Source organism: Salvia splendens, chromosome 17 (genome assembly GCF_004379255.2).
Source record: "Salvia splendens isolate huo1 chromosome 17, SspV2, whole genome shotgun sequence".
Taxonomy (NCBI): domain Eukaryota; kingdom Viridiplantae; phylum Streptophyta; class Magnoliopsida; order Lamiales; family Lamiaceae; genus Salvia; species Salvia splendens.
The window spans coordinates 3,575,373-3,803,464 of record NC_056048.1 but is presented as its reverse complement, the minus strand read 5'-3'; the positions used below and the strand labels follow the sequence as shown (position 1 = coordinate 3,803,464).

The window sequence follows — 228,092 nt, the reverse complement described above, 5'->3', positions numbered from 1 at the left end:
ATTAACGAGTACTCTATCTATCTTAATTTCTGTACAAGATCAGCACCTAGAAATGAGTAACGCCGGTGGTAGTGGTGGGAGTGGTGGGGATGCTGAGGAGTACGAGCGTATAATGAACGAAGCGCTAGAGGCCTATACGAACCGTGAGATTGATCAATGGATGCAGAAGGCCATGCAGCCGGCGGTACCTCGACCTCGACCAGTGGTACACCGCCGAGCGGTGATTGATCGTGATCACGTAGCTGCACATCAGCGCCTATACGAAGACTACTTCGCATAGGAGCCGCGGTTCAACGCCAACCTTTTCAGGCGCCATTTTAGGATGCGCAGGTCCCTGTTTATGCGTATTGTTAACGGATTGAAGCAACGATATCTGTATTTCCGCTTTAGGCACGATGCGTCTGGCAGACCCGGCCACACTCCTATTCAAAAGTGCACTGCGGCAATCCGACAGTTGGCCTACGGAGGCGCTGCAGACATGTGGGACGAGTACCTCCACATCGGTGAGACGACTGCCCTGGAGTGTATGAAGTATTTATGTCAGGGCGTGATTGAAATATTCGGTGATCAGTACCTTCGAAGCCCTACCCTCGATGACTGCCGGGATCTGCTGCGGATGCACGGGGAACAACATGGGTTCCCAGGGATGTTAGGCAGCATAGATTGTATGCATTGGGAGTGGAAGAACTGCCCCGCCGCCTGGAAGGGGATGTACACTACCGGCTACAAGGGAAAGAATCTCACGATGATCCTCGAGGCCGTAGCTGATTACCGGCTGTGGATTTGGCATGCGTATTTTGGGATAGCCGGTTCGAACAACGACCTCAACGTCCTCAACTCGTCGCCACTTTTCAACGAGCAGTGTCAGGGTGTCGGTCCGGCCATCAGTTTTGTCGCCAACGGCAACCGACATGATATGGGCTACTACTTGGCGGATGGGATATACCCTAGGTGGCCCGTCTTTGTGAAGACGATCCGATGCGCATCAGATGAGCGGAAGGCCTACTTTGCGGCACGGCAGGAGTCGGCGAGCAAGGACGTGGAGCGCGCATTTGGTGTGCTCCAGTCTCGATGGGCGGCAGTTAAGGGGCCAACGCGTTTGTGGCATGTCGACTGCATTGCAGATATAATGTACGCCTGTATTATCATGCACAACATGATTGTCGAAGATGAAGGTGGACAACTGACTGATTGGGCCAACGATGATAGTGAAGCCGGTCCAAGCCACGGCGTGGCCGCCCCCAACGTACGGAGTGGGGTAACTCACGATGAAGACGACCGCCTCCAAGCACATGCCGACATGCGCCAAACGGAGGCTCATATATTCGATTCCAAAAGGATTTAATTGAAGAGTTATGGGCGCAGAGGACTGCACGGCAGTAGTTTTTTTTTTTAATTATGTATTTTTTTTTAATTAATGTACTTTTTAAATTTTAATAATATTATTGAATTTTCTCGTATATGTATCGTAAATTAAATTGCGTATTTTGTGTGATTGTTAATTATTTATTTTATATAATTTTGAGTGATGTGACTATTGATGTGGCTGGGCTATTTATGATGTTGCTAGGCTATGGCTGGGCTATTTATGATATGACAGGAGGATTTTTAGTGTTGATGATGTGGCAGGAGAAGTTTGTGGCTAGGCTATGGCTGGACTATTGCTGGGCTATTCCTATTGTGGATGGCCTAAATTCAATTAAGATTTCCAACAATGAAAATGAACAAATTCAAATGCAGCTTAACAGTATAAGTCCAACTTCCATAATGTCAGCTAAAATGTGAAGATTTTAAGTACCTCAATAATCTGGCAGTGATTGGTACATAGATGAGCATATTATACAAAGTGGTGTCCAAGTCATGCAATCAGATCACCCCAAATTGCCCAAAACGAGATAGATAAATTTGGTGAGGAATAGACAGACAGTGGGCATTTGGTTCCACTAAATATGCTTTTTTAAGTCACTAAACTATCATTTTCAACTCCAAAGTTTGTTTCCAGGTTTGATAACTTCCTATACCAAAGCAATTTATGTGGTGTTTAGACCCCCATTGACTAATGCAGCTGAGCCCTCAACCTCAACAATTGTTGCATTTCTCATAAATTGCAAGACAAGTGGGGTTGGCAAGTATTGCCAAAAAACTGGAGTTTGTACCAATAGGAGGAACCATATTGTCACTTGGAAAACTTCAGGGGATTCCATTATTGTCAACATGATGGATACAAGGTGTGAAATTATTGGAAACGGTATTGTTTTTACGATTGAGTCATATTTTGCTCCAGAATAATAAACAGATATGGAACTAGCGACTGAACCTGTACAGAACGTTGTCTTGATCTTTTCTCACTTGCGTGCAGCGTTGTAGAGCTCCAAGTAATCAAGAGCAGGCCGGTTCCAGGACCAATCTTGCTCCATAACACACTTGCACAATGCATAGAACCACTCCCTCTTGTCGTACCATGCAGATATTGCTCTGCAACATTAAATATTATGTGAGCGTTCTCGCTAGGAGCATCTCAAATGGTCCTCTAAAACCCAAACCCAAAATAGAGTAGGAAAAAATAGCTCCAACAGTATAGCAAAACCTATCCCATTTTGGGTTTTTGAACAAGATATACCCATTTAGGGTTTACACCAAAACAAACCCAAATCACTTTATCTAGGGCAGGTTATTCGGAACCGAACCGAACCGACAACACGGTTAACCGAGCATAAAAGTAACCGAGATTGAAGCACCGGAACCGAAACCGAATTGGCCTCGGTTCGGTTCCTAACCGAATAGGGTCAGTTCGGTTCCGGTTAACCAAACCGGAACCGAATTAAAAAAAAAAATTTATGCAGTTCATAGCCTATTTCTCACTGTGCCCCAACAGCACCCGCTGCTTCTCCTCCGTATCAAGCTCGTACAACACCGATTTCTTCTTCGGCACGTACCCCTGCTCCATCATCTCCTCCGACAGCTTCACCACCAAAGCATGGATCAGCTCGATTTGAGGATTCACCTCGTCCACAGACCTAATCGAGTACACCCTTTTCTTCGCTTCAATCCAGCAGCATCCTGGTACCTTCTGCAGCCCCTTCCCTTCCAACACCTTCACTCTCTTCACCTCGTCCCACATCTTCGCCTCCGCGTATATCTCAACAAGAAGCACGTAGTTCCCTGCATTCGTGGGCTCGAGCTCAAACAGCATCCTGCTCGCCCTCTCTGCAAGCTCCACGTTGCAATGAATCATGCACGATCCGAGGAGAGCGCCCCACACCATCGCCCCTGGCTCATCTCGCATATCGGGTATGATCCGAGGCGCTTCCTTTAGTCTATTAGCTCTGCCAATAAGATCCACAATGCAAGCGTAATGCTCCACGCTAGGGCGAATCCCGTGCTCTCTCCTCATCAAATCAAACAACGATTTTCCCTCATCAACGAGTCCAGAATGGCTGCAAGCTCCCAACACACTGATTAACGTTACTGGAGTAATTCGGTTCCAATCGGTTAGAACCGATTGGAACCGAACCAATACCGAGTAGACACCTTAATTTTGGAACCAAACCGAACCGATAACCGAATTTGTCGGTTATCGGTTAACCGGGAAGTGTGATATTCGGTTCGGTCATCGGTTAACCGACTAACCGATGACCGAATTACCTGCCCTAACTTTATCAGATCTTGTGAGTATAAAAAGTAAGTGGATATAGAATCTATATCCTTTTTTAAGTTGAGTTTGGTGTAAATGGTTGGAGTAAAATCCCTATTTGATGTGACGGGTTTGAATTTAATGTAAATGGTCGGAGATGCTCGACAGAAAAATGGGTGGGCTAAGAATGTGCAGATGATAGGCCATAGAATCCTATCTGAACTGCTAAGCAGAGAGATTTGGACAAAGTTTGAGGTGTGGAAAGATATTCAAATGGACATAGAAGGCAAGACACAAGCAAAATCTCCAAAGTTTATAGCTATTATACCTATTCAGAGCATAATCAACACCTCCTGCATCTGCTCCATCGAAATTAAATCCATTTGGTTGAAGGCCTTGTTCTTGTGCCCTATCTACATCATGATCAACATCATAAACAGTATCATAGAGTCCTGCAGGGATAAAAGTCAGAGTTGAGGCTCTCAAACAAGCAAAAAACTCGGTTAAGGCTAAACCAGTTGTGAATACATTGAGATGTTATGGACTTATTAATTATGAGATATGGACTTATGGACTTATTAATTCAATCTGCTGCAAGTATGCACAGCTCTATTTTCCACGAAAGAATGGAAGTTATGGACTTATTAAATGTGAGATATTTTTATCTTTAACCTTTTAATTGGACAGTATAATAAGTAGGCAGGCGATGGACATGAAAACTGCGTGTAAGGGGCAGTGAAAGCAGGTTATTGAGAATTTTTTGGTTGAGGAAGACATTTAACTGACATACACATTAAAATTGCCAAATAACCCCTAAATTACTTAATAACTGATGTTTTTTCTTGGGATGAACATAGGCGAGAGGAGTTCGATATTTGACTTCAGCATGTGGGGGTCTAACACATCACGAAAAGAAACACTACACAAAAAGTATATCAGCAAAACATTGAAAGTGAAATTCCACTTCATATGTTATGGTACAAGAAAGGACAATCAGATTCCACTTTATCACCTCCAGTTTTGCGAACAACAGGGACTGAGCCGTATCTCATGGCTGTGAGTTGAGTTAGTCCACAAGGTTCAAAAATAGAAGGGACAAGAATAAAATCAGCACCAGCATATATCTGCATAATAAGTAAGAATCAAAAGTTAAGGTGGAACATAGGTGAAAGAGCTGAATTCCATGAGAAAGTACCAAGTGTGAGAGAGGCTCATCATATGTCAGACATAAGCGTGCACGATCAGTATGTGAAGAATGCAGTTGACTTGCCAAATTAACAAAATCATTCTGAATCCTAGGATCAGGAGCTGAACCCAGCAGGACCACCTATAAAAAAATGCTCATCAGGATATAGAAAATTGTCAAACAAAGATTGTCTTAAAGTTGATCATAATTCTTCAAATGAACCATTCATTCACAGATGCAGGTGCGCACTACACAGGTACTGATTAAAGGTAAAATAGCAGTTGGTCGATTATGACTGTCATGTCCCTCATCAAACTAATGTTAAAGCGTTAGGAAACGTGGAACGTATATTAGTTATTCTAAGTAACAGTTGCAGGATTAAATATAGAGAGAGGTAAGACAAACTTGTCCATTGCGTTCCAGGGTCCGCCAGATTGCATGTTTGATGAGGTGGATCCCTTTCTGGTGAGTCAGTCGAGTAATGATTCCAACCATGGGCAGATCAGCCTTTTTCAGCCCAAGTCTTTCCTGCAAAGCTTCTTTGGCAGCTTGTTTGCCTTCAACAACATTTTCTGAAGTATAAGATACCTGTAAAGGCATGCATGGCATTTGCATCAGAAAAAGAAAACATCTGCTTAATATGAAACTGCACTTAGATGTAGACTTCTATATTTGATTAATGACACCAATCTGTATACCAACAGACATTAGCAAAAACATGTGTCCTTCAGGCACTCCACTTGTACAACAAGGGTCATCATAGAACTAATAGTGTAAGTAGTTTATAAATTTATACTTCTTGATTGTTAACATATTTACTCACCTAACTCAATTACATCCCATTGCTATTCAGGCATACCATCTAAAAATAGTAATTCTATCTAAACACAACACCAACCAGATTTCAGGCCTCAAATTCAACTTCCATTTAGATGACATACTTTCTAAGAAGATAAACAATACACAGATATTCTACTGAAATCTCTATATTTAAGCTATGGCGTGTGCACCTCTTATCCCACAATGGTGATGGTTGGCTCCCCCCCCCCCCCCCGGCAGTCTTTGCTCTCTTTTGTATGGTTTTTGGAACAGACAAAGTAGATAAATAGCCTTGCAGAAAGGATCAAAGGATAGCACTTTATATACATAAACTTTATAAAACACAGAAAAGGAAGCATAACAGTGCTTATACATCTACATGATAGCACTTTATAACCTTTTCTCACTGTATCCATGATATAGTAAATATGTATTGGACTTCAGTTGTATTCCATAATGTGATTGTGCATTAAACATTGCAGCAATCTACGACTGGAACTAGAGGATTCTTATAGACAATAAAACAGGTGTCATAAACCAGAAGAACTTATCAAACCACCTACATGAAACTCCATCACCCCCCACCCCCTAGTACACCCCAATTCCCTTATCCGTAGTCCAGGCTTTTGCTTCTCAATAGAAAAGTCCATGTTAACAGTCAGTCCATTTTTCATATTAATCTTGAAAAGATGATAACAGTTGAAGCAAGGCAGCTATGTCTTTCGAATTCAGGCATCCAAACATACCCAACTTGCAAAGAGGTAAACAAGCAACTTTCATCCTTCTAAAGGTAAGTATGGATGGAAGTAATTTACTTACAGGAAGGAACTTATCATTATATGGATCCCATATGTCTGGGTCAATTCCATTTAGGATACCATGAAACTTGTAGAGATAAGGAGCAATTACAGGATTCCCAGAAACTTCCCGGGAATAAGTTGGTGATACCTGCAGGAAAATGCAAAAGGCACATACAAGATTAAAAAAGCCCCAACAATCTGCTTTACTTGCTAAGATTATAGTCCTTAAACAAAACTTATTAAGCCTCGTGTGGAAGTGTTTCTTCACTGAAGGACCCTCAGAAACTTACAGTTGTAGCCTTGTCTGCGAAGGCCATGGCTTTCCCAATCAATTCAGCTCCAAATTCAAGGTTGTGTATGGTAAAAACAATGCGAGCTTTACTGAGGCCATAATGCATGTACTGTTCTTTGAACAACCATGCAACTGGGGCACTAGACCAATCGTGACAATGAATTATATCCTGGTATCAACAGCAAAACCTTTTTATCAGTTTGCAAGAGAAACAATATCAACTGCAACCACAATAGATACAGAAATCAAAGTTCGACAAAATAATTTCTGCATTGTCATTTAACTTCATTAGTTCTTTTCAACAAGACAGAAAAGCACTGGTGCAATGAATTAAACAAAAATTGAGAAGAGTTTGATTACAGAGTTCAAGAAATTAAAACAAAGAGCAGAGATGAAAAAGATCAAGACAAAATTATGCCACGATTTGCACATCCATTGCATATAATATGCAGCTAGCTAACTGTAAGAGGTTCTAGATACATATGGCTAAATTAAAAATTGCAGATAACAAAAGAAAAGCATCAAGGGAGAAATCAAAGCCTCAGAAAAGAAGTTATCGTCAATAAAACAATCCATAAGCTCTATTAGTATAGGTTGCAGTATATCTCATCATAGTCATAAATATTAGATTTCTTGGTTCCCAAAGTGACAGTATTCGATAAATTAGACTGCTGGAATTGATAGTTTGAGCAGTAAGCTTACTGGATGGGATCCACTTTGCAGAAGAAACTCTAGAGCTGCATTGCAAAAGAATCCAAATCTATCCCCATCATTACCACGTCCATAGATGCAGCCAACCCAAAATAATCTGGAGGTGTAGCACACATTAGATTAACTTGTCAGAACTGAAGACATTGATTTCTGGGGAGAAGGTGCAACAAGAAATTGACAATCATACGCCAAAATAAAGTTACACAATAATACCAAGTTCTTTAAGGCACACTAGAAACTGAAATATAATTACACATAGGCTCCTAAATGGATACATGTAAACTGCGTACATAAGTCATACAGGTTAGGAGATGTACTTGTTTCTACCAGATTGAAATATAAGTTCAAGCATTATACATCACATAATACTTAAATCTATTATGTTATTCTTCCTTTGAGGCACCTATATGAAGGCAGAGAAGATCAATAAAAAACAAAAACCTCAAATTAATTTAAATTCCAGAAGCACCGGAGAAGATTCAAGTATAGACTCTCAAGTTTACTGAAGCATCTTCTTTGAGTTGCAAGAAATAGAAAATAGTATCTGTTAGGGCACATAAAATTATAAAGAGATGCACATTGCTTATGAAACAAATAGATATGCACTATAACCTAATAACCCGGGGATGCGGATAATAATTGTTCATATAAGTAATAGCAAGCAATTCAGACAGAGACTTAAGACCGTTAACATAACGAATTAGTTGATTTATAAGTAACCTATCTGTTAAAAAAGAACTCAATATGAGAGTATATACAGTATAATGAAAGAGAACTGCAATACCATTAACCTTCACTAGTCAAAATCTTTATCTCAGTTAGATGAAAGGTCAAAAATTAAAAAGACATCTATAATTTCACAGCCAAATAAAAGTTTTCAGCAGGTCGAAAACATCCACTGGTGGTTCTATGCCAAATGTAGAAAGGGAGCACTAGAAATTACCCATTCTGAGGTTCCAAAAAAATAACAGAAATGCCTTCTACCTTCCCGAACCAAACTTTAATTTCAGTGCCACCCCAAGAATAGCTTTTATGGAACTGCAAATCCTTCACCTATTGAATTACATGCAGGTTTCATCAATACAAAATTCGAAATTTGTTTAACAGATAAAATAAGTAAAACCAATTTCGCAGAACCACAGAACCGTATGAAGCTCATAGATACCCAATTTTTAGAGCTTCGATTCTGTGCTTTCTGCCTTTCTAATTATCACAATTCTCACTAACGTAAATAAAGTTTGGAATATGCAACGAGGGAATAATTCTTACAATGGTCCGTGCATACATAATTTATAAGAATACTCAATTCCATAGAAATTACATCAAAGCAAATTCAAGTGAAGCAGCTCAAACTATACTTCAAATACATATGAGAAATGCCAGGAGATTTTGTCCAAACTAGTACTACATAAATGCAAGAAAAAAGAAACGTATTGAAACTTACATGGCTGAGATTCAGACAATCATACTTTGGGAGAATGATTTCCACATTGTGGTTCATATCCTGGACCGCTCGTGAAAGACTTGTTACAACATCACCAAGACCCCCTACCTGTATGAGTAGAATAAGCAAACACGAGAAAACTCAAAGACCATAGCATACAATGACTAAATTACATAGCCCAAGCTGTTATCTTTGTTCAATGGGTAAGGGAAATAACATCCCTCACTTCCAGAAAAATGGCAATCGCAAATCAAAAAAGCAGTTGGTGGTAACAGGGAGATCCCTGTATCAGGCCTCAGTTCGCTAGTCTCTCTAAATAATAACATTACCAAACAACATACATCATGGTCCAAATTTTCCAGTAACAAGGATAAGAACTAATATTGTTACATCATACTAAGTGGGAAAAAGATATCTTCTGACATTAAATCATCAAATCTGCAACTTGATAAGCACTAATTTTGAGTTTGAGAAAATATCTTCTGGCAAAACAAGTACATAGTAAAAGCACTTATTCAATAATTCTTTTATTCCAAAGAGTTCCGAAGCTTCTTCTTAGTTATTAAGAATGACAATTTAATGGACTTCTAGACCAATATGATCGAAATCAACAGGTACAAGTTCCACAAGACAAATATGTCAATTGTAAACAACAGATGGCAAAGAAGAAAATGTCACAAACAGACAGTATAAAATCATTTCTATAGTTCAAGAGCGTGCTTTCAATGCCAATGACAGGAGGTTGATCTGTTAAAACCAATTACCTTCGCAATCGGTGCCATTTCAACAGATATATGTACAATGTGCATTGGGGGCTCTTTCACAACTCCTCCAAGTACAGGTATGTGATAGTCCATACCATTCTTGTTGTCAAAAATCCCACCATCTTCTCTTTCGGAGAAAACAAAGTCTATCATATATGCATCCAACGGAACCTTGACTGTCAAAGATGGAAAGAGAGGGCAGGGAGAAAATGAGATATCTTCAAACATAACTGACATAGGACTTCCAATACAGCATTTCCCTGGATTTACTGTTGTGACCCTGAACATAATGCCATACAATGCCCTTCAAAGTTCAAAGTAGGACTAGAATTTTAATTTTATAATGCATGTGCCAGTGAGGCTAAGAGTTCCTACATAGACCCAATACACTTATGAACAGTGTTAGGTTAGTATTTGTTTTGAATTCAATATTCCAAAAGTCAACAGTACTAATGAAAGATGTCATCATCAGGTAAACACAGATGCAAATAATTGAAAACCCCACTATAATGCTCAATCTCACCAGATGATTTAAGATGTGAACTATTTTCAGCAGGAATAATTTTTTGAGGTGGCAACGGGCCCATGCGATGCGTCCAGCGATTGAATGAACATCTGAGCCAGACTTCAGATTTTCCATTCAGAACTGTGTTGGCGGGATTATAAAACAAATTCACCGTGCTTCCAGCACGGACATCAAGGGGGTCGGTGTAGACTATATGCTTCTGAGACAACAAATATGTTCTCAGAGTTTTTTCCTTTGTTTCTGCTTTCAGACGTGCAGTTTTTTCAGCCTGTACATGGAAGATAACATAAAAGAAAAAAAATTCTTGAGATCAGTGAGAAGCAGAAAATTACTATACTTTGGAGACCAAAAGAGCAATTTTCTACCAGAGGAAACTAGAAAACACAAAGCATAACAAGATAATAACAATGGCGATTCCTTATAAAGCTTCCCAAAACAACCTTAGCTCGTATTGCTTTTTCTCTGGATTGCCTTTCAGTCTGAAGTCTTCGGAAAAGTATCTGCTCTTCCTCAGCCCAATATAGTTCCTCGGCAATGGATTTAGGGACAATAGCATGAAAATCTTGCATGTTATTGTTGTCGTAAATAACTGCTTGCTGAGGTGGACCATCAGCAAGAACCCAGTCCAAGACAAGGGCTCTATCAGGTACAACAACTGCAGACAGCATATGGTTGATGGGAAAAATTTATAGGCAAACTAAAAGAGAAAGTGCAGACTGTGAAGTACAACATTTTTTAAAGAAGGTGTTGAAGCAAACGTTTCCAAAATTTATAGTAAATCGGAATAAGCCTGCTGAAATGTATAGATACTTTGACACAAATGCCTACCATGAGTCTTCTTCCTACTAACTTTGATGTTTATATAAGAATGTAAAGTTACCAGAAATTGCATAATAGTTTTCCAACAGGAGAAGAGAAAATACTAATGCCAGATGACATGAATGATCTCCTTGTTACCAGAACTTATATATCTAGCTACAAGATGTAAACAAACCAGAAAGTGATAGGAATTGGCTGGGTTTATTTTTGAAGATGCAGTTTCACCACATCAATAGGAAGTATATCTAAGGATAATGCAAGCACACCCCCAGAACGGTCGTGAGAACTCCTCCCAAGACCACTTCATTCACAAGTCATAATGTTTATCCAAACAGAAGATCATGGTATTTCGCAGATGGAAAAAACTATAAGATAATGCAGAGGAGTATAATAGAAATGCAATTCATCAGTTTTTCAGGACAAGAACCTAGATGTTGTACATTAGAATGTTATTTGAATTTCATCCCAGGCTGTCCACATAGCTAGCCTTCATCCAACATCGTAATGTCAATGTCAATTCATTGCATTGGGACTTGCCAAACCGAGCCAATAACCATATTTACTTGAAAACAAGGGTTCCATTTTGATGATACCAGGAACCAAAGTGAACTGAAATGCCAAAATCTACGTAGGGTAGTCACTAGAACCAGGACATCATCCCCTAATTCAACCAACCCCCAGCCATGGATAATAATGAACATATTTTTCAATCTTGATCCTATGCAAAAGAACTTTTGAGATCACAACATATTATGCTGATTCACTATATATACAATCCAAGCACATTACAAGACAAATATTTAGAAGTAATTAACAGCATACCATCAGCAAACCACCAGTCCCCATCTTTCCCGGATTTGATGAGCTTTGAAACAATGGACAGCCCATCTTTCCAATTATTATACCCTCCATGAATCCATAGGTCTTTACCATGAGAAAGTGGACCTGAGCTCCTGTTGTAATATAACCTGACCATACCACTGCCTTCCACATCCCAAGGCTTAGGCTCTATGTACCAGACATCATCAACTGATATGAGAGCCTTCTTCATCACCACTTGCATCATCCCTCTTGTCTTAGCAACTTCCTCTTTGGCTTGTGCTCGATCAGCTTCAATTGCTGCTTTTTCTGCTTCTATATATCTTTGTTCTTCTTCTTGTCTTTCCCTTTCAGCTTTTTGTCTCAATAAATCCTCCTGTTCGTGCATTTTCTCTTCGAGCAAAAAATTTTCAAAGTCGAACACATCCATACCACCCTCCACAGCTATGCAGAAATCTTGTTCGTCATTGTTTTCATAGACATCTTGCCCATTATAGAACACAAAATCAATTTTGTATGCTTCCTTGGGAACATACAACTGGCAAGACCACCAATCACCTTTGAGATGGCTTTTGCTCAAATTCATCCCAAATGATTTCCATTTCCAGTCATTAAAGGCCCCCATGATCATAACATCTGGTTCATTTTTCAAAGTGGAGAAACTCCTATTGAAAAATATGTCTATATGTTGATCAGGTTTTACCAGTTCTGGGTAATAAAACAATTTGTTTCCTTTTCTGAAATTAGCATCAGCAAGCTTGTTTATTGTCTCTTTACGTAGACTCTCCTCACTTTCCAACTTTAGCTTTAGAAATTCATCTTCCTTTCTCTTAAGCTCACTGAGAGAAGTATACCTGTCATCAACACCTCCAGTTGCTGCCAATTTTTCCTGCAAATCACTAATCTTGATGTTGTTAGTCAATCAGGGTTCTTTATCCTTTATAATACCTAGCGGCATACTAACATTCTGTAATCTACCTGCAATGCTACTGACCTCACTGTTGGATATTCCTTCATCTTTGGATTCAACAACATGCTTATTAACATCAGGACTTTGGACACTCTCTTTGAATTGACTTACTTTGCTGACAGAAGATGCTTCAAGCACTGATGGAACCTCTAGACCAACAACATCATGTTCATCATTACTTTCACCATCACCGTCCTCGTCTACTTCTGGTACTAGACTAATGTTGGTTGTCTCTTCCTCGACAGACCTAATTTTCACATCTGGAGTGTCAGCACTCAAGCTCCCAATCTCCTTTTGTGAAGAAGTACCCGGACCTTCCTTTTCTTCACTGTTCTTTCGATCCTTTTTCTGTGTACTCGTAGGGACCTGTGTTCTGGGCCCAAAACCCCTTGGTGTAGAATCCTTAGAGCTTGGCGTGGAACTTTTCCTTGGCCGCCTTCTTGAAAAGTCTGCATGAGTACAGATATTGTAAATCTGGTTACATTACATAGAAATATAATGTGTTGCATATTATTTAAACAACCAACCCGCACTCGCATTAATCCGATATGTGACCTTGGCTGCCATATGACCAGTTCTCCGCCCAAAAGACTGCGTAATGAAAAGCTTTAACATATACGTAAAGCTTTCATATCCAAGCAACGTTACTTACAATTACATCCAAATATCCAACATATAGTTACCCATATACGTATAATATGAAAATGGTCAAAACACCACATTCGAACCAAATCACGAGATGCTTCGGAGCATGTCCATGCCAGAGGATAAGGTGACAAATGTAATGCATATCACCACTACTAGAAACAAAAACACAACAAAAATTTTTAAAAAAAAAAAACAGGAAACAGCACAGGAAAAGTAAAATGCATATATACACACAGAAAAATCAACAGTGACCAATTTACAAACAGCACTCGCGCAGGTTCCTGAAGAATTGATTAATCGAGCGTTGCAATCGGTAACGAGCATACAGTCAGTGAGGAATTAAGTTCAACGCAATAGCAAGGAAACAATTACTTGTGTGGTTCCATTAGGCAAAATTCCGAGGAAGGGCTTGATCCTGAAATGTGCACTCTGTGATGACGCAATTCCGCAGCTGAGAGACCTCTGCAGTGGCAATGGAACCTCCATATTCGAAGTGAATCAATGTGCTCTGCTACACAATAGTCGAGCTTACTGATTAAACATATACACCATTGGCCTTGGATCTCTCTCCTTCTGCTTCGTTTTAGGTTTCTGTGTGAAATAATTAAAAAATGAAGATTTTTGGCAGGAAATTGGCAGTGTTTAGTGATAACATGTGTGTGATTTTTGGCAGGAAATTGGCTCGCGGTGTCACATTTTGCCACGTGGAATTAAAAAATTGGAGAATTATTAAGAGAGGTGTGGCTGTGAATATTTAGGGCTCGTTTGGTTGTCACGTTAGAAATACTAAGATAGTTATCACTAGATAGTATTTTCGGGCCGAAAGTAAGATAGTGATAAAGATAGTGTTTTTATGATGTTGTTTGGTTGATATGTTAGTCTTCAAAACTATAAATGGTTAGAAAGTAAAATGACCAAAATATCCTTATTACAAATATTATGTTCATTTTGTGTTGGAATATTATAAATATACTTTGTGACTAAATTAGCTTAATTAATAATATTTTATTAATTAAATTAGGTCAATTATCACTATAATTAAAAAAACTACTACTGTATTAGATACCTAATCAAATATTGTCGCCGAAGAAGATTTGTAATGAGGAATTAGATCTAATTCTAATATTAATTTCCCAAGAACCTGACGACAAATTTTGAAAGAAAGTTTGGCCACAAAATTCACATTTCCCAAATTTCATTGGTATCAAATTGAACCAAGCCTGCAAAATCAAGCAGAACAGAAGAGCATAAGTCCAACATCTAGCAAGCCAAAATAGAAAAAAAAATGAAAATCGAACAGTAGAATGATGCAATTGTGATGGAGTTTGGCAGTCGTGGAGTCACCACCGCGGATAGAAACCACAACCATGGCAGGTGAGGGGATGGCACACGAAGCAAGGTAGGCTCAAATCTTCTATTGAAATCATTACAACCTCAAAAATATCAACACAATCCAAAGAATCGATGAAGGAATTCATTCGGTCTCTTCATTGCCTCACCACATCCAGCCCGATGGCCATAGATTGGCAACACCAATGGTGCAACGGTGGATGCCAGCGGCACGCTAACGACCGTCCGGACAACCATGGAGTCATGTGCACGCTTACCGCCGGGGGGAGGTGAAGGTTTGAGGAAGGGGGTTGCAACGGTAGAGCTGGACGAATGTAGAGAAAAATGATAGGTGAGAGGAGAGAGGACAGAGGTGAGAGGAAGAGGAGAGAGGAGGGCATATGTGGGTATCAAGACGTAACAGTGCACAATCGCACCAAATTCTTGAGGTAGGAATATCACACTTTAATGGATAGTTTTTCGGGCCTGGACGGGCTTTCGTCACTTTCTTGGGCCTTGTGATAGCACAAACATGGCAACCAAACAATGAGAAAAGGGTGGTTAAAGCCACTTATCTATGCCTAACATGCCAACCAAACGGGCCCTTATATGTTAGCCTATTATTATGAATTTGTCACATGGAGTAAGTCGAGTTCTGAAGTACAGTAAGCGATACATAAATATATTTATCACAAGTTCTATCATTTAATTATATTCATTTATTTTGTAAAAAATTAAATGAATGTACAAATACTAAGACTCCCATTCCCACAACAATAAAAGTAATGAAGCTATGTCGTATTTTCAGTTTAAAGCGAACCAAAAAATAGGTTGGTGGGCAAAAATCGAAACATAATTTAGCATATTGATTTACTCAATGTTGACTATAAAATTATATACATTTTTTTTCAATTTGAATATGTCCTACCATCGATCATGTGATGAAATAAACCTTAATATGCGGTAGCAATCTCCTTTATTTTCTTAGTCTCATAAATGGAAAGGGAAGATATTCATCCTTTTCAGCTGAACTTTGGATATAGAAAGTGGAAGACCCGCAAACAGGGCTTTTAGCCGCGCCCGGATACAAGATAAGTAACAATTTCAATTATTTTGGTTATCGTGGAAAAAAAAACTACAAAAACCAACACCTTCTAAGTTAAAGCAATTTATAGCCAGTTCTATAATTTCATTGTTACTTGTATAGATTTTAGTAAGTAATCACCAATATATTGGTTTAACCAGTATAGAAGTATTAGAGCATCCACAACCGTGCTCTTGCCAGCGGCACGGTTGTGGGCCCGGGCCCACTTTTTCTGCCTGCTCTCTGGCAAGAGCACAACACCCACAGCTGTGCTCTTCCGTAAGGACGAGCACAATTAATTTAAAATTCAATTAAACAAAAATATTTCCATAATACTAAAATTCATTAAAAAACCTAAATAATATTACAAATGACAAATAAAATAAAAACGGCATAATTAAAATCCTAAAAATTAAAAATTACATAATTAAAATACTAAAAATTAAAAAAACCACTACTCGTTGCCGAATTTCGCCCACGTGTGTTTGATTAGGTCTTCTTGTAGCTGAATGTGGGTTCGGGTATCGCGCATTGTGTGCCTTGTCTCGATCTTCTGGCCAACCGTCGTATGCTCACCTCGGCGTGGGGGAGACCTCGCTGTTGAGCTTCCGGCTTCATCCTCGTCGTAGAAGCTAGCCACCCTTGGCCCTTCGTCGGCTATAATCATGTTGTGGGTACCCGAAGGAATTCATCCCCGAAAGCTGAACGAACGCCCTCGCAAAAATTCTTTAGACAAAGGATTTCAGTGGACTCACCGATATGCAAATACTCGTCGAAGATGTCGGTCGTTTGCCCAGTAGCGAGTTGTCGGATGGCACACGTACACTTCTGCAACGGCGTGATACTTTGCCGGTCGGCTGCATCTGGACCTGTTTGGAAGAATTCACACGTGCGGACAATGTGTTGACAATTCTCATAAACAAGCGCTTTGACATGCGAAAACGGCGCCTGAAGTAATCTGCCAGAAACCGCGGCTGGTCGGCAAAGTAGTCGGCAACGAGCCTTTCGTGGGCTCCCTTCCGGTCACGATGGATGTAGCGGCGAGTTGATCTAGTTCGTTGAGGAGGAGGAGCGGGGTATTCGCCGCGACATATGCTTCGTAAGCGGCACGATGTTGTTCGTAGTATTCTTGTTCTTCGCGCTCCGCTTCCGCCATAAGATGGGTGAAATCCATTTGAGGTTTTGAGTGAGGGATGAATGTGTTGATAGTTTGTATGAGAATTATGAATGAGAGATGATTTGATGTGATAAATTGATGATGAATGTGTGTATTTATAGATGATTTTGGGAAGAAAAAAAATTCAGAAAAACAGGCAAAAAAACTACCATATTTTTGGGATTTGAAAAATATATATTTTTTTATCATTATTTAAAATTAAATAACGAATTTTAAATAAAAAATATTCAAATGCAATGGCTATGTCGTTGCTCAATCGCGTGCCGCCACGTCGCCTGCTAGCTGGCACGGCGCGAGCGCAGCGGCGGCGAGCCTCGTCCTTGCCGTTGGCACGGACGGACGCGGGGCTGGCGTCCACCGTTGTGCATGCTCTTAGACTCATTGTGATACAATCTAGTGTTATACTGCACCTCATGTCATTAAGCATACGATACAGTAAGCGACAACAGAATCGGCCTTGCAATCGTTCAAGATAGATTATCCACATCAATCAAGTCGTTAGTATTATTGACTTTTTTCTACATGGAACTGACTCATTGGTGGATTTAGAGGGCGGGAGGGGTTGGCCACCGTCTCCGACCGTCGGAGGCTAAAAATCCCATGGAGTCTAGCCGGAAAAAAACATATCTGCCTCCTCCGTGTGTAGAAATATATTTGTTTTTAATATATATATATATCATTATAATCTTGTTGTCCAATGGTTTAACTTTTAGTCTTTCAACTAGAGGTTTATGGTTCAACCATCAACAAAAACATGGAGTATTTTTTCTTTTTCTTTGTACATTCTTTAGTTTACCAATTCATATTTCTTTCTTATTATCAATATAAACTCAAATATTTAATATTTAGTATATTACATTTGTATTTTAATTAATTTAATTTTATTAATATTGAAATGAGGAGTGATACTTGAGTATGTATTTTTTTAACTCAGCTAATTATAACAGGAAAATCAATTAAATCATATGTATAAATTTTGGATGAATGTGTAAAATTTGTGTCGTGTGTGTATTTTGTGTGTAATGTGTGTAGTATGTGTATTTTGTGTAAAATTTGTGCCGTGTGTGTATTTTGTGTGTAATGTGTGTAGTATGTGTATTTTGTGTATAGTGTGTGTAGCGTGTGTATTGTGTAGTGTGTGTATAGTGTGAAATGTGCGAAATTTGTGTAGTGTGTGAATTGTGTGAAATGTGTGTAGTGCGGAGAACGTGTGAAATTTGTGTAGTGTGTGAAATGTGTGTAGCGTGTGAAATTTGTATAGTGTGTGTAGTGTGTGAAATTTGTGTAGTGTGTGAAATGTGTGTAGTACGGGAAATGTGTGAAACTTGTGTAGTGTGTGAAACGTGTGTAGTGCGGGAAATGTGTGAAATTTGTGTAGTGTGTCAGGTGTGTGTAGGTGTGTGTAGTGTGTTAGGTGTGTGTAGTGTGTGACGCTTGTGTAGTGTGTGGAGTGCATGTAGTGGTGTAGTGTGTGAAACATGTGAAGTGCGTGTGTGTGTGAAATGTGACTAATGTGTGAAGTGTGTGTAGTGTATGTGAAATATGTGTAGTGGATAGTGAAATTATCTAAATTTATGACTATTTGTAATTCCAATTTTCTACTTTTGATATGGAATTCAAATTATGGAGTTGAAAATTTTGGAATTATAATTCAATTCCAATTCTATACATTTTTGTGATACCAAGCAACCCTTATACTAATGGCTACACAATTAGACAAATCAATATGTTGGTCACCAATTTAGTAAATGGTGTTATGAAAAATGATAAAAACTTGAAATCAATTTTGCAATAAACTAAAAATTTAGAACATAACATACTATGATTAATCATGGGAATATTATATACTCTCTCTATCCTATTAAAAATGAAATATTTTTCTTTCTGATTGTCCCATTAAAAATGAAATGTTTCTAAAATGTAAACAACACTATCTCTACTTTTTCCTTTTCTCTTACTTTATGTTATCTCTTACTTTATGTCCTTTTCATTAACTTGCAAAACAATATTGCAAAAAATCTTGTGCCGGAAACCAAATATTTCATATTTATTGTGACAGAGGAAGTATTACTGAACAATAATACTCCTATGATTAATCATAGGAGTATTGTATATTAGTGAACTATATTTATAATTGTGATTTTGCCGTACTTTTCTTTTAGATCGGTCATAAAAAGAAGTCAACTTTCTATTCATGTTGAAAATAAATCATCATTTATTACATTCAATTATATCTTCTTAGGGGTGCATTAAGGTCCTAATGCCCTATAAGTCTTAAACATAGCACTAATTTAATCCTTTGGATGTAGGAATCTGACGGTCCTGATTTAATGAAAATCGGTACATTATATTAGTTTTTTCGTACATTAAGGGCAATCTCAGAAGGCGTGCCATTTGTGAAAACTACTAATGCTAAAATATCGGCGTTTAATTTCAAAGACGATTCATTTCCTCTTCCAACCTCTCTCTCACCACCAATTCTAGTTTTCTTTCTCCCTCATCAGTCGATTTTCCTCCCAAAACCCTAACCTCCACCGCGCGTCTCCCATCCACGCCTTTCTGACGGTGAAGCCGACGAAGAAGAAGTCGCTTTGCTACCACTACCAAGTTCCTCTCAGTTGACGACGAGGTATGGACCAAAACGAAACCCTTTCGACATTTTCAATTTGATTCTTGACCTGGCAACCGATATTCAACTATTTTCGTACATTATTTCATACCACCTAGTTTAATCTTATTTTTTCTAGGGTTTTTGGGTGAATCGCAGTGGGATTCCGAAAAGATGTTGCTTTTAATCAATTTTGCTGTAAAATTCCCTTTTAAATTTCGTACATTTGTTGGCGTTTTTGTTCTTTTCTCGTTACGAGTTCGATTATAGGATGAAGGTTTTTTGTTTTCTGTTGTTGTAGATTGTTGTTACTGTACACTTTTTGGGAAGCTTCTAATGCTCTTCCCCCCCCCCCCCTCTTTTTTCTATAAACTACAATGATACAGTGACTAATCGGAGAATTAGAATTTCAAGGAGAAAATATTGAACAAACGAGGCAGGTCGAAGAGTCAGTGTACTAAAACGACAAGTAATATTTGTTCTTTTGGTTACATTACATTATTCATCACCTGTTTTACATCAGTGTAGAGTAAATTTTACATTTCATAATAACTAGGTGTACATGATTTTAGAACAGCCTTATGTGTAGCATCACATTATGGACATTATACAGAACAATTTTTTACATTACAACTTGTACATTATATATTACAGTACGTACATTATACATTACATACTGTATTTTTTATATTACAATCTGTACATTATACATTACAGTATGTACTTTATACATTACAAACTGAATAGGTGTATATAATGTTAGAACACCCTTCTGGGTAGCATCATGTTATGTACATTACACATCACATTAATTACATTGTACATTACACATTACAATATGTACATTACACATTGCATCAAACCGTGTACATTAAGGGAAAACATTATGCTGTTGTACAGCTTTTAAAGTTAGTAATACACTATTTAATCTCTGAAGTACATGGTCAAACCTTTATGTGGTTGTACATTATTTTGACATTATTAATCACATTGTGTACATTATATAGGGTACACTATACATTATAAATGAATGCTTGTACATTACTTAAAAACTTTCTTCTTTGGCACATCATTTCATTTCAGTAGTACATGCTCCGGATGCAACTTCAGAGGCTGAGATTGAGGCTCAGGTTGAACTTTGCATCGTTGGCTAATACATTATTTAATAGCTGATGTACATTATGAAATATGTTTTTTTACATTAGTTATCTTGATTTTTGATGAAAATGTGTTCGAATAGGGTCGAAGCGCCAAAGAAATCTTGCGGGTGAGGATGAGTGATGCAAATCAAATATTCAATATTTATATCCTCTAACTTTGAGTGGTTTTCTATATAGTTTAATAATAAGGAATTCTCTTTGAAGCTTTTCATCAAACACTTTGAGAGTAAAAGTGAATTTCTTCATTGTATTTACTTTGAGTCCAACAATAAGTCAGGTGGAACAATCTCGTAACACATTTGTTTATCAGGGCAAAGGAAGTGACAAACAATGCTCAAATGAACATGATGGAGAAGGGGATGGAAGAACTGAGATGTCAAAGAGATAGAGGAGTTGCATCGGAAACTTGAGGAGGGAAAGGAGAAGGACATCAGCAGCTGGATACTGCGTGAGGCGATCGAACTGCCTGTGCAAATATCAGCACAGTTGCTGCTCTGTAATCAGCTCAGAACATCACGACGCCCCGCAGTTTGCAAAATCAAAACCAGTCCCAAACTTCGCCGGCGAGCCGTCGGATCGGAGGCCAAGCTTGGCCGGCAACCTGCCGGAGTTCGCAAGCATCTCCAAAATTCAGCACAGCAGCAACGTGGAGGATAGAACTCTGCCGGAGACCCCCCGGAAGTGCACGCCGAATGCTCCGAACAGAACCATTTCTGCCATTTCACACAACAAAGTTACCACCCGCCCGGGTGAGTTTTGCACCATCAAATACACCAGGTCGGGTAAGCTTCGAAAGTCGTAAGGATTCCAGAATGAGTTGATTTTCTATCACCCGGCCGGGTGATTTATTAGTTTCAAATTCTACCGGCCCGGGTAGATGTTAATCGGCAGTTTCATATTTAAAAAAAAGACGGTTTGGATGGTTTTTGGGGGAGACGAGGAGAGAGATACATTTGGAGGCAGAGGATTCATTTTGGAGAAAATGAGTAGGAACGAATCTGGAGAGAATTCCATACAGCAAATTGGGAGATTAAGTTTGGATAGATTGGTGGTGTACGATTTTGGGAGAAAACAAATTGGTGAGAATTTTGAGTGTGAAGTGCTACGTGTTTTGTTGGTGAAGAAGTTGGAAAAAAAGAATTCTCCAAAGTCAAATCATCATCTTCAAGCTTCATGGTTTCAAGGATTATGGTTTCAAGGATTTTCATCTCCATTATCTTTGTTCTTAGTTTGATCATGTTAGGCTAAGAATATTGTATTACTCCAAACATGTTGTTAGACAAATTAATTTCATGAATTTATCTTATGTTCGTTTCTATCTCGTGTTCGTCTTTGCTACTTGTACGTTTAATGAAATTATCTCTCTAGGTGCATCTTTTGTCATAGTTTTACTTTCTTATTTTGATGCCTCTTTAGCTTGAAATAAGATGGACCAAAGTAGTATTGGATTATCAATTGGATTCGTTTAGATGACAAATTGATAATGGATGTTGAGCATATTTGAAACCGTTCTTTGAATCTCGCGCTTCCGTAGGATTTATAGAATTGTGGAACTTGGTTTTAAGAATATGTGTTTAGCTATTCTTTGACCATTTTTGTTTAGCGTGTTTAGTGCCTACACCTTAGTTTGCTTTTAATTGTCCCAAATGTTATGAGATAAAATCGAATATATAAGATAAATCCTCTTGTTGTCTACAATTGTTTGGAGTAATATAAGATAAATCCTCGTGTTGTCTACAATTGTTTGGAGTAACTTTCGTCTCTCTTGTGTTAATTAGAAATTTTAACTTTGTTTCTTTTGTTTTAAATATCTTTCTCCAATCAAAAACCTACATCTTTAATGTTTATTATTTTATGTGAAGTTAAACAAACTTACCTTCCCTGTGGATCTACACCTTAAATTACTACACACGAAGCTGTAATCTTGTAGTGAAGTGGTAATATTTGGGTTAATTAATTGAACTTGAGTGCAAAATTATATTGTTTTGATAGACCTAAAATTACACATCAACGAGCCTGAGGTTGAGGCCGAGGTTGCGGCGCCTAAAACTAGAAACAAGAAGGATAATAATCTGTATTTCAGGAGATCTTCGAATGAGTCTGTGAAGTATATAAAGAGATTTAATCCACGACAAAGAGAGGCAGTAAACGAATTGGGCTTTGGACCAATACTCCGCTACAACATACCCTACCTTCCCGATATGTTGGCCCACTGGATACTGTCGGTGTTCAACCCAAGCCGATGCAGGATTGAGTTTTCACTAGTACGTTGGATAATATTTTGTTTTTTGGGATTACATTAGTCTGTTTCATGGATTACATTAGTCTATGTTGATAATTTTTTTTGTTTGTGGGAAGGACTTGGATAATGTTTTGCGACACAATGTGGATGTTAGTACGTTGGATTTTACTTTTGTTTTAATTGAAATTATGATGCTTTGGTCATATCTTTGTTCTTGTTAGGATCATCGACTGCAACATTAGTTTGATATTGTCCGCTTTGGGTCAAGCCCGCACGGATTTGTTTTTGGGTCACTCCCAAAAGGCCTCAAACTAATTGAGGGTTGGACAAAAATTATATACACCTTCCACCTTCCCTCACTCATCCGATGTGGGATGTGTTTGTACCCCAACAAACCTCCCCTCAAACCGAGACCACATCGGGAACGCAGTCGACACAAACATGGGTCGTTCCAGTCCTGGCCCCTGGGTCATCATGGGCCCAGACTCTAACCCGAGTCTTTCAGGGCCCGACCCTAACCGGGGCTCATCCAGGCACGACCCAAAGCCACCTTGGCTCTGATACCACTTGTTAGGATCATCGACTGCAACATTAGTTTGATATTGTCCGCTTTGGGTCAAACCCGCACGGATTTGTTTTTGGGTCACTCCCAAAAGGCCTCAAACTAATTGTGGGTTGGACAAGAATTATATATACCTTCCAACTTCCCTCACTCATCCGATGTGGGATGGGTTTGTACCCCAACAATCTTGCTGCTGTTTAGTAATTTGGTCTTGATGTACGTTCATCTGGAACTAAACTAATGTACATTAATGTACTTAGTAATGTACAGTTATCATAAAAAATGTAATATTAAACTCGAAAAGCAACTATGAAAAAAGTATGTACGTCATTGTGGTTGTCAAAAGCAAGCATAATCGAATTTGTAATGTACTTGAATTATACACTAATAACTTCTGCATAAGCATTGCCTATGTATAGTAACCTCGTGTTGAAGTAGTAGCATAATGTACGCAATACAAGAAACAATGTATATGAAAACATAATGTAGCGTTTCATAGGCATAATGTAGCATTGTTTTAGTTCTGTCAAGGCCTGAAGGTAACACCATTTCCATAGGGTTCAGTAGTGAATGGGGTAGGGGTTTAGTGTACACACATTCACACGTTTTAAGAAAGGTACATTATTAAAATGATTATGTATAATATTTTTAAAATTGGGTGTGAAAGTAAAAAAATAATCGATAATGTACGTCTGTAAACTAACTAATGTACTTGAATTACACAATGAATAACTTCTGGAAAATAACTCCTTAACATTAGCAATGTAGATTTAAAGTCGCATAATGTACGTCTGGTTAAAAAAAGTTTTATGACTCGAAGACAAATCGAATCAGATAAAACGTGTGCAAAAGTCAATTGATGACAAAAGCCCAGTAAGATATCAACATTTCTCCTTGTCCTTGCCCTTTGACTTATCTTTTTCATTCTCCAACGCCTTCTCCTTCACACGACCGCAATTCCGAGAATCATGATGACCTAACTCGCATTTACCACATCATCTAACAGGGCGGTTGAACTTCTTTATAGCCTCCTCTCTCTTCAAAATGATACGCTTAGCTTTCGTACTACATGATCATTCGAATACAAACCACATACTACATACTACCAAATAGTAAGACCATCCACTTTTTTAACACCTTGTTTGTGCGTGTCAAAACCAACGGCGCGGGCATACACGTCGTAGAATGCAGTGACAAAATTTAATGATTTGAAACACAGACCAATGACGGGCTTCAGTTCTTCAGAGCAATGAGGAACAACAGAAGCTGTTTCAAAACAAACGATATGCATTATACGAAAATAGTACTACACATTATCATTCGAATATCGTACATTACTCGCAGCATGTGAATGTGTGGATACTACACCCTAGCCCACATGGACTACTAAACCCTAGGGAAATGGTGTTATATTCGGGCGTTAACAAGACTCAAACAATGCTACATTACGGCTAATAAATGCTACATTAGAGAGTACTATACATTATCATTCGAATCTCGTACATTACTTACAACATGTGAATGTGTGGATACTACACCTTAGCCCACATGTGCTACTAAACCCTAGGGAAATGGTGCTACATTCAGGCCTTGACGGAACTACAAAAATACTACATTCAGGCTAATAAATGTTACATTATGTCTACGAAATGCTATATTACAGTGTAATATACATTACAAGACTTATAGCGTACATTACTATTAGTATGGCACTGAGTTGAAACTACACCATAGCCCATGGAATACTAAACCCTAGGGAATATGGTGTTAACTTTCGGGCTATAGGGATAAAAAAAGATGCTACATTATGGCTACGAAATGCTACATTTTTTTGTTCCTATACATTATCCTTGGAATTACGTACATTACTTACAGTACGTGACTGCGTAGATACTACACTCTAGCCCCACGGACTACAAAACCCTAGGAAAATGGTGTTAACATCCGACATTGAAGGAACTAAAATGAGGCAACATTAAGGGATAAAAACGATGACAAACGAGGTGGTTGTCTAATGTACATTAAGTTCGACATTTCGTACATCAATGCCTGCAGATTCGACATATGACATGAAAAACAAAACTCAACTGACAAGAGTTAAGCACGATTACAAACTAATGCAAAAAACGATGAAAATGGTGGGGAGTTCATCACGATTACAAACTGAAAATAATACAACGCAATTACCTTCTTCCATCGTGGACAAAAAAAAAACTCCTCGACGACGCGTTAATTGTTGGACAAATCAAAAAATAGTGTGAAGATCGTCGTCTTGCGTGAAGGTTGTTATCAAGGATTTCGCTTATTGCTGGGAACGAAATCAACAAAATAATATCCAGAAATACACGTCCAAGGTGGGAGAGAATCATGGGTATAAAATAACCGTCTGTAGCATAATCTAGTTCCTAATTTAACCTTTTGCTTATTTTTAATGAATTGAAATGAATGAGATATCCTCCAATCTTGACCGTTAAATAACAAAAAGGAGGGGTTCAGATTTGTGTTATGTTTAAGTAATATTTACAGTAATGATATGAATACATCCCTATATTCTTATTCATATACTCCACTTTCTAATTTTTATTGAAAGTAAATCATCATTAATACATTCAATTATTTGTAATTTTTATTGAAAGTAAATCATCATTAATACATTCAATTATCTCTTCTTTCTATTAATATTTGCTAAAATTATCGAGCATTGTGACAATTTTTGTAGGACAAAAGAGTAAAATAAACAAAAAGAGATGCAAAATTACAAAAATACCATGGTCCAAAAGGTTGTGAATGATGATGAGGCGGCACCCCAAAATTAAAACTTGAAAAATTTTATGTGCGCCACTTCACTGACCGCCACCAGTTTCCCGCTTCTAGCTTCACTACTATAAAACCCTCCATCCCTCCCAATTCATTTCCTATCAATTTCTCTCCATCTACAATCTCACTCTAGGGTTTCCAGATTCACTCTCCATCACCATGAAAACCAGAGTTGGTAGCAGCGCTCTCGGATCACCATCCTCATCATCATCGGTGGCGCTGGCGTATTACAAGTATCTCAAGCCTGGAGAACTTGCTCAGCTCCGATACTCGAAGATCAACGCTAGATCTAAACAAATCAGCGCTCAGGCTTTGCTCGCTCTGTACCAACTCGGACCTGATTCCGATTCGTCGCTTCCGCAGCCGAATTCTACTGGTGTGGCAATGGAAGCAGTTCCGTGTTTCAATTTGAGGGCCAAGGGTTTCCCAAGGTGCCTGATGCGCAAAAAGCTTTTGGCTGTGGCGCCGGTTTTTACCGAGACCTAGCCGTAAATCGTCTCTCCCTGCTGTAATTTTATTGTTTATTGCATATACAATAAGCCTAAAATTCTGTTTTTGTTAGGGCTGTTTAGATGTTTTTCATTTTCTATTTGTATCTGACCACACAGAAGTGTAGAAGAATATGAGATGAATAAAACGATAAAATTTTTGTTTTGATCATTTGTGATGCTTATGCAAAATCATTTCTCTTGTTTTGGAAATTAGATAGGATATTGATCCAGTTTGACAAAACTCTCTGGAATCTAAGGTGGATGAGTTAGTTGCTGGTTATTAATTAATTTCTATGCATTAATTAGCTTAAATCTATATAAATTCTTACTCTGTTGGATTTGATTCTTGTTTTGCAATTTATTACCATTTCCCACCTGCAATTACACTTCCATCTCTGAGATTTATGATTTGTGTAGTTTCCAGTTATTTCAAATCTACTGTTCGATTTTTGACACTGTTCTTTGATGGTTCAATGAATACAGCGTGACTGAACATAGGCTTGCAATTCAATTATTGCTGGTTGATATGGGTAGTTTCTAAATCTTGCAATATAGAGATCTAGCATACATGAAGTGATATAGTATGCATTAAACAGTTTGTTTCTTTGATTGCTTCTTGAATTTATTTACAGTTCCAAATCTACCATTGGATTTTAGACACTTTTCTTTGATGGTTCAATCAATGCAGCTTTACTGAACATACATTTGCAATTCAATCTCACTGGTTTGATATTGATAGTTTCTAGTTCTTACAATATTGAGATCTAGTGTATAGCATACATGAAGTGATATGCATTAAACAACCTTTTTCGTTTATTGCTCCTTAATTTATTTACAGTTCTGAAGAGTGGTATGGCAGAACCATAATAGTGCAGAGCAACGGAGCGGGAGTAGAACAACATGCAAATAATAGCGCAGAATGCAGCAACGTAAAAACCCTAGTTTGGGCAGAGTAGCGGAGTAGAGCATAGCAGAACTGTAATTTCGGAAAGAGTGGTATAGCAGAACCATAATAGTGCAGAATGCAGCAACGTCAGAAACCCTAGTTTGGGCAGAGAAGAGCAGTTGTGCAATATAGTAGTGGCAGAAATCCAAATTTGGGCAGAGTAGAGCAGGAACACCCCAAACCCTAGTTTGGGCATAATAGCGCAATAGAGCAGAACAAAACACAATTTCGGGTAGAGTAGAGTAGTGGTGACGGAAGAGCAGAGTGGGGATAGTAGAGCGGGCAGCGGCAGAAACCCTAATTTAGTTCCTTTTTTTGGTTTTGGAAACTCTAATTTATAGAGACGGATTCGAATCTACTCTGGTACCATGTAGAACAGTAAAATATAAATATAAGCGGAAAAGCGGAAAAGTAAATAGACATAGTAGAGAAAATAGTAGTTTATTTGGTGTATTTTATTACTCAACACAGCCCACATATATATAGTATAAGAGACTAAGCTAGGCTATGTCACATCACCGATGTGGTACAGAATACTAATATTCTTAACAGCTTCAATGCTTTAGATCCACAATCCACCTGTTTATAAATTTCTGTTATTGCATTTGAATTCGGATTGTTCAGAAATAGACACATGATCAGGTCGCACAGGAAAGCATACCATCAAAGAGAGGGAAGAAGTGAAAAATGACATTGTACATGAAATGTGAGTGAGATGGCTTATGGTTACAAAACAGAATGGTGTTTCTCTTGTTTAAGAAGGCGGCAGAGAATTACAGTGAGTTTGTATTGCTGAATAATAGCATTATAGCGCAATCGAAAATGGAGATTGGAGAAAGATGCGGAGCTCAGGTTAAGGCATTGGCTCCGGCAACAATCTCCAAAATCTCTCCGGTGATCTTGGCCTGGCGCTTCCTGTTGTAAACTCTTGACAGATTCTTCCTCAACTCGGATGCATTATCAGAGGCACTGCTCATGGCACTCATCCTGGCAGCAAGCTCACTCGCTAGTGACTCCTGCAACGATCTCAAGATCTGACTGTTCAAGTATAGAGGCAGCAACGCATCCAGAATCTGCACAGGATCCTGCTCGAATTGCAGAATTGGGGAGAAATCAGCTGTCTTAGTCCTCACAAGGTCTCTCTCCACGGTCAGCTTCCCTTCCTTGGTGGTGAGCCTGAAGAACTCATCCTCCGCAGCATCAACGCAGACTCCGTTGACATCACAGATCTCTCCCTTGGGCGAGAGCGGGAGCAACGTGTGAATCACAGGATCCGCCTTCACCAAGGAGACAAACTTGGTGTAGAGAAGCTCAACCTTGTCCACCTCCTCGCTCACGAACAGCGAGAACACATCATCCGCGATCGCCTGCGCCTCCTTGGCCGTCGGGAGATTGCTGCCTTCCAGGAACTTATCGACTGGGATGTAAGGCCTGCGGAGGAAGTAAGAGTTCCCCTTCTTCCCTACGCTGATCACGGTGTAGTCAAGGCCGAGTGCCTTAAGCTCCTTGATCCGCAAGTCAGCCTTCTTGATGATGGCATTGTTGAACCCGCCACAGAGACCACGATCGCCCGTGACCACCACAAGGGCGACCTTCTTGACGGGCCGGACCTTGGTGAGGGGGATGTCGATGTCGTCCGTGAGGAGCTGCTCGTTGATGTTGTACAAGACTTCAACGAGGGTCTCGGAGAAGGGGCGGGCATTCACCACAGCCTCCTGCGCTCTCCGGACCTTGGCGGCCGCAACGAGCTTCATTGCCTCGGTGATCTTCTGCGTGTTCTTGACCGAATCAATGCGGTCGCGGAGATCGCGGAGGCTGCACTGGATTTGGGTGGTGGAGGATCTGCATGGAGGTGTAGAGGAGTTGGAGCTCGGGAGCTGAAACGGAGCGATGAAGGAGCGAGAGGAGAGCTTCGACAGAGAAGGCATTGTAAGGTTGGAGGAAGACATGCTTATGTTGAAGCTATGCGGCTATGGAGGGAAGTGAGTGAGAGATTCTGGTTGTAGCCTTATCTCCGCGAGGGTTGATTTTTTCAGTTGAGAGTTGTCCATTGAAATGAGAGGCTGAGGGATACCTATTTGAAGATAAGGGATTTTACAAAATAATGATATGTGGGCGCCAACAAAATCTCATATTTTCTCAATATACTTTTCATATCTAAATAAATACCAATTGCTTGCCCAGGTATACCAAAGCACTAATCAAAATGGGCCAGAAAAATATACTCCTTCCAGTCTCGTTAATTATCCTATTCTGCGTCTCAATAATTATCCTATTTACTTTTACTAACTTTTTCTTTCCATTTTTATTAACAAAAACAAAACTTCTTAAAATCTGTAACAATCAACTATATGAGACAATTATTTGGGATCAAAGAGAGTAGTTCACAATACTTTTTAGGAATTAAATATGATCGAAATTAAAAAAAACCAAACAACAACATACAAAACAGAAATCATTACATGTTTTGCATCGAAATATCTCATGAGCTATCATTCACCCACTCAAAACAGTGAAGAACTATCATCATCAACTGGACGAACAATGGCTTCATATTTGCAGTAACAAATAGTCGTGCATTTTGATGACTTCATCAGAACTGCTATTAATTCTATAATTAGAAACAATATATGAAAAATTGAAATTGAAAAATATTTTTGGAAAAAATTAAATTTCAGAACATAACATTATTAATCCTATATTAGTGAAAAATATTTATAAATATTAGTACTTGTAAATTTTAAATGTCTGATTCACTTAGGTGGTGTTAGGTTTTCAAGATAAAATAGTACCGAGATATAATCTAGGGTTGAGTTGTGAGATTATTTTAGTCATAGGGGTTAGTTATGACTAATTATCATATGATTATCTATATAGGATTGAGGTGTGAGATTGAATCTCTTGAAACAAACACACTATAAATTTAATCTCAGATACAATCTTGCAAACCTAACCCCCATAATTAATCTTAAAAGGTGTGAGGTATTTCCGTAAATATGATAAGTTTTGAGACGAGTCCATGAGGCGGCACCCCAAAATTAAAACTTGAAAAATTCGCTGCGCCACTTCACTGACCGCCACTATTTTCCCGCTTCTTGCTTCACTACTATAAAACCCTCCCTCCCCCCACAATTCATTTCGCATCAATTTCTCTCAATCTACAATCTCACTCTAGGGTTTCCAGATTTACATCACCATGAAATCCAGATTTGGCAGCAGCGCTCTTGGCTCACCATCCTCATCATCGGGGGTGCCGGCGTATTACAAGTATCTCAAGCCTGGAGAGCTTGCTCAACTCAGATACTCGAAGATCAACGCCAGATCCAAACAAATCAGCGCTCAGGCTCTGCTCGCGCTGTACCGACTCGGATCTGATTCCGATTCGTCGCTTCCGCAGCCGCAGTCAACTGGTTTGGCCATGGAAGCAGTTCCGTGTTTCAATTTGAGGACCAAGGGTTTCCCGAGGTGCTTAATGCGCAAAAAGCTTCTGGCTGTGGCGCCGGTTTTTACTGAGACCTAGCCATAAATCGGCTCTCCCTGCTGTAATTTATTTTTCTACTGCATATACAATGCTGTTTTGTTAGGGCCGTCTTGGTTTTAGGTGTTTTTCATATTCTATTTGTAATTGATCACACAGAAGTGTAGACGAATATCAGATGAATAAAACGATACAATTTTTTTTTATTTTGCTCTCACATGTGATGCTTATGCGAAATCATTGCTCTGGTTTTGGATATTAATCGAAATATTGGTCCAGTATTGATAAAACTGTTTGGAATCTAAGGTGGATCTGCTAGTTGCTGGGGATTAATTAATTTGTATGAATTAATCAGTTAGAATCGGTATTAATCTGCTCCTTTGTGGATTTGATTATGTTTTGCAATCGATTACTTAATCTTAAATCGATGGAGTTGATATAAATTTATTTCTGTTTGTTGGATTTGGTTCTTGTTTTGCAATCTATTACTTAATCTTATTAAACAGTTTGTTTCTTAATTGCTCCTTGAATGAATTTACAGATTAGGAACTTCCTAATCTACCACTGGATTTTCGACACTTCTTTTATTGTTCAGTCAATACAACTTTACTGAACTTGCATTTGCAACTCAATTCTTTCTGGTTTTATATTGGTAGTTTCTTGCTCTTATGTAAGATCTAATATATTTGCAATTCAATTCTTGCTGGTTTAGTATTTGCAATTCTATTCTTGTTGGTTTGATATGAGTGGTTTACTATCCCTTCAATGGTGGAACTAGTTCTTACAACATAAGATCTAATGCAGGATACATGGGAATTTGTACAATCTAGTTTAGGGCATGAAGAGCCAACACTTGAATTTAGATATTTGTATATACCTTGTTAGGTATTCCCATAATTTGGATATGAGAGTTGAATGAAATGCTTCTTTGATGCTTTAGATTTGATAAAACAGGGGAGAAGTGAAAAAATGGCATTGTTCATGAAATGTGAGTAACATGGCTTATGGTTACAAAATAGAATGGTGTTTCTCCTGCTCGAGTATATTACTGAAAACTATTAGTATTACAATACAATCGAAATCGGAGTTAAGAGAAAGATGCGGAGCTCAGGATAAGGCATCGGCTCCGGCAACAATCTCCAAAATCTCTCCGGTGATCTTGGCTTGACGCTTCCTGTTGTAAACTCTTGACAGATTCTTCCTCAACTCGGATGCATTATCAGAGGCACTGCTCATGGCACTCATCCTGGCAGCAAGCTCACTCGCTAGTGACTCCTGCAACGATCTCAAGATCTGACTGTTCAAGTATAGAGGCAGCAACGCATCCAGAATCTGCACAGGATCCTGCTCGAATTGCAGAATTGGGGAGAAATCAGCTGTCTTAGTCCTTACAAGGTCTCTCTCCACGGTCAGCTTCCCTTCCTTGGTGGTGAGCCTGAAGAACTCATCCTCTGCAGCATCAACGCAGACTCCGTTGACATCACAGATCTCTCCCTTGGGCGAGAGTGGGAGCAACGTGTGAATCACGGGATCCGCCTTCACCAAGGAGACAAACTTGGTGTAGAGAAGCTCAACCTTGTCCACCTCCTCGCTCACAAAAAGCGAGAACACGTCATCCGCGATCGCCTGTGCCTCCTTGGCTGTCGGGAGATTGCTGCCTTCCAGGAACTTATCCACAGGGATAAAAGGCCTGCGGAGGAAGTAGGAGTTCCCTTTCTTCCCAACGCTGATCACGGTGTAGTCAAGGCCGAGCGCCTTAAGCTCCTTGATCCGCAAGTCGGCCTTCTTGATGATGGCATTGTTGAACCCACCACAGAGACCGCGATCGCCTGTGACCACCACGAGGGCGACCTTCTTGACGCGCCGGACCTTGGTGAGGGGGATGTCGATGTCGTCCGTGAGGAGCTGCTCGTTGATGTTGTACAAGACTTCAACGAGGGTCTCGGAGAAGGGGCGGGCATTCACCACAGCCTCCTGCGCTCTCCGGACCTTAGCGGCCGCGACGAGCTTCATGGCCTCAGTGATCTTCTGCGTGTTTTTGACGGAATCAATGCGGTCGCGGAGATCGCGGAGACTGCACTGGATTTGGGTGGAGGAGGATCTGCATGGAGGTGTGGAGGAGTTGGAGCTCGGGAGCTGAAACGGAGCGATGAAGGAGCGAGAGGAGAGCTTCGACAGAGATGGCATAGTCAGATTGGAGGAAGACATGCTTATGCTGAAGCCCTGCGGCTATGGAGGGAAGTGAGTGAGAGATTCTTGTTGCTGCCTTATCTCTCTCTGTGTGGGTGGAATTTTTCTGTTGATAGCTGTCCATTGAAATGAGAGGCCGAGGGAGACACATTTCAAGATAAGGATTTTACAAAACATACATGATATGTGAGCACCATCAAATATCATAATTTTCTCAATTGTTTTCGTATTTAAATAAATACAGTCACAGTAGTTTTTAGGAATGAATTATGGTTGAAATTAAATAAACCAGACAACAAATTACAAAGCAGGAATGATTTCCATACATGATAATATTTGAAATAGATGTATATGCTTTACATCGAAATATCTCACAAGCTATCTTTCACCCGCTCAAACTGTGGACAACTATCATCATCGACTGGACGAACACTGGCTTCATACGTCGCCCGGACCACGTGCACCCCATGAAGTAACAAATAGTCGTGCATTTTGACAACTTCCTCAGAACTGCCCTTATTTCCGAGGTTTGTGAGTAGAGTGGTGTAGGTAACAGAATCTGGGGTTAAGCCCTGATGGAGCATGGGGCTCAAAATCTGGCCGGCATGATCAAACAATCCGAATCTGCATAGGCAGTTAATCATGACATTATATCTGACTGTGTTCACCAAGAAGCCTGTTCTTCTCATACTCATGAACAAATCAAACGCTTCCTTGAGTCTCCCTGTACGACAGTGGGAACTCAACAACGTGTTGAAGCTTATGGTATCAAACATATTCAGCGCCATCATCTCATCTAGCAAAGACATGGAGATGTCCATAGATTCTTCTTTGCAAAAACCATTCAAAATGGAATTGAGGATTACCAAATTCGGCTTGTACACCTTAACCATGTCTGTGTATGCCTCAATGGCGCTTTCCATTTTGCTTGCTTTGCAGTATCCATCAATCATAGCACCATATGTGACCGTGTCTGGAAGGAAGCCTCGAACAAACATTCTGCAGAGGAGTTGTTCTGCTCCAGATATATCATTGCTTCTGCAAAGATAGTTCATGAGAATACTGTGAGAGAAAGCATCTTCAACAAGGTTCATATCTATTATCCAGTTCTGAACTTTTAGAGCTTCATTGACATGACCATTCCTACATAATCCGTTTATCATCATAGAATGCGTGACTTCATCAGGGTCTACGCGATTCTCCATCATGTTTGATAGTAACAGTGAAACTCCACTGATATCTCCTTCCATCCATAGCCAGTGGATAAATGAAGTATAAATGACAGTGTCCGGATTCATACTATTTTCAACCATTCTATTACACAGCCTATATCCCTCCTCCAAGCACCCTTTTCTCGAATACCCATCAATCACTGTGGCATAAGTTCGTACATTAGGCTTCACACCCATCTCGATCATTTTATCTAAAATATCTTCAGCCATTTCAGGATTACCTTGCTTGCAATAACCATTGACGAGAGAGTTGTATGTAACAACATTAGCAGAGACGCACCCCCTTGACATTTTTCCAATATTCTTAATAACCTTCTGCGCTACATCAAGGTCATCAGCCCTACAAGCTCCATCAATAAGCATATTGAATCCCACTATATTAGGCAAAAATCCAGCCTTTATCATCCTATAAAACACTGACAAAGCCTTGGATAGGTGGCCTTCTTTACAAAGCGCATAAATTAGCAGATTATAAGTATTCACACTCTCATAATACACATAAGAAACCATTTTTCTGTACATTTCCCAGAAGCCAGCAACATCACCTATCTTCAATAGGTGGCCCAAAAAATTGTTCCAAGCATGAATCGACACATAAATGCCTCATATCCTCGATTTCTCGATAACCTCGTACGCATCCTCAGTTGCCCCAATCTGTGTGCAAGCCCTAACCAATGCATCAAAAACAGCGTTACTCGGAGATACACCAGCAGAGCTATGAATCAATGCTTCTAAAACCTCCAAAGGTGAATAGCCTTTGGATATCATCAATTCTTTCATCAAGCACAACGCATCATCAAAGTTCTTACGTTCTACCATCACATGAATCAGAATACAACATGATTCTAGTGAGCACGAAACAGTGTCTACTCCCCCCACTCGCTGGTAGAACTCTAAAAGTAGACACGGAGAGCTGCGGAGCTCTTGAAAAATACGCGGGAGCAAAGTAGTTGTGAGACTTGAAGAAACTTGGTCCAAGAATTTCCATTTCTTCTGGCTTATATTCACACAAATAGCCTTGAAAATAATATCTTCAGCACCAGGTGATGTGAATTTCTTACAAAAATGCAGGCGCCTGACTAGAACATTTCTCCCTTTTGATTTGAATAGGGTAAAAAACATGGAAAGAGTGAACTGCAGATCATAGCATGACCTATCCTATCCCAAAAAGAAAACCTCATCAACATCAGGCAATACAAGATTGTTTGGAACACAAAATGAACCAAATGATATGGAGTATATAAATAAACTAAAACATTTGAAGATTAGGAAATTCAAAACTTATCCAGCCTAGTAGTGAGAAATAGGGAGTTTGAAAAACTTACAAAAATTGAAAATTCAGTTTGAACTCATAATATTTGGAGAAGTCCCAAATTACTACACGAATTCAAGAAAAAATTGTACCAGATAAGTTTGAGCATCACATAAAGCCAATTACTTCGAAATACCCCCAATTGAAGCCATACATTTTGCCCCCCCCCCCCCCCCTCGCAAGCTCAATTCAAGAACAACTTTCTCCTACTTTAATCTTTCAAATCAATCCTACAATACAAGAGGAGTAAGATGTATCAAAATTATTACCAATTTTGAGGCGTGAAAGGCGCTGGAGAGTCGGAGAGCTTGGTTCACGGTGAGGGAGAAGGAAACCGATGAGTGGCGCGAGTAATTGAGAAATATTGAGGTGAAGGGCTTTGTTTAAAATTTTCTACATGGGCTTTTCTATTTTCTCTCATTTCATATTATTATAATTTCATCAAGGCCCAATCATAATTAATAGAGGTAGCCCAAAAACTTCTTTTTAAAATTTTCTACTTAAAGATTTATTGGTACATAAAAATTGGGCAAATTGACACAAAAAGCATGAAGTTTGGTCAAATGCTAGTTATTCACAGCTTAAAATATAACCAATTATTCTCTTCGTCCCATCATAATTGATGGATTTCTTTTTAAATACAAGATTTAAGAATATGATATTTATTATATGAAGTGGAGGGAGAATAAAAAATATAATGTCTGTATTTTAAAAAGTAAATAAACAGATAAACATAAGGATCACAAGGCTTCTTCTCAACAAAATAAATTTTAACAAAATAAAGTTCCAAGTTGACATTTGATTGTTTCGTGTGAGCAAGTAAGTAGGAAAACATAAAATAAAATAAATTCATACGCGAGATTATATATCTAATTCGTTTATATAATTATATACACACTGGGATTTTGATTATGCCATTAATGAAAACATAGGGATGTTTTCATATCATTTTTCTAATTATTGTTCAACCTTCTCCCTAAATCTCAGCCGCACAATTTGAAAATCCAATGGTCATTTTCATGCCAAACTGAATTATTAAAATAATTAATTTAATTCGAAAAAGGGCAGTTTGGGGAGCTCAGATTTGCAGCTGTTAATTTCATTCCTTAATTATTTTCTTCTAGTTTGGTAAATATATAATCTGATTTATTTTATTCCTTAATTCTCTCCTTCACGCCTCCCATGATTTGGTAGTTATATTGCATTGATTTATTTTTCTTTATTTATCACACCCGTCTCGGTTTTCTTCAGGATCGAAGATGCACATATTATTCGACTGTCCTGAAATTTTATCTAAAGGTAGAAGACTAGTCAAGCTTCGTTCAAATAAAAAAGATCAAATCTGAAGAGTTAGATTTTCAGTTATTAATTTTTAATTATGCTTTGACTCTGTATTGATTTTCTAGTGTTATTAACCCAGTAACATATGTTAAACTAAGGCATAATTTCAAACTAACTTTATACCCCACTCCACCGTTCAAGAATTCAATTAAAAACAAATTTACCGCGCCATTTCCCCATAACTAAAATTAAAGAATTAAACAGTAGTATTAATTTATTGGTAAGGGTTACTTTGTAAAACACCAGAACATTAAATACTATTAATTTATTAAATATGCAACTAACATTAATTTATTATTTGTTGTTAATGTTAATTTTTATGTCTCTAGAAGATAAGTTTTTTGTAGTGGGTATATTTTTTAAAATTCGAATTGTGCTTTTTTTATAAGAAATGACTTGTACAACTAATAAAATGACACAGTCGCTCATTATCTAGCGCATTGTTCAATTGTTGAATGTGTGACTAAAATTGTTTAATTATTAGTTAATCATATTCGGGATCCATGGGAAACAAGAAAATAAAAAATATAATGTCTATATTTTCAAAAAGTAAATAAATAGATAAACATAAAGATCACATGGCTTCTTCTCAACAAAATAAATTAATAAAATAAAGTTTCAAGTTGAAATTTAATTGTTTCGTGTGAGCAAGTAATTAGGAAAAAAATAATTAAAATAACACGTTTATAAATAAAATTGAAATTTGATTCTTCCGTGGATTATGTTTTTCTCACGTTATATAGAGTTTGTTAGAAAAAATTGGTTAAGAGATAGCAAACTCTCACTTTTATAATCGAATAGAAAATTAAATCAAGAATTAAATAAAACAACTAAACGAAATTACAACTAATTAACTATTCTAATTTAAAAGTTTATAAATACTCTTCAGCAATGGAGGCTAGCTAGGGGCAATTAAAATGCAACCTCATTCTCGCCCTTCCGAATTTCCGATATTAAGATAGCCATTTAAAACTAGCTAGCTAAACTCACATTGATTTTGTATAAAATAAAATGATAGTCTTCATCAATAAATTGATTATTTTATAAATACATGAAAAAACAAACAAATTGTGAAGTGGCTCTAGCCTGTCCAGTTATCCTTATCTCTTAATACGTATAATAAATAATTTCGGCTAAATTAATAAGTATATTAAGAAACTATATCTGGATCTTTCGTTCAAATCGTCTTACTAAACTGTTTCAACTTAATTTTTTTAAAAGTTTACAATATAAAAATGACGTACATCATTTGAATTTCACCTCAAATTCTATTGCCACATCACAGTTAATTTGGACAAAAATTCCATATTAATAAAATTCAAACAAATCGAAAGTATTCGGATAATCGTATTTATAGATTTTCAAATTAATCATCATCACATCGAGAACATATTCAGAGGAGCTCTGGAGAAAGATTGTCCCGACTTCCGGACCTAAGAAGGAATGCTGGCCTAGATTAGGGTTATTTTAATGTAATGTGTCGACCAATATAATAAGTTCCGGGTTTTCTTTGTCGGTTCTTTCCTGGATCACTAAAGAGAGTCGAACCGCATAGGGTCCTTAGAATCAATAATTATGTAATCATCTTTAGATTTTAATGAAAATGAATTGTTTGTCAAATCCTCTCTCTCTCGTACGTTCAAACCCTAGGGTTTCCTCTCGAAACCCTAGCTCCCTTCACCGTCGACCACCAGCTCACTTCGAACTAGAGGACCAAACCCTATTTCAAGAAGTTGGCATGTTTTGGCAAGAGTGGGTAAGAAAAGGATGGTGGCATGTTTAATTCCTGGATTAGATTAAGACACTTAGTTATCTTAATTAATTGATTCTTATTTATTTCCTTTATTATTTTAGTCATTTAATTAATGTAACGAGTCGAGTGCCATCATAAGTTTCCTTTTGGGTTTCTTTTGTCGAATATTCTGTTAACACCCTGAATTTTAAAAAATTAGATATATTTTGAATTCAAATAAAAAGTTGTAATTAAATTAGAATAATTGAAGTAATTTGAGTTAACTACTAAGTCTATAAGAAGTTTTGTGTTGGAAATTTAAAAAAATATATATGAAAACTGTTATTTTCTTGTCAGATTAGCTAATTAAATATTATTGAAAGTTATAAACTACCGAATTTAAAACTTTACGAGTAAAATGTGGAATGTTAATTATATTTGTTGTGATGTCAATTCTAAGTTTTATAATGCGTGTTACTATAGTTTTAATCGGGGGAAGTTAAAGATCAATAGCAAGTTATTATTGGTTGGGCCATTTATGATTATACTGTTGGGCGTAGTTTGGTAGTAAAAGGGTGAAAGAAATGAAGAATGACTATGCCCACGACTTTAGGTCCAATGGGCTTTCTTATTATATGAATGATCACATTTTAAATTATGGAGAGCAATATTAATGTTATGAATGATACACTGTGAAGGTAAGATAAAAGATTTTCTATTCATGAAAAATTTGCACCCACCAATGTTTTCTTCTAATAAACCGCAATCTAAGAGTGATGGAGAGTGGGCTTTAGAGCATGAACAATGTTGTAGTTATATCAGACCGTGGGTGGACGACAATGTTCGCAATAACACTTTGGAGAACTCTTGAAAATTTGTACGTCTCCACGACATGGAACGATAAACTATATTTGCTAAAATAGTTGATTAATTTGAGATATTATAAAGGTATATCTATATCGAATCATGTGAATGATCAAGTTACGTGGAGTGTTAAATCAGTTGTCTACTATTGCCTATTGGTGTTACTCTCGAGGATGAGATACATTGTTTATGGTTGCTCTACTTTGCCCAACTCTTGGGAGACATTTCGAGTTTCTCATACTAATTTTGTTCCTGAAGAAAAAAAATGTAATTTGGTTATGCCAAAATGAAATTTCAATGTAGAGATTCAAAGAAAAACTCATGGCACATCGTCGTAAACTGAGGTCTTGGTTACAAAGCAGAGAGTGGGTAATAGAGGAAATTAAATAGCATTAGCAAGCCTAGATCGTCCACGTACAAAGATTTTGGGTGTCAATACCGTCACAATTCAGGTCACATTGAGAAGAATTATAATTGAAGAATAAAAGCAATGGAAGTAGTAAAAACTTGGAGATATATATTTGAAGTAAGTATATTAATCGTGCTATTACTACTACAAGTGTTGATCTTGTCAATATTTGATGACCATGAATTCAATTGAGGGCGACTTTAGTTTGAATTCAATTTCTTCCCCATTTTGCAAAAGATATTGGCTCCTTTTGCAAGTCTACAAAATGTAGGCAGCTCTTTAATAAGTTTTCATCGATAGGGGATGGGATTGTGTTTCCCTAGAAGCTAGAGGGGTTTGGCCGATATTTTCCAGTGTTTCGGGGCTCAACTGAATTTTAGTAGTACTAGAAAGTGACATACGTAAAAATAATTAAGTAGAACCTCGAGGGTTTTTTTAAAGTGATGGAAATATAGATGGACTAAATAGCAAAATTTTTTTTTTACCTCAAGTCCTAGAATGAGTGACACTGCAACAAAAATATGTACTCTCAATATAATGATTTTGTGACATTCATTTATTGCAATGGTTTGCGAATGCACTAAATTTGAGGTGTGTTTGTCTAGTGTTGAGTTTAATGCTCTAGGTTTTCATTAAATTCAACTCTTTTTTTGTCCCCCCTTTCATTTAGATTACGTTTCACTCTTACTTTAAAAAAATTCTAAGTATTTTGAGTTTCGGAGAAAGGAACCAAATTGAAGAATGTATTCAATGTTTTTGCTAATTTTTTTAGAGTGAACTACGTAAGTGGTACATGATCTTTCACTTTCGCACATAAATGATACCTGATTTTTATTTTATATCGTTTTTGATACCCCATGACAAAAATAACCCTAGGTACCAAACATGTGATTTTTTTTGCTCTGGAGGATATTTTTTGAAATTTCAATTGAATAGAACCAAATATGTGATTTTTTTCTTCCTTTCTTATTTCTTTTTTCTTCTTTAGTTTATTCTTCTTTCTTTTTTCTTCATTTTCTTCTTTATTTTTAGTATTTTATCTTCCTTTCTTCTTTCTTTTTTCTCCTTAGTTTATGTTTCCTCTTTTTTCTTTTCTCTTCTTTTCTCTTCTTTCTTTTCAGTGTTTTATACATACATCTAATTGAATTCATAATATAAATCAATAACTAAACACCTAATTAAATTAATTATTTAAAGTAATTAAATCAATTAAATATTTTTAATTAAATTATTTAATAAATGAATACCATTCACAATTTTAAAATTTGATTAAAACTATATTGATTAGTTAATTTAATATAAAACAATAGTTATTATTTATTAATTACTACTAGTTTTTACTATTATAACAATAATATTATTATAATAATTAAATATAATTATAACTATAATTATGATTAAGTATATTTAAATGATATTAAAAAATAAATTAATTATTAATTTATAACATCAAAATAATATTATTAATATTGATTAATAATAATAGTATAAAGAGTGAGGAGAATGAGAGAAGATATTATAATATCACTTTTAGTACTAGTTTTGTCAATGCCCAAAATACCCTTTATGACACAAATGGAAAAATGAATTTGTTTAGAGGGTATTTTGGGATGAAGATTGCATCAAGTACCAAAAATTTGATTTATAGGTACTAAAAATGATATAAAATAAATATCAGGTACCATTTATGTGCGAAAGTAAAAGATCAGGTATATTTATATAGTTCACTTTTTTTTATATGGAGTAATTGATAATATATTTAACTTTAGATATTCTCTTTTTGAACCCCCGACCATATTAATCCGTTAATTTAAATATTTTAGACGAATAGTCTTTCAAATTCTGTATAGTTGGATTCCTTTGTCATTCATTTATTCCCTTGCTTTTACGACTTACTCTAAAATAGAGAATCTCTTTAACGGTGAGATTCATTCATACTATTAATCTCATTAATTAAAGGGCCCATATATTATTTATATTACAGTTAAAATAAAGGAGTGATAATTAAATACTAGTAATAAAGTGACTGGTGACAAACAAAATCGTCGGTGGCGTAAAATTAATCAATTTCGGGCCACCACCATTTTTATCTTGTTCCGTTTAAAATTCAAATGTTGTTATTTCAAATTTACACTCCTCTAATTAAAAAATTAAAAAATAAAAAAATTTCCTTCTAATATTCAATATAGTATTTAGGAAAATTAATTTCTGCTTGAAGGTTTTGGAAATATAACTATCTTATTGATGTAGTCATATTACATGATACATCAGTTTCATCTGATCGAAGTATTTAAAGAAAATAATACTTTTATTATTATTATTATTATTTTGTTGCTATTATTATAATTATTATATTTGAATCAACGGGGCAACTGCAGTAATAAGGAGTAGCATATACGCTAGTGCATGAGATGTTTGCGAATGAATAATGCATATTTTTGTCAATCGAATAATTCGAATATAATAATTTTGTTTTTAGAATGTGATTATGCCGACATCTTCCCTTTCACAGTGTATAATTATTTTATGTAGTTCATGAAGCTATTAATAGCGCCATTAATATTGGATAAGAAGTAGTACTATAATTTTACTCTATATACAAATTTGGAAAATATCGATCTTCTTTATAATTTTCCATTTCATTTTTACGACCACCACCAATACCACAACTCCCAAGAAGATATTCAATGTCTCATCATGCTCCACTCCCAAAATGAATTATTTTAGTGGTATTTATATTAAAAAAAACTCTATTATTGTAATACATGTGTTTAAAGAAATTTGATTCGAAAATACTATTATATATATATATATATATATATATATCTTACTTTTGAAATACTCAACCCTAGTAGTAATATTTTTTTATCTATAAAAATGACAATAGAATTTGAAAAATACTTATATATCTTAATTTTATGACATAAATAAAACAAATACAGGGAATTATATTGGCCAGTGGTTCAGAGGTCTTAGTCGTATATATACATATTGATTGTGATGTGGGGTTAGCCCCTGATGGAGGTATCCCCAATCCCCATGATACTTGATTGATTTACCTTTTACAGTTATTTGTAAACAATCTATACTAAATTTCTTCTTTCTTAATTCTTAATGATCAAAATGACATTATTTCAATTTCATCTTAACTTGATTGCCGTGTCAGATTTAATTTGGGAAAATTTCCAATTTTCGTAAAATTCGAACACATCAAAGTCCGGAGACCATTTAGTCAATAGTCATGGTGTGTAAATTAGCTTTTAGTTACATTGAATTTTAAAAATAGCCACATCTTAAATACTAATTTGAATCAATAATATTCATTGAATTTATTAATCTAGTACTAGCATTTATGTAGCAATTATGTAATACTAATTGGAATCAATAATATTTATTGAATTTATTAATCTGGTACTAACATTTATATAGCAATATTTGTAATCAATTAAATAAAAAAGTATAATAGTTTATTCAAACTATATAGTTATGGTATATCCAAAAATTACTTCTTCTTTTCATAATCAAATGCATATCTTTCTTGTGCTAATATGGACATATACATAATACTATTGGTACGTGACATGTACAATACTGTTATCGATTATTTTTTAGGATAGATAATTCATCTATTTTAGAGTTATATCTACAATATACTTATCATGTTTTATTTATTTATAGTACTCACTCCGTCTTTAAAAAATTGATAAACTTGTAAATGACAAGAGTTTTATCTTTCATTTAGATAAGAACACAATCATTTTTTAACAATGCTTTTCTTGATTTTCTATTTGTGGTGTTTGAATTGATGGTATGTTATCTATAGTTCTTGATAATACATGTTTGGTTTGTTATTTAAAGCTACATTATAGTAGGAAATTCCAAAACTATCCTCCGACTTTTTCTATATTTCCAAGACTGAGGGCTATATTAGTAATTCTAGGTAATCTAAGATTGAAATTGTGTTGCACATATTATTATCACTGAATTTTTCATGATAATAAAAAAGTCATTTTCAGCCTTAATTCAATGGGCCACACAAAAAATTTAACTAACAAATCAAACACAAGATAGGGCTATTAAATGCACTCTAAACGTGTCTATCTACCAATTCAAACAAACATGTACAATTGGTAAATAAGAAAGAAATGAAAAAAATTAAAGAGAGAAGGAAAAAGGTAGTGGGTGTTGGTGGATTATGTGGTCCACATTTTAAATGATGTATAAGATTATTATTTGTTGAAAACTTTCCATATTTACACTTGATCTAATTTTAGAGGACAATCCAAAATGATAAAACTAGTCTATGAAGATTGATGGAGTGTTAATATGTCAGTGACTCAATAATATTAGCTCAAAATTTTCTTATACTCCCTCTATTTTCCGGTAATGGAGGTGCTTCTTTTTGACACGCGATTTAAGAAATAAAATTGTGTAAGTGAGTTATGCAAAGTAAAAATAAAATAGGAAATGAAAAAGGCAGAGAGACGAAGAGAAAATACATTAAAAGAGAGTAAAGTAAGTGAGAAGAAATGTGTTGACTTTTACTAAAAAGTGAAATGACTCTACTACTATGGAACACACTAAAATGGCAAAATGCCTCCATTTTTGTTTGGAAGGAGGAGAGTAATTATTTTTGTTAAGTATTTATCAATATGGAAGCGAGGGAGTAACTATCTATCAATATAGGAATGTGAAATGATAAAACTCATATTTATACAACTGTTAGAAGTTAGAACATGAATATAGCATGTGCAAAGATGAACGGAAGTCTATCAATATTAACACAACGTTCATTGAATATCTCAGTAAAACACTACACACGCAAACCTATGAACATGCAAAAAAGGCAAAGCCTATAAATATTGTTATGTTATGCCCCTTCATCAAAAAGTGCCCATATTTAGGCTATAGTGGCATGTAATAATATCTTGAAAAAATCAGTCGATATTTTCTACAAATGTCAAAACAGAGCATAATAAGCATTCATAACCAACAAAGAAAAGTCCAACTCTCTCTATCTCTATCACACCACTTGCTTAGTCACTCACACTCTCACTCTCACTCTCTACATTTATTAAAGAAGCAACACACAGAAGCATAATGCAAGCAACCATAATGCCTTCCACCACCGGAGCTCTCTTCATCCTCACACTCCTCTACCTCTCCTCACTCTCCGCCTCCGCAGAAAATGAAGGCCTCTCCATGAACTTCTACAGAGACTCCTGCCCTCAAGCCGAAGACATCATCAAGGAGCAAGTCCAGCTCCTCTACAAGCGCCACAAAAACACCGCCTTCTCCTGGCTCAGGAACATCTTCCATGACTGCTTCGTCGAGGTAATTAGCAGCTTCTATTTCTACACTAGAATTGTATCAATTGTTTTTATTTATTTATTTTGATATTCACAGTCGTGTGATGCGTCGCTGCTGCTGGACTCAACGAGGAGGGTGATGTCGGAGAAGGAAGCAGACAGGAGCTTCGGGATGAGGAATTTCAGGTACATCGAGAACATCAAAGAAGCTCTGGAAAGAGAGTGCCCTGGCGTCGTCTCCTGCGCTGATATTCTCGTGCTCTCCGCCAGAGATGGCATTGTCTCTGTGAGTCCTCTGTTTTTCCAATTTTGTCAATTTTTGTGCCCTAATTTTGAAAAAAAAACTTGTCTTTTCCCTCAAATCCAGAATTTGCTTTTTTTCAGTAGCGTGTCAATAAATCTAGCGATGATAGTCACTATACATTTTTTCGCAATTGTATTGTTGGTGAGGCTGAAAACGACGCCGTTTTCAGGTGGGAGGGCCCCACATTCCGTTGAAGACAGGAAGGAGAGATGGGAGAAGGAGCAGGGCGGACATACTAGAGCAGCATCTCCCTGACCACAACGAGAGCATGAGCGTCGTCCTCGACCGGTTCGCCAACATCGGGATCGACACGGCCGGGGTGGTGGCGCTGCTCGGGTCCCACAGCGTGGGGCGCACGCACTGCGTGAAGCTCGTGCACCGCCTCTACCCGGAGGTGGACCCTGCGCTCAACCCGGGGCACGTGGAGCACATGCTGTACAAGTGCCCCGACCCGATCCCGGACCCCAAGGCCGTGCAGTACGTGAGGAACGACCGGGGGACGCCCATGAAGCTCGACAACAACTACTACAGGAACATCCTCGACAACAAGGGCCTGCTCATCGTCGACCACCAGCTCGCGACCGACAAGAGGACCAAGCCCTACGTCAAGAAGATGGCGAAGAGCCAGGAATATTTCTTCCGGGAGTTCGCCAGAGCCATCACCGTTCTCTCCGAGAACAACCCGCTCACCGGGACCAAGGGCGAGATCCGCAAGCAGTGCAACCTTGCAAACAAGCTTCACTGACTAATCTAAATCTGTGTGTGTGTGTGATCAGATGTTTGGCAAGAATAAGGATGGTGGCATGGCATGTTTGGTTATGTGTGTGTTGATTGAAGAAGTTCTCTCTTTGCACCGATGTGGGATATTTGTATGTTACGTTTGCCAGCAGTGTATGTAAGGAATCAGAGGCGATGGTGTGTGATGGTGTTTATTAAGTTATATGCTAGCTTGTTCAAGTATAAATTAACAAGATTCATACATAAACATCTAATTAATTAAATATAGTGAGGCATGAAAAGAAAAGTACTATTGAGAAAAATCCAAAGCCATAAGAAGAAAATTCAAAGAGGGGGGACCCCTCTAAAAAGGGTTTATATAGATTGTTGCTTTGTGGGGGATTGTGTCATAGATTAATGGTGGTAGGGTAATAACATTATCAAAAAAGTTCAAAACTTATGTAAGAATGTAGAAGGCATGGACCATGATAACGCCATCACAATGATGTTTTACTTTATTTTTTTCAATTTTCAGTGTAATTACATAGTAAAACCACAAGGCTTTACACCATACAAAAACTTATGCAGCTAGAAATGAAGGCTTCACAAATATTCCCAAGTGAATAATAATACTTCAACCGCGAACATCTGGTGAAAAAGCACGAGTCGTGACTTCATCCTCTAAAAGAGCTTTCCCGGTTGTTGTGTTCCGCTTCTCATCATTACACAGAACTCCTCGTAGTTGATCCTCCCATCCTAACAAGTGAAACCTCATAAGTTCCTATGTTCATTCACGAACGCAGCAAAACATGGTTAACGCCTAAGTTGAGGTCGACTTACATTATCTGTGTCCACCTCTGAAATTATTTCCTTGATGCTGCCCTCATCCCCCATACCATACTCCTTCATAGCAGTTTCCAGTTCATCTCTTGTGATGTAACTGCAATCAATTCAAGTAATGCATTACATGGTCTCCTTTCCCTTTCAGTCACATGCAGAGACGGGCAATCAAGTATTCTCGGTAAAAAAGCTCTATCCAGACAATACAGATACGGGGCTTACCCGCTGCCATCCCTATCAAAGTACTGAAATGCGCTGAAAAGATGCTCATCCCTCTCCAGCTTATGTCTGTGCATTGTAGCAGTTATAAATTCTTCATAGTCGATGGTCCCGTTTCCATCTACATCAGCCTGTATTGAGATAAGATTAGTTTTGGGTGGTGGCAAAGCTAATAAAGCTGACTCAGCTTTCCCCACATGAAAGTGTGATACTCACAGCTTCCATGAGTTGTTTTACTTCGAATTCTGACAATTTTGACCCAAGCCTCGCCAATCCAGATTTCAATTCTTCGTAAGTGATTGAGCCGCTATTGTCAGTGTCTATATTCTTGAAAGTAGCTTTAAGACCTTTGATTTCTTCTGTGGATAAACTTTGTGCTATGACCTGCAAAAATTTAAAATGCATCAGTATAGTGATTGGTAAATAGAATTTCTCGCGTAAGAAATTTTTTATCGTTCCCCTAATTATACATGTGATCAAAGTTCTTGCCATTCAGTACTGCTATGTTTATGTCAAAATGAACATACAATGAAAAGTTTACCTTTAACGCAAGTTTCTTGAGCTTATTCATTGCCCTAAACTGTTTCATTCTGGAGAGAACTGCACTATCGATCCGCTTGTCTGAAGCTTGTCCCTTAATCCACGGGTGCTCTTTAAGAAACAAGAACAAAATACTGTCAAGCTTAGTTACAAAATAATAAGAACACATATGCACAATTAGGAGCTCGTTGCTAATAACAGAAAAACTGATTGGTCACTGTGCATCTATGCCCTCAATGGTTGCATAGAAAATATTCCGAAATGGAGAATATGAAAACTGATCTACCAAGAACTTATTAACATATCGAGTGCTCTGTATTTCATATAGTTCTTGATGTCCACCCGCCTATTTCTCGAGTTTCTCACCCAACAACTACAGAAACCATTTTCTTCAACATGTTTATTCCCTCAAAGGAAAGAACAGAAACAGAAATTCCAGTTGCAATATTGCAGATTGTAATCATTGTCTTTATCTAGACAATTGTGAAATAACACAAAATAAAAAGGCAATAAGCAGATAAGATGTAAGTATAGAGACACAAACTGCAGCTATGGAAGAAACAAGAGAGCATATTACCTAGAACTTCTGATGATGTGATTCTCTTTTTCGGATCCTTTGTTAGCATTTTACGAACAAGGTCTTTCCCGCTGTTTGATATGGAAGGCCATGGCTGGCTGACAAAATCAACTTCTTCTTTCAGTATTGCGTCGAATATGCCCTTTTCAGTTTCTACACAAAATTTCGACAAATCAATTAGAGGAAATTTGGTATCAGAAACATTGTCACCTTGCAACAAAAGAGGTTGGTCTTACCAGCCCAAAAAGGAGGCACGCCACTGAGGAGGATGTACAAAATAACACCTGCACTCCATACATCCATTTCCTTTCCATAACTTCGCTTCAACACTTCAGGAGCGACGTAGTATGCACTACCAACTATATTCCGATACACCTTTCCTGGAATAAATTGATGAAATGAAGTCAATTACTGATTCACAGTACCAAATAAAGACTTTCAGGATGAATGTCCAGAAGGACTTTAACAGAGAAACATGCATGACAGTGGCATCACACTAAGCAGAAAAACTGGTAATGAACTTCTAATAATTATAGCTATGATGCTTCCTTCACAACGATAAAGACCATCAAAACTCAAAGCCATTCAAGAGACTGGCATATAATTAATATGCTAAACAACAACCAGGGCGACTTAAATATTGAAAAGAAACAACCACATCCAAGAGAAAGGATTTATTTTCCCACAACAAAAATGTGGAATGAAACGATAGAGGCAAAAAAGATAGCACCTTACTTCTGCAAAATACCTCGTCTCCTCGTACAACCCTCCCACCACATTTTTAGGAACCCTGATTACAGATACTGTTCAAATTTCTAATGAAACGGTACAAGTGTATCCCATTAACTTAAACTGGGAAATTAAAGAACTGTTTAAGCCTAACCAAAAGAATGTAAACTAGGCCGCTCGTTTCTATAAAAATCTTAAAGAGCATATGCACAGTATGGTGCCCTATAGTGTTCTATCAATCTTGAAATCCTAGAGAGCAAAGGCATGGTAGGACCAAAAGGTCCCGGTCTTCCAGAACGACATATTATCACTCAATCAAACAAGTCAAATGACAAGCTGCGGGGAACTAGCCTAAACATTAACATTCAAAAGCATAGTAAAATAATTCATTTTAACACACTTGGAGAGAGCACAGGCAGTTAGCATAGCAAGTTTAAATCTCCTCTCAAGGAACGAACACAGCAATTAATTGAGATTAATAGGAACACAACAATAATGAAACAGTTGCCAAACTACCAAAATTGATTTCTAAGCAGAAATAGCAGAAGGAAAAGAGCATGACTATTAACTAACCTTCTTCAATGAAGACAGAGAGGCCAAAATCAGTAGCTTTGAGCATAGCCTTCTCCTCCTTACTCGAAAGCAAGAAATTCTCGGGCTTGAGATCCCTATGCATCACCCCCATAAAATGGCAGTGGTCCACCACATTCACAATCTGGCGGCAGAGATCAGAGGCATCCTTCTCCGAGTAATGCCCCTTGGCAATGATCCTGTCGAAGAGCTCCCCGCCGCCGCAGAGCTCCATGACGAGATGCACCGAGTGGCGATCCTCGTAGGCACCCCTGAACTCCACAATGTTGGGCTGGCCGCTCAAATGCTGCATGATGTGGACCTCCCTCTTCATATCCTCCCTGTCGCTCCTGCTCACCAGCTTCCTCTTCAAGATCGACTTGCACGCGTACTGCCGCCCAGTCGCCGCGTCCGTGCACGCGTAGGTCACCCCGAATTGGCCCTTCCCCAATTCCTTCCCGATCGAGTACTTCGACTTCAAGTCCTCGAACGGCTTCCCCAGTATGTTGTTCGGCTCCAATTTCTGATTCGGAGTGTGGGGAGCTGGAATTGGGGGAGGCGGCGGTTGCTGAGCTTGCGGCGGCGGGTGGTGGCGCCGCCTCTCGGGGATGGCGCGGTTTTCGAATTGGGCGGGGAAATCGGTTGGTGGTTTTTGGTAATTGGTCGCTTTTTCTGGTGTGTAGCTGTTCAAATCTCGGCTGTGGTGATCCTTCTTGCTAAAACAGCCGCCCATTTTTGTTGATTTTTCTCTTTATCTCTAAATTATGAACACGAAATCATTTAAAAAGATTGAATCTTGGAGGTGAAGAGAGGTTGTTCTGTGAAATCACGAGTGGGAATGGCTGTGATTGGGAATGGGATAGAAGGAAACGGAATTTGAAAGAGAAAGGGAGCATGCAATTGAGTGAGAACTGAGAATGATGTGAAGCAGAAGAAGATCAGTGGCTGCTGATTTATGGTCAGCAAAATAAACGTGTTTACTTTGACTGATTTTCACACGTTTTTACTTTTCTGTTTTTAGGAATAGAATTGATAAAGATATCTCTAGACGACTGGATTTACTATTCAATTGCTATTGGATTTCGTTGCAATAATTGGGATGATGTGCTTAGTCTTGATTGGATTTTAATTATAAATAACATCTCTTACTTAGTACGAGTATACTAGAGCACTAAAGTGATGAAAGTTATTTATTTCAAGAAAAGCCTAATAAAACTAGAAGAAAATATGAATACATATTTAGAAAATGTTCACCTTCTAATCCAATGGGGTTGGGTTTGGACTTCTTGTTGTATATGCGAACACATTTTTCCTTTATATGGACCAGTTAGTCCACTTACCAATCTAATCGAATCTTGATTACAAGTCCTGTCCACCTAGGCATCCTCACCTCGTGATTAATCACAAAAAATAAACCTATCTTATCATGGTCCTTTAAGGGTTATACCACACAAGTAACATTTGCCATTCCAAGCTTTATAGCATCCACAATGGAGGATGTCCCACCGGACGTCGGACCGGCGTGCCGGACATCCACGCGGGACGTCTACCATTAGGTGAGGGAGGAGCGGACGCAGACGTCGGCTGCGGACACCGCATATTCGCGGCTTTCCGGGACGTCCGTCGTGACATCCGCCATTGCGGTACCACGACGGACGTCCCGATTTTTTTATTTTTTTTGTGGATGTCCTTGGAGATGTCTGTCATTGTGTAGTGAGATGTCCTTATGACGTGACAGTGCAGTGAGATATCTTTATGACGTGACAAGAGGTGTTTTTAGGAAGTTCGTCTGGATATCCGCCGGGACATCCGCACCACTGTTGATGTTAAGAGACCTTAGGTTTCACATCACAACCTTTTTGCGATAGGTAGTTCATTTTCTCTTTGTGTCGTGAATACTAATTTATTTCTACATAAAGCTGGATAAGCAATTCTTTAGTGATGGCGCGATCACCATTTATCTTATGATGCAAAATATTTGTACTCTTTTATTCAAAATAAATTGGAAAATAAAATACACAATGAAAATATTTCTTCACATAAAAATTACTACATAATACTAGTACTAAGTTACATACGTACAAACAACTCAAAGCTTAATAAAAACTTATAGACAAACATTCTATATTACATCTGCAACACGTTTAATGCATGTCTAGAAATAAAAATGCATAAATTACAAGAACATGAATATTATTATTGGCATCATTAATTTTAAAATTATTTTAAATCCAAGATCAATTTCTTAGTATTTTTTAGGAATTCCAAAATCAAAATTTTATAGTCACATCACTTTGGTGGGCTAAAATATAATTCAAGAAATAGAGGAAATTAAAATAAAGTGTTGAATATTGTTTGGGATCCTCAATGTTAGTGATCATATAACGAAGCCTAAACTATTATTCTAAATTATGTAAATTCTTAAAACATACTCTTTCGTTCCTGAATAAAATCTAAATTCTCGAGAGATAAAACGACAAAAAATATAATCTTGAGAAGTGAAGTAACATTGCCGTTCATATTTCTGGCGGCAATCTGTATATAATTACTACTAAGGTATAATCGATTCAACCCAAGTGTCTCTAACGCCATGGATTCTACTTCTGAAATTGGTAATTTGATCAGAAAACCTTTTCTGTTTCACTTTCTTCGGTTGCAGCTGTGTGTGTGTGGGGCTTCGAGAATTCATTTTACAGTTGATAAAAAATTAAAATTGCAGGTGCTTCGATTGTCGAGGCTTGTGCTAGTGGAAACCTCAACCAGCTTAAGGGTGAATCCATTTTTCTTGTCATTTCTTCCCCCTTTTCATGATTTTTTAGAATGTCTGATTTTGATAGTTGTATTTTCATTGTGGGGTCGTAGAAATTAGAAAAAAAGTTGGCAATGACTGGGAATTCAGCAAAATATGCTATCAATGTACTGACTTTTCCACTGGCTGGAGTGTCTTGCACCACGCGGTTGGAATTGGGCATTTTGAGATGTGCAAATTCTTGATCAAGAACGTCCAAGTTTTTACTGATCCTTTAACTTACAAGAGTACTCTCTCTCTCTCTCTCTCTCTCTCTCTCTCGTTTCTTCTTGCAATATTTATGTTATTTTGAACAAATTTGGGAGTGCCTATGTGATTCTTGATGAATTGTTTGCATCAGTTGATACTCCTATAGCAATAGCTGCCAAAACGGGACATGTCTGCATTGTGAAGTTTCTCATCCGACATGGTGCTAGATTTAATCTTCAAAATATCGAGGGATTCACTCCCTTGCACTATGCAATTCTAAATGGTTAGTGGTTTTGTAGTTGTAATGAATACTGTGAATTTTAGACTTTGCTAATGTGTAGTGTTATATGCTCTAATTGACTGGTTTTTTTGTTTCAGGTAATATGGAGCTTTTGGAATTGCTGTTGAACAACCGTGTTTGGTTACACCCAGATTCTGTAAACGGAACGCCTTTACAAATCGCCGCTTCTCTTGGAAATGCTGAGGCTGTCAAGTCTCTCTTGTCTCGTGGCACAGATGTGGGAAAGCTCAACCTTCTGTTGCCCTGTTTGTTGATGATAGTCTTGTTTAAGTCATTGCTTGTTTTGCCATTGCGTTATTTGCACAGTTTTCGTTTCTTGTTGTAACTTTGACTGATTTCATAAGAGTTTGATTTGTTTAGCATGTCAAGTTTGGTACTTATTAACTTATGATATAATCCCTTTGCTGCTTTCCATTTTGCAGCCAGATCTTTTTTGTACTGTTGGGAAATCCCCACTTGTACTCGCAGTCAAGTCTCGCTCGTTTGAATGCATGAAATTGCTGCTTGAGGTATGCTTGGTGAAATGGAAATACCTGTGTTGTCTAATGGAAATCTCTCATGTTTCTTTAGCTATGTTTCTCAGTTATATGTATCTGATCATGGTTTAAGTTCTTTCTCCTTGCAGGCTAAAGCGAACCCAAATCTGTATTTCAACATGTCAAGTCCTTTGTCAGCTGCTGCAATTGATCGCGACACAAAATTTCTCAAGTCTTTGCTTGCAGCTAAAGCAGATCCGAATTTATTGAAAGAAGTTAATTTCTATGTTTCCCTTTCTTTACTGAGCCATTCTTCATCTTGTAGGATATAACTTTGCTGCATTTGTTTCCTTATGTTTCAATTTGTTTCAGGATATCTTTAAACCTATCGAGGAGGCTGCTATGGTGCGTAATCGTGCAGCTGTGGAGATTTTGTTACCAGTAACTAAACGGCTTGCACATTATCCAAATTGGACTGTCGATGGCATAATCGAACACATTAAGTCTGAAGAATTTATGGCAATGGTCTGAAACTTTGATCTTCAATTAAATTTACAACCTTCCTCTCTCTCTCTCTCTCTCTCTCATCACATATCTTGCAGGGCAAAGAGAAAATTCAATGGCTCTTGGCTGAACTAGACCACAGAGGGATGCAACTCGCTAGCAATAAGGATTTTCACTCTGCAATCGCACAATATAGAGTGGTAAACTTTTTTCTTCTTCTCAGTGATCGACCATCTCGTCCTTGGCCATGTGTATTAAGTAGTACTAATATGTGCGATGCGTAGGTTTCTAATCTTGTTCCATATGACACGATGTGGATATCAAAGATAAGTATGTTGGATGCACGGTTGGATATACGCTTTCATGCTATGCTAGGTGCTCAGAGATGCCTTAGGCTCATGCCAGAACTCCCCATCCGAAGAGAGATTGATGCTGCAGCTAATGTGATATTCAAGGTAGTGTAAAATTAAAGTGATGATTTAACTGACTCCCATATGAATTCATCATCTAACAGTTGATGATTGTGTTTTTTTGTGAAGAAATTCCTTATGGCAAGCCTTGCCTTCTCCTTGGATCCTTACAACAATGATAAAGGCCATTTATTTAGGTAACTACACAAATTCTAATATTTGTTTTACCTTTTTTGTTACTACAATTTTTGTAACTTAGTGTTTTGGGTTTTTGGTGGCAGAGTTGCTTTGTTTAATTACTTTGTTTGGTTCACTCAGATGAGCAGTCCAGATGAGATTTTGAGTTTGAGCTGATGTTTAACAGAGAGAGAATATTGGATTGGATCAAACCACACTATACCATTTTCATCTCAATTTTCAATGAAATCATATCAATTCATGTGATGATGAAGTTGTCTTCTCCCTTCTTTCTCTTTTTTCTCATATTTATTGATATCATTTGTTGGCTAAATCAGAGGCTCAAGATGTAGTACTCCTATGATTTATGGACTTGATTGCGGGTTTTAAACAATTGCAATGTAACATTTTTAATAAATAGGTGACTTTTGAAGAAAAATAATACTAGTAAAATGTGAAATGTGAAAATTGATTATTAATAAATGGTCTCCAAAATTTAAATAAGTGAGCATTAGGTAGGGGTGGGAATACGGTATCTGTGGTTACCCGACCCGAAAAAATCGGGTACTCAAACCCGAAAATCATCTAAATGTCTATCCAAAACCCGACCCAATATATTTTCGGGTAATCCAATACCCGCCCTGGGTATCCATATCCGACGTATCGGGTACCCAAATATCCGACTCTTTACATGTGTTAATAACTAATAAAAAAATTTAAATTTTATTATGTTAACATAAATAGAGAAATATTTAAATTGACTAATATCATTAATGTTGCATTTATTTTGTAGTATAAAACTATAAAAAATGGGTTACTTTTATTTTAAAGTATATGATTATATTTATGGGGATTGGTTATGCAATATGTAAGTAAAATAATAAAAGTTATGCATTTAATTAAACGGTAGAAGCAACCAATAATATAATTCAAAAGTCAAAATAATTAACTAAAATATAAAAACCACATGAGTTGGTTATGCAATACGTAAAATTTGAGAGTTTGGTGAAGCCGTGACCTAGAGTAAGAGAGATTGACTTATTTATATAAGTTTAGAGAAAGTTAACCTAATATATTTTAATTAGTAAATAAATTAGCCTAGATCTTGAAGCCTAAAATGGCTAAACATAATTTAAAAAATGCTTTAAATAATAAATTGGATATCCAGGTAATATCCGATACCCATTCGGGTTACCAAATACCAGATTTATCTTAAATTTCAATATCCAATCCCATACCCAATCCCATAAAATTGGATATTGGGTATCCAATAATACCCGGTGGATATCGGGTCGGGTACGGGTAAACCCAATACCCGATGTTCATATTCCCACCCCTAGTGAGCATAGCCGATAAAGTTTGACCCAATTTTCTAAACTGAAAAACTAATACTCCCTTCGTTAACTATCAAATGGCTCGATTTAACACGACTCGAATTTCAAAAAGTATAAAGGAAAACGGATGAAAAAAGTTAATGAAAAGTGAGTCTTACTTTAATATAGTACTATTTGAGTTTTATAATAAAATATAAATGAGATAAAATTAATAGAATATTAAGTACATTTACTAATTATATATAAAGCAAATAAGACAATTATTTATAGCCGGACGGAAATGGTAATTTAGAATAATTAGTGGCGGAAGGAGAGACTAGTAGCTATTTAGAATAAAAGCAACAATACATATTTTACTACTGTACAAATAACATGTACTTCATATGTACAAATACTACTACAGTACTACTACTATTTTATTCTAAATAAATTTAAAAATAAAATATAACATGATAAAAATATTTATTCTCATATAACTATGAAATAAGATTACGTATAAGCAATTCGAAGCAAACTGTTATCTACCTAACATTATAATTCAATGAACAATCTTTCCACTTATGTGGATCTATCTAGACTAAATAAATCAAGACTTATCGAAAGACTATAATTTCCTACATCTAAAGTCTAAACCATATTTAATAGCATAAATTAAATAAATCTATGCATAAATCTCTAAATATCAGACAATGACTTGCGCTTCTCTCTATACAGAAATCTTAACAAAAACTCTCATTTTCTAACTTAATCCCACAAATGTTATTGAATATTGATTGAGAATACTTACATGAATATCGAATATTGTTACTTGAATATCGAATATTGTTGGTGTTATTAAATTCATAGTAATATTTCAAAATCCAAGATCAGTTTATTATACTCCCTCCGTGTCTCATAGAAATAGATTTCTTTTTCGTCCATCCCATGAAAATAGTCCATATACATTTATGAAAATCTTTTCTCCTTCTCTTTTACTTTATCGTTTATGAGTCTCACTATTTACGGTATTATGTCAATTAATTTTTCTCTCTCTTACTTAATTATGCATTAAAACTCTACTCACTTTCAATTAGTCTATTTCTATCGGACAGATGGGTATCAAGGAGAGCCAGAATCAAAATTTCTTGTCCAAGACATGGTGTGCTAAAATATAATAATTCAAGAAACAGAGGAAATTAAAATAAAGTGTTGAAAAAAATTGATTGGATCGTCTATGTTAGCCATATACTCCAACGTTGATGACTTGATTGGATCTTTTATTCATAAACCAATGTGAGCACCCGCACCCAAAATTTTCGGAACAAAATCAAATTTCTTGAGAGGCATAACGAAAGTAACGAGAAAAGTTAAAATTTTGATAAGTAGCAATGCCGTGCGATGGCAATGCCAATCTGTATATAGGTAAACAGGAATCAAGTGTATCTCACAACTCGAGCGCCATGGGTTCTACTTCTGATATTGGTATCTTGATTACAAAACCTTTTCTTGTAAACTTCATATCATATGTTTTCGTGTTGATGCATTCAAGATTTCATTTTTAAGTTTGTAAAAATGGCAGGTGCATCGGTTATCGAGGCTGGTGCTAGTGGAAACCTCAGCAAGCTTAAGGGTGAAGTCATTTTCTTGTTATTTCTTAACCCTTTTCTTGATTTCTGATTCTGATACTTTTATTTTGGCAGCAATTAGAAAAAAAGTTGGTGATGAATGGGAATTCCGCAAAATATGCGATCAATGTAGTGACTTCTCCACTGGCTGGAGTGTCTTGCATCACGCGGTTGAAATCGGACATTTTGAGATTTGTAAATTCTTGATCAAGAACGTCCAAGTTTCTGTTGATCCCTTCACTTACAAGAGTTCTCTCTCTTTTCTTCTTGCAATATTTATGCTATTTTGAATAAATTTGGGAGTGCCTATGTGATTCTTGATGAATTGTTTGTAAAACTGCATCAGTGGATACTCCACTAACACAATCTGCCAAAGGGGGACATGTCAAAATTGTGGAGTTTCTCATTGAACATGGTGCTGGCATTAATCTTGCAAATGTTGAGGGATTCACTCCCTTGAGCTATGCAATTCTTAAAGGTTTGGTAGTTGTAATGTTGTGAAAGACTTTGCTAATAATACTGTTGTTATGCTCTAATTGACTGGTTTTGTTTCAGGTAATATGGAGCTTATGGAGTTGTTGCTGAGAAACCGTGCTTACGTAGACGCACAGTGTGTAGATGGAACGCCTTTACAAATTGCTGTTTCTCGTGGAGATGTTGAGGCTGTCAAGTTTCTCTTGTCTCATGGCGCAAACGTGGGCAAGCACAACCTTCTGTTGCACTGTTTTTCGATGATAATCTTGTTTAAATCATCGTTTGCTTTTCCATGGCGTTATTAGGACAGTTTTTGTTTACCATGTCAAGTTTACTACTTTGCCAATCACACTGCTATGATCTTGTGATTTGCTGTGTTAACTAATGATATAATCTTATGAGATTAATCCATTTGCTGCTTCCCAATTTGCAGCCAGATTATTTTTATGTAGTTGCGGACTGCCCTCTTGGAATCGCAGTCAAGTCTCGCTCATTTGAATGCCTGAAATTGCTGCTCAAGGTATGTTTGGTCACTTTGGTGGATTGGAAATACCTGTGTTGTCTAATATTCTGTTACGGATTGACGTCTTTTGAGATTGAGGGATATACTTCAACGTCCGTTATCATCGTGATAATGACTGTTTGCTAGATAAATTATGATGATTTACTCAAATGGAAATGTTCATGTTTCTTTAGCTATGCTCCCTCAATTCTAGGTATCTGATGCCTTTTTCAGTATCTGAATTGCTTTTTTATGGTTTAAATACTCTCTCCTTGCAGGCTAATGCGAACCCGAGTGTCTATTTCAACGGGTTTAGTCCTTTGTCAGCTGCTGCGAGAGATGATGACACAAAATTTCTTACATCTTTGCTTGCAGCTAAAGCAGATCCAAATTTAACAGAAGAAGTTAATTTCTTGTTTCCCTTTCTTTACTGTGCTATTATTCGTCCCTTTAACCTTATTGTGTTGATAACGACGACTTTCAGGATATCTTTAAACCTATCGAGGAGGCTGCTATGTTGCGTAACCGTGTAGCTATGGAGATTTTGCTTCCAGTGACTAAACGGCTTGCATATCATCCAAATTGGACTATCGATGGCATAATCGAACACATTCAGTCTGATGAATTTATGGCAATGGTCTGAAACTTTACATTAATCGAAGTACATCTCAGCATCACTTTGATCTTCAATTGAACGTACAACCTCATCGTTTCTTGCAGGGCGCGTTCAAAGTGCAAATGCTCTTGAGTAAACTAGACACCAGAGGGATGCAATGCGCGTGGAATAAGGATTTATACTCTGCAATGGTACAATATAAAACGGTAAAACCTTTTCTTCTTCCAAGTGAGTGAATCATCTTGTCCTTGCCCATGTGTATGGAGTAGTAATACATGCGATGATGCGTAGGCTACTAATTTTCGTCCATGTAACACGACATGGCTGTCAAAGCTAAGCATGTGGGAAGCGCGCTTGGATTTGAAGATTCCTGCTTTGTTAGGTGCTCAGAAATGCATTAGACTCATGCCAGACCTCCCCATCCCGGTTCGAGGAGAAATTGATGATGCAGCTAATGTAATATTCATGGTATAAAAATATAAAATGGAGTACTTAAAAGTTGATGAATTCATCATCTAACAATTGATGATTTTATTTTATTTTATTTTTGTGAAGAGATTCCTCATGGCAGCCCTTGCCTTCTCCTTGGATCCTTACAACAACGAAATCGGCTTTCAATTTAGGTAACTACACAAACTCTGACCTTTTTTTGTTACCAAAATATATAATTTATGTAACTTAGTGTTTTTGTTTTTGGTTTTTGGTGGCAGAGTTTGTTTGTTTGATTACTTTGTTTGGTTGATTCAGATGAGCAGCTCGGACGAGATCTTGAGTATTATCTGATGTTTAACATAGATAATATTGGATCATATTCTGTTGTCACTTATATACATCGATTCATACAGTGTTATTATATTACATCATTTCTCGGCTACATGTGGCAAGTATGTTGTATCGTTAGGCACTGCTCTCGTTTAGTCCACATCGCTAAAGTACATAACGTAGAGGAAAATGAAAAAAAAAAACTGTGAATCACTCGGAAATGGTGTGTAAAGAAGGCGCCCAGGGATGGCGACTTTGTTGAACGGTGTTGGTGAAGAGGCGGTCCACGGGAAGGTCGTGGAGGCGAGCAGTAGCGAGGAGTTTCTCCAACTCTGTCTTGGTAACCTTGATCTTCACCATTGATGGCAAAGAGGCATCTTCCTCAGGCTTAGCCCATTCATTTTCCCACTCATCAAGAGATGCCCATGATTCACGTTTGCAACAGTTTCCCATCTCTCTTCTCAGCTGCCTCTCTATGCATACATATATATGACCTATATAAATGTATGCCTGCACTTTTTTCCTTTTTATATGTAACAACAAGTGTGAACACTTTGGTAGATGGCATAACTTCATTCCATGAGAATTTGACTAAGTTGTAGTAGTATTTTCTTATTATTTAGTACTAGTAGTATTTGTTTATAACTTATCGTTTCAATAAAAATTCAGTGGTCTGAACATATTGTCGCAGGGTGCGTCCAGTCAACCATAATTATAGAAATATTCCCTTTTTTTTTGTTTCTGTAATTGTAATTGATTGAACATATCATATGGCAATATATGTCTGGACCATTGAATTTTTATTCAGTTTTGAGGGTTTTTTGTTTCCTTAATACCATTGCTTCATTCAAGATATTTCATGCAAAGCGATTGAATCGGTGGAAATTAGAAGGAAAAAAATTGGAATAAGATTTGTAATGACCAAGAAAACTAGATGGTGATGTGCTTCTAGATTTTGGAATTTTTATTAGAAAATTGAAATGGAAGATATTATTTTTCTGGAGATATTTGTGATACAGCTTAACTCTCCAAGATTAGTGCTGAAAATTCTCTGTTGCGAATGAATTTTAGTAACCGTGTGTAAAAGAAAGATCAACAACTTTGTCTCAGCAAAGGTCTATGTCGTTAACGTTTACACTTGCGATAAAGAAATCTGTCAACGTTTTTGTCCATTCAATAATTAGATTTTATTTTAATTATACAATTAGTCATTTTCATTCATTTATTTGTGAATTAATTTAATTAAAAATATAACCAAGATTAAAAAATATAAGAAATGATTAAATAGGCGGGGCTTATTAATTGTACACAATTTCTCTCGGAATTGATTTTCTCCCAAATCATTTTCATTCATATCTAAAATCTTTTTTAATGCTGTCAATATATATTATAGGAACAAACAATTTTAATTTAGCAACTTTTATGTAAAAATTAGTTTTTTAAAGTTGACGATGAAGGAATAAATCGCACAAATATAATCATAAATTTTAAATTTTTTGTGTATGGCATTATTGGCATATGCAATGAACGAGATATGAATCAGCATTCGTTAGTTGATTCTTTTGATTCAATGTAAACTTAAATTGATCAAATAATCCACTTGTACTTCTTTATGTATTTCCATTTTTCTGCTTGTAATATCTTTAAGTTAACTTTTAAAGAAACTTTATCAAATAAAATTGATATAAATAGATCTTTCTATTTTTCCAACCAAAAACTCACATTCATTAACCGGCGAAGTGGTTGAATTTAATATAATTTGAACTGAGCCTTCAATATAATTTAGTCATACCGAATCAAAAAATAGTAGTATTCCATAAAAATATTTCATATACCATAACATTAAAAAGGAAAATAAAAACGTAACAGTAAATCATTAAGCGAAATGATTAACTAACAAATTTAACCACTGTGATTTTTAAAATGGCTGATAGTTATTTTATTTCATGACCCTATCTTCCACTATATTTAGAAGAAAAAATATCCCCAATTATCGTTTTTCTTCGAATGTCCATGACTTTCAACGTTTTCCATAAAAAAAAATAAAATGTCCCAAGATACAAAATTTGGTGAAGGAATTGTGATTCATCCGCCACGACGTCGTTTTAACCAAAGAAAAAAAAAACTTCGGAGTAGTATTTTGTGTCTCTAACCTTAGAAAATGTCCCTTCATTTTGTTTTTTCTTTAAAATTTGAGATACTTTTTTTCTTTATCAGTATTTTTTTTATCACTCACTCGATCCCTTATTAGGATTTGAGTGAACTGAACAAAAGAGCCCTAACTTTTCGCGGTGTAACAGCAGAGACCCCTAACATTTAAAAATCCCACCACAGGGATCTAACAAAATATATAATCACAAATGAAATTTTTTCGGACCATAATACCCTCAGCCCCTAAAAGGGCATTCTCGTCAAACACGGGCTGACGCTGCCCCTACCATGCAGTCTGCTTCATGTACCGGCACACTTACACTTGATGTGACTTATTAACTTGTTTCTTTAATTTTTAATTCTTTTTCCCAATAATTACCTTCAGACTATTCAATCATTCCATCCACATGGCCCCACCACACCGAGCCATTATCTCTTTCCGTCAAATATATGTAAATAAATTTTTCTAAAAGTTGTTTACATTTTTTTATCGTTAACTAGTAAAATGATTTATTTTATTCAAAATTGTAAATACTGATGAAATTTGACGCTTATTATTTCATCTCTTTAAAAATGCTAATTGATTCAATGGAATCTCATATACGATGATTATACTAGCTGTTTTTTTATCACACGAATTCTTCTTTACACTAGAATAAAATATCATGTAGAAATCATTGTTTTTACTAAAATTAACTTGACTTATCATTTCTTACTAATATAAATATTCATTATTGACATGCATGTTGGATAGTTTCTTTACATATAGAAGAATATTTTTTTTATGATGTTACTTCTTTTATAATAGTACTAATGTATTTTTATACATTACAGTAACACTTAATTTTTGCTAATTACACCTATTCCATGTTTAAAAAAACTAAGTGGAGTAGTATAAAGTATATTATAATAATAGAATTATTATTATAAAAAAAATACTCCATCATTCAACATAAAAACAAATAGTTTCATATTACTCCACTTTACGTACTAAAATATAGGGACTGGAGTAGTATTTCTGTAAATATGAACAAAACAAATTAGTTTAGTAGTTAATGAAAGGAAGGAATGAATGAAAGGAATGAAATCATTAGAGAGGGAAAGATGAAAGAAAATAGAGAATGGAAAGATGAAAGAAAATATTGAATGGAAAAATAGACTCTGATTTTTGACATCTCTTACACAGCAGTGTGCAGAATAATGCAGGTTTGGTTGGTAAAGTTACTGAATTGCCCTTAAGCTCATTTGGGCATTTTCGTCCGAAAAATGGCAAAATATACAAGGTTTGTGATTATATATTCTGTTAGATCCATGTGGTGGGATTTTTAAATGTTAGCGGCCGCTGCTGTTACACCACGAAAAGTTTGGACCCTTTTGTGCAGTTCACTCTTAGGATTTAGGATTCCTGAATTTTCATTTGAGTCCATCCGCAATTAGAAATCTTGATTTATTTTTACTATAAATAGTAAATAAGCCTAATTTTCTGGTAACGCATTCCACTCACATTTTATTTAAAAAACTAAAAATAAATCTCATACTCTGCTATCTTTTTTCGCCCACTTTTCTTTACGCATTGTAAATTCGACCGGGACTTCTAATATCTAACAAAAAGAATAATAAATAAACAAAAAATTTAAAAATTATGTCACATTGGGCTCGAATCAGTGATGATAACGACCTCCTTTTTAATATAGCCATAAATAGAAGTTGTATAAAAATGGTGGAAGGGAGCCTAGATGGAGCATGAAATTGAGTGCACATAGTGACAATCCACAACCCAACACACATCCTCTGCTTAGTGTCACCTCCCAAATTCCTCACACTCACACTCACACTCACACTCACACTTACACTTGTTGGATCTGTTACACCAACTCCCAAATCCACGTGTACACCACTGATTGTGATGGTTCCAGATGCGCGGATTCCTCGCCCCAATAGAAGCCCCGCCGCCACTCCTCCGCAGCATCGAAACCGCCCGCTCTCCGCCAGGAACCTCGCCGCCTCGCTGTGGCGCTCCACTGCTGCCGGCGGCACCGCCTCTTTTGATCGCCTCTGTTTTCAGGTGATCGATCCTCTGTATTTCATTGCTCTGTTTCACCATAACTTTTAATCTTTTTCTTTTCCCGAATTGAGTTTCAAATTTCAAAAAATTGGAAAATTTGACACAATTCTCATTAATTGATGGAATTTGGGAGGAAATAATAGTGTGTAAAAGTTGGTCTAGGATCTGCCTGTAGCAGTGAGCTTTGAATGATCGCTTTTGTTTATTCTTCCAAATTAAATTGATCAAATTTCATGTTGTGGTTGTATTTTTATCTGTCACGTTTGTGATTCAGTGGTTTTTACTGTGCAATTTCAGTTTCCGACTCACAATTTGGAAGGAGCTACGAAATGGGATTGCTGTGACTATTTAAAATCTCGAAAACATGTAAATGAAGTCGAAACGGGGATGAAATATCGAATGAGGAAGATGGAAGCGATCGAGAACATGGCCGATGGTGTTAGAGCCGAGAGGAGGATTTGTAAAGATATAAAGAAGATGAACGCATCTCTGCTCCGCGACATTGGTGATGTTAAGTCATCAGCAATGAAGCTCCTCCGGAATCTCCAGAAGGAGAGGAAGGCGCGAGAGGAGTTAGAGGGCGCGTGCTATGGTCTAGCAAGAGAGATCGAAGCAAGAAGAGCGGAAACATTGGCATTGAGGGAACAACAACAAAGGGTTAGATTGGAAGTTGAAAAAGAGAGGCGAGTGAGGCAAATGGCTGAGGTTTGGAGGGAGGAGCAAGCGCAGATGAAGTTAGCCGAGGCGAACTTTATACTAGAGGATAGGTATGCCGAGGTAAACGGCCTCATTGCTGAGCTCAAAGCATTCTTGACAAGTTCAAATTCAAACTCAAATGCAGAAATTCTAAGGGAGGTTTTTGGCCTTGTGATGACCAAAGGTGCTAAGGCGTTTCCTGAATCAAACAACGCGTTTGCAGCTAGCAAGGATGCGCGAACAAGTGAAGCTGGAACGAGGAGTGGCGGTCATGGTGAGGGATCGATGAATAAAGGCTCAAACACTAGTCAAATTTGCTCAGCAAAGGCTAGAGGCTCATCAAGGGTGATCAATGGGTGTTCGGCTAGGAGGAATCCGCACATCGTTCGATCTATGAAGGGGCATATTGAGTGGCCGAGGCGTGGCTCGGGAAGCCAAGTTGGAGAGCCAGAAAATGGTGCTGAGGCACAAGGCTTAGAAGTTTGATCATATTTACTTAGATCACACTATATACATACTTTGCTCTTTACTTGTTAGAGTTGAGACATTTTGTCCTTGACTATTTTGCATGATAAATGGGCCCCTTTTACCTCAAGTTTCCCATAATGAAATTATAGAATGTTGATATATGCCTGTGTGTGTGTGAGAGAGAGAGAGAGAACTGTCCTTTACAAGCATCCAATGTAGGATGTTTGATTGAATCATCATCATTGTGTGAGAGAGAGAGAAAGAGAGAACTGTCCTTTACAAGCATCCAATGTAGGATGTTTGATTGAATCATCATCATCATTCCATGTTGTTTCTTGTGCACCAATTTTTTTATACTCAACCAACTACTACTATAATTTGTTGAGATTTTTTTCTTTTTTCTTTTGGATGATATGACATAGGTAGAATTCGATTTTTGGGATATTTGTTTTGAGACTTGAGATTGAGGGTCTTAACAACAACTGGATTAGAATTTCCATGGGTGTTGAAATGAAAGCCCAATTGTGAATGGGTGAAAGCCCATCTGGTTTAGTAAAGCCTATTTATATACCAGTAATGATGTGATATTATTATGAGTCGATTTTGTCTCAAAGTATTTACTTGAAAATATTTCACCATTTAGTACTCATCGTTTATTTTTTGGAATAAATTGTCCCATAAAAAATCCATGGTGGGCGGCGGAACATCTACATGCCAGTCGAAATTACACGTCGATATTTCGATAGCTAAATAAATGATATTAACTAAACAACGAGACATTTTAGGGTAAACGCCCAAAGAATAAGACAAAATATTACCCGTATTATAAAGTGGAAGAGTAAGAAGTTTGGAGGCACTTATTATTACATTGACAATTGAGACAGCCATTCATACAAGAGTCATGCAAAGCTCAATGGCAATAGATAATGATCTGGAAAGGCTTATTGTTCAACATGACAACTGATGGGAGGCCAATGCTACTTGCACTTATAAAGTTATTAGATGTATCGAGAGAGAGATCTTGTAAAGTTGCTTCGAATCGTTACATCAACATGCTAGTAAAAGGCAACACCCTTTTAATTATATATGAGAATTCAACCATCAATAGTTGGGTTGGATTGGATAGGAACACATTTCTAATCAAGACCAGCCCTAATGGAAGGGCCCTCAAATTTGAAAAGCATCCATTTTTATTTTGTTTAATATAACAAAGTTTATTACCTATAGCCCAATAGTCATTACCTATTTGAGAAAAATATCTCTTCCACAACAGTAATGGCTATCACTGATTTGGTTGAATCCGTGATGGTTTTTCAGTAGGTGATCTTGATTGATTATCATTAATAAGTAATTGTGAATATAATATGTTGACTAGAAAATATGCATCTTGAAGTATAAACAATTAAAAAAAACATTGATGAGGTGATTACAATTCACACAAATTTCTACTAAGTTTCAAGAAACAAGAAAATTTGGTGCACGCATTTAACCAGATAGGTTCGTCCAGACGTCTAGTTCCTATAGAATCTATCGCTAAAATCCCCTTAGAGGGGGATAAGTCTAAGCGACTCGAAAAGGTTTTTTCATGATAAAATTGCAAAATTTTAGTCCCACATGAAAATTGTGAATAATTGAATGTGATACTGAGTAAAGAATGTCCATCTTTCTACGGAAGAGGATGTATTGGACTCGTAATTCAAAAGAAAGATGTATGCACCTTTATTCACAGCATTGGCAACATAATTAATTATGGGTTTAAGTATCATTATAAACATTAATTGTATAATGCATGAAAGACCAACCCTTCAAGAAATGATAAATGACACAATTTGCCAAATATTACTTTAATCATTAGCATGATAATTATATACTTTGATTGTAGAAAGGATGATATTAATTAATCAATTCTTGATTGTCACTAAAATGACGACAGATTTGATTGGTTATGGTTTAGCCAAGAAAATGACCTAATAAAGCATAGATTATCAAGCATTTAATCATTGAGGTACAAGGGACCTAGCATTAATGAAAACGTAGAAAAACCCCACTTAGTGTTGAAAGAGCCACTACTCTCACTTCATGTGGGGAAGACAAATAGTAAATTTATAATAATATTGTTTCGAATATTTTTCTGTGAATATGGCCTTCATTAAATAAATTTGCAGAAATTGGCGTTGAATGACATGGAGTTTGAAAAAATCTTAATATAAGTCCACAAAGTTTTGCACAATTTTTTTTGTGATATGTCAAGTAAAATAATTTCCCATACTCATATCACAAGCATATTCCCATAAGACTGGAAAGAAAATGAGCAAAAAAAATTGTACTAAAAATGCCAAAATTGTTAAATACTAGAATTAAAAAAATTAAAAGTTATAGCGAACAATAGCTGACACGCCTCACACATGAATATTCTGCACACGCCCGCCTGATTTTTCTAGAGACAGGGCGGTGCAACACGTGCTAGGGGGACGAACCTCCTGACAGCCAGCATGCACGGCCTATCTTGCGACTCCGGTCACTCCACCCGCACCGAACCCAACCCAACCCGGTGCGCCACAGTCTGGTCTACAAGTGGATGACACTTTTCTATGCTGTGAAAAGCCAAGATTCTGGTTTATTTTCTGTAATTAAATCATTATTATGCGCTGTTTGTTTAAAGTATTCGTTAATTGTGATTGTGTACTTGGGATCACTGATTTTATTACCAACATTATGGTGTCCGTTTTGAACAGAATCTCATTATCAAATAATTAATGATTATACTATAGTATTTGTTGTACTTGGAAGAATAAGGAGAGGGGAAATTCGATTGGCCGACATCAACTTGACTTTACAACTGCATTTAAACCATCAAAATTGGAATCTTCATCGTCATTACACATCTCAATAATATATTTACTGTTGATCGATGTTATATCGTGGCCAAATTGCGGCGATTAATTGCATTTATCATTAAGTAATACTCCGTCTCACTTTAAGAGTTCCGGTCATTTTTTTACACTTTATTTTATAAAAATGATAATAAATAGTTAAAATTAGGAAATGGTAAAACGAAAGACTCCCATTTTATTAGTCTTCTCAACATTATTCTCTCTCTTACTTTACCATTTCTCCATTTTAACTATTTGTTATCATTTTTATAAAACGAGAGCAGAAAAGTGACCGAGACTCCTAAAGTGGGATGGAGTCACGGTGGGAGTAATTAATATACAGACACACATATAATAATAAATATATAAAAAAATTACATTTTTATACTTAACTATTTGAAATGTGGTACGATAGCAAATGCAAGAAGAGATACGCTTTATTGAAGTATTTTATTTTCCATAATATATTGAGAGGGAGAGAGAAATAAATAAATCAAAACATTATAATGATCTACAATCATTGAGATCTAGAATCTTGAGTATATCGTTAATTGGTTAGCTCATCATAGTCATAGGCCTATAGCAAAAACAAGGGTAATAATTGAGTAAATGCACATATTTAGGCCATCCGCAATGGGCGGACGATGGCACGCCCGATGGCGCGCATCGTCCGCGCCATCGATCGTCCGCGCCCATTGCGGATACGGACGATAGGTCGCGGACGATCGTCGCGGCCGATACTAAGGGCGCGCCATCGTCCTCCCCATTGTGGCGTACACGGACGATAGGTCGCGGACGATGGCACGCGGTTTGGTTGTTTTATAAATAGAGTTCATTCGTTTTACATTTCATTTCACAATTTCACTTTCGAAACTTACATTTACATAATTACTACGAAATGGCTTCAAGTCCAAATAGTCCTATGTTTAGTGGAGATGCGCGTTGGCCGGGTACAGAACCCGGCCAATATCGTTCGTTCGACACCAACGCCCAATACGATCCCGATTTCAGTACGGACTCGTATGGGTTGTCGGACATGGAGCCGTCTCCAACCCGACCAGTCGCCCCCTCCCGACGTGACGCCGCAGCGGCCGATCCCGACCCCGCCGCGACCGCTTCCGCCCCAGCCAAAAAGAAGCGGAACCGGCAGCGGGCGCAGAAGTTGCCGCCTCCCGGTGATTGCGATGAGTACGCCCCCGGTCGTACAAACTACACCGACGAGGAAACTCTCATTTTGGCCCGGTGTTGGGTAGATATATCGGAAGATCCGATATTCGCGAACAACCAGAGGCAGTTCGCGTACTGGGAGCGCATCGCCGACCTCTACAATGCGGCCAAGCCGCCGAACGCGTACAAGCGCAAGCGTGAGCAACTCCGCAAGCACTGGGATCAAGTGAAGAAGCAAGTGAACTTGTACGCGGCGGAGTTCGAGAAGTGCGCGCGGGCACAGGGGAGCGGCGAGAGCTGGGAAGACGTGCGTGCTAAAGCGATATTGTCGTACCGGTCGATGTTCGGCGAGTTCAAGCACGAGGCCATCTGGACGCTTTTGAGGGACAAGCAGAAATTCCAAGGTGGAATTCTGCACACTAGTGCGCCAAAGAGGATGAAGACCACCGAAGTTGGTGGTTACACGAGCAGCGGCAGCGGCAATCAACCGGTTGACCTCAACCGGTTGTACGTGGACGACAGCGGTTCCGGCACACCGATGTCCTCCCGACGTCCTCCCGGCGTCAAGGCTGCGAAGGCCAAAGGGAAGGCGGCCGCGACCTCATCCTCGACCGCTGCAACCCCACCTCCGCTCCCGGAAATGCTCCCGCCCCAGGCAGCCGAAGTGTATTCGTCGTTGGCGACAGCGTCGATGGCGAGGACGTTGTTGGAGACGCACAAGGCCCTCAAGAAGTGTACCGACCCCGACGAAGCCGAATACCTCCGGGCATTGATAGATGAACTGCGTCGGAAGTTGGGAATTGCACCGACTTAGTTTTTTTTTTTGTAAGTTGAACGGTGTAACTTCTTTTTTTATTAATGTGTCCCCGTTTGTTATTTCGACCTTTTTATTTACTCGTTATTAATTGTTAGTTGAAAACATTTAAATCAATTAAACAAATAAATAAAATGATGATGTGGCGCGCCATAGGGCGCGCCTTAGGGCGCCCCACTGCAGGTGGGGAGGTAGGAGGATAAAACTGCTGACGTGGCGCGCCATAGGGCGCGCCTTAGGGCGCGCCTTAGGGCGCCCCATTGCTAATGCCCTTAATGTACTACGTCATGTCTCTACTATTAATTATTTGATTTTTCATTTTAATCGGTTCACAAAAATTAAAATCCTACTATTTTTAATAAATTTTATTCCGTTCTCTAATGGAAGATATGTTTAGAATATAAATTTAATCACCCCTACCAATTTAATTCATAAATAAATTTCAAAATATAATGAATTGATTCGTATAAAAATTACTGCGTTTCATTTCACTGTGGTGAAATAAGTAATAAACAAATAAGAGAGATTCCTTACCTAATAAAGAAAAACAAAATGCATCTTCAAGAGCTTGGCAGTCGGGATGATTTTGTGCATAACTCAATTTGTAAATTTTAGCTTATTTTCAGATTGTACAAAAAAGGTGACAAAATGTTGCAGTTAAAATTCTCACATTTTCAAATGTTCACCATTTGAGAGCTTCATTCAAATTCGAAAAATCAAAGTTTGGGCTTTGACAAATTTGAAATATTTATATCAATGTCACTAATGCCATTTGTGGTAATATTTGGAAATTAAATCTTTTTGTAAAATAAAATTGGCGTATTTGAATAGAAACTTCCTAATTTTCTCTGATTAATGAATTGTATCGAGAATTATTCATAGTTTCACACATCAGATTAACATACACATGGATACCAAAGATGTGAAGTTATATGCAGAATTCAACAAGTAAAGTTTCTATCTACTCCCTCCGTCCCATAGAAATTGGTTATAGTTTCCTTTTCGTCTGTCCCATACAAATAGTCTATATCAATTTATGACAAACTTTTCCATCTTCTCTTTTACTTTAACTTTTATAGGTCCCACCATTCGCACACAATTTCAACTATTTTTTTCACTTCTCTTTTATTTTACTAATTATGCATTAAAACTTGTGTCAATCCCAAATTACCTATTTATATGGGATGAAGGGAGTATTTTGTAATTAATTCCGCACAACATATATGCAATCCAATGACGAATCTATATCATATGATTCACATTCTCATCTGTAACTTGTGTTGCATATTATTAAATGATGACAATAATTCCAGACGTATAGAAAGCGTGGTCCATGTTGCTTGTGCTCAACATTTCAAAAATTTTAGGGAACCAACAATAAAATCACCTCACCATTAACATTATTATCAATAACCTCGTAATTAACATATGCAGTAATCGAACAGATAAAATGAACCGATGTGAAATCGTGATATTGTTTTGTGTTAATATTCCAAGATGACAAGTAATTTTCTGGTCCCACCAACTCTATTCACGGCCGTCCAATAAGCCTATAGAAAGCGACTCCACCTTGCTCTTCTTGTACTGCTCCGCACACGAGCAAAACCATGAGATTCTTTTCTTTTATTGAGTTTTTCATATTATTAGAGCAACACCGGAGCTCGCTTCAAAAATAGGGGGCAATTTATTTACTTGGATTTTGCATCTCTCTCACTTGACTCTCCAAATAAAAGAAACAAATATTCAAAAAAAAAAGAAATGTACGCATTCAAAAATTAAATTAAAATGTCAATACCAGTTCGTTTAGATAATCTTACATTTCTTACTAATAATTTTTGAGTCAAACCAGTCTTCTACTACTCCATCCATTCACGAAATAATATCCACAATTGTCATTTCGGTCTATTCATAAAATAATACTATCTCATTTGCTTTTTTCTACCAATTTTTTAAAAGTGGACCATATTTTCCACTAACTTATTACATTCGCTAGCTATTATGAAACTAATGCATACATAAATATGAGACCATGTGTCACCCACAATCACTTTCTTTTACATTTTTATAAAATTCGCATTTAGTCAAAGTGAGACTTTAAATTGTGGAGATATGAAATATTAATTTTTAAAATACATGTTATGAACCACAAAAAAGGCTTGGTGCAGTTTTTTTGGCCGTGTATACTCAAGAACAACCACCGTCGAATTCCTTCAAAATATAGCTAGGAGTATTTATAATTTTTTGTTATGGTCACATCTCCAAACTTTCTGCAAGAGCAAGGTCATGCCAAGCTTACGTGGCAAAGATGGTGACTTGTGCCACGTGGGACCCACATTTTCATAAAATATGCTTATGTGTCCAGCTCTGGGCTAATGAGTAGAAATGTCACTCGGATCAGCTGAAAGAATTTTGAATAAAATCTACTAGAGTTACGGAATAATTGTACTATTATTATTTTATTGAATTTTAAATTTTCAACTCTAATTCTAAATGTTCGGGTTTCGACTGTATGTCCTAACGTCAAAAGCAATTATAAATATTTCAGACAAACATCGACACTATATTTGTATGCATATTATGTAAATTATGTGTATAGTAATATTGTTCTCATACAGTTTCATGGACACTTATATCTATAGATAATTGCGTATACAAATAAATAATTTAATATGCTGTTGATATACACACATGCTCATAGAAAGTTTTTGTTATACGTACTAGTAGTGGAATAATTAGAGTTTAAAATTTCAATATAGTGGGGCTGATTTATAGGTGAAAGAAACAAATTGATTTTGAATGCTACGAAGCGAAAGAAAGATAAAAGTAGTAATGCTTTTGAAAACGATGTGATTAATTAATAGATGATTAGTGTCTACATTCAATTAACACGCCCTCTTTGATTTTACAGTTTCCTTGCCATCTTCATGCTTCCCTTTGTCTGCTTTGCGGCATTCATCAAATTCAGGCAAAATGAAACCCAGATTCAAATGAAATGAACGGCTGGGCCCACCCCCCCGTTACGACATGATATCGTTATATATACAGCCATCGCAGTTGAGTTTTGTGTTCATGCTCAATTATTACTTTTACGTATCCACATTTTTTTACATTTAATTATCATTTTTCTTACTTTTTAATTTTTTTTAATTTTTTTTCGGCCGCCGGTGAACCTAATTGCCGGCAGCCAGAGCTCAATTACATCATAGAAAAACAGAATTACTAGGAAATCAATGGCAAAGGGTGGTCGGAAATTGACCACCAGCCGCAGCGAACGCTATTTAGGAAGTTTCAGTGGGGAGGCGGCGGCGGCGAGCTCTGCATCGGAGCTGAGAGAAGAAGACGTCTGGTCAGTGACCGACGGCGCCGCCGCCGCCGCAGCAAATGGAGAGTGGGGCTCACGCGCTTCCGCCGCCGGCAATGGGAGCTTCCGCCACTCGCGGCAGTCCGGCCACAGGCAAGTCGGCGGCCTGTCGTTGGCGTTCGACGAGCCCGGAGGCGCGGCGTCGCGGAGGATCGTCCGCCAGTTCCTGACGCAGGATGACGTGGCGGGGTCGCCACGTTGCATGGCCATGTCGGCGCCGGTCAACGTGCCCGACTGGTCAAAGATTTACCGGGTCGACTCGGTCGAGTCGTCGTATGACGCTGTCCACGCGGACGACGGGTTGGACGACCCCGAGATGGTTCCGCCGCACGTGTACCTGGCGCGCGAGCACTCGCGGAGTCGGAACTCGGTGTTTGAGGGAGTCGGGCGGACGCTCAAGGGCAGGGATTTGAGCCGGGTCCGGGATGCGGTGTGGAGCCAGACCGGGTTCGATGGCTAATTATATGCCATGTATGTTTAATTATTAGTACTATCTCTTTGTGTATTTCTTTTCTTTTCTTTTCTTTTGACAAACTTGGATATTTGTGAACGGGTGATGACTGATGACTCAGCCAAGGAAGGAAGTTGGCCTAATTACAACAGAAGATTGGTTCAATTCCTTCTTTTGCTCAAGTGTATTTAGTTATGTGGTCATTTTGCCTCAATCATTATTAAGATGTAAAGAATTTGGTAGTTGTATTTGTATAGATGATTAATGTAACTTAAGATTCATTAATTTTTAATCCTCCATCCGACATTACAAATCCCTTTTGTCATTTTGATCTAACTGTTAATAAGAATATAATTTCATTTTTTTACTATAAATAGTAGTTAGTCCATGTTCCACTAAAACATTTTTCACTTATTATAAAAATAGTAAAGAAATTTATATTCAATTACATTTCTTATACTTGTGCAGGAAAAAAGGGACTCCTTAGAATACTCCATCCGTCTATGAATTAAAGTATCACTTTGACTCGATATGAATTTTAAGAAATGTGAAGAAAATTGAATTGAAAAAGTTAGTGAAATGCGAGTCTCACTTTATATATTGATTTTATAATGGAATGTGGGTTTATTGAGCAAGGCATTATTGGAGAAGGAAATGTGGTTAAATTCAGGCTTGCTCCAAGCTATATCTGTTGGGAAAGTGACAATTCTATGGTTATTTAGGGCACCCACAGTGGGGCGGACGATAGGCTGGGCGTGCCATCGTCCCCCACTGTGGGTGCGCGGACGATGGACGATGCGTCGCCCTCACCCGACAGATAGTCCGCGGAGGAAGCTCGGATGATAGGGCATCGTTCGCGCCGTCGTCCGCCCACTGTGGGCGACGCGGACGATGCAACGCGTTTTTTTTTTAATTTGAAAATTTCATTTATATAAATAGCCCCTACCCCGTCGGCACTTGCCTACGCAGAGTTGGCAACAACCTCGATGGCGCGGACGTTGTTGGACACGCATAACGCCCTCATGAAGTGTACGGACCCGGCCAGAGCCGAATACCTCCAGGGGTTGATCGATGAGCTGCGCCGGAAGTTGGGGCTTTTGTAGAGTAGCCAACTTTTTTTTTATTTCTAACTCGTGTAATTTTTTTTAATCAATGTAGTATTTGCCGTTTTTTAGTTAATCGTTGTGTTTTTTAATTAGTTTGCATTTATATATTTGAAAACATTTAAACTAATTAACAAAACAATAGTAAAACATATAGGGCGCTCCACTGCAAGTGAAATGGTAGGAGGATAAAATGCTGACATGGCGGTATATAAGGTGGGCTTTAGGGCGCCCCATTAAGGCGCGCCCCACTGCCAATGCCCTTACTAGTACAAGATTGTGGCTAGACGTCACCACGGTTCCGGAACCGGCGGTTCACGGTTCGGAACCGCCGGTTCCGGTTCAATAAATTGATGAACCTGAACCGGCCCGGCCAAGGTGTGGCGGTTCCGGTTCGTGAACCGTGGAACCGCCGGTTCAAGTGAACCGTGGAACCGCCGGTGATTGGCCGGTTCCGGGCCGGTTCGGCCGGTTCGGCGGTTCGTTTTGATTTTTTTTTTTTTTTTGCATTTTGTAAATTGTAATTCAAGTTTAAAATGTAAAAAAACTTGCGTAAATAACATTAGAATGAAGCGATGTACAAATGTAATTTTATTGATACAAATTACAACTTCAAAATTACAAATTACAACTTTAAAATTACAAATTACAAGTTAAAATTTACAAATTACAACATAAAAATTAGAAATTACAACTTCAAAATTATAAATTACAAAAGACTTAAAGTCTTCATTACAATTTACAAAATTACATATTCGAAATAAAGGGGAGAAAAAAGAAATAAAGGAAAAGGACTTGAGCTCAACTTAAATTTAAACTTAAATTTAAAATTTAAGTTGAAATATAAGTTGAGATGCCTACGTATCCTCAATGCTCAATTGCATTTTGGAATCAAAGTCCACGTAGTTCTCTTACCTTGCTTACCTATTTGGCTTGATCGGAAGTATTGGCGCCTACTCTTCTTCGTCGGGGAAGTAGTCTTGGTCGGGTTGTACTACTAGTTTGTCCCAATCCGGTTCTTGGTCTCTAATTTCGGCGGAGCACCAATCATCAAGTAACATGGTGGCTTCCATGTTTTGTCCGGTGAGCCTACTTCTTCGGTCGTCCAAGACGTTGCCTCCAACACTAAAGGCGGACTCGACGGCGACAGTGGAAGCCGGAACCGAAAAGATCTCCTTGGCCATTGATGCAAGGATGGGAAAATCTTTCTCGTGTGAAGACCACCAATCTAGGACGTCGATTTGTTGGGGAACGGGACCTCCTTCTTCCTCATTGAATGAAAAGTGTGAGTCTAAATATAAATCTAACTCACTTACCGAATGTGCCGTCCTTCCTCCGCTGCTGAAGGCGTATAGGTCCGCCAATTGGGATTGGGTGTCGGGGTCATCAACTTGGAAGAAGCCAAAGTTCTGTGTTTGACGGGGGGGTCTAGGTCGAACTTGGTGGGTAGTGTTGTACTTGACTTCGTAATCGTGAAAGAGAGACCGCAAGTCGAACTCAAAATTTCTTTGGAGGCTTGGGAGGTGGGGGAGGTTTATTTGGAATGTTTGGGCAAGGTTTATGTAGTTGTCGTCGTCGTCAGTTTGCAAAGCTCGGAGTGGTTCAAGATCAATAGAAGCTAAACTGTTGTAATAAAATTCTAAAATTTTGAAAGTACCAACTAGTTTCCACTTTGGATCCAAAACTTTGGCAAGCAAAAAAACTGTTGGGATCTCATTGAAATACTTGAGCCATTTTTCAACCATGTAATATAAAACACACATAAGCTCAAGATTGTTTGCGGAATTTTTCATTGCAGTTTTAAAACCAAGTGATATGATCATGCAATGTTCTAAAACACGAACGGATGTGCAATAATACACACCCGATAACTCCATAGTTGCACTTCGAAAATTTTTGAATAATTTAAATAAACTCAGGCTTTGTTCCCAACAAGAAGATGTTAGATATAAATCATCAACAGGGTAAGTTCTATAAAAATCAACTAAATAGTCCATATGCTCCATTGTAGATTGCAACATGTCATATGTAGAGTTCCATCTAGTAGAAACGTCTAAAGTAAACTTTGTGTACCTTATTTTCTTCGAGTGGCAATACTTCTTCCACGCCTTGCCACTTCGAGTGGAAAAATGTGATTAAAAAAAGAAAAAAAGAAAGAAAAAATTTCAAATTTTTGAAATCCGGCGGAACCGCCGGTTTACTCGTTGAACCGCCGGTTTTTGGTCAGAAACCGCCGGTTTCGTCAACGGTTTTCTGACAAAAACCGGCGGTTTCTGACCCGGTTTCTGAAAAGGCTACGTCTAGGCCGGTGGTAGCCTGAAAAGGTGTCGGAACCGGTGAACCGCTGGTTCGGAACCGCCGGTTCCGGTGAAAACCGGCGGTTCGGAACCGCCGGTTACGGTTCGCAAATTTCATGAACCTGAACCGGCCCGTCGGAACCGCCGGTTCCGGTCACGGTTCGGAACCGCCGCCGACGGTTCCGGTTCCGGTTCGGAACCGCCGGTGACGGTTCCGGGCCGGTTCAGCCGGGCCGGTTCGGTTTGGTGATGTCTAATTGTGGCCTATTTTTTCTCTTACAGTTGGGTTAATGCATTATCTTGTACTCCTATGTTGTGACCAGCCCATTCGGCCATTCCCACACACTTTTATTGTTAACTAATTCAAAAAATTCAATGCAACTCTTCCCCTACATATACATCAATGATCATACTGTTAGTACGTGCAATCATAAATTAATTTGGACTAAAATAATTTCAATTTTCACACGTATTATGTATGCTGATAGAGATGTGATTACTTTTTTTTTTGTTTATGTACATTCAACTTTAATAAACATATATATGCAGCCCATGAAAATTGCTGGATTTGGGAGAAAGTAAAAACCACGCAAAAACTGGAAATAAGTTAAACTAGTGTTTTTAGTAGGAGTAAAGGTGGGTGTATATGTATAAATTATTCAAATTTGATTTAAAATTTGGAAGAACCACAAACTTTCTAGGTCATTGGGATTGTGATTCTTTTTTAATTACAATTTCTTTGTCATAACTTTATCGAATTGTCTGGTTATTCAAACTAATAAGTGGATTTCAGGTTGAATTGACATCCCTTGTGATGAATGACGTAGGGACACAAGCAAGTGAGCTAAAGATGAGTGTGAACATATAAACTATTTAAATTTGATTTCAAGTTTGGAAGAAGCAAAAATAATTTAGGTCATTTGACTTGTGAATTTTTCCAAATTATAAATTTTCTGTCATAACTCTATCACATATCAGGCTATTCGAACCAATATGTAAATTTCGGGTTGAATTAACATCCCTTGTGACGAATGATGTAGAGACACAAGCAAGTGGACCGAAGGTGGGTGTAAACATATAAATTAGTTAAATTTAATTTCATGTTTGGAAGAAGCAAAAATGTTGAAGGGGGGGTAGTAGATACCTTCTTCTTACCATTTTGAAGAAAATGGTTGCACGCATTTAATGGTTTCACCATCGCTCTGCCTCTCATTTCCTCCCAATTTAGTGAGGTCCACTTCCATAAACATAAACAACAAACATCTTTACAACACAGCATTCACTTCAACACAATATCACCAATTAAATATTCAGTGTTTCTCAACTACATACATTTTAATCAATACGGTTGTCGATTGTAAACCAACTACTCTTAAAATACTTACGTATTTGCAAATGAAAAAACAGCATGTGTAAAATTAATCGCACTATGTTAATAGAGTGCAAAATAGGTACTTAATAACTAGCTATGTATGCAATCTACAAATTTAATGATTGAACTTTTAATGAGAGCCGTATATTCAATTGGTGTTAACAAAATAAATATTACTACTGATGATAGAATTGTACTAATAAGTTTCTATCAACAATAACGAATAAATAATTTGTGTAAATAGTTGATTGAAGAATGGTGCATGTAATGTACTACTATATTCACGAATGTCCCAATAATGGAGACATCGACATACAATAGTTTAGTAAATGCGTATCTAATCACGAACGTGAAGTGTATCAACAAAGTTATTGGTTCAAATATTGTGACAAATATTATGTATAATTAAATATACATTATAAAAAAAATATAAATTCAGTGTGTGATAAACAATGAAAGACATTGTAAAACATGGAAATTTAATGAATAAGTACTGAATATCAAAAGTCTACATGTTTACAAATATGTTTCATATCAATTAGTATTAGTATGACTTGAATCTGTATAGTTTACCGCTACTCGAACGGGGCCCGTCATTTGTCTGCCTATTTATATAGGAGTAGGGCAGAAAACTCAGTAATCTGAAAACAATCTGAATAACATTTGTTCTCCGTTTCTGCCCGTGGACATAGCCAACACAACGTTGGTGTACCATGTAAATTATGTGTCTCTTTACATTTCTATTTGTCTCGATTACACAATTGCTCTATTCTGTCACAACAATTATATATACAAAAGTTTTATCTAAATATCTTAAATATAAGTTTCAGTACTAAATAGTGGTTGATGTATAGTGGATGGGGAAATGATCTCAACTTATGAGTAGTAGTAGTAATCAGAATTGATAAGTGAGTATATTATAATGAAGAAAGTGGCGATAAAACTTTGATATAAAAAATGATACTATGATGTATACATTTCCTCACGAGCCCAATTATACAAAAAATGATACTATGATGTGTACATTCCTCACGAGCCCAAATAATTGGGCCACAGTAGATGCCTAGTGAGGGCCCAGCCCACTTCAATTTTAAGATTCACATCAAACTATTTCTTTCCCCTATTCTATTGCATATATACTGTTGATATTATTATTGTAAACTCAATATAAAATGAGTGTTTTATAAATTGAATTCAACAGAGTGTTTTTATATCGTTTGCAGTTTGAACATTAGTAGTATTATTATAAATAGACGTTTATTGGATTCCAAATGTATTAATTCCACCCATACATATTAATTTGACGACAATATTCAATTATTTCAATAAATAGCTGTATTTGATATAGAATAATATCATAGCCGAGAAAGCATCAGCTCCAATTGCTATAAGTTATGAAAATAATAAGTCAATAAAACAGTAGTACAATATAATTATTTAGGCCCACCCATCCATTAATTTTGGGCCAGATATACTATTAACTTGCTACTTGCACAAAACAGTAATAATTGGTTGGTCAAAGAAATTTCATATTTAAACCATACAGTCTTTATTAGTAAATATTTATTATTGGATTAAATTCTGGAAGATCGACAAGCACAATAGCTGCATTAAACTATATTTTAATATTAATTAGAACTATTAATTCATGGATATATATTAAAAAAAAGTCTTGTGTAAGTGCCCCTTCAATTCATGACTTATCGCCCTATTCATTAATGGAAAAAAAAATTGTTTGATTTTTTTATAGGATAAATAAAGAATTTGATCGTATTTTAGTACAGTTTAATAATTTAAAAATCATTTCAAAGGCTAAATATTTTGGTGAAATTACACTGTTGATATGCCGGTTGAAAAATAATGCATGAATATCAATGTCGTTTATCGATATAGAATATAAAATCCCTGGTTGAAAAACATCAAATTAGAAAGACAATAAGATTTTTTTCCCGTGATACAATTGGGAAAACTATAAAAAAATTCAACTAATTTTTCAAATAAATAAAACTAAATTTAATTTTTATAATTTTTTATTATTTTTTAGAATTATGGCGGCGCCACCACTCCATCTGAAAGAGCCGCCGGAAATTTGGGAGAGGAGCAGAATTAGTTTGTATAAATTGAATAGAAAGAGACATATTTTCCAGGCTGGTTTGATAAAAAAAGAAAAAAAAAGGAGTGAGAGAAGAGAGTGATAAACCTCACGTGCGGCGCATGTGATCCATGGAGGCAGCTGAGTTCCTTCCACGGGAATTTAATGCATCATGGTCTCACCCCCTTTGGGTGGTTGTAGCAGCGCAGCTTATGGTAATTACCGGAGATTTTTCCCCACTAACAAAATCACGGTTATTTCCAATTCGGCAGTGGGGCCTCGCTTTCTTCTTCACAGTTTATGTACAGCTATTGTTGTTGATTGCTGCCCCACTCATTCATGGCTGCCCCAACCCTCACTCTCCTCCCTTAAATATTGTTTCTTTTCTCCTTCTCTGCTCTCTACCTTGACCTCCAAGTCTTGTTCTTCCTCATACATCACTAAATTCTCACTTTCTTTTTTTTGTTAAGCTGCATTATTCCCCAATTTGATTGAATTGAGGTTGGAGCTAGGTCGAAATGAGGGGACGTTTGCACATTTGTGGTTCAATTCTGCTTCTGGTGATTTTGTGTGAGAATTTCTGATTTTACTTTTATAACTATTTTTTGGATAATTTGTTTTTGTTTTGCCTCGTTTGTTGAATGGTTTGTTAAGTTTGATGCTTTGGTTACTCTTGGCAAGTTTTGGGGCTTTCAAGAAATTAGTTGGCTTGGTTTGTGATCTGAATGTGGTTTGAGGGGATGAGATATTTCCAAGATCGAGTCTTTGGGTTGAGTTAATTAGTGTTTTTGTCTCTGTATTTTGGTTTTCTGCATTGGCTATCTCTGATTCTTGAACTCTTGTGAAATTGATGGGAATGGCGCCCACTTTCTTCAATATAATGTGGTGTTATGTGCTTGATAATGAGACTGGGATTTTTTCAAGGAAAACTATTAGGGTTTAGGATTGGGGATTCTGTGTTCTTTACCTTTTTTACGCTTGATGACAAACATTCTCGTGATATGGCTGCTTTTATGTGTCACGATTAATTATGGCATTGAATATGTTAACCAAGAATTAGATAGGAGTAGTTCAGTGTTTTTTATGGCTTCCCCATTTCTGTATTCACCATGAGGAAATGATTACCAGTGACCTCCATTAGGGAAATTCTGGAGAAATAGTATTTCAATTCATGTTCTACTCAATCAAGATAAGCTAATGATGGTTAAGTGTACTGACTCTACTGGTAGTCTAGTAATCTCAGTCTCTCAGTTTCTATATGTACAGTCATCAGTTCTCAGTGATTGATGATTATTTGATTTAGGATATATTGGATTCAACTATGTCAAGATTATTGTAATTCATCAGCTATCTACCTTTGTACAGTTTGATGAAGCAGTCAAATATAGCTTATTTGTGACTAATAAATTCTGCAGTTATGATCTTCATTAACATTATATTGCATTTTCGGTATGGTTTGTTTTAAGTATTCTAAACTTTCGATTCTTTATACTGTGAACTTGCTGCTTGTTCAGGTATACATGAATCATCTGGCAACTTTTTGGGTGATTCCAAAAGTTCTGCTCTGGCAGAAAGAAGGGCGGATTTACTTTTACCCGAAATTTCCCCAAATGCTGCTCCTCAGCCGCTCCTTCCTCTTCTTGCTCCATCTCCATTAACACCATTCACAAATATTAGTATAATCCCCAAATTATCTGGTTTGTCACTCTCACATTCTATATTCCAAAAAATAGACATCAATCTTCATGTTACACGTTCGTACTAATTTAAATTTCAATCTGTACAGGAACTTGTGTGCTGAACTTTACGGCACTATCAAACATGATGATGGTGACATCAACCGATTGTATGGCTGCATTCGCACCAGTTTTGGCTAACGTAGTGTGCTGTCCTCAAGTGGAGGCTACATTAGTGATTCTCATTGGCCAATCTAGTAAATATACCAATACGCTAGCTTTAAACGGAACACTTGCTGCACATTGCCTTTCAGATTTTCAACAGATTTTGGTGGGCCAGGGAGCCAACGATAGTTTATCTAAGATTTGCTCGATTCATTCATTGAATCTTACTGGAGGTTCTTGCCCAGTTAGCGATGTTTCCGAGTTTGAGAGCACTGTAGAAACATCTAACCTTCTAGCTGCCTGTGGGAAGGTTGATTCTGTGAATGAATGCTGCCAGCAAGTTTGTCAGAATGCTATTCTCGATGCTGCTAGGAAGCTAGCCGAAAAAGCTTACAGCCTTCTAAGCCTAGACGGTTCTCATGTTCTCTCTGATCATACTAGGATTAATGACTGCAAAAGTATTGTACTGCGATGGCTTGGAAGTAAACTCGAGCCTTCTCGTGCAAAAGAAGTTCTTCGAGGAATATCTAATTGCAGAATTAACAAAGGTAAATTTGATCATTACTATATGATAGTATAATGTATAAAAATTGAATTTTAACTTCTCTCCTCCTTTTACATTGCTACTGCAGTATGTCCTCTGAAATTTCCGAACATGAGCCATGTCATAGAAGGGTGTGGTGCTGGAAAGAGTAATCAGACAGCTTGTTGCAGTTCAGTTGAGAGCTATGTCTCTCACCTGCAAAGGCAGAGCTTCGTCACAAACTTGCAAGCTTTAAATTGTGCTGCGGCACTTGGAGTAAGGTTACGGAAAGCAAACATTACCGAGAACGTCTACAGCCAATGTCATATTAGCCTCAAAGACTTCTCCCTCCAAGGTTAGTTAGTTCTCCAGTGTCATTACAAACATAAATGCACTAGGGCTGCTGCTAATGCTGAAGATTTCGTTGTTTTGTCATGCTGGTCTGCTTGGGCATCGATCACATTACTTATGCAGTTGGTGTTCAAGGTAATTTTCCAACATTACTATAACCAACTTGATAGGTTTGATTGCGTTTTTCAATAGCGTTATAGAAGTGCGTATGAAACACTGACTATTTAGAGACAGATGCTTTATAAGCTTGTTGCACTCGAAGCTGAGAAGTTTCGAAAAGATTCTTTTGCTTTGGTTTCTAAGAGGATATATTGCTGCTAAAGGATCTCCATTTGTGGATTCTAAGTTCTTAACTTGCAACCTGATTTTAATCGTTTTCAAGTAAAACAAATAAGTGTAAATAAACTCAAATCCGATTCAATAAAGTTGTTCTTATGTTTTTCATACTCCATTTCTAACTGATTATGATCATTTTTGTTGGAGTAGAATCCGGATGCCTTCTTCCCAGCTTGCCATCGGATGTAGTATTCGACCAGTCTGCAGGGGTCAGCTTTCTCTGTGATTTGAACGATAACATTCCCGCTCCTTGGCCTACAACCACACAGTTGCCAGCTTCGTCGTGCAACAAAAGTATGTTTGATAATCTATGTTGTGATTTGTTTGAAGGATGTTTCTCGTGAGAACTACTCACAAACATAACTTTTTTCGTGCAGCCGTCAAAATTCCTGCCCTTCCTGCAGTGGCTTCTGGGCAAAGAAGTAAGTCCACTCTGTACACTATAATTCTTCTACTTCTCATCTCTAACACTGCCTTTTTCCATTCGTAAAAATGTTTCATGTCGCGTATTATAATATGATCACCATCCTCGTAAAACTTGGTATTTTAGTAGTTTCATGGAAAGACGAGAGGGTAAAAACTCAGTAATTCATTCCCTTTTGATGCTATTTTTTGCTAGTGCTGTTGCTGAAATGAAACATTTTCTTGTATCAGCCTTTCAGCGAACGGGATCAAACTATGCAGCGTCTTTGGTGGCCTCCGTTGCCCTCTTGATTCTAATGTAGATCCTACTAGAACAAGTTGTGCTTTAGTAGATGAGAAGCTAACCCTCAATCCGAACCAATGAGGTTAAGGCAAAAATGCTGAAACTCGAGCCAAGGAAGTGTACCTCCAGCCAGGTTCAGACCGACCCTCAGTCGAAAATTGACTCAGAGGTTAAAATTTATTACAGTTACCATTTGTATATCTTGTGTGCTAGTCTAATAAATTTTATTTGTAAAGAAGCTCCAAAGGATGACCAAATACTTCTTGATTGCATTGTGGCTGCTGTGTATATCAGTTTGGAATGAATTTTGTTGCCCTTTAGTGTTGCCAATATTATTCATTTTTAGTTACATTGTAGTAATATAATGTGTCGGATGAATATTCGATGGTAACTTTAAATAGTTGAGATTATCGGAGAATGAAGCAACTTTAAATAATTGAGATTAACGTTGAATGCTTGAGATTGGCACGAAGGCCCTTGTTTTGACCCAAAACAAGAAATAGTTCGGAGAAGGGGGACGATGATTATAGTATTTTTACGGTACATAATGGAGAAAAACTAGTCTCATATTTCAATTTTCATCCGTTCAAAAAAAAACAGTCTCTTATTAAAAATAAACAATCTATTTCAAAAGTGGTACTCTCCTTTTGTCTCTGTGTCTCTCAATATGTACACATTCTCTTTAGCTTTCTTATATATCTTTTGTCTCTCTGTCTCTCAATCTCTCAATCTGTACACATTCTCTTTAGCTTTCTTATATATCTTTTTTCTTATGAGTGAACTACATAAATGGGGAGTACCTGATATTTCATTTTCGCATATAAATGGTACATAATCTTTATTTTATATCATTTTTGGTACCCCGTGACAAAAATAACCCTAGTTACCAATATGTGATTTTTGGTCATAGAGGATATTTTTGAAAATTTCAATTAAATAGTACTACCAAACATATGATTTTTTTTCTACCTTTCTTGTTTCTTTTATTCTTCTTTAGTTTTTCTTCTTTCTTTTTTCTTCATTTTCTTTCTTTTTAGTATTTTATCTTCCTTTCTTCCTTCTGTTTTCTCCTTAATTTATGTTTCCTCCTTTTCCTTTTCTCTTCTTTTTCTTCTTTATTTTAGTGTTTTATACATACATTTAATTGCAATCATAATATAAATCAAGAACAAAACACCTAATTAAATTAATTATTTAAAGTAATTAAATTAATTGCATATTTTTTTATTAGATTATTTTATACTCATTTTAGGGTTGAAACACCTAACTAAAAAAATATTCAACTCTTTATATCATTATGAATACAATTCACAATTTTAAATTTTTATTAAGACTATATAGATTAGTTATTAATTTATATAAATAATAATAATAATAATTATTATTATTATATAATATTATATTATTCCTAATTTAAATAATTATACTATAATTATTAATTAATTACTACTGGTTTTTAGTATTATAACAATAATATTATTATAATAATTAAATATAATTATAATTAAGTATATATTTGAATGATATTAAAAAATAAATTAATTATTAATTTATAACATCAAAATAATAATATTAATATTGATTAATAATAATAGAATAAAAAGTGAGGAGAATGAGAGAAGATATTATAATATCACTTTTAGTACTAGTTTTGTGTATGCCCAAAAAATCCTCTATGACACAAATGGAAAAATGTACTCCCTCCGTTGCACCATAGTTGAGGCGAAACTTTTCGGCACTGAGTTTAAGAGAGAGATGTTGAGTGTGTTGAATAAATAGATAAAATAAGTAAGAGAGGGAAAAAGGTGGAGAGAATAAAGTAAAAAGTGAATAAAGTAGAGAGAAAAAAATAAGAGAGAGTAAAGTAAGAAAGAGAAAATAATTACTACTATATATGGAAATGACTCAACTATGAAGAAACTTCCCGAAATGAAAAAATGACTCAACTATGAAGAAACTTCCCGAAATGAAAAAATGACTCAACTATGAAGAAACGGAGAGAGTATTTGTTTAGAGGGTATTTTTGGGTGAACATCACATCAGGTACCAGAAATGTGATTTATAGGTACAAAAAACGATATAAAATAAAGATTAAGTACCATTTATGTGCGAAAGTGAAAGATCAGGTACCATTTATGTAATTTACTCTTTTTTTATTCATATTTTACCAATTTTGCATCCAAACTCCGTGTATTTTTTCGATACTATTTTTTACAACTGTAAAAAAAAATTCAAGTCGCGTGAATTGCAATTTATATTTTGGCGACGATTATTAATATTAAAAGATCGTAAGATCTGCAAAATCTTGGATTTGGTGGAGCATGGTTCAATTAGAGAATCATCCAACTCAAATCACTTTGAGAGCTTACTTTTGTAGGGATTAGGCAAACTTTAAATTTAAATCACCCGTAATGGCAAAAGTACAGGATCGCAAAAGAAGAAAATAAAATAAGATAAACTTTTTAAATCAGAATAAAAGTGTGGGGATTCTATACATGATAAAATTATGGTGATTATATGCATAATAAAATAAATTAAGGGGTGTCTTAAAGGAAGGATTCGATGCCCGGTATATCAAAAGTCAAGTACTAGCTACTACTATATAACTGAACCATACACATTATATATTGAAACAACCATTAGAGATATTCCATTTAATCTATAAACGCACGCCAGTTGCTTTCACAATCGATGTGGGGCATTGAGCCCTTCTTTGTCAGACCACCATTTTGAGTTCTCGTTGGTCACAATCATGTTGGTCACAACGAGTTCCTTGCTCAGCCACCACTCCGAGTCAGACCCAAACGTACTTGTATGTCACGACGAGTTCTTTGCCTAGCCACTACTCTAAGCCGTTTGAGCTCTCAATGAAAGCAATGAAAACACCAATATTACAAATCAAACAGAAGAACTCATTCCAAAAAACTAGTCTACTAAGAGAGAGTATTTATTCTATAAATTCCACGTCAGTTGCTCTCACAACAACCACTTATCTTCATTAAATAAAATTATGCACATTTTATAAATTAAATGGGCTGTCAATAACTCAGGAGGAGAAAATGGAAAATAATAATTATAGAATATGCAATTATTTTTTAATATTGGATCTTTTAAAAAAAACACATGTTTAATCGGCTGAAAACTATCAATCGGGAAGTTTCAATAACTAAATAGATTTTAGAAAGTAATTTAACAGCGGGTTTTATCGATAGATCAATGGATCTATCCATAAATCAAAGTCAAACGTTTGTTCATATCATATGGTAACATGTCATGTCAAAGATAAAAAGTAATGTTTGGTGACAAAAGCAAACATTCATGTCATATGATAAGAAGTACTCTACTATAATGATTTGGTGCTGGAAAAAATAAAATTAGTATGCACATATTTTAGAAAGACAAAAAGCTATATCGTGCAAAATATGGAGTAAGACATTACAGGATATTAATTGTAGTGCATATCTATATCGTTCATTAGTTACCAAATAAAACTAAATTTTCAACTTTTGTACCGACAAATCCAATTTGTGAAAAATCTCAGTATAGTATTTATTGGAGGACATCATATTAATTCATGTATAGTAAGACATTAATAAAAGGGATATATAATCACAAAATTACTAACTAACTGGTGGTGGTCATGACTCTTTATATTCTGAAGCAACCATTACAATATTGGCATTAATTGTTTGTGTTCATGACTTGTTTATCGAAGTACTTATGAATTCACTGAAGATAAAAGCCTCAATTATTTGTGGTCATTACCTATCGATTTTAGCTCTTTTCTAAATCATATTTTTTGTAGTATTTAAATTTTTTGTATATTAAATTGCATTTAATTTGGGGCTTCTATGATTCATTGTAGGAATCACGATATATGGGCACATATACATATATAAATACAATCACATTAGTCTTTTCTCATGCGATTTTAATATGGATCAAACTGAAAATTCATCTCACTACTAAGACAATCACATGAATCTTCACTCATACGATTTTAATATGGCTCAAATTGAAAATACATTTTACTACTAAGACGCTTTTTGTGCTTGTTATGCTCATACTGAAAACACATTTTCTTGTAATACTCATACCCAAGTTTTAAAATAAAGGGATATTAAATAATTTAGAGAAAAATCTACTGCATGGAAAAATCCATAAATGTTTACAATGTTTTAAGGAGAACGCTAAAAAATCTCAAATATTCACAAGAAAAATATAAAATCGCAAAAGTTCTTGTATATATAAATAAACTACTACTTTATTATATTAAAAACAACGTCGTTTTAGCATTACCATGTTTTGCTATGGTGGCATTTCCAACGAATAGCCAGCTTGAAAAATTGATTTAGAAGAAAAATTAGAAAAAACTTTTAATGTGTTTAAAGACAATAAAAAATTATACGTAGTGTTCTAATACTAGATGTGGCCATTTTTAGAATAGTAAATTAAAAAGAGAATTAAGTAATTATATATGTTCATGCATGCATCAGTCCTTCTGCAACTACTACTATACTCCACAAGAAATACCAAAAATTACATAAATAAAAGTAAAACTACAGAGTACATAGCTGCATAAATCTTAGTCTACGTCCAAGTTGGTCGACTATGTTATTATATCTCTCAATATTTAATTTGTTATGTTTTTAAAATTACAATTCCAAAATTTAATAGTAATTGAAATACTATAAATTATAGAATTAAAAAAGACAACAAAAAAAACCATGAAGTTTTGTCAAATCCTGGTCTATCCCGCAAATTTATAAAAATGGTCAATTATCATAACTTTGATATTTTTCTCAATTGTCTCATAACAAAATATTTCATCATGTTACTTTTCTGAGTTTATCAACAAAATGTGTACAGATGTAAAAAGTAAATACTGTTAGAAAGGCCCGGAATATCCTGCGAGATCAACGAGGAGATCACAGAGTAAATGGGGAGATTACGTAGTATCTTTACCATGTAATTATAAAGATTTGATTGAGGGAATATCTTACCATGTATAGTGAGGGTCCTAGTCTATATATGATGTGTAATACATTAGTGAAAAGTAAGCAATAAAATTATCGATCTCTACATGGCATCCGAGCAGGTTTGGCTCAGAAAAATATCATCATAGCCCTAGCCACCATACACAATTCTCGACCAAAACAGGCCCTAACCACCATACACAATTCTTGACCAAAACAGGCGAGAAATCAACCACAATGACCGATGAAAACAAGGATGGAATCGAACCAATTGCCGAGAAGATCAGATCAAGCAAAAGCGTTACCGTGGCCTTCAAGTTAAACGGGTCAAATTACTCACTATGGGCTCGCCTAATGAAGGTGGCCATTGGCGGTAGGGGGGTCTACCGTCACATCACAGGAACCCCGACTCCACCGCGACCGGGAGAGAAGGGGTACACCGATTGGGAGGAGATAGACTTGATAGTCTTCTCGTGGATAATAGATAACATGGAGACACATATCATAGCCGACTTCGCGCATCACCAGACGGCGAAGTCCCTATGGGATACGCTCGCCGTGACCTTCGCGAGTTCAGCCGACTCATATCTCATCTACGACCTGCGAGAGAAAGCAAGCAGAGTTGTTCAAGGAGATACAAGTTTAGAAGCATATTGGAGTAAGCTCCACGGATTGTGGATGGATATAGACCGGTGCCCACACAAAACCGTCGATTGCTGCGATAAAGGAGTCTCACAATATCGAAGCATCAAATCTGAATTGAGATTGTTCAAATTCCTCACCGGACTGAATGAGAGGTACGATTGGGTCAGACGTGAAATCCTCAAAGAGGACCCGTATCCCTCAGTCGACGAGGCGTACGGATGGGTGAAACGGGAGGCAGCTCGATTGAAAATCATGTCACCGGCGTCCGAATCACCCACCGCCGCCGCTGGAAACGACTCATCATCGGGAGTAGGGTTCGGCTTTGGAGCCAGAGAACACCGGCCGACACAACCCCAGCACCGGAACCAACCACCGCCACCACGTCAGACCAACATCCGCAGGGGAAACAACAAACCGGATAAATCAAAGCTTTGGTGCTCCCACTGTGGAATGCACAAACACACTAAAGATATCTGCTTTCAATTGATCGGGTACCCCGATTGGTGGGAGGAGGAGAAGGCGGCCAGAAGGCGGCCAAGGCCAAAGTGGCAATCGGAACTGAAGGAGGACGAAATCGAGATGGAACATGGGCGGAAGGGAACCGCGAACCAGTGCAATTCCAGGAACGAAAGGCTGAAGCCGGTGGCCTCCAGACCGGCTGAGGTCGACGTGGCGACGGTGGTGGAGGGCGGACTACCAAGGCGATGGTGGCGTCGCTGAAGATGGAGAACGGCGCAGACGACGGAGGTAAAGGGTTGGGGAAGATAAACCCTAACCCTATTTCTAATTCCTCTCAATTTAGTCCCTGGAAGTTTTCGAAATTTCAATTGAGTCCCCGAGATATATCTGTTCACAAAACTGACCCCCAGACCAAGGAAAAATTCGAAAACAACCCCCAGACTAGGAGAAACCGGGAATTCGACCCTATTGTGTGTAAAAATTCGTTTGCCCCCTTAGAAAACTTATCTTATGCGTTTGAGGCCCGGGATTGTGATGAATTTGATGATACTGGTTGGATTTTTGATTGTGGGGCCACTGATACCATGACTTATGATAAAAAGGACTTCGTGAAACTTCATAAAACCCATAAGTCGCATATCCAAACAGCCAATGGGGGGTTAACTCCAGTTGAAGGGGCAGGAACCATAGAAATATTCCCGAATGTGCAGATTACAAATTGTCTCTATGTGCCGAATTTATCTCAGAAATTGATGTCAATTAGTCATGTGACTAAAGAGTTGAACTGTACCCTGCTAATGCAACCAAACTTCTGTCTCTTACAGGATATCCGGACGGGGAAGATTATTGGACGTGGCACTAGTTCAGGGTTTAAATACTTTGTGATATTTGTTGATGATTGCAGTAGGGCTACATGGGTATATTTTATGAAACATAAGTCAGAAGTTGTTGATAAATTTATTTTGTTTTATAAGATGATTCAGACCCAATTCCAAACAACCATTAAAATCCTACGATCAGACAACGGGGGGGAATTCGTGAATAATTCTATGTCTCAGTTTTTCAGGGATAACGGGTTAATCCACCAAACCTCATGTCCACACACACCAGAACAAAACGGGGTAGCAGAGAGAAAAAATAGGATCATCCTGGAAATGACTCGAGCGCTCCTTTTTTATTCCAAAGTCCCATCAGTTTTTTGGCCCGAAGCCGTTGCCACTTCCATTTACCTTCTCAACCGTCTTCCCACAAAAACGTTGCATCGTAAAACCCCCTTAGATCATCTAGCTACCTTGACGCAAATCCCTGCGGCTTTGTCCCTTCCTCCCAAGATTTTCGGTTGCACTGTCTATGTACACGTCCCAAAACAAGAAAGAACCAAATTTTCCCCGTGTGCAATTAAGTGTGTGTTTATGGGGTATGAGATCAACAAAAAGGGATATAGATGTTATGACCCTAAAACAAAAAGAATTATCACTACCATGAACTGTAACTTCCTCGAAACAGAATTCTATTACCACCTTAGGACTCAGGGGGAGAGTGAGAGACAGGGGGAGACCCAAGTAAGCGACTCCCTTCGGTGGCATGTGCCAAGTCACTTCGATACGGGACCACCAGAGCAAGTTGGTACCATCAATGAGTCAATTTTGTCTACAGAAGCGAGCTCTTCGACGCCTCCGGTGCCATCCTCCTTTGATCCAACCGCACCGGAATCCGAGGTAATATCTGATACACCTTCTGAGGATGAGATTGTTACATCTCACCCCCCTGATACAGAGGAAGAAACTACCACTGATCAAGACACAGGACAATATGTACTTCCGCTACGCAGCACAAGAGGAATTCCTCCAAAAAGATATTCACCTGAGAGGATCGGCAGAAGGAGTAGATACTCAATAGCAAGCTTTGCTGAAGCTAACATTTCTAAAATGGCAAGGGCATTCCAAGCTGCACTGTACGAGGAAGAAATACCTCGCACATTTGAAGAAGCCATAAAAGACAGACATTGGAGGGACGCAATGCTAGTTGAGATGAAAGCCTTGCAGAGAAATCATACCTGGGAGATCAGTTCACTGCCCGAGGGGAAGCATACAGTAGGGTGCAGATGGGTCTTCACCATCAAACGGAGACCAGATGGAAGCATTGAATGATACAAAGCTCGGCTGGTGGCGAAAGGGTACACTCAAACTCAAGGTATCGACTACTCTGAAACTTTTTCTCCAGTCGCCAAAATGAATACTGTAAGAGTACTCCTATCCATCGCGGCGAATAAGGATTGGCCTCTCCACCAGTACGATGTCACTAATGCTTTTCTTCATGGAGAATTGAAAGACCCGATCTACATGGAAGCTCCACCAGGTTTTTCAGAAGAATTCGGGCGAGAGAAGGTGTGCAAGTTGAAGAAAACTCTATACGGGTTGAAGCAATCTCCAAGGGCTTGGTTCGGCAGATTTACAGAAGTGATGAAGAAATATGGGTATCAACAAAGCAACTCTGATCACACACTCTTCATCAAACGAGAATGTGAGAAGATTACTTGCTTGATTATTTACGTTGATGATATGATTATTACTGGAGATAATGAAGCTGAGATAGAGCGACTAAAGGACCACCTAGCTGCAGAATTTGAGATGAAGAATCTGGGCGATCTCAAATACTTCCTTGGGATCGAAGTTCTTAGATCTGGAAAAGGGATTTTCATTAATCAACGCAAGTATGTACTAGATCTATTGGCAGAGATAGGAATGTTGGACTGTAGGCCAGCAGACACTCCAATCGTTCAGAATCATGGGCTCCAACTCATAAAAGGAGCAAAACCTACTGACCGGGGAAGATACCAGAGACTCGTTGGGAAACTCATCTACTTATCCCATACGAGACCAGACATTGCCTACGCTGTAGGAGTCCTCAGCCAATTTATGCACAGTCCTCAAGAAGAACATTGGGAAGCAGCGCTGAGAGTGGTATGATACTTAAAAGGAACTGCCGGACATGGGGTACTGTTCCGGAAGAATGGACACCTAGACATTCACGGGTATACTGATGCCGACTGGGCAGGAAATTTGATGGACAGATGATCCACTGAAGGATACTTCACCTTTGTTGGTGGAAACTTAGTGACTAGGAGGAGTAAGAAGCAGAAGGTAGTAGCACTCTCAAGTGCCGAGGCTGAATTCCGAGGGATCAAGAGTGGCTTGACTGAAATACTGTGGCTCAGAAGGTTGATGAGGGAGTTGAACTTGGAATCACAGAAGACTTGCAAGCTGTTATGCGACAATAAAGTTGCAATCAGCATTTCAGAGAATCCGGTGCAACATGACAGAACGAAACACATCGAAATTGACCGACACTTCATAAAGGAAAATCTTGATGAGAAGATAGTGGAGATACCATATGTAAAGTCAGAGGATCAACTAGCAGACATCCTAACTAAGGCCGTTTCTGCAAGGAACTTCCAAGAAGTGTTGGGCAAGTTAAGTTTTGGAGATCCCGTCACTTAACTTGAGGGGGAGTGTTAGAAAGGCCCGGAATATCCTGCGAGATCAACGAGGAGATCACAGAGTAAATGAGGAGATTACGTAGTATCTTTACCATTTAATTATAAAGATTTGATTGAGGGAATATCTTACCATGTATAGTGAGGTCCTAGTCTATATATGATGTGTAATACATTAGTGAAAAGTAAGCAATAAAATTATCGATCTCTACAAATACATAATTGACTAAATGTATTAAATGACATCGTTTAAATAGCCAAATATTTTGTTTGCGTGATATTTATCGTTTGCCAAAAGCATACATAATTTACTCCAATCTCCACAAACTATGTAACCAAAATTTGACCAAACCTCATATTTTTTTTGGCAATGTATCCTTGAAAAACTATGTAATCGACTAAACATAATTGTAGTGTATATCCAAGTTGCTTGACTAAGGCTGCGTGTTTCATCATGAACGTCATGCTGCTAGGCTCCAAGTATATATTGTCTTATTCGATTTCATTTCATCTATATATATGATTCATTTCCTTCCTATTCCTTACAAGTAACAACGCTATCAAGAGATAGTATATATCTCCGGTTAGAGCATATTCAATGATTTATGATTAGGCTAGCTGGTCAAATTGTCTGTACGGCTGCATCTAATAATGAAGAACCTTAGCATTATTGATTTCATTAACTCACCGTCACCCTAATTTATAGGGTTAAAATTGATCGAGGCATTGGCATCACCGTGCTCTAAACACGTTATTAGTGCTCAATACCCTTGAGCACTGTGAACATCGGTGACTCGAATGTCTGTCTGTGCATGAGTTTACCCAATTTAAGCTCAAGTTTCTAGAATAACAATATAGGACTAAATTAGATTAAAACAATTGATACAAATAAAAACCTTTGAGAGCATGGAACAAGAAGCGAGACACAAATAGGACTTAAATTAGGCAGATTTTGAACGGCCAAAACAAAATTACAAAGAGGCAGTCTTACATCGTGACATGCCAAGCATATGCAATAAATTTAGGCCTGCTTTGAAAAATTGCAGCTGATTCGACTTCTATTTTACTAATATTTTATCACACTTATGCTAGTTAGGTGTATGAAATAAAAGACATTGATAAGTATATGACATAATGAGGAGCGCAGTGGTGGACTATAGTCTATAGTAGAATGCCCTCATTTTTATAGTACATTTATTTTTATTATTTTATAATAGTTAAAGTATACTACTCTTTCTTAGTCGAAAATATTGACCTCACAGCTGTCGTGTTCCTTTTGCCGTCAACGCAACATAATGGGCTGTATTTTAAATAGTGGTAAAACGTTTCACCTTGATTTTATAATTCGAAGGTTTGAATTAACATCACTATATAAATAAATGTGGAATAGATCTGTAATGTCTTGGTCAAAATGGATGTAATTTGCTTTTTGGCGTTATTTAAAAATATAAATTATTTTCATTAAGTCCATTCATTAATAAATTTTAAATTTTGGGAAATCTTTTTTCTAATGAAGTTATTTTGATAATTTTTTCTTTCTATTTTTCTTACTATATTTTATTAATTGTACATTAAAACTTGCACCATTTTAAAAGTTTCAATTTTGATACTTTCATTCCTTTGAATATTCCTTAATTTCTTCCACGGTTTTCATCGTGATTTCCTCTAAATTGATTGATTCCGATTGTTATATCACTTTTATTATGCTCACGTCTCTCTCAAAATGTGTGGAAGATACTTGAAATTTAAGGTAGAATAATAAAATTTCTGAACATGTCAACAAATTATCTAACGTGATGTCGATCCAATTAATTCAAGTATTCAACCACGAGTCTTTCTGATTACACGCAACACAAAACATTCAAAATGTAATTAACAAAGTAAAAAAAACTCAAAATAATGTGACCGGCTCGTTTTTGGCGAGTAACAAATGCTTGCAAGATTTAATGAGGGAAGCAATGTGGTTAGAAGAAAACAAGGAGAAGCCCTTCTTCAACCTTCTCCCAATCTTGATCTTCAACTTGAACATCTTCACCCGAGGCCACGACGGCCGCTTGCGGCCGTCGGCCTTCTGCAGAGACTTGTAGATCAAGAACTGCGCGCGCCGGTGCTTCACTTCCTCCTCGTCTTCGCTCTCCATCTTCGCATACGCGTATGGCTTGTTCATCACAACCATTTTCATCTTTTCCAGATCAACAAATGAAGAAGCCAGACTTTATGAGTGAGAGTTTAGGGTTTGGTTCTGCATTTAATAGTGAAATGAAGGCTTCCAATGCTCACTCTCTGTCACTAATATTTAATGGGATTAATTTAAGTATGAGTAGAAACTGAGCTGGCCTGAAATTTGATTTCAATAATTCAATCATTTGTAAGAGACTTTATTATATGTAGGATTCTAAAAATATATCAATAATGTAGTTAAAAAAGGCTTTTTCAAACCATTGATTCCTCCATTGCCCCAAAGGAGGAAAAAAGAATTGATCCCATGCCCTTTTTCCATAGTCAATACCAATAATTTTTGTTAATATGTGGAGTTACATTATCACCAAATAATAATAATAAGAAGAAGAAGAATAATAAGGTGTTGCCATTGCCGGCATTTTTTAAAGCCAGGACTACCTCATATTCGCTTTGTAGGGTACTGCACTGTCTTATCTTATGTCATTTTATTGAAAAAATAATGAGTCATATTATTAATAACAAGTGGTTTAATTTATTTCACATATCATTAAACTGTAACAATACAAGACTATGGCTTGTGTAGTTTTGTACCTTTACATACATCCATTTTTCTAAATATTACAAATCTGAAGGATCAAAACTCACAAAGATAGATGCACAGATTACAACACTACAGCATGGGGGAGAGACAGTTGCTTTAACCGACCGATCCTTCGAGCTTTAAGCTCATGAGCTGGTTCACCTCCGCTCCAAATTCATCTGGCAGCTCATTGAACACATCCCGGCAGAAACCCGAGATCATGGCAGCCATAGCTTTCTCATAGTCGATGCCTCTCTGTTGAAAGTAGAATAACTGGTCCTCGCCAATTTTTGAGGTCGTGGCTTCATGCTCAATGCGAGCACTCGGGTTTTTCGCCTGTTGACATCAACAAAAACGAGGGAACTTGTATCAAGTTTTTCGTGAAGATGATACCAGCTACTTCTAAACAAATCTTCACGAAACAATATCATATATTTCGAAAACGAAACACATCTAGCAGCATTAGTAGCCTCCAGATTTAGTATCACTTCATTGCGAAAATGATGAACACCAAACACTAGATATCATCAAACAACCTAAATTAGCTATATTATGTTACCCTCTTCACGAAACAGTATCGCGTATTTCACAGAGCTTCCAGCTTCAGTTTAAGAATAATCAAGAAAACTATAGTCCGAAGAGCGACATATACAAATTAAAAAGAACAATAAGCCTTACAAATACATCAAGACAACAGATAAAGACAAACCATTTTCACAATAAGCCTTTAACACAGAACAATCAATTTGACTAAGGCAATTGGTGATAAAACAAAAGGGTAACACACAAATAAAGAAATCATATAGCAAAAAGGGAGAATCTACCTGAATGTAGGGATAAGTGTTGGCAGCAGCCTTATCACCAATGAGCATAGAGTCACACTGCGACGAATTCTTTGCATTATCTGCACCGGACATTACTTGTACAAGGCCTCTGTAGCAATTTCTCGAACGCCCAGCAGAGATTCCTTTCGAAATAATCCTACTCCTAGTATTCTTCCCCTTGTGTATCATCTTAGTTCCGGTATCCGCCTGCTGACAGTTATTCGTCAACGCCACAGAGTAAAACTCCCCAACAGAATCGTCACCCTCCAAGACCACACTGGGATACTTCCAAGTGATAGCAGAACCCGTCTCCACCTGAGTCCACGAAATCTTTGATCTCGAACCAGCACAGAGTCCCCTCTTGGTAACGAAATTAAAAATCCCTCCTTTCCCATCCTCATCGCCCGCATACCAGTTCTGAACCGTGGAGTACTTGATCTCGGCACCAGCATGGCAGTACAGCTCCACCACAGCTGCGTGCAACTGATTCGTGTCATAAGAGGGAGCAGTGCATCCCTCCAAATACTCCACAAAGCTCCCTTCCTCTGCAACTATCAAGGTTCTCTCAAACTGTCCCGTCTCCATCGCGTTTATCCTAAAATACGTCGAAATTTGCATCGGACACTTTGTGTTCTTGGGCACATACACAAAGGAGCCATCACTAAACACGGCCGCATTCAAAGCAGCATAAAAGTTATCATCAGCAGGCACCACCCTACCTAGATACTCCCTAATTAAGTCCGGATACTCCTTAATAGCCTCTGAAATCGAGCAAAAGATGACACCGGACTTCTCTAGAGTCTTCCTATGAGTAGTCGCGATGGAAACGCTATCCAGAACAGCGTCCACTGCAACATTAGCCAATCTATTCCTCTCATTCAACGGAATCCCAAGCTTCTCAAAATACATAACTAGCTCAGGATCAGCCTCATCAAGACTATTCAAAGTTGGCTTCTTTTTCGGCTCCGAATAATAACAAATATCTTGAAAATTGATTTTGGGGTACTGATTATCAGACCACGAGGGCTCCTTCATCTTAGCAAATTTCTCATAAGACTTTAACCTGAATTCCAACATCCAATCGGGCTCATTTTTTCTAGAAGAAATTAACCTAACAGTTTCCTCGGAAAGCCCCTTAGGGATTGTGAAGGAATCAATTTCTTGCGTGAAACCCCACTTGTAATCCCTTTTCAAGAATTTCTGAAGCGGGTCATCGTCGTTGGATGATGAGTTCTTACCTGGAGAATCGACGGTGGTCTTGGGCTCATATCCGACATCGGCCCTAATCTTTAAGGATGTTCTTGAATTAGGGTTTCTGAGAATTGGGGTTTTGGGGATTGAGTGCAAGAGAGGGGACTTTGGGAATTCGGAGACGTGCTGAGACGAAAAGGGGGAAATTCCGTTGGTGAGAAGCGACGCCATGCGGTCTGATTGTGGCGGACCAGAGTTTGGAGGCGACACGAGTTCAAGATGAAGATGGAAATTTATTTTTTCTAGATTGTTGTTTTTGTCGAAATTCAGCAGCATTAGCCGCCTTTCATAATTTTCTGAATTAAATTTCATTTATGTTTATTTGGTGGTTGAGAATTTCGTTGATGTCGCATGCTGACCACCTGCCCTCGACCCGATTTGATAATTATCGGATCCTATTTGCGTTGAATTAGTCTTATATTGGTTCTATATATTTCATTTTCTGCACTTATTTAAAAAAAATATTAATAAATAATTAAAATAAGAAAAAATAGAATTAAAAAAAAATTAATATAGAGAAGAATCATCCTTATATTATTATTTCTCTTAGTTTACTTTTATTATTTATTATATTATTTTTCTAAAATGAGTGCAGAAAATGAAACACATCTATTAAAGCGGAACGACGGAGGGAGTATAATTGAGGTTATTATTTTTTCTAATTATTTATACTATTATTGTGATATGTGGATGCATATTGCATAACTTGAAAGTTGAGGGACTTGATAACAAAATAGAAAAGAGTAAAAGGGGAGAAAAGAAGAGTTAGCTCCCAACGGCTATTTCTGTTTTGGAGGTTACAACCGAAGCGGTTTCGAGCAGTTTCGAGCTCGATTTATCTGAGCTATCGGTGAGTTCTCACAACCCACGTATATATGGGTTTAATTCAGTTAGATATTGATTGATCAAGAAAAAGAGAGTCATTTTCTCTGTGAGAGAGTCAATGTTGTAGAGTGAGCTCTCGAGTTTGAGCGTTTTGATTTCTTGAGTGATTCTCAGTGTGATACTTGAGCGATTGTAATCAGATACTTCGATTGTGATTGTGCGTTGAATAAATTGGTTGAAAGCTTCTTCGTGGACGTAGGTCTTACGACCGAACCACGTAATTGTGTGTGTTCTTCCATTTTGTTTAATTCTCTGATATTAGTTGTTGTTTTTGGGCGGATTCCTCCGCTGAATTCTAACAATTATAAAAATCACAATAAAATGTCTAATTAGATCACAAACTGACAGAACAATAAACAATAATTGTACATCGGTCTAGCTCATCAGGTTACGGGTCAACCCTATTCAAATTAAATGCTGATTGGATTGTAATTTTATCAGACTACAAATTTCCAACTATAACCCTCTAAATTGAACAGGTTTCTCGGACCAAACCATATGTCATCCCTAAACTCATATGCTACTGATGATTACAGCCTGTATTCCTTAAATTTTGTCGCCTTTTGACTTGACACATGTTTTAAGAAATGAAATGGTGGGTCCTACTTTTATATAATAGTTTTATAATAAAATGTGAATTAGAATGAGATAGTGGAATATGAGGTACACTACTCAAAAAATAGTAAAAAGTGAAATGTGACAAATTTTGTGAGACAAATGGAAATAGAAAAATGTGACAAAATTTAAGGGAAGGAGAAAGTATTATCTAATGATACCCTTGTTTTGGAGAATTTTACCAAATATTTTAATCAAACCCATATTCTCCTACTGATATATTGACAATTGACGAATGTAAAATTTATAAAGTTAAGATCGCCATCACCTACATTTCTCTGTTGTTCCTATTTTTTTTGGTCCGAAGGCCTAGAGCTAACTATCAAGATTTTGGACCATACAAACACATAGGTCATGTTTGCGCTATTAATTAGTGATTTAGATTGAAGCCCATTCTAATTGGTTGCTAAAAACATGCAACCAAATAGAAATTTGCGGTGTTTTATTCTTCTCCTTCCCTTGTTTACCTTTTCTATTCCTTAATTCTTATTGGCGTAGATTGATTCACAGATTTGTTTAACAGAAACACACACTCTTAGCACATTTAAATATTTTCTATTTTTTTCCTATTTTCTTTATTATTGCCATCTTTTTATCATTCTTCAATATCGTTTTAGCAACAGAAAGTGATACGCAGAGATATAATTTCGGGCTACCTCATCATTTTTATCCCTTGTCTCGAAGCCTTAACAGAGGTAGGTGCTAATTCTTAATTTTATGCTTTTAATTCTTGATTTTGTATGTATTAGTATTTCTTATGTTTGTTTGATGCATTTTGAAATCATTTGATCCGATAAATAAGTCACTTCAATTATTGCACATTGTGGAAACTAGTGATTATGATGTTCAATTTATTATGATTATTGTTGTTGTTGAATTGAATTGTGACGTTATCCAATCACTGAGTATATGAGTTTCATTTTGTATGTAGAGAGGTGAGAAGCACCTTTCTTTTGCCAAGAGGCTTCGATCAGATTCAATCGACCCTGAGTGTTATCTCATATTTGAGGTGACAATTTAATCACTATTAGAATTATGTTAAAGTATCTTTTTATCATGCCAAACATTAACTTGATTTAGAATCCCAAATCACTATGAAATTTATGTATTTGGGAGAGAAACACATATTTGTTTTATGCTTAATCTCATGCATTGTACTTATTATGTTCCTTATTGTTCTCAATTATATATTGTTCATAATTTTTCAATGAAAAGGTATTGTTGACTTTATGAGTAGACAGCATTATTTAATTCATCGACAATGACGTCCGTGTATGATTTTACAGACTAAAATTTGACTAAACTTCGTTGTTTTATAGGTTAAGCGGGAAGTTTGAGTAAAAGTTGGTTATACATATCAACAATGGAGGACATTCCGATCGCAATGAGAGCCAAGCGCAAGCGTGGCCGCCCGCGCAAGGACAGCAACCTCTGCAGCGCATCCACCTTACCCTCACCGGAGTACTCAACCCTCATGAGAAACCACACCGCCAATCAATCCATCTACCCGACTCCTCCGGCACCAGCAGCAGATCCCGACAAGAACCCCACCATCGCAGACGACCCCATGGTGGGGTCCGCGGTCTACGGCGTGGTGGAGGGCTCCTTCGACGCCGGATACCTCATCTCCATCCGAATCGGCAACAGCCTCACCCCCTTCCGCGGCCTCGTCTTCCAGCCGCGAAACGTCGTCGCTTTGACCCCCTCAAACGACGTCGCTCCGCACGCCAAAATGCACCAAAGAAGAGAAATCCAAATCCCTATCCCCTTGCCCCCCCAAGCCCCCGCCAATCCCGACGAAGGCAAAACCGCTTATAACGTCGCCGGAAACCTGAGGATGGTGGAGGAAGACGAAGTGATGCAAGCCTTCGAGGTCTCCACGTCACCAGGCGGAGGATCGAAGAGTAATTTACCAAACAACGGCGATTCGGGGGCAAATCACGAAGCTCCGCCGCCGCTGCCGAATCTGCAGATGTGCCACGGCGGCGGCGTGGAATTGTCGCAGGTGAGGCAGACGAATCTGTTCCAGGATGTGAATTTCCAGGAGAATATGTTCAGCAATCACCGGGAGAGTCCGAATCTGAAGCTGGATTTGGGATTCGCGGTGCAGAAGGAGAAGCAGATGGCGGAGGTATACAATTCGGTGCTGAGAGGGATGAAAAACCCTAGCATCGGATTCCATCAGGCGCTGGTGGCGGGGAATCCGCTGCTGCTGCCGCCGGATCTGATAGGGGAGCCGCTGGAGTTCATGATGGAGAAGCCGAAGTCGCCGCCGAGCCCGCAGACGGAGGCGCAGTCGAGAATGGTGGGGAGTGGGGAGGGGTTTGGCGGTGGGGAGGCGATGAACAGCGCGACGTCGCCGGCGGGTGTGAACGCGAGGATTGTTGATATGGATTTCATGATCATGCAGCAAACCCACACCAATAATTAAACTATTTTTTTTTCAACGGTTGGATTAATTGCTTTTTTTATATACTATTCCCTCTCTTTCCCATTAGAAATGAAACTTTTTCCTTTTTAGAATGTCTCATTAAAAATGAAATATTTCCTTAAATAGAAACAACACTATCTCTATTTTTTCTTATCTCTTACTTTACTCTGTCATCATTAACTCATCATTAACTCACAAAATAATAACGCATAAAATCTTGTGTCGGAAACCAAATGTTTCATATTTATTGAGACGGAGTGAGTATAATTTAGTGTGTTAGTATTGTTAAAATTTTTTTTTATTAATTTCGACATTCATTCATAAAGGAGTCAATTTGGGTTATTGCCTTATTGGACTTGGATTCGTGTATAATTAGGAAACTAAAAAGATAAATAGTGACGCAAAGATTATGCTTATGAACATATCAACTAGTCTGAAGGGCATGCAAATGCAACATTTGTCAAAATATGGAATCTTTGCAGCGAGTCTTCAGATTTAGTGATTACGGCCTAATTATCACAAAATATCCAACACATCTTCGATGGAGGAAAAGCAATCTCAATCAACATCATCAGTAGGCACAACACTTCTTTTAAGTCAATTGTCACTCCTTGAAAAATCTACTTGAGAGGACATCTAAACACCTTTTGTATTTTTACTTTTCTAATAGCACCGACAAAAGTAAAATACTAGTACTCCCTCCGTCCCGGCTAAGATGACACATTCTTTGGCCGACATGAGATCTTAGAAGTTATTGGTTAAAGTGTTTAATTGGGAAGAGAAAATGTGGGTGTAAGTATTAAAATAGAGCGAGAAAGAGAGATGAATACATGCAACCAAATAGAAATTTGCGGTGTTTTATTCTTCTCCTTCCCTTGTTTACCTTTTCTATTCCTTAATTCTTATTGGCGTAGATTGATTCACAGATTTGTTTAACAGAAACACACACTCTTAGCACATTTAAATATTTTCTATTTTTTTCCTATTTTCTTTATTATTGCCATCTTTTTATCATTCTTCAATATCGTTTTAGCAACAGAAAGTGATACGCAGAGATATAATTTCGGGCTACCTCATCATTTTTATCCCTTGTCTCGAAGCCTTAACAGAGGTAGGTGCTAATTCTTAATTTTATGCTTTTAATTCTTGATTTTGTATGTATTAGTATTTCTTATGTTTGTTTGATGCATTTTGAAATCATTTGATCCGATAAATAAGTCACTTCAATTATTGCACATTGTGGAAACTAGTGATTATGATGTTCAATTTATTATGATTATTGTTGTTGTTGAATTGAATTGTGACGTTATCCAATCACTGAGTATATGAGTTTCATTTTGTATGTAGAGAGGTGAGAAGCACCTTTCTTTTGCCAAGAGGCTTCGATCAGATTCAATCGACCCTGAGTGTTATCTCATATTTGAGGTGACAATTTAATCACTATTAGAATTATGTTAAAGTATCTTTTTATCATGCCAAACATTAACTTGATTTAGAATCCCAAATCACTATGAAATTTATGTATTTGGGAGAGAAACACATATTTGTTTTATGCTTAATCTCATGCATTGTACTTATTATGTTCCTTATTGTTCTCAATTATATATTGTTCATAATTTTTCAATGAAAAGGTATTGTTGACTTTATGAGTAGACAGCATTATTTAATTCATCGACAATGACGTCCGTGTATGATTTTACAGACTAAAATTTGACTAAACTTCGTTGTTTTATAGGTTAAGCGGGAAGTTTGAGTAAAAGTTGGTTATACATATCAACAATGGAGGACATTCCGATCGCAATTAGAGCCAAGCGCAAGCGTGGCCGCCCGCGCAAGGACAGCAACCTCTGCAGCGCATCCACCTTACCCTCACCGGAGTACTCAACCCTCATGAGAAACCACACCGCCAATCAATCCATCTACCCGACTCCTCCGGCACCAGCAGCAGATCCCGACAAGAACCCCACCATCGCAGACGACCCCATGGTGGGGTCCGCGGTCTAAGGCGTGGTGGAGGGCTCCTTCGACGCCGGATACCTCATCTCCATCCGAATCGGCAACAGCCTCACCCCCTTCCGCGGCCTCGTCTTCCAGCCGCGAAACGTCGTCGCTTTGACCCCCTCAAACGACGTCGCTCCGCACGCCAAAATGCACCAAAGAAGAGAAATCCAAATCCCTATCCCCTTGCCCCCCCAAGCCCCCGCCAATCCCGACGAAGGCAAAACCGCTTATAACGTCGCCGGAAACCTGAGGATGGTGGAGGAAGACGAAGTGATGCAAGCCTTCGAGGTCTCCACGTCACCAGGCGGAGGATCGAAGAGTAATTTACCAAACAACGGCGATTCGGGGGCAAATCACGAAGCTCCGCCGCCGCTGCCGAATCTGCAGATGTGCCACGGCGGCGGCGTGGAATTGTCGCAGGTGAGGCAGACGAATCTGTTCCAGGATGTGAATTTCCAGGAGAATATGTTCAGCAATCACCGGGAGAGTCCGAATCTGAAGCTGGATTTGGGATTCGCGGCGCAGAAGGAGAAGCAGATGGCGGAGGTATACAATTCGGTGCTGAGAGGGATGAAAAACCCTAGCATCGGATTCCATCAGGCGCTGGTGGCGGGGAATCCGCTGCTGCTGCCGCCGGATCTGATAGGGGAGCCGCTGGAGTTCATGATGGAGAAGCCGAAGTCGCCGCCGAGCCCGCAGACGGAGGCGCAGTCGAGAATGGTGGGGAGTGGGGAGGGGTTTGGCGGTGGGGAGGCGATGAACAGCGCGACGTCGCCGGCGGGTGTGAACGCGAGGATTGTTGATATGGATTTCATGATCATGCAGCAAACCCACACCAATAATTAAACTATTTTTTTTTCAACGGTTGGATTAATTGCTTTTTTTATATACTATTCCCTCTCTTTCCCATTAGAAATGAAACTTTTTCCTTTTTAGAATGTCTCATTAAAAATGAAATATTTCCTTAAATAGAAACAACACTATCTCTATTTTTTCTTATCTCTTACTTTACTCTGTCATCATTAACTCATCATTAACTCACAAAATAATAACGCATAAAATCTTGTGTCGGAAACCAAATGTTTCATATTTATTGAGACGGAGTGAGTATAATTTAGTGTGTTAGTATTGTTAAAATTTTTTTTTATTAATTTCGACATTCATTCATAAAGGAGTCAATTTGGGTTATTGCCTTATTGGACTTGGATTCGTGTATAATTAGGAAACTAAAAAGATAAATAGTGACGCAAAGATTATGCTTATGAACATATCAACTAGTCTGAAGGGCATGCAAATGCAACATTTGTCAAAATATGGAATCTTTGCAGCGAGTCTTCAGATTTAGTGATTACGGCCTAATTATCACAAAATATCCAACACATCTTCGATGGAGGAAAAGCAATCTCAATCAACATCATCAGTAGGCACAACACTTCTTTTAAGTCAATTGTCACTCCTTGAAAAATCTACTTGAGAGGACATCTAAACACCTTTTGTATTTTTACTTTTCTAATAGCACCGACAAAAGTAAAATACTAGTACTCCCTCCGTCCCGGCTAAGATGACACATTCTTTGGCCGACATGAGATCTTAGAAGTTATTGGTTAAAGTGTTTAATTGGGAAGAGAAAATGTGGGTGTAAGTATTAAAATAGAGCGAGAAAGAGAGATGAATACATGCAACCAAATAGAAATTTGCGGTGTTTTATTCTTCTCCTTCCCTTGTTTACCTTTTCTATTCCTTAATTCTTATTGGCGTAGATTGATTCACAGATTTGTTTAACAGAAACACACACTCTTAGCACATTTAAATATTTTCTATTTTTTTCCTATTTTCTTTATTATTGCCATCTTTTTATCATTCTTCAATATCGTTTTAGCAACAGAAAGTGATACGCAGAGATATAATTTCGGGCTACCTCATCATTTTTATCCCTTGTCTCGAAGCCTTAACAGAGGTAGGTGCTAATTCTTAATTTTATGCTTTTAATTCTTGATTTTGTATGTATTAGTATTTCTTATGTTTGTTTGATGCATTTTGAAATCATTTGATCCGATAAATAAGTCACTTCAATTATTGCACATTGTGGAAACTAGTGATTATGATGTTCAATTTATTATGATTATTGTTGTTGTTGAATTGAATTGTGACGTTATCCAATCACTGAGTATATGAGTTTCATTTTGTATGTAGAGAGGTGAGAAGCACCTTTCTTTTGCCAAGAGGCTTCGATCAGATTCAATCGACCCTGAGTGTTATCTCATATTTGAGGTGACAATTTAATCACTATTAGAATTATGTTAAAGTATCTTTTTATCATGCCAAACATTAACTTGATTTAGAATCCCAAATCACTATGAAATTTATGTATTTGGGAGAGAAACACATATTTGTTTTATGCTTAATCTCATGCATTGTACTTATTATGTTCCTTATTGTTCTCAATTATATATTGTTCATAATTTTTCAATGAAAAGGTATTGTTGACTTTATGAGTAGACAGCATTATTTAATTCATCGACAATGACGTCCGTGTATGATTTTACAGACTAAAATTTGACTAAACTTCGTTGTTTTATAGGTTAAGCGGGAAGTTTGAGTAAAAGTTGGTTATACATATCAACAATGGAGGACATTCCGATCGCAATGAGAGCCAAGCGCAAGCGTGGCCGCCCGCGCAAGGACAGCAACCTCTGCAGCGCATCCACCTTACCCTCACCGGAGTACTCAACCCTCATGAGAAACCACACCGCCAATCAATCCATCTACCCGACTCCTCCGGCACCAGCAGCAGATCCCGACAAGAACCCCACCATCGCAGACGACCCATGGTGGGGTCCGCGGTCTACGGCGTGGTGGAGGGCTCCTTCGACGCCGGATACCTCATCTCCATCCGAATCGGCAACAGCCTCACCCCCTTCCGCGGCCTCGTCTTCCAGCCGCGAAACGTCGTCGCTTTGACCCCCTCAAACGACGTCGCTCCGCACGCCAAAATGCACCAAAGAAGAGAAATCCAAATCCCTATCCCCTTGCCCCCCCAAGCCCCCGCCAATCCCGACGAAGGCAAAACCGCTTATAACGTCGCCGGAAACCTGAGGATGGTGGAGGAAGACGAAGTGATGCAAGCCTTCGAGGTCTCCACGTCACCAGGCGGAGGATCGAAGAGTAATTTACCAAACAACGGCGATTCGGGGGCAAATCACGAAGCTCCGCCGCCGCTGCCGAATCTGCAGATGTGCCACGGCGGCGGCGTGGAATTGTCGCAGGTGAGGCAGACGAATCTGTTCCAGGATGTGAATTTCCAGGAGAATATGTTCAGCAATCACCGGGAGAGTCCGAATCTGAAGCTGGATTTGGGATTCGCGGCGCAGAAGGAGAAGCAGATGGCGGAGGTATACAATTCGGTGCTGAGAGGGATGAAAAACCCTAGCATCGGATTCCATCAGGCGCTGGTGGCGGGGAATCCGCTGCTGCTGCCGCCGGATCTGATAGGGGAGCCGCTGGAGTTCATGATGGAGAAGCCGAAGTCGCCGCCGAGCCCGCAGACGGAGGCGCAGTCGAGAATGGTGGGGAGTGGGGAGGGGTTTGGCGGTGGGGAGGCGATGAACAGCGCGACGTCGCCGGCGGGTGTGAACGCGAGGATTGTTGATATGGATTTCATGATCATGCAGCAAACCCACACCAATAATTAAACTATTTTTTTTTCAACGGTTGGATTAATTGCTTTTTTTATATACTATTCCCTCTCTTTCCCATTAGAAATGAAACTTTTTCCTTTTTAGAATGTCTCATTAAAAATGAAATATTTCCTTAAATAGAAACAACACTATCTCTATTTTTTCTTATCTCTTACTTTACTCTGTCATCATTAACTCATCATTAACTCACAAAATAATAACGCATAAAATCTTGTGTCGGAAACCAAATGTTTCATATTTATTGAGACGGAGTGAGTATAATTTAGTGTGTTAGTATTGTTAAAATTTTTTTTTATTAATTTCGACATTCATTCATAAAGGAGTCAATTTGGGTTATTGCCTTATTGGACTTGGATTCGTGTATAATTAGGAAACTAAAAAGATAAATAGTGACGCAAAGATTATGCTTATGAACATATCAACTAGTCTGAAGGGCATGCAAATGCAACATTTGTCAAAATATGGAATCTTTGCAGCGAGTCTTCAGATTTAGTGATTACGGCCTAATTATCACAAAATATCCAACACATCTTCGATGGAGGAAAAGCAATCTCAATCAACATCATCAGTAGGCACAACACTTCTTTTAAGTCAATTGTCACTCCTTGAAAAATCTACTTGAGAGGACATCTAAACACCTTTTGTATTTTTACTTTTCTAATAGCACCGACAAAAGTAAAATACTAGTACTCCCTCCGTCCCGGCTAAGATGACACATTCTTTGGCCGACATGAGATCTTAGAAGTTATTGGTTAAAGTGTTTAATTGGGAAGAGAAAATGTGGGTGTAAGTATTAAAATAGAGCGAGAAAGAGAGATGAATACATGCAACCAAATAGAAATTTGCGGTGTTTTATTCTTCTCCTTCCCTTGTTTACCTTTTCTATTCCTTAATTCTTATTGGCGTAGATTGATTCACAGATTTGTTTAACAGAAACACACACTCTTAGCACATTTAAATATTTTCTATTTTTTTCCTATTTTCTTTATTATTGCCATCTTTTTATCATTCTTCAATATCGTTTTAGCAACAGAAAGTGATACGCAGAGATATAATTTCGGGCTACCTCATCATTTTTATCCCTTGTCTCGAAGCCTTAACAGAGGTAGGTGCTAATTCTTAATTTTATGCTTTTAATTCTTGATTTTGTATGTATTAGTATTTCTTATGTTTGTTTGATGCATTTTGAAATCATTTGATCCGATAAATAAGTCACTTCAATTATTGCACATTGTGGAAACTAGTGATTATGATGTTCAATTTATTATGATTATTGTTGTTGTTGAATTGAATTGTGACGTTATCCAATCACTGAGTATATGAGTTTCATTTTGTATGTAGAGAGGTGAGAAGCACCTTTCTTTTGCCAAGAGGCTTCGATCAGATTCAATCGACCCTGAGTGTTATCTCATATTTGAGGTGACAATTTAATCACTATTAGAATTATGTTAAAGTATCTTTTTATCATGCCAAACATTAACTTGATTTAGAATCCCAAATCACTATGAAATTTATGTATTTGGGAGAGAAACACATATTTGTTTTATGCTTAATCTCATGCATTGTACTTATTATGTTCCTTATTGTTCTCAATTATATATTGTTCATAATTTTTCAATGAAAAGGTATTGTTGACTTTATGAGTAGACAGCATTATTTAATTCATCGACAATGACGTCCGTGTATGATTTTACAGACTAAAATTTGACTAAACTTCGTTGTTTTATAGGTTAAGCGGGAAGTTTGAGTAAAAGTTGGTTATACATATCAACAATGGAGGACATTCCGATCGCAATGAGAGCCAAGCGCAAGCGTGGCCGCCCGCGCAAGGACAGCAACCTCTGCAGCGCATCCACCTTACCCTCACCGGAGTACTCAACCCTCATGAGAAACCACACCGCCAATCAATCCATCTACCCGACTCCTCCGGCACCAGCAGCAGATCCCGACAAGAACCCCACCATCGCAGACGACCCCATGGTGGGGTCCGCGGTCTACGGCGTGGTGGAGGGCTCCTTCGACGCCGGATACCTCATCTCCATCCGAATCGGCAACAGCCTCACCCCCTTCCGCGGCCTCGTCTTCCAGCCGCGAAACGTCGTCGCTTTGACCCCCTCAAACGACGTCGCTCCGCACGCCAAAATGCACCAAAGAAGAGAAATCCAAATCCCTATCCCCTTGCCCCCCCCAAGCCCCCGCCAATCCCGACGAAGGCAAAACCGCTTATAACGTCGCCGGAAACCTGAGGATGGTGGAGGAAGACGAAGTGATGCAAGCCTTCGAGGTCTCCACGTCACCAGGCGGAGGATCGAAGAGTAATTTACCAAACAACGGCGATTCGGGGGCAAATCACGAAGCTCCGCCGCCGCTGCTGAATCTGCAGATGTGCCACGGCGGCGGCGTGGAATTGTCGCAGGTGAGGCAGACGAATCTGTTCCAGGATGTGAATTTCCAGGAGAATATGTTCAGCAATCACCGGGAGAGTCCGAATCTGAAGCTGGATTTGGGATTCGCGGCGCAGAAGGAGAAGCAGATGGCGGAGGTATACAATTCGGTGCTGAGAGGGATGAAAAACCCTAGCATCGGATTCCATCAGGCGCTGGTGGCGGGGAATCCGCTGCTGCTGCCGCCGGATCTGATAGGGGAGCCGCTGGAGTTCATGATGGAGAAGCCGAAGTCGCCGCCGAGCCCGCAGACGGAGGCGCAGTCGAGAATGGTGGGGAGTGGGGAGGGGTTTGGCGGTGGGGAGGCGATGAACAGCGCGACGTCGCCGGCGGGTGTGAACGCGAGGATTGTTGATATGGATTTCATGATCATGCAGCAAACCCACACCAATAATTAAACTATTTTTTTTTCAACGGTTGGATTAATTGCTTTTTTTATATACTATTCCCTCTCTTTCCCATTAGAAATGAAACTTTTTCCTTTTTAGAATGTCTCATTAAAAATGAAATATTTCCTTAAATAGAAACAACACTATCTCTATTTTTTCTTATCTCTTACTTTACTCTGTCATCATTAACTCATCATTAACTCACAAAATAATAACGCATAAAATCTTGTGTCGGAAACCAAATGTTTCATATTTATTGAGACGGAGTGAGTATAATTTAGTGTGTTAGTATTGTTAAAATTTTTTTTTATTAATTTCGACATTCATTCATAAAGGAGTCAATTTGGGTTATTGCCTTATTGGACTTGGATTCGTGTATAATTAGGAAACTAAAAAGATAAATAGTGACGCAAAGATTATGCTTATGAACATATCAACTAGTCTGAAGGGCATGCAAATGCAACATTTGTCAAAATATGGAATCTTTGCAGCGAGTCTTCAGATTTAGTGATTACGGCCTAATTATCACAAAATATCCAACACATCTTCGATGGAGGAAAAGCAATCTCAATCAACATCATCAGTAGGCACAACACTTCTTTTAAGTCAATTGTCACTCCTTGAAAAATCTACTTGAGAGGACATCTAAACACCTTTTGTATTTTTACTTTTCTAATAGCACCGACAAAAGTAAAATACTAGTACTCCCTCCGTCCCGGCTAAGATGACACATTCTTTGGCCGACATGAGATCTTAGAAGTTATTGGTTAAAGTGTTTAATTGGGAAGAGAAAATGTGGGTGTAAGTATTAAAATAGAGCGAGAAAGAGAGATGAATACATGCAACCAAATAGAAATTTGCGGTGTTTTATTCTTCTCCTTCCCTTGTTTACCTTTTCTATTCCTTAATTCTTATTGGCGTAGATTGATTCACAGATTTGTTTAACAGAAACACACACTCTTAGCACATTTAAATATTTTCTATTTTTTTCCTATTTTCTTTATTATTGCCATCTTTTTATCATTCTTCAATATCGTTTTAGCAACAGAAAGTGATACGCAGAGATATAATTTCGGGCTACCTCATCATTTTTATCCCTTGTCTCGAAGCCTTAACAGAGGTAGGTGCTAATTCTTAATTTTATGCTTTTAATTCTTGATTTTGTATGTATTAGTATTTCTTATGTTTGTTTGATGCATTTTGAAATCATTTGATCCGATAAATAAGTCACTTCAATTATTGCACATTGTGGAAACTAGTGATTATGATGTTCAATTTATTATGATTATTGTTGTTGTTGAATTGAATTGTGACGTTATCCAATCACTGAGTATATGAGTTTCATTTTGTATGTAGAGAGGTGAGAAGCACCTTTCTTTTGCCAAGAGGCTTCGATCAGATTCAATCGACCCTGAGTGTTATCTCATATTTGAGGTGACAATTTAATCACTATTAGAATTATGTTAAAGTATCTTTTTATCATGCCAAACATTAACTTGATTTAGAATCCCAAATCACTATGAAATTTATGTATTTGGGAGAGAAACACATATTTGTTTTATGCTTAATCTCATGCATTGTACTTATTATGTTCCTTATTGTTCTCAATTATATATTGTTCATAATTTTTCAATGAAAAGGTATTGTTGACTTTATGAGTAGACAGCATTATTTAATTCATCGACAATGACGTCCGTGTATGATTTTACAGACTAAAATTTGACTAAACTTCGTTGTTTTATAGGTTAAGCGGGAAGTTTGAGTAAAAGTTGGTTATACATATCAACAATGGAGGACATTCCGATCGCAATGAGAGCCAAGCGCAAGCGTGGCCGCCCGCGCAAGGACAGCAACCTCTGCAGCGCATCCACCTTACCCTCACCGGAGTACTCAACCCTCATGAGAAACCACACCGCCAATCAATCCATCTACCCGACTCCTCCGGCACCAGCAGCAGATCCCGACAAGAACCCCACCATCGCAGACGACCCCATGGTGGGGTCCGCGGTCTACGGCGTGGTGGAGGGCTCCTTCGACGCCGGATACCTCATCTCCATCCGAATCGGCAACAGCCTCACCCCCTTCCGCGGCCTCGTCTTCCAGCCGCGAAACGTCGTCGCTTTGACCCCCTCAAACGACGTCGCTCCGCACGCCAAAATGCACCAAAGAAGAGAAATCCAAATCCCTATCCCCTTGCCCCCCCAAGCCCCCGCCAATCCCGACGAAGGCAAAACCGCTTATAACGTCGCCGGAAACCTGAGGATGGTGGAGGAAGACGAAGTGATGCAAGCCTTCGAGGTCTCCACGTCACCAGGCGGAGGATCGAAGAGTAATTTACCAAACAACGGCGATTCGGGGGCAAATCACGAAGCTCCGCCGCCGCTGCCGAATCTGCAGATGTGCCACGGCGGCGGCGTGGAATTGTCGCAGGTGAGGCAGACGAATCTGTTCCAGGATGTGAATTTCCAGGAGAATATGTTCAGCAATCACCGGGAGAGTCCGAATCTGAAGCTGGATTTGGGATTCGCGGCGCAGAAGGAGAAGCAGATGGCGGAGGTATACAATTCGGTGCTGAGAGGGATGAAAAACCCTAGCATCGGATTCCATCAGGCGCTGGTGGCGGGGAATCCGCTGCTGCTGCCGCCGGATCTGATAGGGGAGCCGCTGGAGTTCATGATGGAGAAGCCGAAGTCGCCGCCGAGCCCGCAGACGGAGGCGCAGTCGAGAATGGTGGGGAGTGGGGAGGGGTTTGGCGGTGGGGAGGCGATGAACAGCGCGACGTCGCCGGCGGGTGTGAACGCGAGGATTGTTGATATGGATTTCATGATCATGCAGCAAACCCACACCAATAATTAAACTATTTTTTTTTCAACGGTTGGATTAATTGCTTTTTTTATATACTATTCCCTCTCTTTCCCATTAGAAATGAAACTTTTTCCTTTTTAGAATGTCTCATTAAAAATGAAATATTTCCTTAAATAGAAACAACACTATCTCTATTTTTTCTTATCTCTTACTTTACTCTGTCATCATTAACTCATCATTAACTCACAAAATAATAACGCATAAAATCTTGTGTCGGAAACCAAATGTTTCATATTTATTGAGACGGAGTGAGTATAATTTAGTGTGTTAGTATTGTTAAAATTTTTTTTTATTAATTTCGACATTCATTCATAAAGGAGTCAATTTGGGTTATTGCCTTATTGGACTTGGATTCGTGTATAATTAGGAAACTAAAAAGATAAATAGTGACGCAAAGATTATGCTTATGAACATATCAACTAGTCTGAAGGGCATGCAAATGCAACATTTGTCAAAATATGGAATCTTTGCAGCGAGTCTTCAGATTTAGTGATTACGGCCTAATTATCACAAAATATCCAACACATCTTCGATGGAGGAAAAGCAATCTCAATCAACATCATCAGTAGGCACAACACTTCTTTTAAGTCAATTGTCACTCCTTGAAAAATCTACTTGAGAGGACATCTAAACACCTTTTGTATTTTTACTTTTCTAATAGCACCGACAAAAGTAAAATACTAGTACTCCCTCCGTCCCGGCTAAGATGACACATTCTTTGGCCGACATGAGATCTTAGAAGTTATTGGTTAAAGTGTTTAATTGGGAAGAGAAAATGTGGGTGTAAGTATTAAAATAGAGCGAGAAAGAGAGATGAATACTTAAATAGGAGAGAGGAAGTTTCTTAAAAGGAAATGTGTCAGCTTAGTTTGAACAAAGTAAAACGGAAAACGTGTCATCTTAAGCGGGACGGAGTTGATTGTCAATCTTCTATCTATTGGTTGTTATTCTGCGTCACTGTATTCAGTACGAGGTGAGAAATATACTCTTATTAGTTTTCCTATTAATGTGTTGATACTTTATATTCTCTCCTTCCCACAAAAGATGTCACACTTATGGGACGACATGAGATTTTAAAAAGTTTTGTTTTGTGTGTTAAAGTGAGGAGAGAAAATATAATATTTATAATTAATTTGAGAGATAATTTTTTTCATAAATGAAAATGTGACATCTTTAGTGGGACAAACTAAAAAAAAAGTGAGACATCTTTTATGAGACGGAGAGAGTACTACTCTTTCGATTTGTCAATACTTCATCTTCTACGATTCGTGATCCATAGTTCAATATGATAGATGTATGAGTTGATTTACAATCGTGCATTCATATTTCTACAAAGATATCTAAAATTCAGTTCTTCTTATAAATAATACATACTTCATCCGTCCGCCATTAGGAGTCTCATTTCTTAGCTGCACGGGTTTTAAGAAATGTTAAGAAAAGTGAGTAGAAAAAATTTAGTGTAATAGGGGGCCCACTTGTATACAATATTAGTTTTAAATGAAATTTGAGTAGAATGAGTTAGTGGAAGGTGAGACTCTATTACCATTTATGGTAAAAGTGAACCGGGATTACTAATCGCGGACGGACTAAAATGGCAAAACGAGACTCCTATTCGCGGACTGAGGGAGTAAAAATTACACCTATCGCATTAAAATAGAGAAGTTGAAAATAACATTTGTTTTAATATAAAATTGATTAAATAGAAGAAATATAGAAAGTAAAAATATTAAAGTATTATTAATAAAGTTAAAAAGAAAAATTATTAAAAATAAAAATAAATTACTCCCTCCATCTCACTAAAGATGATCCACTTTCTTTTTTTAATATGTCTCACTCATGATGACCCATTACCAAAATTAAAAACGCATTTATCTCTAAAATGACAAAAGCAAATATTTATTTATTTTTTTCTTTTTTTGAGAACATGCCGATGAAGTATTATTAGAATTATTTCGAAATCAATTCGTATGTATTTTAATCATTTACGCTATTTTACTTTCCTATTACTACTAGGCCATGTTTGGTTGGCGGGAAAGTAAAGTTGGCAAGGAAAATGATTCCTAGGAAAATGAATCCCGGAAATATGATTCCTAATAACTTTACTTTCCTGTGTTTGGAAAATATCAAGATTTGAAAGTATATATTTGATTTAAACACTAAACTAAAAATATACTTATCATTTTTTATTTATAAAAAATAATAATACATATTATTTAATAAATTATTAATTACAAATGATAATAATTATATTATTTTATTTATTATTATTATGGATAGTTTAAATATGGATTATACATCATAATATATAATAATATAATAACAAATAAGATTATTATTATTATTATTATTATTATTATATTTACTAAATTTTTAATTGAATAAATTTTATAATTTAAAATTTCACTACAATTTTATTGTTAATTACTAATTTATAAAGTAATAATTATTATATAATTATAATTATATTTAATTATTTAATAAATTATTATTATTATTATAATAAATAAATATAAATATTAATAATATAGTTATAATTATGATAATTTTGAATTATAGTTATTTATTATCCTGAAATTAAGTATGATATATACTTTTAAATTATTTTTAAAACATTGTAATAAATGATGATGATGATGATGATGATGATGATGATGATGATGATGATGATGATGATGATGATGATGATGATGATGATGATGATGATGATGATGATGATGATGATGAACTGTACTATATTGCATTAAATAGGTAAGAATCGGAAAATGAATACCTAAGAAAAGTTAGGATTCAGAATCCTGGAAAGTTGTACTGACTTTCTTTGTTTCATGATTTTAATTACTTTCCCAGTTTGATTAAAAACAGAAACAAAACACAGGAATTTAAAAGTTAAGGAATCAGATTACTTTATCAGACAGAATTCTGACAACCAAACATGGCTCTAGTGTATTTTTTTTATTTTTTCAATATTTAACTACTTTTTCCTCCTTCGCCCCCTCTACTTCTATTTTCCGGCGCGCCGCCTCATTCCGAAACACAGCCACAATTGAGTCCGCCGCCTGGGCCCAATTCGGAACCTTTTCTCAGAATATCGGAAGCTCGTCCACAAAAATTCATAATCAAGATCGGATTTTGAGTCTAATCAGAGGAAAAGATGGATATAATATCTCAGTTGCAAGAGCAGGTCAACACCGTCGCATCTCTCGCCTTCAACACATTTGGCACGCTTCAAAGGGACGCGCCGCCGGTTCAGCTTTCGCCTAATTACCCGGAGCCTCCCGCTAATCCCCCTGTCGACGACTCCGTTAATCTCGCCGAACAGCCAAAGCTTCTTAGTGCCGAATTGGTCAAAGCAGCCAAACAGGTTTCATTTGCCTCTATTCACATTACTGAATTGGCTAAATCGTCTGTTGTGTAGCTTCAATTAGGGTTTGAAGTAATGTGCTCAGATAGGAATTCAATAATTACTGATCAAGTAAGAAGAAAGAGGATCTAGGGTTAGGGATTTAGAGAATTTGACTGCAATTACAGAGGAGCATAAGCTTCTAAAGCGTTGAATCTTTTGGTTTAAAGTCTAAAGTCTGCTTGTGATTTTTATTGGATTCTCCTTTCACAGTTTGATGCTTTGGTTGCTGCACTTCCATTAGCTGAGGGTGGTGAAGAAGCTCAGCTACAAAGAATAGCAGAACTCCAGGTACGAATTATATTAACCGTTGAATGTGCAAATCACTACCAAGATTAATTTCATCACACCATCCCACTGTGATGGTATTAAACTGCTTATCACTGTGTGGATCAGGATTGGTACATGTTGATATAGATTATAACTCAACTACTGATTTAGAACTAGACTTAAGCCATACTAATCATAAGAATCGCTTACAGGCTGAAAATGATGACATCGGGCAGGAGCTTCAAAAGCAGCTGGAAGCTGCAGGTAAGATCTTTACTTGTTGATGTCAGGATTTAAGGTTTAGCGTTAACCTGCTGTTTCTCAAGACATAAATGGGAAATATGCCTCCATTATCCGCTTCCATCGCATCAATTACAGTTAGTCTAGTTCAGGCTGTTCATGAACTTGGTTGTCCTGTATGGTACAAGGTTGTGCTTTGCCTGCATATGCATACGTTCTATTGATGGAGTAGTTTATTTCTTCAAAAACTGGATGCTGAATCTGAAATCAAGAATGTAAATAATGTTGCAGAAAAGGAGCTTAGGCAAGTCCAGGAGTTGTATGGCCAAGCAGTGGATAACTGCTTGAACTTAAAGAAGCCAGACTGAAGTAAAAGGGTAGTGGTATTTTGTTGAGGATAATATGTTTGACGGCCCAAGCCCATGGAGTTTTTACTTCTCTGAAATTGGCTGACACGACATGAAATTTTATCTCAGTATTATCTTTAACAGCTTAGTGCTTGATGCTTTAGGAATAGGGTGTTATTATCCATGAACATGTGCTGTGCCCCAATGGGACATAATTGAGGCCTTGTTATTATTTACTTTGTCCATGTTTCTAATACATGGATATGTCATCCAGAGATTTGGGTTGTTTTTATTGCAAGTATAAGGATTTTATGCTTTCACTTATAGAATTGTCTCTCACTTATTGAGCAAGTACAAACTATTGAAAATTAAAATTAAAATTAAAATCAAATCAAATTAAATGATTCACTAAAACAAGGACGACTTGGATTGACCATATTTGTGTTTGTTTGCTATAAAGGGTAGAAAATAATTAGTTGATCAACCTCAATCGTGCAGGTAACTTAATTAAAGTTTTAATTTTGCTTAATCTGAGATGAAAATATCACAGTTATCCCGTAGCATGGTCATAAACAGAATGCAGGATTGATCAAATCAGATAGACAGACAAAATGCAGGCACAAAATAGACATGAAATTAAGAAAGAGATAAATCCGATCAGATTACAAAAGAGAGAAACAAGTTAGAAGAAAAACAGAGGCAAATTTAGATCAACTACTCATCCAGTTGAAAACACTATCTAGCCGAAAGGAGTCTTGAACATATTCGGTAACTGCTATAATCACACTAAACCAAGAGCCATCTTTGATAATCTCCACTGCTGCTGCTGCTGCTGCATCCAGAAGCTGTGGGCATCCTTTGATTAACACAGATTACTGCAGAGAAGAAATCTCAATCAATACAAAATGGAAATGAATAACAAGCAGGCATTTACAAGAAAATGACAAGATCACATGATGCTTTGAGCCCAGACTTCCTTAATACAATTTCTCAGAAAACCGAGCATGGGTTTTTTGACTCAGTATCAAAAGTGACAAAATTGGAAATAAATTAAACAATAATTATGATAGAACTTCCAAAAAGTAGAAGCTGAGAAGGGCAACTAAAATGATGGAAAAAACCTCATCTAGGTTAGTACTTAATTTTTAACATATGCACCTGTGGTTGTTGCATCATCTGCTGTTGCTGTTGTGGTGGGTAGTTCGCATATCCAGGATATCCTGCATAGTACATATTTGGATCCTGTGCTGCTGGAGCATACCCGTAGGTTTCATATCCAGGAGCATATCCATAGTACCCGCTACCACTACCACTACCACTCCCACTCCACTGGTTCGGGTCAACCTGAGGCTGGAAGTTTAGATTGATGAGTGTTCTGTCAGTAGAAAGATGAACCTAAGATATTGAAATGAGAGAACCAGGTGGAATTAACCTGTTTGTTTGAAGGGCTACGGCCCCATGAAAGACGAATACTCTGTCCTCCCAACGGTGTTCCATTTAGCACCCGAAGTGCATCTTCAGCGCAGCTTCTGTTATCATGCATATAATATATGAGAAGGCCGGAACCCCTGAATCTGTGACAATTAACCAATAGAAGAAACAGCCAGCAAGTTCTCAATTTACCTCTCAGCATATTGGACAAAACCACATCGTTTGCCTACAGGTATCTTTACATGGAGCAACTGCCCATGTTGTCCAAACACCTGCCTTAGAAGCTCGTCGTTAACATTGGGGTCCAAATTCCCAATAAAGATCTGTGCGGAAAGAATAAAAAAACTTAAGAATTTTTTTTTGCAGAGGAAGAATATAACATAAATCAATCTTGTCCAAATATACTAACAGTGGTGTTAGTTGGATCATCCTCACTTGGAGTTCCTTGTGAAGTCTGGTATGAGGCTGCATTTTCAAAACGAGTAATAGGGGAAAATTGCGTCAGAGAAGGGAGCAGAGCAACAGTGATGTCTTCCCTTAATGCATTATATCAACTAGTAGATATGTAAAATAACAATCAAAAGAGAGTTAACTCCAAGTCTACTATATCACAAAATCAAATAGCAAAACAAAGTGAACAGTCAATACACCCAATCCAGATATAACAAACAAACGTTACTTCTACTTTTAAGGTGCATTCAATGTCAACTCTGAGTGGAAATCAGGACTGAATGAAGCATTTGGTTTATACTTATCCTGTGAATACGCTTATTTGCTCTTTTTGATGAAATTGCAGAAAATGGATTAACATGATTGAATATGGACAGAATAGAAGGGCAAAAAAAGTCAAGAACAGTAAATCTCTTAGGCATGGTGATAGTTACACTGATAATGAAGATTGTGAAAAGAATCCAGCAACATGTATTATTACACTACACAGTTTAAAGGCAAACAAGACATGTAGAGAAAAAACAATAAGGGGGATAGCTTATGCAGAAAACATGGACACATTGCACCAGATGGAGAAGGTGAGAAAGAATAGGCAATAAAGATGAATTTGGAGTCCACACAAATTCCACATAACCATAAGCACCATGATGAAATAATGAATCATCAACATAGATTGTCTTGTTAGAGCCCCAACGCAAGCAATACTACACCCCGCCCCAAAGTTGGAAAACTATCTTCATAGCCCCAACAATTAATAGGCTTATGTTTATTATATATTTCATGAGAAATAAAAAATCTTTAGCCATATCTGGGATTTGTGCAACAATAGAGCTACATAATTTGCTGACAATGGAACTGATAAAGAAAGAACTTTGTATCCTTTCCTCCAAATGGTGTCAGATTTGGACCTTAAAAAGACTAAAAATTGTAAAACAAAAGCAACTGAACCAAGCGAGAAGATAACTAAGACAATTGTATAAAGTATTAAAGTATTTGTTGCTGCAAAAACCACTGAAATCTGCGTACTGTAAGCAGTTTCTCTGACCTTAGATCATTGCCCACTCCCCATGGCGAGCCTTTTCTAACAGGAGTAGCCACAGATATAAGTGCTCGGAGAATAGCAGGACCAGAAGAAGAAAAAAAAGATCTAATAATCATCTAATGGCACAAAGGAAAGTGGTGCACGGACATTAAGAGTAATTAGTGCAGCTGTAACTAAAATTGTAAATCAAAAGAAGGCTTCGATAAAAAAGTAATTTGACTGGGAGCTTAGAAAGTAAAAGGACAGCTGGAGGAATGAAATTGAAATTTGTAGCAAAATTAATGCCTGAAGGAACCAAAAGTAAAAACATGAAATAAAACTGACCTACACAAAACCAGGCACTAAAAGGGTTATCATTTCAGCTGATATTGGCTCCAGGCCCTTATATGATAGAGCCTCCTGAAACCCTGCTTTGAGACAACCGGAGTTTTTTATGAGATTATGCATGTTTTAATACTTCATAACCTAAAACTTTTAAATACTGGAAGGAAATGACGTCTGTGAGCCCTGCTTATCTTCAAGAAATCAAACAAAGCAACTTAATAGCATTGCTCAACAAAGAGACATCTATACTCCAAATAATCCGAAACAAAATAGCCACCAATGCATGGGAACTGCCAACTTGAAAACAAAGAATCATAGCACGAGAGTGAAAAGATAACAGCAAGAGTGGGGTGCAATTTGGCTTGATGATCTAGAGCCATACAAAGGTTTCAGGAATTATGGATACCTTTGGTCTGACCGCCGCCAACTTTTTGTTTGTTAGCAGCTGGGCCAATTCGCATGGGCCTATTGGAACAGAACCTTCCATTCATCTCAGTCATGGCACGCATCTGTTCACTTTCATCACCAAACCTCACAAATCCATAGCCCTTTGTGCGCCCTGTGACTCTATCTGTTACAACCTTTGCCCCTTTTACTGAAGGATAATTTGCTCTAAATGTTTCTTGAAGTATATAATCAGTGACATCAGATGCCAAATCTCCAACAAAAACTGTGTACTCAGGACCATCATCACGTTTTTCACCAGCACCCATGGATGCCCAATTCAATCTGAAGGTTTGCTCAACATTTGGCATTAGGGCGCCATTATATGTCTGCAGGTTCCTTTCCGCAGCAGCATGACTAGAAAATTCAATGAAGCCATAACCTTCTGACTGACCAGATTGCTTGTTGCGGATAACTTTAGCAGAGACCACCTATAAAAATAAAGACATTCAATGATTTCTAATGAATGTTGAAACATACAACTCTAAGAAAATGTATCCAGCTAGAAAGCTACAGTGCAAGGCAATGCTTACTATACTGAGTAGGATTTTGCACAATAACATAAGTAAAACCTGATAAGACCTAACATTGAATAAATTAAATGTGTTGCCATTTCACACAATATAAAACTATGAGTAAATGATACTACCACCAATCCAGCCAAGAGAGGTAAAAAAAAGGAATAATTTGAAAGGATAAAAACAGAGCTACCGTTTACATCTTAATTACGATCTTTACCTCGCCTCCGGTACCAAAGCAGCTATACAAATACTGCTCGTCCATCCAGTATTGCAGATCTCCGATCCACAGACTCCGAATTCCATCCTCCGCAATCGCCTGGGGTTGAGCTGCCGGCGCCGCAGCGTACTGCTGCGGATGCTGCGGCGGAAAAGCGGGCGCCTGAACCTGCGCTTGCTGATAGTAGTACCCGGCGGCCGGAGGTTGCTGCGGCGGAGGAACCTGGTACTGCGGCTGCTGCGGCATCCACTGCTGAGACGGATGTTGCGGCGGTGGTTGCTGCTGGTATTGCGGCGGAGGGGCCATGGGAGGAGGTACCATGGAGCTAGCCGGCTGCATCATCGTCGTAGGCTTGGATTAGATCGTGGGGAGGAACCCTAATTAGGGTAATTTTGGAGGAGGATGGAAGAGACGGAAGTAAGCGGCGAGGCGATATACAGATTTTAAAGATGCGGTCTGGGAAAAATAAGCATTATATTATTAATTACTTAATTTTAGTACCACGTAAAATATCAATCTTGCCCCTTGATAAAAATTAAATAACAAAATGCATATATACTCGATTTATTTTAATTTTCTTAGTGAATCGTTGTATTCACTAAAATACCATTGTTGATATGCATTATTTGAGAGGTAGATTAAATTATAGGAGTATCCCTGAATATATTATGTCAGTTTTTCCTGTTAAATTCTCTTAAATTTTGTCACCTCGACTTGATGATGATCTAAGCTCTTATATATAAGTGTGGATAACCCCCTTTAAGGCCTTTTAAGGGTGAGCGGCTCATCAAGTCGATGATGGATTTTATCTCTTTATCTCTTCTCTCTGCCTAGCCACGTGATGGAAGTCCGATGTGTCGTTCCAGCCCACACGTGAAGGGCGTATTAAATTCTCTTAAATCTTGTCCCACATCAACTTTCTCTGCCTACCCACGTGATGGAAGTCCGATGTGTCATTTCGGCACACACTTGAGGGGGCGTGTTAAATTCTCTTAAATCTTGTCTCACATCGACTTGGTGATAATCATAGCTCTTCTATATAAATGTGAATTTTTAAGGGGTGGGTGACTCATTTCTAATATTTCACTTTTTCTTTTTTTATTTTCTTTTACTGGTTGTCTAAACCTTAATTAATTATAACGAGACCGCAACAGTCACGAGATTAGCTTACATTTCATTTAGAAATTATGATAATCAAAATTGTTAATATATGCAAGAAATATTGCTAGCATGAACTCATTAATATTTTTTTTCTCTTTATTAGTATGAGGCATCTTCTGGTAAACTAAATACTCATATTAATGCTATATAATAATCTTGCTTCAACTGCTGCTTGGTTTTAAAAATATGCATATTAATCTCAATGGTGTTTTTGTTAAAACAGCTACTAACTCAGATATTTGATGGGTTTAAAAATATGTTTGTTGCACATTTTTGTTGCATATAAATACTTGCACAATTTTTGTTGAAACAACTGCTAAGTCGGATATATAGTGACAAATGACAATGCCATCTTTAATCTTTATTATCAATAAATAAATTAAATAACAGCCTATTTCAGAGCACATCTGTAAGTTCTTTTGGATCAAATTTTCAATTTTACTTCCTTTTTTAGTTTCCTAGTTTATATTAAAATATCAAACTATATCCGCATTTGATAAGCTTGCAAATATTACCTAAAATGTAAATGATGTGTCGAAGATCCGTGCTCTAAAAAGGGAAAGCTTCCATGATAGAAACATGACAATTTGGGCAAAAATCCAAACCAAGTACACACAATGATAACATTGGCAAGTATGCCAACACTCAAAGAACTATAATCTCAAAATATATACACCTAAAAAAAGCAAAGAAATAGTGTAACAATCACCTTCTGGCCCCAACCTTGATGAGTTTCAGTAGCTCAACAACCTCTTTCAATCTTCTCTCTTCATTTTCTCTAGATGGCAAATTCTTCCATTTCCTGCATTTATTGCATATACACATCATTAAAAAAGAAAATTTTCAGTTTAAACTTGCATAGAATATTGCTGATCTTTTTCTTACCTCTTGTCATTTCCTGCCTTCCTAGTCAGTTCTTCAGCAAGGTTGTTCAACCTCTTCAAAATAGCCGATGACTTCCGAATAGCTTGGGCGCCATTTTCAGTTTTGCATACCCACTTCAACAACTCGGAAGCAATGAAATACCCCTCCTCTTTATTTCTGAAGATGAAAATGATTGCAGCATTATCAATACTGTGACAAAATGAGCATTACCAGTTTGTACTAATAGGTTCAGAGAAAGAAAATGCACCGTAGGAACTCCAGAAAAACAGTTTCCACACATCCATGGCTCTCGACCAGTACGTGGGCGAGGGATGGATAGCGCGCAAGATTTCTGAGAGTAGAGAGGGCATGCTTGAGAACTTGTTGATCTGGTATGCTCCGGCTGACAGAGCGAATTAGCTTAAGCAAAGTGGCGATGGCGCCAGCAGCGACTAGCTCTTCACAGCATTTCTCTGATAATTCTGTGGCCATGTCTGTTATAAGCACACCAGGATTAGTGGCATTTATAACATCTATGTGCTATGGACAGCTTACTATGCATAAACGAGACGTTCAAAACTCATACCCAGAGTTTCACATGTGTGCAAAATGCCACTGATACTTCTCATATTAAGAAGTTCTGATATTGCTGAAACCAGCCTGTTTATTAAGCGCCTGCTATCATCTACATTTGCAGCAGATTTTTGCATTCTCAATCGCAAGTCCAGCAGCTGGCCTTTTGCTTCTTTCCGGGCAAGATACCCCTTCCAGTATGACTGCCAACGATGAGAATTCAAGGTTAGTTGAAGTGAATGAGATGGCACAATGGATCGTGTTTTTTTACATGGACACAAAAAAATTGAGAGCATAACTTTCAATTCATTTAAAAGGAGGAACCAAAGCTGTGTTAACAAAGCATAAATTCTGCAAAGTCCATTCATCCGCACTCAACAAAACTTAATGAAGCATGCCAAAATGAAAGTCCAGTGTAGACTCACTTGAATCACAACCGCTTGCTGCTTTTCTTTTTTAGCCATTTTCCTTGCCATCCATCTCCGGACATACTTCTGGACAACAATTGCGGGTTTTGTTTTGATTCTAACCAGCAGGATATGTCGCCACCATCTCTGCAACTTCAATGCTGATTGAAGGAGTATGTCCTCCTTGGACCTTGTAGAACAGGAAGCTCCTGCATTGAAGCATATTCATGATAGTTGGGGTTAAAACCAAGATAATTCAGATAACAAAAGTCTCCAACAGAACTTTTTCTCACCTAGAAGTCTTCTCCTGGAGACATGTCCTCTGACATAACGTTGAATATCAATCGCAGCAAGCCTCTGAGAGATGAATGATCGACGGAAATTCATGCGATTGAAAGCACTTTGAATCCTTATAGCAGCATCCTTCTGAAGCTGTAAATTTTTTCTTTGTATCCAACCTCGGCAGAAGCTCTGGCCAGCATAAATAAATGACAACTCTTACAGATACAACTCATATGAATGGAAAACAATGTATTTTTCATACTAGCATGTTAACCATTATAATTCAAACAGGTATGTTATTTTACTTTTAAAAGTCATTTTCTTAACTGTGAAACACAAGCATTTTAACCATAATAAATCAAACAAACTACGATATTTTATTCCAAAAGTCATTTTCCTAAATGTGAAACACTAGCATTTAGATTTAGGCATCGGATATGAAAAGGAGAATAAAAATTCCAGAGGACTGGCTACAAGCCTACGAGGGACAATGTATGGTAGGCAACAAGAGACCGTGGTGTTTGTAGGGATTGGCAAAAGAAGCTTACTTGCATCCGAACAAAAAAATATTTTTGTCTGTGAACTTCTCTACGAGCCATCCATCCACGAAAATGAGATTGAATGATGATAGCTGACACATTTTCCTTCCTGTGCATCAGAAACTCCCTTCTCCTCTTCAAACATTGGAAGGTTCTTTGAATAGTTCTTACGGCTCGCTTTTTGCATGCAAAACTTTTTCTTTCCAACCAACTACGGTACTGACTCTGGATTTTTGTTGCTGCAATGTGCTGAGTTCGGATTGATTTGTTGACAATATAGTCTTTCCAAAAATTCTGAATTGTTCTTACTGCTTGAATCTTGCATGTGTAACTCCTTCTCATCAACCAACTACGATAATGACTCTGGATTTTAGTTGCAGCAACACACTGATGTTGGATAGATTTGTTGATGATGTAGTTTTTCCAAAAATTCTGAATCACCCTTATTGCTTGCTTCTTGCATGCAAAATTCTTTCTCATCAACCAACCACGATAATGAATCTGAATGTTGGTTGCAGCGAGGTGCTGCCATCGGATTGATTTTTTGATGATGTAGCCTTTCCAAGAACTCTGGATTGCTATTATTGCTTGCTTCTTGTGTGCAAAACTCTTTCTCATCAACCAACCACGATAATGACTCTGGATGATGGTCGCAGCAATGTGCTGACCATGCACGGATCTTCTAATCATATAATATTTCCAGAAATTCTGAATTGTGAATGCGGCTGTTGTCCGGAGATTGTCTGCTTCGTTACAAATGGTCCTTGCTTTATAGTGACTCTGACCAAGCCATACCCTTACGGCCTGCTGAATGACTATGGCAGACCTTCTCAAGTTTACAAAGTGGTGTCTGTCCGCCATAAGTGTAGCATAAATGCCAAACTTTTTCAAGTGCCTCCTCCTAGCTGTATTATTAGTATGGATCAGATAACGTAAAAATAAGGGAAAATCAAAAACATATATTTGTTCAGAAGAAATACTGACAAGATGATGATCCTAGCTCACTCCTTGCAACAAGCTCCAATCTAGATTTTTTCTTCTTCACTGATAGCCAGGCCAAAATGAAACTGTGCAAGACTAGAGCTGCATTTGTAATCCTCATATAATTTCGATGTTCCACAAATCGTCTATAGTGAGATTGTATGATTGTTGCAGCATTCGCTTTCTCTGGAAGAAAAAAAAAACTGACGGTCAGGATGATATGATGGATTACTCTGCAAAAATCAGATCTAAGAGGAAGAGATCATGAAATTCATTCTTCCCATTTCAATTAAGTTGGAATGGTTTTGGGGGAAGACGGAGTATGCATTATGCAACTTGATAAATGTTTGAGAAACCAAATAAATCAAAACCATCACAAATAAACTGAAGAATAGTAGTATTATGTTTATGTGCATTCTACTAAAATACATAGATAGGAATTGCCATTTCAAAAAGGGATATTGTGCTTCTTGCAATCATATTAAAGCTAATTGGATTTCTTAGAATTGACAACGATAATAATTGTTTAATTGAGAATTTTCCAGAAAAAAATAATACTGGATTCTCATATAAATAGCACACTATAAACAACACATCAATAGACATAAATATAAAAAAATGTTGGTGGAAAATGTCACCTCTTTGAACAAGATTGTCCCTTTTGACGGTTAAGCTGCATTTGCCGTTCTGTTGAGCCATATCTTGCCACCAAGTTATGATAGCTTTGAAATCTCTTTTAGAATCTGGACCGACATTGGACATGAGAAACTGGTGAAGGTATAAAGTTCTGTTCATAGGCCATATTCTCATAATTGCACAAGTTTGTAGTTGGACAACTGAATGACGAAGCAAGAAGATTTCTTTCCGGATGGTCATCACTTTATAATCAAATTGAACAGCTAGTGAAATTTTAAAATGACTCCATGAAACATCAAACTTATGAGAGGAAGTGTCTAAAAGATACTTCAGTATGACTGAACAAAGAAAGAAACTATTTGTAATTAATTCCCTTTTATACCGAGAATATCATATTCTTAGTCAAGTTTTTTTGCTGAATCTAGTCTCTAAAAAGATTTAAGAATTCTTTATCATATTGATTAATATTCCAAAAATATGAGGCAAGTCAAACAAAACCTTTTTCATCACTCCACTCTGAAATTAATTGACTGCTGACAGAATTCTGGCAACCAAAGCCCAGCAGTTTATGAAAATTTAACTTGTCCTGAAACAAGAGAAAATGTCAAATGAGCTCCAGATGCCAACAAGTAAGGTTATAAAGAGCAATGTGATTCAAAATGTAACCATGTTTCTCTTCACGAGTAACTGAATTGAGAGAAACACCAGAAGGATGATTACACTCTTCCCGCTGGATGCCCCATTATGTTCTAATATGTCACTCACTTGTAAAACCTGGGTGGTAGTCTCATCCACATTAGTCAACAAGATGATGCATAAGCAATATCAACTTTACTATACATTAGAGATATTTAGAGACACTTTCAAGCTATGATCATGCGAAAAGATCACTTGGTGAATTGCCATATCCAATAGTGCATGGTACTAAAAATTGAAAGTTAGCAGCATTACCTCGGGAAAGTTCCCTAACAAAGATGTTAATTTTTGAGACAATATGAAGTTGTGAACTGCATCTGTGTATTCAATTGCTGACATGATAGAAACTTCATTCTTCGTTCCACATGGATCCTGGAAACCATAGTGGAATAAGTTTGAATCTGACCAAATCACAGGAACAAGGAAATGTAGGCAACTTACCTTAAAGGAACATGAACAGTCATGCTCTTTGCGAAAGTAGAAATCAAGCAAACACCACATGGCTTTTCCATCCAGCAAGGAAGAGTGACTTTCTACTTTGAGTTCGTAAGTTGCACAAACTGCCTGAAGAAATAAGTACATTCTCTTGTAGGTTAGAAACCTGTCAAATTACTAAGGAAAACATGCAAGGAAAATAGTGCATATGGTCTTATGTGCTTACTCTCCCAGCCACAATTCTCTAACCCATTAGCCTATACACAACAAAAAATTCATGCCAAGCTAATAATCTTAGCCAAATTACTCAGCCTACATTGTCCAGTTTATTCCCTTCGAATTCGATAACCTTAAATTTTACATGCAAAACTAAAGGGTCTCTCAGCCCAGTCCAAACACTTGCTTTAAGTCCTGATATATTCTCAACTTTTTCACTTGGTTTGCTCCTTTCCAGAAAAAACAAACTAATAAACATTATTTTTGTAAAGCACTCAGTTTCTCTCAAAAGTGAGTGAAACATCAGAAAAAGCTTAAGAAAGGTATATCTAAACACCTGAATCCAGTTAAGTAGCAAATCCAAGGGTGTCTGGGCGATTGAATGATCCTGCAGATAGCATTGCAAACATTAATTAGACAATGAACTCTAAAAATGTACTCCCTCTGTCCGTGAATAGGAGTCCCGTTTTTCTATTTTAGTCCGTCCGCGAATAGGAGTCCCGGTTCACTTTTACCATAAATGGTAATAGAGTCCCCACCTTTCACTAACTCATTTCACTCACATTTCATTTAAAACTAATATATTCAAGTGGGACCCCTATTCCACTAACTTTTTTCCACCCACTTTTCTTACCATTTCTTAAAACCCGTGCCGCCCATAAATGGGACTCCTAATGGCGGACGGAGGGAGTAATGGTTATTAAGCTCTTCTATAGGACAAATATACACAAGTTGCATAACACTAATATGCAAAGTTTATGTACTTTATAGAGATATTCCTTACAAGCATTAAAAACAGTCATAGCATAATTGAACATACCACAACTCCTCGAATATTTGAAATTTCTTCTGATATAAGTGATTTGTTGATCAACAGAGGCAACTGCAAAATATATAAGAGGTTGAATCAGCAAATCTCTTCCTCCAGTTGAGTATCAAACATCACAGCAGCATATCTTCCCATTAAATTATTCAAACTATACAATAATGACAAGTTGAAATATTTGAACCAATGGAAAAATACAAACATGAGACTGAAGATGTGCATAAGAAAAAATCACCACCCACCTGTAGGCTGACAAACATGTTCCAGAGCAAGGAAAGTGTAAGCTCCTTGTCACCACTAACTATATCCTCTTCCATAACTTCTGTTCCATCTTCATCAAGTAAGGATACACCAGCTTCCCTCAGATATTTCAGTGCAATGCCACAGTTAAACAGGTTCTTTTTTTGTGTGTCAGATGGAACCACCACTTTCTGTCAAAGCAAGAATTCACTGTAAATCTGTAAAGCACATGATTATAACAAGCAGAAAACAACTTGAACAAACTAAACAGTTTCTACATCCAGCAGACCGTGAGAATGGAGGAATCACGTCTTAGGAGACCCGTGGCTCTGCAAAGCCTGATGCCATCACAGAGATCTTCAAATAAATTAGAGATTCTGAAGTCATACTCGACCAAAGGATTCTGTAGCACGGAGGAAAGTTTGAAACAAAATTAAAAACAATTACATAAAATATCAATGAAGATAGTTGTAGATAACTTCCTCGTATAAATTGTCAGAAGAAAATTTTCCAAGTTTCTTACTTGCTGGTAAGTGACATTATATCCAACAATCGCAAGATGTGCTACAACACTTCCTTCCCCATGCATCACATCAGACGAGAGAAAGTCTAGTTTGAGGAGAGAGAACATAAGTCAACTCGTGCATAACTAGTAAGAACAATAATAAGCAACACAAATCCAAGCATATGCACAATATGAACAAGAGAAATTACCAACAACCAGATGACGGCTTGATTTGATAGCAGATTTTAAAGTAAACATTGGAGGTGACCCACCATCCAGTCCATCAATTCCATATTTAAGAGGAAGACTTGTTTGGCACTTGGCTCTGTCAATTATAATAACAAGGAGCAAGAATCTCTTCAAAATTACATTCCCCAGTTTTTCATAGTAACCCGGCCTGTATAAACCCTCAACCTGCTTGTTGTAAGCATGAGCTTTAGCCAGTCCAGCATGCGAGAAAAATTGCTTTTCGAGAACCATCCTTAGGAATGCATTTTCTGGCTCAGAATTGACATTATCATTTGGCAACAAGGAGTCACCACCCAAGATTATGTATAGACCAATTCGAAGCCAGATAGGGTTATAAGACATGAGATATCTCATGGCTTTCTCCTTCATCCCGACATCACTCATTATGGGGCAACTTGCCCTCATTTTCAGTCGCCCTTCGTCTATGTTCTGAAAATTAAGCCAAAAAGGTTTTCAAGTGATCATGCAAGAATGCCATAATCAATGATAAAGAATGAAAGACTTCAGTTGAGATGAGGCACAAAACCATAACAAGAACTGGTCAGCTCTTGATTGTGAAAACAAAAACTCCAAATACTAGCAAATGCCCAAGTTCCCTGCATGAATTATTTATCCTATAGGAGGCATTGTAACATTTAAATTTGATAATCATTGGGATTATCACAACCCTCCTAGTTAACAAAATATTATTTAGCACATAGTAGTATATATTATGTCATTTTGGCAAGAGTTCAACTATGAAACCAAAACATTTTTCAAAAATGGAGGGATGTGAAAACAGTTGAACTTAAAAAAAAACTTCCAGTTTGTCAGTTCAGTTATAGCAAAAAGTTGAGTACAACTCAAATTTCCAAAATCTCATCGAGAGAAAAATGAGAATCACACCTTTGTTACTTGAGTCATTGCTTCGAAAATCTCTTTGCAACCACCCAAACTCAAATACATCCTCATTCTCTCCTTCAAGTCGTCAAAGCTACATATCTCGTGCAACGAAGCCCTCAATCCAGAAAACATGGAATTCGGGAACCCATTCTTCGCCGACTCACCATTCCCCTCCCCTCTCCAGAGCGAATCCCTCTGCCTCTTCGGGCCCCTCCACGGCCCATCAACTCCCACCGCACGGCCCTGCAAACTCTCTCTCTTCCCATTATTCACAACTGCTTCCTTTTCCTCACCACCTAAAAGAGACGGATCACACCCACACGAGCTAGGGTTTTCGAACAGAAAATTGAGCCATACAGTGAGCGATCTCGCAAGTGATCTCAGCGATTTTTCCTTCTCGCTCTGAGCAACTCGCGCAGACTTGCATTGCTCGGATTCAAACGCCTTCAATCTGCGCGCCGCCTTCGATTTCAATGCCGACGTTTTGGGGTAGCGGCGCAGAGAGGATGCGGGGGTATTTTTCAGAGCAGAGAAGAAATGCGGGGAATTAGGGAAATTGGGGCGTTTCGGCGGCTGTTGAGGGGTTTTGAGGTTCGAAATGTCTCTGAAAATTGAAGAAGATGGAGGATTCGGCAGCGGTGAAGAATGTTTGAGATTGGGTTTCCGCTTTCTAGATTCCATTGTTGGTTTCTTGAATTTTTGCTTTGAGAGAGTGTCTGAAATAGTGAAGGGGGTAAATTTTTGAAATTGAATGGCCTTTTGACTGTCTATGATTTGAATTCAAATATCGATACCGTTACTCATCCATGGACCCACCATTATTTGTACTCAATTTCTAATTGTAAACTACTATAAAAAATGAAATACTTATTATTTTTAGAAATCTATTTTTATTAAAAAAATAATACTACTAAAATTTCATAATAAATTGAATTTGTGAATTTTTAAAAGATTATATTTTATGATATTATAATTATTCAAAAAGTAAAGTTTTCAATGCATAACTATCTCACTCAATATTGTTTATGATTTCCATATCGAATAGGATTCTTCAATAAATTTGTTCCATATGTTATGATTGACTTTGTTAGAAAGTTGAATTATCCAATTTTTTTTCCTAAAAATATCATATTTTAAATGAAATTCGCCAAAAAGAACGACGAATCATGCTATCAGAATAACTCAAATTGAAACAATTTAAAATTTGAAAATTTTGATTGAATCAAATCAAAAAAGCGAATAAAAGTCGTAAAATTCTTTATTTTCCACCGATTTATTTGAGAGCATGCAACTTAGCAATGCAAGAATCTAAGTACTCACGGTCTTCATAAAAATTAAAAACCCAACTTAGTTTCAGCACGGATGTGGACTTCGTCACGCCCCCTCCAATCAGTCGAGCCAGCATCCAGCTTAGTTTCAGCAGGGATGTGGACTTCGTCACGCCCCTTCCGATCAGCCGAGTCAGCATCCAACTTAGTTTCAGTAGGGATGTGGAGTTCATCGCGTGCAGAGTGGTGGGAAGTGGACTGCTCATGCTGCCTACGTTCAAACCATTGATTGATCCGATCATCGATCTTTTGATCAAGTAGAGCGGACTGCTCATGCTGTCTACGTTCAAACCATTGATTAATCCGATCATCGATCTTCTGAACAAGTAGAGCAGACTGCTCATGCTGCCTATGTTCAAACCAGTCACCAATCTTCTGAACGAGTAGAGCAAGAACGCCAGTAGGAGAATCATCAAACAAAACTGTCCTCATTCGGCTCTCTATATCTTCACCCTGAGTGTTTGGCTGCCCTGAGTGTCCGGCATGATCATTTGCTTCACTTCTCTCTTGCTCCCCGTGCTCAGAGTCAGAGTGCCCTGTCTCATCCGTATCACTGGATACAGTTCTCTCCCATCGACGACGCTTCAACGACTCTGCCCCTGCAATTGTCTTCCACTTCTTATACCTAGAACCTCGTGGAGGAGGCTTGTATCTCACATTAAACATCTCGTCAAGATCGTTGTCAATGAATTTCATATAAGGCATTACCAGCTCTTCATCCGTGGTGCCAAGGGAGATATTTTCAACTGCAGAAATATAATAAAAGTGTAATGATATAATCTGTTTCAAATAATATGAAGTAATAAAATAAAATAGAATGTACCTTCGGATCGTCGAAGAAGTACTTATAATTGATTCTTTTGCCTAGCTTTGAGCTCCACCTTAAACACCGAGGCAATATATCTTTTCTGTCTTGAACTCCACAGTTCTTGCCTAGTGCCGGAATGGCCTCATATGACCAAATCTGGAAAACCCAAACTGGACCATAAAAATGGTACCTTGCAGTTACCCTCTTCATATATGGTCTCTCTATGTAGTGACACAATACACCATAAGTGTACGCGCCCCATGGAAACCGGTTCCATGCCTCAGTGTCCTCGACTAGCGCCCACGCCCAGTCATCTACGTAAACATCATCAGAATGACATAGGAGATAGTCGTAGTAAACTAGCAAGTTCGCCGCACTGAAATAGTTTTGAACGTCGCAACCAATCTCTTTGTTAAAGAATTTCTTCTTCAACTGTTTTCTTTTGCAGCTTTACCATCGAAATACACGTATAGTAGATACTGCTTCTAGGTATTTGATGGGTGGATGCATTTGGATCAAATTCAGAGGGTCCAAAGTTGAGCCCACATGCGAGGCACAGTCACGGCTGCCACGTGAGAAATCCACACGCTCCACATGCGAAAGGGACACGCCTGCCACATGCTCGTATGCGAATAGGCTAGCCATACCACTGCATTAGGACACACAATTCCAAGCATTCTCTGCATCATAAGCTCTTTCCCTCTCTGCATTGTCTTTCTGTCGAAACTCTGCTCTCTCCTCCATCCAGTTCGCCGGAGCTCTACTGATTGCGGTGCTGCATCAAAAGAGACGTAGTCGTTTTACCTTTGGGGACGAAACGCCAAACCGAAGAGCACTACCGGGACGTATCTCGTCTTGCGGGAAGAGGCCTCCTCGACTCGGCTAAACATTCACGGTTTATTTGTTTCATTGTAATTCAGTTCAGTTTCGTTTCTTGTATTCCTTCTTTTGGGTTATATTACGCCCGGCTTTTATCTCTTGTAATCCCAGAAACCAACAATCGCAAGACGAGATAACTTGCTTTTGAAGGGTTTTTGACCTCTAAACTGAACTTAAAATTTCGAAACTTAATACACCTTTGCTGGAGATGTCGACGGAATCCAACACCACCGCTGCCGCCACCACCGCCGCCATTCCTTCAACCATGGCGACCACTGGACCTGTCAACACGTCGTCGATTCCGACGATGATGCCCACTCCCGGGCGCTATCCTTCTTCCTCAACAACCCCTTGGGAGTTCGTTAACCCCCTTGAGCTCACTGGTGGATCCACTTCGAGTGGGTCGGTTGGTTCCACTTTGAGTGGTTCCTTCGGGTCCTTTAATGGATCGAGTGCTGGGGCCTTCGGGTCTCACACGGGTGTTGGGGCCTTCGGGTCTCACACGAATGCTGGGGCCTTCGGGTCTCATGCGGGTGCTAGTCCCTTCGGGGCTGGTACGACCATGGCGGGCTCTATGCCTAACGTGAATGGTGGGGGCTCTATGCCCAACCACGTTGTTGGCTCCTTCGGGGGCAACAGAATTGGTTCCTTCAAAGGACCAACTGCGGCACCTTTGGCACCAAGAATGATGCCACCTGCCGAGAAGCCACCAAAGTTTGGAGGATCTGACTTCAAGCGGTGGTATCAAAAGATGTTGTTCTACTTGACAACATTGGGCGTCGCCAACTTCCTCACGGAGAACGAGCCGCCCGCGCCAAGCGACCAAGAGACTAGGCTCGAAGTCATGGCGGACTATGAGGCTTGGAGAAAAGGGGATTATCTATGTAAAAACTTTATTTTAAGTGCATTAAATGATAGCCTCTATAATGTATACTCCAATGTAATCACATCTAAACAAATGTGGGAAAGCCTAGAGAAGAAATATAGCATAGACAATGCTGCAGGGACTGAACAGGTTGTAGCATCCAAGTTTATGGACTACAAGATGGTCGACTCTCGACCCATCATGGAGCAAGTCCAAGAGCTCCAAATGATCATCCACTCCTTAGTGGCTGAAGGGATGACCTTGTCCGATAAGTTCCTAAGGTGCACGATCATTGACAAGCTCCCTCCAAGTTGGAAGGACTTCAAGAGTTATCTCAAGCACAAGCGAAAGCAGATGACCCTTGAAGACTTGATCGTGAAGTTGCGCATTGAGGCCGACGTGCGCAAAAGTGATCAAAAGGCTAAGGGCTTCACCCCAAATGAAGCCAAAGCCAACCTGTTGGAGCGGGGCGGTCCCTCCAACAAACGCCCTCGCCCAAACCGTCCAAACGACAAAGGGAAGGGAAAGCAGCCTTCAAAGAAGTTTGAAGGCGACTGCTACAAGTGTGGCAAACCAGGCCACTTTGCCAAAGACGGCCGCAGCAAGAAGAAGAAGCCGGCAGCCCACGTCGTTGAGAAGGAGTTCAAGGACTGGGATGAGAACGACCTCATTGCAGTGGTCACTGAAGAGGTTAACCTTGTTGATAACAAGGGAGGCTGGTACATCGACACCGGCGCTACTGCTCATGTTTGCTCTGACAGGAGCAAGTTTGCCTCCTACACGGCTGTTGAAGGAAGGAAAATCAACATGGGGAATCAAGCATCGTCTGAAATCCTCGGCGTTGGCAACGTGATTCTCATGATGACGTCTGGCGTCACAATCACTTTGAAGGATGTGCTGCATGTCCCGGACATCCGCAAGAACCTAGTGTCAGGATCAATACTAGTTAATAAGGGGTTTAAACTTGTATTTGAGTCTGATAGGTTTGTCTTGTATAAGTTTGGAAAATCCCTCGGAAAAGGTTATGTAACCGATGGGCTTTTCAAGCTTAGTGTAGCAACTCGCAGTGTTGCAAAGCCATTGGCTAATAATAATAAAGCATCTACTTTCTCTTATTTGACCGAGTCTTCAAATTTGTGGCATTGTAGATTGGGACATGTAAATTCAAAAGCCATTAAAAGATTAGTAAATTTAGATTTACTAAAGGCTAATGAAGTGGATAATCAAGATAAATGTGAAATTTGTCTTGAAGCAAAAATGACTAAGTTGCCGTTTCATTCGGTTGAACGAAGCACAAAACCCCATGAATTAATTCACACGGATGTATGTGATTTAAAGATGGTGCAAACAAGAGGTGGTAAAAAGTACTTTATCACTTTCATAGATGATTGCATAAGGTATTGCTACATTTATCTTTTAAGAAGTAAAGATGAAGCAATAGAAGCGTTCAAAAATTATAAGAACGAAGTTGAGAATCAACTTGGTTGTAAAATCAAATCGATTCGAAGTGATAGAGGAGACGAATATGTAGCCCCGTTTGAGGAATTATGCAACGAAAGTGGTATAATCCATCAAACGACTGCACCATATTCACCACAATCTAATGGTGTTGCAGAACGCAAAAATCGAACTCTAAAAGAGATGATGAATGCACTGCTACTAACTTCAGGATTACCACATAACATGTGGGGGGAAGCTGTTTTGACATCCAACTATATCTTGAATAAGATCCCTCTCAAAGGAAAAGATGTCACTCCTTATGAGTTGTGGAAGGGAAGGAAGCCATCCTACAAATACCTCAAAGTGTGGGGGTGTTTGGCAAAGGTGATGGTTCCTCCACCCAAAGAAGTTACAATCGGACCTAAGACGGTTGATTGCATCTTCATTGGGTATGCACTTAACAGTAGTGCATATCGATTTGTTGTTCACAAGTCTGAAATATCGACTATTACAGTAGGAACAACAATTGAGTCGAGGAATGCTGTATTTCTCGAAAATACATTTCCTTGCAAAGACAAGGAAAAAGTCTCAACCAATTCTGAGACAAGAATTGAAGAAGCCACTAGTTCTAAACAAGTGGAAGAAGAAGCCACTAGTTCTAAATCAGCAGATGCGGAACCTGAATCGCGCAAGCGTGCAAGGCCCGATCCAAAAGATACAGTACTAAGACGTGGTAATAGAGTCAGAACACCAAAAACTTTTGGTCATGACTACATTGCTTTCATGTTGGATGAAGAACCAACATCGATAAAAGTAGCCTTTGCTGGCCCAGACGGGCTGCATTGGAGAGAAGCTGTTCAAAGCGAAATTGATTCAATTTTGCTAAACCACACATGGGTGTTGGTTGATTTGCCCGAAGGTGCTAAACCTTTAGGATGCAAATGGGTTCTTAAAAGAAAGTTTAAGGCCGATGGAACAGTTGATAAGTATAAAGCCCGATTAGTAGTAAAGGGTTTTAAACAAAAGGAAGGACATGACTTCTTCGATACCTATTCACCTGTAACAAGGATTACATCTATACGAGTGCTTCTCGCTATTGCTGCATTGCACAATCTTGAGATTCATCAAATGGATGTAAAGACCGCGTTTCTAAATGGTGAACTAGAAGATGAAAGAACAACCCGAAGGGTTTGTAGTACCTGGACAAGAGAAAAAGGTATGCAAGCTCGTAAAGTCCCTATATGGATTGAAACAAGCGCCATTGCAATGGCACTTGAAGTTTGATAATGTGATGTTATCAAATGGGTTTAAAATCAACGAGTGCGACAAATGTGTCTACATCAAGAGCACTAATAACGGTCATGTTATAGTGTGTCTCTACGTTGATGATATGTTAATCTTGGGTAGCAACACTCAAGTAATTAACGATACAAAGGCCATGTTAAAGAGAAACTTTGACATGAAATACATGGGTCTAGCCGATGTAATTCTTGGAATGAAGATTCTAAGAACGAATGATGGAATCATCTTAACACAATCACATTATGTTGAGAAAATATTGAATAAATTCAAAGTCTATGATGGCGCGCCGGTTAAGACTCCAATTGAACTCGACGTTCACTTGAGCAAAAACAAAGGCGAGCCCGTTGCACAAGAAGAGTATGCACGGGTCATCGGGTGCATTATGTACTTGACTAATTGCACTCGACCTGACATTGCTTGTGCCGTGAACAAGTTGAGTCGTTACACGAGCAATCCAAGCAAAGAGCATTGGAGAGCTCTTGTGAGGGTTTTGAGATATTTAAAAACACACTCAAAATCTTGGGCTACACTTCTCGAGATACCCCCCGGTACTTGAAGGGTACTGTGATGCCAATTGGATATCCGATAATAGAGACTCACTTTCAACAAGTGGATATGTCTTTACTATTGGGGGTGGTGCTGTATCGTGGAAATCCACAAAACAGACCTGTATAGCCCGATCAACAATGGAATCGGAGTTCATTGCCTTGGATAAGGCTGGTGAGGAAGCCGAGTGGCTTAAGAACTTCCTTGAAGACATTCCATGTTGGTCTAAGCCAGTGCCACCAGTGCTGATCCACTGCGATAGCCAAGCAGCTATTGGAAGGGCAAACAATGGCTTCTATAACGGTAAGTCTCGACATATACGTCGACGACCTAACACCGTGAGACATTTGATCACAACAGGGGTGATTACAATTGACTATGTGAAGTCAATAGATAATCTAGCGGATCCGCTAACCAAAGGGTTAAACCGTGATCAAATGAATAAGTTGCTAGAGGGAATGGGTTTGAAATCCACAAACTAAAGAATTATCATAGTGGTAACCCAACCATGATGACTGGAGATCCCAAGAACTTGGTTCAAAGGGACAACTAAGCTATGAGAGTTCATGAGAAACACTCAACTATATCTATTCCCTAGAGAGCAATAGAGTGTTAGAGAACTTGCCTAGTGGTAAAGGCTAAGTCTATGACTTTTAATGGTTCTTAAGGATCTCAAAGAGATGGAGTTCTCAAAGAGACCAAGTATGGCAAGGTACTTGACTAAGAATCACCTATGTAAGTGTGAAGTGTGGTCGCTTCATAAAACACACTTATGAATCCAAAGTGGTGTCCAAGACCGCAATGGACACAAAACGTGAGAACGGATGAGGTTGAGGTGTTTAAGCGTTAACACCATTGTCTCGGTGCACGCCGTGGGGGATTAGTTCAAAGCATCACGCTACTAAGCCGCCTTTGTATCCGATGGTGTCGACTATGGAGGGTTCAAAGTCAACAACTACCTATCCTTATGCTTATATACCTCTCGAGGGTTGAGCTTGTGTCTGCATGCATATGCATTCGGCTATTTCCACTCATGTGGGGGATTGTAGAAATCATGGTATTAAATATGCCCGGTCAATGGATTTTGACCAAATAATAAATGTGACGAGACATTTAATTTTGTGAAATTAAATGACATAGCGTCGATCTACATTTTACGTAGATAAATGTAGTATATTCATTTTCTCAAATCCGATTTCCGGTGAGTGAGAAATAGTGGATTAAAGTTGGGCATAATTAGCTTTTATTAAAGCTTGGAGTTGGAGCTTAGGGAATAATTAACTAGTGTTAATTATCCCACATTGGAGGATTAACACATCTTTTAATGTGTATAAATTAAGTGACTTTATGTTACTTAATAATTATAGTGGACCAAGATGGGTGAAAGAGCCCACACGTGCGCACACGCGCGCCGCCGCCGCCCGCCCGCCCGAGCCCGAGCCCGTGCTCGCGGTCGCGGGCCGCGGGCCTCGGGCCCGATCCCGATCTCGATCTCGGGCTTGGACTTAGATCTTGGCAATTGGTCTTTGGGTGGTCTTTGGGCTTGGGGCTTGGCCTAAACTATTCTTTTTGGACCACCGCCGAGTCAGCAATCCAAGTGGCTTGACACGTCGTCAAGCGAGGCACAGTCACGGCTGCCACGTGAGAAATCCACACGCTCCACATGCGAAAGGCACACGCCTGCCACACGCTCGTAACCGACGTCGGTTACGAATCTGCCATGATGAGCCTTCATGGCTCGGTTGACCCTGCATGGTGGCTTGGCCTATAAATAGGCTAGTCATACCACTGCATTAGGACACACAATTCCAAGCATTCTCTGCATCATAGGCTCTCTCCCTCTCTGCATTGTCTTTCTGTCGAAGCTCTGCTCTCTCCTCCATCCAGTTCGCCGGAGCTCTACTGATTGCGGTGCTGCATCAAAAGAGACGTAGTCGTTTTACCTTTGGGGACGAAACGCCAAACCGAAGAGCACTACCGGGGCGTATCTCGTCTTGCGAGAAGAGGTCTCCTCGACTCGGCTAAACATTCACGGTTTATTTGTTTCATTGTAATTCAGTTCAGTTTTGTTTCTTGTATTCCTTCTTTTGGGTTGTATTACGCCCAGCTTTTATCTCTTGTAATCCCAGAAACCAACAATTTTGTTAGCGGTGGAATGTTTTGTGCAGTTTAAATTTTTGGGAAGAAACTAAACTGAAAGCATTTAGTAATTTAGTAGAACAAGTGGAGTGCAACAAAGATTCTCCGCAACAAACACAATAGTTGTGTATCGCAATTTCACATTTGGTGATTAAATTAGTGCAAAGAGAAGAAATGATTTGAATCTAAGGTACTAACCGGCGGTTGAGGAATTGGAAGTTTCTGCAACTCATTGTCAGACTCCGACGTTCCCTCGTTGCTGCTACTCATTGCTTTAGCTGCGTTTCCACTTCGGCCTACTTTTTAATTTGGTGTTTACTATCATAGAGAAGGATGATTGGTGATGAGTATATAAAGAGCCATGAACCTTACTTAGTTGGTGAAGAGTTAAAGGTCCAATTTTGACTCATTGAAAATAGGTGTGACGTAAACAAAGCGATCATTTTTATTCGGCGGCGTGAAGTGACGAAGATTGCAGTGCGAAGTGGAGTGTCAAGTTCTTATTTGAGTATAGCTGAGCTGAGCTGAGCTGAGCCGAGCCGCTTTATTTACTGGATGCAATTTTATTTAATTCCTTTGTGTCCATTCAAAATCCTCCTTCCATCCCAAGTTCCAACATAGTTTCAGTATTTCTTTTAAACACTAAATTTAAGAAATTTATTTATTACACATTAAATTAGAGAGAGTATAATAAGAGATAGAAATAAAAATAATAAAGTTTTTACCAATAAAAAATGACTCAACTATCTTGAGATAAAAAAAAATACGACTTAACTACCTTTGGACGGAGATAATAGTTTTATTGGACTGAACGGGTTTTAATAATACTCCTCCTTCCCATTAGATATGAGATTCTTCCTCCGTCTCATATGAATATGCACTTTTTCAATTTTGAAAACTTTTTTCTCTCTAATGAGGTGGGACTAATTTTCCATTAACAATACTTTAATTACTTTTTCTCTCTACATCTCTCTTACTTTACCAATTTTGCATTAAAACTCATACCAAACCCAAAGTGCATAACCTTTAGGGACGGAGGGAGTATTTCTTTTGTGCACATATTTTTAAGGAGTGAAATAAAAGTAGAGTGGAAAAAAGTACTAGTGAGGAGAAAGTAAGAGAGACACGGAGTGTTGCTTTTTGCCATAAAAGAAAATGTCTCACTTATAGTAGGACGACTTAAAAAGAAATACGTCTCACTTATAATGAGATGGATATAGTACTAATATTAATAAAATAAGAAAGGAATAAGGAAAAATATATTCCTTCGTCACATAAAAATATGGACATTTAGAACGACAAGGATTCTAATATACAATTGATAAATTAAGATAAAATAAAGAGAAAGAAAATATAGTATTAATAATTTAGTAGAGAACAAGGCTAAAAAGAAGAAGTTACCAAAGTTTTCGACGCATTCTAAAACGTCGATGGAGAACCGTTGGCCCCCACCGTGGTTCCTCAGCAAAGTAGTCCAAAAACAGCTGTCACGGAAGACCGTCTGTCGACGTCGGATCGGCCTAGGGACTGCCGGTTACTCCTCTACTTGCGCACGTCGTTCCAGTTCGCGCCTTGTCATGTCCCATAAGGTTCACGAAAAGAGCTCATCAAATAGGTCCTGATCACCGGAAGTTATTTTAGAAAAAGAAAGTGCGGGAGAGAAAAGAGAGAGAAAATTGGGTGTGGAACATAAAATGGGAGAAGAGGTATTTAGAGGGAAATTTTGAAAAGGAATCGACAAACTCATCAGCGCGCAATAGGCGCCGATTAGACTGCCAATCGCGTGCGGACGTGGACGCGGACGCCCCTGCGGCAGTCGCCGATCGACGATGAGTGTGCAATAAGTGCCGACTGGCGCCTTATTGTGATTGATCTTAACATCAGATCGTAATCCCACAAAATACAAGCAATATGAAATATGGTTAATTCCAGACTCCAAATGGTCGTTGCTTAAGATTCACACTGGGTGTGACATAGAAACACATTTGGTCACTTTAATACTCCATCCATCCGTGAATATGAGTCCCGTTTTTTCCATTTAAGTCCGTCTGCGAATAGGAATCTCGATTCACTTTTACTATAAATGATAATAGAGACTCACATTCCACTAACTCATTCGGGTTTTTGAGATGCAAAGACTTAAGCCCGGCTTGCTTGGCAATAGAACTGTGAAGTATTTATATTTGTAGAGAGACGCGTTATGTTTATAGGTGTTCCTTATAGACACTGGCATGTTCGCTGCCTTTTCCAACCGTAATAAAAAAAATGTCGCTAACAACCGCCGTTCTTCCTTAACCGCCCCCTTTTGAGAATTTTGCACTGTTCCAACAAAGAAAGTGAGTCTTCCTAAATAAAATAGTTCATTTATTATGATTAGAAAATGTTGAATTCTTAATTGGAAAAAAAATGGATTTATATTGGTGCATGAACCTAGCTTCGAAAAAATGAAACTATGAAATAATGTATCAAGAGCTATACAATTAAACTAGCAAGCTGCAAACCACAGAGAAATGTAATGCTGTGTTATACTCCACTACTAGAATGGAAGCCGAATTGAAGAAGTATACTACTACTATATTACTAACGGAAAGTGACAAAATGAAAAACAGAGAATCACAACCTCATCTCGGAAGTCACGATGATGTACAGACAGCAAGCAGTCTGTGCATATAGCAGTTCCCTAACAAAACCAGTTCAGTTTGGGCGACGGCGACTTGGCCTTGGCAAAATCAACGGGGTCTCTGAAGAGGGCATCTTCGCTCTTTTCTGGCTTAGGTGGAGCTGTTGTTTGATTGAGAGATACTGGGTTTGCCCAGCTAGACTAGCATACGAACAACATGATCCACTACTCGAATGAGATGTGGCCCGCCTCCAGGAGTCCGGCCTTGCTCAAAAAACAGTTGTCCCTGGCTGTACCTAGAAGGTGAAGGCAGAAGGTTGCCTGGTGGAACATCCCAAGGAAAAGCAGGCAAATTGTCAGATGATTTGCTTGCAGGGGCAGGTTCGTTATATGAAATCATCAGGGGGAGAGGAAGACACTGTCGGATTTTGGGGAGGAGTCGACTTCTGGTTGCTTGAATGAGCTGGCACCAGAGTACTTGCAGATCCCGATGCTTTAGGAGATCGTTCTGCCTCATACATGACGCTGCTGAAATAATCAACCCTGGAAGAATCTTAACTTACTGTATTCTTGGATGATGGTGGAGGTGGAAGAAAAGGGCTCACTAGCAACATCTCGTTCTTGACAACTGCCTGTTTCTTGCCCAGTCCTTGTTAAGTATCCCTTGATGATCTAGAAAGGTCGTTTTTAATTTACACATTCAGTATACAGATAACAAATAGTAGTAATAAACGGAGTGTACCTGAGTCCAGAAGCATCAGATTCAAGAGGGGCTTGAAGTTTGAAGCATGGGAAAGACATTTTGGAGACTCCTTAACAACTCGTCGGATGGGATGCTACCACCATCTATATTCTTTCTAGTAAAACTTGGTAGAAGCTGTGAAATATTATGGCCTTCAGGTAAATTGCATATGCACGTCAATATAGTAGAAGTCAGTTCATCATCAAGAGCAACGCCTGCTTCCGCCATTTCCTGAATCAAATTGATTATTTCTTCTGCATTGCCAACTGCTTTCAAGCCTTTGAGCAAAGAATCATAAACAACGTAATGTGGCAGGAAGCCAGCAGCTTTCATCTTTTCAAACAATGTTTTGGCTTCTGCCATCATTCTTAGTTTCGAAAAGCTGTTAATCAAAACAGAAAATGTCAATGCATCAGGACGCAGACCCTTACGCTGCATATCACCCACTAGCTCATTGGCAAACTCAACATTCCCTGCTTTTATGGAGGACTCGATCATTATGTTGAATGAGACAACATCTGGTTCACAACTGCCACCAACCATATCTCTAAACAAAGCTCCAGCTTGGTCCAAACTACCCTCCCTACATAAGGCGGCCATCAACAAGTTGTAGTCAAACGAGGTAGGACTGGGACCCGAGGTTCTCATTTTGTTAAAAATACCTTTTGCAATGTTCATTCGGCTACATTTGCATAAACCATTTATAAGAGCACTATAAGACCTTGAATCGGGAATGGACCCCGACTGTAAAATTCTCTTCCAGGTGATTAGCGCTTTCTGAACCTTTCCTTCCTTCAGATAAGCTCCAATTAGAACAGTGTACGGTGCAACATCAGTTAGCTTATTCTGTTTAACCATGTCACGAATAATTTGTTCTGCCTCTCCAAGATGACCTTCCGTGCACAGCCCTTTAACTAGGGTACAGATAGTCCAAGAATCAGACTCAACATGATTTGTGTTTGATGCCATAGATTTATAAAGTTTCACGGCGGCATCAATCTTCCCAACTTCACATAGGCCTCTTAATACTGTATTGTAAGTTACAATATCAGGATTCTTTTGCTTCTCTGCCATCACTTCCAGAATCTTAAAGGCATTACTAAAATGTCGAGCCTTGCATAATCCATCAATCAGAATGTTATATATTGTATTACTTGGCTCTTCTCCCTTGTCCAACATAAAGTTAAACATCTCAACTGCTTTCTCCACATTCCCAACTTGGCAAAGCCCGCTAATTATACTTCCAAAAGTAACAGCATCAGGGCGGATGCCATTTTTTAACATTTCATTGAACAAGCGCTTCACTTCTTTTAGATTCCCCTGCTGGCAGAAACCACGCATCAAGCAAGTGTAAGAAACTCTATCCGGAGAAAGTCCTTTATCCGACATGATACTCAAAATCTCCCTCGCTCTACCAACATCACCTCTACGGCAAAAACCATTTATAAGCGTGTCATAAAAGAAAACATCAGGTTCCAACCCTTTCATCCTCATCTCTTCCAACAACATCATTGCTCCATCCACACGATCCTCCACAAAATGAGCATCCATCAGAATGTTATATGTGATCAAATTTGGAGCAATATTTGCAGACTCCATTCTTCTCTTCACACTCATAGCTTCATCTAATCTCTTCTCCCGGTGCAATCCTTTTATCAAAGTATTAAAGCTAACTATATCTGGAGACACGTGATTCCTATCCAACTCACCTAAAAACTCCTCAGCATAAACCACAAATCCATTACAACAAAGGCCATTCAACACGACATTGGCGATATATAGATTAATGGTGTAGCCTTGCTTCAACATCAACCCAATTGCCCCCAGAGCCAACTGGGGCGCGGAGTGATGTACCAAGCACTCAACCAAAGCCGATAATGACATATATATTGGTAAAGCCCCAGAACACACCATCTTCTTATAAATACTAAGAGCCATATTGTGCTTCTTGTTCTTGACAAGGGTTTGCAAAAGAAGATCTCTGGAGGGCCCCGATGGAACGACACCCATTTCCACAGATTGCTCAAATAGAGAACATGCATTCTGCAAATTTACCAATGAGTTGGGTTTTTGACATAGAGATGTGATTTGGGTTTCCACCTGGTCTACCTCTTGGAGTTTAGTGCAATTAGGATTTAAGAGTAGGTTTGTGGTGAAAAACTTGTTTTGTATGGGATTTTTTCGCTTCAGAAATAGCGACAGGTTCTTTCGCATCAATGGCAACACCATACCTAATTCCCCACGCAATTCACTATCTCCCAGATAGGGAAGAAGGTACTTTAACGATAATGGAGGGGACAAGCCCGAAAAGTAATCTCTATTACAATCCCAACCGCCAAAAACTCAGTACATGTGTGGACACCATTCGAGGTATTCTAGCGACCTCAACGGTCTTCAAGGCATACTCTGCATTGAGCAATGAGAACTCATAAACAATAATTTAAATAAATCCACCTATAATCTAACAAACATCCAGTAACTTTCTTCTGAATTTAGTCGAACACGTCATAGGCAAACCGATAAGACGAGAAAATGGTCTTGATGAAATTTAGCCTCGAATGAAAAACATTCAAGAGACAATCTATATCTACATCGATCCATATTTTAAAGCAAGATAGTTTATCAACCTACTAACCGTTTCAAACTGCACTTTAATTCCATGCCTAATCATACTCACAACCATTAACTAATAATTACGTGAGCTCAATTCAACCCATAATTCCAAGCATCAAAGGCTTAATTTTTGGCCAACACACTACAAACATCCCATTCGAATCCTATCACCACATCAACATAAACAACGACTCCCAAACAGATTCTAACTCAAGCTTCAGATTATATAAGTATTTAAAATCAGTTCCAAATCATAAATTTTCCAAATTTTTGTTTTTTAATAAAAACATAAGAGGTTTATTTAATACACCTACTAAGATTGTACTTACTTTACTATCTTCAGTTAACACCCTACGAAGTTAGATGAATACCCCATGAGCATAAAGAATTAAAGATGCAGGACTTCAACTTATTCTTTGTTATAACTTACACTCCTTACACCCACCTTACACCCATAACTCCATAGACTACAATGAACTCATTATTCATGCTCATAACAACATAACCTAATCCTAATTGAAAATGTTCATGCTCAATTTCAGAGTTATGAACCCTAAAATTCCGGTTTTAACATAGTCCATATCATGATTGAAGATTCAATTTTTAGTGCATATAATCTATCCTAGTATTAAATTACATCACCAATTGGAGATATTGAACGAAATGATACCTTAATTTCACAAGGTTTGGAGCTGGGGTTCAAGCTCAAAGGCTGAAGTAGGAGGACAAGAAGAACGGATGAAGTCGCGCCGGGAAGAGGAGGACCACGCCGGCGTGGAATAGGGCGGTGGTGTGCGTGTGTATATGTGTAGAGAAATGGTAGTAGGGCTGGGAATGGCCTGACACGGCAGACGTTGGCGGCGGCGCGAAGGCAGTCTGACGCTGAAGTGGCGGAGAAGTGAGTGTTTGAGAAATTGATCTAATAGTAATTTCTTTAATTATATTTAAGTGGGAGTATGTTTTTATAATCCCAACAAAACGGTTCATTAAACTTTTTTCGTAATAAAACTATACTCCTACTATGATTCATATTTAACTCTGGTTGCCTCAGATTGACATTATAAATTTACAATTTGGCAACTGGGAGTCGTCACCAAGATTATATAATTAATTTAGGTATTGATCGATTATCAATGTGAAATTTCCACAGTATACCATACTTTTAAAGTAGACTTGCTTGCGTCAGTCCATATATATAGATATAATAAGGCCTTGATGGTGTCCTGTATATTTTCTGGCTAGGATTCTGAACTGCCAATTTTTTGATGCAATCTTTACTTCCATGTAGCTTGATTGCATTGCACTCACGCATGGAAGTATGCGCATGCACCATGTGTTATTGATTTGATGATATAACAGAGTTAACTGGTAAACCATCATCATTTTAATTTAACTGATCACGAGTTCTCTATGTACGGCTGATGTGATTGAAAATTCAGGTTTTATATATGATAATTTGATTGGTAGCTTTAGAGGGAAAATTTTCAAACTGGAGATGATGGTTTTCTTCTTTGTACATCATTTATATACTAAGTAACACAGTTTAACCTCTTTCTCGACAGATATGGACTTCTTGTTTCACATGTTTTTCTAGCTCGATACTGCAAGCTTCTCGAAGAGAATACATTTCGGAGGAAGTCTGCAGATTTCTTCTACATGTTGTTGTTTGGCGCAACTGTTTTAACTGGGATAGTACTTCTTTAGCTGTAATTTTGTCACATCTGCTATATAAATGAACACATGATATGCACTAGGACTTGTAATCTGGTGCCATTACACGCTTTAACATCTTTTTGCTATTGATTATGTATTTACACACTTTGGATTTTCTGTCCTTCTTGGATCTAGTGCTTGGGTGGATCTTCTGGTAAGTCTTATATGGATTGCTATTGATTATGTATTTACACACTTTGTATGTGTGTATCCACATTGAAAATTATACAGCCTTTCGTGTTCTTCTCGTATCTATGGGTTGCAAGGCATACATGTGTCATTTACAGAGACATTTCTTTGGCTCAGGGAGTGGTAACAGGCCATGCTTACTACTTTCTTGAAGACGTATATCCCAAAATGACAGGCCGACGACCCCTGAGAACGCCAGCAATAATACAATCATTGTTTGCTGACGAGCCTGCAGCTGTGAGATTTGCAGCTCCAGCAATGGACGACGCTCCACCTCGGTGAGATTCTGAGGCGATGGTGTGTCTGGCGTTGAGCGAATGTATCAACTCGGTTTCAGATCCCTTGTCAATATAGTGTTAGATAATAGTTTGTCTCACAGTTAGCAAATTAACCCCTAGAGTAGCAAGATGTTGAGCTTTTAAGGATGCTCTGCTATAAAAAAAAATATCAAGTTTTAGAAGTATTTTCTTGTTATTTATCTGTATATCTCCATTTTGTGCTCATGTAATAGTAATATACTTCTCTTCCTGGAACCATGATTCATGCTCAAATAGCTCCCTTCCTCTTGTAACATAGAACATTTAATTATTTTATAAAATAAAACCAACACATTTTTCTTATTGTGACATGCATTACAACACTGGGAGTTCTAAATGATCACAACTATTAAAACTTAAAATGATAAAAGCAACTACAAACTATGCTAACAGAAAGGCTAAGTTTCAATTAAAATGGCAAGCTTCTCAATAAATCGCCATCGTTAACATCAAATCAGACTCCCACAAAATACAGGCAAAATGAAATCTCATGACCAGAGCCAATCCAGAGTGATAATAAATCTGATGTATATGAGCTTTTCATGCATCAACCACAGGATAGGGTGATACTGTGCTGCTGGTACTCTTTTCGGAGGCAGCTTGCGCAAGATGTACAGAACCAGAGCTGAAGGAAGAATCTCAACCAGCTGTTTTTGCAGAACGGTAATGTATATCAGAGGTATGTAATTTTACAGAAATTTAGCTCAATCGTCAAGTGAGGATATCCATACCGTGTAGTAGATTATATTCAAAACTGGATGGTCCAATACATCTAGTGATGCATCTAAATCAAAGGCTGAGAGCATAACCTGCAGTAGAAAGCGAATGATAGATATCATTAGAGAAAGATAAGCAACTCAATAAACAAAATTAAGGTACGTTGAGCAACGTGGGAAGTAATATCCATATCAACTAAGGCAAGATCAAATTGTCACATCATATTGCCAAATGCTTCCTCCCTTTGTGGGATGGTGGGGGTCATTGACTGAATTTAGTTACTTTTCTTTGTTTAAGCAAAAAGGGTACTAAGCAGGAGCCTTACCACGAAGCACCTTATAAGAAAACAAGTGAAGCAAATAGCAGTCACAGATCCAACCTGTAAATGGATACTAATCAGTACGCAGCTCACCAAACAACAATAGTGGATGATATCGAAAGAAAGGATAAGTGCTTCAAAATACTTTCCCATGTTTATTAAACCAACAATTCACTGTCACTTCAAAAACCTTTTAATGAAAGATTGCCTAGATTGGAGGGAGATTTTCAACAGGTAATTTAAAGATGGGTAGTTTAGTACTCCCTCCGTCCCATGTTCCTCGCACTTTTCATTTTAGGCCGTAAATTTGTGATTGATTTTTTAGTGTAATTAAATTAGAATTTTAAATGTAATGAGACATCACTTAATAAAGGAGCTCTTAACTTAATCTAACATATTAATTTCTAACTTAAACTATAAATAGTGTAAGTAGTTTGTGAAGAGCCGAAACGGAAGAGTGCAAGTAACATGGGACGGAGGGAGTATGTCTGAGTCATAACACATAAGCAATAACTAACAAAAGCTGGTTATGTAGAAGAAACTTTAATTGTTGCACTTAAAACTCATAAACCAATTCGACTAGCCACCATCATGAATATAAAATGATCTCAGGCTCTCATTATTAACGAAATTTTGAGCCTGTGCATAACATGCGCAAAAAAAAAAAAAAATCCAGTGTAAGTAGAGATGCCACTGTGAACCCTGAAAGCTTTTCTGGTATAAAAATTACCACTTCAAGTGAATCCATCTAACTGTATGACCTTCCACTCAACAGATAGATAGACACAAACCTCGTAAAGTTTCTTTCTCCTCCCTTTAGATTCAATAGGGAAGCGCCTTAGCATGATAAACAACCTGCACAAGAAAAACAAGTATTACACACACAAAGAAATGTAAGCTTAAGGTCAGTAGAAAGCAAGAGGCGTATATAATTTTTTCTTCTAAAGAAAAGCAGCCAACATGAAAACTTTTGACATTCACCTTCCTCCATACAGCAGAAATCCTAATGCAGCTGCAAATGAAACCGCTGCAGAGACCAAAAGACTTAAGGAAGATCAGACAAGTGCCATATGGATATCTCAAGCAAACTAAGAAAGGCAAAGCCTCTAACTTTTGCATGTCTTGAAATGATAAATAATAGGACTAGGAATGGTTAACCTGCTGTAATAATGGAGTGCTCATTTCAGTTGGAAGAAGCTCGGCTAGAAAGGAGTTCGGTAAGCTCGGCTTACCGAGCTGGAACTAGCCTGGAACTAGCCGAGAAGAAGAAGGCAGAAGTCGGTAAGCTCAGCGGTAAGGAAGCTCGGTATGGAAGCTCGGTAAGGAAGCTCGGCGTTGAGCTGGAATGAGCCGAGAAGGAGGAGTTCGGTTGTAAGCCGAGAAGGAGTTCGGTATTGAGCCGAGGAAGGAGTTCGGTCTTGAACCGAGAAGGTAGAAGCAACCTAGCCGAACTAGCCGTTGGAGCAGCAGTTAGTTAGCTGAGATGTAGCGGTTATTCTTCTTGCTTTCTTGATTCTTCTTGTAGTTAGTTAGTAGCAGTTGCTACTTGATTATAGAGCTTTAAATAGCTCACCGTGTATGTAGTTTAGAGTAGAGTTTAATCAATAAAGAGTTTTCCAGTTTTCTCTCCAAGTTTATCATCTTCAATACTCAAAGTGTGAGTGTGTGTGTTTTCTGCATTGTGTGATCTCATACAACAGTGAGTGTGTGTGTGATCTTATTGAGTGTGTGAAAGCCTTGTGTGAGTAAATCCCAACAAGTGGCGCCGTCTGTGGGAAGGGATATTGAAGCTGATTTGCAGAGGATCAAACGGTTTCAGAGATGGCAGCAAGGCTTGATGCAGAAAAGTTCACAGGCAAGAATGATTATGGCCTGTGGAAGATGAAGATGAAGGCGGTTTTAATTCAACAAGGCTTGGCGGCAGTTCTTGCAAAACCAGAGGAGAAAGGAAAGGCTCCAGTGCTTGATGAAAAAGCTCAGGCAAAGATGGAGGAGATGCAGCTCAAGGCACATTCTGCAGTGATTCTGTGCCTTGGAGATAAGGTCTTGAGGGAAGTTCAAGAAGCCAAGACTGCGGTGGAGATCTTGGACAAGTTAGATGAAGTTTACTTGGCCAAATCCTTGGCTAACCGGCTGTATCTCAAGAAGAGGCTGTATGCCTATAGTTTTTCTGGAGATAGGTCCATCATTGAGCAGCTAGAGGAGTTCAATAAGATCATTGATGACCTGGGATCTGTTGATGTCAAGATTTCAGATGAGGATAAGGCCATTCTCACATTGAATGCCTTGCCTAGCTCGTATGACCAGCTAAGTGATGCAATTATCTATGGAAGAGATAAACCTATCACCTATGCAGAAGTCTATTCAGCCTTGATGGCCAAAGAACTCCAGAAGACAGCCAACAGAGGCTCTGCAAGCTCCAATGTTCAAGCTGCAGAGGCTTTGAATGTGAAGAAGTTCAAGAAGCAGAACTTCAAGAAGAAGTTTGAGGGCCCTAAACCCTCAAGTTCTGATGCTCAGAAGGAAACTAGAGCTTGCTATTGGTGCAAGAAACCTGGACATTTGAAGAAAGATTGTCATGCATGGAAGAGAAAGATGGCCTCTGAGGGACATAATCAATCTGATTGTGTGGAGAGTGCTGATCCCCCGGCTCAACTCATGAATATCAGTGATAGTGGGGTCAGTCATAGGTGGATAATGGACTCGGGGTGCAGCTTCCATATGTGCCCCAATAGAAGCTGGTTTCATGATCTTCAAGAAGCATCGGGTACGGTTGTTCTTGGTAATAATCACATTTGTCAGATCAAAGGAATAGGGAAGGTAAAGCTAAGCCTACAAGATGGCTCTATAAAGATCCTAACTGGGGTGAGGTATATTCCAGAAGTGAAGAGGAACCTCATCTCATTGGGAATGCTGGAGCAGAAAGGGTTCACCATATTGATGAGTCAAGGAAAATTGTTTGTGAAATCTGGAGATGCAGTGATGATGGAGGCTGACAGAGAGCATATTCTCTATTATCTGAAGGCTAAGGCTGTTGATGGAGAAAGCAATGCAGTGTCGGATGATTCCATAATGCTATGGCACAAGAGATTGGGCCACCCAGCCGAAGGAAGCTTGAAAGAACTCATCAAGAAGGGTCTGATCTCTGGAGATTTCAACAAGATGGACCCCTGTGAGCAATGTATACTTGGAAAGGCTAAGAAGGCACCCTATCCTACAGGTATTCACTCTTCTACAGCCCCTTTAGACTACATACATAGTGATCTTTGGGGGCCTTCACCGGTGTGTTCAATTGGTGGAGGAAAGTATTATCTAGCTATCATTGATGACTATACAAGAAAGTTGTGGGTATATATTCTTAAAGAAAAATCTGAAACACTCACAAAGTTCAAGATATGGTGTAAGGAGGTTGAGCTAGAGAAGGGTAGGAGTGTTAAATGCTTAAGGACAGACAATGGCCTAGAGTTCTTGTCTGTTGAGTTTGATCTGTTTTGTAAAGAGAAGGGTATGAAGAGGCACCGGACTGTTCCTGGTAATCCTCAGCAAAATGGTGTTGTGGAAAGGATGAATAGGACAATCCTAGAGAGGGTGAGGTGCCTACTTCTTGGGTCTGGTTTGAGCAGCAGATTCTGGGGTGAGGCTGTGTATACAGCAGCCTATCTCATCAATAAATGCCCATCTACTGCCCTGAAATCTGAAACTCCTGATTACATGTGGTATGGAGCTCATAGTGACTACTCAAAATACAAAGTGTTTGGGTGTGTGGCCTATGCTCATGCTAGGCAAAGTAAGCTTGAAGCTAGGGCTCTGAAATGTATCTTGCTGGGGTATCAGAGGGGTGTTAAGGGGTATAGGCTCTGGTGTATTGAGCCCGGTAAGCAGAAGGTCTTGGTGAGTAGGGATGTGGTGTTCTTGGAGGATCAGATGCCATTCCTGAAAGATAAGCTGGACTCCAGTGAAGATGAGGGTGATTTCTTCAAGGTGGAGCCTGTGGGGGTTGGCCTAGGAGCAGGTGGAGTTATTGACTCAGGGAGAGAGTCTGATTCAGATAAAGAAGAAGCTCCAACTCAGGGCAACCAGGCTGGTGAGTCTATATCAGACTCTATCAGAGACTATCAGCTTGCAAGGGACAGAGTTAGAAGAGAAACAAGGCCACCAACAAAGTTCTCTGATGTTGTGTATTATGCTCTGTGTGCAGCTGAAGGTATTGATGGTGCAGATCCACTCACATATAAAGAAGCTATGCAGAGTAAAGATAGAGAAAGATGGATTGAAGCCATGAATGAGGAAATAGAGTCTTTACTCAAGAACAAAACATGGATTTTGGTGGACAAATCCAAGCTGAATACAGATGGAAAGGAGAGGAAGCTGATCAGTTGCAAGTGGTTGTTTAAAAAGAAGGTAGAAACCACTGATAAAGACAGAATCAGGTTCAAGGCAAGGCTGGTGGCTAGAGGCTTTACACAGCAGGAGGGAATCGATTTCAATGAAGTGTTTGCACCTGTTGTGAAGCACACTTCGATTAGGATTCTATTGGCTGTGGTGAATCAGCTTGACTGGGAGCTACAACAGCTTGATGTGAAGACAGCCTTCCTCAATGGAGATCTAGAGGAAACTATCTTCATGGAACAGCCAGAGGGCTATGTGAAGATTGGAGAAGAAGGCAAGGTGTGCCTGTTACAGAAAAGTCTTTATGGACTTAAGCAAAGTCCTAGACAGTGGAATAAGAAGTTTGATGCACAGATGAAGAAGATTGGCTTCTCCAAGTCAGAATATGATGATTGCATCTACATCAAGAAGGCAGGCAGGACTCCCGTTGCCTACCTATTACTCTATGTGGATGATATGCTACTTGCAGGGCCTTCTATGACAGAAATTCAGAAAGTTAAACAAGATCTGAAGTCAAGCTTTGAAATGAAGGATCTAGGAGAGTCAAGGAAGATCCTAGGCATACATATTCAGAGAGATAGAGGCTGCAAGAAGCTGTGGATGCTGCAAACTGACTATATTGAGAAAGTTTTGCAGAGATTCAAAATGGAAAATGCAAAAGCTGCATCAACTCCTCTGTCCCAGAGTTTTAAGCTATCAAAGGAACAAGCCCCTAAAACTAAGCAAGAGGCTGATGAGATGGAGGCTATCCCTTATGCTAGTGTGGTTGGAAGTGTTATGTACACTATGATTTGTACAAGACCAGATTTGGCTCATGCTATCTCAGTGACTAGCAGATACATGGCAGACCCGGGGAAGGAGCATTGGAATGCTCTTAAGTGGATATTGAGGTACATGAAGTCAACTAAGGACTGGGGGATTGTGTTCAATGGCTGGGAAGGTGAATCTGAGGAGGTTGTGCAGGGCTATTGTGATGCAGACTATGCTGCAAACCTGGACAACAGAAAGTCCCAAACAGGTTATCTTTTCACCATGTTTGGAACTGTAATCAGCTGGAAGTCAGGGTTGCAAAGTGTTGTTGCTCTCTCAACAACAGAATCAGAGTATATAGCTCTCACTGCAGCTGTACAGGAGAGTTTTTGGATTCAGGGAGTGATTTCTGACTTTGGTTTTGACCAAAAGACAATGGTGATTCATTGTGACAGCAGCTCGGCTATGTGCTTGGCTAAACATCCGGGTTTTCATGAAAGGAGCAAGCACATAGACATAAAGTTGCATTTCATTAGAGATGAGATTGAAAAGGGGAGAGTGAAGGTGATTAAGATTAACACCTTGCACAATCCGGCTGACATGCTAACAAAGTCTCTAGGTAGAGACAAGTTTGATCATTGCAAGAAATTGATCAATGTTTGTGCAAGAACTGAGATGAGCCCTCAGGTGGAGAATTGTAATAATGGAGTGCTCATTTCAGTTGGAAGAAGCTCGGCTAGAAAGGAGTTCGGTAAGCTCGGCTTACCGAGCTGGAACTAGCCTGGAACTAGCCGAGAAGAAGAAGGCAGAAGTCGGTAAGCTCAGCGGTAAGGAAGCTCGGTATGGAAGCTCGGTATGGAAGCTCGGTAAGGAAGCTCGGCGTTGAGCTGGAATGAGCCGAGAAGGAGGAGTTCGGTTGTAAGCCGAGAAGGAGTTCGGTATTGAGCCGAGGAAGGAGTTCGGTCTTGAACCGAGAAGGTAGAAGCAACCTAGCCGAACTAGCCGTTGGAGCAGCAGTTAGTTAGCTGAGATGTAGCGGTTATTCTTCTTGCTTTCTTGATTCTTCTTGTAGTTAGTTAGTAGCAGTTGCTACTTGATTATAGAGCTTTAAATAGCTCACCGTGTATGTAGTTTAGAGTAGAGTTTAATCAATAAAGAGTTTTCCAGTTTTCTTTCCAAGTTTATCATCTTCAATACTCAAAGTGTGAGTGTGTGTGTTTTCTGCATTGTGTGATCTCATACAACAGTGAGTGTGTGTGTGATCTTATTGAGTGTGTGAAAGCCTTGTGTGAGTAAATCCCAACACCTGCAACAAATATCTTTCCAACAAATTCTGCAGTGCTGTTATCATCTATCCAGAGGTACACCCAAATACCAGCCTGATGAGAGAAGCCATATTACATATATCACCAAACTGATGCGCGAAAAAGCTGAGGTATAGTAAATGAGTTGACTAAGTAGAAGCCCATGGATCAGGGGAGCATAGGCCAAGCACAACGTGGATTCAAGAGATCCAAGACACATCAGAAAGACAAATAGACAAATAACATAATTCAAGAAATAATAGCAGTAAAACTAGAGTGATGGAATGCACCTGCACAAAGTATACTCCACTGTTGATAGCAAAGTACCAGATTCTTAGTTTATCAGTCGGCAGTCTTCTGGCCTGAAATATTACAGGGGTGGAAATGTTAGTGATTCCTTAAGTGACAACGGTATTTACAAGTCATAAGCAATTAAATACCATCAGATCACTAATCAGAATCTAGTGCTACTATGGAAATTGTTACATTAAGGTATACTAAATTTTAACCTGTCAGAATTTTAACTAGAAAAATAACTCATACCTGATGATATATCTCTGCCCAAAAAAGGACAAGAAGAGTATATGTAGAGAAGAAGAGCAGGCCAGGAGATTCCAGCAAAACCAAAGAGAGGGCCTGAAATGGGGTAAATTAAATTTACAATTGGGTATAATAATGAAGCATGGAAATGTTTAACAAAAGCCACCAAATCACTTTATAGCAAAAGGGGCTATGCTTTAAATCCGTAAGATATTATTTCAATTGAGAATCCAGTAAAAAGAGACCCTAAAAGAAATTTTCAGGCATCTACAAATAGACACCTTTTACCAAATTAAACACTGTCAGAAAGTGGTAAAAAACTGTTCTGACAATGAGTTACTTTCAACCCCAATTGCACTCCTTGCTGTTGAGAAACTTCGATAAAATTTTGCCCGCTTAATTTATCTAAATGCTAGCATATTAACATGGACACTGAGTGCTACAAATCCATCATGAACATTATTAGTTATATTATTGGAATTTTGTTAATCTGGGACTGTTCCTTTAATGATCTAGAAAGGCATTGGTGCTACTTCCACATAGCTCAATTTATAGGGCAGTAACTTGAAGCATGGAGCGATAAGGGAGGATCACATCAAACAAATCAACGAACAGTACTTCAGGATCTTACCTTAGGATGTAGAAGAAAGACATTTTTGTGGAATCCAAACACGACAGCACGCACTGCAGCGAGTAATTCAATTATTAGTCAAATAGGTAGAAATATGTTGAGTATGGCATAAAACTATAATTTCATACCTCCATTTACTATAAAGTTCATAAGGTGGAAAACCTTTTGCGTGGTCCAACCATATTCGGGCACTCTAAGTTCAATTCTTATCAATTGAATCTGCACAAAGTAAATTCACATGTTTTTAGGAAAAGCACTCTCTTGCAATGAAGTCCTAAAACTCAGATATACAAAATCATCTTCATATTCCATAATCAACATTAGTTTTAAGCAGAAATATATGATTTAGAAACTCGCATGGAGAAACACTAAAGACACGCAATAAATATCATATAAGATTAATAGCAGGAGTCGTATGACGAAAATCCCAACTTGAAACTTAATTGGCTGGAAAAAGTTACAAAGAGAAAAAGAAATGAAATCTGTGTTTGAATTGTTATCCTCTTTATTGTTCCCTCAACTATATTTTGCTCCAACATGAGAATCAAACAGGTGGAAGTTATGGAAAATGACTTCTCTTAAATGTAGATCAAAAAAACCTTTTAGAAAAGGCCAAATGAGTGGTTCCAAAGCATATACAAAAATGTGTTCCAAAATAAACAAAAATTGTCCGATATGATCACGATCATAGCATAAGTTGGTAAAACTATAATTTACTTGCACTTCTTTGCGAATCAAATTGATAAAGATAAAAAAAACTCTTATACTTATTTGTCAATCGTGACAGCTGTAATAACTTAGAGGTGCTAATGTAGATAAGAAAAAGCTTGCAATCATGGATGCAGAGTCAATAACATAGATTGCACAACCATGAGACATGCAACTGGGTAATTTCTCTTTTCACTCTGCAACATTTGAACTATGTTTTAAAATACGCCAAATCGCAAAATGATCTCTGACAGATAATCTACAGCTACCAACTGTCACAAACTTAAAATGCCCCAAAGGCTTAACTTGGATTATTAAGAAAACTTAATTATCCAAATAGCCCCAGAAGTAATAATAACATTCAAATTTTCCACAAGAGTTAACCAAGAGGAAGCACTTTACTAATTCCCCTCAAAAGAGTATCATCGAGGAAAAGTTCCATCCAGAGTGGAGCCTGAGAAAAGTTCCAAGAAAGACAAGTTCGGCGAAGCAAAATCACTAACCAGAATTCAAAAGCAAGCAGAAATTGAAGAAAAAACTATACGGTAGAGATGAAATAGCAAGAATATAGATGTATACTAACAAGGGCAACGGCGGAAACGAGGGCATAGGCGGCGCAGAGAGAGTAGAATATCCCATCTTGCCATGCGACGGACTCGTTGATCTCATCCCACCAGCTGGCCGTCAGCACTCCGGCGCCGGAGTCGATGGCCGGAAAACTCATCAGCATTCTGGTCATCGTGCTCAACCCTCCTCCTCTCTCTTCCCTCTCTCTTTCTTTACTTGAGAAGATGAGTATGTCAAAATCGATTAGCTGTGTTGCCTATTTCAATAATATTGTTTCCAATCACAGTAAAACTTCAAAAATACACTGATTTTTAATTGAAATGAAAGAAAGTAAAAATATAAACCAAACCAAACCAAACCAAACCAAACCAAATCAACTTTTCACGGAGTAGTTTTTAGAGCATCCACAGTGGTGGGACGGATGTCCCGATGGACTTCCCAAAAATACCTTCTGTCACGTCATAAGGACATCCCACTGCACTGCCACGTTATAAGGACATCCCACCGTACTGCCACATCATAAGGACATCTCACTGCACAATGACGGACATCCCGACGGACATTCACAATAATAAAAATTCACAAATTCACTAAATTAAACAATTTACACATTGTAGTACCCATGCATCATCCCCGCCATTTGGGGTTGGGGCATCATCGGCGTCATTCCGGGTATCATCCCGGACATCGGTGCACTTCCGCCGGCGTTTCCCCCAACTCTAACGGGAAACATCGGCGTTTGTGACTCGCTCGTGGCGGGGGAATCACTATCGTAGTGCTCCATTTATCTTCAAAAGAAATGAAAGTATAGAGAGAGAAACTCGTTAAAACAAGTGGTGCGAATGAAATGAAGTTCAACGAGCCGTATACATAGAGTTTTTTTTTAAATAAATAAAATAAAAATCGAGATGTCCGCCGGGAACCCGCAATGGCGGACGTCGTTGGAAATCCGCGGAACTCCGGTGTCCGCAAGCGACGTCCGCCTGGCGCTCGCCTAATGGCGAACGTCCCGCGCGGACGTCCGACACACCGGTCCGATGTCTGCCACTGTGGATGCTCTAACCACAACTACATTCTCTCTTTCTTTAATTATATAATTGGACTTATTAAGAGTCATTATACATGGATTTGGTTAATAGTATAATGTTAGTGTGAAAATTTGAGAATACTTGCATTAAACATAAATTATTGTATTTGTGATGAATATATTTTTTAAAGAGTGAACTGTAAAAATAGTTCTTAAAAATGAGTTTTGCACTTTTTTATTATCTAAAAACTAGAAAAAATCACATTTAACTATAAAAATAGTTCTTAAAAATGAGTTTTGCACTTTTTTATTATCTAAAAAGTAGAAAAAATCACATTTCAGGCTTTGGTTAATAGTATAATGTTAGTGTGAAAATTTGAGAATACTTGCATTAAACATAAATTATTGTATTTGTGATGAATATTTTTTTAAAGAGTGAACTATAAAAATAATAGTTCTTAAAAATGAGTTTTGCACTTTTTTATTATAAAGTAGAAAAAATCACATTTCAGGCATACGAACAAGGAAAACAACAAATTAGGGGTCTCAAGTGACCATCTGGCCTCTTAAGCTATAAAAGGCTTAGAGTATCCACAATAGTGTAGACACTTTCACCTGTCCCGCCACTTTTTTTTCCACAACCACTTCTAATTTATCCACAGCCATAAAAAAAAGTTTCCATAGCAATAGTGGACACTTTTTTTGGCCACATTTCACTTTATTTTATTCTTTATATATTTTAATTCAATGAAGATTAAAATTATTGGACTATACATAATTAAAAAAAGGCTAATTAAATAAATTAAAATTCAAAACTAAATTTTCATCGTATTAAAGTAAGGGGAAAATTATACAACGAAAATTTCATCTATGGAAAATCACACATGTTCTTCACGCTGCGCCCCCTCCCCTACGTGCCCAGACCTCTTCAATCAAATCGGCCTGGAGTTGGATATGTGTGACAAACACAGATTTTGCATGTTTTTAAGAACTAGATTTGACTTGTTTTAAATGTCAATCATGCAAATTATGTTCTTAAATTGCATATGTTATACATTTGGTATTTTTGACGTGTTTGTTGATAAATGATAGAAAAAGATAGAAAATTGTGAAAAAAGTTCAAAGCGCAGCAGCCTCTGTTCGAGCCCGTTCTGCCAGCGATTTTGAAGTCCAGTCAGTGCTTACTACATGCCATTCTCTTCGTCTTCGAAAGAGCTTCGCGTGGATATCTTTCATGTCTCAATCGGAGTTATGTGGAGAAAGTTGTGACAATTCTACGAACGTTGCGCAGTGCAGTCAAAGCTGACGGGAATTTATGCGGAAATTCACGGAAGAAAAGAAATTATTATATTGTGAAGCCAAATCTCTCCTATTTCTTGTAGGGCACGAAATTTATCAAAAACTAAACCTTTTTCCAGCCTATAAATACCTCTGAAATTAATTCATAATCTTTATCTCAGAGCCTCCAATCCTTCTCCCTCTCTACACTTCTTCCATTCCATATTCCACCCTTAAATTCATCCATCTTCCATTGGAGCGGAGTTCTGCAGATCTAGGCAAGAAAGACTGAATATTGAAGATTCAACCTTGGGTTTTATCAATTTCTTTCATGTCTCGTACTTTATTTGTAGTTTTTACTTGTCTATGAGTTAAACATCAATTGTGGAATTTTTGGTGAAGATATTCAATTGATTTTCCTTGTTAGCTCTTGTAGTTATTTGATTTATCCTTGCGCTTTCTATATTCAATCGATTAGCTACCTCTTGAATACATGTTAGAGTTGATTAGAGTACTCGGGAGACGAAATAGTTGACTTAGAAAATGGATAATTCACGCTTTAATTCAATAGAACTCGGGAGAGTTAAGGTTTCACGTGAGGTCATTGGACTTAACGATCTTTTAGGAGATAGATGTTAGAGATTTAAAGGAGACTTTGATTTCAACACCTAATCTACGGATTTCTCACCTCGGGAGAGGGTTTAATCCAGTTAAGTGGCCGATTTAATAACTCTAGAGACCGTAATTCAAGAATGTCGATTGTGTTTTGGATCCTAATATTCTACATTCATATGCCTGCTTTGTATCATTGTTTATATGCTTTCTTTTTATTTGTTTATTTATTTTTCAGTCTAGTTTAATAAAATCAAACCAAAAAAACATATGTGTCTTTAAATAGTATATGATAGCCAGTTGCAATCTTATTCCCTGTGTTCGATATCTCGGTACTGACCTTTAGCTATACTAGATCTACCCTGTAAACTTGCAGGTATTTTTAGTGCTAATAAATAGTGCATCAATGTGTTGTGCTTCTGTGCATATCATTTAAACATAGGAGCAGATATTCATTACTACGTGGTACACCCATCTGTATCGGCGCGGAGGCAACACCGTGACTTGTACTTGCATCATCCTGTGCCCAATGCTCTGCAGTAAATCTTTCATCTTCTATTATCATATTGTGCAATATGATACATGCTAACATAATATTCGCGACATCATCTTCGTGCCAAACTCGTGTCGGGCACAAGGGCGGACACATGTGGAGAGAGGGTAGGGCTTTAGCCCCTAATGAATTTATATTTTTAATTTTTCTTTTATAAAGTTTTATAATTTTTTCATAATTTATACATATAATTATACTAAAGCCCTTGTTACTAATTTAAATCACATAGAAAATTGTTTTCAAATAATATTTTAAAAATATAACCCTTATTAATGCTCATTTCTGCGTCCGCCCCTGGTCGGACACCGTATAATGGCCCATCGCGCTTGGAGCATACCAAAAGCTCGCTCAACATCCTTCCTAGCAGCCTCTTGTTTTCGCGCAAAATATTGTTTCTTCGGTCCAACCGGTTGGCGAACTGTCTTGACGAATACGAGCCAACGAGGGTATATCCCATCTGCCAAATAGTATCCCATGTGGTACTGCGTTCCGTTGGCTACGAATCTGATCTCTGGACCCTTCCCCGGCACTCATCATTGAAGAGAGACGATGTCTGCAGAACGTTGATGTCGTTGTTCGAACCTGCAATACCGAAATACGCATGCCAGATCCGCAAACAGTAGTCAGCAATGGCTTCTAGAATCATCGATGGATGTTTGCTTTTGAAACCCGTAGTGAACTGGTCTTTCCACGCCATCGGGCAGTTTTTCCACTCCAAATGCATGCAATCGATGCTGCCTATCATCCCTGGGAAACCGTGCACCGAACCGTGCATATCTAACAGTCTCTGACACTCATCAGAGGTTGGCTTTCGTAGGAACTCCGGACTAAAGATTTCCCGGATGCCCTTTCTCGCGTGACACGTACTGTTATTATCTATTTTTTGCAGATTTATAAGGACTACATGGCTTTAAAAGTCCATGCACACAATTTAAGAAGTTGTATTGTCCATATAAATCTGCAAATAGTGGATTGCGAAAACAATGACAACACATGTGCCAGACGAGCAAAAAGACTTATAAGAGCATCAACGATAGGGGCGGCGCGCTGACCGGCCCGGAGACGCCGCAACCGCAGTGAACTATAGTGGAGAAAGCGTCCGCTCTGGCGTGGACGGATGGGAGGGGGCGGAATGGCCATCATTCCTACGAAATATGGTTAGAAAAAAAAATGAAAAAAAAAACTTATTTACTCTTAATGGCCACAGTGGGAATATGGTTAGTTGAAAGCACCTAATAGTTAATTTTTCCTTGTTCATGTTCCTGAAACGTAAATTTTCATATTCCAAGTATAAGAAAGTGAAATCCCATTGTTTACAAACAAAAAATTACTCCATTTGTCCACTATATGATATATTTTTTTTGGATGACTCACTCTAAATGATACATTTTTTAATATAGAAACATCACTCTTTTTACATTTTTCACTCCATCTTACTCTATTTTATTTACTTTACTCACGTACAACACTGTATAAAATCCCGTATTTAATTAGAAATGCTTCATATAGAATGGGATGGAGGGAGTATAATTTTCCCCTTGACCAATGCACTAGAACTAGTTAAATACTTCAAGTAAATAAAGGAAAATTAGTTAAAAAATACTATGACGAAAACCCTCATTTCCATACATCTCTATCTTTACATGTTCACATAAAAATGTGAACGACTAAGTAAATTATTGTGATATACTTCATCCGTCCCTAAAAAGTATGAACTATTTCCTTTTTGGTCGGTCCTTAAAGTGTACGAACTTTTAAATTTTGAAAAATTCAAACAACATACTACCCCTACACATCATTTTATTTACAACTTATACCATTACCATTAACACTTATATCATTATAATAATGTGGACACCATTCTTCACTAACATTATTTCCACTACCCTTTATCTCTCTCTCTTGTTTTGCATTATTTATTAAAACTCGTGCTGAATCCAAAATTCATGCTCTTTGGGGACGGAGGGAATAGTATAAATCAGATACTCCATATGAAATACCACAGATGATCCGTGGCGCAATGGCAGCGTTACGACATTTTTTTTTGTTTTTATTTATTCATTTTTTCCTCAACCCAATTACCAATTAATCATCATTTCATCAGTTCGGATTAAGAGCATCTCCAATGGTTTTAGGCTAGCCATACCAGCCACAACTCCTCCTGCCACATCATCAACACTAAAAACTCTTCATGTCACATCATCAGGACAAGCAACTAGACAAGCAATAGACTAGCAATAGGCTAGCCACAACAAACAAAATTATAAAAAATAAATAATTAACAATCACACAAAATACGGAATTAAATTTACGACACAGATACGGAAAAATTCAAAAATAATATTTAAATTAAAAAAGTACATTAATTAAAAAAGTACATTAATTTAAAAAATTACATTAATTAAAAAAAATCTAACGACGTGCAGTCCTCCGCGCCCACAACTCTTCAATTAAATCCTTTTGGAGTCGAATATGAGCATCCACTTGGCACATGTCGGCATGTGCCTTGAGGCGGCCGACTTCATCGTGGTACCCCCCTTCGTACGTTAGGGGCGGCCACGCCGTGGCTTGGTCTGGCTTCATTAGCATCGTCATTGGCCCAACTAGTCAGTTGTACACTTCATCTTCAACAATCATGTTGTGCAGGATAATACAGGCGTGCATTATATCAGCAATGCAGTCGACATGCCATAAATGCGCGTATATATAGTGTTTCGATAATTAAAAAAAAAGTGCTGGTCGATCGCTCGCCATCGTCCGCCTACAATGGCGGCCAACCGACCGGCGAGCGGATCGGCCAGCGCCCAAGAATCGGCGCTCGCTCACCAATTTTTTCGCCGATTTGGCGCTAGCCAACTCCAATGGTTCGGCAAGCGGACCGGCCAGCGCCGGGAATCGGCTAGCCGCCATTGGAGATGCTCTAATCATCGATTCAATAGTATGCGTTCGGATTAATCATCGATTCATTTAATTCGCGTAACCTAAATCTCAATCCCAAATCGCAATGGCACTCCGCCGCAGATTCCAATCACTCACGCTCCACCACCGCCGCGCATTCTCGAGCTCCACCACCACCACCCCACGCAGCAGCAGCGGCGGCATAGAGCAAACCCGCGCCGCCCTCCGCCTCGAGGCCAACCCCGACCGCATCCTCGACATCTGCCGCTCCGCCACCCTAACCCCCGAATCGCACCTTGACGGCATTGTCTTCTCCAAAGCCATCTCCAAACTCAAAGAGCTCAACCGCCACGACTCCATCCGCGCCTTCATCCACGCCTTCATCCACGAGTCCATGAACGCCAACCGCTCCGAGCGCTACGCCGCTCACTGCATCATCTCCTACGGCCAGTCCGGCCTCATCGGCGACGCCGTCGACCTGTTCGACAAAATGCCTGAGTTAGGAATCGAGAGAAACATCAAAACCCTCAACTCCCTGCTCTTCTCCTGCCTCCTCGGTCACGAATACTCCTTGATTAGGCAAATCTTCTTCGAACACCCGAGGAAATACAGGCTCGAACCGAATCTCGAGACATACAACACCGTTCTGAAGGGGATATGCAGCCCCGGTGGGGCGAGGGAGTCGCACTCCATTCTCGCGGAGATGGAGCGGAAGGGCGTGAAACCGAGTAAACAGACATTCGCTAGCGTGATCGAGGGCTTGTACAGTGAGGAGAACTTCGACGACGGGAAGATGCTGCATTTGATGAAGCGATACGACATGTCACCCGGAATTGGCATTTACAACGTCAGAATTCAGTGCTTGTGTAAGCGCAGGAGGTTTGCTGAGGCCAAGGTGCTGCTCGATGGGATATGAAACCGAATTGTCGGACGTACGGACATCTGATCTACGGCTTCTGCCGGCAAGGGGAGCTGGACACGGCCAAGGATTTGTACGACCAGATGGTCGGTAAAGGGAAGCCAGAGTGTTTTTTCACGTTGGTGCATTTTCTATGTCAGGTAAAAGATTTCGAAGGTGCGTTGTGGATCTGCGACGACTGTATTTCCAATGGTTGGTTCCCCAACGTTACGACCATGAGCACGCTTATTCGTGGACTGGCCTCCACGAACAAGCTTGACGAGGCCAGACGACTTATTCGACTTCTCAAGAAGAGATCCCGCGGAAATGCAGAAATTTGGGAACAAATTGAAATGGAATTGCCAAATGAAAGAGAGATTTTTCCTACAGCATAGTTTTGTTTTCTTCTATATAACTCAGCATTTCCTGTGTCGTATATATTGCTCTTTGCAATAATTTAAGTGTACATTTTATTCATTTCTTCTAACCAAAAAAACAAAGAATCTAATCTCTAACAAGAAACTACAATCCTTGTGCTTTCACGATTAAAACTTGATTCTTTTTGCCTGTGATCTCCAATGTTGTATCCCATAAGCCGCACTTGAAGCAACTGTAGTAGAAGCCACCAACCAGCTGACAAGATCCAAAATAAAAAGATCGTAAATTTCATGCCCACGAAACCATGTACAGACAAACACGAGTCAAGAACAAACTACCTCAAGTAGTCGATATAAAGTCGAGTTTCTTCACTTCCAAATCCTGGTTGAAGTAGAGCTGCAGCAACTAGAGCCAGCTGCAGAACTGTGTTAACCTACACAACAAGAAATTTAGAATTGAGTTCCATCACATTGCACCATTATAATCCCTCGTATCTTAAGCTGGATCATCTCTATGTACCTTGCTGATGAAAAGAGGCTCCACCTTTTGGGCATGAGCACCATCGAGGTTGATGAAGTCGCGCCAATTATTCCACTAATAAAGGAATTGGACAAAGAAATGTTAGCAATACACAGATAGGATCCAATAGGATATCATAACTGATAACAACCCTTTACCTTCCAATTCAAACTGCTAGCTCTTATATAGGTTGCACCACCAACAAGAGCAACATCGCGCAGCACAACAAGTCCGACCAATCCAGCTACATGTAAAACAGACTTATTTTCAGTAACTAGGCATGTGCGCATATAGTCTATCATGCTACACATCTACTCCAGTTTCTAAGAGGACATATACACACAAGCGGGTATAAACCTATTGCACATCATGAAAAATTCAACCTTCATGGGACTATTACTAGGTTTTCTTAATAAGAAAAGAAATGCATAAGTACTTCGCATAATCTGCTCATAAATCAATCCGACTATGCAAAGAAGAATGATAAAGTAACAATAATCAACAAGTTCATCGTGTCATCAATCAAAGAAAGATTATTGTAAAGTAAAAATGATATAAATCAGTATTCTAAGCAAAAAGATTATGAATCCATCATCATCTGCAGCAACATTAGTCTGTTTCATCACAGTAGAAGTAGAGAAAACAAAGCTGGAGTGGGAAGGGGAACCAGATCAGCAGAAAAATGGAGCCTCTCGCAGCCAACAGTAGAGGGCAGTATGACCCACGCCAGGGCAACATTTTTTATGAAGTGTGGTTAGAGTTAAATCACGCCACATGTTTCCCACGTTTTACAAGATACTAATTTGGCATACCAACAAGCACAGATAACAAGAAGTATCCAAGAATTAAACAATGAAATAATGTACTTACGATGTAAAAGACCCTTATCCACCATTGCCAGGGCAACGGATACAATTAAAACCTACAATTTGTTAGAAACATTCATTAACAAATAAATTTAAGTGGCTAATCAGTTCCCTCATCATAACCAACATGAAACAGTTGGTATAGATCTTGAGGATTATTGAAGATTTTTACTTGCCATCAACAAACAGAGTTGAAACATACCTTGTCTGCAAGAGGATCAAGGTAGGACCCAACAACAGAATTGATCCTCATTTTTCTAGCTATGTAGCCATCTAACTGAATATCAAATAGAGATATTAAGTGAGTCATTAGTCATGACCCGTGATGCTAATGAAGAATTCCCTCACTTAAACAAGTAATCATACATAAAAGAAGAATGGCATCATACCCAATCAGTTGCCCCGGATACAGCAAGCCCAACAAATGCATAGGAATACATATCTTGAACAATCATCCTGCAATACTTATACTATATCAGATAACGCTAAAACTCTTTTTTATATTCAGTTACTTTACGAGCATGATTCAAACGATTGTTTGTCCTTCATTCTAATTTGGGATAACATTATGCCATGCTGAAAGCTTCTATCCAGATTTACTCATTTACATTATGCCACAAACCAATAACATTATCTGATGAACTTAGACTTTATCTAAGCTAACTAAAACAATGGAATCAACATTGGCAACGACAGAAATCATCCACGACACATCTCATTACATACAAAACAGCAAACTCTAAAAATTTTCAGCAAATATAAAACATAACAAATGAAAAAATGAATTGAGACCTCACCATCCAAGCAACGGACCGGAAAGCATCCGACCAAAGGAGATAAAATTGGGGAGATTCAAGTAACTATCTCTGATCGCGTCATCGCCACCGCTACTTTCAATTTCTGTACCCTTTCCAAATCCCTCGCTAACGCTCTCATTCAATAGCCTCGGAGCATTATTCCCAAGATTGTACCTAAATGCCGATTGATGAAGCAAATTTATCGCACGCAATTTCAGGAAATTGAGGACGATGTCGGATTGCAGGAGGAGAGGGGTGGAGGACTGGGAGAGCTTCCAAGGAGGGTTGAAGAGGAACAGAGGCCCTCCCACGGGAGAGAGAAACCTCGATCGGAATAGAAAGTGGCGGCGGATGTAACCGTTACTGGGCAGGGAGTATGCAGATGAAATTGGGGAAGCGGAGGCGAGAGAGAGGGAGAAAAACGTTCTAGAGTGAGAAGGATTGGATAGTTTCCTTGATGATTGGGAGATTAGGGCTTTGATTGATCGGAAGATGGCCATTAACGAAGAATTTTTGACATTGGTGGAAGGGTTTGAGATGGGGGGTTTTGGGGAAGAAGATGCAGCTGATTTGGGTTGACACGTGCGAAGGCCAGGCTGCTGCACGTGTTCGACTTGACCTTAGAGCATCTCCCGTGGGCGGATGTCCCACTCGGACATCCATTAGGACATCCCGAAAACACCTCCTGCCACGTTACTAGGACTTCCCATCCCACTGCCACGTCACTAGGACATCCCCTGCACAATCCGCCCTTCCCATCGCCCTTCCCACTAGGACTTCCCGCAATAAAAAAAATCACAAATTCACAAATAAAACAATTTACGTTTACGGAAATAAATTTCAACACGAATACGAACGGGAAAAATTATCAACTTCATTAAAAAAACATACATGATTTGAAAAAAAAAATTACATAGTAAAAAAAAAAGTAATAACATCAACGTCAACTCCTCCGCGTCCAAACCTCTTCGATAATATCGTTCTGAAGTCGAACATGGGCATCTGCTTGCCGCATGTCGGCAAATGCACGCATCCGCTCGACATCTTCATGAGGTACCCCATATTCACATTCGCGGTGGCCACGCCGTGACTTGGACCTGCACCCGTATCATCTTCAAGTGGTGCGAATGAAATGAAATTCAACGAGCCGTATATATAGAGTTTAAAAAAAAAAAATATTTACCGGACGTCCGACCCGGACGTCCGACCCACTCCACAATGGCGGACGTCCGCCCGCCCGTCGCCCGCACGTTCGAGGACACCCGACGTCCTCACGGGACATGGCGGACGTCCCGATCGCCCGTCGCGGACATCCGACCGGACGTCCGCCATTGGAGATGCTCTTAACGTCGCATTCGCTGCTTGTTCCCTTATCCAAAAGTCGTGCTGCTATCGACAGCGATTCTTTTAGAGGCGAAATTGGACAGACACAGAATTTGGGCAACGATTTGGGGATTTTTTTTTCAGTGTTGAAGAAGCCAATGTGTTTATAGTTTTAGAATTTGGAAAACTGAATTGGCAATTTCCCATCCTAGCCAAATAAATATAAGGTCAAACAATTGGTAAAATATTTTATTTCTAACCGTAGGTCTTGTAAATAAATAGAGAATAATGAGTTCAAAAGTATACATTTTCTTATAAGAAAGTTTATACGGAAGAAGATGATATTTAATTATACTAGCCGGCTTGTGATCCATTGCTAAACTCACCCTCTAGTTGCTAACTACAACTCATTTAAGATCATAAAATTTTAGAAATCTAGTGGTCTAAAATTTGTCACGTGTAATTTTCGTTTTTAGTAAGTAATTAAATTGAAAAAGATAAAAAAAACTTCCGAATTAGGGTTTTGGATGAAAATGTCAATATAATATTTTGAAATTATCAACACAATGCTTTGAGAATGTTTAAGAATGACATTCTACTTGTATTATATTGACATATTTCATATACTATGTTGACATTTGTTCCTATATGAAAAAATTTAAAATTTTCGAATTTTTGTTCAAATTTTGACATCGGAACATATGCAAGTGAGATCTCGTTAGAATCCTTATGATATATGTTGTGCGAAAAAATAATTTAAATCGAGAAAATTATATGCGTTTTAAAGTTATGAAATATTTTTCAAAAGTTAGTTACAACTAATTTGTTGTAAATTGACCTTAATACACTTATTGATAATATGATTAGGCCCTTGATTTGAATATCTAATGACTATTATTTAATTGTTTGAGTTAGGAATATAACATTCCCCTAATTATAGTTAAGTGAATTTAAAAGAGTACTTCCTAAAATATGTAAATTTTAGCAAAATAATCGCGTGAAAAGGCATAGAGAAGTCTTTTTGCTAATTATCTCAAGAAAAAAGTTGTTTTTAGTTACCGTTTTAAAATTACTTCTCCATACTCGACACAACTTTTTAGATTGAAATTCAAATCAAAGGAGCACCAACCATAAGTTACTTTATTTCAAATTACTATTGAGTGATCGAACTTTAAGTTAATTATTTTCGAATCTTTTCATCATCACCAATCATGATTTACTTATTTAATCTTGTCAATAATACCTCTATAACATATAGACTGCAGTTTTAATTACTTACTATCGAGTGGTAATCAATCCAAAAGCAAACAGTTGATTCACACATTTCAACAAAAGCAATTACCATTAAAACTAGCATTAAATTAACATTAAAATTTAAATCTAATTAGGAATTGTGGTCCACGCTTGAGTTGAGTAGGGGTCGTTCAGTTGAGGATTCAACAAGTCATCATCACATCTATTCAATTACTTCATGTACATATATTTAGCTGGCACCAGTTACAATTAGTTGTGGTATCCAACACCATTAAACTTTCATAAAAACATGAAAACCCATTCACAATTTCGAATAAAATTCAGTGGATTTATTCGACATACTGATTAATTTGACTATACTGAATTTTTATCTTAATAATTTCCACGGTTAAATTCTCAAATATTATGTCCCACATCGACTTGGTGAAGATCACATCTAATCTGTATAAGTGTAGATAACTCTCTCCTTATAAGGCCTTTTAAGGGGTGAGTGACTCATTTCTAATATAGTATCAGAGCGGGCCCAAGTCGATGCTATTATCTAGGTTTTCTCTTTATCTATTATCTACACGAGTGGAAGACGTTTTCTCTTTATTATCTAGGTTTTCTCTTTATCTATTTTCTACACGAGTGGAAGACGTTTTCTCTTTATCTCTTATCTACCTCACGAGTGGAAGACCTTTATCTCTTATCTACCTCACGAGTGGATGGAAGACCATGTCCTTTTCGGCCCACATCGATGATGGTTCTCATCTCTTGCATTGTCTATCGACTCTATCCACTTTTAAAAATAGGACGAATTAATTAAGTTGGTTTAAGTTACTTGACTAAAGCAGTTGAAAACAATGTGACCTTCAAATATCCGAACGTGGTATGATGACATTAAGGTGGCCTGAAAAGTAGTTGTTCCCATGATTTATTGCTCCAATTTTTCGTCGTCTTTCCAAGATATTCTCATCAATTAATCATCTCTCTAAATAAATTTTTAAATTTCCAACTGTATCTTTATTTATAAGGGCCAAATCTGTACTCAAATTCTTTAATGTTCAATAAGTATAGTTTTTCAAATTCCCCTTGATCACCATATAACACAAGTGGTGTGTATCTAACTCTCTGATGATTTTGGAAGAGATGAGCATTCTTTCTTGTTGCAGAATCAGCAAAAGCGAAATCAAGAAAAAATCCCTCAAAAATTCGAAAAGTTGGGTTTATGATGATGGAGACGCATACTCCACCGTCCCTAGAAGCGTCTCGTTGAGCTCCGGCGCAATAAAGCAACGGATTTTAGCAGAAGAGGCGCTGAGAAATGGAAACGCTCGAGTCCCGGCGGAGGTCTTCACGTTCCGGGAGCTGGCGACTGCGACGCAGAATTTCAACTCAGAGCTGCTGGTGGGCGAAGGAGGATTCGGGAGGGTCTACAAGGGCTACCTCAACAAAACAAATCAAGTAACGCAAAACACATTTCACTTTCGCGGAATTTGTTCAATTTAAATTTGGCAATGGCGTAGATCTGTTGCTAATCCGCTGCTAACAATTTTTACTAGCGGAGTTACGATAGTTAGCAGCGAAATTGTCCGCGAGTAAATAGAGTTTTTTTTTCTTTTACTTTTGATGAAAACAATGTGGATTCTGCAGATTGTGGCGGTGAAGCAGCTTGACAGGAACGGCGTCCAAGGCAACCGCGAGTTTCTGGCCGAGGTTCTGACGCTGAGCCTCGTCCACCATGCTAACCTCGTGAATTTGATCGGATATTGTGCTGACGGCCGTCAGAGGATTTTGGTGTACGACTTTATGCACAATGGCTCTTTAGAAGACCACCTGCTTGGTACTGACTAGATACATAGATAGATAAATAAATGGCATTTTCGCGATGAATTAAAATTTGCTTTTCTTTTTTTGATAGATTTGCCACCGAATAGGAAGCCTTTGGATTGGTACACAAGGATGCAGATAGCGAAAGGCGCGGCGCAAGGGCTAGAGTACTTGCACGACACTGCGAATCCACCTATAATATTCCGAGATTTCAAGGCCTCCAACATTCTGTTGGATGAGAATTTCGTACCGAAGCTCTCGGATTTTGGGCTGGCTAAACTAGGCCCAACAGGGGAGCAGGATCACGTCTCGACGAGGGTGATGGGGACGTATGGCTACTGCGCGCCTGAGTACGCCAAGACGGGCCAGCTCACCACAAAATCGGACGTGTACAGCTTTGGGGTGGTGTTTTTGGAGATCATCTCTGGGAGAAGGGCTATTGATGGGACAAAGCCACCTGAAGAGGAGAATCTAGTTGATTGGGTGAGTGAAACTATAACATACTCCTATCATTTTTTTTTCATTCAAGATTTTTCGAATACTAAGGACCCGTTTGGTAGTACCTAATAACTTAACTGTGCTACTAAATGACAGTTGAGTCAAGATAACTCATTTATCTCGAACTCATCTACTCTACCAAACGGAGCCTAACTTTGAGTTCGCAGGCGAAGCCATTGTTTAAGGATAGGAGGAAGTTCACTTTGATGGCGGATCCCTTGTTGGAAGGGAATTATCCGGTGAAGGGTCTTTATCAGGCCCTCGCCGTTGCAGCTATGTGCATCCAAGACGAGGCCGGGACCCGGCCCCTTATCGCAGACGTCGTCACAGCTCTTGAGTACTTAGCCATCAGGACAGCGGAAGCTGCTGCTGCTGAAATGGCAGACTTTGAATAGAGCAAAAGCAAACAGGTTTTGATAAATCACCAGTTTCTTTTTGTGTGGATTTTGGAGTGTACAAAACTATATATCTTGATTCTTGTAGATAAATTGGACACGGATTGCTTTATCACAAAATCTTGTCTTTGAATGAATCAAATGCAAACATCATTTGAATTGATCACATTATTACATATGAATCCTATGATATAAGGCAAACATTAGACATCATCATATCTATGAGAATGAGCTTTAAGGTTTAGATAACCAAAACCAGGAATTTGATTGTGGCTGTCTCTGTCACTGCTCCTCCTCCTCTTCATCTTCCTCGTCCAATTCGATATTGAAAATTTAAAACCACGGCCTTCGGAGCAAGAAGGTGTCTCTTCGGAGGCTGTGTGAGCACGTTCCACCTCGACTTTTCTGAAGTATCGATCTCCCTCTTGAGTAGTGAGCCGATGGTTCCGCGCGTGCCAACCTCCAACGGCATCCTCCCGGCGCTCATGATAAAGATCATGTGAAGACTTAGGTCGCGAAGTTGTGAGGATCGATTGATTGATTGAATGAACCGCAACAAGAAATGCAACCCAACAATTACGTGGTTCGGCTCTAGGCCTACATCCACGAGCAGAAAACTAGTGTATGTATTTATTGATCACTCAAGGAAAGATTTACAAGAACACTCAATTCTCTCGGAGAATTACAAGTAAAGAACACTCTCAACTCGCTCGAAGTCGGCTTGCTTGGAGAGCACAAATGCACAGTTGGAAACTTCTTCTCTCTACTCTATCTCTCTTGAATTCTGTTGTTCTTCTTCTCTCCTTATATGAGTGGAAGCATCGTCGCTACTTAAAGGAATTAGGCTCGATCAATTCAGCTCAACCGTCTTTCCAAATTCTGTTGTAACCGCAAATTCAACAATAACTTTCGGTTTGAGCACAACAGCTTGTTTTTTAAAATGCCTTCTTTCTTTCCCTTGATCAAGTTGCATTTCTTCTCCTTGATCAAGCTGTCAAGCTGTCTTCCCTTTTTTCTCATTGATCAAGTTGCCTTCCTTTTGTTCCTTGATCAAGCTGCCGCCCCACCGCAGTCTGCAGCTTTACCGTGCACATTAGCCTTGATCTTGATCATCTCAATATACTAACAAATCCTCCACCTTGAGCGATCCAAGAACCCCATACATCTAGCTCCACCTTTCTCCTTACACTTACAAATTCTAAACCACCCCAACCAAATTTAAGCAATGTCGAAACTTAGACTTTGGCAAGGCCTTTGTAAGAACATCAGTCGCATTGTGTTCGGTGCTTACCTTCTAAATTCTGACCGAGCCTTTCTCAACCTCATCTCGAATGAAATGTAACCTCACGTCGATGTGTTTGCTCCGCTCATGAAAAGTCTGATGCTTTGCGAGACAAATTACGCTATTACTGTCGCACTTGATAGCAACGTTTTCTTTCTTCACTCCAAAATCACCAACCATTCCCTTAAGCCAGAAGCTCTCTTTCACAGCCTCAGTTAATGCTATATACTCGGCCTCCGTTGTTGACAAAGCTACTACAGACTGAAGATTGGACTTCCAGCTCACCGCAGATCCAAATAAGGTAAAAATATATCCAGACTGCGAGCGCCTATTGTCGAGGTTAGCTGCATAATCTGAGTCGCAAAACCCCATAAGAGCATCTCCATTTCCTTCATCTTCTATTCTGAACATGATTCCCATATCAGAGTTTCCCTTGAGATATTTGAGAATTCCCTTTAATGTTAACCAATGCTCTTTCCCTGGACAGGACATGTACCTACTGACTACACTCACTGCATGAGAAATCTCAGGTCTCGTGCATATCATCATGTACATTACACTGCCCACTATGTTGGAGTAAGGTATTCAACTCATTTCTTTCTCTTCTTGCTGATTTATGGGGCACTGCTCTTTTGACAGCTTTGTCTACTGGGATATTGAAACTGTTGCTGTCTTGCTTTTCTCAATCTGATACTTCTGTTTAACTTTCTTGATATAATCTTCCTGAGACAACCACAAAACTCCCTTGTCTCTATCTCTGAATATATCCATGCCCAGTATCTTCCTAGCGCACCCTAGATCTTTGATCTCAAAGCCTTCTTTCAGCAAGTGCTTTACTCTGTCTAACTCTTGCCTATCTGGTCCAGCAAGCTATATGTCGTCTACATACAGTAGTAAGTACACACTTTATCTGGTCCAGCAAGCAATATGTCGTCTACATACTAGCATTCCCTTTGCCTTGCTTGTTTTAAACCGTAAAGGCTCTTTTTTAACAGACACACTTTATCCTCACTACCATGTATCACAAAACCCTCTGGCTGGTCCATATATATAGTCTCTTCAAGATCTCCATAAAGAAAAGCTGTCTTCACATCAAGTTGATCCAAATGCTAATTTCTTTGTGTAACTATGGCCAGTAGAATTCGAATTGAGGCATGCTTTACTACTGGAGAAAACACCTCATTATAGTCTATTCCCTCATCTTGTGTTAAGCCTCTAGCTACAAGTTTTGCCTTAAATCTGATCTTGTTCCCCGCCTCCACCTTTTTCTTGAAAATCCATTTACCGCTTACTGGCCTTTGTGTGGATGATCTATTCACAAGTATCCAAGTCTTATTCTTGAGTAAAGACTGTATTTCCTCTACCATAGCTTCCATCCACGGCTTGCTCTCCTTTGACCTCATGGCCTCCTTGAAGTTTGTAGGCTCTGCATACTCAATATTCTCTGCAATGCAAAGTGCATAGAGCAAGTATTCTGCCTCACTGTATCTGGTTGATGGTTTGAGGACTCTTCTGATCCTGTCTCTAGCTAGGACATAGTCACTTAGATCTTGCTGAGACTCCTCAGGTTCCAGAGTATCAGTGCCTGGCTCTTCTTGTTCATGATGAGCCTCTGATTGCTGCTCAGCCTCAGCATCTCTGTCAGATCCAGAAGCCTCCACCTGAGCTGATTTCTCAGGTTCTAAAATCTCCATCTCGATTTGATTTTCATGCTCTGGCTCTTTCCTTAGATGGGATGGCCTTTCACTGTCCTGAGCCTTCTCCAGAAATGGCATTCTATTCTCTTCAAATTGCATATCTCTAGATATAATGATCTTCTGGTTTCTTGGTTCTATGCACCACAACCTGTAGCCCTTTACTCCCTTATGGTATCCAATCATCACACATCTCAAAGCTCTTGGCTCCAGCTTGCTTTGCCTGATGTGAGCATAAGCCATACAACCAAAAACTCTCATATTTGAGTAGTCCACACCCCTTCTATACCACTTTTGATCTGGAGTATCAAATGCTATTGCTGAAGATGGACTTCTATTAATAAGCACTGCACCATACTTACAGCCTCCCCTCAGAACCTTTTAGTCATTCCAGAGCCAAACAACATGCACCTAACCCGCTCTAAAATGGTTCTGTTCATGCGCTCAGCAACCCCATTTTGCTGGGGATTGCATGGCGCTGTCCTGTGCCTTCTCATCCTTTTCTCTTTGCAGAAAGAGTCAAACTCATTGCTTAGGAATTCTAACCCATTGTCAGTTCTCAAGCACTTCAGTGAACAGCCCTTCTCAACTTCAACTTCTCTACACCATTCTTTTAACCTCAGAAAAGTTTCTGACTTTTCTTTCAAGATAAACACCCACAGCTTTCTTGAAAAACCATCAATGATGGATAGGAAATATTTACCTCCACCCAATGTGATTGGTGTAGCTGGCCCCCATAAATCACTGTGGGCATAGTCCAGTGGAGCTGCTGAACTGTGGATGCCCCTTGCAAAGGGCAATTTCTTGCTTTTCCAGAGCATACATTGCTCACATAACCCCAGCTGTTCACTGGGGTTTCTCAGCTTGATCAGGCCCTTCTTAGCTAGTTCTCTGATTCCTGCTTCCCCTAGATGCCCAAGCCTGAGATGCTAGGTTCTCAGATTCAAATCCTGCACCAGGTTTTCCGATCCAGCAATCACAGTAGCCTTCAGATAGTACAAGCTCCTTCTTCTTTCAGCCATCATGACAACCTTCCCATTCTTGACAATATTCATGACTCCATCAGATATAATGCAAGAGTAACCTGCACCATCTAGAACTCCAATAGAGATCAGGTTTCTTTTAATCTATGGGATGAATCTCATACCAGTGAGTAACCTTACAAATCTATCATGAAGTCTGAGCCTTGTACCCCATATTCCTCTGATTCTGCATATCTGATAATTTCCTAACAAGACTGATCCAGTTGCATCTTCGATTTTATCAAAACAGTCTCTGTTTGGACACATGTGAAAACTGCATCCAGAGTCCATGATCCAAGGAAGCTCTTCCACATCTTCAGATACACATAGGGCCTTTGGGACTTCCAACTCTTCTGCAAGATCAGCAGTGTTCTTCCCACCTTCTTCCTCGGCCTGCTTCTTCTTCCAAGACCAGCAACTCTTCTTTAAGTGGCCAGGTTTCTTGCAGTAGTGGCATGATCTAGTCTCCTTCCCATCAGCTCCTTTATTCTAACAAGGCTTCTTTTGTAATTTCTTCTTTACATTCTTCTTGTAATCAGCAATATTCAGGCTCTCAGAAACTACATCGGCAGGCTTGGAATTGTGTTTTTGGATCTCCTTAAGTTTCAAGGCAGAATAGAATTCCTCATAACTGATCTTGGACTCTCTTCCCAGAAGCATAGCATCTTTAAAGTGTTCATAGCTTGGTGGCAGAGAGTTTAACAGCATCAGATTCTTATCTTCATCCTTGATCTCTTCATCAATATTCTCAAGGTCATCAACACATTTTCCAAACTCTTCAAGCTGCTCCAACACACCTTTCCCATCACCAATCTTGAATGTCAACAGCTTCTGTTTCAAATGCAGCCGGTTGACCAATGACTTAGCCATGTACAATGATTCCAATTTAGACCATACTCCAGTCGCTGTATCTTCCTTTGAAACTTCTCTCAGAACTCTGTCAGTGAGATTGAGGATCAAGGTGCTATATGCCTTGTACTCCATATCTTGAGCCCTTGCCTTTTCCTTCTCATCTAGCTCAGGCTTCTTCTCCTAACTGCCGCCTCCACCATTCAAGATTTCCCATAAGCCCTGCTGCATTAGGATTGCCTTCATTTTGAGTCTCCACAGGCTGAAATCATTTCGACCAGTGAACTTCTCCACATCAAATCTTGATGTAGACATTTCCCCCAAACAGGTGATGCCCTCCTAGAAAAACTTTATGCCTCCACGATTACAGAAACCTTCCCACAGACGGCGCCACGTTGTGAAGACTTAGGTCGCGAAGTTGTGAGGATCGATTGATTGATTGAATGAACCGCAACAAGAAATGAAAACGCAGCAATTACGTGGTTCGGCTCTAGGCCTACATCCACGGGCAGAAAACTAGTGTATGTGTTTATTGATCACTCAAGGAAAGGTTTACAAGAACACTCAATTCTCTTGGAGAATTACAAGTAAAGAACACTCTCAACTCGCTCGAAGTCGGCTTGCTTCGAGAGCACAAATGCACAGTTGGAAACTTCTTCTCTGTATTCTATCTCTCTTGAATTCTGTTGTTCTTCTTCTCTCCTCATATGAGTGGAAGCATCGTCGCTACTTAAAGGAATTAGGCTCGATCAATTCAGCTCAACCGTCTTTCCAAATTCTGTTGTAACCGCAAATTCAACGGTAACTTTCGGTTTGAGCACAACGGCTTGTTTCTGAAAATGCCTTCTTTCTTTCCCTTGATCAAGTTGCATTTCTTCTCCTTGATCAAGCTGTCAAGCTGTCTTCCCTTTTTTCTCCTTGATCAAGCTGCCTTCCTTTTGTTCCTTGATCAAGCTGCCGCCCCACCGCAGTCTGCAGCTTTACCGTGAGCTTAAGCCTTGATCTTGATCAGCTCAATATACTAACAGATCAAAATCAAATTTATCGATTGAGCCTATTTGTTAACTTCAAATCTTGCTTATTCACTTAAAACTTTGAAGACAGGGAAGCATTAACATCATCTTCCATTTTTGAATTATGATTACAGTAAGGATGGAATGATCATGCTGTGTGTTAGCATCAATCACTCTTGTTAAGTTTGGAATTAAGCCATAATTACGCATGCATAGGCTCCAGCCAAAGGGATTTATTTTTTTCCTTTGTTTAAATTTTGAATTGATGAGTAGTTTATATTTTCCTTTTGATATACACTTTTGAAAGTATATATTAATACACATACAACGATATTAATATAGTTTAATAGAAAAGGATATATGGAAAACAAACAATTTACTCTATTATTGAGTCGTGAAGTACATTACTACTAATATTTTTTATTTTAGGTAACAAGTCATTAGCTACTATTGTAATCAGACATGTTTTATCTGTTCATAAGTCTTAACCATTTCCACCTGTAAAGGAGTATGATATTAGTATGTCATACACATGAGAAATTAAATTATTTTCTGTCACCATCACCTATATTTCGTAACTATTTTTCAAGACATTTAAAATTATTATAACATGTTTATACTTTCAGGATCAATATTATTATCACTACTTATTTTTCTACTCATTTAGGCCATCCACAATAGCGTCTAGCGCACCGTTTAGCCGAGTGCCGGCGCTAGGCGATCTATTGCAACCGCCCAGCCATTTCCGGAATTAAAAACTGCCTAGCGCTCGGCGGTTCCGTGGCGCTAGGCGGTGCGCTGGGCGATCCGCTATTGCAGCGTCCGGATCGCCTAGCGCGAATTTTTTTTTCCGAAACACTATATATACGCGCCTTGCACATCATTTTCATGATATGGGCTACTACTTGGCGGATGGGATATACCCTAGGTTGCCCGTTTTTGTGAAGACGATCTGATGCGCATCAGATGATAGGAATGCCTACTTTGCGGCACGGCAGGAGTCGGCGCGCAAGGACGTGGAGCGCGCATTTGGTGTGCTCCAGTCTCGATGGGCGGCAGTTAAGGGGCCAACGCGTTTGTGGCATGTCGACTGCATTGCTGATATAATGTACGCCTGTATTATCATGCACAACATAATTGTCGAAGATGAAGGTGTACAACTGACTGATTGGGCCAACGATGATAATGAAGCCGGTCCAAGCCACGGCGTGGCCGCCCCCAACGTACGGAGTGTGGTACCTCACGATGAAGACGGCCGCCTCCAAGCACATGCCGACATGCGCCAAACGGAGGCTCATATTCGACTCAAAAAGGATTTAATTGAAGAGTTATGGGCGCGGAGGACTGCACGGCAGTAGTTTTTTTTAATTATGTAATTTTTTTAATTAATGTACTTTTAAAATTTTAATAATATTATTGAATTTTCTCGTATATGTCTCGTAAATTAAATTGCGTATTTTGTGTGATTGTTAATTATTTGTTTTATATAATTTTGAGTGATGTGGCTATTGATGTGGCTGGCCTATTTATGATGTGGCTAGGCTATGGCTGAGCTATTTATGATGTGGCAGGAGGATTTTTAGTGTTGATGATGTGGTAGGAGGAGTTTGTGGCTAGGGTATAGCTGAGCTATTGCTGGGCTATTCCTATTGTGGATGACCTTAGTATTTAGGTATGTAATAATGGTAAAATAAATAAATTTATTTAAATTGAATAAATTGATCAGAATCGAGAAAGAATTCAAAAGGAAATAAATGAAATGAGAAATTAGTTTTTTTTTTTTAAATAAAAAAGTTTTTAGAAGTCCATGATATGACGTCAAAATAATTCCACTAAAAATTGAAAAATATGAGATTTTTTTTTGAAAATGCTATATTCCAGTAAATGCTAAAAATGCCAAAATTGTAAATGAATTTTTATGCTATTTCATTTAAGATGCACACAGCTAGGGCTGGTAAATCGGGCGGACTAGGTCGTTATCGGGTCAACCTGATAACGACCCAACCCAATAAGGCTTAACCCGAACCCGACCTGTTAAGGAAACCGTAAATCCGAACACGAACCAGACCTGCTATCTTCAAATCCGAACACAACCCGCACCCGACACGAACCCGTTATCGACACGATATAATATGGGTTGACACGACACGATAACGACCCGAACCTGATATTACACGATTAAACCTTATTTTTTAACCTAATTTACACAATTAAAATTCGTTTTATACTATTTAAACCTAATTTATAAGAAATTAAAAAATTAAAGTAATATATATTTTTAATGGGTTACCCGTATCCGACCCAAAATTATCGGGTTCTTAATGAGTCAACCCGATAAGGACACGGACCCAATAGACTTAACTCTAACCCAATAATTTCATGCGGATTCGTGTCGGATTATCGTCTCGTGTTTACTTTTAATAATAAATGTGCCAAAAATAAGAAAAATCTGTTTTTGCCTTTTGGCAACGAATGATAACCAAACAACTTGCATCATCTAAATTGGCGGCTCAATTAGTTTTGAAAAATGAAAGAGGGAGAAAGAACCAAATTAAATACTCCTACTATATAGTTAAAGCATGAAAATTACCTCTCCTCGACAATGTTTGTTTCATAGATTGTGTCCTAACATTTAAATCAATCTACAAAATTGCCAGCAAATCATATTGTATAAGAGTGTCCACGAGCCTGCTTCAGCTAAAAAAAAATTTGTCTGCCTAGTCATTTTACAGCCATGCCTTAGTCACATAAAACTTGCCCAGCCACATCACAGCCACCCCTCACATTTTTAATTGTTGGTATATTTTAATTGGACTAGAAAAAAATTAATTTGACAAAAATAAATAGAATGAAATGGAATGAAAAAAATGAATTAGGAATAGATATTTTATAGATAAAAATTTAAATAATATATTAAAAACTTGATGGCCGCGGCGGTTCCGCGGCTCGCAATAGACCGCCGCGGCACCACCGTCTCGCCCGCCGCCCGCAACACGGCTCCACCGGGTACTCGGTTGTCCCCCAACCGCCGGGGCACCCCTCGGGCTTGCAAACTGTCGCGGTTGGTCTATTGTGGACACCCTAATTGATTGTAATTTTCAAATTGCAGATGATGGGGTATTTAGTATTTATATTGAACCCACGTCAATTTTAATTTTGACTTAGACAAAAATCTGGCAAATAAACAGTTAATGCATTTGAATTGAAAAAATGGTAGAATTAGAAAATACTTAGTGAAAAAGAGTAATTTTGTGTGCTCAAAATGATGATCTCTCAATTCTCAAGAGAGCAATCGATTGATCGTAGACAATAGTGATGGAAATTATTATTAAAATGATTATGGCCTCTGGGGATAACTTTAAACGAGCCGTGGCGTTTAATTTGTAATCATACTACATAATCTATTCCTTTGCTGGGAATGTTTTAGATTGTAATCATACTACATAATCTATTCCTTTGCTGGGAATGTTTTAGACTTCGAACATCAAGCTCCATTTCCATTTATGACCGAGTCAAGTGCAATATATCTTATCGAAACAGTAGTACTGTATACATTATCGAAAATGCTGATATGAGTAGATATCATACCTTTATTTAACTTATTTTTAAGGTATTCCGATTTTTCGGTATGCCAATTTTAAAAATCGTTACTGTACCGATTTTTTGATATACCATACTGAAATCCGGTGTACTAGCTTTTGGTATATTACATAGACATTCGATATACTGTAATTTTTCAGTATACCGAATTTGGGCACGGCATACCGAATTACCGTTAAGAGTTGAATTTTGGTATATGCCATAATATCGATATACTCCCTCCGTCCCACATAATTTGGGACACTTTGACTGGGCACGAGTTTTAAGAAATATAATGAAAAGTGAGTTGAAAAAGTTAGTGGAATGTGAGTCCTACTTTTATATATTAGTTTTATAATTAAATGTGAGTAGGAATGAGTTTGTGAAATGTGGGGTCCACTACCAAAAATGGTAAAAGTGAAATGGGTCAAATTATGTGGGACGACCCAAAATGGAAAACTGGGTCAAATTATGTGGGACGGAGGGAGTATATCTTTACTGATGCACCAATTTTCGGTATATTGTGGTAACATAAATGAATATCGTTACATACTGAAAATCACGTTATACCACAATATTGATATTTTCGATTCGATAAGTACGGTATTTTGGTATATTTTCTCACCCCTAGTAATAACTTTGCTTATTTCTGCACTCTAACAAGATTACCTAGAACAAAACAATATCAGTTGAATCGAGAAATTACCGATTGAATCTGGTAGGAAGTAACTTGCTTTGGAGTAGTTTGTTGAATTACTCCCTCCTTCCCGCTTAAGATGACACGTTTTCCTTTTTAGTTTGTCCCAACTAAGATGACACATTTCCTTTTTTGGAAACTTTTTCTCTCCAATTAATACACCTAGCCACTTTTTCTAACTCTTATTAAAATATGGGTAGTGATTTAGAGACATAATGTCTCCATGCCATAATACCCTTATGGCATTTTGACATAGATATATTTTTTATTATGACTACTTTACCCAATATCATGTTAAATGGATACAAATCTAATTAAGGAATATTAAATCAAATTAAATATCTTTATCTAAATGCATATTTATTGATTTGATTAGAGATAAACTACAATCATGCTCGAAACTTTTTATATGTTTACACATCATTTTTTTCATGTTAATTTTATACTATTTTATTTATTTAAAAATCATGAATTTAGATTATAAATTAGTTACTATAGTAGTAATTAACAAAATACATACTAAATTATTATTTAATAATAAAATAATTTGATAGCTTCATCTATTATTATTTTTTCAAATAATTTTTTATATAATCAGTTGATAATTTAATTATGAGTTATTTTCTTTTTTATGTTATACTTTCATAGCCGGTTTTATTATTTTTTTTGTTAAATTTCTTATTCAAATTTGAATTGTATGATTAAATAATAGTAGTAGTTATTATGATGAATCATTTATTTGCGTTATCTTTTGTATTTTTGTATTAATTTTCTTAACTTTTATCACATGTAATATTTGTTTTCGACTCTATAAAATTATGCTTAGAAAGTTAACTTTATAACGTTTCAAAAATAAAAATTATTGTATTTTTTAATACGAAAATAATTGGATGAATCAACTTTTCTCATTTTAGATTATTTAATATATCGTACATCAACTAATTATATTAAGAATTAAGAAAATGAAGAATCATAAGCTCCATTAATAATATCTTTTTTTAGTTAGTAATTTTAAACTAAAATTTATAAAACTAATTTGTAAAGAAATCCAATATTTTTTATTTGGTAGTAAAATTGTACTACTCTATATATTAAAATTTTCTTTAAATAAATGCAATAAAAGGGGAATAGATAAAAAATATTATCCAGTCATATTTTAAAATCGTATATATGATTCACGTGTTTATTAAATGCATGCATAATATATGCATAATCTACATTTATATCCTTAAATAGGTTATAGGTGTAATAAATAAACAAATTAATATAGGGGTAGTAAAGTAAACACATAAAATAAAATTTTAATTAAAAATACCACATAATATATAATTACCATTTTAACCTCATTATGTCTTAGACATTATGTCTCCAAAACATTATTCTTAAAATATTCATCTTTCTTTATCTCTCTCCTTTAATACTTACACTCACATTTTCTCTCTCCAATTAAATACTTTAAACAATAACTCCTAAAATCTTGTGCCGGCTAAGAAATGTGTCATCTTAGCCGGGACGGATGGAGTATTTTTTACTACTAAAGTAGTTACTGATAAATTAAGAGAATTTTGAATTTTGGGCTCTCCAATATTGTAAATATAGCTAATTTGGCCCATCTTTAGATCTAAGTAAAAAAAATGCTCCATTAATCAAAGGCCCAACAGTTGAATTATTATCCTTTTTTTCTCAATTGTCAACGCGAATGAAATTGGGTTGGAATATTCAAAAGTTAAAAAGTCTGTAGTAGGAAAAGAATATGAATAATTTATTCCTAAATAAATAATTATTTTTTATTAAACCCCACACGCAATCTCTGCCTGGTAGACAACCTGCTCTCCTCCCTCGGCAACTCTTCTCCCATAATTCAAAGCGCATTCCTTTCTGTGTAAGTGCTTCTCTCCCAACTTTGATGAGTATTTTCATTTGTTGGAATTCTATTTGTTGTATGATTGCATCCGTTTAATCGTTTTTAGATGAATATTATGCCGGTGATTTGTTTCTTTTTCGAATTTATCAATTTCTGTCAATATTTAGGGCTGTGTAGCTCGATTCATGCGATGAAGATAGGGTTTCCGATTTTTCGACCTTTTCAGAATAGGTTTCGAGTGCATAATTATCATTCCGTTGATCTGATATTAATATTATGACGAAATTTTAGTTTATGAGAAACCTGCGCATGTTGATTCGCTAATTTTCTCTCTTTTAGTACTGCAAATTGGGGATTTGTTAATTGTGAGATGCCTACTGTTTCGAGTGTGTAATTCGTTAATTTTGGGAATGTAATGAGAATTATGAATCTGATGTTTGGCTTTTAAGCTTGCAGCGGTAAGAGTGTGCTTCTTTGCGCGTGTCCCGTTCTCTTCTCCAATCCGATATCTACATATACATACGTACTCCATACTTACACTTGATGGAGGTTAAGCTGTGGAACGACAAGCGCGAAAGGGAGATGTATGAGAATTTTGCCGAGCTCTTTGCGATTATAAAGGCAACCGAGAAGCTTGAGAAAGCTTATGTTCGGGACGTAATATCTCCTGCTGAGTATGAGCTTGAATGCCAAAAGTTGATTGCCCATTTCAAAACGTTGTCTTCCACATTGAAGGACATTGTACCCAGCATTGAGAGGTTCCATGATACTTACAAGATGGATTGCCCTGCAGCCATGAACCGCCTCGTGACATCTGGGGTTCCTGCAACCGTCGAGCACAGGGCAGCTGCTGCGATGACGAATACTACATCCGCTGCCATTGTGGCCGAGTGTGTTCAGAACTTTATTACTGCTATGGACTCGTTGAAGCTAAACATGGTTGCAGTTGATCAGGTCCACCCGTTGTTGTCTGATCTCTCCGCTTCTCTCAATAAGCTATCTATATTGCCACCTGATTTTGAGGGGAAGACAAAGATGCGAGACTGGATTGCCAGGTTATCGAAGATGGGTGCTGCAGATGAGCTTACTGATCAGCAGGCTCGACAGCTGCACTTCGACCTGGAGTCATCTTACAACTCATTCATGGCAGCACTTCCAACTGCAGGGGCATAGTTGTTTGGCTGAGGCAAGGTTGTACATATATCGGTACATTTGTTTTCAAGTCTACTATATTTAATATGTATGTTTGCACTTCTGAGTAGAATATTGGTCGGAGCAAGTAATATTCAGCACAGGGTTGCTGATATTTTGATCCTATTCCGTGCTAAAGAGTAGATGTTTTTTTATTAATATGAAGTGTTTTCTGATGGAATACACTCGTCCTTCATTATGGGATGAAAGCATTAGAAAATTGATTGCAGCTGTGTTGAACCTTATTTCTTTTTTTATGCTGCTCTTAGCATATCCATTCTGTTGCAGAGTTATGTAAAGTATTCAGACTTCATCATTCTTGTGTTAGTTTCTTGGATGCACTGCCCTTTGAAGTAGAAAGCTTGATTGGTCTTCCCTTGTGAACGTTTTGGTTTATAAAGTCATTTGCTTTCTGAAACCTGAGGAGATTCAATCCCCTGTGATTTGGTTTATGCCGTAGAGTTTTCTTCTTGTCAGCGCTTAAATTATTGGTTCTCGGCTTTGCTTGAGCTATGCTAACCATTTCAATGTTGTTCTCTGGTGATGTTGGAGTTTCTGTGATCACACGTTCAACTTTAATCTGTTAAACTGGCAGTTATGTATTTACTACATTTGAAGTGGTTTAGGATGGTTGTTCCCATCAGAAACTTGCGCACTTTTGAGCTGTTGATACTTAAACACCGTCTCTATATCCTTATCGCCACGGCCGCTGCAGTTAACTACCACCTTGGCGCCATCAGGCAAGGTCGGGCATAGTTTTCCTAGATGTGCCAGTGCGTGTGCTGCCTCCAGCGCTGGGCATATACCTTCTAACCGGCACAACAGTGCATACGCTGCGATGCACACGAATGAGCACATTAGTTCTAGGTCTAGTTATAAGAGCATATGTATATATATGTTGCAAAAAAAAAGCAATCACCATCTAGAGCTTCTTCATCAGTAGCTGTGTGAAACTCTGCACGACCAATCTCTCTCAGGAAGCTTAGCTCTGGGCTGACTCCAGGATATTCTAGCCTGCAATTTTGAAAAAAAATTCCAATCTTTGAAACCAGAAATAGCTAACTGTGGAAAAAATTCATGATTGAAATGAAAGATTTGTATACCCAACACCAACAGAACGAGGGCCAAGAATCTGGCCTTCATGATCTTGCAGCAATAAGGTCATGGCCCCATGGTACACCCCTATCTCTCCTTTAGCTAGAGTAGCAGAGTGTGTTTCTCCATCTATTCCGGTCCCGGCCGCCTCGACTCCAATCAACCGGATGTCCTTGTCTCTCACAAACTCGTGAAACATTCCGAGAGCGTTGGAACCACTTCCCACACAAGCCACCAAAACATCAGGCTCCCCTCCCCACTTCTCCACCGCTTGTCTCCTCGTCTCTTTTCCGATGATCGACTGGAACTCCCGCACCATGGCCGGGCACGGGTGTGGCCCCACTGCTGTCCCGGCTAAGTAGTACTTCCTCTCCAAATCCCCCACCCACTCGCGTATCGCCTCCGACGCCGCATCCTTGAACGTGCCTCGAACTGATTTCACCTGTAGTTATGGATTTTAGATCACAATCACTCTTTTAATTATGTACGTGTATAAATTATGTTATGTTAAGATTAGAACCTCTGCGCCAAAATTCTTCATCAAGAGCACGTTGGAGGACTGTCTCTCCATATCCAGGTGGCCCATGATTATGGTACACTCCATGGCGAGCTTGGCGCAGGCAGCAGCCGTGGCGACGCCATGCTGGCCGGCACCGGTGGCTGCCACCACGCTCCGCCGGCCCATGCGCTTGGCGAGCATGGCCTGAGCGAGGGCGTTGTTGATTTTGTGCGCTCCACCGTGGCTGAGATCTTCTCTCTTCAGGTAAATGTCGGGGCCTTCGCCCCGGCCGTTCTTGTAATGATCGGTGAGTCTTTCAGCGAAGTAGAGTGGAGTTTCACGGCCAACGTAATCTCTCAGTGCAGTCGAAAGCTCGCCCTATGGAATTACCATTAGGAAATAATAACAGAAGTAATCACCAATATTAAAAAGAGATATTGACCCCTAATATCATGGAACTTTCAAAATATTGTGTTTTTCCCACGAACTTTGAAATTGGCAAATAATATCACGAACTTTACACCGAGTTTGTTATTTCCCACCAATGAAAAAATTCCGGCAAAATAATATCATGATACGTATTTTTTTCGTAATTTCTCGACAACAACTTCGAGAGTTTCAAAATTTTCAAATCTTTGAGAATAGTTTTTCTTGAAGCACACCCTCCAAATTTGTTCTTCAATCTATTAACATCGCCGAATTTTTTCACTGGTAGGAAATAACAAACTCAGGGTAAAGTTCGTGATATTATTTGCCAATTTCAAAGTTCGTGGGAAAAATCCAACTTTTTAAAAGTTCCATAATATTAGGTGCCAATATCCATATAAAAAACAATCACATAGACTGTTTGCCAAAACACAAAGAATTGTTTACCCAATTCAATAACTTATGATATGGACCTGAAAGTGGGGATCATGCATGCAAAGATTGAACTCAGACAGCAGCACCTTGAGACAAGTGACTAGTGTTTCAGGCACGAAGATGCCTCCAAACCTGCCAAACTTGCCTGTCCTAAACAAGGATTCTTCCGTTTCATCGATTAGTTGGAGAACATCTGTTTTCCGAGTTTGAGTTTGAGTTTGAGTTTGAATCTGAGTCTGAGTATCGCGGCTCATCACTGAGCATACCTTGAAACCTTTGTGTCGTACGGTTCGCAATGGCCAATCAAAACCGAGTCGATTCGAATTATTTAGGTTCGGAGAGGGAAGATTGATGGAGTGGTGAAGAGAGAGAGTTTGAAGATTCATAATAAAAGGCAAAATTTTGCAAGAACCGATATTTTGAGGTGTAGATTTTTATGGTTTCATGGATGTATTGCTTTTCAATTTATAGAGGTTAGTTAGCTATGGCTTATGGCGGCATATATATGCATATAACTAAATTAAAATTAGTTACGTTCTAGAATTGAATTAATAGGAGTGTATGATATCCAAGTAATAAAACCGTGGAAATAATAGTGATCAACTTGGCAAACTTGCAATGCATGTATGAATTTGTTATCATCAAGCCTAGCATATTATCATAGGCTTGGACAATTAATTGATTACTTTTAAATTATGGTGTATGATACATGTCTTACTTTGGTAGGCTAAAAAATCTTAATAGGTGTAATAAAATTTAGCTAAAACAGATCGTTTAAATACTGGGACAATATATATAGTTGTTTAATAAACTTATTAGGTCTAATAAACTTTAGCCAGCCACAATCTAAATAGTACTAGTAGATAATTTTATTCTAGAGTGAATTTGATAAATCATGCTTCAATATCTTTTTGAACATATTATAGCAGTACAAAGTTTCAATTTTTTTACTATAATTTGATCTCATCGTTAACTTTGTATTAGTTGTTGAACTAAAATAACCTAATAATATGAAGGACAACTTTGTAGGCTAAAATATAGGACCATAAAAATAGCAAAAATCATTTACAAGGACCATATGCACATTTAAGGCTAGATAATTCTGGCCCTTAATTCAAACATAGGTACCAAACATACTTTAATATTCGATAAACTAGTATTGCTTCCATATCGATTTTATTATTAAAAAATAAAAGAAAAAATAAACTGTTTTTCAAAAACTCTATTTGAATAAAAGTCAATAACACAACCTTTTAATTACGGCCGGCATCGCACCCTGAAATTCAATGCGGATCACGTTTGGATCACAATTAAAACAGTTTCTAAACTAAAAAAACGTTTAAATTGATATTTAAGATGGAAACTAGAAAATTCATTTTTGTCAAAATCCACTTATTTCCTTGTATACAAAAAGTTTAGTAGTGAAAATAAATAAATAAAATATGATAATATCGCACATTTTAGATTATTTTTTGTCATATAACTTCAAGTTATAGGAGTTATCTATTCTATCACACTGGCATGTAAACCAATCAACGAACAACAACCAAGAACACAACGAATTTAAAGTAAAGAACAAGCGTGTTACGTCGGTGCCACACATTAACAGGATTGAATGGCAATAAATATTTATTTTTTCCGGCGAGGCTTGATCGCGACAAATTAAGACAATATCATTAATTCATGCCAAATCACTTAAATATTGTTCACTAACTTGAGTGTTTTAGATTTGGTATTGTGAATAAAAAGTTGAGGATGAAACTCAAAGTTCTTTTCCTAATATCATTAACTCATACTCTTCCATTTTTTTTGAAGTGCCAAATTGTGGTCTTTGTTTTGTCCCCTTTTAAGATCATATTATACTAAGCTTTCAATTATGTCCATGTAAACTTAAAAGTTGGTAACGCAATTTCAAGGCTCGTTTAATTCGTTCCAAATTCCATTATTCTCGTTGACGAAATAACTCTTCATTTTCTTCTCCCTCAACACTTGCTCGAATACTTAAAATTACAGCATCAGTGATAGAATTTAAATTAATTTCTTGCACAGGTTAGTAATATTGTGACTTTTAATCATCTTGCTAATATCATTCTGTATAAGAATATAATTGATCTTTTACACAACAAACAAAAGTTTTAAAATATTTAGAATCTTGAACTAGATTAATTCTTTTTGTGCCATGTCAATAAACATAGGAATTGTTTGGTGGAGAAGATTCATGGACATGATTGTGTTTTGGTATTCATTTATTCATAGTAGAAGGTGAGCAATTAATTAGGAATTTAGGCTGTTTCAAACCCCATAAAATCATCCTTCTTCTTAGTATAAAAGACGAAGGGAATATCATCCTTCTTCTTTGTATGAACTTAATAAAAGACGAAGGGAATATAATCCACTAACCTCAAAATTTTAAAATTGTTTCATATCATTTATTAAATAATTCGATTAGCTTGATTGTCATAATTAATGTGAAGTAAATAGATGTTTTGTTGATAAATACATAATTCCCGAAGTTGAGTCGATTCGAATCAATGTACTGCCAAATTCTAATATTTTCTTGAAAGGAAACATTAGATGTATAGTGTTCTATTTTTGACGATTTAGAAGATTATATGCTTAATTTGTTCAATTGAAAATCTGGTCTAATGTTATAGATGAATATGCATTTACAGTAGAGATGATACAACATGAGAAACACAATATATAAAACAAATAACCTTTAACATTCAATTTCCTTATTGCCAATCCCCCCACATCTAAATAAATAAATACTCCTAAGATTTTACACACACTTTAAGCTGGTCCATCAACAAAGAAAATAGTATTCTTTTTGAAATGGTTTTTATTTTAAGATTATAAAATCTTCTGTATATTATTTGGATACTTTTCACTGAAATTGGTGAGCCCACCCTTCTTGGACTGAACTCTAGTAGAGTCTAATACGAATATCATCAATTGGGCTTATTTATCCACTGGGGTGACAATTTGGGCTTCATAACAGCTGGCCCATTTATACATCGATTTGACTTAAACCAATGATTAAGAAATTATAATCTAAAAAAGTTGAGAAATTCTTATTTCTTATAGTATCTTCTTTTGGGTGAATTAATAATGGCCGATATTAAGATTTAACAAAATCTACAGCTGAAGAGATTGATTTATTTTAGAGGAATACAGATATTGATATTAATATTGGGTAGTTTTGAATAAAATTACATAAGAAATAATAAATCTATACTAAAACTATTACCCAAAAACTAGAAAAACAAAAAATCCATAATATATTTACTTGAGCAGTTGACGTATAAAATATGTTTGTGATAAGAAAATTTTCCAACGACTTGTCTGTTTCCAAGCTAAGAACATTGACAAAGATATATCACATCAAATTTTGAAGAGTAATTTTTAAAGTCTAAATTGCAATACGTATCTCAAGTCAGATTCTATTGTATAATGTGGGGCTTGATGTTTCCCCCTCCATCGCAAAATTAATTCACCAATAACAACCAGATTTAATTCCTCACCTTTTCTCCAACAGGCAACAGTTACCGTTACTCAACTCTCCCACAACCCTTATTTCTCATTACTCAAAAGCCTGACAAAGTACTTCCGAAGTGTGTGTATGAGTTGACCTAGTGGTAGAGTGTGGTTGATGCTCGCCCGAGGTTAAAGGTCTTGAGTTCGAGATCACCTTTGCGCGACTGTTTAAATATCTATTCATTTGCATGTAGAAGAAAAAGCAGGGACGAGGTAATTTTATCACGGTAAACCTCGGTCTATTCGTTAAGAAAGCGATTCCCAGTGCGCACTAGGAGCCACCACAATTGGAAGAAACTCCCACACTGCTGCCGAGATCCAAACCTGAGATCTTACTCCCTCCGGTCCCCATTAGTCACATTCTGTCATTTTTGTCGGGGCCCAATTAGAAGTCTCATTTCACTTTGACTAATGTTGATAAATGGACTCCACATTCTACTAACTCACCTCACTCACATTTTACTATAAAATCAGTATATAAAAGTAGAACACACATTCCATAATTTTTTTCTATCACTTTCATTTACAAAGTCAAACAATTTCTTAAAATCTGCGCGGGTCAAAAATGAGATTTTTAATGAGGACTGGATGGAGTATATTTTACTCAATCCCAATCTATCACTCATTACGCAAAAAGGCGAATCTCTCGCCCCCAATATCCCCACACCCTAGTCCAACAAAGTAGTGAGGGAGTAAATCACAATAAATCTCAGTTTGTTCTTCAAGGAAGCGGTATCCTGCCTGGTGCGCATAAAGAGCCACCGCAATTGGACGAAACTCTCATATTAGATTCCAGGATTCGAACATGAGACCTTATTACTCAATCTCATACTGTTGCTCCCCCTCAACCCTACCTCAAAAGCAAGAAGAAGAAGATTCAAGTACTCCCTCTGTGGCTCCTTCCCATTCAATATGTTCACATTCTTGAATGACACTAGATTTTAGGTGGAGTAATTGAGTATAATAAAGTTGAGTAAAAAAATGATTGAATATTTAATGTGGAGAGGAGAGAGAGAAATTTGTTTTCAAATATGTAACGTAGACACCTTGAGCGAGACAAATTAAAAAGAAAATGTAGACGCCTTGAATGTTGCGGAGGGAGTAGCTAGTATTCACCATAGCCGGTCACATGCTGCCAAATTATGACCCACGTTTTTAATGATGATTTAAGCTTCCCATTGAGATTTTTTTTTCAGTCCGTACATAAATGCAAAAGTTAAGGTTCAATAGCTCCATTTACCACGACCATGACAGTGTGAAATATACAGAGACACAACACTATATTTCAGACAGTAGCTGAGAAAATTAAAAGTGGATTGATATACACATTCTTTTTTCTCCAAAGTAAATGAGGTTGCTGCATGATACAACCATCTCTCTTAATGATTTGAGTCCTTGGGTTGATGAATAATATTATTACGAAGCCGATTTAATAATTGCAACATGGAAACGACATAATGCAATTCTTCTGTTACGGACTCAATTCCCACATCGGTTGTGAGAACAACTGATGTGGGGTATATAGATTAAATGAGCTCTCTCTCCTAACAGGCTAGTCTTTTGGGATGAGTTCTCCTGTTTGGTCTGTATCAATTGATGCTTTCAATGAGAGCTCAAACAGCTCGGAGTGGTGGCTGGGCAACGAACTCGCCGTGACCAACGAGTACGTTTGGGGCCGCTCGGAGTGGTGACCCACGGAGTGGTGGCCGGGCAAAGAATCCGCCGTGACCAACGTGGCCGTGACCAACGAGAACTCGGAGTGGTGGCCCACGGAGTGGTGGCCTGGCAAAGAACCAGCCGTGACCAACGAGGACGTTGGCCCTTAAAGGAGGGTCGAATGTTACGGACTCAATTCCCACATCGGTTGTGAGAACAACTGATGTGGGGTATATAGATTAAATGGGCTCTCTCTCCTAACAAGCTAGTCTTTTGGGATGAATTCTCCCTGTTTGGTCTGTATCATCTTCCCTTTATTTAGATAACCCATTTTCTATATAACTGGATGAGGTTTTAGGTTATTAAACGATCATCTCGTAGGATCGATACTTGACTTTAAGTATAGAACCATATTCTTATCGATGGTAATCGAGAGAGGCGATATTGTGGCAATGCATATTGAAGAGAGGAAAAGATTTGAGAGAATGAATCGGTAATTCTTATTGCTTGATTGTATGTGTTACATATCTCCCAATATATAGGACAATATAATTCCTAACTAAGGAAAAACAATTAATGGCATATCAATCTATTTTAGGGTATTGTATCAATCCCCTAATCTTCTCTCCTTGATTCCTGTAATTTGACACATATTAGTTTTTGAAGGCCATTTGTCCCACCTTCACAAGCACCTACGTAAATAACTAGTGATTGTGATCGATACTTGACTTTAGGTATTAATCGATCATCTCATAGGATCGATACTTGACTTTGGGTATAAATTCTTATTGGTTTTTATTTTTTAGTCCATTTGTTCCACTTCCTCACATACCTACATGAGTGGATTAGTTATTGAGATTGCCAATGGATGCCTAATCTAGAACCTAAAATAATAGTAAAGTATATCTGGTTTGTTTTTTATTATTGCTGGAACATGAGAACACGCTAAATATATAAAGTTATTGTATTCACTAATAATTTAAACGAACTCAAAAAGTATCAAAATGTAATTTTGACCCTAGAATTGCATTCATTTGCTAAGCACCATAAATATACGTATATATGTATGTGTGTGTATAGACAATAATTAGGGATATTGATGATCATGATGTAATAGTAATCCAAAGTTTATTTGTGTTGGAAATCCGTGGTGATGGTAGCCTCAATCAAACCAAAACTCAATTATGTGTTTCGACATAATTAATTAAGGCAAACATTGCAATTAATCAACTCTTGTACATTTCTGCCTACGATGAGGTTCAAGTTTCTATGATGATTTTGCACAATATGATTTGGTCAATAATTATTTAAGCAGACTCTGGTATAACATTTAAGTTTTATATAATTGTTATACAATGATTTAATAAAGTAAAAATTAGGAATTATTTCGGTCCTTTAGGTCGTGAAAATCTGTAAAATTCATTACGTTATTGAACGAGTTCAGGATTTGGGTTCAAATCCATTAGAAATGGAACATTTTATTTTTCATGAACTTTGCATTAATTCACGTTGAATTCCTCATGTTTTATTAAAAATAAATCATATGATTCGTAGTTTCTATGTAAATGAGTACTTTAAACCCACCCTTCTTTAATCCTCATTAAATGGATTCACTGAATATTCATACGCGCACTAAATTTAACTAATTTTATATCAAGTTATGTCATACTAATAATTATTATAATCTCCAGATATTGTTTCATGAATTAAAACGATGTCGTTTAATAATTAATCACCATGTCAAAATGTTTTGATTAAAATGTAATTTGATTTTTTCACATGAATTCAAATGATGGTGTATGTATCACGTGACGTAAGATTTCAATTTTCAAGTGCACATATATCTCACGTGGCATCATAATTGTAATAAAGTCAATTGAATGTATGAGTATCAATTTATACTTTTATTAAATATTGGGCATCAACAAGAAAATGCCCAAAGTTGTGGTCCGAAACCTGTATTTGTCCCTATAAATTTAAGTGCAATTTTATTTATTGAAATCATGTGATTTTTTTAAACTATCAATCACTCCATGTTCTGTCATAATTTATCTGACCCTCTATTTATTTTGCTCAACCAATATTATGTACCTGCCATTACAGCATGTAATATGAACTACAAAATTTTTTGTGTGTGTTTTGGTTTTACATGAGAATCATATTAGAGGAATAAATCTCTAGAAACATTAAAATTTTGCAATTATTTTAATTAATTTCTAACACCCTGAAAATTATTCGATTAATTTTTATAGAAAAATAACGATATATAAGGGCATCTGCAACACACTGATTAATTTATTTCTAGCCCATAAGAATACTCCATATTTATTTGAATTTGTATTAAAAAATCTTGACCTGCTGCATGCCATAGTTTAATTTTTATTTTTACCTTCAAAATTAACAACATGGTACAAAATGGAGTGTGTTAATATAATTATTAGCTGATTTATTAACTTGATAAGGACGTGTACTACAAAACAGATAAAAAAATGAGCTCTGAATATCTGTACCTATAAGGAAACTAGCTGCCCCCTTCAAAGTCACCATTTCACCTTCAACTTTAATTACCGATGAATTAATTATGTTTGTTTTTGTATACATACACATAATTCCAAACATAGAATTGAATCAAGAATAAACGAAATACATATACAAAATTAATTAAATTAATTTTCATGTACTGAGGAGTGAAAAATACTACTAACATCCTTTGTGAAAAATGAAAACACAACGGTATTAAATTTATTTTACAACCACTCTTTCTCGTTGTTTCATTTCAATAACTTTAATTGAGTTTACCAGTGTGTGGGATCACATAATTTATGAAGGTAGGGCTTGATGCCTGTTAGCATTATTGGCTGATCAAGGCATGAGCAAGGGTGCATGCGTGCGTACGGTAAAGCTGCAGACAACGGTGGAGTTGTAGCTTGATCAAGGAGAAAGGAAGATAGCCGTTGGAGGCGGTTATGAACTAGCTCAACAAACTTTCGTGAAGATCTCTTTCACTTAAGTTCTAGTATAAGTAGTTAGTTTGTTTACTCATTGTAGTGTGTGTAAAAATCAGTTGTATACATTCACTACTCGATCAATAAGAGTTTTCCATTCGGTTTCTCAAAACAAGAGTTCATCTTCTACAAACTTGAGTTTTCTTTTGTTCTTTGTTTATAATCTTACAAAAATTGGCGCTGTCTAGTGGGAAGCGATCAAGAAACAAAGAAAGATGGCTGCGCGTATGGAGGCTGAAAAATTCACGGGCAAGAACGACTACGGCTTATGGAAAATGAAGATGCGAGCCGTTCTTGTGCAACGGGGTTTGGCTGCTGCTCTGACCCCAGTCGACGCAGATGCGAAGGAAAAAACCCCTGCCCTCGACGAGAAGGCTCAGGCTAAGCACGATGAAATGCTCCTTAGTGTTGGTTTCTGGGATTACAAGATAACAAAACCGGGCGTAATACAACCCAAAAGAAGGAATACAAAAAAGAACTGAAGTTACAACGAAAATGAAACAACTAAACCAGTATGCTATGACAGCCGAGTCGAGGAGGCCTCTTCCCGCAAGACGAGATACGCCCCGGTAGTGCTCTCGGTTTGGCGTGTCGTCCCCAAAGGTAAAACGGCTACGTCTCTTCTGATGCAGCACCGCAATCAGCAGAGCTCCGGCGAACGGGATGGAGGAGAGGGCAGAGCTTCGACAGAAAGACAATGCAGGGAGAGGGAGAGAGCTTATGCAGAGAATGCTTGTAGGTGTGTGTCCTAATGCAGTGGTATGGCTAGCCTATTTATAGGCCAACCACCATGCAGGGTCAACCAGCCATTGAAGGCTCATCATGGCAAAAACGTAACCGACGTCGGTTACAGGCGTGTGCGTGTGGCTGTAATGTGCCACCCGTGTGTGGAGCGTGTGGATTTCTCACGTGGCAACCGTGACTGTGCCTCGCTTGACGACGTGTCAAGCCACTTGGATTGCTGACTCGGCGGTGGTCCAAAAAGAATAGTTTGGGCCAAGCACCAAGCCCAAAGACCACCCAAAGACCAATTGCCAAGATCCAAGATCCAAGATCAAGATCAAGATCAAGATCAAGATCAAGATCGAGATCGAGATCGGGCTCGGGCCCGCGGCCCGCGACCGCGACCGCGAGCGCGAGCACGGGCACGGGCGGGCGGGCGGCGGCGCGCGCGTGTGCGCGCGTGTGGGCTCTTTCACCCATCTTGGTCCACTATAATTATTAAGTAACATAAAGTCACTTAATTTATACACATTAAAGATGTGTTAATCCTCCAATGTGGGATAATTAACACTAGTTAATTATTCCCTAAGCTCCATCTCCAAGCTTTAATTAAAAGCTAATTATGCCCAACTTTAATCCACTATTTCTCACTCACCGGAAATCGGATTTGAGAAAGTGAATATACTACATTTACCTACGTAAAATGTAGATCGACGCTATGTCATTTAATTTCACAAAATTAAATGTCTCGTCACATTTATTATTTGGTCAAAATCCATTGACCGGGCATATTTAATCCATGATTTTTACAATCCCCCACATGAGTAGAAATAGCCGAATGCATATGCATGCAGACACAAGCTCAACCCTCGCGAGGTATATAAGCATAAGGATAGGTAGTTGTTGACTTTGAACCCTCCATAGTCGACACCATCGGATACACAGGCGGCTTAGTAGCGCGATGCTTTGAACTAATCCCCCACGGCGTGCACCGAGACAATGGTGTTAACACTTAAACACCTCAACCTCATCCGTTCTCACGTTTTGTGTCCATTGCGGTCTTGGACACCACTTTGGATTCATAAGTGCGTTTTTTATGAAGCGACCACACTTCGCACTTACGTAGGTGATTCTTAGTCAAGTACCTTGCCATACTTGGTCTCTTTGAGAATTCCATCTCTTTGAGATCCTTAAGAACCATTAAAAGTCATAGACTTAGCCTTTACCACGAGGCAAGTTCTCCAACACTCTATTGCTCTCTAGGGAATAGATATAGTTTGAGTGTTTTTCCATGAACTCTCATAGCTTAGTTGTCCCTTTGAACCAAGTTCTTGGGATCTCCAGTCATCATGGTTGGGTTACCACTATGACAATTCTTTAGTTTGTGGATTTCAAACCCATTCCCTCTAGCAACTTATTCATTTGATCACGGTTTAACCCTTTGGTTAGCGGATCCGCTAGATTATCTATTGACTTCACATAGTCAATTGTAATCACCCCTGTTGTGATCAAATGTCTCACGGTGTTATGTCGTCGACGTATATGTCGAGACTTACCGTTATAGAAACCATTGTTTGCCCTTTCAATAGCCGCTTGGCTATCGCAGTGAATCAGCACTGGTGGCACTGGCTTAGACCAACATGGAATGTCTTCAAGGAAGTTCTTAAGCCACTCGGCTTCCTCACCAGCCTTATCCAAGGCAATGAACTCCGATTCCATTGTTGATCGGGCTATACAGGTCTGTTTTGTGGATTTCCACGATACAGCACCACCCCCAATAGTAAAGACATATCCACTTGTTGAAAGTGAGTCTCTATTATCGGATATCCAATTGGCATCACAGTACCCTTCAAGCACCGGGGGGTATCTCGAGAAGTGTAGCCCAAGATTTTGAGTGTGTTTTAAATATCTCAAAACCCTCACAAGAGCTCTCCAATGCTCTTTGCTTGGATTGCTCGTGTAACGACTTAACTTGTTCACGGCACAAGCAATGTCAGGTCGAGTGCAATTAGTCAAGTACATAATGCACCCGATGACCCGTGCATACTCTTCTTGTGCAACGGGCTCGCCTTTGTTTTTGCTCAAGTGAACGTCGAGTTCAATTGGAGTCTTAACCGGCGCGCCATCATAGGCTTTGAATTTATTCAATATCTTCTCAACATAATGTGATTGTGTTAAGATGATTCCATCATTCATTCTTAGAATCTTCATTCCAAGAATTACATCGGCTAGACCCATGTCTTTCATGTCAAAGTTTCTCTTTAACATGGCCTTTGTATCGTTAATTACTTGAGTGTTGCTACCCAAGATTAACATATCATCAACGTAGAGACACACTATAACATGACCGTTATTAGTGCTCTTGATGTAGACACATTTGTCGCACTCGTTGATTTTAAACCCATTTGATAACATCACATTATCAAACTTCAAGTGCCATTGCAATGGCGCTTGTTTCAATCCATATAGGGATTTCACGAGCTTGCATACCTTTTTCTCTTGTCCAGGTACTACAAACCCTTCGGGTTGTTCCATGTAGATTTCGTCTTCTAGTTCACCATTCAGAAACGCGGTCTTTACATCCATTTGATGAATCTCGAGATTGTGCAATGCAGCAATAGCGAGAAGCACCCGGATAGATGTAATCCTTGTTACAGGTGAATAGGTATCGAAGAAGTCATGTCCTTCTTTTTGTTTAAAACCCTTTACTACTAATCGGGCTTTATACTTATCAACTGTTCCATCGGCCTTAAACTTTCTTTTAAGAACCCATTTGCATCCTAAAGGTTTAGCACCTTCGGGCAAATCAACCAACACCCATGTGTGGTTTAGCAAAATTGAATCAATTTCGCTTTGAACAGCTTCTCTCCAATGCAGCCCGTCTGGGCCAGCAAAGGCTACTTTTATCGATGTTGGTTCTTCATCCAACATGAAAGCAATGTAGTCAGGACCAAAAGTTTTTGGTGTTCTGACTCTATTACCACGTCTTAGTACTGTATCTTTTGGATCGGGCCTTGCACGCTTGCGCGATTCAGGTTCCGCATCTGTTGATTTAGAACTAGTGGCTTCTTCTTCCACTTGTTTAGAACTAGTGGCTTCTTCAATTCTTGTCTCAGAATTGGTTGATACCTTTTCCTTATCTTTGCAAGGAAAGGTATTTTCGAGAAATACAGCATTCCTCGACTCAATTGTTGTTCCTACTGTGATAGTCGATATTTCAGACTTGTGAACAACAAATCGATATGCACTACTGTTAAGTGCATATCCAATGAAGATGCAATCAACCGTCTTAGGTCCGATTGTAACTTCTTTGGGCGGAGGAACCATCACATTTGCCAAACACCCCCACACTTTGAGGTATTTGTAGGATGGCTTCCTTCCCTTCCACAACTCATAAGGAGTAACATCTTTTCCTTTGAGAGGGATTTTATTCAAGATATAGTTTGCTGTCAAAACAGCTTCCCCCCACATGTTATGTGGTAATCCTGAACTGAGTAGCAGTGCATACATCATCTCTTTTAGAGTTCGATTCTTGCGTTCTGCAACACCATTAGATTGTGGTGAATATGGAGCAGTTGTTTGATGAATTATACCACTTGCGTTGCATAACTCCTCAAACGGGGCTACATATTCGCCTCCTCTATCGCTTCGAATCATTTTGATTTTACAACCAAGTTGATTCTCAACTTCGTTCTTATAATTTTTGAACGCCTCTATTGCTTCATCTTTGCTTCTTAAAAGATAAATGTAGCAATATCTTGTGCAATCATCTATGAAAGTGATAAAGTACTTTTTACCACCTCTAGTTTGCAACATCTTTAAATCACATACATCCGTGTGAATTAATTCAAGGGGTTTTGTGCTTCGTTCAACCGAGTGAAACGGCAACTTAGTCATTTTTGCTTCAAGACAAATTTCACATTTATCTTGGATATCCAATTCATTAGCCTTTAGTAAATCTAAATTTACTAATCTTTTAATGGCTTTTGAATTTACATGTCCCAATCTACAATGCCACAAATTTGAAGACTCAATCAAATAAGAGGAAGTAGATGCTTTATTCTTATTGGCCAATGGCTTCGCAACACTTCGAGTTGCTACACTAAGCTTGAAAAGCCCATCGGTTACATAACCTTTTCCGATGGATTTTCCAAACTTATACAAGACAAACCTATCGGACTCAAATACAAGTTTAAACCCTTTATTAACTAGTATTGATCCTGACACTAGGTTCTTGCGGATGTCCGGGACATGCAGCACATCCTTCAAAGTGATAGTTAGGCCAGACGTCATCATGAGAATCACGTTGCCAACGCCGAGGACTTCTGACGATGCTTGATTCCCCATGTTGATCTTCCTCCCTTCAACAGCAGTGTAGGAGGCAAACTTGCTCCTGTCGGAGCAAACATGAGCAGTAGCGCCGGTGTCGATGTACCAGCCTCCCTTGTTATCAACAAGGTTAACCTCTTCAGTGACCACTGCAATGAGGTCGTTCTCATCCCAGTCCTTGAACTCCTTCTCAACGACGTGGGCTGCCGGCTTCTTCTTCTTGCTGCGGCAGTCTTTGGCAAAGTGGCCCGGTTTGCCACATTTGTAGCAGTCGCCTTCAAACTTCCTTGAAGGCTGCTTTCCCTTCCCTTTGTCATTTGGACGGTTTGGGCGAGGGCGTTTGTTGGAGGGACCGCCCCGCTCCAACAGGTTGGCTTTGGCTTCATTTGGGGTGAAGCCTTTAGCCTTCTGATCACTTTTGCGCACGTCGGCCTCAATGCGCAACTTCACGATCAAGTCTTCAAGGGTCATCTGCTTTCGCTTGTGCTTGAGATAACTCTTGAAGTCCTTCCAACTTGGAGGGAGCTTATCAATGATCGTGCACCTTAGGAATTTATCGGGCAAGGTCATCCCTTCAGCCACTAATGAGTGGATGATCATTTGGAGCTCTTGGACTTGCTCCATGACGGGTCGAGAGTCGACCATTTTGTAGTCCATAAACTTGGATGCTACAACTTGTTCCGTCCCTGCAGCATTATCTATGCTATACTTCTTTTCTAGGTTTTCCCACATTTGTTTAGATGTGGTTACATTGGAGTATACATTGTACAAACTATCATCTAAAGCACTTAGAATGAAATTTTTACAAAGGTAATCTCCTTTCCTCCAAGCTTCATAATCTGCCATGACTTCGAGCCTAGTCTCTTGGTCGCTTGGTGCGGGCGGCTCGTTCTCCGTGAGGAAGTTGGCGACGCCCAATGTTGTCAAGTAGAACAACATCTTCTGGTACCACCGCTTGAAGTCAGATCCTCCAAACTTTGGTGGCTTCTCGGCAGGTGGCATCATTCTTGGTGCCAAAGGTGCCGCAGTTGGTCCTTGGAAGGAACCAATTCCGTTGCCCCCGAAGGAGCCAACAACTTGGTTGGGCATAGAGCCCCCACCATTCATGTTGGGCATAGAGCCCGCCATGGTCGTACCAGCCCCGAAGGGACTAGCACCCGCATGAGACCCGAAGGCCCCAGCATTCGTGTTGATCCCGAAAGATCCAACACTAGTATTGAGCCCGAAGGCACCAACACTCGATCCATTAAAGGATCCGAAGGAACCACTAAAAGTGGAACCAACCGAACCACCAAAGGTGGAACCAGTGGACGCCCCGAAGGGGTTGTCCCAAACCCAAGGGACGGTGGATGAAGCGGCTGGGAAGCCAGGAGTTGGCATCATCGAGGGAATCGATGAAGTGTTGACCGGTCCAGTGGTCGCCATGGTGGAGGGAATGGCGGCGGCGGTGGTGGCAGCGGCGGTGTTGGAGTCGGTAGACATCTCCAGCAAAGGTGTTTAATATTTCGAAAGTTTTAGTTCAGTTTAGAAGTCCAAATTCCTTCAAAGGCAAGTTATCTCGTGTTGCGATTGTTGGTTTCTGGGATTACAAGATAACAAAACCGGGCGTAATACAACCCAAAAGAAGGAATACAAAAAAGAACTGAAGTTACAACGAAAATGAAACAACTAAACCAGTATGCTATGACAGCCGAGTCGAGGAGGCCTCTTCCCACAAGACGAGATACGCCCCGGTAGTGCTCTCGGTTTGGCGTGTCGTCCCCAAAGGTAAAACGGCTACGTCTCTTCTGATGCAGCACCGCAATCAGCAGAGCTCCGGCGAACGGGATGGAGGAGAGGGCAGAGCTTCGACAGAAAGACAATGCAGGGAGAGGGAGAGAGCTTATGCAGAGAATGCTTGTAGGTGTGTGTCCTAATGCAGTGGTATGGCTAGCCTATTTATAGGCCAACCACCATGCAGGGTCAACCAGCCATTGAAGGCTCATCATGGCAAAAACGTAACCGACGTCGGTTACAGGCGTGTGGCTGTAATGTGCCACCCGTGTGTGGAGCGTGTGGATTTCTCACGTGGCAACCGTGACTGTGCCTCGCTTGACGACGTGTCAAGCCACTTGGATTGCTGACTCGGCGGTGGTCCAAAAAGAATAGTTTGGGCCAAGCACCAAGCCCAAAGACCACCCAAAGACCAATTGCCAAGATCCAAGTCCAAGATCAAGATCGAGATCGAGATCGAGATCGAGATCGGGCTCGGGCCCGAGGCCCGAGGCCCGCGGCCCGCGGCCGCGAGCGCGAGCACGTGCACGGGCACGGGCTCGGGCTCGGGCGGGCGGGCGGCGGCGGCGGCGCGCGCGTGTGCGCGCGTGTGGGCTCTTTCACCCATCTTGGTCCACTATAATTATTAAGTAACATAAAGTCACTTAATTTATACACATTAAAGATGTGTTAATCCTCCAATGTGGGATAATTAACACTAGTTAATTATTCCCTAAGCTCCATCTCCAAGCTTTAATTAAAAGCTAATTATGCCCAACTTTAATCCACTATTTCTCACTCACCGGAAATCGGATTTGAGAAAGTGAATATACTACATTTACCTACGTAAAATGTAGATCGACGCTATGTCATTTAATTTCACAAAATTAAATGTCTCGTCACATTTATTATTTGGTCAAAATCCATTGACCGGGCATATTTAATCCATGATTTTTACACTTAGCGCATAGTGCTGTGATATTGTGCCTAGGAGACAAAGTATTGAGGGAGGTGCAGACCGAGACAACCGCAGCTGGAATCTTGAAGAAGCTTGATGAGGTATATCTGGCTAAGTCCTTGGCTAACCGTTTATATATGAAGAGAAGGCTTTATTCCTATAGTTTTTTGGAAGATAAGTCAATTCTTGAGCAGCTAGAGGACTTCTGCAAATCTATAGATGATCTTGAGGTTGTTGATGTGAAGATTGGTAATGAAGATAAATCCATCTTGGTACTCAATGCCCTTCCCAATTCGTATGATCAGATGAGGGATGCCATATTGTATGGAAGAGACAAGCAGATCACTTTTGCTGAGGTTCATCCCGCGCTCATGGCCAAGGAATTACAAAAGGGAGCAATGACTAGATCTGATCCACAGCCAGAGTCTCTGAACATCAAGAAATTCAGTAAGAAGAAGTTTAAGAAGAAGAATGGAGAATCGAAGGCTGAGGTTTCTGGAGTTAAAGAAACTCGTTCTTGCCATTGGTGCAAGAAGCCATGGCATTTAAAACGAGACTGCTATTCATGGAAGAAGAAGCAGGCCAGTGAAGGGAACTCTCATTCAAATAATGTGAATGGTGAAGCTGGTGAGGGGCCTAAGGTGATGAATGTGACAGATAAATGTGAGAAAGGATTCTGGATCATGGATTCCAGTTGCTCATTTCATATGTGTCCCACAAGAGAGTGGTTTCAGAATTTAAAGGAGGCACATGGTACTGTGCTCCTAGGAAATAATCAGACCTGCTGCATCAGAGGGGTAGGAAACATCATGTTGAGGGTTGATGATGGATCTATCAAGGTGCTGTCAAAGGTTAGATACATTCCTGAAATCAAAAGGAACTTGATATCTCTGGGAACTTTGGAGAAGAAGGGATATTCTTTCATATCAGAGAATGGTGGGATGAAAATATGCAAGAATTCTCAAGTAAAGATGACTGCAAGAAGGAATGGAAGCTTGTATTATCTTCAGGCAGCAGTCATTGAAGGTGAGTCACATCAATAACCATACCAGATTTAAAGACTTGGCATCAAAGATTAGGACATCCTGCAGAGGGAAGCTTGAAGGCTCTGATCAAGAATGGCTTGATAGAAGCCAGTGCAGGGGAGACAATGGAAGTTTGTGAGGACTGCTTACTGGGAAAGTCAAATAAGCAGAGCTATCCAACAGGTAAACATAACTCAACTTCCCCCCTTGATTACATACACTCGGATTTCTGGGGCCCTACACCAGTTAAGAGCCTAGGTGGAGGAAAGTACTACATGTCTATTATTGATTATTGGTCAAGGAAAGTCTGGGCATACATATTGAAAGAGAAGTCTGATGCATTCAAGACATTCAGAGATTGGTGTACCGAAATGAGAAATGAAAAAGGCTCAACACCAAAAGTCTTGAGAACAAACAATGGACTGGAGTATCTGTCCAAGGAATTTGACCTTTTTTGTCAAGAAAAGGGGATTAAAAGGCACAAGACTGTCCCAGCAAACCCTCAACAAAATGGGGTTGCTGAGAGATTGAATAGAACCTTGCTTGAGAGAGTAAGATGTATGCTGAGCTCTTCTGGTGTGGGGAGGCATTCTGGGCTGAAGCAGTCTCTACTGCTGCTTACTTAATCAACAAGTGTCCAGCATCTAGGATAGGTGGAGTAGTCCCTGATGAAAGATGGTATGGTGGAAAGCCAGATTATAGCAGACTAAAGCCATTCGGTTGCAAAGCCTTTGCACATCAGAAGCAGGGAAAATTAAATGCTAAAGCCCTCAGATGCATCATGCTAGGATACCAGAAGGGTGTGAAGGGAAATATGCTTTGGTGTCTAGAGCCTGATAATCAAAAGATATTGGTGAGCAAGGATGTGGTCTTCATTGAGCACAAAATGCCTTTTCTGGATAAGAAAGATTAACTTGAAGCTGCTTCTAAGACTGTGAATAATGAAGCTCACTTTGAGGTGGAGAATGCTGATGTTGCTGGAGATAACTATAATGATCTCTCTGATTCTTATGTTGATTATGGTCAAAGTGAGATCACTATTCCAACAAGAGAAAACACAGATGATATGTTGATATCAGGGAAGGATATCAATGAGATAAGAAAGGTCAAGAGCCAGCTAAGTGCCATTTTTGAAATGAAAGATCTTGGAGCTGCCAAAAGAATACTAGGCATGGATATAGTCAGAGATAGAAGTAAGGGGAAACTGTGGCTTTTCCAAACTGACTACATCAACAAGTTTTTGAAGAAATTCAAGGTCGACAACATGAAGAGTACAGCTACTCCTCTGGCAGTTCACTTCAAGCTAACAAAAGATCAGAAACCAAAAGATGAGGTGGAGAAGAAAGAGATGCAGCTGATTCCCTATTCCAACATAGTTGGAAGTATGATGTAAGCTCATGCTATAAGCTCATGATGATTTGTATACGGCCAGACATTGCTCATGCTATAAGCTCTACAAGCAGATACATGGTTGATTATGGGAGGCATCACTGGAATGCTTTGAAATGGATAATGAGATTTCTAAATGGAGCACACAATCTTGGAATCCTATTCACATCAGAAGGTGGAGTTGAAGGGGATCCTCTGGTTGGATACCGTGACTCAGATTATGCAGCCAATGTTGATATTAGAAGATCTCAGACAGGCTATATCTTTACTTTGTATGGTTCGGCCATTTGCTGAAATCAAGTTTGCAGAGTGTAGTGGCTTTGTCTACTACAGAGGCCGAGTATATGCCTCTGACTTCAGCCGTGAAAGAGAGTAAATGGTTGCTTGGATTGATCTCTGAGTTCGGTATAGATCAGAAAAGTGTGGCGGTTCATTGTGACAACAATGGGGCGATTTACTTAGCTAGACACCAAATGTTTCATGAGCGTAGCAAGCACATCGACGTTCGGCTCCATTTCATTAGAGAAGAAGTTGAGAGTGGGAGGATTAAGGTGTTAAAAATTGACACGGCCCACAACCCTGCAGACATGCTCACCAAGCCGTTGAGCAAAGATAAATTTGAGTATTGTTGCAGGCTAGTAAACTTGTATACTGTGGAATTTTGAGAACATCAGGCTATGACCAGCCAAGGTGGAGATTGTTAGCATTATAGGCTGATCAAGGCATGAGCATGGGTGCATGCGTGCGTACGATAAAGCTGCAGACAACGGTGGAGCTGTAGCTTGATCAAGGAGAAAGGAAGATAGCTTGATCAAGGAAAAAGGAAGATAGCCGTTGGAGGCGGTTATGAACTAGCTCGACAAACTTTCGTGAAGATCTCTTTCACTTAAGTTCTAGTATAAGTAGTCAGTTTGTTTACTCATTGTAGTGTGTGTAAAAATCAGTTGTATACATTCACTACTCGATCAATAAGAGTTTTCCGTTCGGTTTTTCAAAACAAGAGTTCATCTTCTACAAACTTGAGTTTTCTTTTGTTCTTCGTTTATAATCTTACAACAATGCCTTTTGTAACAAATTTTCTTTCTTTTTTTGGTGGTTTGTACGTGTGTGTTGCTTTCCCAAGAGGGAATTCTCATACTATGTGAAGAAGATGGAATGTTATAATTATTTTAAGGTACTGAGCTTTGAAGGGTCATTTAAGTTCGAAAGAATCAAAGCCGGATAATACGCCCGTCAGAGAATTTTCAGCCTCATATTTTGTTTTGGTCAATTCTCCGATCCTTCGTTTGAAGCTCGAGTTTCACCTACTGACCCGTATCGAGATAAAATTCAACCCTATCCGGTTGAAACACCTTAAATCCCTCAGCCTATTTTTATATAAATATGTTCACATAAAAGCAAATAAAACTATGCAAAATGTGCATTGATCATATGCAATAATTATTCTTTTATCTAAATAAGTACTACTACTATAATACTCCCTTTTTTTTAGAATAATGAATTATAGAAAAAGATCATCAATTAATGGTTCTGAACCTCAGCCTGCAGGCTATAGTTCCTATACTGAAATACGTTGTTAAATGAACAACAATATATAACATTAGTATCTTGGTATTTATTTACAGTCAAATTTGTTTTATGAGTGTGTGCAATTAGTACTAGTAATGTTAGAAAGGGAAATTGATGTATTTTATTTAATGATAGAGAGTTCTTGGACACTAATATTGTTGTCTCTGCTAATCTCAAAATGGTACAGATTTAAAACAAATTAATTGGTAAAACAAGCTTATTTAGAAAACAAAAAATAATTGGTAGTACAATATATAGCATGATAAATTCGTAGCTACTTTATAGGACTATGTCTCGATACATTAATTCTAGCCTCTATGTAAATTATTTTTCACCTAAGACAATCTGAGGCATTATTATACATCTGCAGCAGAAAGTGACTAGACCTTATATTAATGGTACCTACTTATATATTTTTCGATCAACAAATTTGGTGAGGGACAAACATAACGGTAATTTTTGAACTTGTTACATCTATGTATCGACGACTGCCTACATAGTTTTAAATCATATATACCAAACTATAATAAGGAGTATAATTTTGATATCGGCTATATACAACCATTTGTTCAATTTTTTTGCATACTGAAAGTTGTGTTAAATATTTATAGTATAGTATGCTATTTATCCATCCTGTTATCTATACACTAATTCACTAAATGATTTGATAATTATATTATGTAATATGATGGGAGGAGTTTTCATAATCAAAATGCAATTATATCCATTATACGGGAGGGGAAAAATAAGTAGCTAATGCAATCATATAAAGACAGTAACCAGCTATATACATATAACTATATAATTTTTCTGTTATACTACATGCATGATTTGAAAAATATATCTTATGTAATATAATTGTGCTAAAAGTACAGTTTATTCTTTTAATATATTCTGATTCTTTTTAGTATATCAAGGGAGGAGTTTTGATAATTTGAATGCAATTTTATCCATTATATGGAAGGGGGGACTAAATAAGTAGCTAATGGCTATGAAGGCAATAACCAGCAATTTTATCCGTTATATGGAAAGAAATAAATAAGTATACCTAATACTATGAAGGCAAATAAAAGCCTATTTCTGATTGATGATGTGATAAGTTTTGCTTAGCTATATCTTTTCTATATATATGTCATTAGAAATGTGATCAAATACAAATTCTAAATATTGTACAAACTCTAAACTATGATCTAAGCCGTTAGAAAATATCAACAGATGATAAAATAATAGTAACAAAAAATGTCAACGGTTGATGTTGTGTTGACATTGTGTTGACATCAAAATCTTGAAATTTCACACTGTGTTGACATTGTATTGATACTGTGTTGAAAAGTTTGAAGTTTGTACAATATATGAGTTTGTATTTTATCACAACCCTATGTCATTAAGCATGCATACTATATCCCTCCTAAAATCATTTAAATACATAAAACAATACCATAATTTCATAGAATCTAATGGGTTAATGGGCCTAAGAGAACTCTAAGTTGTCCTACAAGTATAATGAATATTCATACCAAGAGTTAAATAATTAAAAAATGCAAGACAGAAATAGAAATGCAAGATTGCTTCATAGATTGAAATGATACTATAAAATAGAAATGTAACAAAAAAAAAATGGAAAATAAATTGTAGTTGGTTAATAAGAAGCAAGTTCTTTGGGCTACTTATACTTAAAACCTTAACTGAAATAAAATGAAAGAAATTAGTTGGCAAAGAAAAGAGTCGCAACACATTTGAGCAGCACACCATTAGAGCTAGGTCTTCTTTATTTTACTCTGGTCTCCAGTTAACGGACCGAGTCGATACTCGAACCCTAATCGCCTGCCGCTGTGGCGCGTTCTTGACTTCACCCCGTCACTCCTTTCCTACGAAAAACAAATCATCGCTCTGTTTAATTTCCTCGTTTTGTTAAAAAAAAGATAAACGTAATTATAAAATATACATAATCTCTTAACTTGTCGTATCGCGCCAAAAAAATTAAACAAGCCGTAAAATTAGTGAAAAATAAAATTAAAAATTATACTATGATTAATGAAAGATGGAGTTAGTTAGGTAGTTACATGAGGGTGGTTGCTAGTGCTACGCGGCGTCGCATACCACGGCGCTCTTAATCCTCTCCACGGTGCATTTGATGAGACTATTCACCGTTGCCACGGATCCCAACGAAAGCTTGGCAGTCGGAATGGAGTCAACAAGTATCTGGAACGCCACCGTGAGGAGCGATCCGCCCGAACCCACCTCAGGGATTCCGCCATCTTCCTCACTTGGTCCATCAGGGAGTATGGCGAAACCCGAGGGGAGGAGGGCGACATAGTCAGGGTCTCCCCCACTTAGCACGACGTTCATCGCGTGAATATCTACAGGAGCGTAGATCACGTACGATCCCGTCTCATCAGTGCTGCTCTCTTGCAGTATCAGCATGTTGCTCTGGCTCGAATTCGCGCTCTGAAAAAAATGTAATTCACATTTTAGTACGCGACCAAACAGAAGAACTCATCCATTTAATTTATTGTTTATTATTCTTACGTTGACGCGGAGCAGGGAGACCGAGTTTCCTGGATCGCGGCCGTTGGCAATGTGCGCCATTTCTTGAACAAGGCCGCCGTTCGACAAGATGTCCCACTTCGTCCGTAGGAGCAAAAGCGTGTTAGTTGGATTCATTACGCGGAAATTGATTAATAGTGAATAAGTAGATGATATACCTCGTTTCTGGCATTCTCGTCGCGCAGGAAGTTGAAGACGCGCTTAGGCGGGACAGGGATCCAGAAGGAAGTAGCAGCGCTGAGCACGATACCGGGTGGCCTGCCTGGATCATCCATGCTCTTTCTAGTCATCACACGAACATCATCCGCGCCTATTCCCGACAGCGTTGTCCAAGTATGCGCAGTCGAAGCTCCCACGCCCGTGCAGAAACTCGTCACCATCCTCTCTGCCAGCTTCAGCATGCTCTTCCTACCTTCCGGCGAAGATATCACTGCAGCACACATCATTATGATTAGTCGCAACGCGAAATTATTGAGCGTGCAAAGTGAATGAAACCGTACCTCCAACGTTGCCTGCAGAGATATTATTAGCCATCACACTAGCTAGGCGCTCGCATTGCCTGTCAAGAGTCGCGACCCAGCGCTTCGCCCCAAATGCGAGCCCAGAATTCACCAGTGCCTTGTAGATGCTGTGGACAGCCCGGTCGTCCACCTCCACATGTTCAATCCATGTCACCTACCAAATTAAAACAATTAATTGATTGGTATATATGGTTATATGTTTCTCAGTTAGTACACATACTTTAGAGTATCCATTAGGAAGTTCCTGGATCAGACAGCCAGACGGCCGGCGCCTGCATCTTGAGATCGAAGCAGGCCTCAAGTTGTCTAAAGAGACATCAACAACGGCCCAAGTCCCGTCGTGGTGTTGCTTGCAGTACCTCACGAAGTAATTCTCCCGAGTCGGGACCAAAGGAGAAGGCACTTGGAATTCAGCAGTCATCTAATGAAAACAACAACCACATTACTTATCCACACATCTATATAAACATAACATAATCAATCATGATACATATATAAACATAAACATACCACTTGTAAAGCTCCATTGTAGTTCCCTGCAACACCAGTAGACAACACCTCCAAAGTCGCAGATCGCGAAACAATGCTAGCAAACACATTCGACCATTGGTTCTGCAATCAAAATCAAAATCAAAATCAAAATCAAAATCAAAATCAAAATAAATTAAGCATTTAAATTATACTCCCTCCGTCCCCGAATAAGAGTCGTTAATTTCCATTTTGGACCGTCCCCCATTAAGAGTCACTCTTCATTTTTACCATAAATTGTAGTAGGCCCCACATTCCACTAACTCACTCCACTCACATTTTATTATAAAACCAATATAAAAAAGTGGGTCCCACATTCCACTAACTTTTTCAACCAACTTTTCTCTACATTTCTTAAAACTCGTGCCCGGTCAAACAACGACTCCTATTAGGGGACGGAGGGAGTATATAAATGAGAAAAAATTAAATTAATCATACCACATCCATCAAGATCTCAACAAGGCTAATGTGGTTCATGATGACCACAGCCGACTCGCGGGAGGCCTCAGATTTCAACCCTAACGGCTTGGGGCCGATCCCGCGAGGGAAGGTCCTTGCATACTCCTCCTCACTGAAAAGCTCCACACCATTCTCAGTGGTTTGCAGCCACAAGGGCTCACCAGCTTGAGCCATCCTGACGAGTTCCTCCATTGCTGCGACCGCCAACTCAATTATCACGGGCTTATCAGCTTCAGTAGGGCCCGAGACAGACCTGAGAAGATCACCAGCTCCAAAAACATCCCCAGCCTCAGCAGCAAAGCTCCCAACTCCAAGATCAAGTGACCGAGACGAGCCCGGGGCTAAGGGAGGATAGGTTGGCAGCATTGGCTTCCCAACATATTTCGCAGCAATCCCAGAAATCCTATCAATCTGCATATTCCCAATCTGCAGATAATTAAACATACGTTGAGTGAACATGTTGAGCATCTTGTTTCCGAATACTTACCTCTTCTCGTAGACGAGCGTTTTCGATCCTGAGATGCTGCTCGTCGAACGACATCTCGCCAATGGCAGCTGTGCCGCCGCAGTTAGGGCAAGTGGCGTTTCCGAGAGCCTCCTTGTAGCGAATATTCTCTGCGCGAAGCTTCTCGTTGTCGTTCCTCAGTTGAGAATTCTCATGGCGCTCATGATGCGCCTGCGTATATAAGCTTCTTTTTAATAACTGATAGAAAATCAGGAAATTAAAGACGGAGATATATACATATATGTAAATACTTCACCTTCATTTGGGTGCGTTTGTTCTGGAACCAGAACTTAACCTGCAGCGGCTCTAGCCCCAGACGACGGCCGAGCTCCTTCCTCTGCTTGTCGTCCGGGTGAGGGCATTCATTGAAGAATCTGCAAGAGTACTAATTTGAGCAAAGAAAAAAAAAGATAAAAGTTGAGATAAAGATAAGAATTAGTAGAAAAAGCTTACGATTCCATTTCCTGGATCTGGAGCTGAGTGTGGCGATGGTATCTCTTCTTCTTCGGGCGTTGATTCGGATCCTGTTCATCGCCGGATGGCACCTCCATGATATCAGTTCCGGATCTGCTCTCGTACTCCTCGTCTCTTATCGGATCCATCTCGTTTTCCGGCGTCTTCTGCGCCATCTCCAGCAAGTGGTGGTGGCCATCGAACATATTTGGCTGAAACATATCTGTCACACATATCAAGCCTTATTAATGACTCATAGAAAAACGCAACCATCACTTAAAAAAAGAAAGTAACTAAACAAAGGTACAAGCATAGAACATTTGATTAAAAACGGAAAGAGAAACACAATCTTGAAGCATTAAGATGTTAATAACAAAGATCTATACATATTTATCAGCATTTCTTCGACATTGAGAAAGTAAATAAACTTGATTAATGGACTAATCAGATCTCTAGTGTTTCCACATTGAGAAAGAGTGTTGAAATAAAATGAATAACAAGAGAAATTGTAATTCAATTTTGAAGAGAGCCTTAAAACTCACCAGCTATTCTTTCTAGCAGAGCTTCGGGATTATTCGGGTGGCCGGAGAATTTTATTCAAACGGAGAAGATGGCATGAAGCACAACCAAATAAACCCTAAGAAAGTGTGGTGTGGTGTGGTGTGGTGTAAAACTCTGGCAAATGGGGGTTTATATAGGAGATGGAGAGTTGGGATGGGTTTCTAAAAGTAAGTGTAGAGATTCTCTGGCAGAGGGGGGAAAGAAAAGCAAATGGGATAGTTACATGTAACAACAGACTAGCGATGGACGCCTTTTGTTTGCTTGTTTCTTTTAAGGTTTGATGCACTTTTCCATTTCCTGGTTTTGGGGTTCAAAACAAGACTTTCTAATCTCCATTGTCGTGACGTGCCAATGCACTCAAACACTCAAACAAGAAATTGTATTTAGCAGGGAAGGTTTTTCTTTTTCCAGTGTGAACTCAAATTTGCCACTCTATTTTTTTAGACCGTTGCTAGTCGTAACCGCCCACGGGATTAACCAAAAAATAAAACAGGAATGTGAGAAAAAAGGCGAAAATTAAGGTGGTTTTTTGAATCGAATGAAATGGATTTACTTTTTATAAATGAAATGGGATGAAAACCCTTATCTGGAATTAGGGTTTTCTGTGAGAGAGAGATGACTATCGGAGATAAGGAGATTGGAGTGAAGGGAGGTGTAGAGATGAAGAGATTTGTGGTTTTATTACAACGGTGCTTTTCTTGTGAGTGGAATTTAGGTGAGAATTGTTTGGATACAGCGAGGAGAGGAAAAGGACATGAAAAAAAATAGTGGGAGAGAGAAGGGAAAAAAGTTAGAAGTGGTTGAAGGAGAAGGAGAAGGTGAAGAAGACGAAGGAGGGATGATGAAGAAGAAGATGCGGCAGGAATGGAGTAATTGCAGAGAGGGTGTGATGGCATTAATGGTGGGGGTGGGGTGGTTTTATTGCAAGGCTTTGGGGTTGGTATATGATGTTTAAATTTCCTCTGCTTGTATGGTGAATCCCAGTTAATTCTTCTCTTTCCTTTTTTCCAATTTTCTCACTCCACTCACTCTCCATACAACTCACTTCCTACTGGATCCATTTTTATTTTTATTTTTTCTAATTTATTTAGATGCTTGCATTTTTGAATTCTCTTGTTTCGTTTTGGTATAATCCGGGCAGTTATGAAGTTACTATACACAAAAAAATTAGAAAGTAGTATGCCGGTATAGTAAGAAATATAGAGTTAGGGATCGGGTGTATGTAATGCAAAATAAAATCATGTTGAATTGAATCAAAATCTCACATTTGGTTTCATTTGTTTGTATATTTATGTGTGAATTAGTGTCGAATGTAGGTAGGGTCGGTTGGGATCGGACACAGTGAAGGTCGTCGCGGATTTGCTGACGTTGTGGTCTGTCATTTTCGGTTGAAGAAGTTATTTTTTACTTTTTGCAGTCGCGTCGAGAGGTTTTCGTTGGTGAGTCAGAGATCGCGTCGAGGGACCTTCGAAAACGGAAAGGGGTGATGTCGAAGATCACGCTGCAGACGGCCTATGTCCCGGTGCAGAAGAGGATCGTGGACGTCAGATGTCAACCCGACTGCTAAAAACAAAACTTTCTATTAAGCCTGTATAAAGTTCCTTATTACACGCATCCGTACATAAACATCCGACAGAATAGTATCAAAGTTTATGTATTCAAGCATTTAAGAGATCTTACAGAAAATCTGTCGTGAGAATCTTCTGTGTGGTCGACAACACCCTGTCATGTCGTACGTAATGGAATTTTACGTCCCTCGTATGCTGACGATAGGGTCGGTCGATCCCATCGACCCAGTCTACGTGAACTATAGTGCATGCATGGTCTACACGGATGTACCTACGTCGAAATAAAGAAAATAATTAAATAAAAAATAAACGAGGTAGATTAGGGTGCATAGATGATCTTACATGGGTAGAATTTAATAGATGATTGCAATACAAAATCTAATTAATTATGCATTAATCTAATTCATTAGTACATATTATTCACATATGGAATTACTATCAATAAAAAAACACTCTCTTAATTTTATAATAAAGAAAAAAATAAAATGTTGGACAGTATGTATGAAATGGATACATTATACTCCCTCAGTCCCATTAAATATGCAACATTTGCTTTTCAGCACGGAATTTTATATAGTGTTGTTTTGTGAGTTAATGAAGAAAGAGTAAAGTAAGAGAAGAAAAAGTAGAGAGAGTATTGTTTCTATTTTTAGAAACGTTTCATTTTTAATGAGACAAACTAAAAAAGAAAACGTTTCATTTCTAATGGGACAGATGGAGTATGATAGTTCTATGAAGTTAATTGATACTCCATCGTACATAAATAACATAACATTCACGGGGATGTACCACTGTTAATTAGCATGAAACATTTAATTAGTAGGAATCTCATAAAGCCCTCCTCAATCAATGTTTATGAGACAGAAAGTAATAATCCCAAGCTAAACACCATGCCTGATTAAGTTGGACCAAAATAAATTCTCCATATATAGTTAAGGAGTTGTCTCACAATATTTGATCAATAAAACTTCCTATAACAGAATTTTTATGGCATATTGGCATTAGGTAAGTGAATCAATAAATTATTGTAATTCAAAATTACTTTGTACTTAATTATGACATTTCACTTAATAAAGTGCCAGTAATTCTATGAAGATAAAATTAATATTCAATTTTGCATCTCTTTTGGTTGGAGTGTTGTATGATGAGCCTTCAAATTTCTTTCTACTATTTATACTAACAAAACATGTAGTATAAGTAGTTACTATAGTATGATTTGTATTCAATACTTTGTTTCTCTCTCCAAATTTCAGTCATTTATTTTTCAGTTATCATTGGTATAATAATTGAAACCTCCAACAAAGACTATAGTAATTACTCCATTCAAATATTGATTTTCGCCAGGTTGCAAACATTCTTTGAATCGGATTTCTCACCTTGAAATGAATAAGGTATACTACTAGACTAACATATTCTCCACTCGGCGTGAAAATACGAAAATGCCGATATACCGAATTTATTATACGGGAAAAATATTAAAAAATATCGAATTTTTGGTATACCACAATTTCCAATAAAGTATGATACTTTACCGAAATATTTCAGAACAGTAACGATATGTAATACCCGCTTCTTACATTACCCCTTTTCCTTCATGTTTAAAGGTCAAACTAGAGAATGACGCTCTCTAGTTTCGTTGATTGAAATGGAACTCGTGACCCCTTTGTTGATACTTGATATTGTTAGTTCACAAAACAAAAATTTAAGAGATAATCGAACGAACTATACCAATCTAATGTATGTTATGAAATAAAAGGAACGTATACAAGGATATGTGTAACACCCCTTACCCGATTAATTTAATAATCGAATAAGTGATGTCACCTTTCAGTACCAATCCCGACTTAACAGAAAATCCTTGATTCTTTTTTTATATACAGAGAGATATTATTTTCCTTTACTTGGCAAACGGAAAAACTGCTATATATCGTCTGAAATTAGACCATAAACCTGTTTCCGAAAGTCTATATATATATTTATACAACCTGGATAGCGAAGTAAATGAAACGTCTGAACTACATTACACTTTCTATACATGCCACATCTAGAACATCTGAAAGAATTTTCCGAACACAAAAAGGTTGGCTAGTGACCCGACTTGAACAGCTGTACATCGAAAGAATTAATCTGCAGGGGGAAAAAGAGGAATGGAATGAGCTTCAACAAGCCCAGTAGTATAATCAACATTAGAGCCTAATTTCCGGAGTTAAGTAAACGTTATGCAACCTATGTGTTTTCATTATTATTAATCCAGAAAACACTCCAAAGCCTACCTCATCATATCTATTTACATATGTCTAGTATCAGAAACCCCCAACATCATAATCATAAGTTTAGGTCATCATTCCTGGATCTCATGGAATTTACCAGATACATAGTCACATATAAATCCATAAACCAATAAGATAGAACACAAAGTAAAGTGCACATCACCAATTATCGAGTTAACCACAGAATATGTCACAATATTAATTATAAACCAATGCGTATACAGATCGTCAACATTCTCATAACCATATACATATCAAAATAACCAACAATAAAAGTCTGACCTTTCCTCCTTTGATTTCTTGGGACTTTCTGAAGGCATAATCATATAATCTCATAATATACCAATAAACATGATCAATTATCAATTGCTAGTGTCGAGCAACATCATAACTTCATACAACGTCAAATCATATCAAACAATGTCAGATTCACCCTTTTTGCATCAGAGGATCATTAGCATCAGAATATATCATTTAGCATCACATAATATCGTTTTTCACATAAGAATATAGTTTTCACATATCCAAACACATATAACAAAATCTGCTCTCATGTACCAGGTTTATCATAACACATAACAATCACCATTGTTCTCACATATCAGAACACATATAGCCCCATTAAGTACTTAGTGACAAACTAGGGTACGCGGACCATATTAGAAACAGAATCAGATACAGACGCGGCCATGGTCCTCGAGAGGACGCCGCACAGACCACCCATTAGGGTGCAGACAGATAATCAGACCACCCATTAGGGTGCATATCATACAGATCAGATAGGGGCCCATCAGATAACAGACGATCCTCGCTTCGGTTATCCAGAAGACGAGAGATTACAGATAATGCAGCGCTGCTGTCCTATGGCATGCCAATTGTACCCACAGAACACACTCAAGCACGGGGCGTAAACACAGTCAAATATACTCATTTTCATATCAATACTCATTTTCAATAATTACTAACATAACACATCAGCATCTTCTTTTCATACCATATCAGATCAGATAAACAGATTAATTTTCAACTCTCACAATACCATCGCATATACAAAATTCACATATTTCACGTCATAAATAACATATACAGATCACATAAAAGCACATAAGATTCTATATGCAATAGCGTAGACTTAATTCAGGAATTAAGACCTAATGTAGAATACACTACCTCGAGTCCAAGGAGCCTTGACATCGAAATCCCAAGTTCATGTTTCTCCTTGCACGTGTTACCTTACCATTTCACATATATATTCCATGCATCAACATCTTCACAAAATTTTCGGGCCGTTACAATATGAAGTTGTTCTCCTTGAACGAAAATGCTCACATACATTTCAATAAAATACATTAACCTATATGATCATCTCACGGGTAAATTATGAATGGAAAGAAAGGAATATGGGAGACTATACTATTACAAATACTCATGAAAGGACCAAAAGCATAAGGAAATAAAATATTGTTTTGCTTGCACTTTGGGCCTCTTTTTCCAAGCCCAAATCACAGCCCGTGTCCGAACAGCCCATCGGGCCCAGGGCAGCGAACCCATGCCACGGACAGCAATGTGGCAGCCAAGTCACATCTTCCTCCTGCAAGATAAAACAAGTGTTAATGGCTAAGGAACAAGAGGAATTAAGGAAACTACTATTAGGAGAAAAGGGGCAACCCTTCTTTAGCAATAAGAGACGAAACTCACCAATAAGGGCAAGTCAAATCCTGAAATCCTCCACACATATAGCAGCACCTGAAATCTGCTTTGTACCGGCCACCAAGTAGCCATATGGGAACAAGATGAAGCTAACAACCAAGTACCTAGTACCACCAAATAACATCAAAATATCTTAAATTAAAGTGCTGCAAAGTGGATCAAATGAAGAGATATGCTGCAAAGTAGAGACAAACTACAGTATCAGCCATTTAATTCACCCAAGTACACCAAAGCTTGCCTATAAGAACACCCGTGCCACCATCAAATTTCCCTCCCACACACTTAGAAGTTTCAGCCACAATAGCGAGTTGAGAGTTAGAGAGATTGGAGGATAACAGTGAGCCTAGCAAGTGAGTAGAGTTCTGCAGAGTTCCTGCAGGCAATTTCCTACCCTCCATAGGAACCAAAAAACAAGAGAGCAAGCTGTGAGTCTGTTAAGAGCCTCCTGCTCCTAACGGTGAATTCTGTCCGAATTCACAACTATAACACCACAATTCCGGCGCCCTCGTTTAAGGGGTCGGCGGACAAATGATAGGGCTGGCACGGAGGAGTCTCCGTCGGCAGCGTTGAGAGTTTAAATCCGTTGATTAATCCGGCGCCCAAGTCTTGGGTCGGCGGTGATCTCCAGAGATAGAGCTGGGCGCAAGAATGAATCTTGTCGGCAGCGATAGATAATTTTGGATGCTTGATACTCCACAAGTGGGCAAACGATAATGATTTTATTAATTGATTGAATGAATAAAAAAAGATAACAGTCTATCCTATTTATAATGCTATTGACTTAATGAACAAGAAAACAAAGATATAGAAAAAGATATGATAAATCCCTATAATATCTAAATTAAATAATAATAATAGAGGTTCGTATCAACTCCCCCACGGTTAAAATCCACCTTGTCCTCAAGGTGGGAACCACGAAGCAAAAAGGAGAGTTGAAAGCAGAAGCTTCGGTGAGGCAACTCCTCCTGGATCAAACACACACCGAATAGATGAACGTCTCCCTTCTTCACTTCCATAAAAAATCAACAAAGGAGACCCAACTTTGTCGGAAAAATACCTTGCCAAATCGAAAATCTTGTCCACGCCTCCCAGAATGCCCAAGCATGGCATGTCATTACTCGGAGGGATCAACCTTGCATCTTTGTCGAGCGATGTTGATCGATGATTCATACTTGGAACATCACCGACATTCAAATCCACATAGACACAAGCAATTACGGGCAAATCGTTGTAAGCACCATCTCCTTTCTTGCCCCAACAATTTCCAACAACATTTTTGGATGACACTTGAACAACATTGAGTGAGGCGATTATCTTCTCCACTTCACCAATAGAACCATCCTCCTCTTTATCTTCTAGCAATGTCTCCTCCTTTTCACCAATCTTCTCATCATATACCCCAACGAGTACTTGCGGTGACTCATTGTCATTCTTGACAATCACTTTGTTCTTGACGAACTCTCCAGGGGACTCGTTGTTTGGAACATCAAGAGGAGCGCCATCATTGTGAACATCGGTAACGTCATTGGGAACATCATCACCGAATACTATCGTGGGAGTATTATCAGTTTTCTCTTCGACTAAATTCTCATCTTGAATGTTCTCCTCAAACTCCTCCCCATCATCCGCATAACATAGAATACGTTGCTTACACACATGTCCCCTCACCCATTTCTCGGGACAGTGCGAGCAGAGACCCAACCTGGACAGTTCTGACTTCTCCGCTTGGGAGACCCGTATTAGCGGCAGGCGTGGCTGCTCTGGAGTTTGACTGGTCACACGTGCGGGCTGACTATACAGGTCCCGCGTTGGCTTTTCGGTGGAGTAGCAGGGCTGGTGGGAGGAGGGCTGGACTCGCGCTCTCACCTCCTCCCGAGGGCGAGGTCGGTCCCAGCACGTCTCCGAGCGTCGGGGCCGGTCAACGGTCGGGTAGCCGCCGTCCTGCTGTTGCGCCGGTGGGTCCCAGCACGTTGGGCGGTGCTGCTGCGTTGCGGTTGTCGGGTAGTGATCAAACCCTAATTGGGTCTGATGCTCTCCGCGATCAGATAGGTGGCCACCCCTCTCGATGTAGCCACCGAAATGTCGGGGCCAAGCGTCTTGCGCGCGATGGCGGTACTCGATGGGCTGGTATCTCGGCCGTGGGCGACGATCAGGTGGATCCAAGTGGTGTGAGACGTAGGGTGATTCTGGATCAGGCCACGACGGCGGACGGAGTACTTCCACCCGGCTGCTCGGAGGGTCCCAACTGGTTACACGGCGAGGTTGGGCCGGCTGGTAAGGATGGAATGGCTGTGTGGCCTGAGGGAAGTCGTATTGACGACGGGCGATAGCCGGCGTAGTCGTATGACATGTTGATGGACTGAGGGTGGCTGTGGGGGATGATGATCGTTTGACTTCGTCGCGGCACGCGGGAATCCTTCCCGTCGGCGTTGCAGAAGTAGTGTTGTCCTGCGGCTAGAGCTCGGCGGACAGGCGGGACTCGACAACCAAAGTAGTTGTTGTGCGCGGAATGTTTTCCGTCGGGCAGCGGTGTAGCTTCGGTTCGAGATGGTGGGAGGGTCAGCTCTCAATGAAAGGACCAGTTGTTAAGAGCCTCCTGCTCCTAACGGTGAATTCCGTCCGAATTCACAACTATAACACCACAATTCCGGCGCCCTCGTTTAAGGGTTGGCGGACAAAGGATAGGGCTGGCGTAGAGGAGTCTCCGTCGGCAGCGTTGAGAGTTTAAATCCGTTGATTAATCCGGCGCCCAAGTCTTGGGTCGGCGGTGATCTCCGGAGATAGAGCTGGGCGCAAGAATGAATCTTGTCGGCAGCGATAGATAATTTTGGATGCTTGATACTCCACAAGTGGGCAAACGATAATGATTTTATTAATTGATTGAATGAATAAAAAAGATAACAGTCTATCCTATTTATAATGCTACTGACTTAATGAACAAGAAAACAAAGATATAAAAAAAGATATGCTAAATTCCTATAATATCTAAACTGAATAATAATAATAATAGAGGTTCGTATCAGAGTCCTAGGAGCGGAGTAAAAGAAACAGTAACTACTTCGTGAGGTAATCCCCAAGACACCATTCTTTGCATCACGTTAGAACACCACGAAATTTCCAGAACTTAGAATCGCAGAAGCATGACCACCTAGGAAGTCATCGAAATAACAACATTTACCAAAGACGCGATCTTTAGGAGCCATTGCTTAGCCAAAGCATAACAGTTAATAGAGAATAGTGTGGCATATATATGTGTAAAAGCACATTCCAGTGAGATAAAATCCTCTCCAAGATCACAACCTTAAGACACTTTGATCAAAATTCCTCCAACAAAATCAGATGAAATCCCCTACATAGCTACTGCACCAAGGAAACTAAGACTCAAAGAAATCGAGTAAGAGGGGAAGGGGGAAAGAGTACTTAGCTTAGGTGTGTGGAGCTGCCGGGCAGCGAGCGAGCCGAGCACCGACACGAGGCTGACAGCGCGACTGCTGCGGCGACCCAGAGCTTCCTCGTGCGACGGAGAAGGAGGGCCGGACGGAGTACGCGCAGCACCAGGAACGGCTACTCACGGAAGAAAGGCGATGCTGCTGCTTCTCCATTCTTGTACGTTCAAGTGTTTATCATAAATGTATTGGGATTGGAGAAAGTAGTGGACAATGTTAATAAAATATCTATAAACGAAAATGATTAATTTAACTACATACTAAAATTGGAATTCGTGTAGCGTTGGACATATAATTATGATTTTTCCCCTTCATCCTCCTTCACCGCTGCCACTATCTCCCCCTTCTCCTCCTCCTCCTGTACTGTCGCCCTCTTCCCCCACCTCACCACCATTGGCTCCTTCCCCTCGTCACTGCCGCCTCCTCAACCCCCTCCTCAACGTCGTTGCCTCCTCCTCTTCATGCACTTGAAGATCAAACTATTTTCCACGACTCTATATTCAGAGTCAAGAGAAAGAGCGATAGATTGGCCTGATAATTGTGTCCTTTATTTCATGAATTTGCATGCCTGTATATATGTGCGTGGAGAGTCGATTGTCTTGTGATGTATAAACTATTGTGTGCAACTATATGCATGGAACCGTTTCCACCAATAATTATCAACCGCTCAATATGAATGCAAGAAATAGACGTATATCGCCCACAGGGGCGTAGCGCAGTTGGCAACGGAGGGGCAGATCTTGCTGCAATGAGCCTGGGTTCGAATCCCACTGCTGTCGTGTAGTTGCTTCCATCTCTCAGGCACAAGTGTGAGGCCTTGGGAGATGGGCTTCTGGCAGCCAGTGGGTTAAGGCCTCCCCCTTAACGGGCTACTGCATACCCTGATTGAACCTCCTCACATGATGTCGGGCCGGATTATGGGGGGTTTCCCCCTTAACGGGCTACTGTGTACCCTGATTGAACCCCCTCACATGATGTCGGACCGGAGTGTGGGGGCGGCGACGGAATCGCCATTTTGCTGCAAGAAATAGACGTATATTGCTAATTTTGATTAATAAATACAGAAGAGGTCTTTTATGCGTGCCGCCACATCATGTGGGCCACATGAAATCTATGTTGGCGCCTCATCCCCTCCTCACCACGCCGCCCAACCTCCCTTTGTCCCCATCCTCCACCTTCCTTACCGCTGCCACCTCCCTTTCCTCCACGGGCCGACACCTCCCTCTTCCTCGACCATCCCACTAAAACAAGTTGGAGGCAAAAGGCTCCAAAGCTAGAGTCACATTCGTTTGCAAATTAGGGCTAGGACCCTTTATTTTTTAAAATACAATTGAAATGGATAGTGTTGGTTGAAATTGGGATTCGGCCGGGTTCGACCCGTGATCACTGTGCCGCGCATGCATATGAGTGTAGCTCTAGGTACATATGGACATGCAAAATATCTACATAAATCATTCATTATCAAATTGAAAGAGTGGCTATTGCATGCGGGTGACAATAAATTACAATGAAATATAAATTTCATAGAATCTTAGTCGGTACGATCTTAATTAATAATCATTAATAACGCATGTACATAGGGAGCATATTAAATAATGTCATATAAGTATATAATAAGATTGTAACAGGGAGGAGTAACCCTTATTTATTGGAAACTTTAAATAATATGGTCCCATCATAGATAACTTTGGTTTGAGCAAACTAGGTCCCCAATGGTTGTAGAGGGTATGTAGGACTTTAGAGAAATTCCATCATAATTAATACTGATACTCTGTATTTTTCATGTGCAGGTAATGGTAGTCTATGATAATCTAAAATTATTTTATTTCAATAAATATGCATTTCTACATCGGCCTGTTAAGAGAATTGATTGCTACATTTAGGAAAAATACATTTTCTGTCCTTGAACATGTTTTCCCTGCCACATTCATTTCGGTTTTATTATATATATATATATATATATATATATTGTGTTACGGGGTTGCTCCCTTAACGAGATAAAAGCGAGTAGCGAGGAAGTCGCGGGGAAGCGATGCCCCGTCGATCAATCGAGATAGAGTGTATCTTGCGTGAAAGATAAACAAAAGTAAGGAAAAACTTGTTATTTCATGAGTCTGGAAAAAGAATAACAAGGCATATTTATAGACTAAAGATCCTAGGTTGATTCTACTTTGATTTGGAAAAGAATCAACAACGAAAACTACCAAAAATAAAGACTTAGAAATAAGATTAATTAAACTACCAAAAATAGAATAAAATAAACTAAAATAAAATAAGATACTTCCATGCTTCCTAACGTGAGACGAAGTCGCCATACTTGTTGGGCGGCGGAGTCACGCGTCACGGTTTGTCTTTCTTGACAGGAGTTCTTGCCTTCTTCCTCCCACGTTCCGATGTCTCAAACGTGATCTCTTCCTCGGGTTTCTCAAGACATCGTTATTCCCCTG

At 38.6% G+C, this 228,092-nt stretch overlaps 25 protein-coding genes, 5 long non-coding RNA genes and 2 pseudogenes across 48 annotated transcripts; 17 read left to right on the top strand and 15 right to left on the bottom strand.

The window, feature by feature from the left end:
* Positions 1-2,173: 2,173 nt before the first annotated feature.
* LOC121773876 (soluble starch synthase 3, chloroplastic/amyloplastic-like) lies at positions 2,174-15,200 on the bottom strand. Of its 6 annotated transcripts, XM_042170795.1 has the most exons (19): positions 14,780-15,200; positions 14,499-14,652; positions 13,805-14,023; positions 13,312-13,375; positions 12,809-13,233; positions 11,818-12,703; positions 10,617-10,831; positions 10,174-10,444; positions 9,651-9,826; positions 8,887-8,994; positions 8,386-8,495; positions 7,434-7,539; positions 6,730-6,900; positions 6,459-6,587; positions 5,226-5,408; positions 4,830-4,961; positions 4,647-4,758; positions 3,963-4,086; positions 2,174-2,475 (listed from the first exon to the last, which is right to left on the bottom strand). In XM_042170795.1, exons 3-19 carry the CDS (start codon positions 13,916-13,918, stop codon positions 2,346-2,348), a joined length of 3,456 nt encoding a protein of 1,151 aa, XP_042026729.1. In that variant the 5' UTR covers positions 13,919-14,023; positions 14,499-14,652; positions 14,780-15,200; the 3' UTR covers positions 2,174-2,345. The 6 variants fall into 6 exon arrangements, with proteins under 6 accessions (XP_042026729.1, XP_042026727.1, XP_042026730.1 ...); XM_042170793.1 differs by having other exon boundaries at positions 14,499-15,200; XM_042170796.1 differs by having other exon boundaries at positions 13,318-13,375; positions 14,499-15,200.
* Positions 15,201-19,424: 4,224 nt separating this feature from the next.
* On the top strand, positions 19,425-22,108 carry LOC121775074. The gene is made up of 3 exons (XR_006045094.1): positions 19,425-19,651; positions 20,017-20,099; positions 21,101-22,108. It is a non-coding gene; the product is annotated as an uncharacterized LOC121775074 (long non-coding RNA).
* A 6,320-nt stretch (positions 22,109-28,428) lies between these two features.
* LOC121773899 (ATP synthase gamma chain, chloroplastic-like) lies at positions 28,429-29,902 on the bottom strand. Its single transcript, XM_042170821.1, has one exon. The coding sequence runs from the start codon at positions 29,795-29,797 to the stop codon at positions 28,697-28,699; it is 1,101 nt and encodes a 366-aa protein (XP_042026755.1). The 5' UTR covers positions 29,798-29,902; the 3' UTR covers positions 28,429-28,696.
* Positions 29,903-30,935: 1,033 nt separating this feature from the next.
* LOC121774022 lies at positions 30,936-31,543 on the top strand. Its single transcript, XM_042170937.1, has one exon. The coding sequence runs from the start codon at positions 31,045-31,047 to the stop codon at positions 31,366-31,368; it is 324 nt and encodes a 107-aa protein (XP_042026871.1). The 5' UTR covers positions 30,936-31,044; the 3' UTR covers positions 31,369-31,543.
* Positions 31,544-32,288: 745 nt separating this feature from the next.
* Positions 32,289-33,642, bottom strand: LOC121773684 (ATP synthase gamma chain, chloroplastic-like). Its single transcript, XM_042170588.1, has one exon. It carries the CDS (start codon positions 33,532-33,534, stop codon positions 32,434-32,436), a length of 1,101 nt encoding a protein of 366 aa, XP_042026522.1. The 5' UTR covers positions 33,535-33,642; the 3' UTR covers positions 32,289-32,433.
* Positions 33,643-33,700: 58 nt separating this feature from the next.
* Positions 33,701-36,402, bottom strand: LOC121773683 (annotated as a pseudogene).
* Positions 36,403-45,412: 9,010 nt separating this feature from the next.
* On the top strand, positions 45,413-46,959 carry LOC121773295 (peroxidase 42-like). Its single transcript, XM_042170126.1, has 3 exons — positions 45,413-45,740; positions 45,813-46,001; positions 46,189-46,959. The coding sequence occupies exons 1-3, from the start codon at positions 45,507-45,509 to the stop codon at positions 46,762-46,764; spliced, it is 999 nt and encodes a 332-aa protein (XP_042026060.1). The 5' UTR covers positions 45,413-45,506; the 3' UTR covers positions 46,765-46,959.
* A 266-nt stretch (positions 46,960-47,225) lies between these two features.
* Positions 47,226-51,153, bottom strand: LOC121773294 (calcium-dependent protein kinase 2-like). Its single transcript, XM_042170125.1, has 8 exons — positions 50,215-51,153; positions 49,149-49,292; positions 48,913-49,065; positions 48,337-48,446; positions 48,012-48,179; positions 47,799-47,926; positions 47,577-47,676; positions 47,226-47,492 (listed from the first exon to the last, which is right to left on the bottom strand). Exons 1-8 carry the CDS (start codon positions 50,942-50,944, stop codon positions 47,418-47,420), a joined length of 1,608 nt encoding a protein of 535 aa, XP_042026059.1. The 5' UTR covers positions 50,945-51,153; the 3' UTR covers positions 47,226-47,417.
* A 1,505-nt stretch (positions 51,154-52,658) lies between these two features.
* LOC121773343 (ankyrin-1-like) lies at positions 52,659-55,516 on the top strand. 2 transcript variants are annotated; one of them, XM_042170171.1, is made up of 12 exons: positions 52,659-52,823; positions 52,931-52,981; positions 53,074-53,247; positions 53,361-53,492; positions 53,588-53,727; positions 53,933-54,019; positions 54,136-54,261; positions 54,359-54,511; positions 54,589-54,690; positions 54,775-54,945; positions 55,030-55,097; positions 55,219-55,516. In XM_042170171.1, exons 1-12 carry the CDS (start codon positions 52,802-52,804, stop codon positions 55,220-55,222), a joined length of 1,230 nt encoding a protein of 409 aa, XP_042026105.1. In that variant the 5' UTR covers positions 52,659-52,801; the 3' UTR covers positions 55,223-55,516. The 2 variants fall into 2 exon arrangements, with proteins under 2 accessions (XP_042026105.1, XP_042026104.1); XM_042170170.1 differs by having other exon boundaries at positions 52,660-52,823; positions 55,182-55,516.
* Positions 55,517-57,650: 2,134 nt separating this feature from the next.
* Positions 57,651-60,583, top strand: LOC121773842 (ankyrin-1-like). Of its 2 annotated transcripts, none has more exons than XM_042170759.1 (12): positions 57,651-57,872; positions 57,970-58,020; positions 58,091-58,264; positions 58,362-58,493; positions 58,571-58,710; positions 58,923-59,009; positions 59,270-59,395; positions 59,476-59,628; positions 59,712-59,813; positions 59,899-60,063; positions 60,163-60,230; positions 60,318-60,583. In XM_042170759.1, the coding sequence occupies exons 1-12, from the start codon at positions 57,779-57,781 to the stop codon at positions 60,388-60,390; spliced, it is 1,365 nt and encodes a 454-aa protein (XP_042026693.1). In that variant the 5' UTR covers positions 57,651-57,778; the 3' UTR covers positions 60,391-60,583. The 2 variants fall into 2 exon arrangements, with proteins under 2 accessions (XP_042026693.1, XP_042026692.1); XM_042170758.1 differs by having other exon boundaries at positions 59,899-60,075.
* Positions 60,584-64,246: 3,663 nt separating this feature from the next.
* Positions 64,247-65,910, top strand: LOC121775568 (protein BRANCHLESS TRICHOME-like). 3 transcript variants are annotated; one of them, XM_042172655.1, is made up of 3 exons: positions 64,247-64,585; positions 64,883-65,352; positions 65,466-65,910. In XM_042172655.1, exons 1-3 carry the CDS (start codon positions 64,427-64,429, stop codon positions 65,470-65,472), a joined length of 636 nt encoding a protein of 211 aa, XP_042028589.1. In that variant the 5' UTR covers positions 64,247-64,426; the 3' UTR covers positions 65,473-65,910. The 3 variants fall into 3 exon arrangements, with proteins under 3 accessions (XP_042028589.1, XP_042028587.1, XP_042028586.1); XM_042172653.1 differs by having other exon boundaries at positions 64,883-65,362; XM_042172652.1 differs by having other exon boundaries at positions 64,883-65,910.
* A 7,594-nt stretch (positions 65,911-73,504) lies between these two features.
* On the top strand, positions 73,505-74,707 carry LOC121773461. Its single transcript, XM_042170327.1, has one exon. It carries the CDS (start codon positions 73,834-73,836, stop codon positions 74,422-74,424), a length of 591 nt encoding a protein of 196 aa, XP_042026261.1. The 5' UTR covers positions 73,505-73,833; the 3' UTR covers positions 74,425-74,707.
* A 6,631-nt stretch (positions 74,708-81,338) lies between these two features.
* LOC121773651 (uncharacterized GPI-anchored protein At1g61900-like) lies at positions 81,339-85,385 on the top strand. Of its 3 annotated transcripts, XM_042170549.1 has the most exons (9): positions 81,358-81,494; positions 81,750-81,849; positions 82,794-82,976; positions 83,066-83,668; positions 83,753-83,998; positions 84,118-84,129; positions 84,481-84,624; positions 84,708-84,752; positions 84,985-85,385. In XM_042170549.1, the coding sequence occupies exons 2-9, from the start codon at positions 81,798-81,800 to the stop codon at positions 85,053-85,055; spliced, it is 1,356 nt and encodes a 451-aa protein (XP_042026483.1). In that variant the 5' UTR covers positions 81,358-81,494; positions 81,750-81,797; the 3' UTR covers positions 85,056-85,385. The 3 variants fall into 3 exon arrangements, with proteins under 3 accessions (XP_042026484.1, XP_042026483.1, XP_042026482.1); XM_042170550.1 differs by lacking the exon at positions 81,750-81,849 and having other exon boundaries at positions 81,339-81,494; XM_042170548.1 differs by lacking the exon at positions 81,358-81,494 and having other exon boundaries at positions 81,501-81,849.
* Positions 85,386-97,305: 11,920 nt separating this feature from the next.
* On the bottom strand, positions 97,306-99,725 carry LOC121773211 (UPF0051 protein ABCI8, chloroplastic-like). Its single transcript, XM_042170025.1, has 2 exons — positions 98,198-99,725; positions 97,306-97,709 (listed from the first exon to the last, which is right to left on the bottom strand). The coding sequence occupies exons 1-2, from the start codon at positions 99,722-99,724 to the stop codon at positions 97,491-97,493; spliced, it is 1,746 nt and encodes a 581-aa protein (XP_042025959.1). The 5' UTR covers position 99,725; the 3' UTR covers positions 97,306-97,490.
* A 1,835-nt stretch (positions 99,726-101,560) lies between these two features.
* Positions 101,561-103,379, top strand: LOC121775472. Its single transcript, XM_042172551.1, has 2 exons — positions 101,561-101,643; positions 102,268-103,379. The coding sequence occupies exon 2, from the start codon at positions 102,312-102,314 to the stop codon at positions 103,377-103,379; it is 1,068 nt and encodes a 355-aa protein (XP_042028485.1). The 5' UTR covers positions 101,561-101,643; positions 102,268-102,311.
* Positions 103,380-104,395: 1,016 nt separating this feature from the next.
* Positions 104,396-105,176, top strand: LOC121774743. The gene is made up of 3 exons (XR_006044987.1): positions 104,396-104,490; positions 104,727-104,804; positions 105,115-105,176. It is a non-coding gene; the product is annotated as an uncharacterized LOC121774743 (long non-coding RNA).
* A 2,066-nt stretch (positions 105,177-107,242) lies between these two features.
* On the top strand, positions 107,243-108,191 carry LOC121774708. The gene is made up of 3 exons (XR_006044985.1): positions 107,243-107,337; positions 107,574-107,651; positions 107,962-108,191. It is a non-coding gene; the product is annotated as an uncharacterized LOC121774708 (long non-coding RNA).
* Positions 108,192-110,088: 1,897 nt separating this feature from the next.
* LOC121774646 lies at positions 110,089-111,240 on the top strand. The gene is made up of 3 exons (XR_006044966.1): positions 110,089-110,183; positions 110,420-110,497; positions 110,808-111,240. It is a non-coding gene; the product is annotated as an uncharacterized LOC121774646 (long non-coding RNA).
* A 1,708-nt stretch (positions 111,241-112,948) lies between these two features.
* On the top strand, positions 112,949-114,767 carry LOC121775470. Its single transcript, XM_042172549.1, has 2 exons — positions 112,949-113,031; positions 113,656-114,767. The coding sequence occupies exon 2, from the start codon at positions 113,700-113,702 to the stop codon at positions 114,765-114,767; it is 1,068 nt and encodes a 355-aa protein (XP_042028483.1). The 5' UTR covers positions 112,949-113,031; positions 113,656-113,699.
* Positions 114,768-117,761: 2,994 nt separating this feature from the next.
* Positions 117,762-119,359, top strand: LOC121773475 (mediator of RNA polymerase II transcription subunit 21-like). Its single transcript, XM_042170340.1, has 4 exons — positions 117,762-118,137; positions 118,390-118,467; positions 118,659-118,710; positions 118,978-119,359. Exons 1-4 carry the CDS (start codon positions 117,928-117,930, stop codon positions 119,052-119,054), a joined length of 417 nt encoding a protein of 138 aa, XP_042026274.1. The 5' UTR covers positions 117,762-117,927; the 3' UTR covers positions 119,055-119,359.
* Positions 119,360-119,645: 286 nt separating this feature from the next.
* On the bottom strand, positions 119,646-123,903 carry LOC121774896 (polyadenylate-binding protein RBP45-like). Of its 2 annotated transcripts, none has more exons than XM_042171795.1 (7): positions 123,463-123,903; positions 122,687-123,155; positions 120,874-120,929; positions 120,657-120,787; positions 120,466-120,562; positions 120,192-120,383; positions 119,646-119,908 (listed from the first exon to the last, which is right to left on the bottom strand). In XM_042171795.1, exons 1-7 carry the CDS (start codon positions 123,802-123,804, stop codon positions 119,906-119,908), a joined length of 1,290 nt encoding a protein of 429 aa, XP_042027729.1. In that variant the 5' UTR covers positions 123,805-123,903; the 3' UTR covers positions 119,646-119,905. The 2 variants fall into 2 exon arrangements, with proteins under 2 accessions (XP_042027729.1, XP_042027730.1); XM_042171796.1 differs by having other exon boundaries at positions 120,192-120,377.
* Positions 123,904-125,173: 1,270 nt separating this feature from the next.
* Positions 125,174-133,692, bottom strand: LOC121773558 (abnormal spindle-like microcephaly-associated protein homolog). The gene is made up of 20 exons (XM_042170438.1): positions 132,958-133,692; positions 132,033-132,501; positions 131,842-131,927; positions 131,608-131,721; positions 131,321-131,509; positions 131,073-131,135; positions 130,590-130,640; positions 130,043-130,165; positions 129,857-129,973; positions 129,572-129,679; positions 129,404-129,491; positions 128,908-129,012; positions 128,273-128,455; positions 127,298-128,193; positions 126,761-126,938; positions 126,486-126,676; positions 126,074-126,263; positions 125,756-125,981; positions 125,509-125,664; positions 125,174-125,425 (listed from the first exon to the last, which is right to left on the bottom strand). Exons 1-20 carry the CDS (start codon positions 133,633-133,635, stop codon positions 125,329-125,331), a joined length of 4,308 nt encoding a protein of 1,435 aa, XP_042026372.1. The 5' UTR covers positions 133,636-133,692; the 3' UTR covers positions 125,174-125,328.
* A 458-nt stretch (positions 133,693-134,150) lies between these two features.
* On the bottom strand, positions 134,151-142,711 carry LOC121773376. 2 transcript variants are annotated; one of them, XM_042170225.1, is made up of 3 exons: positions 142,460-142,711; positions 135,106-135,865; positions 134,151-135,028 (listed from the first exon to the last, which is right to left on the bottom strand). In XM_042170225.1, the coding sequence occupies exon 3, from the start codon at positions 134,985-134,987 to the stop codon at positions 134,289-134,291; it is 699 nt and encodes a 232-aa protein (XP_042026159.1). In that variant the 5' UTR covers positions 134,988-135,028; positions 135,106-135,865; positions 142,460-142,711; the 3' UTR covers positions 134,151-134,288. The 2 variants fall into 2 exon arrangements, with proteins under 2 accessions (XP_042026159.1, XP_042026160.1); XM_042170226.1 differs by having other exon boundaries at positions 135,106-135,404.
* Positions 142,712-144,692: 1,981 nt separating this feature from the next.
* On the bottom strand, positions 144,693-149,185 carry LOC121775597 (pentatricopeptide repeat-containing protein At4g28010-like). The gene is made up of 3 exons (XM_042172700.1): positions 148,907-149,185; positions 145,624-148,029; positions 144,693-145,553 (listed from the first exon to the last, which is right to left on the bottom strand). The coding sequence occupies exon 2, from the start codon at positions 147,850-147,852 to the stop codon at positions 145,645-145,647; it is 2,208 nt and encodes a 735-aa protein (XP_042028634.1). The 5' UTR covers positions 147,853-148,029; positions 148,907-149,185; the 3' UTR covers positions 144,693-145,553; positions 145,624-145,644.
* A 1,521-nt stretch (positions 149,186-150,706) lies between these two features.
* Positions 150,707-160,627, bottom strand: LOC121773706 (tobamovirus multiplication protein 1-like). The gene is made up of 11 exons (XM_042170612.1): positions 160,397-160,627; positions 159,234-159,324; positions 159,106-159,158; positions 158,478-158,570; positions 158,225-158,296; positions 157,937-158,009; positions 152,473-152,518; positions 152,283-152,346; positions 151,498-151,551; positions 151,187-151,264; positions 150,707-151,102 (listed from the first exon to the last, which is right to left on the bottom strand). The coding sequence occupies exons 1-11, from the start codon at positions 160,550-160,552 to the stop codon at positions 150,944-150,946; spliced, it is 939 nt and encodes a 312-aa protein (XP_042026546.1). The 5' UTR covers positions 160,553-160,627; the 3' UTR covers positions 150,707-150,943.
* Positions 160,628-166,854: 6,227 nt separating this feature from the next.
* On the top strand, positions 166,855-168,041 carry LOC121775538 (annotated as a pseudogene).
* On the bottom strand, positions 168,006-170,780 carry LOC121775539 (cardiolipin synthase (CMP-forming), mitochondrial-like). Its single transcript, XM_042172625.1, has 8 exons — positions 170,207-170,780; positions 169,799-169,865; positions 169,612-169,686; positions 169,414-169,465; positions 168,702-168,787; positions 168,544-168,618; positions 168,363-168,457; positions 168,006-168,279 (listed from the first exon to the last, which is right to left on the bottom strand). Exons 1-8 carry the CDS (start codon positions 170,704-170,706, stop codon positions 168,192-168,194), a joined length of 1,038 nt encoding a protein of 345 aa, XP_042028559.1. The 5' UTR covers positions 170,707-170,780; the 3' UTR covers positions 168,006-168,191.
* Positions 170,781-173,675: 2,895 nt separating this feature from the next.
* Positions 173,676-175,654, top strand: LOC121773823 (probable serine/threonine-protein kinase PBL23). 2 transcript variants are annotated; one of them, XM_042170740.1, is made up of 4 exons: positions 173,676-174,229; positions 174,419-174,608; positions 174,687-175,078; positions 175,190-175,331. In XM_042170740.1, the coding sequence occupies exons 1-4, from the start codon at positions 173,900-173,902 to the stop codon at positions 175,244-175,246; spliced, it is 969 nt and encodes a 322-aa protein (XP_042026674.1). In that variant the 5' UTR covers positions 173,676-173,899; the 3' UTR covers positions 175,247-175,331. The 2 variants fall into 2 exon arrangements, with proteins under 2 accessions (XP_042026674.1, XP_042026673.1); XM_042170739.1 differs by having other exon boundaries at positions 173,680-174,229; positions 175,261-175,654.
* Positions 175,655-187,422: 11,768 nt separating this feature from the next.
* On the top strand, positions 187,423-188,908 carry LOC121775419 (vacuolar protein sorting-associated protein 28 homolog 2-like). 2 transcript variants are annotated; one of them, XM_042172501.1, is made up of 2 exons: positions 187,423-187,506; positions 187,945-188,908. In XM_042172501.1, exon 2 carries the CDS (start codon positions 188,032-188,034, stop codon positions 188,659-188,661), a length of 630 nt encoding a protein of 209 aa, XP_042028435.1. In that variant the 5' UTR covers positions 187,423-187,506; positions 187,945-188,031; the 3' UTR covers positions 188,662-188,908. The 2 variants fall into 2 exon arrangements, with proteins under 2 accessions (XP_042028435.1, XP_042028436.1); XM_042172502.1 differs by having other exon boundaries at positions 187,427-187,506; positions 187,938-188,908.
* A 329-nt stretch (positions 188,909-189,237) lies between these two features.
* On the bottom strand, positions 189,238-191,460 carry LOC121775418 (tryptophan synthase beta chain 1-like). The gene is made up of 5 exons (XM_042172500.1): positions 191,173-191,460; positions 190,295-190,651; positions 189,783-190,216; positions 189,599-189,693; positions 189,238-189,512 (listed from the first exon to the last, which is right to left on the bottom strand). The coding sequence occupies exons 1-5, from the start codon at positions 191,386-191,388 to the stop codon at positions 189,286-189,288; spliced, it is 1,329 nt and encodes a 442-aa protein (XP_042028434.1). The 5' UTR covers positions 191,389-191,460; the 3' UTR covers positions 189,238-189,285.
* A 21,169-nt stretch (positions 191,461-212,629) lies between these two features.
* Positions 212,630-217,538, bottom strand: LOC121773752 (homeobox-leucine zipper protein MERISTEM L1-like). Of its 4 annotated transcripts, none has more exons than XM_042170667.1 (12): positions 216,633-217,538; positions 216,091-216,313; positions 215,894-216,011; positions 215,620-215,808; positions 215,112-215,558; positions 214,656-214,757; positions 214,366-214,566; positions 214,125-214,299; positions 213,783-214,054; positions 213,607-213,708; positions 213,141-213,525; positions 212,630-212,945 (listed from the first exon to the last, which is right to left on the bottom strand). In XM_042170667.1, the coding sequence occupies exons 2-11, from the start codon at positions 216,309-216,311 to the stop codon at positions 213,160-213,162; spliced, it is 2,193 nt and encodes a 730-aa protein (XP_042026601.1). In that variant the 5' UTR covers positions 216,312-216,313; positions 216,633-217,538; the 3' UTR covers positions 212,630-212,945; positions 213,141-213,159. The 4 variants fall into 4 exon arrangements, with proteins under 4 accessions (XP_042026601.1, XP_042026602.1, XP_042026603.1 ...); XM_042170668.1 differs by having other exon boundaries at positions 213,607-213,702; positions 216,633-217,537; XM_042170669.1 differs by having other exon boundaries at positions 215,112-215,543; positions 216,633-217,537.
* A 2,577-nt stretch (positions 217,539-220,115) lies between these two features.
* Positions 220,116-221,691, bottom strand: LOC121774111. The gene is made up of 2 exons (XR_006044924.1): positions 221,660-221,691; positions 220,116-220,346 (listed from the first exon to the last, which is right to left on the bottom strand). It is a non-coding gene; the product is annotated as an uncharacterized LOC121774111 (long non-coding RNA).
* Between the last annotated feature and the right edge of the window lie 6,401 nt (positions 221,692-228,092).

Coding starts and splice junctions, on each gene's coding strand:
- LOC121773876 (XM_042170793.1), bottom strand. CDS start 13,918: ATGGAGGTTCCATTGCCACTGCAGAGGTCTCTCAGCTGCGGAATTGCG. Junction 12,704..12,808: donor AAGGAATATCCAACAGTGAG/GTCAGTAGCATT, acceptor AGTGATTTGCAG/GAAAAATTGGCAGCAACTGG. Junction 7,540..8,385: donor TTTTTGGAACCTCAGAATGG/GTAATTTCTAGT, acceptor CTACACCTCCAG/ATTATTTTGGGTTGGCTGCA.
- LOC121773899 (XM_042170821.1), bottom strand. CDS start 29,797: ATGTCTTCCTCCAACCTTACAATGCCTTCTCTGTCGAAGCTCTCCTCT.
- LOC121774022 (XM_042170937.1), top strand. CDS start 31,045: ATGAAATCCAGATTTGGCAGCAGCGCTCTTGGCTCACCATCCTCATCA.
- LOC121773684 (XM_042170588.1), bottom strand. CDS start 33,534: ATGTCTTCCTCCAATCTGACTATGCCATCTCTGTCGAAGCTCTCCTCT.
- LOC121773295 (XM_042170126.1), top strand. CDS start 45,507: ATGCAAGCAACCATAATGCCTTCCACCACCGGAGCTCTCTTCATCCTC. Junction 45,741..45,812: donor TCCATGACTGCTTCGTCGAG/GTAATTAGCAGC, acceptor TGATATTCACAG/TCGTGTGATGCGTCGCTGCT. Junction 46,002..46,188: donor CCAGAGATGGCATTGTCTCT/GTGAGTCCTCTG, acceptor CGCCGTTTTCAG/GTGGGAGGGCCCCACATTCC.
- LOC121773294 (XM_042170125.1), bottom strand. CDS start 50,944: ATGGGCGGCTGTTTTAGCAAGAAGGATCACCACAGCCGAGATTTGAAC. Junction 49,293..50,214: donor CTCTGTCTTCATTGAAGAAG/GTTAGTTAATAG, acceptor AATTTATTCCAG/GAAAGGTGTATCGGAATATA. Junction 47,493..47,576: donor CAGAGGTGGACACAGATAAT/GTAAGTCGACCT, acceptor TTCACTTGTTAG/GATGGGAGGATCAACTACGA.
- LOC121773343 (XM_042170170.1), top strand. CDS start 52,802: ATGGATTCTACTTCTGAAATTG. Junction 52,982..53,073: donor AAACCTCAACCAGCTTAAGG/GTGAATCCATTT, acceptor GTGGGGTCGTAG/AAATTAGAAAAAAAGTTGGC. Junction 54,020..54,135: donor GCATGAAATTGCTGCTTGAG/GTATGCTTGGTG, acceptor TTCTCCTTGCAG/GCTAAAGCGAACCCAAATCT.
- LOC121773842 (XM_042170758.1), top strand. CDS start 57,779: ATGCCGTGCGATGGCAATGCCAATCTGTATATAGGTAAACAGGAATCA. Junction 57,873..57,969: donor GGGTTCTACTTCTGATATTG/GTATCTTGATTA, acceptor TAAAAATGGCAG/GTGCATCGGTTATCGAGGCT. Junction 58,494..58,570: donor GAGCTATGCAATTCTTAAAG/GTTTGGTAGTTG, acceptor GTTTTGTTTCAG/GTAATATGGAGCTTATGGAG.
- LOC121775568 (XM_042172652.1), top strand. CDS start 64,427: ATGGTTCCAGATGCGCGGATTCCTCGCCCCAATAGAAGCCCCGCCGCC. Junction 64,586..64,882: donor TTGATCGCCTCTGTTTTCAG/GTGATCGATCCT, acceptor GTGCAATTTCAG/TTTCCGACTCACAATTTGGA.
- LOC121773461 (XM_042170327.1), top strand. CDS start 73,834: ATGGCAAAGGGTGGTCGGAAATTGACCACCAGCCGCAGCGAACGCTAT.
- LOC121773651 (XM_042170549.1), top strand. CDS start 81,798: ATGAGGGGACGTTTGCACATTTGTGGTTCAATTCTGCTTCTGGTGATT. Junction 81,850..82,793: donor TCTGCTTCTGGTGATTTTGT/GTGAGAATTTCT, acceptor CTGCTTGTTCAG/GTATACATGAATCATCTGGC. Junction 84,753..84,984: donor AGTGGCTTCTGGGCAAAGAA/GTAAGTCCACTC, acceptor TTCTTGTATCAG/CCTTTCAGCGAACGGGATCA.
- LOC121773211 (XM_042170025.1), bottom strand. CDS start 99,724: ATGCTGCTGAATTTCGACAAAAACAACAATCTAGAAAAAATAAATTTC. Junction 97,710..98,197: donor ACACTTATCCCTACATTCAG/GTAGATTCTCCC, acceptor TGATGTCAACAG/GCGAAAAACCCGAGTGCTCG.
- LOC121775472 (XM_042172551.1), top strand. CDS start 102,312: ATGGAGGACATTCCGATCGCAATGAGAGCCAAGCGCAAGCGTGGCCGC.
- LOC121775470 (XM_042172549.1), top strand. CDS start 113,700: ATGGAGGACATTCCGATCGCAATGAGAGCCAAGCGCAAGCGTGGCCGC.
- LOC121773475 (XM_042170340.1), top strand. CDS start 117,928: ATGGATATAATATCTCAGTTGCAAGAGCAGGTCAACACCGTCGCATCT. Junction 118,138..118,389: donor TGGTCAAAGCAGCCAAACAG/GTTTCATTTGCC, acceptor CTCCTTTCACAG/TTTGATGCTTTGGTTGCTGC. Junction 118,711..118,977: donor AAAGCAGCTGGAAGCTGCAG/GTAAGATCTTTA, acceptor ATAATGTTGCAG/AAAAGGAGCTTAGGCAAGTC.
- LOC121774896 (XM_042171795.1), bottom strand. CDS start 123,804: ATGATGCAGCCGGCTAGCTCCATGGTACCTCCTCCCATGGCCCCTCCG. Junction 120,930..122,686: donor TGGCGGCGGTCAGACCAAAG/GTATCCATAATT, acceptor TTGAAAATGCAG/CCTCATACCAGACTTCACAA. Junction 120,384..120,465: donor GTAGCCCTTCAAACAAACAG/GTTAATTCCACC, acceptor CTAAACTTCCAG/CCTCAGGTTGACCCGAACCA.
- LOC121773558 (XM_042170438.1), bottom strand. CDS start 133,635: ATGGAATCTAGAAAGCGGAAACCCAATCTCAAACATTCTTCACCGCTG. Junction 126,677..126,760: donor CTCCAGGAGAAGACTTCTAG/GTGAGAAAAAGT, acceptor GCTTCAATGCAG/GAGCTTCCTGTTCTACAAGG. Junction 125,982..126,073: donor GCACACATGTGAAACTCTGG/GTATGAGTTTTG, acceptor TGCTTATAACAG/ACATGGCCACAGAATTATCA.
- LOC121773376 (XM_042170225.1), bottom strand. CDS start 134,987: ATGCCTTATATGAAATTCATTGACAACGATCTTGACGAGATGTTTAAT.
- LOC121775597 (XM_042172700.1), bottom strand. CDS start 147,852: ATGGTGTTGCCATTGATGCGAAAGAACCTGTCGCTATTTCTGAAGCGA.
- LOC121773706 (XM_042170612.1), bottom strand. CDS start 160,552: ATGACCAGAATGCTGATGAGTTTTCCGGCCATCGACTCCGGCGCCGGA. Junction 158,571..159,105: donor TCTTTCTTCTACATCCTAAG/GTAAGATCCTGA, acceptor ACCCCATTTCAG/GCCCTCTCTTTGGTTTTGCT. Junction 152,519..157,936: donor TGGAAAGATATTTGTTGCAG/GTGTTGGGATTT, acceptor TGGTCTCTGCAG/CGGTTTCATTTGCAGCTGCA.
- LOC121775539 (XM_042172625.1), bottom strand. CDS start 170,706: ATGGCCATCTTCCGATCAATCAAAGCCCTAATCTCCCAATCATCAAGG. Junction 169,866..170,206: donor TCCGGTCCGTTGCTTGGATG/GTGAGGTCTCAA, acceptor TAAGTATTGCAG/GATGATTGTTCAAGATATGT. Junction 168,788..169,413: donor GGATAAGGGTCTTTTACATC/GTAAGTACATTA, acceptor TTTTACATGTAG/CTGGATTGGTCGGACTTGTT.
- LOC121773823 (XM_042170739.1), top strand. CDS start 173,900: ATGATTTTGGAAGAGATGAGCATTCTTTCTTGTTGCAGAATCAGCAAA. Junction 174,609..174,686: donor TTTAGAAGACCACCTGCTTG/GTACTGACTAGA, acceptor TTTTTTTGATAG/ATTTGCCACCGAATAGGAAG. Junction 175,079..175,260: donor AGGAGAATCTAGTTGATTGG/GTGAGTGAAACT, acceptor TTGAGTTCGCAG/GCGAAGCCATTGTTTAAGGA.
- LOC121775419 (XM_042172501.1), top strand. CDS start 188,032: ATGGAGGTTAAGCTGTGGAACGACAAGCGCGAAAGGGAGATGTATGAG.
- LOC121775418 (XM_042172500.1), bottom strand. CDS start 191,388: ATGAGCCGCGATACTCAGACTCAGATTCAAACTCAAACTCAAACTCAA. Junction 190,652..191,172: donor TGCATGATCCCCACTTTCAG/GTCCATATCATA, acceptor GTAATTCCATAG/GGCGAGCTTTCGACTGCACT. Junction 190,217..190,294: donor TGAAGAATTTTGGCGCAGAG/GTTCTAATCTTA, acceptor CCATAACTACAG/GTGAAATCAGTTCGAGGCAC.
- LOC121773752 (XM_042170667.1), bottom strand. CDS start 216,311: ATGTTTCAGCCAAATATGTTCGATGGCCACCACCACTTGCTGGAGATG. Junction 216,012..216,090: donor CAGATCCAGGAAATGGAATC/GTAAGCTTTTTC, acceptor GTACTCTTGCAG/ATTCTTCAATGAATGCCCTC. Junction 214,055..214,124: donor CTCTGCAGGCAACGTTGGAG/GTACGGTTTCAT, acceptor TGTGTGCTGCAG/TGATATCTTCGCCGGAAGGT.